The 288,358-nt window shown below is 44.2% G+C and overlaps 9 protein-coding genes and 2 long non-coding RNA genes across 58 annotated transcripts in view; 4 read left to right on the top strand and 7 right to left on the bottom strand.

Annotated features, from left to right (window-relative positions):
- The first annotated feature begins 11,301 nt into the window (after nucleotides 1–11,301).
- Nucleotides 11,302–20,932, top strand: LOC118214122 (myosin light chain 1, skeletal muscle isoform-like). Of its 3 annotated transcripts, none has more exons than XM_035393717.1 (6): nucleotides 11,302–11,560; nucleotides 15,722–15,749; nucleotides 18,897–19,040; nucleotides 19,494–19,667; nucleotides 20,310–20,387; nucleotides 20,725–20,932. In XM_035393717.1, the coding sequence occupies exons 1-6, from the start codon at nucleotides 11,426–11,428 to the stop codon at nucleotides 20,751–20,753; spliced, it is 588 nt and encodes a 195-aa protein (XP_035249608.1). In that variant the 5' UTR covers nucleotides 11,302–11,425; the 3' UTR covers nucleotides 20,754–20,932. The 3 variants fall into 3 exon arrangements, with proteins under 3 accessions (XP_035249608.1, XP_035249605.1, XP_035249606.1); XM_035393714.1 differs by lacking the exon at nucleotides 15,722–15,749 and adding an exon at nucleotides 16,043–16,070 and having other exon boundaries at nucleotides 11,303–11,560; XM_035393715.1 differs by lacking the exon at nucleotides 11,302–11,560 and adding an exon at nucleotides 15,078–15,152.
- Nucleotides 20,933–22,356: 1,424 nt separating this feature from the next.
- Nucleotides 22,357–74,691, bottom strand: LOC118214123 (protein unc-80 homolog). Of its 19 annotated transcripts, none has more exons than XM_035393727.1 (67): nucleotides 74,272–74,691; nucleotides 73,583–73,631; nucleotides 72,373–72,529; nucleotides 70,479–70,804; nucleotides 69,653–69,776; nucleotides 68,862–68,926; nucleotides 68,585–68,727; nucleotides 64,033–64,306; nucleotides 63,624–63,758; nucleotides 63,093–63,309; nucleotides 61,896–62,036; nucleotides 59,967–60,235; nucleotides 59,019–59,369; nucleotides 58,537–58,668; nucleotides 57,936–58,083; nucleotides 56,461–56,475; nucleotides 55,750–55,898; nucleotides 55,348–55,511; nucleotides 54,447–54,545; nucleotides 53,862–54,070; nucleotides 53,073–53,179; nucleotides 52,583–52,730; nucleotides 50,649–50,821; nucleotides 49,301–49,513; nucleotides 48,691–48,826; nucleotides 48,278–48,411; nucleotides 47,861–48,038; nucleotides 47,297–47,500; nucleotides 47,015–47,112; nucleotides 46,674–46,874; nucleotides 46,040–46,147; nucleotides 45,548–45,686; nucleotides 45,202–45,383; nucleotides 44,957–45,088; nucleotides 43,929–43,961; nucleotides 42,865–43,051; nucleotides 42,259–42,390; nucleotides 41,856–41,999; nucleotides 41,426–41,526; nucleotides 41,131–41,217; nucleotides 40,668–40,851; nucleotides 39,961–40,055; nucleotides 39,686–39,775; nucleotides 38,998–39,099; nucleotides 38,500–38,680; nucleotides 38,067–38,332; nucleotides 37,569–37,703; nucleotides 37,260–37,398; nucleotides 36,913–37,009; nucleotides 36,381–36,551; nucleotides 36,162–36,254; nucleotides 35,516–35,734; nucleotides 34,708–34,938; nucleotides 34,127–34,250; nucleotides 33,891–34,016; nucleotides 33,380–33,503; nucleotides 32,942–33,148; nucleotides 32,296–32,480; nucleotides 31,823–31,988; nucleotides 31,277–31,456; nucleotides 30,422–30,569; nucleotides 28,820–28,876; nucleotides 27,514–27,604; nucleotides 27,284–27,395; nucleotides 26,581–26,601; nucleotides 26,203–26,393; nucleotides 22,357–25,804 (listed from the first exon to the last, which is right to left on the bottom strand). In XM_035393727.1, the coding sequence occupies exons 1-67, from the start codon at nucleotides 74,361–74,363 to the stop codon at nucleotides 25,415–25,417; spliced, it is 10,221 nt and encodes a 3,406-aa protein (XP_035249618.1). In that variant the 5' UTR covers nucleotides 74,364–74,691; the 3' UTR covers nucleotides 22,357–25,414. The 19 variants fall into 19 exon arrangements, with proteins under 19 accessions (XP_035249618.1, XP_035249614.1, XP_035249609.1 ...); XM_035393723.1 differs by having other exon boundaries at nucleotides 34,738–34,938; nucleotides 56,425–56,475; XM_035393718.1 differs by having other exon boundaries at nucleotides 56,425–56,475.
- Nucleotides 74,692–75,762: 1,071 nt separating this feature from the next.
- On the bottom strand, nucleotides 75,763–171,289 carry map2 (microtubule-associated protein 2). Of its 22 annotated transcripts, none has more exons than XM_035393639.1 (21): nucleotides 170,857–171,287; nucleotides 138,163–138,222; nucleotides 126,087–126,210; nucleotides 114,289–114,538; nucleotides 107,432–107,536; nucleotides 104,014–104,088; nucleotides 102,207–102,422; nucleotides 98,767–99,021; nucleotides 94,785–97,313; nucleotides 94,101–94,352; nucleotides 93,046–93,183; nucleotides 91,823–91,881; nucleotides 90,108–90,296; nucleotides 89,571–89,715; nucleotides 89,166–89,222; nucleotides 87,030–87,328; nucleotides 82,618–82,710; nucleotides 81,046–81,138; nucleotides 79,545–79,626; nucleotides 78,184–78,296; nucleotides 75,763–77,827 (listed from the first exon to the last, which is right to left on the bottom strand). In XM_035393639.1, the coding sequence occupies exons 4-21, from the start codon at nucleotides 114,500–114,502 to the stop codon at nucleotides 77,621–77,623; spliced, it is 5,121 nt and encodes a 1,706-aa protein (XP_035249530.1). In that variant the 5' UTR covers nucleotides 114,503–114,538; nucleotides 126,087–126,210; nucleotides 138,163–138,222; nucleotides 170,857–171,287; the 3' UTR covers nucleotides 75,763–77,620. The 22 variants fall into 22 exon arrangements, with proteins under 22 accessions (XP_035249530.1, XP_035249527.1, XP_035249531.1 ...); XM_035393636.1 differs by having other exon boundaries at nucleotides 98,767–99,024; XM_035393640.1 differs by having other exon boundaries at nucleotides 94,116–94,352; nucleotides 98,767–99,024; nucleotides 170,857–171,284.
- A 3,975-nt stretch (nucleotides 171,290–175,264) lies between these two features.
- On the bottom strand, nucleotides 175,265–204,533 carry kansl1l (KAT8 regulatory NSL complex subunit 1-like). Of its 3 annotated transcripts, none has more exons than XM_035393811.1 (16): nucleotides 203,857–204,533; nucleotides 202,397–203,423; nucleotides 194,629–194,770; nucleotides 193,398–193,550; nucleotides 191,356–191,477; nucleotides 187,899–188,088; nucleotides 185,972–186,116; nucleotides 183,961–184,104; nucleotides 182,537–182,689; nucleotides 182,251–182,357; nucleotides 181,712–181,836; nucleotides 180,553–180,607; nucleotides 179,770–179,882; nucleotides 179,026–179,191; nucleotides 176,306–176,591; nucleotides 175,265–175,950 (listed from the first exon to the last, which is right to left on the bottom strand). In XM_035393811.1, exons 2-15 carry the CDS (start codon nucleotides 203,416–203,418, stop codon nucleotides 176,361–176,363), a joined length of 2,868 nt encoding a protein of 955 aa, XP_035249702.1. In that variant the 5' UTR covers nucleotides 203,419–203,423; nucleotides 203,857–204,533; the 3' UTR covers nucleotides 175,265–175,950; nucleotides 176,306–176,360. The 3 variants fall into 3 exon arrangements, with proteins under 3 accessions (XP_035249702.1, XP_035249703.1, XP_035249701.1); XM_035393812.1 differs by having other exon boundaries at nucleotides 179,026–179,170; nucleotides 202,397–203,483; XM_035393810.1 differs by having other exon boundaries at nucleotides 202,397–203,483.
- LOC118214163 lies at nucleotides 194,746–197,729 on the top strand. The gene is made up of 3 exons (XR_004762592.1): nucleotides 194,746–194,827; nucleotides 196,202–196,313; nucleotides 197,091–197,729. It is a non-coding gene; the product is annotated as an uncharacterized LOC118214163 (long non-coding RNA).
- A 1,069-nt stretch (nucleotides 204,534–205,602) lies between the features above and the next one.
- On the bottom strand, nucleotides 205,603–213,941 carry acadl (acyl-CoA dehydrogenase long chain). Its single transcript, XM_035393813.1, has 11 exons — nucleotides 213,752–213,941; nucleotides 211,604–211,780; nucleotides 210,894–211,031; nucleotides 210,518–210,682; nucleotides 208,829–208,895; nucleotides 208,538–208,702; nucleotides 208,005–208,106; nucleotides 207,720–207,833; nucleotides 207,211–207,338; nucleotides 206,729–206,815; nucleotides 205,603–206,411 (listed from the first exon to the last, which is right to left on the bottom strand). The coding sequence occupies exons 1-11, from the start codon at nucleotides 213,844–213,846 to the stop codon at nucleotides 206,318–206,320; spliced, it is 1,332 nt and encodes a 443-aa protein (XP_035249704.1). The 5' UTR covers nucleotides 213,847–213,941; the 3' UTR covers nucleotides 205,603–206,317.
- Nucleotides 213,942–214,335: 394 nt separating this feature from the next.
- Nucleotides 214,336–218,109, top strand: LOC118214604. The gene is made up of 4 exons (XR_004762656.1): nucleotides 214,336–214,412; nucleotides 215,029–215,186; nucleotides 215,995–216,141; nucleotides 217,574–218,109. It is a non-coding gene; the product is annotated as an uncharacterized LOC118214604 (long non-coding RNA).
- Nucleotides 218,110–219,992: 1,883 nt separating this feature from the next.
- LOC118214380 lies at nucleotides 219,993–228,606 on the top strand. The gene is made up of 2 exons (XM_035394289.1): nucleotides 219,993–220,153; nucleotides 227,718–228,606. Exons 1-2 carry the CDS (start codon nucleotides 219,993–219,995, stop codon nucleotides 228,604–228,606), a joined length of 1,050 nt encoding a protein of 349 aa, XP_035250180.1.
- A 1,317-nt stretch (nucleotides 228,607–229,923) lies between these two features.
- Nucleotides 229,924–248,958, bottom strand: heg1 (heart development protein with EGF-like domains 1). The gene is made up of 13 exons (XM_035394372.1): nucleotides 248,418–248,958; nucleotides 238,814–240,379; nucleotides 238,158–238,271; nucleotides 237,643–237,765; nucleotides 236,952–237,055; nucleotides 236,265–236,320; nucleotides 236,007–236,167; nucleotides 234,830–234,964; nucleotides 234,315–234,357; nucleotides 234,163–234,200; nucleotides 233,495–233,582; nucleotides 232,882–233,059; nucleotides 229,924–231,975 (listed from the first exon to the last, which is right to left on the bottom strand). The coding sequence occupies exons 1-13, from the start codon at nucleotides 248,734–248,736 to the stop codon at nucleotides 231,832–231,834; spliced, it is 3,069 nt and encodes a 1,022-aa protein (XP_035250263.1). The 5' UTR covers nucleotides 248,737–248,958; the 3' UTR covers nucleotides 229,924–231,831.
- Nucleotides 248,959–260,230: 11,272 nt separating this feature from the next.
- LOC118214189 (zinc finger protein 148-like) lies at nucleotides 260,231–272,644 on the bottom strand. Of its 4 annotated transcripts, none has more exons than XM_035393881.1 (7): nucleotides 272,404–272,644; nucleotides 270,311–270,699; nucleotides 269,502–269,630; nucleotides 268,977–269,100; nucleotides 268,409–268,492; nucleotides 266,373–266,491; nucleotides 260,231–265,822 (listed from the first exon to the last, which is right to left on the bottom strand). In XM_035393881.1, exons 2-7 carry the CDS (start codon nucleotides 270,662–270,664, stop codon nucleotides 264,167–264,169), a joined length of 2,466 nt encoding a protein of 821 aa, XP_035249772.1. In that variant the 5' UTR covers nucleotides 270,665–270,699; nucleotides 272,404–272,644; the 3' UTR covers nucleotides 260,231–264,166. The 4 variants fall into 4 exon arrangements, with proteins under 4 accessions (XP_035249772.1, XP_035249773.1, XP_035249775.1 ...); XM_035393882.1 differs by having other exon boundaries at nucleotides 270,311–270,696; nucleotides 272,404–272,643; XM_035393884.1 differs by lacking the exon at nucleotides 272,404–272,644 and adding an exon at nucleotides 272,001–272,366 and having other exon boundaries at nucleotides 270,311–270,696.
- Nucleotides 272,645–275,892: 3,248 nt separating this feature from the next.
- The window catches only part of snx4 (sorting nexin 4), a 14,730-nt gene continuing 2,264 nt past the window's right edge, over nucleotides 275,893–288,358 (bottom strand). Inside the window, exons 3-14 of one of the 2 annotated variants that reach the window (XM_035394504.1) lie at nucleotides 284,946–285,084; nucleotides 284,681–284,830; nucleotides 284,305–284,352; nucleotides 283,532–283,587; nucleotides 282,929–283,001; nucleotides 282,450–282,511; nucleotides 282,079–282,144; nucleotides 280,892–280,981; nucleotides 280,116–280,215; nucleotides 279,519–279,664; nucleotides 278,417–278,531; nucleotides 275,893–278,215 (exon numbers count right to left, since the gene is read on the bottom strand). In XM_035394504.1, the coding sequence (XP_035250395.1) occupies nucleotides 278,168–278,215; nucleotides 278,417–278,531; nucleotides 279,519–279,664; nucleotides 280,116–280,215; nucleotides 280,892–280,981; nucleotides 282,079–282,144; nucleotides 282,450–282,511; nucleotides 282,929–283,001; nucleotides 283,532–283,587; nucleotides 284,305–284,352; nucleotides 284,681–284,830; nucleotides 284,946–285,084 (1,093 nt within the window). In that variant the 3' untranslated portion in view covers nucleotides 275,893–278,167. Of the gene's footprint in view, nucleotides 278,216–278,416; nucleotides 278,532–279,492; nucleotides 279,665–280,115; nucleotides 280,216–280,891; nucleotides 280,982–282,078; nucleotides 282,145–282,449; nucleotides 282,512–282,928; nucleotides 283,002–283,531; nucleotides 283,588–284,304; nucleotides 284,353–284,680; nucleotides 284,831–284,945; nucleotides 285,085–288,358 lie in introns of those variants that run through there. The other variant, XM_035394506.1, reaches the window with a different exon arrangement.

A 288,358-nucleotide genomic window follows, 5' to 3' on the forward strand; every position in this document is an offset into this window, starting at 1 on the left:
ATCATTCTGTTGAGGATCCCGTGGATCTCAGGGCCAATGGACTCTAGACTGGAACCTTCCGGTCTACACTGCCAGTACAGCTGTTAAGAATATCAAGCATCTCCCAGAGATCTGAGATGGACCACCCAAAGCAAGTTATCAGAACATTCTGTGTTAAATAAAATTAAAAGATAGGGTAATGTGCATAGGCTCGGGTGGACAGATGCAGACATGGGAGTGCATTGTATGAATTCATCCTCCTGTCAAACATTACTGTAACTATGAGCACCTCTTACTAAATTATGCACAAACAAGTTTTCTGGGCAGGAAGGATATCCACAGCCTCCCGTATCTACTGGTAAGTTGTCTTATTTTCCCCATATTTGTTTCCTCCATTTTGTCATGGAGATGTTTACCAGAGGTAACAGTTCTAAATCTCAGCATAAATCTAGAGGTCATCTTTCTTGACCTTCCAGAGTTGTTACATGCTAATATATAGTATATGTTATATGCATTTTAACTCATCAAGTCAATGTGAAGCTAAAGGAAACCTGAAATAAAACCCAAGGTATTTGTTTGGCACAAGATTCCTTTTTTGTTTTAAATATTACGGCTCCTGGGTGGGCAGCAGACAGAAAGACTAAAAAGTGAGAGGGAGAGCTCTCCGATCAAAGTGATTTTTCAGACTCCTTTTAATGAGCATCAGTCTGAGGAGTGACCATCAGATGTCTGTGAAAGGCCAGGGGATCATGCCGGCCCTCTAACAGAAATCACAGGCCACCTTTCATTTGGGACAGGGGGGCAGGTTTCAAAGCGAGTGCTGAGACATAAAGGAAGTGAAGGCCACTCTGCTGACACAATGAAAGGAGGCTCCAATTGAGAAAGCAGTGTTCTTTCAGATAAATAATATAAATGTTCTTTTACAAAGTGTTCTGCGTACAGGCCATCTCTGATTTTTTAATTATTATTATTTTTTTAGCAATTGATATATTGTGCCACATTTTGTGAGGAAAGTAGCAGGCTCTCTTCTTTCTGAAGCAGGTTATGTAGCCTAGAACCAACACGCAAAACATAAAAAAATGAAAGCTTACCCCTCTGTCTCTATAGAGGACACAGGTGATCAAAAGAAAAAAAGAGACGCTCCAGCCACCTGCACAACACAGGACATTTCACATACAATATTCAGAATTGGGTCTTTTTGTAGCCAGTAGCACAGCCCCAAGACATGTGTCACCCCTTCTTCAGCTAAATGCCAACTTCACCCCAAGACCTAAATGGTATATTTTGCCCATCTTTCCATAATCTATACTTGACACATTTTCAAGACAACATCATTTATTGAGTGTGTTTCTCACAAATTATGTGATTTGGAAAAGCGAGTCATTGAGCACATTTTTTTTTAAACGCACATATCGTTGTATTTCTGTTTGATACAATTCATTCTTGTTATTCTGGTCATATTTTAGGGAAGGTGCAGGGTTATCCATTTCCCCCGTCATACAATAATATACTGTAGCCAGCAAGAAAAAGGCTGTGGTGAAAAAGACTAGGGGGTAGGGTGGAGGGTAGGTCTAATATATTCTTGTTCTCAAATGTGGAACACTTTATGATGCATTTTATGTATGTAAGGTGCTATACAAATAAAGTTTATTGTTATATTATTAGAATTGCCAACAGCATATAAAAATGTGCTGGTGCGAGGAAATGGAGCCGAATACATAGTGTCAATGTCACGGTTAGGGCTCTGCTTCGCTCTGTGGAGTTGGCAATGTGCACACCCATTAATTGCTCGAGGTAAATAATTCCCTCATTACTAAATCGGTAGAACTCATGAAGATAATCCTCTGAGTACACTAAATCATCTTATCGGTCTCTAAAAACATTCCCTTCTCAATTTGTCTTCTTACAATGATGGCTCCTTCATTGACAAGAACCTCTTACAAATGGTGCGTTCATTTCTGCTGTTCGTGTGTCTGTGATTTCATAAGTTGACTTATATAGGGTATGTTCATGTTATCCAGCTAATCTTAAACCAGCTTTTCAAATTGGGCAGCCCTTGTCTATAATTGCCTCTGGACAATGCATTTAATCAGCCATTTTGTGTTTGTCTGCACTCTGCACCCATAACATATCCTCACAGTGCCATCTATTGGTTACAATCTTTAACTGCTTCAAATTATATACAGATGAGGCAGAACCTTTTGTGTGAGACAGACAGACAGCTACAGTATAAGCATCATTGGCAAGGTATATATTTTACAGTTGAATGTCTTTATTCACTTTTTGTTGGCTAATGTAATATAGTATCATTAAACATTTAATGCAGCCTTTTTTCCTAGGGCTTGGGAATGAGGTGGTTGAAGTATTTTTTTAAAGAATAAAAAGTTTTCACTGCAGCAAAAAATAAATAAAGGATTAAGAATTTTTAGTCATTGTGTGTGTGTGTCTGTGTGTGTGTGCGAGAGAGAGAGAGAGAGAGAGTCATGCCAATAAAGCACTTTGAATTTGAATTTGAGAGAGAGAGAGAGATCTTTACGTGTACGAGTTAGTGTGAGCTTAGAAGTTACTTCTTTAGAGACATCAGTTTCAACTTGCACATATTCATTGATTTTTATATCACATGGGTGTATCACTGGTAAAGGATGCTAAAGGATCTGTGAAGCACAAATGATAAAAAATAAAAGCAAACAGATACCTGCTTTCTGAGTAAATTAAACACAAAAAATATTGGATGCAGCTCAATTATATTCTCAATTACTTTACCTGATTGAAGGATTGAACACAGTTAAAAGCAGCATAAGCAGGCATCCCTGGGACTGATTTTAAAGAGCCTTGGATTTTATCTAGAGACCAACAGATAAAATCAGTATTTTCAATGAGATGATACCCAGGTGTAAGAAAACTTTCTATAGCCTTCTAGAACCTTCTGACCTTTCACCTTCTTTGAGTCTCAGATTCACCCTGATTGAGATGAATGGCCAACTGCAAAGGTGATGATTAACTGTGTCATGCAACAGATCTTGACTACTGTGAAAAAAAGAATGATGTAGTATGCTAAATGAACAGTACGTATGTTAGGCATGTAGGCTTACATACACTGTATTTGTGTGTATATTGTATGCCTCTATTAATGCAGGGTACAGTGAAACATAGGTAATTACATAGCAATGGAACCTGACTTTATGAAAGCATACATACAAGTACAACTCTCTCATTAATATTGAGGACACTTCAGATTTAGTTTATCACTTCAGTACATTTTTGAGCCATCTGGAAAATAATCAAAATGTTTTGTGGACATAAAAATAGAAATCAAAAAGTCATTCTCTGGAGTGTACAAGAAACGTGTGCAGCAAGAATTGAAATGATTTTAGCACTTTCAAGCGTGGAGTGTTATTATGTATTTGGAGAGAAGGGTCTGAAGGAATTGTCCTATGATATAATTTCAGCTTCTAACTCCTCCCTCTTCAAATCCATCCCGACCCCATCAGCTGGGAGGAAGTTTCATGTGTGTGTTACGCTGCTGTTGCCTTGATTGATTTCAGCCTCTGGTGCCTTAAAGGCCCAGTGACTACAGAGTTGACCTTCTCTAAGAGAGCAATGCACACGTATTTGTGGACTGAGTCTGATGAAAGAGGAAGGAAACATCCTCTGGCATGTTTGCTGAGGTGGACTGACAGCTATGAATCAAAATCAAAGAAAACTCCAAAGGCAATTAAAATGCCTTTATTGTTGCGGCATGGTCATATTAAACCTTTAAACACAAACTCAGACGATGAAAGGTTGACGTTGAAACGCATCAGAGTTTGTTTTTAAAGGTTTAATATGACCATGCCACAACAATAAAGGCTTCTTTTTTTAATTGTTAAAAAAGGGAGTGCCATGGAGTTTTCTTTGATTTTGATGTCTATACATATCCCATCCAAAGAGCACCTCAAACAAACTCAAACTGAGTCCAGGAAGCGCTCCTACCCAAACATTTTTTGATCTCTGACAGCTAGGAATGTTTGCATCAAAACCCTGGAAAGTCAGGGGTGGATGCAGTGAGACAAGTATGGCGGAAACAATTCCTCACCATTCAAAAAGGCATGTATCGTGTTTCTCAAAAGGACCCGCAAAGCCCCCTGGAGGTGGATGAGCTTTGTTTGGTCGTCCTCTTTGGGATATCCAGTGGGGGTTCAGTAAGCCCCCTTAAGGAGCTGTCTACCCTCTCTGAGAAATCCCAAGAAACTTCACACCCCCTGAGAGCGGGTTATATATAGCGTCCATCTGTCCGGGGGGATCGGTTTCCATCTCATACCTTCCACTCCATGCAAGGGAGAGGTCAAACAAGAGCCTCAGTCACCCCGGATGAAGCCTAGTTTATGGTCCAAGTTGCCCTTGGAGGTTTCTGGGCCAGGCAGTAGTGAGATCGGCCCTCCACGTCAGTTACTCCTCTGGGTGGCCGGGTCGATATCGTGACCTTTACCATCCCACCTTCTTCGAGTTTTCTGCCACGCAATGCATCGCCCGATGTACGGGGGTCTTTCCAGGGCTCATGTGATCATGTGACCTGGCATTAGGCCAACCAGGCCATAACTGTAATACCCTATTTTTTGAGTGTTCAACAATGCTTTGAGGACAGCCGATCACTACAATGAAATGAAAATGGTCAAATGTGAGACAATGTGCCTGTGTGCATGAGTGTCTTTGTCTACGTGTGTGTATGTGCGTAAGCATGTGTGTGTGCGGGCGTGTCTATGTTTTGGTTGTTTGGATGTGTTTTCCATCAAAACTATCAGACATTTGTGTCCTACCTTCTGTTGCTTTGCCGGACTGCTATGCCAGTAGGGTCTGGTCCAATATCCTTAGCCGGTGGGCAAAGGATCACTCAGGGTAACCACCTTGCAGAAAAGCATGTAGGAGACAGGGGGATGCCTTCTGGGTCAGTCTTTATCTTTCCTCAGTATCTGGCCTGGACTGAGTTAGATGAAGTAACAAGCTCCTACCCTCTCTCTCGCAAGCTCTGAAATGTACTCATTTGTGAGGCTTTGTGCATGTTTTAACATCCCAAACATGTTTACTCCCCATACCTAACCTCCTTATATCTCCCTGTAGCTAACATACCTTAACAGTAGCTACATACCACTCAGTCTGCTATGTCTACTAGGTTTACTAGGACTTCTCTAGTTAACCTATTACATCACAATCAAATGGCAGATCCTTTAAAGCAACTTGCAAACACAAAGAACATCAGTGTTAGAATAAAGTGTGATTTCACCAATAAGGTACATTTATAATGCATTACTATAAAGTTAGCAGAACAAACTGAAAAATACTATTGTAAAGAAATGTAAATACCATTATACAGATAACCCATCTAATCAGGTACACAGCTGTACCAGTAACATTACTATCCCATAGAAAATCCAAAAAGAAAGAACAAGGATAGCTATATAGGTTATGGGGAGCCATGGTGCAGTCTGGAGAGGTAGATCTCCTGTGGTGAAAGATAGGTATGGTTTCTTCATTCCTGACCATAGTGGGAAGCTCATTCTACTGCCGGGTGTGGAACAGACATTTGATTTGTGGTTCACAGATAGTATATAGGGTTAGATGATTCTTTGAAGATATAGGAAAGTGATCGCTTTAGCTGTTAGGGAGATATGAAGAAAGCTAACTCCTCATAGCTAGCCTCCCTATAGCAAACTCTGTGTAGTCAACTCCCCATAGCTAGCAAGTCCAAATCTAACTCTGTAGCTAATGCTCCATGGCTACCTTCCCTATAGCTAACTCTGTGTAGCTACCTCCTCGTAGCTAGCCAGCCTTTAACTCACTCTGTGTTGCTAATGCTCTATAGCTAGCCTCCCTATAGCTAACTCTGTGCAGCTAACTCCCTATATTTAGCCAGGCTATACCTAAGTCTGTGTAGCTGACTGCAAACTGATCAAATCTAGAAATTCCAAGCTATAAGTATTTTTTTTCAGGCCATATAGAGCACAAGTTATTTTAACACGTTCAGTTTTAGTGTGCACACCTTATACGTGTAAGACAGCTACCATGCAGCCACTTTTTGCTTTCTCAATAGGACATTTGCACCACTAAAAACACATGTAAAAACTCATTGCACATTACTTGCTAAGGTTTGTTCTTTTTAACTGCAGAATTTCTCCTGGAGTGCTGGTTTGCATTTTGCTCATGATAATGTGCTTTGAGACAGCGATAATGTGCTTTGAGACCTGCTCATAGCCAGGCCTGGAGCAGCTAAATGCCTACCACTAGTGAAAGTGAACATGGTTCATAAATCACTATTTATGAGGGAGTACATAATACCACTGCTGGGAGGTCTCTAATGTTTGGGCAACTTCTGATCTCTCAACACAGTCTACTGCCCCGTATTTCTTCAGAGCAGGAAATGCAGCTGCATCCACACGGAAATGGCCATTCTGTCTGCGCTTAATCATGCTGTGTAGTAAGGTCTCCTGGATAGGATTATAGGCTTAAAGCATGTGGTGGCCATGTTCTGATGAGATACAGATCTGTTTTTCTTGTGATGTTTCAGATCAGCACATTTATCAGGAAATCAAAAGATCTATACTTTGTGCAGTTTTGTATTTGGCCGCATCCAAGGTCTTAGAAATGATTTATTCAATCAGTTATGTGATCCAAATGAAAATTCGTAGAGCTAGAACTCTAGAACCTTGTAGAACTCTGTAGATGGGCATTAAAATTCACTTTCTCTATACGTGACAACAAGGTACTTAAGTCACACATCCTCTGTAAACATCCATTGGTATGAGTACGTGCAGTTCGAAACGTAAGCAACTTTGATCACCCTACACTCGGCTGCCTGTCAAGAAGATGCTATCAGAGTTGTTTATTAATGTATTTTTTAATGGGGATTTCCTTTTAGATGCGTAAACATGTTGTGCTGTATTAATTTAGAGGGTGCAATTTCACTGAGTCCTGATTTGCTGATTGCTTCCTGTGGCGCAACACTTGAGCAACACTGCAAGAAATCCAACATGTGGGAATTTACCTGGGAAATGGTGTCTTTGCAGGAATGCTTATTCATTACCATCTGAAATGTGGGCTTGTTCACGCATAGGTTGTAAAAACTCCTGCTGTGTACATGTTTTCACAAGGCACCGCATTCTGCTGAAGACAAATGAGGTGAAACGGATTCAGTGACCTGGTTGCCGAGGGCTCACGGCACGCAGTGCATGTGTTCTTCCACACGAATCGCCTCACAAGACCTTTGAGGCGTCAGGGACTTGGCTCCTCAAAAAGATGATCAAATTCATGCTGAGATATAAATCAGTTCTGCTCCGAAGCTGCGTTCCATATATTGTACACTGACAGAAGGCTGAATGAGGACAAATACTGAGAATACAGAGACAGCCACAGAAATAGAAAAATATATGCTTAGAAAATGCTTCTACATTTTCTAACGAGACCTTCTAGAAGCTAGATTTTATGCATATTTTTATTATTCATGTATTTATACACAAGAAAATAATTATTTGCTCTTTTCCTTTATTAACATGTTTTTTTTTTTTTTTACATAAACAGAAAAACAATTTTCTGGAAAAAGAGCAACTAAGTTTTTCCACATACAGGAAGAGGACTGAAAGGTGTGCAGCATTCGCTCACAGAACACATTGTAAAAGAAAGGCCAGCGTATGCTGCACACAAACACTGGTTCACCTTGGGTCCCACACAAATTGGGAAATTGCCATTACGCCTTACGTCACAGTCTTCTCCACCCCCTCCTACCAGCGTGGTTAAATATGTTAGAATCATTAAACCATAAAAATGTTTTAGGTCTCTGGACAGGTGTTCCTGGGAAGGGGGGAGGGTAGGGGGGTTAGATGCCTGGGGTCAGCATTGGTAACAGCTGAAGAGATGAAGATTAGTGTAGCCTCTGTGGGGGGGGGGGGGCATCAGGGGGTGGGGGGGGGGTTAAATGTCTTTGGCCCTCCATCCATGTTTCTTAGGGGAGGCAAGGGGGTGGACCTTGCACGGCCAGATATAGACAGTTTAGAGGAAGGGAGGGAGACACCTATAAGCTGCTCTGACGGTCTTGCTTGGCGACAGACACCGGCAGCTGGCCAACTCCAGCCCCATCCCCCACCACCACCCCCAACTGACTGTACCCCCAACTGCTGTAAATGCTTAAATGCCCAAATGCCCACAAAGAAAGCAAAAGTTACAGTGGCAAGGAAAAACTTTGTGTGTGGCCAATAGGTAAAAAGCCTTAGAAGGAACCAAGGCGAAATGACTAAATTGTAACTAGGCTTAATAGCGGGAAGCCATCAACCTCTAGGATAACTCAGGGTTTGGATTCTCCTTCCTTCCTTCAGGTTGTTTGAAGCAAGGAGTGAGAACTACTGGTTACTCCACTGTCATCAGCTATTCCCGCCTCTGCCCTCAGGCATGTAGTATGACCAAGCAGATGATCTTCAGAAATGTTCACCCCAGTGAAAAGGTGGTGATGACATTCTATAGGTCGATTAACGAAACCTTGGTTTGCTCAAGCGCTATGAAAACACAGTTGAATTAATTATTTTTCACAATCTATAGTTTCTACTAAAGTGCTGGAAATGCTATGAGAAAACAATGAGAGTTAGAGAGGTATGTTCTTGTTGTTTTTGTAAGTTATCATGACCAAAGTTTTATCACTTCATTAGTGATTCAATTTTTACCAATTACTGGCACATTTAAAACCTGCATCAAACCTAGTATGCAAATCATTTTTCAATTAAATCAAATAAACAGTGCTAATTTTTTAGGCTTATTTGATGGTGGATAACAAAGACAAAACTATTCCCTGACTGCTGTCTCAAAATAGACCAGCTTCGGGTGTATGCTAATATGCTCACATTACCTTAATTGGTCGGAATCCAATGATGTGCATAGTTGAGCTGCTCACCTCTCTTTGGCCAAGGCAGGTCACAGGGATGTCAAGTGCCTAATTTATTGGTGTGTAACCACAACCATGCAATATTGACTTGAAAGTATGTAATGATCCTCTGGTGATTTCTCTAAAGGGACCTAAATTAACATGCCTGTACACAGTCAGCTTATCAGCACTCTGGGACAGACTCAGGCTTCCCTTCTAAGGAGGAACCATTGTTGCTTTTTCCTACTTTCATTTCTTGAATTGAAAAAATGGGTTATGGGTAAATGGGCTATTTGGCCTACCAGGAATGTGTGTATAATATTCATTGTGAGAAGTTAAGAGTCCATATATCTCCCTATCACATTAATTATGAACAAATATTTTTTGGCAGTACCACTCAAAGCACAGGATTGTCGAGTGTTTTAGGAGTCATGTTCAGCAGTTCAACTTTTCTCATAGATTCATTTTGCATGAACATCAATGGACATATTTAAAAAAAATTGGCAACCTATAACTATTTGCCATGGATAAAGCATTGTTGCCTTGCTGGGATGATGTCATGAATCATACAAATGCTTACATGTCAAGTGGTCTGATGTTTTAAATGTGTGGTCCCTCTGTATTTTGAAATTCAATATGGCATATTAATTATTTTGATACATTTGTATGATGATCACCCTCTGGCATGTTTTGTTTTTATGTGCCAAAATGCACAAAGTAGGCTTACAACCACATCTACGTCCTGATGTCATATAAGCACTTTCTAGTCTTTGAAATATTTCTATGGTGACATTTGTGTAGTGTAGCTTATGGTACAGCAGACACACATATACATACATGTGTACAATACAAAAATAAAATAAACATTAAACATTGAACACACCACTGAGCGCAGTCAGGGCAACAATGAAAAAGGGTTCTGAAGTCTGGAACCATTGCATATTTTCCAGGAAGATGGTGAGGGAGGCAAAGAAGAATCCAATGATCACTGTCTCGGAACTGTTTGGTAACTAAAGATGGCTGCATACGAGGAAAAGTACCTGATACTCATAGTAATATAGGTGGTGTATCATTGATGCTTTGGTGCTGCTTTGCTGCTAGAGGTCCAGGGACTGTTGTTAAGATAGATAACATAATGAATTATACTGAAGTATAAGGCTTTTAATCCCGGAAACTGGTTGCCTCTGCCAGGAGATTGAGACTTGGCCATAGGAGTTTCAGATGGACCTTTCAATGAGACAATGGCCCCAGACATAGGCTGCATCAGAATCAACACAGACATAATTTCAGGAACACAAAATAAACATTTTTCTAAAGGCTATCTCAGTCTCCGGAGTGGGACCCTATTGAAGGCCTGTGATATGAATTGAAGAGGACAGTCCATGAGTGATAACCTAAGAATATCAAGGTTCTTGACATTTTCTGCATGGAGGAGATCCCTCCAAAAGTGCTCTCCAATCTCAGGACATTACTGGAAGAAGCACAGTGCTGTTATCTTCTCCAGGGGAGACTTCTGCAAATATTATTCATAGGAGTGCCAATAATTCTGAAGCCTATGTTTTGCAGAAAATAATGTTACTACTCAACAAATCTATTTATGTTCAAATTATTGTGTTAAACGTATATAACTGTTGTAAGTCGCTCTGGATAAGAGCGTCAGCTAAATGCCTATAATGTAATGTAATGTAATGTATATAGCTCCCCTATATCTTTGAGCTAAAAATGTGACTCTTTGTATGTCTTGTTCATTTTCTACAGCCATTTATGCATATCATCTATGCATAATTCACACACACACACATATATATATATATAAAAGAAATGAATGTTATGGAGTATGGAGGTTATAGTAATGTACCAGAGCATTTGACCTCACAGCGAGACTTGTGTTAGGTCATAGAGTGGATGTGGGCCTTGGGGAATTTATAGTGGCCTGACATTGATTGTAGTAGTGGACAGCTACAACTGGATGAACTGACCTGAATGTTACCACCATTCTTGCAGTGAATATTTTATTGTTTAAATAAATTCATTTTCCCCCCAACGCTGTACTTCCCTGCACTTCTCCTACCACCCCAACCACTACCCAACCCACCCCCCCCCCCCCCCCCCCCCCCCTTTAAATCCCTCGGGAAAAAAGGTTCCCAAAATATGCATATGGAAATGTCAATTCGTAACGTCTACAATAACGAACCACATTGAAAGGGTAGAGCTTTTACCTAGTGACCCATTTACAATTTTAAATGATTTCATCTTTACGCTCGAAATAAACCGGTTCTGACACCTTCCGCGCTGCTGTATGTGGGGCCGCCTATATTCCATTTATAGACCAAGCACCCGCCCCTCTCAGCACAGTATCCAATCAATTTCCTTCTGTCGCCACCCCGAGGTCGTGTGAGTAAGATATACACATATATATACTCCCACCCACGGGTTTATCACGTTGAGTCTTCTCCAGGTGCTTTGCGCTGTGTATCACCCCCTTGCGTTTCCTCTGAGACCTTCCAGCAGGAATCTTCTTTGCCGTTTGCCTTGTGGTGAAATACTCTTAACTTATCATCTGAAATGGCACCAAAGAAGGACGTTAAGAAGGCCGAGCCCAAGAAGGCCGAGGCGGCACCAGCACCAGCAGCTGCACCTGCACCTGCACCAGAGCCCGCGCCTGCTAAGCCTGCAGCAGTCAACCTATCAGCCGTCAAGGTAAGGGCTGTCTTTCGCATTCTCCGTATCCTTTCATTTTTTTGTGTTGAGCTTTTTTGCTTGCGTTTGTTGCCTCTGTGATAGATAAGCGGTGTAGGGCTTATGAAATTATGATCGTATAGAGGCGGGTTCGTAGCCTCCATCATTGCACAGGAAACGTGTATAGTCCGTCAATAACCCAAGTAGGTTTTTAACTATTCATTTAAAATACTAGTGTATATTTTATGTGATTAGTAAACAGCATAATATTTTATTAATTAGACTGTTACAGTAGTAAGTGAGGACTTTGTGGTTGGTTCCAACTGGCAGTTATACCTGGATTCGAAAATACATTTAACTATATCAAATAAACGACCCAATAAGCGCTGTGAAAAAATAGACCATATATATATATATATATATATATATATATATATATATATATATATATATATGGAAAAATACAGAAAAATAACGGCTTTAGAATTATGCCATGGCTCTGTTTCTCAGAACGTATGACCCTGAAAAAGACATAATGTTGTAATATGTACTTTATCTTTTTTCTATTTTGTTTAGTGATGTAATATTTCCAGTAGGTTTTGTTACAAAAAAATAGCGGGCTACATTCTCTTTAGAACTATTCATAAATTTTGTCTTTTTAAAAAATATATATATTTGTCTAAAGGTTTATACATTAATTTAATTTGACGTCAATTTTGAAAACCGCAAGTTTAGTTAGTCAGTCAGTACCACGGAGAGCACCGAGACACTCTGCAAGTGCCTCTCGCCAGGGTAATCCCGCTCTCATTTTTAACAGACGATACTTTTTCGTCACGCCCCTGGAATCTCTTGATTGAAATTTGGCTGCAGTGGGCGTGTTCCGGCCGTGCAACATACAGCCAAATGTGGAAATGTGAACATATTTAAGGATGTATTGCCTACCGCCAAATAACAACTAAGGTAGCAAAGTAACCGACTTGGGCTCCAGCTTTTTAAGGGTTTGACTCATGTTTGACATTTCAAGCGTTTCACTCAAATTTGGTCATATTTATTTGAGGAAAGCAATAACAGTGTAATACGCAAAAAACAGCGCACGCATGGTTACCTGAACAAATTTGGATAATTATAAAGATATTGTGAAATTATAAAGATATTATGAATAAATTAAAAACCACAATAAAATGTTCTATGTTAAACACAGTGTTAAATTACGCTGAGTAAAATTTTCTCAATCTGAGCTCAGTTAACACCTAACTTTTTACTGTGTAATTACTCATATTTTCCCATACAATGTTCTCAGGCCAATTTATGAAAATTCAATCATATAGTCAGTGACCTTGGTCATTTTTCATGACATAATGTACAATGGAATGGTGTGCAATGGTGTAGGCCTATAGTATGCATAAAGTCACACAAAAATAACCAGAGAATACTGGAATTAATAAGGTAAAATCCTGACGTTAAAATATTCAAGAAAACAGTCGCCTTACATGAGTAATTGTATGCTTTGGTTACTTTATATTTAATGCATGCCGCTATCCATGTATGTTTACAATAGCGTTTCGTTCGTCATTCTTATGCGAATATTGTCAATTATTGTTAATATCTTATTGGCTTTTGTTTTATAATGTACATGCAGTTATATGTCTGTCCGTTCTTGTTGAAGCAGGTTGCTTTAAGTGCACGCGATCATGCTTGCTGTGATTAATTGTGTTTTTTACACGGCCCTCTTCTCTCCCCTTCCCCTGCATCTCATCAGAAGGCTGGGGCAATTTAACGAATGCACCAACAGCTGCGATTTAAAGTTATACATTTTTTTCTAGAATACTATAGAATTTGTCGAGGGTATGTTTAAAGAAGGAGGTAGGGCTAGGCAGGGCCGTGCATAGACCGTTTGAAAGCAGGTGCTCAAAGTGAGAAAGGGGCACGCGAGCCTAGCTACACTGTTTATGACAACCAATTGTTGTACAGAATACATTTTACCAAAATGAATGAATGAACTTAATAACACCAACAATAATAATAGAAATATGTTTTGTTAATCAAATCAAAGAGGCATATCGGGCACATGGCTGCCAAGCAAAAATAGGAAGCCTCGATTCTCCCGTTCAAGCACTTGCCTGAGGCTAGGGCAGAGCAGACCACCAAGCAAAAATAGGAAGCCTCGATTCTCCCGAGGTTTAATCTCTCAAGAGCGGTAGTGATGGTGTACTCTTCAGCAAGGCATTTAATGTCAGTGATTGCTTTAATAAATACATTATATAAACAGATAGGCCTAATATTTAAACTCAGATGTGCCCGCAGGTGACTATAACACTAAGCATAACCTACTGTTTAGTCCTAATGATAATAATAATACATTTTTCAACAAATATGATATTTTATTTACATTAACCAGTCTCGTCGTTATCATAGAATAAGGGTACTACCGATGTTATGGCACAATTAGGCTAATATCGAAAAACATTGATTCACGCGCATTACCTGTTTCTTAAAACTGATAGGAATTACAAAGCAGAAGTATCCTGTATGTAGCATGTAAGATTAGGAACACATAATATTAGCGACACTAAATTCATTATTCAAATTAAAACTAAGGCATATTTTTAAAGGACTGAATTTGCGAATCTGGCAAATCAACTTAGTTCTAATATGTTATAGTTTAATAGCCTGTGAAAGAATGTAATAGATATCCAATCTTCATCTCTTTATCGTCATGGGATCAGGAATTAGCTTGCCGAAGTCACAATATATTACTGTGAACACATATTATGATTAGTCAGACAAGCACGAATAGGAGTACCTTTAACCCTTGTTTAAGGACAACAGTTTGCTGACTCAAGTGCATCTATCAATTCAAAGAAACTTAGCTGCTTCGACTGCGGTGGCAAGGCTCGCATGTCGGGGCCTATTTGCACCAGTACAGACTGTGGCTTTATGAGACGACCATATTAAGGAATCGCTATATTGAATAGCCTATCTATATGAACTTTTGATGAGCTTTCCATATCAACTAAAAATACCATTGAAAGTAAGATCCCTTGTTTTACTTTAACGAAACTTTTCAGTTGAGCTACTGTCAACAGCAAGCATGTGCTAAGGAATATTATCTTTTGAACAGTTAAAGATGAAAAAAATAAAATTGAGTTCACACTGGCAGGAAATCAGTTTTCAGAGCACATGATATCATAAACTAAATGGACAGAAAAAAATTAAGCTAAATTAAAATGTGTTTGTGTGTGCGTTAGGTTAGAGGCATATATACGCTTCTAACCTCATATGACCTGATGCATAGGCTATATATTACATTAGGCACATGCATATGCAAATATGCTGACCAAAGCCAAGGAGTCTTGGATGAGTCCCTGGAGAGTGCCTAAAAATAGCCCCCACCCCATCTAAAGTCCTACCCATGCCTTGGGCAAACAGATAGCTCAATTTTCCACCTGACCTAAGAAAGTTAAGGCACAGCCCAAGTGCCACCCGATCTGCCCTCTGACATCATGGCTTGGGATTAATAAAAAGGACTTTAATCAAGCAGCCGGTCACACTTATCAGAGCCTTCTGCTTCTCCCACTTGTCGTCTCCTGTCCTCCTCCTCCTCTACAACATGGTGCGTACTCATTCATTCTGGATCAGGCATTCACTTAGTATGGATCAGCTCAGCAAGGCTTTTAATCTTAAACCATTTGGATCTTAGGTCTTAGTGTGGAGTTATACCAACCAGGCTTCTTACACAATTGCAGAATTTGGAAGAATTCTAGTCTGCAGAAAAATGCAAAATTAAGGAAGAACATCCTTCTTCCTTAGGCTGGAAGAAGCTGTTATGATGGCAATAGTTACCTATAATGCAATGACTGTTGCATGAAGATCCAGTTAGCTGTACATCTTTAAGGCAGTTTAAGGTCATATAGCATAGACTGCTACTGCATATTCTAGCATGCTACTGGAAATATGATTGGCTTCATTTTTTCAGTGTTTCTTCTGATTGGGATCATCTTCAAGTTATTTCGGTTTTAATCTGACATTTTTAATGCAATTATTAGCAGATATTTTATAACAAGAGAGCGATGTACGTAACGGAGTGAACATAGGGTGTTTCCAGCAGATAAGGGAGGCACTTTGCTGTTGGTGCATTCGTTAACAGGAAACATTTCCTTTCTCTTCTTGTGCCTTTGGTAGACCACCTTCACTGCTGATCAGATTGAGGGTAAGTGGAAGAGGGCCGTGGGAGAGGGTGGTGTCTGTGAACAGGGATGGGGTGCGTGGGGGGGGGGGGGGGTGAGCTTGATTAAACCAGCCCTCTCCCCCACCAAACCCTGTCATTCTCGGTCCCACTCTCTCTGCTTGTGTACCACCACCCCAGGGCCTCACGGTTTATGTGGGTGCATGTCTCCCCCATCCACGGGCTCTGGGTGTTGGTGGGCACCCATGCTGATATGCAGAGGGGTTTATTAAGATATTCTCTTGGTTCCTTTTTCTCTCGCTCCTCCCCATACACAGGTGGATTTTACCCCAGACCAGATGGAAGGTGAGTAACATTTGATGTTTGGGAGAGTTGCATTCCAGTCCATTCTTTTGTGAAAATGGATTGAATTTCAAGTCTTGTCAATCGTGAGCATAGGATATAGGTATAAATTAGTAATTCAATATGAATGACCTATTAACCAATTAAAAGTTTAAGTTAAAATGAGTGCCATTTGTCATGACTTGAGATTTTAATTTTAAAAAATAATAAAATTGAGATTAAAATTGAATTAACTTGTCCAACTTGGGACTGAGCATGTCCAGTTCCCACCTTATCTTGAAATGCAACCATATTCCCGTTCACACACAAACTCTACTGATCATTCGGGAGAGTGTAAACAACTGCGGTTCTCATCTGAAACACACAGTGTTGCTAGCTGGATCTTTACATAATGCAGACAACAGCTAAGCTTGCATATATTGGAGTCAAAGATAAAAGAAGACCATTCTTTAACATGCAGTTCAGGGGCACCTGATCGACCAGCAGGGATTGGTAGATAGCATTGAAATACGGACACCCTAAGCGACTAAACCCTCCTGTACCCTGGGCAATGCAACCTCCAATCACTCATAACCCTATGGATCTATCAACCACGGTCGGCACTGCAACAGTCCGGATTTGTTCCGTGGGGCTCATCCTTACAAAACGGTGGTGCCTTAACCAAATTAGCTACCCAGCAGCCCTGTAAAATCTAGGCCTGCTTGAATCATCCAGAACATTCTATTTGTTCAAAAAGCTATTTTAACAAATAGGAATTTCAACAAATAGAAATAGAAAAAATAAATGAATTATCAAGACTTGTGATGGTCTCCTCCTTTCCAAAGGCCAGGGAGACCAAAATCCCATAAACACCTCCAGAGGGATGAGGGCCCTTGGGAGACCTCATGATCCCTTCAGCTGTCTGAGGAGACCACTTCCAGGCTATTCCCAGCTGAGGAAAACCTGTCTAAAATTGCACAATGCCCTGACATGGCTTAAGACGGAAACTTAAGGAGAGGGAGGGAGAGACAATCCTTGACCTTGATCTTTCCATATTTTTGTGTGAAAGCAATCTGATCGGTTGACCTTGTGTGCATCTTATACTTCTGCTTTCTCACAGTGTGGTAATGCCACACAGACACTGCTCTGGACTTTCTGCGGTCCTAGGCAGGATTGCGCCCAGGGGGGGAGGTCGGGCAGGGGGGAATGTTGGAGATAGCAATTGTGGACTCGTTTGCCCCTCTTATGTCACCAATGCCTAGTACCGGCCCTGATCTCACACAATATTGTGAGAGGAAAGATTGAGAGTGAAAATAGCTGTTGTATTATTCCAGCACATGTAATTCATTTTAGTGGCATTAAGGAACTTTGGAGTTAAATTTGTGAAAAATACCTTAATGTTTTTAACCACACATATATAATTCAGGGGCAAAAGACAAGTATTATTTGTATCGTTTCTTGTATTAAACGTGAGACTGATTTTAAGATTGCAAGTGAGTTGTAAAACTTGAACGTGCTCCTCATTACAGCATTAACATGCTATTTTTCAGGCCTGTGAGTAATGCATTGGAGCTATTAGCTGGCAGCTTGCAACGTAGAAAAATGCATGGACACCGTGTATGGGGAAGGAGGATCAGCGAGCTAGGTGTTACTTTCGCTGCAGTCAGCATTCCCCATTTAACTCGGGAGATGGCGCTGGCTTTATATGGAAGGGGTAACTTTCTTGGGGCGTATCGGTTTCACAGTCAGGACTTTAAATTTGACCACAGACCCTAAAGAGTGACTTAAGGAGCAGCTGGTGGCGGTTCAGTCCCTGTGCCAAGCTATTAATCTGTCAGCGGATCACTTTCAATTTGGTTCATTATGCGGCCAATAGAAATAGCTGTCTCTTGTTATCGCCCGCTGTCTCTCCCCTGGTGGCGGCCATGCACAGCTGTTGTAATTTGTTCTGCGGCCGCGGACTTCCTGCCCATCCTCCAAAGAAAGTCCTAACTGTGCTTGATTTATTCATCACCATTACTGTTTTGCCTGGGATAACCAACATATTCTGCCAACTGTGTTACCTCTGCGTACTGCGGATGTAGGTCAGCTTTTATTATTATTATTTATTTTTTATTTTTTAATTTACTTACAGCAAAATTATATACGTTTATTTCTCACAGCTTCATTCAGGAATGGTCAGTATCTGCTTAAATTGCCCTTACCTCAAAGTGTCATTTCCAATGCTGGCACACAATTCCAGGCAAGTCGCATTCTCCTGCTGTCTGGGTGAAGTACTTGGGCAATGCTGTTCACACCTGGTTTAAAGCAGAGAATGCAAAATTAAACGAAAGCAACAATTTTCAAGATAGGACTACAGAACTCAACAAAAATGTGTAAATATTTAGAATATAGTGCAGTCCTGGGTATAAAGGTTTCAATACTCTTCATTCAATGCTTATGTTGAGCCTTGTACTGTCCGTTCTAATATCATTCAGTGTTCTTCTCACAGTTATTTGAAATGCATTTTAATGTGAATGGTTGAATATTAAAATAATGTAAATTGTTGCCCTCCAGATCAATGCATATGCATAGACAATTATGATGTGTGTGCATGTGTGAATATGAGACCGTATGTATGTGTGCAAGTGTTAGTGCTCCTAGACGATGTGACAGGAGTTGTGTACTGACATGCCCATGCATGGGTTTGAGACAGGATAAGACCTTACAGTCCTACATGTATGGGGTGATTTTATGTGTGATTGCTCCCTCTTAGTAAGTTTGGTGCCGCGGACGATGATCGGCTGTTGGTAAAGGAAATGTCAAATGCTCTGCTTCCCCCATTTCTACTACCCCTCCCCCTCCCCCCAGACTACAAAGAGGCCTTCGGGCTCTTTGACAGGGTCGGTGACAGCAAGATTTCGTACGACCAGGTGGCAGACATCATGCGCGCTCTGGGCCAGAACCCCACCAACAAAGCCGTCAAGACGATCCTGGGCAACCCCTCTGCTGAGGGTAAGTGTTTCACTGTTCTCATCATGCTGGTGAAGGGGCATGTTGGGAGGGGGGCATGAGGTTCAGTTTCCAGGGGACTGAGGGGAAACCAGAGTTACACAGAGAGAGAGGGCCTGCCTGAGGACAGGTCCGCCCCCAAGTGCCACTCAGCATTTTAAAATCACAGAGAAGACTGATTTTAAATAACAGCTAGTGTTATGTTGACATGTTGACATTTTGTGCTCTATTGCTGTAAATTTCTCGGTAGCTCTTAACAGATCTATCAAATGTTAATTAAATTTGTTTCTTTTGCCATCTATGATTGAGCCATATAAATGGATTGCATGTAAAAACGTAGTGTATGTAATTGTCTCTGGAAAAGAGCTACTTGGATCAGCTACTCGGACCAGAATAGAACAGAATAGCTTATTGTAATTTATAGATCACAAATCCCTCTCTTCTTTCCACTTGCAGAGATGGCCAACAAGAGAATAGACTTCGAGACCTTCCTCCCCATGCTGCAGACAGTGGTGAACGACCCCCAGAAGGGATCTTTTGAAGACTACGTTGAGGGTCTGCGTGTCTTCGACAAGGAGGGCAACGGCACAGTGATGGGCGCTGAGCTGCGCATTGTCCTGCAAACACTGGGTAAGGGGCAGGGAAAAGGCAGCGCCTGGGGTGTGCCCAACCCCCTCCCTGTATTTCATTTCTTTTCATTTGCAACGCTCATACTGTGGGACTTGAGTGGCCTTTGGGCTAACAATTTACAAAAAAAACAGACATATTCTTCGGAGTAGTCAAAAAGATTTCCAGGCGTTGTCCAAGCAAAAAGTTGCACTCCTTATAAGTGGATCAAGGTTCATACTTTACCATAGACCATGCAAAATGGGAGGGGGCAGAATTTGAGTTAATCTGTTTTAGCCTTTAATTTATAAGACTACACCACTATACAAACTCGGTCATGATTAGTCTTACTAAAACAGCTTGCATGCACTTTTTACATGTCAACCTACTTCCCATTATTTTCTGAAGAAAATGTTAGCGCTAAAAACTATGAAAACGCCTGTGGCATGCACTGAGAAGAAGGTGATAGTGTTGAAATATTACTGTCAGCCATTGTCTGTGCTTAATTAGTGGCAGATGATGTAGGCCACTGGGGAGAGGCACTGTGATAGCTGACTGGCAAAAAGGCTCTATTGACCTCTGGCAGAGGGATGTCTGAATTGCAGGGGAGAGAACAGCCCAATAAACTGGTGCCTACTGACACACCCTCTTTCTGTATACTTTCAGGAGAGAAGATGAAGGAGGAGGAGGTTGATGCGCTCATGGCGGGGCAAGAGGACGAGAACGGCTGTGTCAACTATGAGGGTCAGTCTCCACTCCACTGTTGGGCTGAACATTCAGTGTGTTGTCAGACAATATCAAATTACAGGCTGATAGGTTTTGTATCAAGAACATTTCTGCGACTCAAAATCTTGTAGTGTCCTATCATTGTCGCGGCAATATTATGGAAACTTGACATCGGTACCGTATGGTGTTAAGTAAACCGGTGTGATGTTAGCAGGGGGGTTAGCAGGGTAGCATATTCCACATAAGAGTATGGCATTTGACTGATATCCCCAATGAAGAGCTCTGACCAGTGTTGTTTTTTTCTGATTCAAATATAAATCCTCACTCACTCTCCTCCCTCTCTCACCCACTCCAGCCTTTGTCAAACACATCCTGTCTGTGTAAGAGGCCATTCCTGAAGAGGTGTGGAAGCTGAAGTGTATCTGCAGACCCCATGGTGTCCGGACATCCATTTACTGTTTCTAAGACCAGCGAAGGAAACAAGGACGTGGGATGTTGTTTCTATACCGTTCTTTTTTTTTCTCCTTTTTGCGCGACTCCTTCTCCTCCCCCACCCCGAAAAGCTGCCTTTCCACAGCTCACCCTTCACCTGCCTCCACCCACCCAGCCCTGCTCTAAGAGGGCGGGGTAGAGTGCCTCGTCACAGGGTGTGGGAGTAAAGGGAAGGAGGGGTAAGTGATCACTCACCAAGTGGGGGTCACCTCCTCGTCCCCGTCCCCCACCCTGATCAACCCAACCAGCCATCCATGCTCAAGGCACTCGTCAAAGACTGTGGACCTGCTTGTGCGCCCACCCGCCCCTATCCTTCTCAGCCTCCGAGTCTTAATTTATTTTCGCTGTCATTTCGCAAAATAAACTTTTTCGAAAAGTACCCCTGCCTCTGTTTTTTTCTTCTTTTATTTTCCTTTCTTGGGTGATTTGTACATCAGTAAATAAAAAGCTGGGATGGAAAGTGTGGCAAAACAAATTACAAGTTAACCCTTTAAAGATGTAACATCACAAATATGAGATTAGAATGTTCTTAATAGCTGTTGTAACAACCACTAGTGGCAATTGAAAGCAATGGAGTTCTAGAAAACTGACTTAGAATTAAAAAAATAAATAAAAATTCTAAAAAAACCATACCCTGCAAACAGTTAAAGAGCCACTCAGTAATTTTGGTTGCTAATAAAATGCTAATAACTTAAAATGAGCAAAAAGACAAAAATATGACACTGTAGTATAGAATTACTCTCCTAATAAAAATAATGATGCAGATCCTAATGAAAAACATTTAGAAAGAAGAAATATATTTTTTAAATGAGTGCTTTACCCGCACATCTCCCATCTTCCACATTTCATTCCTCATCTGATATCTGAGCATTTTGTAGTCTTTGCATAGTTGATCACCATGGAAACAAACTTGCCACTCACTCGACAGGTAAGATATCAAAAGAAATAGTTAGCTAATGTTTTTCCAAATAAACCATGCCTAACTACATCAGATTTAATTGACATTGCCACAGTAGCTTTGTGAAAACTGTGACGGTAACAAAGGCTCAGAAGGCTAAGCAAAGTCATTGCCAAAGTTATCAAGATGCCAGTGCAAGACAAAAACTAGGAGTACCATAATCCATCAAGGTACTTAGTTGCCACCTGCGTAATTAGCAACCAAAATTACTGAGTGGCCCTTTAAGCTTATATTTTGTTGTCTGTTACATTCAGCAATATATTTAGCAATATACTCCCTGAAAATGTGTTGTCATTGTTGTAATTTGTTTAACACAGTGATTTTACAACAGCATATGTAATTTATTTAACATAATGTCATCGAAGCTGCTCCTCATTGTTAAAGAGGAGCTGCGCATCATGTCTATGGTACCAAAATGGTTCATAGTAACAAAGCAAATCCAATAAGACTGGACACTCTTGGTATGAGGGATTGAGGTGGACTGCATTATAGTGTGTAAAAGCACTCTGCATGTGTCGAATAATGAAAAAATCCCACTTAAAAAAACAAGAATCCATCTTTATTTCAGTACACGTTTAGATATATTTTCAGAATATGACTATGTATATATATATTCCTTACATTGAAGACAGGACAATATAATGATCTGTAATGCTGAAATCATATCCATCATAGCAGGGGTACATAAACAGGGAATGTTTTTGAATATTTTGCTTTGACCTCTGGGTGAGACTGGATTTCATGACAATTGGCATTTCACAAAAAAAAGCTGTCCATCAACATGTAATGAAAAATAAGTCATGTCAATGAGTAAGCAATAAAATCCATAATTTCACACAGATTAAAGATATTTTATGAATGACCCCTGCAGCTCAAACAATTGGACACCCGTTGAACTCTAAATCAGAGGTATCCAGTCTTACAGTATCTGAGAAGGCCTGGAATGGGTGCATGTTTTTTTAGGCCAGCACGATGACACCTGATTCAACTAATCATGGTCTTTCATCAAGTGAAATGTAGAATCAGGTGTTTTAGAACTGAGCAGAAACAAAGATTTGCACCCATATCAGCCATTTTTGGATAAGATTGAACACTCCTGGGGTAAGAAATTCATTACACATAGCAGCATCTTAAAACAATATTTCTCAATCTCTTGCAGCTGACTCAGTCACATAGGGTTGAGGTAAATGACATTAATTTGATTAATGATTAACCCCCGTTACATTACAATTCCTGTTTTAAAAGAAACATTACACCCTGTACATAAAATGCAATGAGCACAGATTTCCATTTCTACTCCTATTTTTTATTGACCAGGAATTGTTTCACAAAGCCAGGAGACCATATGACCAAAAGGAGGGAATGATACAATACACCATAAAACCCAGGTAAGCTGTTAATGGTGATACATAACATTACAGTGCACTGTAGCATCACACTGAAGCTTAACTGCACACCCACACATAGCTTTAAGCCGAGACAGTGCTGCTGATCAGACAGAACGTTAGGACTTAGCAGAAGCGGAACACAGAGAACATCAGAACTAGACGGGACCTGCGGACGAGCATTAGAGCCGAAGGCACAGAACATGGAGAGCAACACCACAAAAGACATAAGAACACAGAGAACATTAACGCTTTGAAGCTTTGAAGACACACACCCTGGTTTTCAGCTGCGTGTCTCGCAGGAGGTGACGGTGACAGTGGTATGAGCAGAAAACACATCACAGTGCACTGGTGACGTGTGACTTAAGGCACCTGATCTACTCACGGGATCCTGCGCTAACGCTGTCCAGCTAAATCCTACGGGACCTAGCACAGCTACTGCATGGATCCAAACCTGGAGTTACACCGCTACATCGTATCTTCTGAAACACCATGTTCAGCCTTTCTGAGGCGAAAACATCACAACACACATGCCACTGTTACAGGCACGTTTGAGTTTAATTAGCTGTGAGACCAGGTTTAGAGTTAATTTGATTCAAAGTCCCCTGTTTTTCAGGATAACAGACAGGATGATGTGTTTAGACAACTATAGGTGTGTCTTTCTGATTCTCCACATCTTGACATAGGCAAGCCAGACAGTCAGCCTTGGGCTGTCATGTCTTTACTCATCTCACATTAACACTGCCCTGACTCCTAAATCTCAACCCTAAATCCTGGCTCCTAAATGTCCAATCTTAAGTGTCACAATAAGGTTTGTTCCATGTCTACAGATCTTACATTAACACTTACATGAACACAATGCACATGACAGAGAATGGCTGGCCTTCTACTGGAGAAAACCAAATGGGTCAGTGCCCTCAGGACCACATGGAAAACACTCGACAACACAAGTGAGACTCAACGTTCGGACTGGTTTTATTACTGGTTACGCAAATACTCATCTTTTCCTCTGCATATAATCAGCAGCCACAAGCGACTCGATAAACTCACCAGGTGCTGTATATGCATCTTCTCTTTCAGAGAAGCTGCCATCACCTGTGATATCATAATTCCTTCCTGTCCCATTCTCACCTGCACAAGGTGCGTTTATAAATTTACAGTATACCAGGTCTATACATAGGCTATAATTTCTCTACAAACTGGCACAATCGCACAAACAATAAGCACAGGTATACTCAAATCTGGCCCTTGGAGCAAAGTACTGCTGCTGATCTGCATTCCTGTTTTAAACCTGATGCACCAGGTGAGAATCATCTCCGTCACAGTAATGGACTATGGATTATCAGACAGTACTGCTGACCTTGACTGGCAGATTTGAGAATCCCTGCAATAGTACTTTCCTGTTTGAAAATAACAACTCTATTTCTGATATATATTTATTTATATTTCTACTTTAACTTTTAATATTATCTTACTGAGGTATTAAACATAAAAATAACATCTGATTTAAAGACCATTTTTTCTAACCTAAGCATAGTTTTTCTTTTTTTCCTGAAGCTTCACAATGAACATTTAGGCATATATGGCAACTATGCATTACTCTCCAACTACATTGGCATAAGAAAGAATTTTAAACACCGTTTAGATTTCTACTGATCAAATCATAACTGGCCATTAAAAAAATTCAGAAGTGCTTGTCAGCAGCAAGCTCAATAGGCAGTAGCTTATGAATGGCATTTTAACCTATTGACCGTCTATGTCACATTTGACCGTGTATGTCGCATTTAACCATACTTAAACACATCATTGTTCCTCCTATTAAGTAAAGAGATGGACATTTTCACCTTTTGCTTTTCTTCTTGTGGAAAAAGTATACACTGAAGGCAAGTGAAATGACTGCTGTGTCCTGAAAGATTTTTGTGCTGTTTGGCAAGAATGAGGGTGAGCCTAGGAATGTTGTACCTCCTGTGCAGAAACATGGTGAGTGGGGTGGGGGAAGGGGTAAGGGCTTCTTAGTCAAATAAATAATAAATGACTCATTTGGAGTTCATTCAATCAAGGTAGAGCTGGGGAGAGAGGATGGGGGGAGCTCAGAAACACAACCACATCCTGCTTTACATTCACAGAGAAGAGCAGAGGGGTGAGGGGTGGCAAGGAGTGGTTTTCATACATACAGTAAGACTGACAGAGCGGGGGGTTGGAGGGGTCTCTCAGACGTGCGACTCATCCAGGTCCAGGTCCACAGGAGAGAGTGTGAGGGGAGAGAGGAGGGGGGACAGCAGAGGGGAAAGAAGGGGGTTTTCTGTGCCGTTCTCCTCGCTGATGTGCAGCACCGTGTCAGTGTGCTGCAGCAGAACCGACGTCTCCTCGTCCTCCGGGCTCTCCTGCAGGTGGGCGGGGCCGAGCTGGGGGTGGGCGGGGCTGGGCTGAGCAGGGGTCCCCAGGATGGGGAGAGGGGGAGGGAGTGGGGAGGAGGTGGAGCGAGGGAGAGGAGAGGAGGAGTGCGAGGAGGGAGGCGGAGGGGTAGGGGTGGAAGGGAGGGAAGGGGACAAGCTGCTTTGGATTCCCCTTGGGTCTCTCCTCTCTGAGACTGTAGACAGCTGGAACACAGACACAGATGTGTGGGTCAGCTGTGCGTCTCTTGGCAGTGGACTGTGTAATAAACTGACGTCAGTCTTTTTCAAACTGCATGCCTCGGGCATTAATGCAGAACCCCCTCTGCCCCCCAGCACTAGCATATTTTTTTGTGAATTGAGCCCCTGTTCAGCAAATTTGGCTGAATGTGAAATGTGAGCTACACCTGCAATTTCAGTAGTATAACTTACTGCGGCACATTTCACAATTATGACAACAAGCTAATATGTGCGAGATGAGGTGTGGTTTGTTAGGGCTGGAGTAAAAACCTGCAGGGCGGTAGATCTCTAGGAACAGGGTTGGGCAGCCCTGCCCTATGCAGTTTTTTGGTGACTGTGTATGACATCATCAGCAATATGCCCACCTGAGCTCGGGCGGGGCTGTGCAGGTCTGCAGCCGCCACCTTCGGGGCGACAGCAGCGGGAGACGCTGGGGATGCGGGGCTCAATCTCTTGCTCTCAGCTGGGCAGTCTTTGCTGGTCGCCAAGGGAGACGCGGTAGATGCTTCTGGCTGGGTCTCAGTGAACGTGACTGACCTCTTCTGCTCCGTTTGGGCTGAGGAGAGACAAGGCGGTCAGGTTTGGGAATGTCTCCCCCTTGTGGCTGCTATGGCACACATCACTGCCACTGGAGTAGAGAGCAGGAGGAGGGCGGGGTTATGCAAGACAGACATGCAGAGCGCCGTGTCAGCTGAGGTTCGGAATAGGCTGTTACGTTGCAATAGGAAAGGTAATCATCTCACCTTCACAGTCCATTAAAGTTTCTTTATAGAAATGAGACATAAACAGAACAGAATGACAGAGTCAGTTACTGGGGTCTGGGGTGATCATGGTATAGTCAGACTTAATAATAAGACATAAAACAGACATCTACATATATCACTGGAACCTACACACAGTCAACGTTGTTTCTGAATGATGAACAGAACAGAAATGAACATGAACAGAAAGTCATATCAACACATGAACTGGGGCCCAGCCTGCACTGCAATTTATGTAGTTCTGACAAAACTTAAAAAGAGAAACAAATGGTAAATAAATTTGGAATACACATTCAAAACAAAGATACTCTTAATATTTTGGATTATTTCAAGTCTTATATATAAATATATTATCTTTTATATTATATTTATTATATATATATATTATATTTTTACACTGGCCAACTGAAATGACCAAGAATAAATCTTTTCTATAGGCATTGCTAAACAATGCTTGATAATTGTTGTTTTATAGCAAATCTAAAGATAAACTAAAGTTTGAACAGAAACCTCTGAGCTGATACGAAGTTCAGGGTATCTCTCTCTTTCTCTCTCTCTCTTTCACTCACTTACTCTCTCTCTCTCGTACACTCATAGAAACATGCGCACACACACACACACACGCACACATGCACACACACACACACACGCACACACACACACACACACACACACGCTGTGTTACCCAGGGGTTTGTGTTTGGGTTGGATGCTCCGGCGTGTGGTGGAAAGGCGAGCACCCGAGCGACTGCGCGACTCATGCTGGGTCTTTGGTATGGACAGCAGGGGGCGCCGTAACTGGAACACAAATACCATAAATAACCTATATATGCCTCTAATCTGCAGAGGCAGGCTGTTCCACAAATTAAATTAAACACACAAGTATCGATGGGACTTCCTCTCCCATTCGTCTCACCTCTCTCACCTGTCTTAGACCTCTCTTTCGCCCCAGAGGTGGCTGCATCAGCAGGTTTTGCTGGCCCGGCTCACTCTGCACACTGGCCACCCTGTGGACCCGACCCAGACACAGACAGAGACAAGCGACAGGTACCAGTCAGGATCGCACATAAACACGCACACGCGTACAGCCAGACGCGCGCACCCACATACACACACATGAACACTACTGAACACCATCCTGATTAAATCTCCTGCAAGGTCTCCCTCACTGTCCACTGCAGGAGAGTTAAGAAGAAGTGGGTCCACTGCTCATCTCTGCTCTACCGATCTCCCACCAACCCCCACCCCCCAAAGACGGAAGAGCCGGAGACAGTCCCACCGCGCTTCTCACTGACACACCAACTACAGAAAGACATGGAGTCCAGACACAGTCATAATCTTCCATGTCAGACATCAAAAGGAAAAAGGGGACTGTTGGAGCTGGAGAGGCAATATGGGACAACACGTCCACTGCTCTGGGAAGTCCCAGCAGTCCATCCGTCACTGAGAGCATCAGCATTGGGAATTTATATTCTCAATACTGAGGATTCTTCCCCCTCCCTTGTATCCACTTTATTTTCTCTTTATTTCCTAATTGTGATGATGACATAGCCGAGGCCCGGAACCAAGCCTGTGGCTACAGGGCCCAGTTTGCACTCATGATGAGTGCCTTTACCAGCTGGGCCACTCGAGAGCCCCACCCTCCTCCCCCTTTCTAAGGGTCTAACCAAAAATGTTTTTTTCTGAAATATTTTATTGCCTTTTCTGAATCTCAGAGATGAATCTCAGTGAGGTCTTTACCACGCCAGTGCCCCTTTTGCCCCACAGATTGGCACCCCGGCTGGGGCACTCCAATTTGAGCAGCGGAAGCTGGAGCATGTATGGACACTTTGGCACCATGGAAAGAGGGGTGTGTGAGAAGGAGTGGGCATGAGGCTGACCGTGATGACACAAGAACCACACAGTGAGAGGCGGGGCGGTGGGGCGGGGAGACCGAGCCTGAGTCCTCTCTGGACCTGCCCCCACCCACCGCGGTTACAGAAGCCTGGTGGATGGTTTGAGATGGTGTCAGTTTGAAGCTGGAGGAACAGAGACATAACACTGGACCCACACATAGGACAAGGAGGAGAGAAACCACAGCCAGCGGCTTGATTGGATGTGATGAGCAACGAGGAAGAGGAGGAGGAGGAGGCCACCCCGACCAAGCCCCAGCACGCACGCACACATGTACACACACGGAAACACATACACACACACATACACGCAGGGCTGTGACACTGTACCTAGACAGGTTACCCTCTTCCAGCATTCCTTGGGACTCATCTAGCACATTGGGTTCACTGCAGAAGGGGGTAGGGAGAAGGGTTTAGGGAGAGAGCAGAAGCAGACTGCAGTCGCTGATGTCCCCCTCCCCATCTCCTGCTGCATGTGGAGATCTGGAGGACGTGGTGCTCTGTTCCAACCCACCCAGCCACAAAAACCAGAGTGAATTTCACACGTTGCTGAAGGTCTGTTCTTCCAGCTGGAGATTCGACTGATGGGTTCTCTGTTTATGAACCTTCCCTTTTGGTGTCCTCAGCACAAGACAACATGAGAAGCCTCTCAACAGGGCTTAAGCCTAATTTATACTTCATCACACGACACTGTCAACAAGTGTAGCTTGACAAAAATTACATTTTAAACTGAAAATAGTGTTGCATGACACTTTTTCTCAACGTGTTTTGTTATGTTGCAGACACCGTCATACTTTGTCGCATACTTTGTGTGATTGGACAGTACGCAAATGCAAACAAATGTTCAGGAGTTCAGTGTCTTTTCCCCATAGAAAACAGAACCCTTCCCGCAGGCCTTCACCAAAACAGAAATGCCCTATGTTGTGCGACTCCTTCACTTTGTCAAAAGAGTTGTGGGACAAAGTATAAATTAGGCATTACTAGCAAATCAGCATCCTGTGCTTTTTGGAGAGCACCATTCCTCCCTGGGCCAGGGTTGGCTCAGAATCAACAGGATTTTGGCCCATTCCAAGTTCTCAGGCACTAGATCACCCTTCAGGACTGGTGCTGAGAAGTTCCAGATCTTACTGATGGGAGTCCATTACAGGGAGATATAGAACACCTGTTTGATGGGCTGCTCACTGATGTACACAGTGAGAGACATTACTCCATTGTAAGTCAGCAGGCGAAGTGCATAGCAGTGAAAGGCAAGCTTGCCTGGAGTAATATCTTTGTACACCACATTGAGCTGTAACTGCCCTCTGAGCTGAAACCATGTTTGGCATCACTTTGATTAATCTGGTCTTCAATTGTATTAATTGTTGGAAAAACAAAATCATTACAAGAGACATTCATACTTCAAAGTTCAAGGAGGGTCAGATGAATTCTTCTGTTAGTGTGGGGGTGTGAAGTAAAAGGTAGCAGGGCTAAAGGGTAGTAGTCCAGACAGTAGTCCTTGGTCGGACTAGTGGGTGATGCACAGTGAAGAGTAATGCACAGCAGTGTTCAGTTGATGTAGAAGGTGGTGTTTAGTGGTGATGATTGGTATGGAGGGTGATGTACAGTAAAAAGTGGTACATAGTAGTGACTGGGTGGTGTTAGTGTTCAGTCATGATTGATTGGTGCAGAGTGTGGTGTTCAGAAGTGGCTGGTTGGTGTAGAGGATCGTGTTTAGTGGTGGCTGGTTGGTACAGTGTGTGGTGTTCCATAATGGCTGATTGGTGTGGTACCTTGCTTTAAGTAGTAGCTGATTGGTATAGAGTGTGGTGTTCAGCAGTGGCTGGTTGGTGTGGTATGTGGTATTCAGCAGCGGCTGGTTGGTATGGTACATGGTGTTCAGTTATAGCTGGTAGGTGTGGTATGCAGTGTTTAGTAAAGTATAGTGTACTGTACCTGTGGCTGGGCAGCATGGTGCTCATGGTGGGCTCTGGTTGGGTGATGGAAACTCCAGTGGTATGGCTGGAGAATCGGCGCTGGGTGATGATGCTGGGCAGGAAGGTCTCCTGCTCACTCACCACACTGGGGATGCTCACCGAGTCGTCTGGGAAACCAGAAATGAAGGGAATGAAGGGGAGGGGAGTCACATGACAGACATGCAGGGACAGCCAATCGAAACAGGCAAAACACAGGAGGAGGAAGAAAATAACAGCAGATAAAAGGCACAAGGACAGGCAGACACATACAGTCACATTCACACAGAGGCACAAAGCCAGATAAATACATAGCAATCACAGACATGCAAAGCAGAAGAAAACGCAATGGATGAAGAGGAAAACAGAAAGAAAAGCGAAACAAAAAACAGACATATGTTCATTTGATCCATAGCTCTCAAATGATATTTACACCATGACAGATTTAGATACATATTTTAAATTTCATAATGACAGTTGAGTCTGCTTTGATATTGCAAGGACTAGAGAATACATCTGGGAAAAGTTAAATGCAATGCTCTCACAAAACAATCAGTGTCACAGTGCTAGGGCTAAGATACAGTCCCTCACAAAATACCTAATGCCCGTAATAATATTAAATTCATAACACAATTCAAGTTTGAAAAATTTAACTAAAGTCCATAGAACATATTAATAACATTACAGACATAAACAAGCAGTGCAATTATTAAGATTCAAAATCATTCAAAATCACACTCCCACTCCAGGTCATAACACTAGTACAACACGGTGTCACAATGCATTATCAGACGCATGACACAAGTGAGTGAATGGGAGTAGAAAAGGGGGGTCTGACTCTCTTCCTCGTCCTCGTCGGTGCGGCTGAGGGTGTCCTGGGACGGCTGTCTTGACGGTTGGCTGTCTTGCTCCCACACGGTTCCAGTGCCGGTGTTAGACCGGGACATGGTCGCCAGGCTGAGACGGTAGGCTGATGTGGAGGTGCCCACTGTGCTTATGGAGGTCTTCCCCTGGTAGGCTGGAGAAACACAGGGAGAGGTGCCAGGTTGGGAGACTTTGTTAATGACCTTGTTCTGCATGTAAGTGACGGTGCTAATTTTATGAATGACCCTGGTACGTTATGCTAGTAATGCTGCTAATCTTATGAAGGACTCTGGTCTAACATGTCAGCAATGGTGCTAATCTTATGAATGACCCCTGTCTGATATGTTAGCGATGGTGCTAATCTTATGAATGACCCAAGTCTAATACATTAGCAATGGTGCTAATCTTATGAAAGACCTTAGTCTGTTATGTTAGCGATATTGCTAATCTTATGATCTCATGTCTCTTCTAGGTTTGTGGTTTCACTAGCGTTATGAAGCCGTGTTTATGTCAGTCTGACCGGCGCCACTGTGCACGGCCTCCTTCAGGATCTTGAGCTCGTTGTTGAACTCGGCGAAGAGCGAGCTCTTGCAGAGTGGGCGGGGGATAAAGCGGCGCTCCAGCTGGTCGGCGATGTGGTGTCGAGCTGTGATCTCCTCCTGAGACTCCGCTGGCTGGGTCAGGAGCTGGGACATGAATAGACCAATAAAGGATGTTCTTCTGATCATCTTTTGTCCAATGAAAATAGTTATAATGTGGCTGAATTTTTCACATTGGCAGAGCCAAAAAGGTTTCTTTTGTGCCAGCAAAACTACTTGAATCGGACTGAATACAGAGATGAGAGAATGAAATAAATAGAGAGATTGGCCTAGTTGGATTGTGATGCTGTTGTACACTTTAGTAACATTAAAGAATGTATTTCCTGTCAGTAATTGAACTAAAATGTGAATTTAAGAGATAGGTACATAATTGGAGGAATAAAAAAGTTCTGACCTTGCATTGGATGAAGGGGCGCAGCAGTACGAAGATGGGGATACGGGTTCGAACAATGAAGTCGATGAAGTCCCAGAAGGCCAGACCGCCCACCTTGCGCAGAGCCATCTCCTTCACCTGCAGGCTGAGCCGGTACCACTGGTTACCCAACTGCCGCTCAAAGCACACCAGCACCACCTTCAGAGCTGCAGAGAGAAAAGGAAGGAGAGAGAGACAGAGAGAGAGAAAGAGAAGGGAAATAGATTTTACAGTACTTTCAGGCAAGTAGCAGATTCTCTTATCCAGAACAACGTACACAGCTTATATTTTTACATACAGTCATTTAGACTGCTGAATATTTACCGAGGCAATTCAAGTTAAATAACTTGTTCAAGGGTACACAGACAGTGCTGCACCTGGAAATCAAATCTACAACCTTACTTGCAAGCTCAATTCCCTACTCCATTATGCTTACACTGGATGAGGAGGCTGCATCAGCACCCTTCCACTGGAGGACTACACTGCAAAGCTAAGAAAAATCAGCTGCAAAAAATGGCCTTACCCATGACTACCGCCATAAGCCAATGCCTTTACACCACATGACCACACCCAAGCTCCCACCCCCATGGCCCTGCCTGCTCTGGTCCCGCCCCCTAGGATGCAGTACCCAGGTAGGCGGCCTGGCTGGTGGACTCAGCCAGCCCCTCCCTCCGCAGGTCTTTTCCGGTGTCCCCAGGGGTGGAGCAATGGGCGGGGGAACTCTCCAGCATGAAGTTCTTGCTGCGGGACGTGCTGATGATGCGGGGGGGCAGCAGAATGTTCAGCACCGTCTGCAGGAGGAGGAAGACTTCCGGCTGCTCCAGGTGAGGGCTGTCTGTGAAGGTTATGGGGTAATTCAGAGAAATGACTCAGCCATGAGCTCACACGTTTAACACACTAGCAGACTAAACTCTAGGCAACGACAAGCCATCATGGCCCTTGACTGCTGAACATGCCCCTGGCTCTCATTCAGCCCCTTACTAGTCCTCTACAACATTACTATTGCTTATGATGTGTGGCGAGAAAGAAATAATACTACACAGAAACTCATCCAAGGGTGGCAGACCTTTGCTCCCTGACCCCACAGTCAGAACAAATGGGATCAACAGGTTCAGCAACATCCCCTCTCTCCGCTCCTGATTGGTGAAGGGCGAGATCACATGACTGAGGGGGAAATCATCTTTCAAAGCCTGTCAACATAAATGGAAAGAGAAGGAAGTGTAGAAACTACAAATCTGTGCATATGATGCACTTAATCAGCAGCTTATCTCTCACATTTTAACACATGCAGAAATTTAGAGCTAATCCTGAAGCAAAGAGCTTGTCGGATATATCAGGCAAATTGAAATAAGTTTGTTGCAAAGCTGTTCTGGGTATGTCCAACCAAACAACTTCCCTGGGTTTCACCATGCCATAGAGGCAGCATAGCCAGCTTCATGCTTTCTGAGGGCTAAACAAACAGGCCCTTTCCAGCCCACACACAGTATTACTTCAGGTTTTTTTCCTTTGGTTGAACTAAAAGTCCCATCACTTATACCCCACCCCCAGCTGGAGAAGGTGCGGTCAGAGAGACTCACCTGTATCTGCAGGGCCACCAGACGCACCACAGCAGTACTGAAGGGAAGTGGGGGAGACAGGTAAGGGCTCAGGTGGAGTAGGGGTAGCCCATCAGCCACACTGGAGGGTCCCACTACACCCATCACCTGTAACACACACACAAGCACACACATATGCACACACACTGTAGACAGGGTACACTGTGCGATAGGTATAGTAGACCCCGAGATGCTGTGTTTTAATGTCATCAGCTCACCAGGTTGACACAGACATTGATTAAAGAGCGAAGGTGCGGCAGGAAGGAGATGATTGGCTGACGCTGCAGAGTCAAACAGATCCCTTCAATCAGGCTGCTGGCAGCCTCCCATTCTACCTGTCTCCTGAAGAGGGAATGGATACACGGTTAACACACAGAAACACACACACACTCATCATCAACACACACACACACACACACACACACTGTCTACACACCTACACACACAAACACCATCAACACAAAAATACACACACACTGTCTACACACACAAACACCATCAACACACAAACACACACCGTCTACACACCTACACACAAACATCAACACACAAACACATACCGTCTAAATACCGACCATGAACATACAGACTCACACTCGCACCATGAATACACACACACATGTACTTAGCCAGTAAACACACACAAAATCCACATTACAGCACACTCCAAAAACACACTCACAGAATAATCAGAATACCACATACACAGGAACACCAAAAAGAGACACTTTGGAATGGCACTCTCTCACACACAGAGTGTACGGACAGTGTACGGGCGTGGCGCATCGTGAGGACGGACCTGGTGCACAGGGCCTGCGGTCGAGCGCACCTGAGCGTGGGCATTTTGTGGATCTTGTTAAACATGCGGTCCAGCCTCTTGAGGATGAGGATGAGGGCGGGGCGCACGGCCTCGGTGGCCCAATCGGTAATGGGCAGCATCTCGGTGATGTAACGCTTCAGGCCCCGGCTCTCCATGGTCAGCGTGTCATACGGGGCCAGCTTCAGCAGGGAGTGGGCTATCTCTGCCAACCTGGAGGGCAAGACACCCGTACACATACGCACACACACACACATCATATTAAGACTATAACATTACATTAATCCTCTTCCAGTGGCACAGGGTAAGTCTGTGCCACTGGCGTTCCTTCACCACTACTGCTACTTCTGCTGTTTGAACTGCCTGAGGGGATTATTACAGTGGTAATGTGTGGTTCAGGTTTGTGTGGTTCAGGTTTTGAACCTGAACCTTCCCTCATCAAAGAAATATGATAACTAGGCCCCCAACCAGTAAAAAGAATCTGCCACAGATCCCAGCAGGTAGCAAATAATGGTAATCCATAAAATAGCATGTATATTTGTCCATACACTTTGTGCATTTTTATACAATTTATGCATTACAGTTTTTCTTGTAACTGCAAACTGTCCTGCTAATTACCCAGACCACTACACCAATGGTGTTGGGCAGTATTTCAGGGTCATTGACCCTTGTAGGTCAGTATCTCACTGGCCAGTGTTAGTCAATATCTCAGGGTCCATACCCAGTGCTTGTATTGACCAGTGACTGGAGTTGGTCAGTATCTCAGAGTCAGTAGCCATTTCCCCCTGACCTCATATGGGACTTGATGTCCAGCAGCTCCAGGGCAGTCACGCGGGGCTCCCCGGCCACGTTCTGCAGGATCTTGAGGCGCGGACCGCAGTGCTTGTAGAACTCGGTGCAGACGTTGAGCAGGGACTCCCGCGGGCGGCGGAACTCCTCGCGGGCGTAGCGCTCGTCCAGCTCCTCCCGCGGCATACCCTGGCCCTCCTCCAGCAGGTGCAGGTTGTCTCTGATGCAGGGACATCATCAGAACATGAACCATCCGCGGCCGCAGAACGAAGCACTATACGGTTCTTGCCATGTTTTTACATCACGATGCATTGATGTCATCAGATAAGTAAAACAGAGAGATAATCACATCTGCTGACAAAGTGATGTCATCACATCAGCAGTGCAAGGATCAGCACTGGCATTCACAACATAAAATCCTTGACTGCTGAATTTGATAGTTAAATTAACTGCCCTGTTCTCTCACTGAGACTTGAACTGGTCGCACTCCTCTGTTCACAGAGCCTGCACATGTGTCAATCACTGGGACACAGACTCAGACTCAGAATCAGACTTAAGTGCTGTGAGAACCTGATTGAAAAGTGATGCTACACAACATACAGACTGATTAAAGTGATTTATTGAGGCTCCACTGAGACGCCCCTCACCTGGTGTTAGCACCCCCTGACATGGCATGGTTGGCAGTGGTTGCGCCTTTGTGTCCCTGGTCACACCGGCTCATCTGAGGGGCAGTCATTGGCCTGCAGGGCAGAGGGACACAGTGATGGAAACAAAGCATGAGTCTCACACCAGTGTGGGAGAACCCAATTACATCTGGTTAGCATTAGCATATGCGTGTGTGTGTGTGTGTGTGTGTGTGTGCTGACCGTGTCAGTGCCTCCACGCTGTACAGAAGGGCCTGCAGGGAGGTGGCAAGGGCAGCAATGGCAGCAATCTCATCCCGGGCAGCTGAGGCAGACTCCAGGGCCAGCGTGTTATTCTTCATCTTCTGCAGGAAGCATGGCACCAAAGCCTCCAGCACCATCAGCATCTGCAAACTGCCACCACAAGGGGAAGACAAATCTCAGAAGAGCGAGTGTTTGCCAGAGTGGAATACTCCAGAAGCAATACATATAGGCATGCAAGGATAGGAAGCCTTTAACAACTCATTCAGAAAGCTGAGTTACAAGAGGGTAATAGTATTAATTTATCCCATCTCTAGAATGGAATAGCACAGTGGCATTTAGTAGTGCTAGATGTAGCAGAAGAGTGCAATTAATTTGGCAGATTGCCTAGCATTGTGGGAAATCAGGTAGTCCAGAGATGCATGGGAAAGGCAAAGATTGCAGCAACTTTACCAGCTTCTATTTCCATTTTATTTTCCTATCATACTTACTGCATAGTTGCATCATGACTCACCTCCTGAAGGATTCTGGGGCATAGGCCACCACTGTCACACACAGCTTGATGGACTCACTGATAGAGAAGGCCAGGTCCTCATTACCATAGCAGAAGTCTGTGTGAAATACAAAGAATAACACTTCAGTATGACCTGCAATTTTATGAAGGTTCTCCTGGTCTGTGTAATGCAGTTAGTGAGTCATATGATGCGGAAGCGGTAAAAGATCTGTGCAGTAAAATTGCAGGGTCACTAAGGTCTGTTAGTTACTGTGTGTCAGTAAATTCTGCGCAGTTAGACGGTGGTTCAGTAAGATCTGCGCATGGGTTAGCATGTGCGAGCATTGAGATCAGGTCTCTGCTCTCACCCAGGGAGCGTAACGGCTTCTCTGCTTTCACTAGCTCCAGGGCGTCCAGCGTGTCAGGGGTCTCGTTCTCCAGTGACACCAGCAGGTCAAACAGGCACTGTGCTGACACGCCCTTCGACAGCCCTGTACTGGTGCTGGTCTGATAGGAACACACACATGCCCAACACAGGGACGGTAAATAACACACCCTCTCACACACTTACTGTACACATTACACCCTCTTACACACACGTATGCACACAATACACACAGTACATACATATACCACAATACTACTACTAGCTACTAATGTGTGTAGTGGAGTCTCACAGTGAACTCGAGCAGTGGGGCCACGCTGGCGAACAGCTGCAGGACGAAGGGCTTGCGGTGCAGGATGTAGAACTGTCGGCAGCAGAACTCAATGCCCTGCCTCAGCAGCGGGTTGCTCTCGTAGTCTGCATAGACCTTCAGCACACAGAACAGCATCAGTCAGGCTGGGCACAATAGGACTGCACATACACCTAGTCCTCACACTGGAACTGGACAAACTGCCACACTCCACAAGGGGGCAGTCTTTCAAAACTGCCATTTCAGCACATCAGATACTGACAGATGTTTTGATTTTACTCCCAAATATCTGTCTTCATCGGCAATGCTTCCAATGAAGATGGGTCCCCGAACCTTCAATGGTTTTGGAAGGATAGGGACAGAACTGTTGCGGGCAAAGGTTGATCGAAAAATGTACAGACCATACAGACAAGCAATCTGCATGTTATTAAACAAGCATTACCACCTGTTTACTGCTATGAGATGGTAGGCATGACCCACCTGGAGCATGGTGGGTAGGATCCATTGGTATCCACTGAGGGAGAACAGGTGGTTGAAGTGCACTGCAGTGTTGATTGCTGTGGCGGTGTACTGCCTCAGAAGGGCGCTGTCCTCAGGGTGCAACAGCAGAGCGCCATTGAAGACATTGAGGAAGAGCATGATCTCGTCACCCCAAGGGTACTCACTGGGCATGCCCAGAAACATCTCCTCCAGTAGCTTAATCCACAGGACCTTGTGTAGTGTATCCAGGCCAAAGAGCTCCTTTCCTGGACACACACACACACACACACACAGAATTTTAACTGCACACATGAATTTTAACTGCATGAATTTCACACAGAATGGTTGCCATGAAAATGCCTTTTAAACACTAGTGTTGAATGATGTCACGACCAGAGGCAATGAGGAGGTGAGGCTGCCACGACAACCATACCTTGGGGCTCGCTGAAGAGGGAGAACTCGGCATCGATGGCGGTGCGGGGGAAGGAGGGCAGGCGCAGCAGGTCCTCCTGAAGCAGGGAGACGTGGGATTGGCGGTGGAGGGCCGGCATACGCTGGGTGAGGGAGATGAGGAAGAGCACACGCCCCACTTCCTCTAGCTTTCTGGAGAACACCTGGGGGGCGGGGCTTATATCAGTGTGTGCTATAATGTGAATGACTGAAACAAGTCTTAAGTAACATGTACATGACTACTTTGGCATACCACTATAGAAATATGCAAAAATATAGACCTGGCCCAGCAGAAAGAGTAGGGTCATTAACCCCAATGGCCATCTCAGATTAGTTCTCTACACCTGGCTACTTAATTATGCCATCTCCAGCAGACTGGGAATGAAACCCTTTATAGTCCCTACCCATCTTGCTTCCTCCTGTAACTTTCTCAGCTAATAATCATGCTTAAATAAAGGAAACTATATTATCTTCTTGTCACCTGCTTCTGGATCAGTTCCTGGCCCTTCTCCGGTAGCATGTGGACCAGGTTTAGCTGGGGGGACACTGACCTGCGGAAGGGGTAGATGTCCCGCACATATGTCTGCAAACAGAGCACATGACATAATGTATTACTACTAGGGCAATGCAGAGTATAACCATGACAATGTGTGATTAAATAAGCTAGAGATACAATGAGCTACAATCTGGTACAATTTGATTAAGCTAAATATACAACTGCTATATTTGCAACCATTTCCCTGAAAATTATGCTACTTTGCACAACCTAAATCACAATTAACAAACTGCCAGAGAGTACTATTATCTTAATTAATGTGATACAAATTAGCATAAGTTTGGAAGACAAGCTGGGCAAAATAACACAACAGCATCTGGTATGTTATCTATGCAGCTAACAGTTATTGTTCACAAGGCATGCAACATTTAATTGAGATTTATGAAATTTAAATATTAAAGTGAAATAAATAAAAACATTTAAACTGTCCCATAACAATGAAAAGTAGCTATAGGCAAACTTGGGTAAAATGAACCTTATTTATATTACTTTATCATGAATCCCAGTGGTTTTTTTTGTTTGTTTGTTTGTTTTTTTGTATATTGTCCCTCCCATCTATAGGAAATAGATGCTAAATGAATGCATGTTGTGATACTGAAGGGAACGGTGGTACCTTTGAGTAATGGATGAGGTTCCATCGCTTGTCCATGAGGAAGTAATGTGCTGAACGTGCTTCAGGAATATTGAAGAATTCAAGACACTCCTATGACAACAGCATTCTTGTGTCAGAGGCCCTGTTCTTATAATCAAGTGCTTTTTCTATTTTTTATAATCATCTAACTTCTATTAATGGTGATGGTGACGGTCAATCTCCTTGGGGAGGCTGTAACATTACTGGTTGCAGTTACTGTTGCAGTCCTTCGGGGGCAGCACGCTAAGCAGGTTTACCTTCAGAAGTGCCTCAAACTGGGTGTCCTCATGCACTGGGAGCTGGGTGGGAATGTCACACTCATTCTGCCCATGGACCACCAGGGTCTTGGTTCCTGTTTGGATGGAAAGTGGGGCAACATCACCAATAGAAACAAACTCAGTGCAAGTCTCCTGTGCTCCTTCCATCCTCTGAGCTTCATCGGTGGCAAACACATTACCGATGAACTTGTCAGCATATCTGTGGTTCCACTTCATGTCTACTGAAACCACATCATGTTTATAGTAGCCAGAAGTTCAGCTCCATTGTTCCATCAGTCCTCTTTGGCTACATTCACACTGTCAGTTTTTGGGAGTGACAACCGTATTTCATTTTGAGAGTGAATATTGTAGTGTACTGTACACATTACAGCAGAGTGAAGTGAATTGAGCTCACTGTGTACGGAAGGTGACAGGAGTCACTCTCCCAATCAGATCTCACAACGACCATAAATATCATCTGTAGCCATAACAAGTTTTACAACAGTGCAATATGTCAACTGCCACGGCATGTTTTGAAAGTGTACTTAATTCATTTGAAAATTCCAAAAAATGGAGGTGTCCAAGTGTGCATGATGACCTCACATTATGTCACCTCACACCAGAGGGAAAACAGCATAGATAAACCACGGCAGAACCGAAGCCCTCCCTGAGTGCTCTCCCTCACACCTGTGCTGATGCCGTCGTACCTGGCATGGATGCGGTGACCAGCAGTTTGACCTCGCACTGCTCTTTCTTCATGGTCTGCTTCAGGTCCTTGAAGAAGAGCCCCTCCACGTAGCCCACCACCTCCCACAGGAAGGTCAGCGTGGCCGAGATGGCATCCATGCCCCACTCGCAGGGCGTCCGCACAAAGTACATGATCAGCCCCACCTGAGGCGCACAGACAAGGAGGAAGAGATAACTGTCAATCAGTACAAACCAATCAGCATGCTGGCTTTGTTACAATGAGACTATGATTGGTTCAAACTTTGGTGCCAGTGAGGGAGAAGCGTGAATGGTTGTGTGCTGCCAATCTGGGATCGACACAAACCAGTTGGCATTAATGCACTTATTTGCTATTTTCTATCTTATCAAGTGTATTGTGGATAAAATGCTGACATAAATTCCTAAAAAGGTGCGAGCATTTCAAAGTGAGGCTGTGCATCTCACCAGGTAGTTGAAGAGAATGTGAGAGGTCTGGGCCGGCAGGTCTCCTATGTTCAGAAGCAGCTTCCGCAGCATGTACATGAGCTCGTCCTGGAACAGTAAAGCAAGTGCTCTCAAAAGCTGCCTAGGGCCGTTCACTAATAAAATAAGCAATGCTTGTGTTAATAATAATGAGAGATTGTTATATGATGATGCTTTGAGAAACAGGAATACCACACAGTGGTCTGTTCACCTCAGTGGAGCTGAAGCTCTCACACAGGAAGAGGGCTGAGTTAAATATGATGTTACTTCCTCTTACCTGTCTGTTGCTGACAGTAAGCTTCTCCAGGAAGTGCCTGAGCACCAGAGCAGGGTCCTCGATCAGACAGTTCCACAGGACCTGTTGTGCCACTGCACTCACTGGATCACCAAGGGAGAACACGCACATGCATGCACACACACATGCATACACACACGCACACACACACACACGCACGCACGCACGCACACACACACACAGGTCTCAGAAATCAATGTAATTACATCTATTCAGCAGGCTGACACTTGTCCAAATAAATGTAAATAACACAATAAAACAAAATAAATAACATCAAGTGCAATTAACAGGGTAGCTACCAGCACCAGAACAGAATAAGGCAGTAAAGCTAAATCATACAGAGAACATACAGACTCAGCTACAATGAGAAATGAGATAAGTGCGGAGCTATAACATCAGAGGAAGGCCCTACCTGCAACGCCATCCTCCCGCACCTCCCCATCCTCCATCAGATGCACAATGGGCAGCACTGCCGCACAGATGCATGCTGGGAACACGGCCTGCGGGGGCTGCAGAACATGATGAGTGGGCGTGAGCTCCGTGGTGTTCTCCTCATCTGTAGGGTGAGGGGGCAGAGAAATGTGTGCAGGAAGTTGTGAGAATCGTTCAGCACCTCTAAATTTGAAGGTATTATCATTATAAACACTCTGGATCTGATCCATGTCTCATTAGTTTTTTTCTAATTTTCCAGTTTAAAGATTTCAGTATAATTTCTACTAAATGTGTTTTCGTGTTGTTTTAGGACCAGTCCAGCATATGGACTATTCAGCCCTGTAACACCAGTCACAGAGACACACAGAACTGTGACCTCTGACCTTCGGCACTGACGACAGAGCGCACGGACCAGACGGAGCCGCGGCGGAAGGAGTAGTTCCTGTGGGAGTTGCTGGAGGCGCAGGAGGGGCTGACGGACAGGCGGCGAGACGCCAGGTTAACCACTTCTTCTGCTGACAGGGAACAAAGAGCACCACGTCAGACATAACACAGACACAGCACAACACAGCACACAAACGCCGACACTACAGCATCAGTACAGGCACAGCAGCATTCAGCACACCGACACAGTACAGACACAACATGATACAGTACATCGACACAGTACAGACACAAGAGACAGAACAGACTCAGAAAAATCCTCAGAAGAGGTTTATAAACTTTATAAATGTATGGTGAATGATATCCATTATTGCCATTCACAGAGGTTAAAAAATCCTCCTTCTAATCTAAAAGGTATTCTCAATTAACAAATGTTCTACTCTAAAAGAGTGAGAGAGTGAGTCATCAGGATTTCACTGAGGGGTGAGTCATGTCTGAAGGTTGAAGACCCAAAACAACATCCAGATTTATTCATGACTCAATTCTGAGAGGCATGGTGGAGGACTGAGGTATCCCAGCATGCCGAGCTGCAGGGGCAAGCCCACCTTCCTCCTCCTGCTCGGGCGGTGGGCTGCAGGTGGGCTCGTAGCAGGCCTCCTGGGTGATGGGAATGGCGGTGATGATGCTGGCCTCCCGCCCCAGCCGCCGCTTCTCCTCCTCCTGCTGCAGGTTCTTCAGGATGTGTTCCGCCCGCTGGTGCGAGCGCGAGACCGCCCGCGCCGAGAACGACTTCTGCAGGGGGAGGGGTTCGGGGGGAGAGGGCGGGGCTGAGACGCTGAGGCTTCTGAGGAAAGGGGGTGGGGCTCATAGAAGCCAGCCACCCCCAGAGCAATGGCAGTTGGTAAGTAAACACAACCCCAGCAGTTTTACAGCGCGCTCACAGTGTACAAACTCTTCCCACACAGCCTTAATCCCAAGTCTTTTGTGTTTAGTTGCTCCTGATGAAAAATACTCATTCTGATATTTGCAAAATTCCATTTAACAGAAAAATTAATAAAGGTGTTATTTTAGAAACAATAAATGAATGCAATAACAGCAACTTTTTAAATAAAAAATAACGTTTGATTAATAAAATATCAAATAGTAGTACAGTGCTCATACATTGCAGACAGGATAGCATTTTTCACCAGGAGACTAAACAAATTACAATGCAGTTTCACAACCAGCGCACACAGATGTGAGGCGGAACCTGTGCACTGAATCAACAGCACAATGAAATGACAGAACCTGGAAGCATGGAGTTCAGACGCATGTAAACTCTGTGAATAGCACACATTTCCCATGCTTATCCATGCAAAGTCCATGCACTTTACTGTGGGACCACCATGCACTTCCTTACGCTAATATACTTTACCATGCCAGCTTTGGCCTTGTCATGCCTCCTTAACTACGGTACACTGTTATAAGGGATGCCAGTTTATGTGGAATGTGCAGCCATTTTGGCCTCGGGTACCAATTTGTATATGTAGGTGAAGTGGGGTGTAGTGGGGTGAGGGGGCAGGAAGGGGTCATTTCAGAGATTCAACAAACATTCACTTATCGATGTACAATCCCAGATCATCACTGAATGCACGTCCATACAAGCAGCTGAGGAGAAATCACAACTTACTATGGGAAAGACTGACTGAATTAATGTGGCATACTAAAAACAAGAAACCAATAGACAGATTACAGCTCTCAGTATAAAGTCCACCTGCCAATATCACTTTCAGCTATGGAATATTAACAAGTGATGTTAGGACATTATCATGCATGCTGTCCCGAACAAAACAAAACACTTGTAGTTTCCATAGCTGATGGTACACAATCAGTAATCACCATGGCAACAAAGTGAATACAGTCATACCATGAAACAAAGCAAGCGTATTTCTCTTGACCCCGGTTTAACATATCGTATATGATTACTTTTAGATCAGTTTAGATTACACTCATGCCTTTCGGGCTTGTACAGTTTTAATGGGCTTGCACAGTAAACTTTACTAACAATCCTCATTTCTTGGTAGGACTGTAAATTTAAACTTACATATGTTAAGCAGTTAAAAACTCCACCACAGAATTTACAGTGATGCGGTATGCAGGGGGTTGGGGGGGGTGGGTTAGGTGGAGGGGGGTTAAGTGGTGGACGGGGTGTTTGACAATAGTAAAATTAGTTACTCAGATGCAAATCAAAAAATGGAATTTCAATTTAAGGTGTCATTTGCACTCTCAAGTTCAGAAGAGTTCTGGTGTATCAAACACTGGTTTTACTGGTGCAAAACATGGAGACCGACCCACCAGTCGTCATCACCCAGATATTTCACACAGGGGTGATTATATTTTTAATAAAGATACAGGCCCGTCTCACTGGGGTGTTGCCCTCTGTCACTGTGGAGGACGTAGCTGCAGTTTCCACAGACCGAGCTGCGCAGACACTGCGTCGGAGGAGCGCACTGCCTGCACAGCCGTCTCAATCCGCCTGCGGGGGGCGCTACAGCGCATTACGTGCTGCCCTGCAGTAACAGCGCGGTCAGGACTGTACACTGATTACAGAACTCACTGATGAAAAGAAAAGCACACAGACCCATGCAATGAATCCACACAGCTGAAGCGTCTAAGCTTCCGAGCGGCCCGGGGGCGGAGACAGGGGGCGGGACTTACAGACTGGTCCTCGTTGATTGGGTCCTGGACGCTCCCCGTGTTCTGGGGCACCCACGGCGGGTCGAACATGGGCACGCAGGGCATGCCCAGGATGGGGGAGGGCAGCGTGAAGTTTATGCTAGGGGGCGGGATCTAAAAGGGACGGAATGCATTGCAGCCAGCGAGAGTCATTCATTTCAGTTCCTTCAGAAAGAGTAAACAGAAGCACAGACTTTAAGAGTGAGGGTGGAAATGAAGGTACACACCTTAAAGATCTGCTGAGCTCCCTCCTCCATGCGAGGCCACACCTGGTAGCGGAAGCGCCACAGCGTGTAGAACTTGAGCACGGAGCTGATCCGCTGCCCCGCCTCCTGGTGGTGGAACTCCGCCATCATCATGTCCGTGACCGCGTCCGGAACCTTCACCGCGCACAGCAGGAACATGGCCGCTGTTCGCACACACGTACAGTACAGTCATGTATAAACGTAAGTAAGTAACCACCATACATGCATACACAGAGAAAACACACAGGCACAAATACTACAAATTATATCTCTAGTGCATAGATAGATGTGGTATCTCTAAACGTGCAGGATGTAGACACAGGCCTACCTGCTGCAGCAGCCATGTGCTCATCCACACTGAGCAGCAGCTCCCAGGCGGCAGGCTGGATGTCCCCATACATGTCCTCAGTCAGGATGGGCGCGGCCTTAATGAGGAGCGACAGGGGCGCGGGAGCCAGGCTCATCACCTTCAGGGTGGAACAAGGCACTGATCTCACAGCCCACACGACACGACTGAGCTGGTGGGGTGCTGATTCTCTGCAGTGACCAGATGGTCAGCTCCTGCATTTGTTCATCCGCTCTGCATTCTTATTCTTGGAGACTGTCTTCTTAACAGGAGTTTATGACGCTATATTACAGCTGATGAATATTCATGTGTGTGACTGAGCTGTTTATCTGGCTAGACTGCAGACTATGTGCTGACATTGAGTGGGAGGGGTCAAATAATGATTTGGCATTAGAGTGGGAGGGTCCAAAGGAAGAGCATTAGAATGGGGACACAAAAGGAATTCAGAGTTAGGAGGAATGAGGGGGGCAATACCTGATTGCGGATGTACTTCAGCATGCCCGTGTCCTTCTTCCCCTCTGCACTGGCATCTGTGGGCCGCTTCTTCATAGAGGGGGTACGGAGGCAGGATTTATCCGAACACTGGAACCAGAGAGTGGTCATATTTAATGAGGCACACACGGCCACTATGAGCATGTATAATTATGCACAGGGTGGAAGATTTACCATGAAAACTTGTAAATACATGACATGCATGACAACAACTATCAATGATTTCAGACATTTTAAAAAAGTGAATGGTGCACTTCAGTATCCATCCTGAAAACTGTCTTGTCATACAAACTATGGATCAATATTTACTGTATTTCTACTATTATTAATGCACTTCCTGATATCACGACACTGAAACCCAGTGAACATGTTTGCAGGACATCAGGCAGTTATTTTCAAATAAGAATAATAAGTATAATGATTATAATAAAGTATATATCAAGCTCTACTTCAACAAACATGCTAAATTACTACCTGTACTTAAAAAAGGTGAGGTACTGTTTTTTTTCCAACTGAAAAACCGCTAAACATGTCCGTGAACAGCATGTTGGCAGTGTCACTCAAAGGCAGAGCAGCAGCGTTGGCTGAGCGACTGCTCTCTCGGCTGCTCCCTCACCTCTTTGGTCTTCTTGGCGCGGGCGCCAATGTGGGCGGAGCCGCCGTCCTCGCGCAGGCTGTCCACGGTCTCGCCGTACAGCAGCTTGATGGCGCGCACCAGGCGGGCGCAGGAGCGGCTGTGGTGCTGGTAGCAGCGCGGGTGGCAGAAGTCCACGTGCGTGCAGATGAAGCTCTGCTGGTTGCACAGCAGGATCATGATCTGCGTGTGGGGAGGGGGGGCACAAGGGGGCAGCAGTGAGGCACATCTGCTTGGTCAAATAAAATGGTAATCTGTCGCAAGGCATGATGGGAGTCTTTTCAGACCAGGCTCAGTAGTGGGCCTGAGGCGGGGTCACCTACGTGCAGCCAGGACATGTTGCGGTGGTAGTTGTCTTCGGCTCCGCCAGTGCTCTGGGCCTCGGGTTCGATGCTGGGCTCGCTCGTGCTCCAGGGACTTCCTGTGACAAGGCATATCTCATTGGTTAATGACTGGATCTCCATACATCAATCAGAATCAGGGCTACAGGTACTGACAGTTGCACATACTTACAGCGTGTGGGTCAGTGATTGGTTTTAACTAACTGGGTTCAGTGAACTACAGCACACTGCAAACAGTATCCGTGCGTAACCGTGCTCAGTTACCGATGTCAGTGACGGTGTCCCTGCTCTGGGACAGCAGCCCCTCTTCGTTCTCGGACTCAGAGTCCTGCCGGGACATCTTGGTGCTCTTCAGGCTGCCAGCGCGGCGGATGGAGGACAGCGACCCCCCCTTCTTCACCCGGAAGCTGCGGGCCCCCTTGATCTGCAGGAGCCGAGACCCCCCGATACGGATCTTCCTGATGGGAGCTGTGAGTGGAGCGCAGGGGTGGGGAGTAAATCACACGGCTCAGACACACTGCAGAGTAACAGCACAAATCTGGAGACTGGGAGTCATTCATATATTCAATGCATTCTAAAGGAGCATAAATGATACTGATTTGTACACATTTGGATCTATGAACTACTTTACTGAGACATTTTGTGTAGAAAGTTAACCAAATGTTATTGTGGGAAATATTTTCTCTCATCCGTCCAGTTTGTGTTCATCTGTTAATTAGTAATCAATGACATGTCAGCAGTTGAATTCGGAGAGTGACTGGGAACATTATGGTTCAATGAAATCTTTTATGGAGGCGGAGGGTCAGTGAGGGGGGCGGGTCCACTGACCCAGAGGCTCCTGGGACTTCTTGTCGTCGCAGCCCGTGTCGGACTTGAGCGTGTGGCTGCTGCTGTGCAGGGAGTCCCGGCCGTCCTCGTCGTCCAGGATGCCGGCGAAGCTGATCTTGCGCTCGTACCGGTGCCGGCCCAGCTCCGGGTCCAGACGCAGCCGGCAGCTGTCCAGGTCCTGGGACCCAGAACGGGGATTAGACCACACGCCCTTCTGATGCTCTTTCAGTTAACTGGGTTCAGACACTGTTCAGATGCTAAATGATAGTGGAAGGACAGTCTTGTGTGTAGGCGGATGCATGTGTGTAAAAAAAGTAATGAGTCATGTTTGAACATGATGGGTTTTAGGGTTGTAAGGCTCACTGGGGTAAGGTCAGGGTCAGGAAATTTTAATTTTAACTCAGTTCTGATACTAACCACCAGGGGCTCTGTGCGTGGGCGAGGTAAGCAGGGGAAGGTCTCCCTCAAGAAGGTGGTAATCTCCAGAAGCAGCTGACAGGCGGCCATCTTCAGGGCAAACGGGCAGGCACACTTGGTGGGGTTGACTGTGTCTGAGGGAAGACCAAGCTCCACATTGCGGTCATGACAAGAGGTACATATGAATCAAGCATAAAATCAATTCTTATTATTCATGAAGTGGACATTAAAGGGCCCTAAACAGCCCTAAACTCCAAACTCCAAACTAAAGTGTTTAGGTGGACATTTTTGTCCGGTTTTGTTCTGGGTTCTTTGTGACTTGAACTAAGTTTTAATCTGAAGCTACGCTAATCGTGGCTTGATCTAAAATAGCTCAGGGATTCGTGCTTGTTTTCGTTTTATCGTCCACTCACTGTCATCCAGGAAGTCCTCTTCCTCGTCTTCCTTGCGCATGCGCCGTTTTGTTTCCTCGTCGTAGATGAAGCCCAGGATGTTGGCCGGGCTCTCGCTGTCTGAGTGGCAGAGCTCACTCAAACGAGTTCCGATAGCCTACCGGAACACACACACACATGCAGGCAGGCACGCACACACACACACACACACACACACACACGCACAGGCACGCACGCACACACACACACACACACACGCACAGGCACACACGCACGCACGCACGCACGCACACACACACACGCACAGGCACGCACGCACGCACACACACAGACACACACACGCACAGGCACGCACACACACGCACAGGCACGCACGCACACACACAGACACATTAGATTGTTGGTGCCACAGCCTGACACCATTTTCATAAATGCCTCACTTAGGATTTAAACCTCTCCCCACTGGTAATAAGACCAGTTTCAAGAGGTATAATAAATGCTGCTCATGCATAATCCATCATGTGCTGTGACAGGTCAAGCTCTATGTGCTGTGTTGAGTTTCACTGCGTGTGAGGTGTTGAGAGCCGCGTGGTGCGTGTGAAGTGCCACTGTAGGACATACTGTAACTCACATCACCCCACTGACAGAAGTATTTGGCTGCGTTCCACTGCAGCTTCTGGTTCCTCTTGTTGCCCACTATAGGAGAGCGCCCCCTGGAGAGGCCTCGCTTGGTGATGTTCACATGGTGGCCCTTCATCCACTCGGGCCAGTTGCCGCGGTTACAGCGGTGCACAAAGCGGGCACATTCCAGGAAGAGCGAGGCCCGGGCCACCACTGGGGCTTCCTGTTGGGGGACAGACACACTTCCTGTCAGGGTCTCAAAAAGGCCAGCCACCTGCTGTCCGTCTCTGAAGAACATATCCGTGACTCACAGATGCACAGATCACATGTTTGCAATCCTCATCACTGCAAAAACCTCCACCTCTTAGGAGCTTGTTCAGTCTTGGGTTACATGTGCAAAGTTAACATAATTACACCTCAGCAGTTTAAGCAGAGCTGGGTGATTAAACGGTGGGCAGAGTCTGACAGTGGCTGTCATGTTAGACTACAATAAGATAAGAGACTGATTTAAGAGCACTGGGCCCTATTCAGACTTGGCAGATTTACAGGCATGCTGTGCTATGGCATATCTAATGCACTCCATCAGGGAACTAAGTGGGTTTAATAAAATGTTTCATTTTTATTTCATGTAGAATGCGTAATGAGTGCTGGAATGTATTTGATAGGAGAAGGACCCAGAGTCTGCTACTGGCCAAGTTCAAAACTCATTAAAAGCATAGAGACACGCTTGTGGCTGCAGAATTACCCCCCCACTGGTCTTACCTCACCGGGAGGCGGAGTAATGTGAAAAATGAGGGAACACAAAGGTGAGATGGTGGAGATGGGAAGGCGGAGGCACGTTCACAGCACGGCCAGGCTGCGGGTGGACAGGGCGACCGCCTGGCTAGTTACAACAACACACAGCTCTGCGGACAACACGCCACAACATGGAGGACACGGCACGAAACGCTGCAGATTCAACAGATCACATTGACCACGTCACCAAACGCACAACAGGAACAACACGGCACAACATAGACACATCCTTTGTACACCACAAATGCACAGCATTGCAGCATTAGCGGCTACTCACAACACACACAGTCACAACATGATTAACACATGACAACATCAGCACATCACACGAAAAGACGCCCAAAGTCACGTTCAAACCTTCAAAGCTGCAAATTAAAATAAGAAAAACCACAACTGCTGTATGCAATGAAGGCATGAAAAGCTGTACTTCACAGTAAAAAAATAGTACAAATAACTACTATTTTAAAAATGTAAAACATTTTTAAATGGCATTTTTTTCATTTGCCAAATAATACAGAGGGTTATCCTCTTTCTCTCTCTCTGTGTCGGGGGTGGCGCCTCACCAGGTCCAGGGCCGCGGCTAAGATGGAGGCGTCGGGGATGGTGCCCGGCTCGCAGCAGTTCAGCAGGAACTGGAACCTCTTCATGCCCTGCCGGATGGCGCCCAGGTTCACCACGTTCTTGTTCTTCATGGCTTCCTGGCTGGCAGCCAGGCGCTCCTGGAACCCGTGGCACCCTGCCAGAATGGGGGAGGGGGGAGGGGGAGGTGGACAGCGTAATATGGCTTTGACAAGCAGGCTGGCGCAGTTGGGGCTATGGTTCACTGCTTCCCCCTTTTGGTCACACTGTAAAATGCAGGCGGAGACAGACCAAACACCACAGAAGGCACAAGGACAGCATGTGGTGACAAATGCGTGGGCAAGCTTACGAGTATCTGCTCCCAGTGTGCAGGAAAAATCTTCACCCGAACATGGAGTGCTGTCAAGTGTCACAATTTGTGGAGAATGCTGGATTATGACAGACTTACTGTTGTATGATTTAAGGTAGCATACTTCTGATTGAAGTAAAAAAGGAAGACCTGAATAATCATTATTATGCTGTATAGCTGTGTAGAAACATTACAACATTGGATCAGGTTTTGATCTAAGCTTTCTGTCTAGTCCCTGATTCAGGTGCTTAATTTAACCGTGTCCAGTGCCAGATTGGTCAGGAAATGTGCACCAGGTAGTGGGTCTCTGATAGTCATGCAACACATTTTTGACAGAATGCACTGGGACAGTATTTGCACAACAAACGTGTTACAGACAGGCAATAGGACAGACAGATGAGGAGCGTCACAACAGCATGTGTGACAAAGACGTAAAGATCAACCTGCCTCAACAAACTTAACAACCCGACCACCTGTCCTGTCCTTGCCCCACCCTTCTGGGTCACCCCGCCCTGCCCCGCCCCTCTGGGCTGCCCTGCCCTGCCCCGCCCCTTGTCCTAAAGGTCTCTGCAAAGTCATGTCCCTTCTCTCCTTTATCCGCCTGTAAGTGCATTACATTAGAATGTAAATTCCATTCAACGCTGGGCCATCGGGTGTGGAGGGTAGTAGGGCTGCTGGGATTGGTTAGGGGGACAAGGGGGAAGGGGAGGGGCAGTTAAAGGGGGATATTTCAATGTTTGAATAAATTAACCCCAGTGCAAGGTATACATTTGTAAATTAGTTGGGGGTGGATGAGGGGGAGGGAGGGTTAAGACAGTCAAGTGGAGGAGGCAGGGGGAAGTGGGGGGTCAAACCTTTCCATTAAAAATGAAAGATCTATATGTGAGATGGTAGAATCGTCTACTTCCTCCACTGCTCAACACTGCAGTGGTAGGTAGCCAGCAATAACAGCAACAACAGCAGCTAAAACTGGACTGCAGAGCCAGGCTCTCTTCCAAGTCAGGGGAAGAAGAGGAAAAAACAACAACCAGCTCAACCGAGGATTTCACTTCTGTTTTTAACTAATGAATCACGGAACAGTGCAGGTCACTAAATTTACAGCTTTGCCCAAAGGCAAGAAAGAGACTGAATGATTAAAAATCATTTTCATATGGACACATAGGCTCACAGAATACCTTGGTAATGCTGCTATTATTATTATTATTATTATTATTATTATTATTCATAAACAAGGTGCCACTTCATGCTTGATGAAGGTGTGGACTTTTCAGATTAAATCAGGGGTTCCAACTGCCCCCAGCCTGTTTATGCAGTCCTGGGGACACAGACTGTGAGATGAGGTGGGAGATGGAACGCAGTGCATCCACACACACAGCCAAGCAGATACGCACACACACACACACACACACAGTGCGCACATGAGCACGCACACACACACAGCTTGCATGGAAGACGGCTGGCGGCAGAGCGCGGGACAGACAGACGGACAAACGGACGGACGGGACAGACCACGGACAGGCACAGAGAGAGAGAGAGCGGGGGGAGGCGCGGGACGCCCCGGGGGTCTACCATCTTTCTCTTCTGTGTGGTGGAGCCTGGACGGGTTCCGCCGGCCGGACCGCCATTTACCGAGCCGCTTGAAGAAGTTCTCCTCCTCGTCCCGGCCGTACTCCGGCGCCCCGCCCTCCGACAGCTTCACCGCGCTGGTGAACTTCACCTGGAGGAGGGGCGGGGCATGGGAGCCATAGAGATTCAGTGAGCTCCATAATGCTTGGGACAAAGACTTTTTTTTTTTTTTTTCTTGATTTGACTCTTCTACACGGTGAAACCAAAATGTATAAAAAATAAAATAAAATCTGAAAATGTGCACTTTAACCACATGTGAATTGTTTGATTACAAATCAGAAATTGTAGAGTACAGAACCAAATGGAGAAAAAATATGTCTTTGTCCCAAACATTTTGGAGCTCACTGTATACACATGCACACACACAGTGCCCTGCATACACACATTCAGTGCAGTGCATATAAAGGGGTGCCAGGGTGCTGATGGCTCTGACCTTGGAGCTCTGTCGGATGAAGCTCAGCCGGTCCACAGAGCTGATGTCCAGCAGGTCCTCCACTCCGTCTGTCAGACCGGAGAGGGATGAGCGTTTCAGCCAGTTCCCTGCACACAAAGCACAGTGAGAGGCTGCAGAGTGTAGCTCTCTCTCTCTCTCTCTCTCTCTCTCTCTCTCTGTCTCTGTCTCTTTCTAAGACATGCACTCTCTATACATGTGTCTATCACACACAAACACACACACAGAAACACACTCTTAATTTTCCTCTTTCTCAGACTCTCTATCTCTATCACTCTCACACATACAGAAACACTCTCTTTCAAACTAATACGCACATGCACACACGCATCTCTCTCTTTCTAATGCAAAGACAGCACACACTTTATACACTAATACTCACACACACATTCTTTTTCACACATCAGGGCACAGATACAGCCAAGTTGAGTGGAATACTGTCACTCAGATTCACACAGACACACACACGCACGCGCACATACACAATCTCTCTATTGATCTCTCTCTTTCTCTTTCTCTCTTTCTGCAATACACACATACGTAACACAGAGATGGTGACTGGAAGTTGAACAGCCCCATGGCATGCTGGGTAAAAAAATGAAAACAAGAAGAAACACAAAACAAAGATGAATTTGTATGGCCGTCACTACTCAGAATCTGACATCGGCAAAAAAAGGAACACAGGCAGGCGCGTCTCGAACACAGGCATGCAGGGCTGCAGCATAATGACATCACACTGAGGGGAGGGGGGGGCCATACACTCCAACCCACCGATGGGCAGCTTGAGCTTCTTGCGGAGGGAGATGCGTCGGGAGCGAGTGCGGGAGCGGCGGTCCGTGGTGGTGCCCGAGTGGGCGGTGGTGCATTCCGAAGTGTCCTGCTCCGATTGGCTGCTGGTGTCGCTAGCCGCGCTCTGGGACTTGAACATCTTTCGCCAGAAATCCTTCCTGCCCAGCAGCGCCCCCGGAATCTGTTCCTCGCTGATAAAGAGAGGGGCACCATGAGACACAAAACCAAAGTCTCTACAGAGTAAAACATGGCCATTATCAAGGATGTGACATGGATAAATATGGAATAAAATAAAGTCTGAGTATAAATTGAGGTGAATTTTTGGCATAATAGTGTTTATACTGTATATGCCTAGCCAAAATCCTGGAAAAGGACAAAGAAGAGAGCAATAAAGTACATGGATATCTATTAAGAAAGTCATGCATAAGAGAGGTTGAATGGTTCTGATTCTGGCATTTAATTTCCCCTGGGGCCTGTTGGGAAACCCCGATGCTTATTTAAACACACATCTGGGAAAGAGTCTGGCGATATGTTAGGCGATGTGGGGCAGTTTGAGGGTGCGCTCACTGTTCGGGGGTCTGCGGGGGTCGGCTGGAGATGCAGCTGCGACACTCGTCTGCCGCAGTGGAGGCTTGGCCCTTCTCCCCGGCCACGCCCGCTTCCGACCTGGACACAGACGAGCAGAGGATCGCCCGCATCAGTGAGTAAGTACATCAATCCACCACTAAAGCCATCGGTGAGTTCATAAACTCACGGGTTAACCACATCAATGAGTACCTCAAATTACCAGTCAATATCATCAATGAGTCCATCAATGCACCAATCAATGCCATTGGTGAGATAATAAACCCGCAGGTCAGCACCATCGATAATTAGTACACCAATCACAGTCATCAGATATTAAAAAACTACACAGGTCAACATCTTTAACTAGTCATCTCGCCAATCTACAGCATCAGTTGATCCGTTTATGATTGTTTGAGGGTGGTAAATACATGTCTGGTATGTATTGCATGTCTGGCTTGTTTAAAATACACTGTGTTCACATTTGTCCCACAATGTCATGAGTACATCAGCTGACTGTACAATTGTGCTCTGGGCAGCCTAGCAGTAATATTTTACACATTTTTGTGTGCAGGTCCATATGATACTCTCATTTTATAGCTTTATTTCAAAGTCCATTTGACAACCCTCAGGCAATTGATCAATAAACTGTGCATATCAACATAGTGTAGCTCTTTTATGTGATCAAACAGTACAGACTGTAGGGTGTAAAATATGTACGGGCACACAGTGGAGTGGAGTGCACAGTTGTGGAGATCTCAGTGCACGAGTGTAGTGACTGATGTAGCACAGTCGGTGAATCCAGAAAGAAGTGGAAAAGTAAAGTTTTCAGGAATATTGGGATTGTGGGGGTGTAAAATGGGTGTGGCTTCAAGGCTGTGTTGTGCCCTGGACAGTTCAGTACCTCCTGGGCCCAGCAGGTTTAGGCTCCTCCTTCTCCTCAGGTTTCTTGGTGGTGGTGAGCTTTTCGGCACTGTCCAGGAGCGCGCTCAGTGCCACCCGTCGGAATACGTTTCCGTGGGACTCCTTAATGAACTGCACCAACTGACGGATGTCACAGTACAGGCCCTGTGTGTGTGAGTGTGTGAGTTTCAGAGCGAGAGAGAGTAAGAGAGAGAGAGAGTGATTGAGAGAAAGAGAGTATAGCAAACTTTTTACAAACTCCTTCTGCTGCTTAATTCTCCAATCGGTGCACAACCAGTAAACAATTCATTCCTGTGTACAGGCGGTATCAGTTTCACAATTACAAAGCAGAGTATACAGCAGGTTTAATACGTTATGTACAGAGCATGTGCAGATTTCTCACCAGGTTTTCCGGGCTGTGGAGCTCGTGGGTAGTGGAGGAGCAGCGGGTTATCAGGGACTTAAACATGCAGCCCACCACCACTGTCTCCATGTTCTGAGCCAGAGACTTGCCCTCACCCGTGGTGAAGTTGTTCCCGAAGCCTGCTTTGTCTGAAAGCAGGGAGAGACGATGTATTACACGGGGGGGAGGGAGGGGGTGGTTTGCCCTGCGTAGCACGAGAACATTCACAGGCAGCACAGGCATGACTAAACATGCCCCACCCCCCCATGAGGTAAAAACAGGCCAAACAACAACAACAAAAAAAAAACAGATCCAAAGAACTGAAAGGCAACCCAAAAACACAGATGAGAAGCAAAATTTCGATTTGGGTGTGAATTAGTATACATGCAAGTGACTATGGCCTGCTGAAATCGGGGGACCTTTTCCTTTTCCTTTATTCTTTTTGGTTAAAGTGAGAATTAGTTGACACTTTGGGGTCAATCAGTCGAAATGGTGATTTGGGCCTAGCAGTTGGCACGGGGGGTATTCAGACTCTGGGCAGTTTTGCCAGGATATTCAGGGTGTGTAGTCTAAACACATCACCTCAGTTTGACTCAGAGGGGATGCAGAAATGGTAGCGTGCCAAAGAAGCCATTTTAGTTTATTTATTGGTTTATTTGGACATAGTGTATCTACCCAAGTCTCTCTTATCGGCCCTCCGGTGCCTCTCACCTGCACTGCCGTACTCTGCAAGAGAAGAGATGTGGGCACAATTGGAGTCAGGCCTGCACAGACATGTACTTCACAGAAAGAACACACCCCAACCCCCAAATCACTCACACACACTGCTAATCACACACATGTAAGCACACACAAGCAGCTAATCTCATATACACATAAATGTGTACACACATCTAATAAGCACGTACTCACACATACACACACAGCCACACATATACACACACGCAAACAAGCACACACACGTACACACAGACACACACACACACACTTAATCACACATGTATTCACACACACACATACACACACACGCACACCAAAATATACACAAATGCACACAGGCACACACACACACACACACACACACAGGCACACACACACACAATTCTAACACAAGCTCTCCAGGGGCAAAAGGTGCGCTTTCATTAATTATGCTCTCATCCATCCAGTTACGTGCCTGTCATTTAAAAGTCTTTCAGTCGTTGAAATGGTCCAAGACATTTTGTTAAGCTGTCAAATGTGGAATGAAAGATATTCAGCCAATACATGTTGCACTATAAATGGAGAATCTATGATCTACCCCAAAAGTCCCCTGACAGGCAAGTACACGGAATGGATGAGCAACTCATCTGAGGTCAGTTTCATTCTCCAGGGCAGAATGGCTGGAAGATGGAAGATGTAAAGATAGAATGACTTAGGACAGCATAGACAGGCATGAACGAGTGAGATAAACAGGTAGATATGAACAGGGAGAAAACACTGCAGGAGAGAGAGAGAGAGAGAGAGCAAGAACATTTCCTTCGGTCCCCTCAATGGATCTTAAACAAAATCCGACAGATCTGAAAAAAAATTAAGCAGGGCCCTGCTGTTCTTTCCAAGAATGCCTTGCTCCTGCCTTCCCGCTGACAACTTGCAGTGTGACAGATGATCCTTTGAATGTTTCTTACACATCGAAAACACAGCATTTACCCTATTTGTGCCAGCTCACTATCAAAAGGAACAATATTATAATATAAAAGTACATGTTTTAGGGATACATTTACAAAGTATTTTTAATGAAAGAAATAGAGCTATATACATATACAATTACAAATATGCATATGCATTTTAACCAGTACTTACCAGTGCAACAATAAGTTTTCTTACAAGACATATTTATCATTCCATTACAATTCACGAAACCATAAAACCCATAAAATGAATCTTAGGGGATTCTTTTTATTATAACAATATCTGTATCTGGTGCCTTTTTCTTTATCTTAAAATAGAACAAATATCTTGTGTTCAAACATTTGAAAAAAAGTAAACAGCACAGTCTTTCTCATAATAAGAAACAACCAAAGAAAATGTATTTGATTCCTTCTTTTGGATACTGTGTTTTTGCCATGATGCGGAACCAAGTTTCAATTGAATGTTGTGCGTGTTTGCAGCACACCCACAGACGCACAGGCATAGCGCTGCTCTCTTACTGTCCGTGATAGGCTCCATGCAGAAGCCCAGCAGTGCGTGCAGGAAGTCCACGATGTTGTTGAGCGAGTCCCGAGTCACGTACTCCCTCATGGTCAGACGGAACTGCAGCTTGTCCAGCTTGTACAGACGGGTCAGGCAGTTCTGGGCCTGGAACACAGGGCGAGCCAGCAGAGTTTAGGGATTATCGTTTAACATGCGCTCAGCATAGCCTGAAGCGATGCTGTAAATGGGGACTACAAGAAAATAATTGCATTCTATATAAAATATATATCATTCAGTTGATCGATATCATCGATGTCAGCTAGTTTGGTTCGGAAAGCTGACTAAATGAAATTAATCTTTTCTTTTGCTGCTAACCACAGGTGTCCAGAAATTTGGACTGTCAATTAACTTCACCAAGCCATGCAATGTTCTGAGAATTAATTAATAAAAGAACATGACAAAATAGACGATATTATGTGATAGAATGAATAAAATAAAATGACTTAAATCATTCCAAGTGCAACAAAAACCTGTTTAACTTCTGATTGCAGTAAACTGTGGGGTCTGCTGGCTGTCAGTGTGGCACATTAGGCTGGGCTGGACGCCCGAGGGTCTCACCTGCAGACGCAGCCGGTCGCCTGACAGCCCGCGGTGGCCCTCCCCACAGCCGTACGCGCAGCCCAGAGACTTGACGATCTTAATGAGCATGGTGAGAGCCAGGCGGTGGGTACTGAGGGAGGAGCTGGCCTCCTGCGCGGGTGCGGTGGGGAAGGGGGAAGGGGGGGGGGAGTACAGAGGAAGAGCTGATCAGTGAGGCGTAGCAATTAGCCAAATGTTCAAACTGTTCGCTCCAGACAGCTGCTCTCAGATTTACATGAATGAAATTTTATATTTAGAGCATGAAAGTAATAAAGTGAGCCAGTGAGCCAATTGGAGCAAATAAAACTGGAAACTAATTCATAGAAGTCAAAGTCAGTCAGAAGAAAACATCATCATAGAGAAAATAAAGTTGGACAATAATTAGAGGTTTGTCACAAAAGTCACAAAGTTTGTCACACTAGTCACAGGATTACACAGTACAGTAAAAAAGGCATGTGTACTTTGCTGTCTTTCTCCTTGTTGTTCTTAACATCATCGCCGTTGCTTCCCCCTCCACCTCCACCTCCGCCTCCTCCTCCACCACCTCCGCCTCCTCCCCCGGAATCCCCACCCCCTCCAGGCGCCGCCCCCGTACTGCTGGAAACGCCCCCCTGGGCCCCACCACCGCTCTGATTGGCCGCCTCCTTGGAGCGGGCCTCGTCGTTCTCCTTGTCATCGGCCTTGGCGGGCGACTTGCTGGCGCAGGGCACCACGCCCAGCTGCAACAGGCACTCGATGATGTTCAGAGCCACGTCGCAGATGCGTGAACTGATGTCATGGGTCAGCACAGCATACAGGGCCCTCAGGATTGCCTTCAGGGAGAAAGAGGGGGCGAATGTCACACTGTCAGTTCCCAATGCACAATACCATTAACTATAATAATAACAATAATAATAATAATAATAATAATAATAATAATAAATAATAATAATAATCAGCATCATCATCATCATCATCATCATTGTGGATTACATTTATATACTGCCTTTTGTGGTCTCAAAGCGCAATAAAAGGAGGCAGAGCTAATCAATGTGTAGCACCTATCAGCCCATCTGCTAACCTACACAATTTTAACTGAATGAAGTAAAGTGCATCACTCAGTGTGCTAACTGCTTATTTACAACTTACCGCTTCTCCACATTACAGCATGAACTGTTCAGTATCAGTTCTGCTAAACCCTTTCATCAGAGAATTGTGCATGCACAACATGTAATTACTGTTTACAACAACACCAGCTGTTTATAAGTAAGTCCAGCTGTTACAGTCACCAAACCACTACATCGCACTTTGCCACAGACCTGATCAATTAGCAATAACCAAGAGACCTCACAATGAGGTCCAACACACTCCTGTCCCCCAATACCCCCAATATGATGCAAGCTTTTGCTAAATAGCAGCCCCCCTCTCACAGTGAGGTCCAGCATGCCGTTCTTCAGGATGAAGCTGCTGGCCCCCTCGATGCTCTCTCCCTCCTCCATGCAGGAGTAGTTGATGCAGGAGTCAGTCAGGCTGCGGGGCAGGTTGGCACAGGCCAACGGCTCGCTGGGCATCTCGGGCATGGGCACGGGGTTACACAGTCGCTTCATGTGCTCCGTGAAGAAGTCGGCATAGCCCACATTGAAGGATGCCACCGTGGTGTTGAACGTCGCCATGGTGATGGTGGAGATCTGTGAACGCACTAGCAGAGCGAAGAGAACTTGTTTTTTTTTCTTCAACAAAATTCAATTCATTTAGCAATGTTATGCCTTTTTTATAAGTCAACATTAAGGGCAAATTTTAACTGACTCTTGGCTTATGTGTCTAGTAGTTTCAGATGGTGGAGCTAGAAGAGATTACACTGCATACAACACGGCTCTTGGCTTGAAAAGTAAATTACACATATAGCAGTTACAGAGAGGGGGACAGTCAATGCTTCAACAGCACTCAAACACATTTGCCCTGTTAAAGCATTGTGCTGTTGAAGCACACTTTCTCTCGTTTTCTCTTGTAATCACTGCTAACACAACCAGCACTGAAACACAATGGCTCGGGACAGTGGGACTGAGCAGTCTTTATGTTTTAGCCACAACAGATTTAGCAGATTTAGCAGATTTAGTGGTACAGCAGATTTAGTTTAAAAGACTGCTTGAGAGAGTGATCATTAAGTGAACCCTCAGACCGTGCAAGAGAATGGCCTTTGAGTCTTAGTCATTATATGGAACAGCAATTTTACAGTTTTATTGGCCAAGAGACAGCGGTTTTTCAGCGAGTCAGTGACCATGTGAAAGAGCAGCCTTTATGGGTCATTGACCATTTTACAGAGCAGCCTTTTATGTGTTAGCGACCGTGAGACAGAGCAGTCAGTTACAGTGTGATGGAGCAGTCTTTGAGTGTCAGTTACAATATGACGGAGCAGTCTTTGAGTGGCAGTTAAAATATGACGGAGCAGTCTTTGAGTGTCAGTTACAATATGACGGAGCAGTCTTTGAGTGTCAGTTACAATATGACGGAGCAGACTTTGAGTGTCAGTTACAATGTGATGGAGCAGTCTTTGAGTGTCAGTTACAATGTGATAGAGCAGTCTTTGAGTGTCAGTTACAGTGTGATAGAGCAGTCTTTGAGTGTCAGTTACAGTGTAATAGAGCAGTCTTTGAGTGTCAGTTACAGTGTGACACAGCAGTCTTTGAGTGTCAGTTACAGTGTGACACAGCAGTCTTTGAGTGTCAGTTACAGTGTTATGGAGCAGTCTTTGAGTGTCAGTTACAGTGTGACACAGCAGTCTTTGAGTGTCAGTTACAGTGTGATGGAGCAGTCTTTGAGTGTCAGTTACAGTGTAATAGAGCAGTCTTTGAGTGTCAGTTACAGTGTAATAGAGCAGTCTTTGAGTGTCAGTTACAGTGTGACACAGCAGTCTTTGCGTGTCAGTTACAGTGTAATAGAGCAGTCTTTGAGTGTCAGTTACAGTGTAATAGAGCAGTCTTTGAGTGTCAGTTACAGTGTGACACAGCAGTCTTTGAGTGTCAGTTACAGTGTGATAGAGCAGTCTTTGAGTGTCAGTTACAGTGTGACACAGAAGTCTTTGAGTGTCAGTTACAGTGTGACACAGCAGTCTTTGAGTGTCAGTTACAGTGTGATAGAGCAGTCTTTGAGTGTCAGTTACAGTGTGACACAGAAGTCTTTGAGTGTCAGTTACAGTGTGACACAGCAGTCTTTGAGTGTCAGTTACAGTGTAATAGAGCAGTCTTTGAGTGTCAGTTACAGTGTGACACAGCAGTCTTTGAGTGTCAGTTACAGTGTGATGGAGCAGTCTTTGAGTGTCAGTTACAGAGTTACACAGTGTGCACCAGGCTGTTCTTTACCCTCCTTGACGGTGTTGTCACTGTGGCTGTTGGCGTGGTCGGGGAGGTCCCGCAGCAGGGTGTGGTGGGAGTGCGAATGTTTGGCGCTCAGGCTCTCCACATCGGCGGAAGTGTCTGTGCTGCCGCGCCGGGTGAACTTCCCTGGACAGAGGAAACACCACCACACGCATCATCCTTCACACTGTCCACACACTGGCCCAAACGCATTACTCACCCCCCTCCCCAAAATTAACCAGTCCTCAAACTGTAGGCCGGGACCACTGGTGAGCCTTGGGAAAGATAGAGGTGTGTCACAATCTGCACATGAAAAAAACAGCCTACTGTTTATAATAAACTTCCCACTGACATTCCCACCAGTGAAACTAAACACTACACTTGTTACATGCACTGTACTAGTTATTAGAACTTTCCCCTCATTCTCTACATTTTCTGATCTGGTAGCTTCAGCGTGTCATGTGTGCACACATCTCCATCTGCCTCATCCCCTGCTGATCACAGTACATTAACTTCATTTGGCGGTTTTCCTCATTTATTTAGCGGACGCTCAAGTAGGATATTGTAACCCAGTTTACATGCACCTGGGACATCCAGCTGTCCCTGGGGTCAATATTTAACCAATCTACAGTAATCCACAAACAGACACAAATGTGAGATGATAGATGCAGTGGTAAAGGCCATTATCAAATGAACAAGCTCAGGTTCACTTGAGTGCTGCACAGAGATTTAAAGGTGTACACCAGGAGGGTTCACATGCTATCCTGGGGCCCGATCTTGAGTGATGTTTTTCTTTCCAGCCATAGCTGCAAATCATGGTCTGTAATGAGCCATTCTTTGACTCTTACAGGATGACTCACTCTCAAAAGCCACAGTATCTAGGAAATTGATATTCATAAGCTATGAAGAATGAATACCTCACATTCATTCAAGGGCTTTCTAAGGAGTCAGATCAGTTATTTTGCAAAGAATGCTTTTTCTGTAATAATTCCTCCAGAAAGAGGTTACAATACTTTCAAATAAGAGTGCTGAAGGAAGAGATATGCACAAAGGTTGGACTACCGGTCAAGAAACTGGATGGAAAAAAAAACACATCTCTAGAGCAAATCCTTCTGATTGGTTCATACAAGGCAGAGATTGGCCGCACACCGTTGCTCCACCCCTCTGTGAGGTTTGAGGAGCAGTGGCTGGTGAAGACCGTACCCATGATGGTGGCCTGCCAGCCCCCGCGGTCGAGGGCGCGGCGGTCGTCCCCCAGGCCGGAGAAGCTCCCGAAGGAGAAGGTGCTGCGGGTGGGCGAGACGTCCAGGTGGTCCTCGTGCAGGAGGAAGGGCACGCCCATACGCCGCTGCCGCTTCTTCCCCGTGTGGTGGAACGGGATGGAGCCCTTCCGCTCGCGGTCTTCCCGCCGATTCTTAAACTGAGAGAGGGAGGGAGAGAGAGAGAGAGAGAGAGAGAGAGATTGTCATTATTACGATTACTAGTCTAGATTACAGTTGAGGTTCATATTATTACTTGTCTAAAATATTATTAGTGAGGTGAGACAGCTCATAGGTTAGGTGAATTGGTCATACAGCTCATGCAGAAGGTGTATGTAGATGTGAGGGCGCATACAGTTGGTCAACAAAAGAAAGCAAATGTGCGTGTGCGTGCGTGTGCGAGTGTGTGAGCATGTATGCGTGCGCCTGCGCGCGTGTGTGTGTGTGGTTTCTGTATGTGTGTGCATGCTCTCACCTTCTTGAAGATGTTCATTCCCAGGTCAGAGGCTAGGTCAGGGACGGCCTGTCTCCTCAGGTTGGTCATGGACACCCTGGCGAAGGTCTCGGAGCTCAGAGACTTCTCCTCCTCATTACACTTCAAGGTCATGTCCTTTTCATTGGAGGGGGAGGGGGATAAGATATAAAGATACCCAGAATTTAATCCCCAGCATCCTTTGAAGGACTGGAGCTCAGTGACGATCAACAGACATTCAATATTCACTGACACTATTCAATATTCAACATTCAGTTTAATATTCAAAAACACATATTTCCCATGAGTTTAGTACAATTACATTGGACGTACCCTAACCACTCAGCTAGTCTTAGTAAAATGGACAGATGATGTTGTTGAGCCATCGTGCAGCCCGCTGCAGGCCCGTTACCTGTGTCTTGTGGGTGTTCACCAGGGAGGGGGTGGCTGCCACCATGGAGCTGCTGCGTGGGCGTGGCAGGGGCGGGACTAGCGGCTCGGGGGGCCTCTCAGGCTTCTCCTCCAGGATCTGGCGGAGGCGCTGTAGGTAGTACATCAGAGCCCAGTGCACGCCCTCCTCCGTCCAATGGGGCTGGAGCAGGCACCGCAGGACCGCCACGTCAAAGTACGTCCCGTACCGGGCACGCTGGGCCAGGGGCACGGAACTGCCTACGGAGGGCAGCACCCTGGGGACGGCAAGGAGCCAGAGATGAGTCAAATGAAGGGGTGGAGAGGAGGGAAAAGGTAGACAGGTGGTAAAACATCAGGTTGTAAAAGCAAGGAAGAGGGAGACTGATCTACCTCTCTCTTACAGGAAAGGAGATGAGTAGAAATCAGAGGATTGAGATAAATCTATTTTTATGCAGATTGAACTGCCAGACAAATATTTAATGTATGGTATTTATATATTCAATTTATTTTGTTTAAATTGTGGTTGCGCAAATAAGAAACAAGTATGTTAAAATATATTTTACCAGTAGATTTGAATGTATAAATATCATCCAAAACTATTTAAATATAGTCTGAATTTCTTCAGTGAATAGGCTACCCTAGAAAACAGCATACATTAGAACAACTGGTAGACTATTAAAACAGATTAAATTGCATTTGCCCATGTGACCAGATCTTTGCAAGCCTGCTGGTTTCAGCCTGAATTATTACAATTAAATGAATGATTCTACTGTAATTGTACTGTAATGCATGTAATTCTGGTCCTGAGATAATTCTCATTTGTGATTTTCAGACTGCTACAATGGAGTCACTGTTCATTTCATGAGAAAAATTAATTTGACTGAAAAAGCGGAGACTCAAATCCCTGCGCACTTCCTGCTCGTCTCAAAACGCCGCCTTCCGTATGTGAGGGCACTGAGAATGAGCAATCAGCGGAAGTGCGCCAGAGCAGCGCTGAAGGTCAGCGCTTAATGCCCGGCATTAGTGCTGGAGCACAGCCGCGCACAAAAAGCAAATGGAGATTTCCACTGAGTGTGAGGGAGGGGGAGGGACAGCGCAGCAAGTCATCTTCTGACGGGGAATTTTTATCAGAGACGAAAGACGCCTCAGACGGCTGGCGACAACGTTAGAAATATCTTGCATCATATTAACTGGTTGACACCATGCACATGCACACACACACACACACACACACACACACACACAGCCTTGATGTTGTGACAGGTTGTCATGGTAACAGAAGTGACAGCACAACAGCGTCAACCCCCCCGGTGTTAGGGTGCTATGCGGCAGGGGTTGCCATGGCGGCAGCATCAGGACCAGCACCAGCTGCAGTCACGGCGGGAGCAGGCAGGCAGGCTCAGGCCGGCAGCGATGATGTGGACCTGTGTGCAGCAGCACTGGCTGCGTGAGCTGCATTAATGAGCAGAAACCGCAAAGCAGCAAAAGAATCATACAGCTCTGGATCACCACTGCCGTACATGAAGCACAGCACTGTCTACTGCACAGAGGTGTACATGAGAACTGTTACTGCACAGAGCTCTACATGAGTACTGTTACTGCACAGAGCTCTACATGAGTACTGTTACTGCACAGAGCTCTACATGAGAACTGTTACTGCACAGAGCTCTACATGAGTACTGTTACTGCACAGAGCTCTACATGACTACTGTTACTGCACAGAGCTCTACATGAGAACTGTTACTGCGCACAGAGCTCTACATGAGAACTGTTACTGCACAGAGCTCTACATGAGTACTGTTACTGCACAGAGCTCTACATGAGTACTGTTACTGCACAGAGCTCTACATGAGAACTGTTACTGCACAGAGCTCTACATGAGAACTGTTACTGCACAGAGCTCTACATGACTACTGTTACTGCACAGAGCTCTACATGAGAACTGTTACTGCGCACAGAGCTCTACATGAGTACTGTTACTGCACAGAGCTCTACATGAGAACTGTTACTGCACAGAGCTCTACATGAGTACTGTTACTGCACAGAGAACTGTTACTGCACGGAGCTCTACATGAGAACTGTTACTGCACAGAGCTCTACATGAGAACTATTACTGTACATAGCTCTACATGAGAACTGTTACTGCACAGAGCTCTACATGACTACTGTTAGTACACAGAGCTCTATAGCTGCTGCAGAGGGCTCTACATTACTCCAAATAGTTTCTTGTTACTGCTGTAATTGCACAATTCTACATTGCTGTGCGGTTTTAATATGGCCAGTAAAACCAGCTCATAAACTGTAGCTCCCCGCAAGCTATTACTCTCCTTGTCCTGCAAATCCTAACCTACTTAAACTCAAATGTTATTTTTAATGTGGTGCAAGTCAACACCATGTCTCTCAAGCTCACTGGACCTGCAAGCTGCAACACAGGGCTGAGTCAGACGTGTGAATAACCCTCCCCTCCCCATACTCTTAAAGAAACACAGTTGAGTTCCCTTCATGCCTCAGACATATGCAGTGGTCTATCTAATGAAAGCAACATTAAAAGCAAATGCTGGAAAAACTGAATTCAGTTGTCTTATAAAAAGGTTTTTAACTGGTATTTTAAAGGTCCAGGAAACTGGATTTGACTTGTGATTATATTCCCCAGAAGTGACAATTGATTACCTTTTTTCAGGTTTTTAAACCAATTATAACCACTAAATTGGATAATTGTGACCTGACAGCAGACAAGGACAGGGTGGAGGTGTATCCCGCACTGACTAACATTCATATCCATAAGAAACGTCATATGTAGACCATTCCTCATCGCTAACTATGTAAGAGCCAGTTAGAGCAGATCGTCTCATGCAGTAACCTTACACTTCCAGGCAAAACAAAAGAAAGCAACATAAACTAGGCTTTGCCATCGTATAGTTAAACCTGTAGATCATAAAATGTGTAATAATTCTGTAACACTGAGCTACTGCACACTAACATTAGATTCAACGGCAGCCTCAAACTCCAGACATTACGCCCAAATAAAGAATGTATTTGATTCCTCATGTCTAAGCTTGAAAGCTATTTAATTGTCGCTAGCTAACGGTAGGTCTACTTATCGATCCACCTTGTTCGGCAACGAGTTCTGGCCGAAAATGGGCACTGCAAATTCTAACTGTATGGGTTATTGTTACATGAGTTCCAGATTTTTGGGAAACTAAAAAAAGTGTATTGCTTTCTCCACATTCAGAGAAGGAGCAATGCTTAGGCATTTTCAACTTAGCTTGCTCTACCCACAAAAATGTAGGGACAAGTGTCATTTACATACTGCATATAGTAAGGATTTCACTGAATACTGAAAACGGAATTCTTTTGTTAAATTGCTAATACCCCACCCACTGAAAACCTGGCATTTAGCCCTGGGAAAAGTCAAGCCAATTTCAGCATGTTTTCTTTTTCTTTTTTTGCTGAGACTATAAAAGTGGATATCACCTGTAACTCCCTTTATGGCTGGATTTCTGTTAGAGAAATTCATAAATATTTCCCTGCAGGACTAAGCCAATGCCCTGTGAATACACTTGACTCCTGCCCCTCCACAGTCATTAACAAACAAAGTCACGTGAGGAGACGTGCATATTCCCCAGAGCTCAGGGGTTTCAGCCTTCCCCTCTACTGCGCTAATGAAATGATTCATTAGTTTCATCAGCCGCTTATCAAACCAGGAAGGCCCCCGTCACATGACCAGCTTCTCTCTCCTCTCTCTGACTGGTGGAACAGGTGTGAGGAACAGTGACAAAGATGGAGAGGAAATCAGACACGAGGAAGAATCGCAGTGACTGCTCCAAACAAGCTGATGCAAATGGTTTACTCCCACTGTGGATAGACCAGAATGAACCTACTGTTTATTAGCATTCTGGAAAAATATCTCATAGATTCAGCAAGCCCAGCATTGACATTTCTTTCCTTATATATGCCATATTCATTACACTCAGTACACTGTAAATAAAATACTAATGATAATGAAAAAAGGGAATATATTGAGTGATCAATGCTATACAACACAATATGCTGTATAACATATCATAGTTGCAATATATGTAATTGAGAGCTTTATTTTAAATATAACATGTTCTCATTGTGCTAACTCCATGTGCTGTGTTGTTGGTCACGTCTTCTTGAGTGGCCTTCCATTCATGTGATGTATCCTCATAAATTTTTTGAAAATAAAAATAAATTAATTACGTTTCATTATTATTATTATTATTATTATTATTATTATTATTATTATTAACAGCATCACAAATAGGTGTCTCTTCAGGAGAATGGGACTAGGTGCTATAGAAATGTGGAAGCAAGGAGCAGACTGATTTATTCATGAGCTGATTCAATTTTGACTGAGGTTCGGCTGACAGACACCCAACCTCGCACTTCCACTGGAAAAAAAACCAAAACATGCCTGCATGCCTGCCAGTGTGTGCAGCACATGCACTGGTGCGTGTGTGTATGGGTGTGGGTGTGTGTGTGTGTGCGTGTGTGCGTGTGTGCGCGTGTGTACGCATGAGCTCCCCTACTTCTTCTGCTGAACACCTCTTTCTCTGGGACCTGGCTGGGAAGGGCCACCTCCTTCCACAGAGTTGCCACGGCGACAGCTCTGCCCACCTGCCCCTGGGGAGGAGGAATCTGATTGGGCAGTTTCGCACACCACCTGGAACCCCTTACCGAGACAACAAGAGTGATTGATTAGGGCAGTAAATGACTTCAGCTTTCCGCAGTGCGCTTGCAAAGAGGGGTTATGACCGCAGGGAAACTTAATTAGGAAGCAGCATTGATCACTGCCTGAACACTCACCATGGGGCCAGGGTTGCTGGACCCACAGGGACTGCACTGGTTGCTGGTGGGGGAGTTTCTCTTGGCTAAAAATAGCAGGAACACAGCAGATAAAATGGATTATATTTGATATAATGATAAGAATGGAGGAAGAAATACATTCCAACTCATTAGCATCTGCTTAACGTGGTATGAAATATGACCATTTTCATGAGTGAAAAGAGGAGGACATTAATATTCTGCTGATGAATTGGGTCATATTTCCAAACAATACAGAGATCCTGGTAACAGCAATGAACTTATTTTGTTTAACATTTAAAAACAGTAGCAGAAAAACAGAGTAAACATAAACATGAACAATGTCACGAGAAGATAATGCTAAAAAATAAATGGAGAAATTCACATTTTCAAAGCTTACAATAAGGTTATATTCCCTTGAATATGGCCTTACTTGATCAGTTCATAATGCTTTGATTTAAATGAGGTAATTTCAGTTATTTTCCTGGAATGCCAAAATGGTTTAGTGAGATAAGGAAACCGTCAAGTAACAAGCAACACGTTGCTGGCACAGGTGTGAGAACAAGCTGCTTAAAATTCACAGTACAGACACCACACTTTTTATAGAGAGTGGATTTTTGACAATTTTAGCATTTTTTCAAAGCATGCCAGGAGTTTCAAGAGATATTTAAGAGTCCATCATCAGTCTCAATTTACTGTAAAAATTACCTTCTGGGAAGTGAACTGGAATTGTGAGGTGGAGGAACAGACTTATTCACCTGTGAGCTCAGGCTACATAGCTGCAGGTGACTCACCTGTCACAATGTTGCGCACAGGTTTGATGAAAGCGGAGAAGGCAGGAACATCAGGCTGACGATGCTCCCACATTGGCTGCCAGATCACTAGGCCACTGGCCAATCGGAAGGTCAGGTCAGACTCCTGTAGGATCCACAAAGTATAATATACTGTGATGTCACTGAGGACAAGAGTGGGCAATCAAATTCAGCATGACACACTTCACTCGATATCAAAATTATGAAAGGCATTGTACATAAGGTGTCACACTAAGGTAAGGCAAGATACACAATGCTTGGGAACATTTGCTTTCATGATTTCAATTACGATTGGCGCAGTAGGCATTATTTTAACATACAATGAGTCAAACTAAAACTGGAACTCCAAAAGCATGTGGTGTCCCTCCCTATATTACTTGCATGAAAAAAGTGACATGAAAGCATAAATATGAAACTGATAGAAAACATGATTGATGATTTAATATCTGTAAAAGTTTATAAAAATCTGCAGTATATACCAAAATGAGCTATATTTGATACTTCATTTTCAATTGCATGTGTATATATGCACATTATGTATGCATGTTTATAAAGTATTTGACAATGTCATTAAACATTGTTAATATTATATTACCACTTCTTTTTACAAGACACCTAATAAATTTAGTGTAATGGAGCAGCACAACAGAGAAATATGATCCTCATCAGTCAGAGGGAAAGCCAGGGCACCCAATCAATCTCTGCACTGTACAACACCACCCTCATTTCTACAAGGATCAATAAGGATGGTATCTCTGGTGACAAAAGTTATGAAGCAAGGAGCAATAGGGGGAGGGAGGGCAAGAACCTTGATACGGCCGACGAGGGGGGCAAAGAGGAAGACAAAGAGCTCCACGGTGGACATGCTCTTATGGAAGAATTTGGCACGGGCGTGTTCGTCCTCGTCCAGGGAGCCGGCGCTGCAGCGGGGTCCGGGGCGGTGCTGGGGCGCCGGGGGGGAGCCCGGGTTGCCCATGGGCTGCAGGAAGGCACTGCTGCTGCTGCCCCCGCCCCCGCCCGACCACCTGAGACCTGGCCCCGCCTCCTGCTGGCACTCCTGGGCTGCGTCCAGTAGCATCCAGTGCAGAGTGTGCAGCAGCTTGGTTTCAGCCACGCCCAGTTTATCTTGGTGCCCTGGAGACACACAAGGGGAAAGAGGTCAAGGGTCAGAAGGATGGGGAAAGAGTTACTTTAAAGCAAAAATCCTTGGGAAGGGAAAATAGCTCCGGTCACACACTCTCACTAAACACTTTAAAGCTGAATGTCCGGTATTTGACCAGATGTAAACAAAAGGTCAGAGGGCGTGATGTCCAGCTCACTTGAAAGCAATCTACAAACACACAGATGTCATACGCACACAAACTGTGTTTACAATCAAATAAGTCTTCTTTCCCCTCTTCAACCCCGCCCACTCACCCACGAGTACCCAACCTAGTCATACACATTCTAATTCATTAGACACTACCGTGAAATTTCTCCCATTAATTACTTGGAACGGACAATAGGCTACATTGTACCATCAGGACCACAACCTGGACATGTACAAATAATTTAAAAAATAGACATTCTGGTCAAAAACCTGAAGTTTACCAAGGGGATGAAAACAAGCCAGCTCTGCATCACTTTTCATCCCCTTGGCGAACTTCAGCTGACGCCACCGAGGAAAAGCAATTCCAAGGTTACAGCAGCTCTAGTTCCAGAATGAGTCGCGTCTGCTTGTCTTTTTGCCTCGCTGTATCTGGGCCATTACAGCAGATAGCTAGCTATGGCAACAAACTCTCCATTGAAATCAGATTACAAACCACAGGCTCTGTGGCCCACACCCACACAGAAAAAAGCACCATGCCCAGAAAAGTCCCAAGGAGATTTTAGAATAACAAACACAAGTAAAGGTACATAAATTCTGCAAAAGTCAGCAGTTGCATGGAAAATTATGTGTTACATATGCTACAATCATGTATTAACTATGCATGGAGCCAAAATATCTGTGATAGCCTAAACTAATCTATAACTAATTAGCAACCATATGCATGCACAACACAGCATTTTATTAGACTTAATAGTGTATTTTGAGACATTGGTCACCTTTTTTGGCTGACCTACTGCTCACATTTCTACCAGCTATGTTCTATCATTATGCACTCCGTACCAACAAAATCTAAAAAACATTTTACACAAGCAAATTATAAGGTTTCACAGGTATTGAAATGATTCTTTCTTAGTTTTCTCAGCAATTTAGGATGAAAAGAGGCCCACACTCTTCTATGGGTCACTCTGCCAATAAGCTCTTCTATGTTTTACTTCAGAATTACTACTTGTGCAGCAGGTAAAGAAAAAAGTGCCAGACTGGCTCCATAATCCCTGTACCATGTTTGCCCAGGTCATCACCGCAAAACAAAATTGAGCTCTCAATTGACATATTCAGTTACATAAAGGTAACAAGCCCTCAAAAAATACACACATCAAATCACAGTCAAGAGGAACAAACAGGTGTATCACACCAAGCCCTATAAAAACAAGCGCAAGAATCACATGACACTGCAGAATCGTCAATGCACCAAAGCACTGCTAGGTCTATCGTTAATCACAGAAACCTGCCGCCCTCTCTGGGCATGCTCAGAGACCTCAGCTCTACTCACTCCTCTGTAAGGGATGGACAGCCTGTGCTGGGGCTTGGAAGGGGAGCACAGAGAGAGCCTTACCCAGTTTGTTGCGGTTGGACAGCAGGATAGCAGTGCAGTGCAGCACGTGTGGCAGCGCCGTTTGGACCAGGTCCCAGCGCGACACACTCTGGATGGCCTCCGACAGCACCGGAGAGAGCCCGTGGAGCTTGTTCTCCACCAGGACCCGCTCGAACGACTGCCAGGGAAAGGAGAGGGTTTCATATTGTACTGCTACTCTATGTACCAATGTGAACCTAATAATGCCACTCCATGACAGTTATGGACAATACTCATTCAAATATCTTTTTAAATGAACAGTTCACATGGTGTTATTATCATATCAGTACAGGTGTTTATCTAAAACCATGTGCACAATATTGTATGCCACTCTGGATAATTGCATCTTACTGTATGACCATTCTTAATTTACTGTGAACCACTGAATATTTTTGATTATATTTGGGCGGCCAAAAGTTTAACAGTCAGATAGACAACACTGATGGAAGAGTGAGGCTACCATGCATTGTCAATGTGTGTCTCGTATTATAAGCTAATCAAATAATGAATCCATCTATTCTAAAATAATGATGATGGTTTCATGAAGCTATTCACTGACATTCATCTCAGATTAATTTGTTTCATACATTTGTTTTCATCAGTAGAACAAGGGCATCATCCATTCAGACAAATTGCTAGTTCTTTAGGATATAAACTACTGGTCATCAGTGGCAGTTTTGTACTTATTTTCCATACATGTTTGTTTAATTGTTCATATTTGCTTATAGAAATTGCCTACACAGACCTATGAAAATTAATGCTTTCGGTTTTTTTTTTTTTTTTGCAGCTTACATCATTGATTAGAACAGATCTGCTCAGCATTGCCAGGCTTGTAGTTTAATTGTTTTAGACATGTTGTGAGGGAGCAGCTGATATTTACATTTATGAACTGTCTATTTATTGTATTGCTACAATTTCCAGAAAAAATGATTAGCATGCAATGTATGCCTTTAAGGTGCTGAGAAATGTAATGAACATGTCCCTGTGTATCACCAAAACATTTTCTTCTTGTGGCAAAACAAAGTAGCAGAGTGAGGGCATTAGGCTTTCCAAGGTTACCATTGCTCAGACCAGTTTGGCTTTTAATGCATTAAAATGAGAAACATTCGAAATTATAATATGATCGGATTAGTGGTAGATGAATCGTTATTAACCTCATTGATAACCTTTTTTGAAAACCGTGGTTACTTACCACGCAAGAGGCTTCATACTGCTTGCCCAACTTCGGCCTCAGAAAAGCACTGCAACGACAAACACATTACATGTTTCAATTATGTTATAACAAATCGGATATTAGAATGAAATATATAGATTTAGAGGATCTGGCAGGACCCTTGACTTTGAAAGCTCACGTCTACTCCAAGGATAAGACAAATTTGTGGGTGTGAGTGCATCACTGGTTGAACATAATTTCTATTAGATCGTAACTGACAAACGGTCGCGGTGTAAAGGCGCAGAAATTAAAGTAGATTAATGGCCCAGAGTTTCAAACGTCAGGTGACAACGATGGGTTCTCCTTTTCAATTTGATATTTTTTACACTCCTCTGTTTTATTTTCGCAAATAAAACGTTCACAACGTATGAGTGATTACGCATACAATCACACACAGGCGAGCGCGCGCGCGCGCGCACACACACACACACACACACACAACGAACGGTCTATATGGTAGTGACATGGAACATATTGTATAAGAAATTATTCCATGCTAATAACAATCACGGTCGGTTGCTTAGGAAATTTAAAAAAAACGCAGATGTCGTCCACGTATTCATAAGGAACAAGTTCCCTTGGCAACTAACAGCCATCACGCAACACAGTCTTTTCCGCCCAATCAGTGCCGAACACCTGTTATCAATCACGTAGCCTACATCACTAACCTGGTCTGCCTCCACAGGAAGGTTTGAATCGGGAACGGTATCCCCCTGCCGCACTCCTGGTCAGTGTCGTCCAAGCTCTTCCTCTTCACCATCGTGTCGCCGGCTGGTCTTCGGCAGACGCTGGGCACGGTCGGTCCAGGTGATGTGTCGCCTCACGACATCACTATGTTTGGGTTGTGTGTAAAATGGCTGCAAGTACTGAGCGGACGGCGGAGCTCCGGTTTCAGCACCACCCTCCCTGAACAGTGGCTGGGAGCGGCATGGTAATTTATCTACAGCGAAACCGTCTGGCTTAAAGACACAGTAGCTACGAAACATCTGTGAAATCCCTGCAGTCGGAATTGATAACATAAGTTCTGGGACTTAAAGGGCTACCAAACAACAATATGGTTAAACACACGCTAGCTGATCAGAATAAAATTCAGTATGCATTTGTTTAAATGCACTATTTCTTCACGGACAGTATCGTAGACGACAACCAATAACCTACTAGGATCTACCATCGATAAATGCTTACATTCATACATTAAAGGGGAGACGCTATAAAAGTAGGCAACAGCTAGAATGTTTCAACTACATTAGCTGTGTATGCCATAGATGTTTTGTTTTTTTATTTTTATTTTTTTATTACAACAGGACATGGTTACAGCCTTTAAAATCCACATCAAATCAAATGTTATTGCATTTTAGTGAACAAAATTTTGGTAATAAATGGTTTATATATTTATTCTCTTTTATTATTCTCTATTTACATTAAGGAAAAAACAAACAAGGTGGATATTCCTTTTCTATGTCATTTTGGAGAAGAGAAAGAACACTAACAAAACTGAGCTTATACTTATAGTAGCCTGTACGGTCATTTTAAGTTTCCCAACCTTAGCACGAATGTGCTTCTTTGTGAAAAACAAGAAGAGCTATGCAATATTTTCAACAAACTACATTCATCTGTTGATTTACTGGATAAGAGTTTACACACCAGCACGATACTGTAAATGCAATATTTTGAGCATTTGAGACATGGAGCTGAGGCAGTCTAAGAACCTTGCCTATTCTGTTACCTTGTGAGATATGTATTGCCTGGCAGGCATGACAAGCACACCAGTGCTAGGAAATGTAACGCAACACAGACTGATTGTGTTGTGATTGTAGGCCTATAGAAATCATTTCAATTATTTTGAATTTATTTTAAAGCTCTTCACTTCGTGTAGGATTTAGGCTGCTAGGTACTAAAGGGGTACTGTGCAAAGCAAGAGCTTCAGTCAGTAGAGGGAGCTGAATAAGAGCAGACAACTGCAAACAACTAATATGTTTTGCTAAATGGTGTTATTATAAACATTTTGTTCTGTGTTTGTGTGAGTGTATTTCCATGATAGACTTCAGGTTTTCCATGTGCAATGAAGACACACACACACACACACACACACACACAAACACGCACGCACACACACAGGTCACAAAGAGTGGGTCACAATTTTTAGATGTGTGCCAAAAAACACTTCATGCTAATGAGTTCTTTTATTGTCATTATTAAGAGCATTTGATTATCAGTACTATTTCAAGAGGAGGGAAAACTGCATACATCTACATGACCTCATAAGTACATTAACACTGGCAGAGGGGATAGGAGTCTTGCTGAAGAAACACAGAAGCGGAACAAACATCAGGGGTTTCCAGCAGAGGGGAGCACAAATGGCAACAGAGAAAAATATACTATAACACTATCAAACAGATGCAAGATGAATGAGATTCTCCTTTCTTTTTCAATAACATTTTTCCTTTTTTTCTTTTTTTATTTATTTTTACACAAAACAAAACTACTAGAATCCTAATGTAACTTGAATAGACCGAGGTCTGGAACACAGAGTCATGTGTCCAAAAATAGCTGCTCCCTAAATTGAAAAGTCTTAAATAATAACCGTAATTCTGTTGAGGTAGCTTCTCTGATGACTGCAAGCCCTAGGCCTCTCCGGGTCCAGTGGGTTGTCTATGACCATGTTGTCATGGGGGGAGGGGGGGGTCTAAGTCACATGATGGCATGTCCATCTGGCCTTCATGCAGGAGGTGAATCCACACCAAATGTGGAAAACATTCAAATTCATTGCTTTGTTTCCCTCTCTCACCACCTCAGCTATAAGCTATTGTGGGAGGTGAGAGTGTTCTGCTGCCAAATGGCAGCTGTGTATCACTCAGATGGCTGATAAACACTGGATTGGTGGAGGTGAGCTTCCTCTTGCTCTGTAATGTGTTGTTATATTGTGCATGGTGCTATCTAAATGCATTCCATCATCATCCGCCTTACCATGTGTGTTCACAGAGTCTGAGGGTTCTTGTTGCCTTGACGGTCAATTCACATCCTAAAAACGAGTCCTGCTCTTTGTGAAAGCTAGCTAGCTAGCCTTCTAGCACCCCCATGAGGCATGGTTTAATATGGACCCGGGAGCTCTGCAAATGCAGCCATCGGGGAAGCATGACATAATTACTATTCTACAAAACATGAAGTACTCATTTTTTTCCCAATAATTCTGGAAATAACTTACTAAAACCTTTGTTTAAAATAGAAAATAACCTTTTTTTGCACTAAAATTGATACATGCTCATCATACCATAGTTTATTCTTGCAATAATGCAATATTACAGGTAGAAGAAGTTATTATAGTAGATGTCATCCCTTTTTTTAAAAATGGCTGAGTAATTTATGTTGAAAATTGATCTGGTGCATATGTGTGTCTGTATATATATATATAGATATATATATATATAGACATATATATGCAATGTTGGATTTGCATGATTTACCGCTGATGCGTGTTTGTAGCTGGTATTCATGCATTGACGGAGGCAGAAAATCATGTCTTGAGTGGAATGTTGAAATTCTGCCCTTACTTTCGTAGAAAAGGCTCTGAGGTTGGTAGGGATTAAAACACTGACCTCCAGGACCAGATTACCAGTCCCTAATCCAAAACCTCAAGCATTTTCCAACTGAATAATCATGCCAAAATGACCCAGGACCAGTGGTGGGTGGGAACCGTTCACCAAGATCATACATACTGTTTAACAGAGGGGGGAAAAAAACAAATAAAGTAATTACAGACTACCTCCTCTGAATGTGATTAAAACCAACACAAAAAAGAAAAAAAAACATTTTTCTGTTATATCCCAGATGCAGTCACTACAGTTCGAGGTTTTTTTAATAATATTTTTCAATTGGAGTCGAGGAGCTGGGGGTGTCCCTCGTTCACAATGCCAGCAGGCTCCAGCCTGCTGCTGTGCTGCAGAGGGGGAGTGACGGGAGGGCTGGGCGAGGTGGGGGTGTGGCCAGGCCCTGGGGAAGGTGGGGGGGGCCAGGCACTCACAAGCCCTGCTTGGCCAGTGCGGCGGTGACGTCCTCGGCCAGCGTCGCGAGCTGCGGAGACTCCAGCAGGTTGATGCTGCCCGAGGACGACATGTTGCTGAAGTGCGGAGGGGTGAGACCACTCGGTGACCGGGTCACGATCTCCGCCCCGTGGTCCACGCGCGCCTTCGCCGTGTCCCGGAACGGAAGCTTGTGGCTCTCAATCTGAAGGGGAGGGGTGCAGAGAAAGGTGTGTGTCGAGGGGGTCATTTCAGATGTGTGGCAGGGTTAGGGTTTTAGGCAGAGGCAGGGGCAGGGTTAGGGGTGTGGGCAGGGGCAGGGTTAGGGGCGTGGGCAGGATGGGGTTAGAGGATGGGGATGCTGCTTTTTCAGGTTCCTGGACCTCTCCTATTAGGTTTGCTGTTGTGACTCCATGTCTCTCAGCCTTGGCGTCCACCAAGGCTCTGTTCACGGTCCGTTACCATCATCCACAGCCTCAGAATGATGCCGTGCTCTGAGCTTATCTCTACCAACCGACGTCACGCCCTCTTATTCCAGCCTTCAGGGGCTTGACGGCTCACCTGCACGCTCCCGCCCCCTGGGGTATGGTGGGCGTTATCCAGGGAGCCCACCTTGGCCTGGGCTTTATCTTTGAACTCCAGCTTCACATTCTCTATGCGCACATGTCCACCACCTGGGAGGGGGGACACAGATTAGGACGGTGGGCCTTCATATTTTGAAGAGTTCCTTGTTTTTTTAGTGCCAAGAATCATAAAGCCACATTTCCATCTGAAACATTGTCCGTGAACCGAGTCTGTCTGTCTCACCAATGTTCAGCAATCAACCAGTTTCTGAGCTTCATCGATGAGCACTAAATGGCAGTGTATGACCTATGAGCATCAATTGGAAAGGTTTCCAATGTTCAGCTGCATCTTGAGTTGAACCAGACAGTAAAAGGTTCAATGTGTCAATAAGCTAATGAAAGGGCTATCATATTTTACAATAGAGGTCCTTCTTTAGGAGACATGCCCCCTCATCATTTATACCAACTAAAAATGCTCTTCACAATCACACTGACTTGCAGACAGGACAGAAGCCGTTTCACCATTAAAGATTCTGACTATTCTACAGTGTTTACCAACAAAATATTATACAAAACAGTCATATAGCCCAAGGAAAATGAATTCTCTCTGCAAGATTTTGTACTTTATATCAATCACACACAATAGCTGGTAGATAGTAAATTCTCTTTGGATTAATAAGCAGCTTGTCTAGACCAAACAATCAAAAGTGGACCTACAGTGATAAGGCATGGTCTCTGACTAGTTAACCCTCTGAATGTAATCATTATTTTTTATGCCTTCACGCCCCCTCTAACTCCTGTCCCACACGCTGGGAACTCCTGATCTCACAGACTTAAGTGATGACATCTCATAAATAATACAGCTATGAATACCAGGACTGCCCAGCAGATGGCGACATAGGTTAGCAAAGTACCACCAAGGAATACAGAGTTCCTTCCTGTAGTATGATGGCTCTTGAAAACAAATGCATTATGTAGAGGAAAATGTTTGTGCTCTGATAGCATTTGATGTAATTAAATTATTGTCCAGTTTAATGTCTCCCAAAATGCCTCTGTGCTTTGTCCACCCTGAGGATATTCATAAGCAAGAGACCACTTACAATGCCCATTACATGACATTATCGATTTACCGAGCAGATGTAATTATCTAGAGTAACTTACACAGCTTTTTTACATGCTATCCATTTATACAGCTAAAGATTTACTGAAGCAATTCAGATGGAGTACCTTACCCAAGGGTACAATAGCAGAACCACACATGGGATTTGAACCTGGAACCAGCCTAGTTCCTATTTCTCCACACTAGATTGCCCACCCTCTATAAACTGTTCTGATTGAGTTGGTGGTCCAACTGGTTACCTGGTCGATGGCGGATGTTGTCCAAAGATCCACATTTGGAGGTCACGTGACTCAGATCAATCTTCTTTGTTTGGATTTGCACCTGTGTTTAACACATGTACGCACACATACACATGCACACACAAGCACACACACACACACACAGGTTGTTTCAGGTTCAGCTGAGGCACAAACAGGTTCCCAAACAGCAGTATGTACACCCCCCCTAGTGCTGACCTCAGGAGGGCTCCTGGCCTAAACTACAAAATGATGGATTTTACTTAGTAATTAATTTACTGATTTAATTATTTCGCTAAAAATTTTAACAGCCATGTTACACATTTACAGTACAGCACATTCACACGTCTGTATGAAATCTAGACGTCTGCCGCCTTCACACTTCTTGGGTAAAAAAAGGGGAAAAAAACTTGGTTGCTTTTCCTCATCTTGCGGCAAGAAGCCACGATCATTGTGTTGGAGCTGGTATTAAAATAGAATGCTGCTCCTTTTAATTCCACTACCATTGAAATGTGAGCACCTGGCTAGCCAATCAGAGGATGAGGGAGGGCATTTGACGCCCCCCTCCCCACCAAAGTACAACCTCCCTATCAACTAGACCGATAGGTCACGTCTTACAGGTGGGGGTTTGTGGGTCTGCCCGTGCATGGATGCGGGTGTGGAAAGGGCAGCGGGCACCAGGGCAGAAATGCGAATGCGCCATTATGCTGTAGCCCGCTGCTAGTGGAAAATACAGCCCACCAGGTCGCCACCTACATCAGCTAATCTCTCCCAGCGGGGCCCAGCCTCTAAAGCATATTTACTGAAAAATGCAAACACAATTATCAGTGGCTACATATGGCAGACCTGTGAAAGGAGAAGGAAGCAACAGACGAGGCATGCCGTGAGAAACACAACACGACATCACGTGGATATGAAACAACCCGGTCATTTGTAAAGAACCACAGAGAAAGACACAGCTACAGTAGAGCACACCACAAAGCAGGCACTACAGGACAGACACAAGCGTCTCGCACACCGGTGAGGCTGAGACAGATTACAGCTACTGTATGTAGCGAGGCGTTAGCCACGCATCCCTGCTCACCCCATTGTGTGTGTGCTGTTCTGTAGCACACGCTCCTGAGCCACACTGAACTACTGCCCCTCTGCTACAATGAGGTGTTATGGCCTGACCATGCATGACAACACTCCGTAGAGGTTAGTGAAAGGGAGAAGACGTGGGGTGAAACGTGGCCATGTTTTGTATCAGAGAAAAATCAAAAGGAGCACGTCGGATTTTCCTCAACTGCCAGGCTTGTTACCGCTCGTTAAGAGTTAGCGGTCAGTCTCCGGTCCTTTGTTTAATCCAAGATACAAAACACAGCAACCAACACGGATTGGTCGATGCAGCCCTACGGGAGTTGGGGCGTGGCCCTGGGCGGCCCCATCGCGTCCGCCCATCAGTGAGCGAGAGTGAAAAGAAGACCACACTCACAGTGATGTGTAGGGTGTGCAAACAACTCACGTTTCCACCTCCTGCTGAGTGCTGCTTTTTGTCCAGGGAGCCACACTTAGACTGGATGTGGCTAAAGTCCAGTTTTACACTTGGAATTAGAACCTGGGGACGACATGGCATTTTAACCACACGCTGCCTGACCTGACACTTTGTCATTCCGAAGACTCGCTGTCCAGACCACAGACTCTGGCACTCAAACATCTTGTGAACTTCTGGTGTGGAGAATGCTATAAGGCTCTTGCTATAGCTCAGACCTGAGCTTTGATTCAAGCTGGAGTGTGTGAGTTTAAATGGATTACTCATAACCAGGATACCCAAAGCTTGAGGATTCTACTAAGCTTGAGGGGGCCAGCCTACAGTGTGTGTGCGTGCGCACGTGGGCTGAGAACACAATATTAAACAGCTCTCTTGATGGTCAAATTAGATTGGCCCGGATTCATTTTCTCTGTCCACTTATCTATTTTCAATGTAGGATTAAAATAGGGATGCCTCCCTTACAGGGACCTTAGGTCCCAGTGCGATATTTTGCTGTTCCCATTACCCAGCGCCACTGTGTTTAGCTCTTCATGTCCCTGATTGTATAATCTGGGTCAGCTGAGACAGCCTAGACAGCTGACAGAGTGTTTCAGAAGCTTGTGAGTGACTGACAGTCATGTTGCTGTGACTGCTGCTGCTGCTGCTAGGAGACAAAACAGTTTCGATTGAGACACAGACAACAAAAAGGCAACACTGGGCCCTGGTGCAAAGCCATCCTCAGGCACATTCTCAAAACACAATGAGGAGAGAGAGAGAGAGAGAGAGAGAGAGAGAGAGAGAGAAAGACGGAAACAGAAAGCTTGAGCTTGAGAATGAAGGAGGGAGAAACTCAAACATAAGTGGAAAGAGAAGCAGGAAAGCAGGAGACTTCATCTGGCCAGGGCGGGCGTTTTGATCCAGTCACGGTCCCTTCTGGAGATTCGACCTGCTCTGTAATGGTGAAAACAGCCGCGCACAGGGTGCCATAGCTGGCTCTTGGCCGAGACACGTTCAGTTTCATGAGGTGCCAGTCAGATCGCTGGCATATCATTCACACTGCACTTCACACCCAGAACAAAGAAAAGCCACTACTCTCCTCCCGTTCAGCATCAGAGTGCCACTTTTCTCATGTATTGTTTTCAGCTGACGGACCCACTTTTTTCTCCCTTGGGTCCCTCTAGGTGAGGTCGAAAGGTGTTAATTTGTTGAGACGGTGCATGGCAAAAGCTGCTTGTTTAGATCAGATGCAGAACACACTCTGATCAACTGCTGCTAGCCATAATGGGAAAGCCATCAACAACTGTATCACTCAATGTAAATATATACAGCAGTAAAGCTTGTATATATTTGAGATGTGTTCAACAATTTACTTGATGTGATGACACTGGTTTGACATGAGTGTCTTGTGCGTGTGTGTGTGTGTGTGTGTGTGTGTATGTGTGCAGAGAGAAGTAGAGTGAAACAGATGGAGAGAGAGGAGAAGGAGAGGGAGATCAAAAGCAAGACAGAAACCAACAGATAGTTAGCAAGAGAGAGTGAAGGAGGAATGGATGGAGAAGTACATACATTGCCTCCACGGGGAGAGTGCTTCAGGTTATCCTTGGAGCCACACTTTGACTGTACGTGACTGAAGTCCAGCTTCTTGTTTAAAATCTGAATCTAGAAAAATACAAAGATATGTGCTTCTTTAATGAAAGCGAAGGTCAGAGAAATCAAATCTTTGTTTACACAGGAAGTGCATTCATAAGGTCTGAGAGGAGCACATATTTATATATGCAAGAAAGTGGGTCATGTGAGTGTGTTTGCAGGCAGACAAGACAGCACAAATGAATGTAGGCCCGGCAGCTTTGGCCCAAACAGCAGTGACCTTAACAGCAGGGTTAAGCACTGAGTTGAGTCCACCCAGCTGATTTAGAATTGAAATGACTGTTTCTATCACTGAGGAAATTGGTGGGCCGGCTCTAAGGTCAGTGTTGATTGTGATAAGGACAGGGGAGGGGCATTAGGGTTAGATTGGCATCTATAGGGAGTGGCTATATTTTACAGAGGGCCATATACTATTCCTTTAGCCTTTGTTGTTTTTCTGGGACGTGCCCCTCTCTGCTTCATGCTAATCATGGATAACCATTCAAGCAGTAAGTCTGATATGATCTCCCAGCAGAGACTGGTGGACAGAGACCCAGGATTTGGATGGAGGGGCATGTCCCCCCCATCTGGATGGGAAATGCACATCACAGAATTGTGGAATGCGAAGAGAGAGACAGATGGACATAGATGAAAGAGTGGTTACATTTTGGGCATTGGGGTAGTGCGGGAAACCACAGCTTTGACTATCTGAGCCATTTGAGGCCCCAAGAGCCAAACTGTACCGACACAACATGGAAGATGAATGTCTGTGCTCTTTGCCTCCTTCAGCTCTAGTGAAGGAACTCAAGAGTTTCACATCCAAACGCTTAGGCCTGGCACACTTTCAAATGGCACCAAACATCGAGTTAAAGCTCCTCCCACAAATCTGCAGCAGTCATTCAGACACAGCGAGAGAGACAGTGAGGAGGTCAGGCAGCAGATGAGAGCGACTGCACACAAAATAACACCTTTCAGAGGAAACCTGTGCCTTCTGGGCCACAGGGGACCAGGCTGTGCTAAAGTACTGAAACAGGCAGTACAGGCAGACAGAACCAGCCTGATTTCCTGTTATGAGCATGCTCAGTGTGACTCTACTCCCAGCAGACACTGACACGGCTGTGTCACCGACTGGTCACAGGCCACCTGATGGGGCTGCTGCTACTGATGGGACAGTGTTGCATCATGGAACCTAAAAGGGGCAGAGCTTCCATTAGCTCATCAGTGTAGCGCTGATTTGAACCAATCATTTCGCTTTGCTGCGGACAGCAAAAAAAGTTTTGTAGTTAACAGACGATTGTAGTTTCACCCATTACAGAGATTCATGAAACCTCTGTCTCCCATCACTTGCTGTTGAACCTGTGACCGTGCAGTACCACCTGTATCCACAGGGGGCCAATGGAGACCAGATGAAGGTATAATGTACCGTAATGGAAATGACAGCTGGTTTGTGTGCTTTCACACAGACACAGTGTGTTTCCAGTGTGTTACCAATGTTTTTCTCGAATTGGTAGTTGCTATGGTTTGATTTGGATTCAGTTGGGTACTGGGAGATGGGCCCATTGGACTGACACTAAAGCCAGGTGGACTGGAAAACAAGACAAGACTGTGGGTGGAGACAAAGTTCAGGAGCAGGTCGGCCATGTTTTCCCTTCCCTATACAAGCAAGAGGAAGAGCGTGAAATCAAGAACGCCAGCCAGCCAGCCATCAGTGCATTAAAAACAAACAACTGACACCCTCAGGGCAATTTGGCTCAGTGGCACAATCATGTCAATCAATCACACAGAGACATTCCCAGCTCAGTTCACATGAGTCCCTGAACCTCCAAGCCAGCCCCAGGGTAAAGGAAACATTAACGTGTCCAGCTGAGACTGTCCTGAGACATGAGTGTGGCAGCTTGACGTGAAGCTGCCGTGTCATAAGCTTGTAGACGCGCCGATTAATCGTTCACGCAACCACTCGGTACCTGTGCACGCATCACTGGCCCTTGCCACCCTTTCGGCTTTCTACTGTGTCACATCCTGTCTTTGTCAGTCTCTCTAAATCTACAGAGACAGTTGAAGTCATTCCTGATGTAGATCCCAGAGGTCTGTGTTTGTGGCACCAGGGGACAGAGGTTAGGGCGACCCTTCCTCCAAGGGGAACGGGCTGCAACAGTCCCCTTCAAGCTGTGAACGAAGGCCATTCAGGGACAGCTTCCCTCCGTGACACATCCTGTCCAAACTCCTCCTTCAGCAAACACTGCGGTGAGGCCAACAGCAGCTCTGTACCAGGGGAGCAGAGCAGGTCAACCTTGCATCTGACCAATCAGCACACTCGGGGGAGCGTGGGGGTTTGGTCAGAGCCCACTGCTGGCAACTGTTTGGGTTGCAGTGACAACACTAAAATGGAGGTCAGAGTGAGAGAAGAAGCTGTCAGCAAAAGAGAAAAGGGGGTGAAATAAAGGAAAGGAAGGAGAGTGAAAGAGACTTCTCATGAATGTCCTAGGGGGTCCTTGGTTCGATTTGATTTGATCTGATTAGAGCATTTAAAACATCCCACACGTACATTCACAGTGTCGCATGATTTCCTCAGACACATTGTACGTAAGCCTCTAGGTGCTGGCATCCGTGTGGGGGAAGGAGAGAGTCTGAAGGAGACAGACACACAGGAAGGCACAGAAAGGGGAAACAGATCGGCCACATTCTGGCCTGTCCATCTCGCAGTGTCACTGGGCCTGTGTCAACTCTGACCCCCCATCTCAGGGTGACCAGAGTATCCCATATGAGGGTCAGAAGATAGAGTACGATGCAGAGACCCCCCCCCCCCCCCCCATACCCACCCCCTGTGCCACCACTCTCCTCTTCCATTAGATTTCTCTCCCCACAGCTCCACTTAGACGCGCTGCACTCGTAAAACATGTCAGAGTAATCCATACTTCCTCAGTCTGGTCACGGAGAGAGGATGTGTGTCCCGCCCGCAAGGACGGACGGGCAGCCTGCCTATGATCAGCACAGCCCTGCCTGCTGTCAACCAGCCAAGCGCTGATTTATGATCCACATGAACCCACACCCTGAGCCAGCCAGAGGAGGATGGGCTCCCCCTGCCACGTACATCTGGTTCCTCCTCTAGGTCTCTTCCTATATGCCAGCTGGGCAGTTTTTCCTTGCGTCTGTGGCCCAAGGCTGACATTTGTGAGGGTTTTAGGCCAGTGTATGCTGTGAAGCATATTGTTACAAATGTTTTAATTTCACACGTATATTTTGATTAACCTTTTTTCTTACAAGGAGCCTGAGTTTGTTTGTGTCTGTGTATATAAACCTGTTTGCCTGTCCTCCACACAAAGTGAGGAGAACCCCCTGACACATCATCAAAATTGATCACTTGCTAGGCCCTGTTGTTACATTTTTTTCTATCAATATGTTGAGGACTGTGGTAAACGTATGAAAGCATGCGCATGTCTAAAACCAGGTGAGCTCCCAGCAGTCTTGTAATTAAGGAGGCTGACAGGTGCTAATTATGATTGTTATGGTGGGCGGAGTCAGTCACACGCTGTGTGTTTGGGGTGAAAGGATGCAGTCATTGTGGCGTAACACTGCATCAGCACCTTCTAATGGTCTTAAACACTGATGAGAAGAATGAGTAAGAGTTGGTTGTTGTCATTCACAAGTGCAATTACACACCCTGGTAAAGTCACAGGGTTATTTTCACAGGCAATAAGCATTTTAAAGTTAAAAAAAAACTCAGGGAGTGCCATCGTAATTTTGTTGTGTTGTTGCCTGGCACAGCAGTACAATGACAATAAAGTTTCTTATCTTATCTAAAGTTAACGTAAACTGTACAAGTGCGCAAAGCAAATTAATGACCCCTAAAAGTGACTCACACATAAGTCAATGCATTTATGTTTGATTACACTGTAAATGTACTTGGATTAGAGTGCATGGTAAATAAATGCAATGTACTGTTTTTCCCTGACTCAAATCGAACTTTAAGCTGTTTGAACAGGTAGTGTGGGTACTGTAAGGGTGAAAGCCACACTGCAAGTCACCTTGGATTAAGGACCAGATAGGCTAGTAGGTGCTAACATAGTATGCGATTGTCCATAATACTTCTGATTAAACTAATAAAATTTCCTAAAACGGGTACAAAATATTGATGTTGCTCTTTTTGGTCATATCCCAAGCACCTTCAGAAGACGCAAACTAGAAGGTGCTCATAGCACAAGAAAAGCTGAAAGGGCACAAGAGGAGAGAAGACAGAATGAAATTACGTGACAGAAAACCTGAATGACTCTGGGAGTGGAGAGGGGAGGGGTTATTGTTATTGGCTGACATCAGCGCTGGGGGGGTGGAGGGGGGGCAGTAAAAGCCCTCACCTGGCCCCCTTTGGGCTGGTACTTGATGTTGTCGATGGAGCCGATCTTGGACTTGACGTTCTTGAGGTCAGGCAGCGGCTGGTTGAGCACGCGCAGCTGTTTGGACGCGGAGGCAGGCGACTTGGGCGGCGTGCGGATGACGGCCACCTTCCTCTCCTGAGACAGCAGGCTCAGGGACCTGGGCGTGCCAGGCGTGCCGGGGGTGCGGCAGGAGTAGCTGGGCGGGGTCCCGGGGGTGATGGGGGCGGACCCGGGCGCGTGGGGCGTGGAGGCCGAGCGGGATCGGGCCGATTCTATGCCTGCAGGGGGTCACAGAGGTCACACAGAAGTCACACACAGCTCTATTTCATACACGGTTTCGCACTCAGACTCCTTGATTTTAAGGATTTTCATTCACACATTTGAAATAGTGAATTCAATGACTGTTACCCAAATCAGAAAACCTAAAAACCCACCAGCGCTAATTAAGTTCAATATAGGCAGTACTGCCGCTTTTCAATCAGTTGAATGGAAGCCACTGAGAGTGAGTGAAATGCTATGAGAGATCTCACACCCGTAACACACCCCTGCAACACCACCTTCCTCTTTTACTGTGACACAGCCAGGATTACACCTGGAGGGAGACTGTGTCTTATTTTATTTTCTTCACATCAGCTTATAATGATTTCATTAGCGACTACTTGTTGCCTGTATATTTCAAACACCTGTTAGCTGAGAAATCAGGAAAGCAAAGCTGCGATCTGTTTAGATGGCAGCTGCTTACTTCAGCAGCTGCATCGTCACCCATACAGGCAGCTGCTTTTGTAGGCATCAAGTTAATCTCTCCAAAATGGAACAATCCATGAAGGCAGCATCTATGTCACACTGACAGAGTATCAGGGGTCAGCTGATATCTTACAAGTTCATCCATTTTCCTGACAAATGATCTGGTTTGATTGTAATTTAGACCTAATGTCCACCTGTATCAAACAGATTTTGAACTAGCTAGCAAGTCACTAAATAACAATTTGGCTCAAAACATGTGTCCCTTGTTTTTTAGATAGTTAGGTAGCTTGCAGCTTGGAATTGAAAGAACTAATGCCATGATAGCTAGTGCTAACAGTTAGCCAGTTTAGCTAGCTACCACTTGCTTAGTAGCCAGTAAATCAACCAGCCACTACATAGCTGTGCATCAGTTACCAAACTTCATTTGTTAGAATTTCATAGACTTAGTTCCATTTGAACACAAGCTCGATTCATCTGAAATTACAAAACATTGTGATTGTTTTAATAGTTGCAAGGACTTGGGATTTGCTTTCAAAATAAAGCTATAAAGATGTATCTTAAAAATTGGCCAAATTAAGAGGCCTATGAATCAAAACAGTAAGTGCAAGTTAAACTTCCTGCCTTAGAATTCTGGGGAATTTGAATGCAGCACAAGACTGGGTTAAAATCTGATCAAATGGAGCTCAGATGTACCACAAAACAGCCTAAATGGAATGCCCATAAACCAAAGATAATTTTGGATAGCAATAAAGTCTCCATTAAAAACAAATGAACAATATAGTTGTCAATTGCCTTTTGGGGATTCGACTGGTATAGGTGCCGATATAAGCACAGGCTGGGGTATGTAGACCAGAAGTTGCCGGTTCGAGCTTCAGCTATGACATGTGTAGCCAACTATGTTGTCATAATATTTTTGTGGGTCGTATATACTCTTACATACTCAATGTATATCTATACAGTATATCTGTACCTATTTAAAGATAATCTTGCAATGAACACCATTTTCTGAAAGGCAATGAGGATGGTCTTTGTGACAGCGTGATATTAACCAAAGAGATGCCAAGTGGGTCACTGACAGAAAGCATGCAGGTGAACTATGATGAAATATCACGACAGACGTGACATTGCTGGGGACACTCCTTCACTATACCACCTCAGATGCGAATACGGTGTCTGCCTCAAACAAAGATGGTGTAAAGTGAACTGAACACAGACCCTTTTAATGGAGGGAGGGGGGAGGGAGGGGGGATGAAACAGTAGCTATGGAGTTAGCCAGGCCTGATGGAGTGATAGCACATGCAATGAGTTCATGCTCACTGGCTCCCCCTTCAGGGGAGGACAGACATGACTCAGCAAACTGACTGCTGCTACCTGTCATACTGGGGGTGCGCCTGGACCTGCGCTCTGACCTGCCCTCAGTACGAAACGCTACCGGAAGGGAGGGAGAGGAGGGAGAAGACAGAGAGAAGGGCAGGAAAGAGTATCAAAAAGGATGATAGACATCATTTTCACAGACCCCAAAATGCAAGAGTTAGAAGCAAAGAAAGGAACCAAAGGCCTGTAAACACACTCGTCTACATAAACACACCATTTGCTTCCTACAGAGGAGGATCACCATCAAAGAAGATTTACTCTGGCATAAACCCATGGAATTAGACTAAAAATGAAAGTCATTTGTATTGTACATATGTGCAAGCATGCATGTGTATGTGTGTGTGTGTGTGCACACATGCATGAACGTTAGCATGTGTATGTTAGCGTGGGCGGGGCCCTTACAGGTGGGGCGTCGAGGGGCAGTGGAGCCGGAGCTGGTGATGGAGGTGGAGGTCTCATCATGTTCCGCAGGGTGAGCTCGGCGCGTCAAGATGGAGGCAGGGCGGGGCAGGGAGGACCTCTTCTCAGGGCTCCGCGAGCTTCCATCCTGTCATACAAACAGAAGCACGGCACGCACGCACGCACGCACACACGCACACACACACACACGCACACACACACACATACACACACTGCTTTACCAACAGAGCCACAATCAAGATCAAACTCATTGGGACAGATTTTTGGAGCTGCCTGAAAATTGCAATGTGACATTAAATCATTGCCTTTTTACTAATGGCATTATTTACACTGCGCTGATTACGCATTCATGAACACGCATTCTATTTCCAGCTGAAGGCGATGCATTTGTAAGGCAAATGCAATATAAACACTGTGTTCACAGCATGAGTCATGAGCAACAAGGGTGGCAAGGAGCCCCACATCAGTGTCCAGAGGGGCAGGGTGTTGGGGTGCTAGGTGGGGGGGGCCCTGCCTTACCTTGTCTATGAGCCTCTGAGTGGGGGAGTCGTGGGGGCCGGCAGAGGAGGGGCGGGGCCCCCAGACCTCTGCGTCCACCAGAGGGCTCCTTTTAGGAAGAGAGCAGGCAGAGCTTGGGCGGGGGGGCTGTAGGGCCACGGCCCGAACTTTAGAGGTGGGGATCTTTGTTAATGTGGAGTGGGCGGGGCTCTGGGCCGAAGTAACAGACAAACAGGCCAACGGGTGGACAGGCATGGGAGTGGGTGGGTCACATGATGCAAACAGAGAAAAAACAAAATGAGAACACCGAATGAGGACCAAACGAACCCCAGACCACATAACACACGTTAGTCAAACCCAATCAAGAGCCTGGATGTAACTGTACAGAACATGACAATTACAGAGGATCAAAGAACAGAATGGCATACATGTACTAGAAGATACATGTACATGAACATGAGACACCTTTCAATGTTTATGCACATGATTTGTGAATGAAGATGTTATTTCTAGAATAACAATAGTCCCCAAACACCACTAAAGATCAGCATGTAACACAAAAAAATGAGTGATTCAGAAAGGAAAGTTTAACTGACATTAAAACACCTGAGAGAAGGACAGGAGGGGTTTCAACAGGCACATTGTGTGTGTATGTGTGCATGTGCCTGTCTGCATGCGTGTGTGCATGCATGTTTGGGGGACAGAGGAGGGTTCGGGGTGGGTGGAGGACCAGCAGGCACTGAGAAGGAGCAGCGATGGACTATAGGGACATTATCATTTCAGAGTATAAAATACAAATGGATTGGTACTGTACCATAACCAGCTATACCAACTCATTCTGGGCACAAAAAATGAGCCACAATAGAGATGATGATTCTGAATTTTCTTAGACCCTCCCTCAGAGGGGTACAGGGACAGGATTGTCCACTGATTAAAGAAACCACTTTATGTACTACAGAAGGATCCTAATCATTGGCATTAAAAACAGTCAATTACTGAACATTTTCACAGTAGGGAGAACACCATACACTTCTCTAAAAGGACTCTTCTCAGTCTACTTGGAGTACAGCTACTTAACATTAACGCCCCTAGGCGTTCAGTTTAGACAGCCAATTAATGTGCAATACCCCAATGAAGTGGAAGAGAGACCGAGACACAGAGTCTTATTACACCCAATGAGGGCAAAGTGAGGACATATCACAGCACAAGTCAATAATGCATGGACTCCCCAGCCCGGCTGCGTCGTCCTCACTGTCAAAGGACAGCTTCTAATGAAACCGCTTAATGCAAATTTCTTTCCTCAGAAGCTGTAGTGTTTCCTATAAAAGCTTTAATTAATCGTTCAACAAAAAAGATTTGTCATGACTAAACAAAAATGTTATTGTTCTCCAAGCTGAGGCAAACAAAATAAAATATCAGTTGGGAAAATAACTCTAATTTACACAGTTATATAACCCTGTACTACTAATATTCATAATTATACTGTGCACATTTATGAGTGTGCATGGGTATGTGTGTGTTTGTGTATGCATGGATGTGTGCGTGTGTGTGCTTGTGTGTTTGTGTGTATGCACATGCGTCTGTGTGTTTGCGTGTGGCTGCGTGTGTTTGTGTGTGTGTACGAGTGAGCATGGGCGTGTGTGTGTTTGTGTGTGCATGAACGTGTGCGTGTGTGTGCTTGTGTGTATGTGTGTGTGTGTGTGTGTGTATGCATGCAGTGGGCAGGGGTAACTCACTGCAGTCCTGTCCCGAGACTGACGGGCCACACTGAGGGGCTGCCGGCCTTCAGGAACAGCTGGAGAGAGAGAGAGAGAGAGGGAGGGAGACTGGAACATTAGAGTCAGGAAGAGAAGCAGTGAAAAACACACAGACCTTTCACTGAAGCAGACCAGCCATGGACGTGGTGAGTAGCAGATAACACACACTCAAACTCACATGCACATACAAACAGCACCTAGCCTACGAGAAACTAACCAAAAGTTTCTCATTCGCACACACACAAGTCTCTCTGCTTCACAGTAAACAGTAAACTTTTTGTAGCAGGGAACATGAAGGACAGACTGCTATATATTTTCAGTTTAAGGTCCTTAAGCTGAGAATATATGGCCTTATTTAGCAGGCTCTCAGACCCACACATAATAAAATATAGTAGATTACATAACAGATCCTTTCAGCAGAATTTCTTGGCAGCAACCCAGCAGTGTCTTTGGTGTCTACCGGTCATTCAGATGTGAAACAACGGGATTCATCATTAATCACTGGCAATCCAGTGTCCTGGCTTGGGTCATTTGGAGGTTACTTTGTCAGCCCCAGAGAAACCAACGTCCCACTTCTGCTTATGCGAGGTACAAAGCAGCCCTTGCCAGGCAAAATACTGTTGCAGTAAAGCTGGGGGAGCTGCAGTGCTTTTGATGTACGCCTAAAATCAGTCACTTCTGCAGGACATTCACACGCACAGCGCCTCTGAACAGCAAACCACCAAACACAGAGCGAGGGAGAGAGAGAGAGAGAGTGTGTGTGTGTGTGTGACTGTGAGAGAGATAGAATAATGCCAGCTTCAGACCAACCCATGGGTTTTGTACAAGTACAGTGATTCCATACAAACCAAAACAATGAAAAAGTAGCAAGAGTGAGCATGTCAACTGTGCAATGTGATACAATTCCTTGAAAAAAAAAAAAGGTTTAAAAAAGGTTTAAAAAATGGTGATGGCACAGAGAGAGACTGTATAGCATGTTGTGCATGCCCGAGAATAGAAAAGTATATGAAACAAATCGTACAGGCTGGTGGTTTGCATGAAAAAAAATTACACACAGACCCAACATAAAGAATAAAATAAAAACAAATAAACCAGAACAAAGCCCAAAACAAAAGACAGGCATCGCTGTAGTGATAAGTACTATATGGTACTGTCCATGTTTGCCAGCCACATTGCAGATTTGTCCAATGTGGGATCGTCACCTGTGGGCTTCCGTTTCGCACAGCCGTGGAGCTGGGCGGGCCTGGGCTGCCTGGCCGCAGGCTTTAAAACGCTTTTCCGGGAGGGAGAGCGCGTCTGAATTTCTGCTGTTTTAGTAAATTCAGCCTTCTTAATCACAGCTGTCAGAAGGAGAGACACACAGTCAAAGGGGGAGCAGAGGGGAAGGAGGGTGACAGACACACGGTACACCATGATGTAAACATCATCCTTTTTTTAAACGGGCTTGTAAGTGGGGGGTACAACTTGCCAGATCAAATAGCAGTGGCAGAGTCCCTTAGGGTGTTAAGTCCAGGTTCGATCCAGTGCTGGATACCCTCATGACTAGTGGTTCCCGGACTCAGTCCTGGCAACCCAGTGTGTATGCTGGTTTACATTCAAACCATTCCAGTAGAAAGAGGTTACATGTTTAGTTGATTCAATTAGCAACTGGTAGCCGAGATCAGCCTTTATGGAGGAAGAGACTGATTGCGACAAAGACCAGCATACACACTTGAATCCCAGGACCGAGGTTGGAAATCACTGCTCTAGACTGTGGGAAAATGAGGAGTCTACATGGACTAATGGTTCCTCATATATACTTGTATGTGCACTGGAACACAGCAAAAAATGAATAAATAAATAAAATGCAGAAACTCTAATAAAACTAGGACTGGCCAGTTCTTTACAGTGCAATTCTACTGTCTGCCATTAATGTCATTAATGTTATGATGTGAGGTGATTGTACTTATTACTGTATAACTGAAATGTACTGTCATGGCAATTAAAAGGACTGTGTTTTCATCATGTACCATGAGAACAAGCTTGAAAAGTTTACAGGAAAAAAGGCATAAAGTAAATCAAAATAGTTAAAAATAAATTTAAAAAAATAAAAACAAAAAGACATGCAGTATAAAATACACAAAAAAACACAGCACAACAAATAAAATAAAATAAAACAGTAGGAAAAAAATGTGTTACAGTAAAAAAAAAAAAAGATTACAAAATAGTAATAGTAAAATAACATATAAAAAAACGTATGGGTCACAAACTCGGTCACCACTGAAGAAAAAACCTTTTTTCTTCTTGATTTCCTCTCTGGGGGTGGAGCTGGGGTCCTTCCGGGTGGGTCTGCGTTCGGGGGTGGAGACCCGACCCTTTGCTCGCCCCGCAGTCTTTTGCTTATCCTTCACCCGCTTGTCCTTTTCCGCAGGCAGCTTTTTCATGGGACTCTGATGGGGCCGCTTTTTGATGGGACTCTGTGTTTTTGGGAGGGGCTCAATTTTTTCTGTCATGATGCTCCTCTCATCATCTGTAAGCCCAGAAAAAGCACAGCTGATAACTCAGGTACCCAAAACGCAATGGCTATAGTCAACAGCCTAAGGATTTCATATTCACATTTCTATTCATATATAAATACGTATAAACAATAATTCAAATATTATATATTAATATCAAGTAAACATTGTCTTTTCTTTATTATGACACAGCAAGGTGATTCTTACATTTTCTATACTTTTATACAAATTAATTAGAATATTTGAATGAATAAATAAGACTGTGGTGATAGTTTAATTATTATATTTCTTTTAAGCTAAGTATTCTTGGACTTACCCTCAGACAAGTTGATCTAGAGTGAATTCAACATTTGTCTACAAAAAGTAACACTGGCATATTATTTTGCTAAAGATGAGTATTGATTGAATCTAGGCTAATGTGGCAAAATGGTGAAAATGAAAGTTACCTTGAGTGTCCATCCAGGCGCTGTCTGTGTCTAAGATGGAGTCGTCAATGGTGGTCTCATCTTTGTAATCATCGTAAGTCTCTGTGCGGGGCTCGCTTTCAGGTGCCAATGCTGTTGCAGGCAAGACAGGGGCTGCAGGGGCCACAGGGGTTTCTGGAATATCCAAGATCTCCTCTAAACTGCCTGCCTCTATCTCTGCTTCCTGTGCCATCTCAACAGACTCCTCCTCTTCCTCTTCATCCGGGGGCACCTGTGACTGGTCTACCTCAGGCGGAGCTGAGAAGCGGACGCTGTGTCCCGGCTGCTCCCCCTCATCAATAGTCTGCACCACAGTGATAAAGTCATCCTCAACGGTAACAACTGACTCGATGGCAGCACGGGGCTCCACGGGTTCATCGGTGGCTGCTCTCGCCCCTTCTTCCTTCTCCTTCTCCTCTGTGAGCCTTTGCTCATTCTTCACCGGTGCTTTGATATCCTCCATGACAACCTCCAGCTCCTCAGCCAGTTTCACATGCTCCTCCTCATCCTCTGTAGACCCTCCTTGGACTGCCGTGGTGAATGGCTTGGTGACAACCTTTGGGGGTTTCTCGTCAGAGGTCTTGACAGCAGCTTTTGGTGTGACTAAATCCTCCTGCTGGGGCTTTTCTGGTTCATGAATGCCAGCCCTCTCTTCCTCTGTGGTGCTCTCCACCGACGAGGCTGGCGATGGTCTGATTGGGCGAGCAATTCTATCTTTAGCCACTCCAGTAAGCTGGTACACGTCCTCTGCATCCACCTCCTCATAGGCCTCCTGGTGCACCAGGTCTGGTTTGTCCTTCACCTTCTCCCTCAGCTCCCGCAGCTCGCGCTCCTCCTCCATGCTCAGTGGCCTGTTCTCTGTCTCCAGCTTGCGGATTTTCCGCTCATAAGCAGCCATTTCCTCCTCTGCCTCCGTCTCCTGCTCTGACTTTGTCACCTCAAGGGTGACAGTCACCTTTGGTGGAAAAAGGGGCTCTTGGCCAGATGTGACTGACAGGAGAGATGGGGAGTCTTTGGAGGGCCATGGGCTATCTGTCTTAGGGATGATCTGCTCTTTGATGTCACCAGTCACCCCAGCCTTTACATTTTCAAATTGGGGGATGGCTTTTGCCACCAGCTCAGCTTCTTGTCCTTCCACCCCCACATTTTGTGCCTGCAACCCCGTAGGCCCCATATCCGACCCCTCCTCTGACAACATGATGGGAAATATTTGGTGAGGGGACTGCATTGGGCTCTGGACGTCAGCAGGCGAGGGCATTGGGCCAGAGTACTCATTGAAGACGCAGTACCCAAGGTCCTCAAGCTGGCTCTCACTCTTTGCCACCTTCTGACCTTTGTCCACCAGGCCCATCTGAGCTAGGGACTCTGCCGTGAAGGTGGGGACGTCAAAGGGAACAGACTTCCTCCTCACAGCCTCCGGGTCAGTACAATCAGATGCCAGCCTCGACCGGGTACCAGCCAGGTCCAGCATCTCAGGGAGGTCAGGTGCCATTACTGTGCCGTTCTTGCAATAAGACTTTGCGGGCACCGGTGACTCTGGTGACTCCATCTCAGGGCTAGACTTTGCGCTGGTTGCTGTACCAGGTGGTGAGGATGGTGGGGTAGAGACCGAGACGGCAGTCTCCACGATCAGGGGTGGGAATGCAGGCTGCTTCTCCACACAAGGAGTTGTGACTGGAAGGTAGTCGGTGGACTCCAGACCCTCCTGGCTGGTGAATGACAAAATGTCAGTGGCCAGCGGGGAGAAGTTCCTGGGCCCTCTGCCCTGGCTGGCACCCTGACTCGTGGACCCAATGGGAATGTTAAGCGAATAGCTCCTCTGCTCCAGTGATAGCTTCCCTGGTGACAGCCTGAAGTCATCATTTCTCTCCGCATGCGGGAGAGCATGTAGCTCATCTGCCGGGCTCCTCCTGACCTCGGTTGTGTCCTCCAGGGACTGTGTCTGAGCCAAGGTGCTGTAGCTGATTTCAGCAGGTGGGGGACCACCCTCCAAGGTCCTCTGTCTGGCATCACTCAGCTCGTAGTAGCCTTCACTTTGGATCCCCCTTTCATCTTCCTTCAGAGCTGAGGTCTCAAAGTAAGCAGACATTCCAGATTTGTCCACAGTGGCCGATAGATCGACAATGTCTGAGTGCAGCTTCTGCCCCCCCGCAGCAGGACTCTCTTCCTTTCCTTTGCTATTTGAGGGTGCAGTCTGGCAGGCTGCTTTCAACTCCTCACTACCCTGCCCCCTAGGCAGCACTGGCTTCCCATACATTCCGATTTCACCATCATCTTGGCGATCTGCATAGCAGCCAGGTGTGGTAATGAGACTGCTAGTCTCCAGCACCTCCACAGAGGGCTGCTTCTCAGCGGTGGTCCTGGGAGCAGTTTGGTCCTCCATATCCGCAGCTAAATCCGGTGAGAGGAATGTGGCGCTTTGGGCCATGGACCACTGGCCCGGTCCAAGGACGTCTGGGCTAGTGGGAGGGGCCTGCTCACTGCTCGGCCTCCCCACCTCCATCTTCAGGGCTGTAAGCAAATCTAAAGTAGTCTGGTTGCTCCTGAGTCACATTAAGCTTGAATGCAGTTTGCAGCTGCCCACAGACTCAACAAACAGCATTACAGGCAGGCAAAGCTGGGGCTGCTCCTCACTAAGCACAATGCAAGCCGAGGTCACTGCACAGGTGCAATGGGGAATATAAGAGCACATGGCCAGGAGTAATGACATGGAGCTCGGTGTATCACTGATGTGTGTCTGTGGAGGGTGGGGGGTGGTTGTTGGGCGTGGACAGAGCCTTAGTGGTGAAAATGGTTGAAAATGGATGCAATGAATGTTTGTCTGATCTCCTTGGGGGGAGGGGGGCGGGCATGGAGGAGTGGAGGAGGTCTTCAATGAATTACATAACACCCTCTTCATTTGCTGTATTATTTTTCTGGTCTAATACATGATATTGATTATGGGGATTTAAACCCATACATTGCAGTACGCAAATTCATTTGCGTATAGGAGAAACTATCAAAATAACTCTAATTTACCTCTCTCAATTTTACATTTGTCATTTTCATGTCACAAAAATAAATTTTCACAAGTGCATTTCCTTAAAAATAAATACATACATGGACATGTTTTTCAAGATTCAGAGTTGTAATCTTTGAAAATACATTTGCTGTGTAATTTATTGTTCATATGAACGTCATTAAGGCTGAACCTATGTGAAGCAAAAGGAATTCCAAACTCAAATTGGCATGTCTAACAGTAATACTTACATAGTAAGTTTTTTATCATATTGTTCAGGACCAGAAGTTTTCTTTTTATTTAAAAAGAAGGAATGCAGTACATTTGAACAACAAACAATCACTGAAGATGCAATCAGTGCTTTTAAAACTGAACACATTAAATGAAAGCAATGAGATGAACAAAGAAACAAAGGGAAAAAATAAACAAAATACAGACGTTAAAAAAGCAGAACAAGAAAAGCTGAACCGAAAATGCAGTTGAATCGGCAAATCTGCATTTAATCCTGTACATAGACAATGGATGAATGAGGCACTGGATAAATCCCAAAATTTAATCAGCGATGTAGCTGGCAAACGGACACTGAGCTAGCGATGAATAAAAACCAATAAGACAGGTCAACCAGGAGAAAAGCTTTTGCAAGCTGCACCAGTGGAGGAGAGCAAAATGATTCAGCGACAGCCGTGACCATTGAACAAGCAATGGCTGAGAAGACATACAGACAAGAGAAAAAGCAACAAAAATAAAATAAAAAAACAAAAACAGCAGCATTGTGGCTCTAAGCAGTTTTATAGGTTACAGCCTGCGTTCGCCCGTTAAGCAGGGTCACCTTCAAGCCTGTTTTGCCAAGCAGCGTTAGCCAAGAAAAGATCATTTTCCCTCATCCCTTATATAGTTGCTAAACTTGCACTTCGGAGAAACAGGTAGGAAACATGCAGACTTTTTTGGGAGGAGGAGGGGACACACCTTCCTGATCACACGTTTCCAACAGGGCCTTGTGGCCCGTTCCGTTCGGGGCTTCTGCAGGCACGTTAGCTGTCTCGGCCTGCAGACAAGGCTGGCCCTGGGCCTCGCCTAAGATCTCTGCCTGCCCTAAGTGCTCCTCCTCAGGCCCCTGCTCAGACTCCTCCCCACTGCTCTGCTGCTCTTGCTTCTCAAGAGCTGCTGCATCCGCTGTTATCTCCTCTTCCTCGTCAGCAGCTGTAATAGCCTCTATGGTCTCTTCTTTGAAAAACGGGGAAGAAGTGGAAACATGAAGACTACAGACAACACAGACTTGGGTCACACAGATCACACTATCAGTGAGACACTTTCAGCTCAATGGACAATATTAGCCTTGTAGATAGATTCAGTAAAATCCAAGTGTTGTGTCAATAAAGCAACATTTTATCCTTGACTGAGAAACTGAAGAATAATCTGTCAAAACCGGCTTGATGATATAAATGCAAGAGACTGCCTCAGAAATTAACTTTTTAAAAAATTAATTTCCATTTGGTTTTAAATTGCATGGAGTTTTCTATTACCTATCCTCAACGGTTTATACAACATTTAGAAATGCATGTTGTAGAATTAGTGAAAGTTATTTTAGTTTAATCACAGGGTGAGATAACAGAAAGAGACTCAGTGTGATTTTTTTCTTAAGGGCTGCAGGTCTGTAAAGAAAGGGGAGTGTGTTCTGTGACAACACAATTGACTCCCCTGGTTGAAATCAGTCTTGATGATGCCGCGTGCTGTATGAACACAGAAATGTAGAAAAACTAGAAAGGAAATAGCTTTCTCTATATAGCATATTGATTTCTTTCCTTTTTTTTCTCTGATTTGGCTGACATGACATGTCACATAAAGGTGCTCATTGTGCATCTTTTGCACAGTGTAATGATTACCACTGTTGGTTAGAAACAACTCTTAAGTTAGCTAATCATCTGTTATCTAGCTAAATTAGTACACTGTAAGTAGGTTTTTTTAAAATTATTATTATTATTATTATTATTATGAATATTGAGTGGCATGTTTGGTGGGATGCAGCATAAAAATGTAAATTGTTATTGTCTTTTTCTGTTGATTACCATAAAGTGAATTTTTGGCACCTATATTGCACTGTGAGCAAGTTCAATGAATACATCACAGAGTTCAACGTTAATACTGTTTCCGGGCTGTGGTGGCCATCTTGTGGAGGTGCCACTTGCATAAGTACCAAACAGAATAGGCTTAAATTGAATCACGTAACCCTGTTTGCTTTCTAATTCTTATACAATTCTGTACAGTATGTGGAACAGTGTCCTTGGAAGCAACAGGTCCAGTTCCCCGTCCGTTTTATTCCTGTGCATTAAATCAGGGTGATGGACACATCATACCCTTTTGTGATTCATAACAGGCTAGTGTTGTTTATAATAGACATTGTCTTTTAGTTGTGTTGTTTGCACAGGCAATATCTATATGCAAATTATGGACAGTAAACTTTTGACAGTTGTAAGCAAAGTATGGGCTGAAAATGACAACTAAAGACAGAAGTAGGAAAACGCTTAATGGTAAGAGAAACAGAAATACAGATGATTGACTGCATGGAGAGATAAGCCGTAATAACCGATAATGCATGCTACGGCCCTGCAATTCCTCCCTAAACACTAAAATAATCCATCATCCCAAAACTACAGTGATTTCCCTGGTCCGTTTGCCTCTCGTAAGGACTTTACCGAAAAGCTTTACAAAATGGATCTCACATATCTTCCTTGCAATAAATTCTATGTACGGTGTGTATATACTGGATATTTCCATACATACTTACATAAGGCTGTTATGTATGTTGTTTTGCGAGTTGGAAGAAGGCAGTAACGATGCAGTGTGTAGCCTGCCACAAGCAGTGACGTGAATGAACAGACTGTGGCAGTGTATTTTCACTGCCTTTCGCTGCAGCGACCCGTGACAGGTCTAGCCGAACGGTTCTAACTGCAGTAGCCGCGTACGCGCTTTCAAACATCAGGCACATTCAAATGCTGAGGCACAAGCCTTTCCCGTGTGTCAGTTTTAGTGTGGTAATTCTGGTTAAATCTATTTTTGTCACGATCCACAAATCCATGTGCATGAGAATGAGCAAGCGGCGATCGCACGCTGAAGCGGCACTTTAAGAAGACGACAGAGGGGTTCTCCCTGTGTGTGCGCGCTCTAATGTATTCATTAGATTGATGCCTTTGCTCAAGGAGATTTATTGAGGTCCCAAAGCTGTCGGACAGGGAGGGGCAAAATCGAAACTCCAGCTGAAATAGAGAAGCTGATTAACTTCTTGTGCTGCACCTCTGAGAATACATTTTATTTTCTTGTTACTGCAGAGCCAGGCTGCCTGTGGCAGTGCACCCATCACACGCGAGGCTATCGCATGGCAATACGGAGGGCTGGCCTAGATTTACTGTGCAGTGGGCGGGGAAGATCCCATGCAGCCTATCGAAATGGGGGGTTACCTCTGTTTGCTGAAATAATAAGGTCAAGGATATGGCTGAGTACTGCCTGTTTGTCCTTTGCATATGTGTGTGTGATGTGTGGTGTGTGTGTGTGTGTGTGTGTGTCTACTGTGTATATGTACATTTGTTTATGTGTGTGCAAATGTTAGTATACCTGTGTGTATGTGGTGCGTGCATGTGTGTGCGTGTGTGTGTGTGTGCGTGTGTGTGCTGGCTTGATAGAAAGAGCTGAAAGCCTTCCTGTGATCTACAGCGGGTGCACATCAGCAGGTTGGACGCATGAAGGGAGAGCTTGGAGGGTGTGGAGAGGGGAGGGGTGGGGCGGGGCAGGGTGAGGTGGTGCGCGGTGGGGTGGTGGGAGACAGAGATCTGGACGACACCACAGAATCAGACAGTTCAGAGACCATGGTTTGAGGAGAGCGAGCACATGAACCTGTTGGCACATGCGCAGCCTTTTCCTAAACCCGGCCAGTCATTTGCAGTGTCTGCAGTATGTGGTGTATGTGCTCCAGCATTCCATTGCACTAGTTATATAAAATGCTAATTTAACATCTGCGCTCTTGCATGTGAAAAGGCAGTGCAAGAATAATCATGTGCAGGCATGTAAAAGTGCACAGTGTGCACAGTTTAGAAAGTGTGAATAAATTGAATACAGCATTGGTTTGAGTGACTGATGAAGACAGTGCCATCCCCAGCAGGATGATTCATTTTAGGCAAACTGAGAGAAATGTGTGAACCCCAAATGACTTGACCGAAATATGGAAAAGAAGGAATATACACAGATAAATTAATCAACAATTATATCGGAACAGCTTCAACTTGGAGACAGTGACATAGACAGAGAAACAGGAGATGGGGGGTGAGGGAGGACAGAAGACAGGAGAGGAGGAAGGGTAAGGGAAAGGGAGGAGGGTAACAGGAGGAAGAGACGAGGAACCATGCGAGGTTCACCTTCGATCTGTCTAATCGGGACGGCTTGCCCCGACGGGCGAGAACCGTGCCGACTCCACTCTGGGCTGAACAAAGGGTGCTCATAGTACTCCTCGTCAGAGTGGGAGGGGTCATCGTCGGGCACAGACACCGAGATGGAGGGGGCGAGGAACTTGCACCTCTCCCGAGAATTTTGGAAGCGTCGGAGAGGGACTGCCTTCTCCTCACCCTCTACGTCTACGAACACACAAGGAAGAGAGCGGCAGGGAGACCCCAACAGAGTAAGACACAGGAGACGCACGGGGGCTCAGTCACCCAGACTGTCGGGCGACCGGACGACCAGGAGACAGCATGCCCAGTGATCAGATGACCAGAAAACCAGGAGACTGGATGACCAGACACTGATATGATCAGACACCCAAATGACTGGACACCCAGATTTCTGGACGCCAAGGTCCAGGCATGGTTGTCTGGGACACAAGTGTTCCGGGAACAGAACTGGCCAAGCTCAGGATTGGTGTTGGAGCTGCCCCGCCAAAACCCACCTTAGCACCTCAAAAACATCTCCGTAACAAGGGGGCAAGGCTGGTGCATTGGAAAAAGCATGTGGTAAAATACAGCCCTCCTGAACTGAACTTTTAAAAAAAGAGATGTTCCATTCTCATGTCTGGTCTCATTCTTCGGCAGGCAAGAAGTAAGGCAGCCTAGTCATATCGAAGGAAATGCTACTGAAAATAAAATCGGAAAGTGAGGTGAAACGAAATATATGACTGAGTGATTTTACTTGTCTTTTTTGAGGTAGACATTGTTTTATCCTACAAAAGGACTGGATATTGTACTTAATTTAATTAATTTAAATGTACTTATGCAAAAGTGCTATTTTAGTTTAGTTTACTTTACTTTAAATGCTAAACAGCTGTATGTGTACAGTATGTTTTGAAGGACATAATATACAGAAGCCCAGTGCAGTGTTAGCCAATCTGAGAATGGCATGTTCCACTGGTTTTGGAGGTCATGTGACCACTGGACACAGACGCAGACCAGGCCCCAGTAAGGACAACTTCAAGAAAAGAAAAACATGACACAAGAAAGACAGAACAAGCACAGGGGGGCCACAACAGGAACAACATGGACAGAACTACAGCACAGTACCACAAGACATGCAGAACCAGGACCAGGAGAACACAAACAACAGCTACCTAAAAGACATGGGGAGGCTGCTGAAGTCAATGGGCTGTGGGGGAGGGGGAGGGAGGGGTGGGGCAGACGGCTGGCGGGGAGGGATGGGCTGGGTGGAGTCAGTGACATCATGCAGGTGTGAGAGCTAACATTCTGAGAGCTGTGGTCTGGCCAGGTCTGGGGTGGAGGTGGGGGTGAGAGGTAAGGAAGTGCACATTGGGGTTTGTGTGGGTAGGGGATGGGCTACAAGGAGGTATGCGATGGAGATCTCAGGACAGCTCTCTCAGTAAAACCAGGCAGAGGAATGGAATGAGTAGGAGGATGTAGGAGATGACTCCTGTGATGGGAAAACTAATACCAGGATGACTTCCTCCCTGTCCCTCTTATACCAAAGACACCCAATGTATCCCATGATGCACCAGTGTCCAGCTGAGCAGCAAAGCCCCTCCCTTCCACGTGGCCCAAGTTTGAGGAGGGCAGCAGAACTCAAGAGGGGTGTGGCCAGGCAGAACTGGGACTGACTGGGCTTCAGATGAGCCACAAAGCCCTACAGCCCATTGGAACCCTCACCATGGTGACACCTTCAGCTCTCTTCCCTTCTCTCTCCCAGTCTACCTGTTTTGGAGAAGGAAAAAACAGGGTCTCCTACCTGGCTCCAGGGGGGCGAAGTGCTCAGCGGCGGGAGAGGGGGGAGGAGATGGGGGCAAGTTGGTGGAGTCCTCGACTGCGTGGGGGGAAATGAGGAGATAGATGTGAGGAACAGAGGGGTGTGGAGTGACCACACCTGGCAGCACTACTTTTAAATGCATTTTCAGAAAGTAATTATCATTTGACTTTTTTTCAAACACAATTAGGAAAATTGAATACGATTTTTTTTTTAAATATATATATATATGAATATATGTCCTAAAAGATGCCTACTTTTTCAGACAATCGGAACAAAGGTCCGACTTAAATAGCTCTTCTAGTCAATATTTGAATAGAAAATGTCAGAAAGCGACTGCAGGCTCACGTTTTCCTAAAACAGATCTCAGACAGTACCTACTTTTTCAAAGTATGTTAACTGTTACCTGATAGAAATTACATTTTAGAGCTATATGATAAATCAAAGCATTTGAGGATGGAGTTAGAAAAAACCCTTCCTCCCTTCCTAAGAAAAATGATTCCTTCCTATCACCTAACATTCCTGGATGGGCCATTGGTTCTCACACACAGTCCTGGAGACCCCTGTGTATGATGGTTTTTGTTCCAAACACAGTCACAATCCCAGAATTTTAACAAGCTGTTCATTCTTCTTAATTAGACTCTTTTCGGGCTGGAATAATTTATCATCTTTAGTTATGTCATAAACAGCTATGCATCCCATGAAGAATAAAAGTCCCATATGCACATTGTGCTTATTATTGCAAACAATAATATAAAAGAGGTTTAAAAAAAATAACTGCTGAAAATAATGACTGGGGTGAATCAGCCGGGCACTAAAACGACTGGCCACTAAAACGAAACATTTGGTAAACACGGACTAATTTAAAGACAAAGCAAATGATAACAAACAAAACCTGCATTGTGTTAATAAGTTTAAGAAAAAGATTATGAAAGAACGTATGTGCTGAACAATCTTAACTGAGCAACAGAGCAAAAGCTGTAGCAAAAACCAGTTCCCATTACCGAGTTTGGGAACCTTTGGGATAGGTTACGGTTGTTTAAAGAAGCACACGCTTACAGCTGTCCAATCCTGTTAGATTACTTCAAGGAAGGGAGGAAGGAAGGTACATTTTTAAATATTTAAAAGTAGGTCCATGGTTTAGACAATTCATTTAAGTCAAATTTAATTTGTACATGCTAAAAATACTGCTGAAAAATTCAAAGACATTTGCAAGCATTACAAACAAGTTGCCTGCTCTTCCATGAAAAGTTCTAACTTTTATAACCATCTACAGGTAAGTTGGTTTGTGCTTTGATGTCTTACTGTTGTTGTTATACCCACATATAACCATTTACAATTTTTTAAGTGTTATTATAAAGTATTGTAGTAAAACAATGGAATGTGGTAGTTTCATTACAAAATGTCAGTTTCTCAGCTCTGCTTATAACACCACCATTAATGCCACCATTAACACTCTGAAAGTAGTCTAAACACCCAAAAGTTCTCCTACAAATCAACCAACCCCAGACATCAACCTCCTCCAGTGATAAATACAATCCTACTCATCCAATTCAGACTTCATTGCTGGCACCATCACTCACCTGTCCCATGTTGATCACCTCATTTTCCTAGCATCTGTCACATCATTGTGTCCCTCCTACAGTATTCCCAACCAGAAAACACAACTGTATGCCTAAGCACACCAGTTTCCGACACTCCTCACCAAATTTATTCTCACAGTTGCCCTTTAGTCACATTTCAAGATGAAGTCATTCCTACAGCCCATTTTAGCCACGATTGGAAGATATACAGTGCACTCTAGACTTGCAAAATATTCAAAGGCCGTTGAGCAAGCAGAAACTCACTTTGGTTTAAAGGGCAATAAATTAGTTATAAATTTAAAAAAAATAGTCATAATTTTGTTATATATTGTACCAAGTCATGAATCCAGGTTTTCACATACACTGCAGCTGGAGGTGAATGTTAGCCTGTCTACATGCTGACTGACTCAGAAGGTCCTGGCCAAAGCAGGAACTATTGTGTCACATGCTCACAAGTCCACCATTGAAGCAGACATGTTACATGGAGATAGGAGACTTCAACCTGCAACTGCTGTATGCTGGAATTCACAGCTGAAAATGACCTGCTCCATCTTGAGAGCTGACCAGGCAAAAATCAAGCTGCTAAATGCACCACCAAAAGTTATACAGGCAGACATTCAGTGTCTTAAGGAGGTTGTCTCCACGGACAATAAATAACTTGTACTCAACGTTTTCCGCGGTGACATCTGATTTAGTTTTTAAAACTTTTTCACAATTCACATCCCTGTGTATATCTGGATATCCACTGTATGATAACCTCCCGTACCAGGGTAAGCACTGTATGGCGAGGCACCTGGCATACCCAGCTTTTCTCACAGCTCAATATCAACAGTACAATTCAAGAGTGTAACAAAACCCTGTTCCTTTCCATCAGCTTGTTACACCACAGAAATATGGAAATGGCTAATTGTGCAGTAGGGGGTAGCGCTGTGTGTAAACAAAGGACCCATTTAGAATGTAGTTGCAACATCTGGCCCCCGTGAATGGTGAAAGTCTCTTCATTCAACAGCCTTCTACATCAGGCTTCTCCCTCTGTGTAAGCCCGGGCAAAGTGAGCTACAGATGTCTGCCACGCACTGGGGGTCGCCCGCACGTGCTATACGCCGCACGTTAAGATGGGAGAATCACGTTAAGGGTATTTCTGGGGGTATCTCACATGGAATATGCCTTATTACCACAGCTCTCTTAAGCGCAGTTGTTTCCATCGTGTTGTGCTTGATGTTCTGTTTGATCCTAACGTGATCTTTCTAAAAAAAAAAATAATAATAATTCTGATATAGGGTACACTTCTTTTACATTGGCAGGTTATGCTGTAGAATTGGAAGCCCTTGGGGTGTTTAAGACCAGGCTTGACACAATTCTGGATACTCTGAGCTGTAGGCAGAACGATGAGCCTATATAGATGCAATACTGTAATACTGGGATCATTTACAAATAAAACATAAACAGCAGATATTATATTACTGCACTGTCTGGCTGTTTTATATCTCCAGAGACACCACACACTGAGTATTATGTAACCAGGTTCATATCAGAGGCAGATTGGGGGTTGGACCATGACTGATGTTTCAAGTTTTTGTTTTTTTATTACTACAGTAATCATCCCACTCCAAGTGGCCCTCTCAGCTCAGTACACAAAGCACTCAAATAAAAGGCTCTGCAGGTGAGCCCAGGTAAACCCCAGAGGGCTGGAGGCTACAGAAGGGAAGTGTCTTATCTGTGGGTAGCACGTGACAGAGGTATGTTACCTGTGGGTAGCAGGTGATAGAGGGGAAGTATGTTACCTGTGGGTAGCAGGTGACAGAAGGGAAGTACATTACCTGAGGGAAGCCTCTTAGCGGTGTCCTGGCGAGGCTCCTGCTCCCCCTTCAGTACAGCCACTGCCTCGGCTGTCACCTCTTGCACGATCCGTGCAGACACTTGCTCTGAGAGAGGGAGGGAGGGAGGGATAGCTTTAGTGACTCTTAAAATACTGGTTATCATCTTCCACACAACAGATCAGCAATTCACCTGCCGGTACCAGTAAAAACAGTATTCCTAAAGGCCACAGTTGAGGCCAGAAATGGCTACTGTTAGTCTAGCAGTCTCACTGTTCCCTGTCTAAAAATCATACCTGTCTCTCTGCCTTCCCCTCCCTCCTTCCCTCACCCAAGTTCTTCACATTCAACCCTCTGATCCTACCTTCCATCCAGCCCCCCCCCCCCCCCCCCCCCGCCCATGCATGTTCCCTCCATTATCACTAATATAAAGATCTTTGGACAGCCACAGTTTTTCAATGTGAACTGGGCGTCAGATCCTCTTACATCAAAGAACAGAACGAACAGAACACTCATCAGAAAGGTATTGTGAAAATCATAAATGCAAAACATAAACCTAGATATGCTGTTGTTTCTGTTGGAACGGATGTGAGACATCTCATGGGGGATTTGGGGAGAGAACGAGGTGGGGGTGGGCGAGTGGAGGTTTGAAAGAGAACAATCATCGCTGATGCTGGAAACACTGGCAGCATCGCCTACTGTATGGAGGGATTGCTATGGCAACAGTGTTGCTGGGAGGCAGGAGAGGAAAGAGTAACCAATTCAGCAATTCTGTAGAAATTCCTGGTCAAAAACATCCAATATCCAATAAGGAATTGTATGAGGAAGCTACAGGACTCTGAGAGTGTTCTGAAGCAGGTGGCGCACTTGAGCAGGCCACACACCCCAGCTAGGGCACACTTTTGGTGACATCAAACCATAAGCAAGAACACAGGGCTATAGCTTGTAAAGCTATAAGCTAATTGTATATTTTAGGGAAATGACAACATAGCGCTTACAACAAGGGCAGATTAACACTGGTATAGATATAAAATGAACCACAGCAACAAACTGATAAAAAATAAAACATTTGTAATAAACATATAAATGTCATATGGCAATGAAAATATCAATGCATTCACAAAAAGTGATTAAAGGCAACACTAAGTGGAAAGTAAACAGGTGGTGAGGACTGGGCCAAAGACCAGCGAAACTGAACAGCTAAAGATCAGTGCGCTTAGAGAGGCGAGTCTGTATTCATGAAACCAAAAGGTAGGTTTTCATCAGCCTTGTTCCTGTTGAATGTCTTAATAAAGAAAGAATAAATAACGAAGATAAAGTCTGTTTTGAGTGTAAAACCACTCATTGCTATACGCCCATGAGTAATATACTAAACTGCAGTTAATTTTTCAAATATCATCATGCTTAAAAATCAACAGAATTTCTTGGCAGAGGAAGATAAGCCTTGTTTTATAGCATTGTGGTCTGATACAGTCTGTATAAACAACCTTGCTTCTGTTTGTCAGGCGCATTAAAATCTGTATCAGGGCTCCTGGGAGCTTTTTTTAGATGCTTTTCACTTCTTAGCCCCCAGTTTACAGTGAAACACTTCACAACCCCGGCGCATTTCGCTGCACTTAATGAGGGAGGGTTATTAGCCCTCTCTCTCTCTCTTTTCCTTTGTGTGTGTGTTTTTTTTATTCTCCATTATGGAGCTGCTGGGCTCAATCTCCACCCACCACAGACCCACACAGGAGGAGCAGGGTCTGTGTTAGCTTTGCCCACAGCTGGGTTCCGCCCACTCACCGTGCACAAGAAAAAACTGCACATCTCTCTTTCTCACAGTCACACATGCACACATACACACACACATTCACACAGGACATCCATTCAGACATAGCTGAGTGCAAGTACTAATCCATGCCATTTACATACTGTACAAAAAATATAAATGTGTGTGTGTGTGCGTGTGTGTGTGTGTGTGTGGGTGTGTGTGTGAAAACATCTTCATAGAATATATGCTGGAAAAGAAGCCAATGTTGAAACCAATCTACAACAAACAAGGAGAACATGCACTGGTACTGGCTTGGGATACTGCCCCTACAGGAAATCTGTGAGCAAGGGGTAATACTAGATTTAGGTTGATTTCCTCAGTCAAACCAAAAGCAGTATAATCATAAATGGAACATTTCAGATTCACAAGCACAAGCATGCATTTATACATCCTCATAATGAATGTATATACCTACAAATTAGAATTCATAAACATATCTAACCACACAGATGCACACACACATTCCCAAATACCCAAACACACACACACACACACACACACACACACACACAGACATACTCACCCACACTGTCGAGCACCCAAACAGACACACACAATCCCAGACAAACACTTACAGACTGAGACACTCAAACCATCCAGACCATAAGCGCACAAGCATGCAGGTGCAAGATCACCAGCCACATAGCAACAGCAGAAGGACTGGCGGCTCGGAGAGGCAAATGGGAGATGGGAGCACTGCTGACAGAGGGAGAACACTGAGAGTGGCAAAACCACCACAACAACAAAATATATCACACTTAATTCACCATCAACGCAACAATTCACACCCCGCTTTACAGAAGCAGCCTCCCAGCTGCTGAACCGGTGGGAAGCGCTCCACCTCCCTTCTCTTCTTCTTTGTTTGTGCAGTCACTTCCTCACTACGCTCGGCAAGAATATACAAACAAAAAACTGGATACTGAACATTAAATCCCTACTAACCCAGATCAGCTCAGCGGACGAGCCCGCGGTCCTCTCGATTGCCGCAGCGTCTGCCGTATTCACTCACCCCCGCCAGGCACCGGGCTTGCCGGCGTTCCCCCTCCCAACTCCAGGCTCTGAAAATCCCGATCCAAGGCACAGAGCGATCACTGCGGTCGGACCACCAGAGACAGGCGCGCGTTTCTGTGAATGCGGTCCCTAGAAGTCTAGCCGGAGGACAATGATGGCGCTTTGCATGCACGCACAGACACAAGAGCACAAATCGAGGCTCGTGTCCGCACGCGCGGGGGGAAGTCAGCCGACTGGAACCCAGAGCCAAGCCTCCTCCGCGGGGGAGCGGATCCGTTGCCCCGGTAACGTGGGTCCCCCCTCCAATCTCCTCACAGCCTACCACGGCTTGTGCCAAATGTCTGTGGTGGCACTACACCCTAACATTTACCATGTCTACAGTGTAAAGGCTGTGCCCAATATCAGTAGCCCCTCTAGAGCCGACTCACCAATGACAAAGCTAAATCTGACTGTCAGACAACCAGGAGATATGCAGTGCAATCCCATTACATTATGGCCTCTCCACAACATGATAAATTCAGATACTAGAAATAATGCCTTCATTTCAGGAGAACCAGTGGTGCTGAGCGTACGCATTGTTTGGCTGGTCTGCTGTGGAAGGTTCATCTTTTTCATCTTTGCTGTGGTCGGACCGCCAGCAGCACACCCTAGTGAGGATGCAGATACTGTGTTCCACAGTGGGAGAAGAGGGACATGATAGACTTTAAAGTAAATTTTATCTCCCATAGAAAAGAGCAGAGACTGCCAATTTGAAGCAGTGTGTGTGTGTGTGTGTGTGTGCGTGTGGGTGCCCATTCTGCCCAAGTGTGTGTGCATGGGTGCGTGAGTGTATGTGATTATCCAAATAGGTATCTATGGGTGCATGCGCATTACTTCATATATCTCTAAATGGACAGGTCAGAGGCATGGCCTCTTTACCACCCCAGGATGCGACTCATCTCTACTTCCCCAATCTCCACTAACCCAGCTGCACAGCCAGCCCACTCCAGCCTTTTGTTCGCTTCCTGGTTTTGTCCACTATTCCTCGTCTGTCGCGCAAAAAAGTTACGGAGCCACTTTCCTGCTCTAAAGACCCAATATAATTTGCAAGCTTTTTATGTGAAAGCCCTGTCAGGCACAGAAGAGCAGGAACAGTCAGGCTTAATGCTGTGGTCAGGGAGAGATAACTGCTAACAAAGAATAGAGGTCTTTGGTGTCAAGTCTACAGTTAAGTGCATTTTTACACAGTGTGTGCTCCACAGTCATGCTAATGTGGACAAATGTTCCGCTTGGCTTTTTTTTTTATTTAAATGCACTGATGAATAAAGAAATGAGCAATAATTACGCACGTTCATAATTCCACCAGGAAACCAGCTGCTAATCTCTCAGAGCTGTAGGTGTTGAAATGTGCATTTATGAGCAGGTCAAGGACCGCCATTCAGATGTTAAAACAACAGTGGATCCACAGCCATCAGCTGCAACTATGGTGAACCTGATATTCACTGACCAGGTTCACAATTGTTCTTAAACATAAATAAGCTCGGATAAATCACATGAACAGCTGAAATACACATTTTTAACATGAACTATAAATGCTTCCAGCCAGTAATAATACAATTAGGCTATTTATAACATGTTATTAAAATTACAAAATTACTACCTGTAGATTAATACTGGTATAAATATTAAACACATATCAAAGGTAGTAAGTGTTAAAAACCCATTAATTACCAAGTTACACATGTTGTTCATGTTAATAAGAAATATAATATAGACCAATTACAAAATGGATTCCCAGGATTATGTAAAGCATGGTGGTTAAAGGACAATTTTTGGGCAGAACGCATGTCATTTTACCCTGCTGAGTCTCTGAGGTTTCCCACAATGCACAGAGCAATTTGTGGCTATTTCAGCAGAAACATTTCATATTTGAATAAATGTCAAATTGCAGTGCAAGGCCTGTAGAAAGTAGAATGAAAAACATCACTGTGGGTGTCTATAGCAGCAGCCAATCTCTGCAAAACACCAAACAAATATACTTCAGAATTATTCATGAATTCTGAGGGCAAGACTAGAACAAAGACAGCTGGTCTCCCCATTCCACAATAAATATCTGGTGTGAAATCTGTTGCCTTAAGGCTCTCTGCAGTTAAGAGGTAAAAAGCCATTTGGTTGACATTTACTTGAAACACTGAAGTTTCACGGTGAAATATGAAGTGACAGCCAAGTCCAGCGCTATCCCGATACTGTGTCAGGGGGAATAGAAATGTATGTGAACACGAAAGAATTCAGCAATGTCAGAACAAAAGGCTGGGGAAAATGTAATTCGGCTGTTGCCATGGTAACACGGGACGAGAGACCGGCTTGCGTATCTCGCTCTTGCGGGGAGGGGGAGAGTGAGCGAGAGAGACAGAGAGATTTTAGTGAGCCCAATTACTACGGAAACAGCAGGTGCACGTCCTCGCTTTGCTTGGCTCCCACAGACTGCTGGCCTAATACACGCGCTTGTGCTTATCCCACAGACTCATATCCGCTGTTGGATATTTCGACAAGGAACACCAGCCACCCACTACGTCTGTTACAAAATAACACAGTGGGAACACAGAACAGCAAAACGCCTCTCATTTCATTTATGGGAGTAGATACACAATATTTGCATGTCCTGTTATGTCTTTATGCGCATCTCTCTCAAGGGAAAAGATCCTTCAGAAGTGTGAGTGTTAGGATACCACAAAATAATAGGGTAAAACACCTGAGAGTTGCAGTATCCTGAGGACAAAGCTGTTATGCATTGAGTTTATGAGTACAGAGCCTGGACAATAGTGTCTAGTCAGTACCTCTGGAAATGTCAAACAAACACCCTTCAAGAAGTGTGACAGCTCACCAGCGCTCTCCGAACATCACTTCCTCTCACTGTCCACAAATTCAAACGCATGGACTAAGGGAAGGGATCATTGCCAATTTTAGTACATTACCCTTTTGCACATTGCTTTAACTGTGCACGCTTTCATTATAACCTTAATATATAAATGCCCTCAGTCCACACTGGCTTTAAAAATATCGTAGAAAAGCGTTTTACCTTTAAGTATATCATGAAAAACTAAATAATGTAGGGAATTAAAATAATGGATGAAGAAAGCTGGCAGCTGTTGAGTCAATACTGGGTGGAGAATTCTGGCATTAATGCATTTCCCCTGACTTTTTAGCTGATGCTACCAGGCCCAGCAATTCAGCTGAGCTCAAGCTTTTTCTCTGCTTTAATGTGATATTACATAAACCACAGCAGTTAGACTGCACACAGCACGTAAGCCCTGAAAGGCAACCTCACAGACAGCCCCCACCTGTCAAGCTCCGATGTGATGGATGACATGATCATGTGATGTGGAGATAATCTTTGTATCCCTGCCACAGGGCAGGCAGAGCACACGGCTAGCTGCTCCAGCACAGCAGCCAGCAGAAACGAGTCCATTATTAACGTGGTTAATCATTTTAATGAAGACTTCAGACACGCTCCAGTGTTCGTGAACAACAGCAAGCCACGGGCACGTGCGAGGCTGAGAAAACAGTCGCGCGATATACGTAACACCCTCCCCTGCGTGAGCGGAAAAACGTGTCGAGTAAACATCAGCTGATTCATCCACAGAAAAACTGACACAATGAAAAAAACACAATATCATAATATCAAAGCAGAGAGGGTAACAGAAAGAGAAGGGACCACAGCACAGGAAGTACCATGGCAGTGATTCATTTAAATATGGGTTAACAGTTGGCCGCCCCATGGACCACACCACCCCTCGTCCCAGGGGGAAGTTTAACCTTAAACATTATCTAGGGTTTGCAATTGTCTCTGCATACTCTTAAATTACTGCTGTGCACACCAGTGGTGAAAAACTCATCTGTTGATGAGACCAAGGTTCACACCTAAGGGCAATAATCACATTGTTATTCAGGCTCTGGGGGAGGGAGTCATGCTCTCGTGCTCAGTCCCACGTCTGAACTGTAAATTCAATACTGTCACACATCCAACTGAAGGGGCCGGCCGTTCGAGCGGTCATACCTGCTGTCACTGCATCCCCGCCAGCCAGGTCGCCATTGAAGCCGTTTTCTTTGGCCGCAGAGTAGGGCGCGGTGACCGGGTTGGCCCCGCCCGGCTGGCAGGCCCTGTAAGAGGAGAAGCCGTTCTCACTGTGGCCAGCAGGGGGCACGGGGTCCTGGGCCCCTGGAGGGCCCCAGTGCGGTACACTGTCCTCAGGCTGCCGACCATCTGCCATGGTGACCGGGGGAAGGGGGGCCGGGTTCTCTCCTTACTGCAGACAGAAAAGTACAGATGTGTCAGTCAATGTGGAAAAACAAAAACAAATTTCATATAAGTGTGCACAGATCTCAGTAAACCTCTCTCACACACATACACACCTATTATATTGTTCTGTTTGATGCTCATTGCCTGCAGTCTTTGGCTGCACACGTTCCTTTGCCACTGCTGGTGTTCCTGTGATATGCATGTGAGTGTAGTGCCATAATGGCCACTGGATGAGTGAGTATATGATGGGAATGCGCTGGGGCATGTGGAGGTGGTGCTCCTGACAGACCCTGTTTAAGAAGCCCGGGTTGTATCTGAGATTCTCTTGCATACGGGTTGATAGTGACAGAGGCCAGGTTCACAGCCAGAACAGCAACCATGGCAGAGTCAGCAAGGACTGTCACTAAGTCATCATCCACAGAGCTTAATCTGCATTGCTTTGTACTGGATTATATTAGTTGCCTCATTCTACATTGCTTTGTACTGTATTAATTACATTAGTACAAGTGTTTTTGGATCCACAAAGAGGGATTTCAAAACTCCCTCAGTGCACACTGAAAGAAAGTGGTCACATCTTGTCTGAGAGAGCATAATGTGAGAAGCTCCCGAAAATATGGACTGGCGTGTCCTAGCTCACTAGGACAACCAGTCAGCCCCCCTCGCCCCCTGCTGTCTTTTGTGTTCAGGGGGACCCACCTCTGCAAGTTAACCACACAGGACAGGAGAAGAGCAGATGTCATTTTGATAAGCTCTGCCATTTCAGAGCACTTTGAACACAAGAGACACTCCCTTAAACATCAATCCCTCCCTCCCTCCCCTTCTGCTTCCCCACAACATTCACATTACCCTTAATTAAAGACTTATTACCTTCAAACAAGAAGCTCAATTTTCAATGTATCCCAGGGTATCTAGAACGACAATTCAAATCTTTCATAGCATGTCCCTCAGGCTGGCCTGAGTTGTGTCTCCTAGCAGGACTTCACCATCCTGAAAAGGTACCCGTAGCATTACCTTTTTTTTCATGAAAAAAAAAACTCTCATTAGAGTGCTTGGGATACCCGTATGGTTTATATTCAAAGAAAAACTTTTTTTAGTACAGGAAACTCTCAATTTGTACAGAGATCTAATTAGTTCCACACATTAGATGACTGTTCTGAGACAAAATACTAATAACTTTCCTGAAAAAAGTCACGACAATGTACATAAACTGAATGAAACAGTGTGGTAGACCTTCAGGAAGTGAGGGGGATAATGAGACCTCCAGGGTGGGTTTGAAATACAGGAAAGGTCCCTGCTTCAGGCTTTGAGAAGGCCTTTGATCAGCCTTGTTGCTGTGGTGCCATTCTCTTCTGATGGCAAGAAATTACAGATTAACCACTTCCAGAAAAGAGGCTGCACTTTGGCACATTGTGCTTGTGATAATCAGACACAGTCCTTGTGCATGAATTCCAAGAGAATGCAAAATTTGATATTTCATTGTTTTCAGATTTTCATTGTTTGGCTGAAACGAGAGAGGATGCTCACACATCCTTTCACACTCGTTTTCCACTTGAAGTATGCAACAAGCCGAAAAGCATCAGTTTTGAAACTGGTTGAAAGGACGGAAGAGCACCTAATCCAACTGTCCCCCTGTTGGGCTAACAGCAGTAAGAATTGAAGTAAGAATGATTAGTTTGATTCTACACACAGGGACCACGAGGATAATAAAAAAATTATATTAATAGCCTACTGTTCAGTTCAGGTTAAAATATTGATTATACAGTATTGTGCACTTGTTCACAATAATTTTAAAATGATTGGCTGTCACCAAGAGTAGCCTTCATATTTCTACAGAAATACAATTTCTCAAAACAAGGAAAAAGAACTATCCCTTTCAGACAGCCACTCTCTCAGAATTGGCTTACCCCAGATTCAATGGCTAATACGGGGTATCCCAAGAGCCAGAGATGTATGTGTGGGACATGAGGTCCATGGCTGGTTCAGACCAGAAAAGACGTGCGGGTGATTTAGTACAGTACTGCTGCTCTGAGCTTCACCCCAGGCTATAACAGCCTAATCACTACCACCGCACATCAGATTATCCAGGGCACCGGGGGAGACAACCCACAATAAAGGGGGATCCTGACCATCTTTCACAGACCTCCCGTCACACACAGCAGACACAGCCAATTACAGGATCCTGGGGGCGGGGCTTGGTGGTGTACAAACCAATGTTCAAGTGCTGTACGCGAGCCGTATCTGTGACATTAGATCAATCACAGTATATACTATAAAAGCTATGATTTCATTTAAAAAATCAAATATTTATTAATAAGCCTCAAATATATATTTTCTTCAAACCAAACTTTTATTCGCTCCACAAATACACTGCTTTAAATACAGCATCAAATTCAATCACAAAAATCAATGACAGAATATATACACCTTAAAAAAGCCTTGTTTAACAATAAACTGTTAGACTTATATAAAATGAGCACTTTTTGCCCCATCCTTTCTGTGAGTCCTCTCTTCCACAGAACCCCACTGGGCCAGGTGTCAGAGTAACACAGAGGCTGTGGGATCAGTTCCACACCCATCGTTCCCTTGAGCACCTGTCAGCTTCCGTCTTTCATTGTAATGTGCTTTTAAAGGGACATTATAAAAGCCTTAAAGTGGAAATGTGGAAATAGGGTGCTATTAACAATTGTGAAAATGAAAAGCAAATTTAACAACATAAATTTTTATCATGAGCACTTGCAAGAACAGCTCCAAGGCATAAAAAAGGAGGAAGAAATGTTTCTATTTAACTCAGGGAAAGAGGGATAGGAGAAGATGCTCTGCTGAAAATATGAATGTCTAAATGTAAATTTAATGTTTGGCCAAGGTCACTTTCAGAGCTGAGACAGGGAATGCTGGTCACTAGCCCACAGGCCAGCTCAGCCTAATTCTTGGACCCCCATGGAGCAGGAGATAAATCCTATTATAACTCTTCAGCTGGGGCTGGGGATGGGGTGGACATGTCTGCCTGCTCAAACGGCATTGACTCTAATCTTCTCACACACCGGCCACACCCACACTTCAAAGCGCATCCACCCACCCACCAACACACACACACACACACACTGAACCCCAAGTCACAATATCTCTAAAATTAAGAACTTAATATTAAATCGCTGACATTTTAAACAAAACATAATTAATGTATGCCAATGAACTAGATCAACAAACTAAAGAGCACATTGTTTTTCAGAGGGAGTATATACCTCCAGTTCACCATCATTTATATGTTCTTGCAATACAGCTGTGATAAAAGACACATTGTCAGAGCACTGTAAGAACATTGCAGACAACTAAAGTCAAAACAAACAACAGAAACCCGATAAATATGCAATGGGAGCCAATTACACAATCATTCAATAAATAATTAAATACATTTTTATCAATTCTACATAATCACATCAGTTTACATCATTATCACAGAAACCACTCTGAAGTGGACAATACAGGTACTCTTCATTTTCCTGCACTGAATAATGAATATTCCAGTGACTGTAATATCTCTAGGGGGCAGCAGAGAGCATAACCGATCTCTGACCAGTCGGAACACTCAATGTGCACACTGTCTCCAGCTCACCCTTCACTTGTTTCTCCCCTGCGCCCGACCAAGCCGGCTCTGAGCAGGAAACAAGCAGGCCATTCCTGGAGACAGTCCCAGGTCACAGAAGCACATTAGGGTGAAGGAGAGATGCAGAGGAGGAGTCAACCAGATCCTGGGCTTTCCATACACAAGCGAGCTCTTCACTAGATGATCAATACTGCCCTCCACTTCAGTACAGTAAATGCTAACACACATTTGAATTATACCCGCTCCAGCGAAGGCTTCATGTATACCGTCAAGCAGCACAATCTTAGAGGGGAAAGTGAGAGATCTGCCCAGCAAAAAAATTCAGAAGGGGTTGTTCAGCGAGGGTACAATTGCCAGGCCAGTGAGAACATCGTGTTCTCAGTGTGTCGCCTGGTTACCCAATCTTAGCATGTTAGCACCCAGCACATGATTCCTTGATTCTTGCCCCAACCCATATGCGAGATCTGACATATTTTTGCTCTTTCACATTATCTTGAAGCACTGAGGGGGTTATTTTATGGCTCTATTTAATGAGGGCAACCGTTAGAAACGGCAGTTTATGTGTCTGTTAAAACAGTTAGCGCTGTGTGCTTATTTTAGCAAAGTTGATTGCTCATTTAGCGAGTTACAGACTGTTCTGTACACATGCGCTTGCCGCTCCCAGAATAGGCATTTTATTTAACTGCCTTGATGCCACGACAGCCTTGCAACTCTCGGTAAAGCCTCTGCCAAATGAATAAACAGGCAATAACCCTAATACAAATAATGGCTGCTACTAAATTTGTGTTCTTAAATGGTTTTATGTGCCGAAGGCTATAATGTTGGTCCTTGTTAATCTAGTTATTCCCACAAACTCCCAGGGACGCAACACCTACCCCTGAGCCACCTTCCCTGAAAGAGATTAGCGTGGAGGACACAGACTGCTCTGAAAATACAGGCCCTCTGAAAAAGCATCACATCATCAGGAGTGGGGATGTATTTGTGTGTGTGTGTGTGTGTGTGTGTGTGTGTGTGTGTGTGTGACTTGACACATCAGTGCAAGTATCCAAACTCTTGTTTATCAAGCAGGGGTGAGCACTGCCGAGTGCAATGAAGTCCCAAAACCAAAGAGCTGCAAATGGCTGCATTCTTCATGGAGAGCACTGTACCCCCTCTGATCACACTGCACCCCCTCTGATCACACTGCACCCCTCTCCACCGCCAAGACCCCCCCAAATTTCCAAATAAACGCACACAACCACTAACACCTCCTCCCCACCCCCCCCACCCCCCCCCCCCCCCGCCCCAACACCCCCATTAGGAGCTGCACTGCTTCCATCCAAATTACCACCATCTCCACCCATGGAAAACACTAAAATCAGTAATGAAACGCCCCTGAGCACTGATGTGTGTTCGAAGGATCGTCCATCATTTTCTTCCTTTAACCAACCCAAATGCAGAAGAGTGTTATGAAAATTAACCCCTCGTTGGTCCTCCCTCAGGTTCTCCTTCATTTTGTGACATGCTAGCGAAAGTGTGAGAACGTGTCAGTCCCCTGTAGCACTCTCACAATGCAGCCTGAAGACGTGGCTCTGTCCCAACATGCACAGGGAGGAGGAGAGGGCCCCAGCTGGGTTGGGGTATTTTGGGTGTGCCCGTACAGCCGCTGGCTGTGGATTCCATGGAGGACAGCAAGCACAGAAATGCAGGCACCCGCCAACTCACACGTGCACACACATACACTCACATGCACACAGACACGCCTACGCACATACACACACGTTGACATGCCATGCACATACAAACATACATACACACACGTGCACACACACAGACTTGATGGCATTAATCTAACCATAGCTAGTGGACAAATACTAAAAGCAAAAGCATCAGGATTTCGTTCTGCACAGTGAGCAGCCCATTTTATAAAGTCCAAGAATTTATAAAGAACAGCGCGCCACTGTTCCCCCCTGGGCTCTTCCGAGGACGTTGTTGTGATGTGCCGTCTCCTCTCCTCCTCAACAGCCCAACAGCATGGCTGTCTCATGGTGTCCCCACCGCAGGCAGCTGTTTCAAGAAGCTGCGGCACACGAGCAAATTTCACATCCGCGTCCAAATCGCTCCTTACTTGAGCCATTTCCAACACTCTGCAGCATCCATAGTAGCATTGTGTGCGTGTGTCTGGGTGTGTGTATTTGCATGTTTGTTTGTGTACATGTGTTTGCTTGTGTGGGTGTGTGGGTGTGTGCGTGTGTGTGTGTGAACACGCATGTGTGTGTGTGTGTGCAAGTGCATGTGTGTCAACAGAACATAGGCTGCACTTTGGCACATCGTGCTTGTGATAATCAGACACAGTCCTTGTGCATGAATTCCAAGAGAATGCTAAATTTGATATTTCATTGTTTTCAAATTTTCATTGTTTGGCTTGTAGGGAAGCGGCTGAGATGAAACCAGAGAGGATGCTCACACGTCCTTTCAATGCTGGACAAGGTACAGAAAGATTAGGCCTCCTTTTTCATTCAGTATTTAAACAATGCAATTGTTGAACTGATATGCTCACAAGATTTGAGCCAGGGAAGACTTCTGAAACAACAGACAATGTGAACCATTTCCCTGGCTCTTCAACCTGCCGTATTTCAGTGTATCAGACAACCCCCACCCCAAGGTTTTTCCTTCGGATTTTTCCATGGCTTTTCCCATTTACTGCAAAACAGCCGCTTCGAAGCCGGTTACTCGGAAGAGCTGTTTACCGGGTTTTCTCAAAACAAACAGCGCAATAACACTCAGATTAAATGACGCTCACGCAGCCGTGTTGGTTGATTCATGTTTATAAACAGCTGTATGCATGAATGAATGACAGGCTTGCAACTGAATCTGTCCAAGGCTGTAAATAACAGAAACCAGAGCATGTAGGTGAATCACTGCTGCAGCGTTACACCAACAAATTCACACAGGAAATTCCATGTCATTTCATAGAATCCAGCTGCTGAAAGGTATGGAGGTTGAGATATTATGTAAAACATGCTTACGACATCAGGACAACCTGTCCAGAGCAAATGGGCTAACACCCTGCAGAGTTTCAGGCTGGTGAGTAGAAGTCTCCATACATTCAGATGTCAATAAGACCTTAGACCTTAACAAGTAAGAGATGGGCTGTTCTCCACATTCAAATCCCTTTCTGCAATAAATATAATACTACAAATACTGAAATGTTTGCATTCGTTCCACAATAAAAGTGTGATATCTATGGTGTATCCCTTGACAAAACTGCTTCTCATCACTGCACAATCTGTTGCAAAAACCACAGTAAAATGTCTGTATGTACCACACCTGGCTACATTATCACTCATATGTTCCAAGGGATAAGGTTGTGTGTCGTTTATCTAAAAATCCCTTTTTAGTTAGGAAAACATGATGTGCTTCTAATCAGAGATGACATTACAGATAACCCTCTCCGTGCTTGTCCTTGGAGGGATTATGGGCCAGCAGCTCAACCTTTACTTCCAAATTTTCCATTTCAGTTTACTTTATTGGCATGACAAGCAAACATTTACATTGCTAAAGCATTTACATATAACTGAAATGCACAATGCAGTATCACATTAAAGAAGAGTGTGTCCCACAATAGAAATATGAAATTAAAAGTAAGGTGTAAGTTTAAAAATGCACAGTGCTCAGAATATTTAAACCTGAATTAGAATGTAATGGCCTCCAACCAAAACCACTATTCTAACTAAAGTGGCAAGGTAGATAGAACACAGGCAAATAAAGTACTATACAGTGAACAAGAAATGAATACAAAAAAAAAATCGATCTAAAGTGCAAAGTTGTTTTAAATCTGCGGGTTCAGTGGTAGTGTGTGAGAGTGTGTCACTTGCTGTCTCGAGGGTTGTGGCAGGTCATAACAAACTGGTTGGAATAGTAAATGCACTCACCTTAAACACTGGCTACACTCCTAAAATCAGACTAAGTAATGAGCCACCTCTGACCAGGAGTCTATAGCAATGTCCGTGCTAGCCCTCCTGTCACTATTTGACTGGGAAAGCATAAAATAGTCACTGGCTCACGGGAAAATGTGGAGGAGTGCACTTCAGGGTTGGGTCAATTCCAATTCCGTTCAGTCAATGTAGGAAATTCCTATAATCCTCCATGAGGACTTTCCAATTCAAGAGCTAAATTTCAGTTGATTTCAAGAAGTGGCAGATTTAAAATGGAATTGGACCCAACTCTGGAGCACCTGCTTCAGCTGCAGGGAACCTTGTACAAGTGCAAGTGGAACAGGGCAATTTGAGAGCTCAGTACAGCCGGTATTTTTCAAATGGAAGAGGGGGGGGGGGGGGTGCGTGGACACATAGTAACAAACCAAAATCAACCAAAACAATAGGAAATGGAACAAAAACTGTACAAATACCAATAACAACTTAAAAAGGAGTTCCACAGCTGAAAGGCATCTGCGGCAGCATTTTCCTCCCTCCACAAGGAGGGGAAAGGGGGGTGGGTTTCACTAAAGGTTTCCAGTAGAAAATCATCCATCTTCACTGGCTTTTAAGAGGCAGAAACAAAGGCCAGGAAACCTAATAAAACCACCATGGAGATTCTAAGAACATTACAGCAGATAAAATGGCCTGTAATGTGCTCGGGGATAGCGCTGTGAAGCTTCCCCAGCTGGTACAATCACAGAGGACTACACTTGCCAAAGAAAGAGAAATGTCTACAAAGACTAGGGGTGTGCTGACCTCACTGCAGTCATAGGCCTCTCATTATCCATCATTTGTGTCATCACAAATAGATATGGTCATAGTTAGGCTGGAAAAAAAGGTACACAGAAATGCATTGGTCTACTGTTGTAACTCTCAGTTTGCACAGAGCAAAGCTTTTTTTTTCATTGTTCTCCTAGTTTATTTCTTGTTTAAGAATATGCTATAAATTGATCTGTTTTGAGATGGTTTGTTGCCTGATCATACACATGTTCACTCCACTCAAGAGAAGGGAGAAAACAAATGATACAATTCAAAAACAATAAACTTAAATAAAAATAAATAAAAATAAAATTAAAATATGCTGATTAAAATTTTGTTATAAAATGTTTTCAACAAAGGCTAAAAATTCCTGAATGACCCAAGCTGTAAGGCCACCATCTAGAAATAAACCCAGTTTAGCTTGATAATGTGCATTGCCACAATGCAAGCCAACACACTAAACCAAGCACTGCCTCTTAAATACTGCTTAACAAATAATGATTTGACCACCATTTAATTTAGCTAAGTATTTGCCACCTGTCCCATTCCTTGCTCTGCTGCAGACAGCCAACCAGATAGCTTGCTTGCTAACTCAGTTGAATTGTAGAAGCCACAATCAATCAGAAAACTGCCAACACAAAGGAACACACCATTCTTCTTATTTAAAAAATGTAAATAGGAAAAATGTACAGAATATGTGTGTCATATGTGATTATTACTAGAGAGACATTTTTCTCAGACAACATCCTACAGTACAGGTTCCAAAACTGGGTTTTGGGGATAGCTGGCAGGCTGTGAAGCAATAAAAACATTTTTGAAAAATAAATAAATAATAATTATAATAGTTGTTGTTGTTTCCTTGAAAATAATATTTTGTCCATATGCCATATGCTACAATTTCAGATCAAATAAACCATGTCTGGTTTACACTTCCAAACTGTGGTTTGGGGACCCCTGGCAGACTGGACGAGGCATGCCTTCTGCCTTCCACAGCATCAGCAAACAAGTTCTTCTGTTTTGGTTGCACAGGGACACCTTTTGGTTTAAACCAAGAGAGACCAAAGGTTTCACTACTGAATCCAAGAAGGGATGTAAGGTCAGGTAACCAACCATCTGGTGAAAAAGGAAATCAAAGGCTCTTAAATCGATCCAGTGGCATGCTTTCGAAAGGAGGCCACCTTCAATTTTGAAAGAAAGTGAGCTGAAAAAATGGGCAGCCCAGGACACTTTAAAAGCAGAGCTGCCTGCCTGAGTTACATGAGTTACACCTCATTGAAAATTTAAGGTGTACATCCAAATTTAACACCTCCCGGTGCAGCACCAGCAAAGCCTGACTCACTCAGACCAAAGCAGAGAGCTTGACTCTGTGTACTGAGCGCATTTACTGATCGGTTGTGTAACATATTCACTGCCTACAGGCTGGAAATTAATACTGGTCTGGTTTTGAAAGCCCGCTTGCACAGTGAGCGATGGGGGTAATATTGCCTGTTATACAGTAGCAGTTGTCTGAGAGGGGTGCATTACCACAGCCAGCCTGTAGTATGGCCCAGAATCAAAAATATAACAATACTGGACAGGTTGCCTCACCACAAGATTCTAATTTCCTTTTGTCTTTTTTTCTGAGCCACAGGATCTGAAAGCAGGACACAGTGAGCTCACTCCCCCCCCCCAAACCAAACAGCCTCCCACAGACCCAAAACAGCCTGGTAGCAGCTCAAGTAGGACCGGCGTAGATAATTATGACACAATACACACAGCTGGTAACAGGGGAAAATGGGAGATGGTCACATGGCTGCTTTTGGCCAAGCCCATTGGTGGGCTTCTGAGGAAAGCATGCTGGAGAGGGAGTTCAGTTGGGAAAAGCCAATGGTGAGATGTTTTCAGCAGATCCTCCTTAAGCCCCAGTTATCAGTCTGTGTTTTCCCACAGAGGGAGGACTGTGAATGCATGCGACAGCTGTGTACTGTTGCTCAGCCTGAAAATTCCTGTCCTAGCAGCAAAAGGGCCATACAAAACGTTGTTTCCCATTTCCAGCCTAAAGATGAGTGATCTTGTTTATGGGCTGTCTTGCTTGCACTCACACACACACACACGTGTACATGAATATATAAACACATAATAGAATGTACCCTGCGCACCACCCCAACACACACACACAAACACACATTTATACACTCTCTCTCTCTGTAACACACACCATGTACTGTACACTGATATATATATAATTCTTTAGAACTTTAGAATAAGCTTTCAAATAGGATGCACAGCAGCAATAGCCTACACACAAGAAATTGCCCTGCTTCCTTCATTAAAAAAACTGTGTTACTGTATGTTTACTTTAGCTGTTTGTTCTCCAGCCTGGCTGCCCACACATTTTTCCCAGCATTCCAATGGGAGGCTGGCAGACACACAGGTCTCCTCTGTCTGCATGCTCCACAAGAAACACGGCACAAGAAACACAGCAACAAGGTGGTTACATTTGGTCAAAGAAACCCAAACAGAAATTAAAACCTTTTGAAAACCAGCCATTGAAAACCCCTCATATTTAGGCAGTGAGTTCAGCACCCCCTTCCCTCCTCATTCAGACAGACAGGTACTCGCACACCTGTGAGCCCACTGCCTTTGCCCTACCCAGAATCCCCCAATTAAAGCTGAGGAGACACAGTCGCAGGTGCATCTCTCAGCCAGCGCTCGCTGCTGCGTCTCCCTCCTGCGGTGCCCGAGCCTTTGCGTTTACCGCAGGTGCATGTCACAGCACCAGCATGCCACCAACCCACGACAGCCAGGTGGGGCTCGAGTGAGGGCCGCGCACAATCCCTAATCCCCCACTCCCCAGGCCCCCTCGGCTGGAATTCCCCCATACACATCGCATCCCTTCTGCTCGGCGGGAACCACTTCAAGCTCACTTCCTCCTTCCTCTGGTGATTCAGAGCCGAGAACCACAGGGCACTGTTCACTGTTTACTCACATAAACTGCCTGTTAAATACCAGTCACTACATTGATTAATCCATCTATCATTCACTAAGCCATTTAACTAAAATGATATGCATCTTCCTGATGCCTAAAACAGATTTATAGCAGGGGACATCGCCCCTGTTCCAGGATGTTCTCTAACCCAGCAGATCACACACACCTGAAAAGCCAGGTGATTTAATATTCCGGGCCCTGGAGCATTGGCAATGGAAAATGAGCATGGATGTAGACCCATGCAGGCCAGGTCTGAGACCCCTACCTGACAAGGTGGGCTGGAGCTCCCGGAGGTGAACGCTGGGCTGTTCAGGCAAAGACTTCCGTCCCTCAGAGATTCAGCGCACAGACGAGTCAGTGGGAAAAGAGATGTAGACTGTAATTCGCACCTGCAGAGGAAGAGCAAGATTTAAATCATGACTGTGTTTTATAAACATTTTTTTGTCATGCCAATAAAGCCATTTCAGCTGAATCAGGAGGAAAGGAGAGATAGAGAAAGAGCGAAAGAAAGACACAGAGAGTGAGTGAGAGAGAGAGAAGGGGGGCACTGAGAAATGCCCGCTGAATTCATGCCACCAGACAGGCTGTTCATACCCCCATAAGTTCCCACTCACTGAGCACATCAGCAACCCCTATCACAGCATTTTACCACATTACTACTTAACCATACTAATCACCATAGCAATTATCATAATAGCACATATCCCTACCTAAAAATAACACAACAGCACAACACAGCAACACATTGTGATCTAAAGAAAATGCATTGCAGGCAATGGAAGATTTACTGGCTGTATTGCGCAAATGTCTCACAGCTCAACAGCATAAATGTTTCTATTAAACTCAATGTTTCTCTCTACAAAAAAACAAACGCTTTGGTCCTTTATCCCACGGTCCTTAAGAGAAATACTTTGATGTTGGTAGTCATATAATTGTATCTGTGCCTGTCCCTAGCTCTTATTGTGATTGCTTACCATGTTAAATGCACTTTGTATGTCTCTATGGTTAAAGGCAACTGCTAAATTGCTAAATTGTAACTTGTAAACCGATGTGCCTTCTGCGTCACAACTAGCTGCAGGACAAGTGATCAAGGACTGCCACTGCACCATGGCAACACTGATCACCATTATGTAAGTGCACTGGGATGATTAATTCAGCAAAAGCTCACCCCATTACAAAATACATGGCTCTATTATTCTCTGAGGCACACACACCATAAAGAAATCACAGCATAAAGAAAGGTCTCCATATGCTCTCTCAAGATGGATTCCCATTTCAGCTTCATACTGAATCAAAAAAATGAACTTGAAGAACTTAACACCACCACCTCAATTAATACAATTACACTCTCACAGACACATTAATCCAGGACGCGTCTACACAGTTTGGAACCATTAGTTGCCTAAATTATGACATGCTGTATGCAAAATGCAATTCCCAGACAGTAATGTCTGCAAGGTGTTGGAAAAGATAACACTATATTGTGCGGCATGCTCAGTAGAGCTTTTGTGTTATTAACACAACTTCAGGCCAGAAGGGCCATGCCAGGAGGACCATGCCGATTATGGCCAATCAGGTGGGAGAAAAACAACGTGAATGTAACTGTAAAAACCAACCGTGGTCAAAGCGTAGTTCAGTGCACATTATAAATGCAGGCATGAGAGTACAGCCACTAAAATATTAAAACAATAAAATATAATGTATGATATATAATATGTAAAAATGTATTTTAAATAAATGAAAAAAACATATCTAAGGAAAATGTGTTTTACTACCAAAATATAGTACATATCGCTTTGTGTTGGCGCATTTATACAAATTATTGCATGCATACATTTAACTATTTTGAGCAGTACAGTTTCATATATAAATATATTTATAAAATATGTGAAATATTTTGGATTCAATACTGTACTTTATATTGACTTTCCAGCAAGGGGGATATAATACTGTTACTTGGGAGGGCAGGTGATAACCAGAATTACCATAATAACAGCAGTGGGGAAGACCACAGGAATTTTCCATTTTCAGAGCAGGTGGTTAGCGAGCACAGAGCAACATTTTATTGTTCTGGCAGGTTGGTTTATTAATACGTTTGTGTGTGTGCTTGTGTGTGTGTGTGTGTAGGTTCAGGTACTTTATAATTAGGTTTTATTTATATTTTATTTCCTAATTTTGATTCCAATTCAGTTAAGTTTAACTTTGTTTTTTTAACGCACTGTATACATTGCTCTCCAAAAGTATGAAAAGTTTCACAGTGTCTTATGAAACTTCTTTTTCAGCCGAAATGTCCCTGTAGCACTATAGTCGTGACTACTGTTTCTCAGGATCACATCTCAAGAAAAGCAATCAGCTAATGAACGATCTTGACAGCTGAAACCAAAGAGCTCTGCGGAAAGAAGAGGCGAATGAGCATCTGAGATGGCCTCCGTTTCCATGGAAATTGGCTGCAATACAGGTAAGGGTGTGGGCCAGAAAGGGTGTAGGCTGAGGGATTTGAAGCTACTTCTTGGGGCAGTGGTCCTGTAGGGTGAGAATATCTGAGAGTCCGTCACTCCAAGACAAATCAGGGGGAGTGTACGAACAGGAAGGAAGCGTTTTAAACCAACGAGGGACACAGGGAGCCGCAAATTAGTGCAGGGATGCAGATTAGAACAACAGGGTTCTAGTCAGGCGTGATTAATTACTGCCAACGACTCCCCTGGGCCAGCTCCACATCCGTCACACCACACCGCTGATGTCCCCAAAGGCTAATTGCTTCAGCATGCACCGCTAACACCAGCGCAGCTGCCCGCAAATGGTGCGACAGAACTTGTTATGTCCTATCGAGGTGCCGCCTTACGGTTGAGAGTCAGGCTTTCCTGTGGCTGTGGGGTCTGGATGCGCTACAAGCCAAAAAGTCAGAGGAGCAGGTCGACATGGATGCGGAAGAGGATTTGTTGGGTTGAAATTATGCAAGACGTTATCACTGACAACGTTGCGGACACTGTGCTGTGGACCCTGTGATGTGGACACTGTGGCCGCCTGCTATGCTATGCTTAGCTAAGGTAACATAAACTAAGTACTGTTATGTTATACGAGTTATGCTAGGCTAAGCAAACTTAAACTAATAAATTCTAAGCTAGGCTAGGCTAACCTGAGCTACTAATGTGTACAGTGGGAAGCAAAAGGACAATCAAGAGTATTTGTGCTGCAAGTACGAAGAGAGGCAAAATCCCCCTGTGAGACCTGCAGTGTGATTTATGGGCCGTCGGTGTTGTAGTGATGGGCGATGAGACAGCTTTTCAGAGCAAAAATGTCAGCGATCTATTTTTCAGCACACACCAGGGTCAAAACCTTCCATTTCCCTCTCAAATCTGCAAGGACTGGGAATGATTCAGATGGAGGGACGGACAGTGCCTGGGGACCTTGTGTTCCACCTGTGCATTTCCACGGTGGCTGAACTGACCCCCATCTTTCCCAGACTAATGAAAATGCTCTTTCAAGGGCTCAAGTGTCACTGATTGAAAGGAGTTACCACTCTCACTAAAACACTGACCCTAGATATACAATTTTACACTTCAAAAACAAATTGCAGCATTTTCCCTGTGCTCCGACTCAGTATGCCACTGAAACAAAGCGTTGAATGTCACCAGCAGGGTCACCAATTACAGAGGGTTAAGCAAATACCATGGACTCCATTCACCAGACAGATTCTGAGATAAGAACTGGAAAACAAATTAAATTTTTTATGATTACTGCTCTTCTTTTTAAGGCTATGAGATCTGCAATACTGGCAGACAATCAAACATTTATATAATCTAGCCTAATTATGCAACTGCACTGTAACTCTGCTGAAATTCCTGCTTGCGTACATGTGCCCCAAAGAGCGGGAAATGTATTTTTGTCTGTGTATCTTTGTAGAGGACAAGAGGCAATGCTCGTAATCTCAGGAATCATATATTAGAATAGGACAATGCTGAGATTTATACTATTGGGGACATTCAATAAAAAATAAATAGCTAAATTATATTCTTGAAAATATTTTCACTGTAACATGTTTTTCATCATCAAAATTTAAATATTTAAACTTTTTTTTTCCTTTCTCACAAGGATATATAACCTGCATATGTATCCCCAAGTGCTGCATCCAATGTTTTGTATAAAGGATAGACACTGGCCTTTTTACAATATATATATATTTTTTAAAACAGAATAAGCCAACAGCCACAAATCTGGAGGGTCTTCCAGACAAAATAACCCACAATGACCAGGGAGAGCAAGTGAATTCAGCTCAGTCTGTGCTCAAGAGGGGTAAAGAACACCACCAAGGGTCTGCTGTGCATACTGATGCCTAGTGCCCAAATGGCTAGCAGTGCCTTCAGAAAGTTTTCACAGCCCATTAATTATTTCACATTTTGCTGTGTTGCAAAGTCAAATGAAATATTTAAAATGGTATTTTATTTTCCTGCATTTTACTTGGTGAGTAAACATGTAATTCATACTTATATTCAAAATAAAAATATTCATTCCATTTGTATTAAACTAAATTGGGCCATTATTGCTTTCTTGAGAGATGACATTAAAAAAGTTAGAGGTTCACCTATGCTGATTTGATTCCAGCCGTGTGCTATTGCATGACTGCAGAATAAATATCACCAAGCTTGTGACGTCTCACAAGTGAAACAGCAAATGAGTCATGAAGATAAAAGAACTGCCCAGACTCTACCAAGATCAGGCCATCTTACCAAACTGAGCAATCAGAAGAGAAGGGCAACTGCCACTGAAATGACAAAGAGACCAGCTAAAATACTGACAGAGTTACTGAGCTCGTTGGCTGAAATGGGCAAAACTGTCCAATTACTGTACACTACTTCCAAGATTTGGTTTCTCTGAGAGAGTTGATAGAGAGAAGCCACTTCTGAGAAGTGCCAACATTAAGTTTGCCAAAAACTTAATGTTGACAGAACATCTTTCAGCAGGAGAGACTGGGAAGCGTGTTGCCATCAAGGGAAACATGTATGGGGGCAAATACACGCAAATGAGAGTGCCTCACAAAGCACATTTCTGAGGAACGATCCCAGGTACGTCCGATGTGAGAGGAGGAACCGCAATGACTGGCGACAGAAGTCACTCTGAGTGACGGCAGATGAAGTGATGAGAAGCAATCAAACTACTCTTAACCTATGATAAACACATCCTGAACGCTTTACAGATGTGTGTAGCAAGTTATCATGCAAGTATTTTTCTCCTGAGAGAAAGACAGAAATTCTAGCAGTATGTGTACTTTGTCTTGTTTGTGCAAGCATATCACAGAATCCAGCTAACCTGAAAGGATCCCAGTTAAAATGTTTGAGGTGAATATTTTTGATTGAAAGGTGGACGTTTACTAGTTGGCTAGGATGTAGCCAGCCTACATTCTGGTAAAACCTGAGCTACATTGGGGTTAGCCTAGTCTGTTCACGTTAAACATCTCTCAACCTAAATTTCCACCCCTCAAGATGTCTAGATTGCAGCTTTTGCTCACACTGGGATAGTTGGCTGAAACCGATACACATAATTGATATTGCTATTGAGTTCAAGAAAATAACACTTTACACGGTAAAAACAGTGTTTGTAGGACTGCGACATCGATTGGCAAGCTTGCAGCTAGAAGGAACCGCTACAGTGTTGGCGAACACCATTATTTTCAGATTGCAGGGCGCTAAATTGCAAGGAGCACGATGAGTCACTTAGTACTCCCAGCTAAATGATTTTCCTCGCTGATGAAAGGAACATGGACTCATTCAGCCTCGTTACGCACACATATACTGAACACAAAGAAGACCCAGCTAAAGCGCTGCGTGACCAACACCTGCATCCCATAATACTCCCATTAGCGTGCATGTGCTGAAGACCTGTACCTCTGCATGGCCCTTTAGCTAAACTAATGTGTCTCAGTGTAAGATAAATTACAAAATGAAACACGAGGAACACATTTCCCATTTAAAAGTGCATGTCACCCATCTGGAATGCCCACTGTTCCCACTTTTATGTACAAAGTATTTTAGAATGTAATTTGACAAAATTCCAATATATCAGTGGCATATCTTCATTTTAATTCTAGCCAATCTTTCACTTCTGTTTTCCATTTCATATCTGAATATCTATGAACACACATGAGATTCTTTCAGTGAGAGCTAGTTTTGCCAATACACCTGCAGAAGAGCATGTGTAACATGTCTGAGCAGGACGGTGGGGTGGCTTAGGGGGATTTTACTGTACATACAAGCATATAAACCTAGAGAGTCTCTTGGCTCAACCTCAGGCCTGTACGGGAGTGGGATGGACATATGCCATTTGCTCACGCTAGCAACACTGTCTAGAAAAGCGACCCCCAGTTCTGATCCTAGCAAGTCACAGGGTCTGCTGGTTTTCATTGTTACACACTAAATAGATTAATTAAAATAGGTGATTAAACAGTCACCTCGCTGGTTTTCTTGGGTCTGAATTAGGTAGTGATTTTAAAGTGGAAGCAAAAACCAGTAGACTGTGGCTCTCCAAGGCCAGGGCTAAGTATCAATGCATAGAATGTAAGGTCTCCCAATCAATGTGCAATCCAATCACTGTGTACTGTGCATTCACTGGTCTCCAGAATGCAGGTTCAAAGCAAGCACAGCAGCAAAGGAATCCTAGGGAAAGGCCACAGCCAATCAATATCCAGATTCTAAATGGGGAAAAATGAGCTTGTGAATGCAAACAAGAAGGAGGGGGATGGGAATGGGGATGGAGGTGACAAAGGAAACCAGGGAAAAGATCTAATCCACAAATTGGCCTCAACCACACTCTCTGGTGTATCCACCATTTTTGTCTTTTCAGGATATATAATTACATGGATTTGAGATAAGTGTAGTGTCTAAATACAGTAAAGTGGTGTTCGTCCTCTGGGCTGAGATGGTTGGCTGGTAGACCTTGGCTGGGGGGGTTACTTATTGTAGAATTCAAACTGCTTTCAGCTCCTAAATGGAAACAGTCTTGCAAAAGAAGCTCATCTGTTTTTGGTAAACAACCCTGAGAGACATGGCTTCTATCTCCAGCATGAGAGGGGGCAGGCTGCTTATAAAAGCTGCGTGCTCATTGGTCACTGCTGGTCTGTGACAGACTGTCTGCCAACTCGCTGAATCACTGTTGTGACCATGACCATGTACTCAAACCACGCTCTTGTCCTGGACAATTTATGCGGCTCTTTATCATAAGGACATCTGCTAAATAAGTACAGTGAAAGTCCTGCATTCTTTCCATCCTTCACATTTCGGAATTTAAAAAGTCATACATACACGCCATTATGGTCATGTATAAATATACATTACAAAATACATACATATTTTACCATTTTTCCACAATCTGTGCATTAAATTACACATACTATAACATCACAAGGCAGAAATAAAATACTTCAAGTTACTTAAAATATAGTTCCAGTGTATAGACTGTAAATTTTAACATGGTGTACACCAAAAGCAATTTCTAATCATTCCATTGTGAAATATGCCTCAGTGAGTGGCTTCACTCATGCAGAGAAGAGCTGGGTGAACCCAGTGAAATGATTAAAATGAACACATCATTGCTGTGCAGTTTCCGCAGGTTGGTTTGGATGTTGGACAGGGGAGGGGAGGTGAGCAGAATTCAGGTGGAAAAGAAGATGTGGTCTCACCCCTTCCATCCTGTGCCCAAAGATCACCTCAGCCTACCTCCACCCCAAAACCCCAAAAGCCTGTCGGCACCCCACTAGTGCCTCAACAGATAGAGGGAAATCCGCGGGGGCGGGGGGGCATTGCATCAACAATCAAAAACCAGGCAGCATGAGATTCAACAAGGTTGTTTTTGTGTCTGTGTTTTTTATTTTTCTCAAAGCGGGTTTGGAGGGGGCGAGCAGATGCAGTCGTGACGACTCGGTGACGAGAGAAGAAATGCGCATTGATTACACCCCCCACCCCCTTTTTTGGCAGTCAGCCACTTTAGCACCAACGCCACATCCGCCACAGAGAGGAGCAGATGCCCCAAAAGCTCTGATTCAACGAGCGAAGCAGCTGCTGAGGAGAAGCCCTGAAAGCCTCTCGGTTGTGTTTGCATAAATCTGTCAATATGGAAAACCCGGCACACTGGTAAACAAAAGTCTTAACTCTGCACACATGCACACCTTCTACGCTTCACTTTAACTAAGGAGAGAGAGGGACAGAAGTACAGATTCCAGCACTACATTTTAATGCAGGTTCTGATTACTTCCTATTTTTGCATATTGTATGCATTTATTTTGCTTTTATTTTATGTCAGTTATTCTAAATGTTCGTTCAATACCACACTGCATAGCTTCCTAATACTGTAAATTGGGTTTCATACTCACTTTTCTCTTTTTCTGTCACAGCTCTGTGCTTTTCTATTTTACGCAGAGTGATGCAAATGTCCTTTATGGTGATGAAGTACATTAATTTTTAAATAAAAAACAAGAGTGAAAATGGAGAAAGAGACAGAGGGAGAAACAGACAGATATGGACAAAGAGAGTGAGTGTGTGTATGAGAGAGAGGAGAGAGAGAGAAGAGAGAGAGAGAGATAAAACTGCTTATGTCTAAATTGATGGAGATTCAGTCAGGGCACCCCTTAGCCAGAAGCCCTTTTGAAAGACACCTTGCACACCTTGCATCCTCACATTTCTAACCCACCATTAGTTTCCGTATCTCTGAGCCCTGACATAACTGGAGCGAGAATGCGCAGTCATCTGCTGTTGTAATGTACCACAGCTTTCCCTGCCAGTGTCTGGCTGTCATTTTCAGTCCAGCGTAGAACAGCTCCCCTGCATCCCATCTGTCTCAATGAGATGCTCCCCATTCTTTAGCCAGGGCACAGGACAATTCCGTTTTCTTTCAGTCAGTTCTAGAAATGAACTCAAATTCAATTCATGAATGGAAAAATGGATGTAATTTTAAGTCATTTTCCTCTGCCAGAGTTTTCCTCAATTCATTAACTGAACTGCAATTCATTTCCAGAATTTCCTGAATTGAAATGAAACTGACCTGAGCCCTGAACCGAACTACCTCCGCTCTGACTTCCTCTGCTCGGTCAGAAACGCAGCACTTCGGGCCTCCATCTCACTGAAAGGGTGGCGTGCTCCAGCGCTCCCAAACCAAGCATCCCTAATGTCTGCAGTCCTCCTGGAATGGCAGGAGGCGCTGTGTCTGTTTTCAGCAACTGTGACAGACACATGAGCTGTGCTCCAAAATGCACACCTTGATACTAGTATGGTATGTGTAGGAGCATGTGCTGAAAAGCATAACAACAAAGATGGACCATAAAGTAGGAATAAAGTTTTTTTTAAAAATTGGAACGCACTCATGGTGCCACCATATTATGAACTTGTATGTATATATATTCAGTACTACCTGATGTATTAACTTCCTGAATTATTTGAATGTAGTATTTAGATAAGTATTTCTGTGATGAGGAAATTATACATATATGACCATATAAATCTAGTTCACTAAAGTTCACTAGTTTTCAGTCTAATCCCTGTATGAGAGACAGGGAACTTCAATGTGTGCCCACTGTTGCATCCTTGAAAAAGGTATTTTTGGATTGGTACTTGATAATTCAGGCAGAATGTGAACACTGCCCATGTCTGTATGAAGCCCCAGATAAAATAGACACTTTTTAAAGACTACCATTTTTTTGTAGCAGATAATTAGATTAAAAAATTAGCAGTTCAAAGAGAGGTATGCAGTGTAAACACTTCTGAAATTACATTTCACAAAAATACACACACTCACATCCACACACACATGCACACCCACACACACCCACATCCACACACAAGACACAAACAAACGCAGCAAAACGGCTGCAGAAAGGAAGGTAACGACAAAACATTACCTGACAACCTTCTGAGAGTTGCCATCTCCATGGAAACCGCGGTGGAGAGCGTGCATGGGGGGGCCAGAGAGGGGGTGGGCAGGTGGGCGGTGATAACAGCTTTTTGCTGTTAGCGAAGCGGAGCTGACTCAGTGTCTGAGATCACCCTCCAAGCATTACTTTGCTCTACAGCCATCCTCCATCACCAGCAAGCATATGAACACATATGCTGTGGCTCCCACTACAATTCTGTAGCATCCCAGATCCTGGTACCAGTCTGGCATATTGAAAGGAATCCTTAGCTCAGATCAGGTATAAAATAGAGGTGTACCTTCATTAGCACAGACCCTCCACAAGTCTTTTGTCAATCATGGTTAGAGGTTTATGATAGAATCCTTTGTATGCATAACCTATTCCCCTTCCCAATACTGGCAAAGCCTTGAACAACGCAAGGGATTCACATACAATTATATACATATTCAGCACCAGGTTATGCCTAACCAATGGATGCATCGCAGGCTAATATGCTCACTCTTCTGATTCAACTGGTATGATGTCATCTGTGATGTCATCTCCTGTTGTATACAGTATATTCATAAAGTACAGGCCGTGTTGTGCGGTGCTAGGCTGGATAAATGGCTAGGCAGCAGCAGCGTGTTTGCCTGGAGCTGAAGGAACGCTGAATTTCAATGCTTGTGCCCTCCAGGCAGCTCAAGGCCAAGAAGCACAGAAGTCTCTACCCGAGTCTCTTTACGGCAACATCCTACCAGCGCGTTACAGCCGTACGGCACTGAGCGGCCAGATTCCAGCATGGCGGCAGTGCCGCTTCGGCCCGCTCTGCGTGTGCTCTGCCGGGTGGGAGGGGACAGCCAGTCATCTGCTTTCCGCCATTGCATCACCACTCTTCCCCACTGCCGGTGTGACGCATTAACACTGATTCCCAACGCCTCCCCTACTCCTTAGGGGAATTCAATTATCACAGCCCTTGTTTACAGTCATCTGTCACTCGGCAAGGCATGGACTACTCGTTACCACGACGGGACCGGTGTGGGGCGGGGATTGGCTGTGCGAAGGAGGAGATAGCAGAGGCGTGAAGAGAGAAGTGAACAGGCTCCACGGTTTAACAAACCGCTCCCCACCCACAGAGCCTGGGAGAGAACAAACAAAAGGCTTTGAGCAAATGGGACAAACATGGTTGAGCAGAAGACGCGCCGAGGGGGATCGCCGTGGAGAAATTTGTTTGATGTCATACAGAGCTGCCGATCTGACCTTGCACAATCGATATCACATGATCCGACATTTAATGTGCGAATGTGCATTTAGGGGTCTGGATATGCAGCTTCTCTGTCTGTGTTGCAATTATGCAGCAGTGAGGAACAGTAATCCATATCAAAGCAAAATCACAGCTTCCAACAAAGAACCGTGTATAGCAAGATCCGTTGGTGTTCCATTCACACACACGCACACAAGCATGCACGCACACCCTATACCAGCTACAAACCTGGAATAATGAAGGGTTCAGACACTCAGCTTCCCCATACTCATTATGGACCCGCATTCCCAATCTCACTCCATGGGAATTATGCCATTTCCATTCCCTCTCTATCCACCATATGACATTTAATTATACAATTGCTACCACAAGTATTCCATTTGACATGAATGGAATTCTAATTTATACTCTTCTTCACTTCAGTCCTGCGACATTCCCATTCCAGCAGTACAAAATTCCCATTCACAGTCCATAGCCATAACAGCATTCCCTTTCCAGCATAAGGAGGTTCCATTCCCATCCCACTGACACCCTGCCATCTCCATTCCCACTCTATCAGTCAAACTGGAGCATCGCCCAAAGGAAGAAGCCATCTATCAACAAATGAACACAAACATGAAAAAAATTGACAACGAGCAGTCAATAATGACAGCTTACCAGTTTACAGGCTACTGCTGCTCCCTGTATACAGACCAAAACACACACTTGCACACAGGCACAAACACACACACACACACACGCACACACACAAACAGGTGTGACAGGAATTGCTGACGTCAGAAAGAGAGGTAAGACACAGTCACGATTGATCCACAGCTGAGAAGCAGAGAGGGAGGCAGACGGCAGCAGCATAGCAATGAGCCGGTGCTTGCAGCAGCAGAGCGGCTCACTGTGTACAAACCCAGCCATCAGCCTTTTTACCAGAGCAACACATAAACACACAGGCACACAGACGAGCACACATAAATGTGCACATACACACACACAAACATACAGACATACATACATACACACACACACACACACACACACACACATACATACGCACACACACACACACACACAAAAGCACAAGCTCTCTCTCGTTCTCTCTCACACACACAAACACCCACATGCATGCACACACGCATATGCACACACACACACACACACACACACACAGTGATGCAGCAATTCTATAGTATAGAAACACAAAAGCATCCATACCTTGTATAGGAGATGAGACTTTCAGTTCAGCACAGAGGATGAGGAAACACACTCACAGACCTGCAGAGAGAGAAAACGGAAAGGGAAAGGGAGAGAGAGAGAGAGAGGGAAAGGGAGAGAGTGAGAGAGAGAGAGAGAGAGAGAGAGAGAGAGAGAGATGGTGAGGTGACAGATAGGGATGCCGTGCCCAGTGTTTTTTTTACACACTCGTCCACAGGCAGTGGGCAGTCCATACCCAATAATGTACACCATACCCCACATAGTATGCCAGTGGCCCACACCTATGTGTATCTCAGTATGGTGCATGTGTACATGTTTGGGTGTGAGAGGAGGTGCATAAGCTCAGGGAAACTTCTAGAAGATGGGGAGAACCAGAATATCTCAGCACAGCTGGAGTGTACAATGAAAATACTACAGCACATATATTCCATCTCACATCTCATCAGTCACATGCCAATACCTACAAATTACTTATATAATTCACCACACCCGCATGGCACACAGACAACAAACCAATAGGAAACCAGCTGGACTGCCACGTCACTCTGGAGACCTGCAACCCATTTCAAACACAAGTGTCCTCCAGCGACCAGCGAGGTCATCCATCTCTTTAATGCAACCGATATTTATTTCCCATAATCCATCACATCACACAGCCTACCCTGGCTCGCCCTCTTAGAGGGGGGCTTAGAGGGCCCGGTTTTTTCAGCGGGCCCACCAGCACAACGGTCTGGATCAAGCGCTCGCCTGACCGCAGCGTTACCACAGCGCTGGGGAAACATCTCGCCAATGTCATTAGGCGGTGTCAGTGGGGAGTCTTTCTCCAGCTCTAGAGAGAGGCTCACAAAGGGGTCGTGAGCCAAGGGGGTGGGGGTGGGGAAATAAAAGTCAAAGGCTGCTCCTCTGCGGGGTGCAATGAGGGGACAGGGGGGGCGTGTTGGGGGCGTGTGGCAGTGCACAGTAATTGTAGTGTTCAGGCCAGGGCTGACGGTAGAATAATGGTTCAGAGCCGGAAAGAGGATCCTGCTCATATCACTTCCGCTAAAACATCCCTTCTTTTGCTTCTCTCTTCCCAGCTCGCAGTCCTTTTAAGACCCCTTTAAGACCCCTCCGCACTCCCTCACGCCTCTGGGCCTGCATGTTGCCACAGAGACGCACTGCCATTATGGCAACAGTAGTGTCTCTGAAGCCTCGTGAGACTGGCTGGACGTCACTGCTGTTAGAGGGTAAGCGTATATAGGGGGGCACATTTTTTCTTCCCAATTAGTGCAGTAGCTATTGTGATTGGTGAGAGAGACCACTGTGGGGCCCCGAGAGTGAAAAAGACCACAGCTGCATCCCCCCTGCTGGGGGCCGGGACTGGGGTCAGGAAACAAGACCACAAATTAGCCTGGTAGTACCCAGTTGTTAAAATATCAATAGAGTAGCACCGGTGACTGTTTTACATTAGCTAACATGAGCATGGCAATCATTGTTTAATAATGTTTGAGTATGTAATCGCAGCATTACACAGCTGACTAAGTTTTCAGAGTTAGACAGATTGTTCCAGAAAACCTCTAGCCCTCAGAAATGGCAAAGAGAAGGGAGTGATGCGCTCCAGCAGATTGATTATATCCGCAAACAACCGCTTTTCCTAAGTGCCCGGATGTTCACAAACTGAAAGATTTTGGAAATCTGAAAGCTTTAGGAGAGTTGAATATGAAGGTTTTAACTGAACTGAAACTGAATATTTTTTCAAGTTTTTAAATTCACAGAATTCAGTTAAAAAAACCCATAAAAGTTCAAATTATGAAATACAAATTCAATGTAATCAAACTCAATTTCAAAACGTTCAATACAATTTCAAATTATGAAATACAAATTCATATTTACTAAATAGATGACACCATAGTTTATTGATGAGTGATGACTTTCCATAGTTCCTTAGGGCATTTTCAGTGCTGACACACAAGCATGCCTCCCTGAGGGCTTCACTCCTCCAGACGTTCTGTATGCACGCACGCACACGCACACGCAAACACGCACGCACGCACGCACGCACGCACATGTACGTGCACACACAGCGGTTTCAGAGCCTGCTCACAGTCTGTAGCGATGTTCATTTGCCTAAATATACCTCAGCCCTGCAGAGGCCGTGCCAGTGCGTTGTGGTAGAAGGGCAGATTGACTCACGCATGCTGTCCACTGAGCAGGACCTCACATTAGAGAAGGGAGCCATGCAGGCTCTGAGGACACGTGGGGGCACGTGAAGGGTTCTGGTACCGGAGGGTGGATTTTGTCCCAGGCCAGTGCAGTTACAGACACAATGTGGCCCATTTATCATGTCATGTGTGTGAGAAAGCATTTTTTCATGTGTACGTGAACTGTGTGCGCGTGTGTGTGTATGTGTACGTGTGTGTGTTGCATTACGTGTACTGTATGTAATGTCTGAGCTTAGAGTGTAATGTATGTGTGATTATGTGTGTCACAGTGTGAATTGTCCATGTGTTTATGTGTACTTACAGTGTGTATTATGCCTGTTCAAGCGTAAATGAATGCATATGCAGGCAGAGAGGCACTACTCGGTCTATGGTGTAGTTTACTTTAGCCACAGGCCTGTGAGAGACTGAGCGTGAGTCACTCAGCATTAGCTTGGCTGAGATCACCCCCAGCCCAGCAGCCTCAATAAGCCACGAGAGGGAAACTCATACATAAACAGTAAGCAGATGAAACCATAAAGGCTGTGGGAAAACGGAGAAAGTTTGCATTTCAGAGATGCAATGATCAGTTGGCTCCCTGTAGCAGCATTTTTTTCTGTGCTCAGTTCAGATCAAACAGGCCCTGCAGTTCAGCGAGTCGAATGGCCCCCAATAAACAAACCTGAGAATCAATGAGCTTAATGGGGAGTGGGGGGGAGGTTAAAGTTGGGGCAAAGATATAAATTGAACAAGCATGCAATCTTATTGGAAGCCCAATTTGCTTTTCACTGAAAATTCCACCACAGCCCATATAGTATAGAAGTACGTCTCAATCCTAATATTCTTTGCAAGGGCTAGCTTACAAGGCACATGCTACAAGTTTGACATGCACGTGACATTTTTTGCAGCAGCAATGTCCTTTTCAGTAGTCTTTGTTAATGGGGCACCGGGATGGAACCTTTCTACTGTGGAGAAAGAAGATGAGGGGATTCTCAATAGCAGCACGTTGGGATTGCACACACAGCATGTACCTATCGATTACACCCAAGGGTGTCCCACAGCTAATGGGAGGCATATCAGAGAGGGCTCGGCCCACAACACTTCACACCACATGCTACAGGTGCACAGGTTCCACATGAGCAGAGACAAATGCCACCAAAGGATGTTTAAGGCAGTAAATGCAGGATCTTGTATGTGTAAGAGTACATCTAAAAAGCCAAGTTCTATGTGGATGTCCCTTACACCTAAATCCACCAGGGAAGTGGCCAATGCACAATCAAGGCCTCATCACCCCCAAAGCCACTTGCAGAGACAGAGAGGGGTGAGGGGACATTTTGAGATGCAGTCAGGTTCAGAGGCTTCTGTTAACGGGCCTCTAGGGTATACTAGATGGCAATAGCCCCCAGGGTACACACCCAGGATCAGGTTCTAGTTTAATTATGCCTATTGACTGGATTAAAATGAGGCGTGGACTCCCCTGATCCAGGATCAGTCCTTGCGGGTTCTTGGTGAAGGACGGTATTGGGCTGAGGTTCAGTCATGGCCCTGAGCTTGAGGAGTAGGTCTGCCAATTACTCACCCTCAGCCTCAAGCATGCAGCTGGTCCCCCAGTCTAATCTTCTAACCCTCCCTCCAGTAAACAGACTGGGTAGACAGACTGCACCTGAGACTAGCCTGCGGCTCCACTCCTACTTACTGTGGTTGGGGTCTTATCCAGAGCAACTTACACAGCTTGTATTTTTACTTTCTCTCCATTAATACTGATGTTACTGAAGCAGTTCAGGTAAAGTAGCATGGCATAACTGGAGCGCCGCTTCTGCAGTGCCCTTCAGGGACCGTCTCAGAAGTGCAGTTCCCAAAGAGTTTTATTACAAATACTTTCAGTGGTTGTGCGGTGCCTAATACCATAATATTAAAAATCACAGATGCGGCCTCGTGTACCCAAAATAGTAAGTAAATAGTAACTAAAGGGACGAAATAATAAAAACCTTTGGGAGCAGATTCCAGGGTGATCTATGCCGAAATGTGGTTTTTAAAGTAAACACTGGGAAATAAAGGGCCAGTTCCCGTCATGAAGGATCTGTACATTCTCTCCTTGGTGCATCTGTTTCATGTAATTATTCAAATTATAGAGAACTGATGCCTCCTTCAATCAAGGATTTTATTTTTTATTTTGGTAAAGATATACTGCAGCTTTAGAAAGAAGTGCCAGTTCCCTTTCAAACTCTGATGAGGCTTATGCTGAGAATATGCTTCCCTTTCCAGTGTGTTTGGACGTGCAGACGTGAAGACCATATATTTGCGCATGAAAGAACTTTGTGAACCAACTGCAGGCCACTGCACCACAAGCTGCAACAGAACCATCATGTCGTGGAGTGGTGTGTGTCCGAGAGGTTAAAAATCAGGTTTGCTGAAATAAAAATATTCACACGACACCACAACCATTCTTTCTATTTTTTTCAGCTATTCTTCAAGGCTCATGATACTGTATCTTTTATATCTAATGAAGCTTTTCAGGCTCGTCCTGATGGGTTTAATTAGAGCAGCCACTGGTCACTATTATCACCTCCCTTATCACCAATCAATCACATGGGCCTTCAGAAAACCAGACCCCACAGAGAAAGCTCATACACTCCTGCACGTAACAGCAGAGAGAAAAGCATATCAGTACTGGCGATTACCACAGCTTCTCAAAGGTTTCTTGCTCCATTCAACAAGGTTCAATGCTACTGAAGAGATTACACAATTTGACCAAGACGGAAAGTCTGCCTGAAAAGAAGGAATCGACAGGGACGAAAAAACAAACGTTTTAAAAAATCCATCAATTTAGATCGATTCAGCCTATGAAATCCACTTCAATATAGAGATCAATTAGAACCGTTTATTTTTATCTAAAATAAATGCTGGAGAAGAAACTTGCACAATGATTCTAATGCAATCACACTGACTGCGCTTGCATTTATTTATTTCATTTTTTTTTAAAAAGCAGCCTATGATTCATATTGCCATGGAGTTGAAGACAATTGCAGTGTTCTACCCAGTTAGCTGATGCTAAAAGCTTCTAAAGCTGAACTCAGCTCACCTTCCAGTTATCAACTAGAATCTGAAACAAATACAGAGCTTTCAGGGAACAGCCAGTTGAAACTGAAACACAGGGAAAGTGCTAAGTTTGACATAGCAAGTAGCAAGCAGGTCAATAGCCTCTACAAGTGCTAATTCACTGAAGCTTCACCCATCCAATCAAATGCTTTCCCTAAGAGAACTGTCCTAGGGACATATTAATGTGTGCACTTTGCCTGTTTTTCTACATGAAGAAATCCAGGAGCTCCTTATTTGGGGAACGGACACACCTGCGCTGTGGGTTTGTGGGTAAATTCAGCCATCTTGGGGGCTTTGTCCTGGTTTTTGTAGGTGACTGGCAACCTTACCCTAATTACCAGCCACCAGACGTTAATCTCTTAAACACAGCTGACAGGGATGTTGTGATTTTCACCTTCCTTTCATTGCCAAGGATTTGGTGCCATGACTCCCTAATCTCCAAACCCAGAAAGATTCCATTTCTTTCACACAGAAAGGGGGAAGGAAACGTGGTCGGAAAAACCATCCTCTGATTTTCAATTACAGCTGAATCAAAGTGAAAGCTGATTCTGACTGCCCTCATATAGCAGCCTTAAACCATAGTTACTGTCATCCACCTAAGAGCCAACTTTTCTCCTCAGTCAGGGTTAAGCAGCCAGAAGGTGTGACAAAATTTGATTGTCCCGTCGAGCTGCAGTTTGTTTGGCTGTAATACACACTGCAATGGGGCACGTGTCCATGCAGTGGGGTTTCCGTCCTTCCGAGAAGCATTTTCATCGCCTACATTATGCTGTCTGCACAGAAGAAACGTGCTCCCAGCCCACAAGCACTCAAACACAGAAGCCAGACAGGCACGTTGGGGGTGTGGATGGGGCTGGCCGAGGGGCCTGGCCAATGCCATCCTCACAGCGAGACTGCCTTTGATTGCACTACTGATATACCCACCGCCTGGTGAATATTTCATGACCTCCGCCCGCTTTCCCTCCAGTCACGCCCCCTCTCCACAAATCCCCATGGCTCGCCGTCTCCTTTGTCCCCACGCGACCCACTCCCATCCACAGGTAATTTGGGGAGAATAATTCCTGAGACCAGATGCTCATTTTGTCCCTTGACTGTGGGGACTCTCTTAATCCCATAATCCCTTGTTTGTAGCTGATACTTTTACTCCAGGAAGTTTCCAGCCCACCAGCAGGGGTGTCACCGCCCGGGGCGTGGCCTTCTTCAGATAATTGGGCCCCGGGGTGGAGGCGGAGGGAGCGCTGATTGATTTCTCCACCCCGCCCTACATTCACACCGCTCACGCCAGAACAAAAGGGGCAAATGCCCATCTCAATGTTTGGGTCTCATTTCCTAAAGCAGGAGAAAGAGGACCCAGGCTCATCATTATGGGGAAATGCACATGCAGGGTGCCACAGTCATTTGGATAATTGTTTTGCCCCAGTGTGGCTAATCTTTGACTTCGCTTCAGAAGATAGAACCGAGGCCAATTTTGTGATGTTTGCCTGTGCAAAGCACTGAATAAAGCAAGCCACACACTGTACAAGCTCCATCATAACGGGATGCTCTCTTCGAGGACACACAGATAATCCTAACTCAGCTGACGTGTACCACTGCCACTGCTGAAGTTAAAATCCATGAAAATTTTATCCAGTTAAAAGTTCCGTGTACAAAAATACAAAAATCTAGTCCCATTAAAGGCTTTGATAAGACTAGGAGGAAAATTTAATTATCTAAATCTCCTCTCATCAGACCACATGCACAGACGCTGCAGAGAATTAAATGTCAGAATGTATGAGAACCAGTGAGCTACATACCAGAATGAGTTTCCAGAAGGAAGCAATCAAACCAAAGCCTCCCATGGGAAATACTCGGATAATGCAACCAAAACAAAACAAACTTCATGTTACAAATGCATTGCCGTATGCATTATTCACCACTCCCTAACCAATAAAGCATGGTGAATTTGAATTTGAGTGCTATTGGGGCAATGGAAATCCACAAATCTTCCAGACTTCCACCATCTGACCCATTCCCAGATCTGTTACGTCGTAATGTCTGTGGTGGAATCTGATGTTTCCAAGATACAGCAGTAGCATTATTTTAACCATCCAATGAGTGCAATAACTAGATTGACTAAGAGGAAGAGCCCTGTTCATATTTGACAAGTGCATTAAGATTAACTTGAAGTAATATATTCCAGTGCTGCCAAGATTGCTTATTTAAATTGAAACACCCCCCCCCCCTTCCTAAAAAAGAAACCCCAGTAATATGTAAATAATGACTCACAGCAAAAAGATCTGTGCTGACTCAGGCTCACATGCAGGGAAAATTAATATCAGAGAATAATGTGTTGTCTTATGCAGGGTTTGAGGCTTTACTTCATGAATATCGATAAGAAAGAAATAAAGATAAAACTGGGCTTGCTAAATAAATCATAAGCATTTTATTACTATAAATCATCAGTTTGTGATCAAAGCAAAATACCTGAATAATAAAATGTTAAGTGGCTTCCCAAGATTAGAAAGAACAAGCTTTTTTTTCTTTTTTACAAACATACAAATTCAAACCAATGGGGGATATCACAAGCCCTCTCCTTCAAAGTGATTGAAGGCTATTAGGTATAAGAACAGTAAAGTGCATACTATCAGCAGCAGAGTTATACAGCCCTGGTCCTGAAGGGAAAAATGGTGCCTGCAAGGCCTGGTCCTCAAGCACTATAATATGTCCAGGCCTGTATTACAGAGAAGCACTCAACTGCCTGAATCAACAAATGATGGTTTCAGTAGAGTGGCTTTATCTTCCCTCCCTAGTGCTGAGTGCTAGTGGTTTAAAATGAGCTGATGATACCAGCAGGGTCATTCATTGGCCCAGATGTGCATAGGTCAGAATTCCTTATTGGTCACTGTCCAGTATTGTTGTTGAGATGTCGCACCCAAATTACCAGGAAGGTTGCGATGTTCTCATACCATTTTAGGTATCTTTCTTAACAGGACTCCAAACGATGGGCAGTGCTAAAATCACACAACTCAGTGCAGCTCTCAGTCCTACAATACAAGGATACAGCGTGGGATACAATGGTGTTTTGCACTGCACAGCTCATTCAGAAAACGGCTGTGAGGTGCTGTGGAATTGTGGGAGCTGTGGATCTCGATGCGGTTGTGTTGTGATGGCATTCAATTTTTTTCCCACGCTCTTTTAAAGGCCATATGGAACTGGAAGTGCAGCTCTTTCGCACACAGAACACAAGCTGCCGTTGTGCAGCCGATGCACTGGCGGTCACAGGGCCAGCATTAGCGGCCAGGTAGGATCACCGTGCGCAGTTTGACAGACGGAGCAGTCCACTCAAGTTACAGACAGCGGAAGCCCTGCCGCTCGGAATCAAGCCAGGTCCTGTAGCTGTGATACCAAGCTCTTTATGTAGAGAGATATTATTTGTCATTTATGCTGTCATCATTGCTGTTGCTTTTATTATTGTTACAATGATTTCTGTTATCACTACACTTTGGCAATATGTATTTTGAAATATGTCACACCAATAAAGCCTCTGAATTTGAATACAAGAGCGAGAATAAGAATGAAAAAAGGAAGGAGAAGATGAAAGAAAGAGAGAGAGAAGTAGGGATAGGGAGGTAGAATGTGTCAAAAGGATGTTAGAAAATTAGAATGGTTAGGAAATTAGAAAAGGAGAGCGAAAAAGGAGAGCGGGGTAAAAGCAAGGGCAGACCACTGACCCCCCCCCCCCCCCGGCGCATGGGTCGGGCCCCCAGCAGCAGTCTGGGAGACTTCCTGTCCGTGAGATAAGCACCGCCTTAACAAATCACCCACAATAGAGCTCAAACGTCTGTGGTACTTAATGGAGCAGATCAGGATTTTTAAATGTCTGCCAGACATTGAACCCTGAGACAATAGTGCCCTCAGACACACTGCCAAAGCTGGAGTAACAGCCCAGTTTGACGGCTGCGACGAAACCCCAGGCTCATAATGGTGCAATGAGCCTGACCGGGTTAACCCTGATTCCACCCAAATTCTGGGAGGTGTGTTTTGCTCATAAAATGGTCAGTCACTTTTGGCAAATCATGACCTTGTAGATGTAGGTTGTACTCCAATTGGAGGTGGTGATTAAAGCCAATTAAACCACTGACATATAATAGAACACTGGATGGAAGACTGTAGAGAGAGCATCTGGGATTGGGACTACCCTAAGAGTGTTATTCTGGTTATTTTCGATATGTGACCATATTGTCTATACAACCAGAACTGAAATGACTTCCAACCCCTGAAAATCCACAATCTCAGGGACTGTCACACCACCCCACCACCAGGCAAGGGAATACTGTATTTTAGTTCCACTAAACAATAGAATATAAAACCATGAACCTGTCATCCAAACTATACTGTTGCCCCTACTGTTAATTTTCAAAAAGTACCTTTTTTTCTCCAAGCTCCAATGAATGTACTTTAAATGTTAATAATTAAAATTGGGGGGGGGGGGGGGCTGGTGCCCTTAAAGGAGGGGGGACTCTTGGTGCCCATAAAAGAGGGGACCCCTGGTGCCCTTAATGGGGAAGAACCCCTGTGGCTTTTAACAGGGATAGGGGATATCATAGTCACAGCCACCATAATGTCTTCAAGATGCAGATGTGGTGTCTTGGCTGTCTTCGTCCTGCAAAGAGCTGCTTCCAGAGATACAAAGAGATAAAGAGGGATGCTCTCCACATAGGTTTAGAGACCTTCCTGTTCCGAGTTACTGTTTTTACTCTCCTCTCCCTCTTCCCCTTTCTCTCTCTGCTCAAAAATCTTTTGCAGCCACTGTAGACAGCAGTAATAACACTATTGCCATTGTTTAGGCCTGTGGGCTGGGGGGTACCCCCTCCCCTCCCCTCCACTCAAATCTCTTTCCCAGAAATTCCTGCTTCTAATTTAGGATCCCAACCACTTCTTCCACCCCCACCCCACTCCCCCAAACACACAAACACACACACACACACACTCTCTCTCAAGATTCACGCTGATGCATCTCTCTACCTCCCTTCCCTCTCCTTTCCAATTACATTTCATTTCAACATGCTTACTGACATGAAATACAGAAGGTAAATGATGCCAAAAAATGCAAATTATTTAGCAAATAAGTACTGTTCACATTTCAACTAATGAGCATGAAACAAAAACACTAATTATGATGAAGTCTAAATAAATGGGTAAAAAATGATATGAAGCGTTATAGTCTGAAGTTTTGTTGTGTAGCAGTCACCTTCTCTTTGATCCCTTCCTCTCTCCATCCTTCTCCTGACTGCTTAACTTCTTTTCTCTCTCTCTCTCTCATTTTCTCTCTCATCCCCCCTTGCACACTGTTCCCCCATTCCCCCCATGGTATTAAGGGCACAGGAAATTCCTCACATTTAAAATATTTTTCCCAGGGGCCAATTTACAACAGAAGCAAAACCATTTGGGAGCAAAAGATGTGCAAAAAGGACTGGTGAATGAAGGGGAGAGAGAGAGAGAAAGAGAGAGAGAGAGGGGAGGGGTGCGAGAGAGAGAGGGGGGTTTCAAAACAGAGTGGGACAGAGGAGAATGCAAAAGTGAAAGTCCAGGAGATATAGCAGAAGAAAAAAGGGAGAGAGAAAGATAGGTTGAGTGTTTGTGTGTATGTAAGAGAGAGAGATTGTGTACCTATATGTGTTTACACATGTGGGTATTAGGGATGGTGCCAAATACAAATACCATACTCGGCAACACTCAGATAATGCGTTCTCCCTGAATGATTTCACCTCTCGAATTTGACCAATATTATTTGGATTCTGATCTGTTTTCTCTCTCTCTTTGGTGCGTTTCTCTCAGAAGTCAGCACCAAGTTTCCTAATTAGAAACACAACGGTGGAGAGACCGCGAATGAGAGTTTCCTTTAACAGTAGATAGACCAGAGCGAGGCCATCGGGCTTTGGGGATTTTATAATAAAATTACTCTAATGTCATAAATGCTATATCCTCCTTCTTCTATGACTTTCTTAAATATTTAGGCTTTATATAACTGCATTTCTAAAATTTGAAAAAAACTGAGTAATGAAAATAAGTAAGTAAAGAAATACTGGCAGTCTGTGCCATTTTCTTCACACTTAGCAGTGCCAGTGATTATACTGGTAAAAAATCTAACATTTTTGGCATTTAATACTGCTTAAGTGTTAAACTCCACACCACTCCCACTTCTGGTTTTTATTCAAATACAAATGCAAAAAATGTTTTGGTTGAACAAATACAGATACAAATACAAATAGTGGGATCTCCCTCTATCCCTAGTTGGTATGTGTGTATATGTGCATGAATCTGTATTGTCTGTGCATGTGTTTTTTCAGTGTGTGTGTGTGTGTATGCATTTATTTGTGTTAATGTGTTTGCATATGTGTGTTTATGAGGATGTGTAAGCCATGGATCACAGTAAACAGCGGGCAGTAGTACAGTGTGGCCTGCAAGTGTGTGTGTGTGTGTGTCTGGGTTTGTGAGAGTGTTTATGTGTGTTGCATGTGTGTTTATGAGGTTGTGCGCATGTGTGTGTGTATGCGCGTGTGTTTATGAAGTTGTACGCATGTGTGTCTGTGTGTGTTTATGTGTGTGATGTGGTGGCACCAGGGTGTGTCGGGGGACTTTAGCCACCCCTACGCCCAGCGGCAGACTCAAACAGTCCGCACACGCTCGCAGCCTCGCACGCGCTATGACTCAGGCCTGTGGAAAAACCGCGCAATCCTCTTTTCCCAGAGACGCGGTGCAGCTGGACACAGTGCACGCAGCGCCGGCAACACCACAGCACTCTGGTCTCCCCCTGCGTGATGTCACACAGTGCTAGTCTTCAGCACATGCAGGTGCTCCTTGCATATAACTGTGCTGGGACCCAAACTCAATGTTCAGGATGGAGGAGCCAACCAACAGGGCCATGGCAACACTCAGGTCTTTGCAGACAGATAACCAGGCTGACCCAGATCTCGCCACAGCCAATCTCCTTTAATCACAATTCAAAGCCTCCAGATTCAAGCCAAGGATCACAGTAGACAGCAGGTAGTCATAGGTAGCATGTGGCCTGAAAGTGTGTGAGTGTGTGTGTGTGTGTGTGTGTGTGTGTGTGTGTGTATGACAACATAAAAGCACTAACGGCTCTGAATTCTGCACTACCTACAGATACCCATATCACCAAAATACCATACTACTAAACACACTAGGACATACCACAACCCCAAACATCACTGACTATGATCCTTAAAGCTCATTCTGATGACATTACCAAACCAGGTGGCACTGTTTATTTGCTTTGCGGTGTGGACACACAGTACACGGGCGGTGGTTTTGTGCAAACATAGTTCACCAAGACAGCAGTTTTGGATGACCTCAGGAACACAGGTCAGCCATAATCAAATCAAAATGAGTGGAGGGTCAGAAGGAGAAGGCTTTGTTTAAGCTCTGACCAAATGAGATAACATGATCAACAGTGATACAAGGAGGCACAGAGAGACCTGAAGGGCATAACATAAGACCCGCTGTCATTCCAATAGTCCAGGGTCCTCCAGCATCCCAGCATGCACTTTTCCTGAAAGAGGTGATCTAATGTGGCAATGTGGAATTCAACTTAAACACTGTCAGGTTTCCAAGCTTCAGGACAATACAACTAATAATTAGCCCCTATTTTTTTTTTTTTCAGGCCAAACCTAATGGCTGCTTCAAATTCAGAAATAGCCACCGTTGATGCATGCATGCACTAAAACAAAATTGTAGGATCATAACAATAAGGAATGCTTTTTAAAAAATATTCAAGTCAAACAGGCCTACTTAAATCACTGTTTACTTCACAGAAGATAGCATTCAAGTGGAAACAAATTGAATTACATGACAATGTGAATATTACACGATGCAGCATCAAAAGCATATTAAAAAAGTGGCAATGTAGTGATTTATGTTTGCAATATAAGATGTATCTTTAAACAATCTAATCTGCTCCACCATATTGATATATTTTTACATTCCATATTTCTATATTTAGATTTACACTAGAGCTGTAATAACGTCAGTCTTTACTTCAGTAAAAGCCTGAAGCGTTTCAGTGGTGCTTACACTTAGCAAAGCAGAACGACAGGACCTTGAAATAAACTTAAAAGTCCTGTGTTTTTCCCCCTTCTTATTTGGCTTGGACGATGGCCACATGCCATTTGAAACAGGGGCCCCTGTTCTGTGCCCGGGGCCGCAGGATTGGTCACACGCTCCGGTCTGCCTTCTTACCCGGCAGCCTTCAAAACTGGGGGAACTCTGGACCGGTTCCGGTCATGTGACATGAGTCTGACCCAACCAATCAACCATCTGCTCGGCAAGCCAGGAAGTGTGACCCTGACCTCTCTCCGCGGAGAGGCGGCTCCGGGCCCCTCCCCCCACACTCCCCCGGGGCAGTATGAGGGAGGGGGTGAGTTTCTGTGACATCACAGGGGTCAGAGCCACATCGCCCCTCTTCCCACCCGAGACGCAGAGAGGTAATTAAGAGGCACGGGCCCCTCTCCAGAGAGCGGCTGCTTTTAGCCCAGGCCATTTGGAGCAGGAAGAGGGGAACAAGGACCCCCTTCAGCCCGGCCTGGCACCCCCGGAGCTCGAACAGACCTTCTGTTCACTGGGGAGTGCGGCTCCTCTCAGCTCCCGCTCCGCCGCCATTCACCACAGGGGGCGAGACCGCTAGCACCAGACACCAGCGCGGACAGCGAAAGGTCTCGCCTACACAGCGTCTGAACACAGCCAGGTTTGCACGCTGCGTGCTAGCGACACGTGAGTGACAGTCGCAGCTACCAGCCCTGACAGAAACAGGTAGCGCAGAATGGATGTTAGAACCACTTATCAGCACAAACGCTAATGCTAATGAACAGTGTGACCGAGGAGCACTGCTGACGAGGTAGTTGGTGGAGAGGCGATGACCGCGCAAGTAGGAAGACATGCAAAAGCTCAGTAAAATGGCACCCGCACGCACCAGTGCCATTTTATCCATAGATTAAAAAAACACTCAGGCTCCTGAAAATTTATCTGTAACAGTAACCTGAAAATGACTACTCAGTTCTAAGGAACTGAAGTAATTGCTTATGAGGACACATTTAGCAATACAAAAAATGAAGACTTGCAGATCTTCTCTTTGATAAACATGTACATTGTCAATGAAAACACAAAACACCTTTCTTTGGTACAGGCTCATAAACACATATAGTCCATGTGAAACAGGAAAGAGTATGACTCATTCTGTAAAAGGTGAACATGTATGTGTCTGTGCATAGGCCCATAACACCAGCCTGTTACTGCTGCTGAGGAGAATATGAACAAAGCCAGAGAAAGAGATAAAAAGAGAGACAGCCTGACAGGTAACAAGAGAGAAATGGGGGAGGGGCAGACATGCGTAGAGAGAGAAAAAGGGAGATAGAGAGAACAGGACAGAGGGAGGAAGGGTAGACAAGAGAATACTTTTGTGAGTGACAGATGCACACCCACAGAAGGTAAAAACATGGATGAGAGGGATAATTACAACAAAATGGGCGAGGGTCAAAGGTCAGGTTTTCAGAGTGACCCGAGGGACCTGACTGGCAGGAAAGTGGGACAGCGGGGTGCCGTGGTAACGGTGTGGCTGCTCCCTTCAGCTAATCCTGTCTCTGCTGATTCCAGTCCCAGTGTTCTTGCAGACAGCAGTAATCCAAACGCCACAGCGGTCACCGTGATCCATAATCCAGTAACATCCCACCATCTCACTATCCCGCCCATGTTGGATAAGGCAAAGCAGACGGATTTCAGGGCTGAAAAGCGCTTAGCGGGGCTTTCCCACGACTTTCCCGTGGCAAAAACGTGCCGTTTTTCACACCAGTGCATAATGTGGCACAATTTACTCAGCATCACACGACTTGTTTATCGCACCACACACACGTCGCTGGAATGTTGAGATTCTCGCCCTTCATCTGACACGTATATACACAGGATGTCAAGGATAAACAAAAACAAGAATATGCACTAGTGATAAAGAACTGTGTATTCTTTAATGAGCATTTCTGTACAAGGCTAAAAAAAAAGCTCTTACAGCATAGCGAGCCTGTTTCATAACCTGGCTGTCACAACAACAACAACAAAAACTACTGTATGAACTGAAATGACAGTCAAGTGGAAGAGAGAAGCAATGTTCTGTTCTCTTGCTAAGTTGGCCCTTGGCCAGGAAGTTTCTGAGATCAGAGGGCAGGGGGCCAATATGGTCATAAGGCGGAATTACAGAGGAAGAATCTGGAAGTCATTGCTCCAAGTATCTTAACACAAATGCTAAAACAGAAACATGCTTTCTCACGTCAATTACCAAGTGTTGATTTCCCAACTCAGAGAGTGCCAATGCTCTGAAATAAAACGGATTGATGCACGGAACATGAAGAAGTGAACTGAAACTTTATTAAACTTGTGGAAAGATTAAATTGGAACAATGTATCTTTGTTAAAATAAACTAACGAACAGATAAATAAATACTTCCAAAGACGAGTGGAGTAAGGGAATGAGATCGATTAAGCGAGCCAAAAATGAGTCATGATTAGGCAGCCCAGGAGCTGTGCTGATTTTTAATGGAATCGTGGGAGTGGGTCTCTATTTGGCAGGCCACATGAAGAACGCTGAGTCATTGGTTTCTCCTGCACCTGCTAAATCCAGACCCAGGAGAATGGATGACAGAAACAAGCATCCTGAAGCCAAAGTAAATGGAAAAACATGGAACACAAAGTCGCAACACTTCCAAAATGATGCTTGCACAGAGCAGTTTAGGCCACTATTTGACCCGTGTATCTGTGTATTTAGAAGGTGTGGTTCGTGATTTGGAGGGAGATTCAAATGTCCTAACTCATGCTCTGATTGGCTTGTCATACATTTCAGTGCCAGTGGAAAAAACAGAGTTATGTTCTTTTCACAGCATGATTCGGCAGCTATCTGCTGCGAGGCAAAATGGAGCAGACGCCAGTTTTTTTCTCGTTTCTCCAACAACTCATCGGTGATCCCTGCAATGATGCGGTCAATTTTCCACAAAAGCATTAACACACCGTGCGGTTTGCATTTTTTGTTTTTTCCCCCACTGAGGCATGTCATGTGTTTCGCCAATACAGCGGTCTTCCATTTCCTGTAGTTTGAGGCACGGCAAGAAACCTTACAGTCGACAGGAGGCCCCAGAATGCTACACAACTCTGAAATCACACAAACCTTCTCAGAATGATGTACACACACACAAGGTTCTCTGGCTCAATGTCTGACCAGCGCCCCCGAGGAATCTGTCCCAGGCGTTTTATCACAGCTTTCTTTCAGAGGGAAGTCACAGCTTTTGTTTATGTGCATGTGTGGGCAGCAAGCAAAAAGAGCACTGTTCAATTACCCTCTGCCTAGTTAATAATCCCGCCCCTGTTCCGCCACATACCACATATGTTTAAAGACATCAGTCTCAAGACCCAAGTGAGCTCATGTCTCCAATGAAGTAGGATTTTAAATGCCCTCATCTTTGTGTTTGCTCAAGCCGGTTTTCCTCTCATGGAGTGACCCCATAACTCAGCAGGTGGCTTCTGGCTTTCTTCACCGTTGAGGAAATGGCAGAAATAGATCTGAGAGAGGCCGTGTGACAGTGGCACCACCATTCAGACCTGGCTCAGGATGTGAACCCATAACGAGGTGTGTTACAAATGACTTCCTCCTCTTAGATTGGGGGGGGGGCATCTGAGTAAAGTAGCGTTAAGGACCCAACTAAAACATGAACACAAGGGGCCGGTGCGAGCTCAAAAAAATCCAAACTTATGCAACAAGAGACTATGAAAATAGTTCACAGTTGAAATCGGAATTGTTTAAAGAACTGATATTCATCCAGCCCCGTGGACCGTTTTTATGGAACCACTCAGAACATCACTGACTGTAATAGCTGGTATTGTCTACATAGCATTAGCTGTTAATGTGTCCAAAAATTCAAAGCCATTGAGGTTAATGAAGAGTGGGTTCCCTTTACACTGATGAATATAATGTGTGCATTTGTGCAGATCACAGTACAGTAGCTGTGGGCGGCGAATGAAGCTGCAAAAGCACTGTTTCCATGGCCACGGGAAATGGAGTCAGTCTCCATGGTTACAAGCAACGTTCACTCTGAATATCCCTCTGACAGACCACAGCCAATGCAAGCTTGAAGTACACATACCACCACCCCCCCAGCCAAGTCCCTGATCTCTTGTTCACAATGTCAGATAGCTGCTAGAATCAACACTGGTCTAACGTCACAACCAAAGCCTCTAAGGTAGGAAGTGGAAGATGCAAAGCTCAAAACAACCTGTTCCTGGACCTCTACATCCCTCTGTTCCTCCCCATGGCATCGCTTGGAAAAACAGTACAACAAGCCCAAACTCTTTACCCTGCAGCAGAGAAACCAGGACTCAGAGCACACTCAAACTGACTGCTTGGTCTGTTTCTACACCATGAGGGAAGTGGAGTATGGTTCTCAGCTTAGTCGTAATGGCCTTCAGAGTCTGTGCAACAGCAGATCCACCATACTGGAACAGGAAGCTGCAGTCATCTGTGAAGACACAGATTCTGGCCACAGATCCATTCAAAACAGGTGAGTCTGATGAACAGCAAGAGGTAGAAGAGGCACAGCAAAGCATCCTGGGAAGTGTCACCAATGACCCTCTCACCCTAGTGGCGCCTCTTAGCATGGCCTATCATTCAGCCAGGGAAAGCTCCCAGGGACACGTACCCGAGAGAGAAAGATCGATTCCCATCCCCGATGTAGCACGGCATCCTCAGAACCATGAACTGTCCAGCTCTGTGATGACGGACATTCAGCAGTCCAAAAGTGTCACCTGTGAGAGACCTACAAACTTCAGCTACTAGGCACAATGGCAGTCCTATCAAGAAGTGCCTTTCTGTACTTATCCATTCCTGTAGCAACACAGATCAGGATGGGGTGAGGACAAGCACCCTTGATGAAAAGCACATTGGCTTAGCTCAACATTCCATCTGAAATAACAGCAATACGGGTATACTCTGCTGCAGTGGGTGCAAGACGGCACCAACATGTCACACAGTCTCAGTATACGCATGCATCCATAACCACCCTGCCCAATAATAAAGCGCCAACCAGGAAAACTTCTGTACGAAATCCCAGAAAAAGTAGAATGAATTTCCTCAGAGCTTTAAAGAAAAGAGTTTAAGCTTTTGAACTAGTGGTCAGACACTATAACAATGTCTAAAAAAGTGTAAAAGAGGTGGGGAGGGCAAGGTTTCCATTCCTGCAAAAAAGCAAGAAAGCAAGACTCTTGGTCTTAGGGCAGGAAGTATCAAAGGCAGCAGTTTTCTGTGGTAAACTCAGAGGGATGTAGCCTTCTCTGACAGTTTAAAACTATCACAGAGCAGCCAAGGAGTCCAAGGCCTTCATCTTCTACTCAAAGTAATGCAGTGTTGTCAGTCAGCTGAGAATATGTCAGCTGGACCACAGCCCTGCAGGAGCTCAGGCACAATCACAGGAGAGAAGGGTAACGAGAAAAAACAGGGAGTAGGAGGTTCTTACTAAATCTGGGATGCTATTGGAGATGGACAACATCTTAACCCTAAGACGTCCCTTTTAAAAATGTTGAGGAACAGACAGGGTAAGATTTGATCTATATCCAGTGAATTCATTGCCTAGATAGGAATGCAGATAAAAGATTTTTTTTAATCTCCCTTCAAGATCACTTCCTGTCCACATCTTGCAATTTGAGTTGTTTGCTTCAGTGTGTGACGTCTATGATAGGGCTATGTGAATTAGTCTCTGCTCACTTCTTATTCCTACCTTATTTCTGTCAGTAATGGATGAACTTTCATGTCTCTGGAGAGGCTGCCCAATCCCTGCAATTGGTGGATGGCAAGTTGCCATGGAGACCATACAATCAAAGCAAGGACCGTGCACTGAAGGGTATGAAAAAGAGTCTCTCTCTCTCTTTCTCTCTCTCTCTCTCTCTCATCTACATTATCAAACAGATCACACACACACACACACACCCATAAATGGCATAGCTGTGTTTGTAAGGTTGGCTTCAGTATGCACGATCGGCAGCAGGAATGCAGAGGATCCTGGCAGTACAAAATATGTCTTTCAAGCCCCGCCACAAGCTGCCACACCCTGCATCAAAAGAGGGTGGACAAATACATCCACTTTGGTCAGCATCAGCAAGATTACTCCAGAAGCACTAATAAGTAAGAACGATCAAACTGATGCACTCCCTGGCTGGCAGAAGCTGGAATGAGGTGGGGGGGGGCTAAGCAGTGAGGGCCTTCGGAGCAGCAAGGACTGCGTGTCGAGGGGATGTATCCATCAGGTCATCCTAAGAGCTGGGGGTGGTGGGGTGTGGGGTTCCTCAAAGAGTACCAGGTCCCGTAATCCCCAGGGTCTTTTGGAGCAGATGGCTAGAAATTAGCATCTAAATGAACAGCGAACGAGTCCTTCCACAGCAAAAAAGGCACCACCTCTCTAAGACCCACTCCCACCCCATAAACACACACACAGTCCTACTCCAGAGTAATCAAGTAATTCCCCTCTCTAAACCCCTCGGTATGGGCAGCGGCTCAGAAGAGAGCAACTGGCCCATTCCCACTGGGTCCTATTGACCGAAGAGGAATAGACTGCGTCTGCTTCATGGAGACATCGTTGGGGCTCCTGCGGACACCATGTGAACAATGCCAGTGTGCAGGATCATCTTTAAATGGCCCTCTGTTTCCTAAAAACAGCAAGGGCCAACTTAACGAGCCTCTCAGCTTCTGTACAGCTGCAGCCGTCCCTCCCCCGCAACACTTGAATGAGCGTCTGCGCCAAGACAAACCCGGTCAAACAAAGGGGCTCTTGCCCACACCAGGGCCTCTGTTCACTCCTTTATCCTCCTTCTTAAAAAAATGAAATAGCCGTTTTAACAGGAGAGTGAACAGTTAACAGCTATAAAAAGAGAGTTACCTGCTGGGTAACTGTTCGCTCTAAAGACTGTGTCCCTCTATCCTCGTTAAAAAAAAAATGAAATGACATTTTTAAAAAATGCATTCTCAGGGCTTTTTTTCTCCCATAGTTTAATTTTGATCTGTAAACACTGACATTAAAACTCACGACTCAAATTTAATAGCAGGTTGCCATGGCAATAACATGGCGAACTTCCGTGGGTGTTGAAAGCCTGTCCTCGGCCAGCGTGCAGGTACAGAAAGGAGAGGATGTCGTCAGTCCCTGCCAGTTAACCAGGTAACCCTGAGCAATCAGGCCAGCGGAGGCTGCCCTGCCCTCGGCTCTTCGCAGGCGGATTGCGGTTGGCAGCGTGCTCGCGGTCATGACTGCGGTAGCAGGCACATCGGCGGTGCGTGGTGGCGTAGTTTCCCGAGGTTTCCTGCTCCACGGGAGGCCCAGAGGGCAGCCGAGCCGCACGAAGTCTGGCTGTGCAGAATGGCACTCTGAGAACTACCGCCCACAATTAATCACTGAGCTACTGTGACACAATTAATACAGTGCATTTGAAAATAAGAACGTAACATTCAACACAAACACACGAAAGCAAACAGGTCACATCGGGTGGTCAGGGTCAGATACGCTGACCCCAGCAACCACAATCTTGCGCAAAAAGAGATTAAGCTGACCCAGGGTCAATGGTCAGAGCCATTATGCAGTGACAGCTTCTGAAGAAGTAAACACTGAACAGAGGACAGCAAAGAAATGTGTCCATGCCTGTAGATGTTCTTGCGAGATTTCAGGCCCAGGAAAAACCTTCCTGAGAAGGGTACAGTGTAGATGCAAGGCATGACTGGGCTCCTATGGTCCTGGGTTGGTTTATCCAAATTGGTCCCAATTGGCCAAAGATCTTTGTGCCATTCAGAGTGTGTGTGGATTTTTGTGTATATGAGTGCGTGACATCTCAATCAGGAACAGGTAGGGAGTGTGTGATGTGTGATGATGATACTGTATGAGATGATACTGTATGAGACCAACAGAAATGATGGAGTTTTGGAGTCATGATGCTGGTGCTGACAGGTTGTAGATACATGGGAACAACGGTACAGGGAGCATATATGTGCAACCAGTGAGACTATGGGCACAGGACCTGGTCTCCCTGTCAGGTTGCTTATAGGTTATCCTTTACTTTAAGGGAAGGCTGCAATTGATCTGACCAACCATACAATCTGACTCTGACCACAGTCTGACAGCAGCAATATGTCAATAAGAACCAATCTGCTTCACATAAATTCAAGAACCCTTTAAGAGTTAATTCATTCACCGAAAAAGAAGACCTCCAATGCTGCTCGCTGTTCTGATGGCACCGACTGCTACGGCTGTTACAGCTGCTACTGCCCTGACTACACCGACTGCTACAGCTGCTACAGCTGCTACTGCCCTGACTGCACCAACTGCTACAGCTGCTACTGCCCTGAGTGCACCAACTGCTACAGCTGCTACTGCCCTGACTGCACCGACTGCTACAGCTGCTACTGCCCTGACTGCACCGACTGCTACAGCTGCTACTACCCTGAGTGCACCAACTGCTACAGCTGCTACTGCCCTGACTGCACCGACTGCTACAGCTACTACTACCCTGAGTGCACCAACTGCTACAGCTGCTACTGCCCTGACTGCACCAACTGCTACAGATGCTACTACCCTGAGTGCACCGACTGCTACAGCTGCTACTGCCCTGACTGCACCAACTGCTACAGATGCTACTACCCTGAGTGCACCGACTGCTACAGCTGCTACTACCCTGACTGCACCGACTGCTACAGCTGCTACTACCCTGACTGCACCGACTGCTCTAATTGTATAGATTGCTCTGCCGTGGCTGCTCTGACTGCAGCAGCTGCCCTGGCTATTCTGGCTACTGTAGCTGCTCTAGCTGCTGTTCTTGCTATGATTTACTGCAGATTTCCGCGCTCCCCTCCGCTCCAGGCCACATGTGGCTGCGCTCGTACTCGTTGCATAAACACGGCCCTCGCCCTCACGCCACTTCCCCAAGGGCGCCAACATGAGACTCCCGAGGCAGAGAAAGCCAGCGACTGGCCAGCATGCCTCATCGCCCTTACACAAAATATATGCCTCTGCTTTCTTTTCCACCCAGCACATTTAAAAGCCCCCTCTACACTGCGTCCCCATCATGCTCCATCCCCCTCAGGGTGATCCGATTGCTTAGACCCACAGTGGTCTAGGAAAGAACAGCCCACCCCTCCACCTCTCCACCCCTAGTCTCAAACCCTTACAGGACCAACTGCCCAGAATTCACATGGACTAACACCACCACCCTGCCCGTCCTGGCCTCCGCTCACTAGCCAAGGAGGAACATGAAAGGAGAAGGGCCTGGTTAAACAGCGAGCAGAGTGGAGGGCAGGAATGAAGCAGAGCTCCTCCCTCAGTGTGATTAAAACCACACAGACCAGCTCCCTGCTCCTCCACACGTGTCTGACTCCAGCTCCTCTGACACGCCTCTTCCTCACATCTGCGGATGAGGCAAGACAGTGAAATCTCCCACTGAGAGAGGCTGCTCTGATCTCAGCTACTGTAGTCCTGCTCCCTGGCAGCGGCTCTGCGCTAAGATTTATATGAAAATCTTCATCCAGACAGAGAATGCAGACGTGGTGCTGTCTGTCCGTCTGTCCGTCCTGCCCCGTTTTCAGGGGCGTTAACAATGCCCATGTCTCAGCACGGCTTCTCCTGTGATCCACGTGGGGCGTGACCCCTTCTGTGATCCCCCTTTCCTCCCCCCACAGGAAGGTAGAACACAGCTTTAAAGCCCCAGCCCGGTTCTGTAATTATACGCTCTCTTGCAGAGATGGCAGGCCGGCCTACGCATTCCCTGCACCAGCGCTGCGTGTATACCGCCCGCGCCCCCCCCCCTCCCGCCCCCCCGTCAAAAGCCTAGAGCCACCTCCTCCCACCCCCGCACTTCTCTCGTCCCTACAGCCAGATGGATAAAAGAGCATCTCCTGTGCAGAAGAGAGAGGGATGGAAGGTGGAGGTGGAAATGGGACTAAGTGCTGAATTTCAAGTGTGTGAGTCACTGCCCCCCCCCCCCTCCCAAAGCCAGCCCACGCTCCTGCTCCTCTTCACTTCACTTCCTGTCTCTCTCCTCTCTCCTCTGCTCTCACTGGTACACCCTTCAATGGAGCAAAATTCCGCCATCAGAACACCCCCTTCCCTCCAATTCTGAATATTAACGGCTTGCTTCAGATGGCTCAGTCAGACACTTAAAAGGCAGAATAACTTGTTATTTTAAATATTTTTGACAGGTTTCATTTACAATAATCGATCAACATAAAGAACAAAAATTTTTCATTCTATCAATGAGGTCCCATGTTTAATCTCCATTATTAACACCGTCACGAATTGATAGTGACTTTGGGTAAAGCATGATATAGTGCTGACGCTACAATATGGATACTTTGGACTTAAAGCCACTCAGTCTTCGCACATAATGAAAAGGCACACTCAGCAGCTGATTTTTGCTTGGTCTCATCCCTGACGCTCATTAAAAGCGTTGTCGTCAAAAGGCACTGACATTTCCGATCCCCACTTAAACAGAGTCAATTGACCGCGCAGAGAATGGTGAATTGGTGAGTATTGATCGACGAATTAGGATTCCATCATTACGGGATTAGTCTAAATCAACTGGAGCCACCATCGGTCTGGTAGGCATAGGACAAAACACGCACTAAACAACGGCCCAGAATCAAACCAATGGCATTTAACTTTAAATTCAACTTTGAATTTGAGCAGACATAAGAATTCATTAGCTACTGTTAAGGACACAGCGCTTTGTGGTTAGATTCTTAATTGGACTCTTCCACAGGGTTAAGGGAAACTGTGATGATCGAGACCAACTGGTCGCAGTAAGTTCCCACCTTTTCACCAGAAGACCTTAGGAGGAGCACTGAAGGCTGCAATCAGAGGCAGCCTGGAGGCACAGCTCTACCTGCAATGGCACCATTGTGCCATACGTGAACACTCAACAACACGACTGTTCACTGATACAAGGCGGCTCAACGACAAGACTGATCACTAGGACAAGGCTGCCCAGACACACATTGCTGTGTGCTGCAGTCCAGCTGCTGGAGCTGTAACAGATGAGCTATCTCCAGCTTGCACACGTTAATGTCAGACTGAGGTCACAGGTTACGTTCCCTGCTTCGCAAGACCATTGGCCACTGGTGTGCATCAGAGCAGACACCACCCAGCAGGAACTGTCACAGCGTTTGTGTAGCACCATGCGGAAGCTATTAATTTAAGCCAAGACTCCATTCAATCCATTTCCCTTTTCAACACCAAATATACAACAGGACTATCGCAAAAGCTATGCCTGATCAGAAAGACGGGAGGGAGAAGGGAACAAAAATTTCCATGGGTTTCCTTTGCCCAATTAGCAGCATGCTACCCAGCATGGTTAGCATGTGGGTAGCATGCAGCTAAACCTCATCTTTAGCGGTTTTAATTTGTGACATTGTTTTCAACACTCAAACCAACAAGAAAAAACACGCTTGTATAAATGGTTCAAAAAAGGCTTGTAGAAATGCAGCTCTTAAAACCCTAAATTAATTATTTTGTCTTTGAGGCCGACAAGGTTCCAGAGACAGACAGCAAGCCCCTGAACACACATGCTTGCTTAGCCTGTGTTTTGAAGTCTGTGAATGACAATGGGTACAGTAAAAGCCAGGGACATTTTGGGCCGCTCCCCTGGGGTCGCTGTGAGGGACTGGTTAATTACTGACCCCATTTCATCCATTGCGTTGTTGTGGCCATGGTTTCTGCCATAAGGCACTGTAAAAGACGGATTTCACGAGTTTCCATTTTTGAATTCCTCAGTCCTCCGCAGCACAATTACTCCACTATCTCATGACGTCATGTCATCAGGCAGCCCTCGTATCCGGGGGTAGAGGGGTGTTTGTCACCGCTGATGGCCTGCTAATCGTGTTATTTCCCCTTCAGCAAGGCAGTTATGCTTTAAAAGATTTTTATAACAGCATTGCTTCTAACAATGAAGCTTTGTTTTGATCACATAATGGGCTATTTCTGTATGTACTGTACAATGGTATTTACCAAGTCCTATTGCATGTGCCATGTGCTGGACAGGAATCGTGCTGGACAGGAGTAGGAGTGCCTGCTGTATACATACATGTAAATTCAGAGTTTGCCTAAGGGCAGCTGTGAAGTGGCAAGCTATGGCATAGCCTACACTTGGCCTGCTAAAAATATGACTACACAATGCCAATAACTAATTAACTATATAAATACACAAAAACAACTATACATTAAGAAATTTTAGCTGTGGCTGGAAAATTTGTCTGCTGTAAACCATTCAGTAGGTAAACTTTTTATTAAACCAACCACAGTGGCTGGGTGCCACAGTCTGAGGTTTTATGGATTTTGCTCTGATACTTGCTGAGGCTCTCGTGAATTCAGTGGTGCAGTGCCTCCACTATTAATATCTAGGGAAAACCATGTTCATGAAAACCTCATCTCAGTGAGTGTGTTGAGGCCAATGAGACACTACCAACCCCCCCCCCAGGTGTGAACACACTATTGCCAATAACCTGAACTACAGCATCTGTCAGAGCAGAGTCACCTTCCTGTGAGACCCCAAGCCATGTTTGCTTTTCACAGGGGGAGAGGACAGAGATTGCATTCCTTGACAACAGGGGCTAATATTGACTGGTGCAGACATCCAGCAGCCTTTTCTGATGATGAATCAAACTCAGATACTTGGTTTTATTTGTTTTGTTGTTTTTTAACAGCAAAAACCAGACTGAAAGATGTGGATTGACCAGGTGAAGATAAGCTTCTGAATAAGTCTGCAAACTCCGCCCGGAGGGGAAAGAAAAACCTTGCTGTTCACTATTTTTATTTGTTTAAGGCAGAACTCAACATCCAAAATCCGATCAGCTGGTGGAAAAAGAGAATACGAGGAGCTCTGCGCCATTTCCTATCCACATCTGGAAGCTGTCAACACGTCTGCTCTGCAAACCACCGTGTGTTACTCGCAAAGCTGAGGACGCAGCAGCGCCGGGGGCAACGTTCCTAGCAGTCTCCCCTCGCCACAGGCCGGGGTCGGCCTGACAACCAAACACAACAGGCCGGGGCGTGGTGCCCACATGACCCACAAGCGAGGCCACACCCCGATGTCCAGGCAGGACATGGCGAGACTCGCGGGAGCAGGGAGAGTGGCCGAGCAGCCTCAGCGGGTTAAACGCCGCTCTTCCACGTGTCCTCCCGCCGTGGAGGTGCCCCGCCCTGTCAGTGGGGCATGACAGAAGGGGAGGAGCCAGAGGCCTCGAGGAGGAAGAGCAAAACGGTACGTGCTGCCACGCCTTACGGCTGGGTGAGTAGGCATGCCGCTCCTCGTGAAAAGTTACGGCTCCTGGTGTTCCTCTTGTGAGCATTTAATCACGTCCACGCTGTGGTGCCAGCGACTGGGATGGCACAGGGCACAGAACATGGGGCAAAAGGCACTGGAAGTGTGCCGTTTCCAGATTAGGGACGCAGCTCTGACAGGTTACATAAACCTGCGGACAGGTTTCCCATTCCCTAAGACAGGAGGCCGAGTGCCCCTGCTTAAACCCATCAGCTCTGAGGCCATCCAACCCATGTCTGTCCAGATGGCACAGCACTGTGCACCAATAGGATTTAAGTGTTAAGAAATTCCCTGACGCAAGACTAAACACTCACTCACAAATAAGGGGCACAACTGGGTGGACTGAACCTTCCGGAAACTTGTAGCTCAGTGTTAAATCCTTTCGGTTTAATCCATTTTATGTCTGGAAAAGAAACCAGGAAGAAAACGGAAGTGGCAGAACGCAGCAGCTGAGTGCGTGGGTTCGGCAGACTGCGTTCCTAATTTAGGCTGCGTGCCTCACGGGAGCCACTGGAGAGGCCGCACTCGGCTGGCTCTGTAGCAACAGCCTACTTCATGAGAGAGGGCGGGAAGTCCAAATGCCAGCATCAGTCTAGTCACATCCTTCACCCGCTGTAGTCATATCCCTTACCTGCTGTAGTCACATCCTGCACCTGCTGTAGTCAAATCCTTCACCAGCTAGTCACATCCTTCACTAGCCATAGTCACATCCTTCACCAGCTAGTCACATCATTCACCCACTGTAGTCACATCCTTCAGACACTGTAGTCGCATTCTTCAGCTGCTGTAGTCACATTCTTCACCTGCTGTAGTCACATCCTTCACCCGCTATAGTCACATCCTTCACCTGCTGTAGTCATATCCTTCAATCATGGCAATGGAGTGAAGTGAATTAGAGAAATCATTACATTCAAGCATGTATTCCTTTTCTCTGTATTTACCGAGCTAACTGTGGAGGCAGCACCCTTGCAGTTGTAAGTGCCGATTCTCTCTTTTGTCGGTTTGAAGTATGATTAAAAGCCTCATGTCTTCAGAGGTGGGGTTTCATCCTGAGCGCTGGCATTAAAAGCAGCCAAAGAACTCAGGCGCGGCCCATCCATAATCCTTAATCGCTGCGGCAACCGCGAACACTGCCTCGACAACCCGAGTGAGAGCATAAGCTAACCGAGCTGGCTGATATTTTGACCTGTGTGGCACACCCCACCCACTGACAGCATGCTATGTAATCCAGCCACTTGGACAGTCCCCTGAGGGTAGGCAGATTGCAGTTTGGGGCATGAGGGCAAGAGGGTGTCTATGCCGAAGTCTGTAGTCCAGCAGGGGCCAATCAACACAGGAAAGAAGAAGAAAGTAATTAACTATGGCTGGACAAACCAGATGCCACATAACCTGTCACAAACCTGTAATGGGTGGAGTCACAATGTGCCGTCAATCCTTAACAAGCAATCAGATACTCCCTGTCCCTAGAAACTATGCCAAGAACAACATGTGAACAACCAATTCTGAAACTATCTCCACCCATTCGTAAAACGGTTTCACTGATCTAGGATCAGTGCAATTAGACAGTACCATTTCTCTACATGTGTTCCAGGTTCACTTCCATCCCTCATACGTGATGGATTCCTAATATAAATCACAACTCCCCACTTATTAAGCTAAGAGATTTAGGAATGGGTCTGTCAGCAGTCCTTGTGCAGTCATACGGCCTACATATGCAGAGAGTGAACTGGTGTTTAAATGTCAGAAGCATGTTACATCCAAATATTCTTCAATGCTACATGTTTCAGCAGATAATAAAAATATCATCACGCCAGTGGGACAAAAGTATTTTTGGGGAACCCAGAAAGAAATGGCAGCTCACATCTGACATAATTATAGGGAATTTCCTTTGAAATCAGTTAATTGCTTTATCTGACAGCATAACACTCCTTCTGCACATTTTAGGAGGAGATTGTGTCATTTTAATTTCATCAGTCTATCACTAATTCATCATCAGCTGGAGATAGTTGGACAGCTGAGACATATTCATACATAATGTAACATCATCCCATCGCCGCCTGGTGACTGATACCTCACAAGCCAGTTCTGGCGCCTGTATGTGGTCATATTACATGTAATATGCTAAACAGTTTATCACAAATACATTCCAATAATTTAAACTGTACTCCTATATCGGTAAATACATAGTAATATTATAAGTATAGAACCTACCTCTAGATTAGAGTGCTAGAGTTGCCCTGGGCTAGAAAAGCAAGCAACATGTGAGCCAATGTGAATATTGTCTCTCTACCGACAGGAAGATCAAATAATTGGCCATGGTAAGGACTGCTCTATCGATGGCTACAGTAGCACTGGATGACCGATAGACTGATGAGTGTGGTGTGAGGTCAGGTCACTCCTGAGGGGGTTGCGTGAGACAGATTATCTTCCCGGACGAAGAAGATTCTGTAAGCCGTCTGAAGAGTGTAATCACACGTCTGAGAAGCGTCACTTCCTATTAAGGGCATTTGGCCTGTATAAAAAACAAGCGCACGTATGCACACACAAACCCACACACATGTTACACGCACACACACACACACACACACACACACACGAGAGCAGTAATCAGAGAATCTTCGCTACATTACACGCAGACTGTTTACTGGACAGGAAGTGGAAAGCTTGTTGTCAGCAGGCAGTGAACAGTGAGGTCATTGTGTTGGGTCCACACTCCTGCCCCCGGTCCTCCTCCAATCAAAGACCTGTGATTCTCTCACTCACAGCTTCCGACTCCAACACACGTCCGTGCACACTGCCGGGATGAACAGTAGCCTAGACTTAGCTCGCAGACGCTCCAAAATGCATGCATCAATTTTTATTGAGGCAAATGTTTATTGTCTGCAGTGACAGCCACTTTAGAAATTCCACCATCACTCTATTTTTCACCAAAAGAAATGAAATCTCCTCTCAAAGCAAAATAAATCCAAAAGATATAGAAAAAAAATCCAGAACACTGTCATTTTTAAATGAGGAATTCTGAATAGAGAAAGCATTACTGCAGCCCCAGCAGTGTGACAGCACGCTTAATGGAAGGTGATGTTCGGGAAAGCGTTTCACATTCCGAGCGTTTCTTCGTAAAGCTGCGCAGAGATTCTGTTTCGCCGGCCCGGAACGCCGAGAGCTCCAGAGCGTTCCCCGCACCGCCGCGATTGAGGTCGCTCCGATTACGACCCGCGTGCGACTACGGCAACCTCAATCGATGCTGATGTAATCGCGTCTCCCACAAGAGGATCCGGGAACTTGATACCAACTTCCACGGTTTTCCTAAGGCACTCTGTCAAAACTCATTTGGCAGTAGGACGACACTGGGCGCTTTCGCAGCAGCTGCGAGTACTGAACAAGATCCATTATGAGGCTAGGCTGGCAACCTGACAGCTTTCACAGTTCAATCCACCACGTCTGTTTCCCCCCCCATGCTACATAACACTCTACACATGCATAAATATCACTGGATGCATGTCAAATGAATTACGCCTGCCTAGCATGTTACTGTATGATGGGGAGATTCCTCGGCCATATCTAAAAATCAACAGATGGAGCGTGCGAACTGGCTGTGAGCAAAGGGACAAGAAGACGTGTGCATCGATAAACTTAGTCTAGTCTTAGAAAGTTTACAAACATACCAGCGTAAGACATTCTGTATACAGGTTCTCAAAAAGAAAGCCTTTTTTTACAGGGGGAATTTTACAATTGTTTTCCAGTGCAGACTTTTCACACTCTCTGGAAAGTAGGAGAGAGGCAGATATAGCAGATCAAAGACCACATATCCTAGATGTCGTGTATACAACATAGTTTCATGGAAAGGGGTTTTTTATGATTCATCAAGCAGGGACCTGACAAGCCCCAAAGCAAGCTTTCTCGGTGTTTCCTCTGAACACAATGCTTCCAAGAGAATCTCTTTCCAAAGGACCTGATGTGCTGTGATTCTGTTATTCGTGTACAGTAGGATACTATTTCAGATTCAATGGGTCCTTTCTGTTTTAATGAGAGATTCTCCATACTGCCTTAACTCAAGTTGACTTGGGAGTGTTCACAATTACAAAAATCTATGTTAATTGTGTGTGTGCACAGACCTTTTGAGGGTAAGGTGCTCAAAGTGAGAAAAGGCCACACAAACCTAAAAAAAAGGTTTTACAACACCCAGTTACTGTATCGAATAGATTTTACCAAAATGAATGAATGAAAATGAATGAAGAATAAGTAAGAATAATAATACTTTTTTTTAATCAAATCAAATCATTAGTATATGATAAAAATCACCCAACAATAACCTGCCATTGTTATCGTAGCCTATAATACAATAGATAAATAGTTAATAGTAGTGTTAATAAAACTATATGGCATGGTATAGCAGGTACCAAATACAATAAATTGATTAGAGAGCTCCAAACTGGTTCCCTGGTTATCATCTTAGCTTGAGATGCACATTATAGTAATACAATAATGCGGGCTGTAACAAGGTTTTGTGTATAGCAAGACATACCTCTTCCTCTTGTAAATCTAGGCTTTCTTGATTTAAAAACTGCTTCATCCGTGCTTGTGCTCGCGTGCGCGCGCCTAAAGAACTCTCCAATCTTAATCAAAATGAAAGACAACTCTTAGCGTAGAAATTAGTCAGCCCCTCCCACTGATGTCGGGAGTGAAGTCCAAACACTACCGCACGCCGCTCCGACAGGAAAGGATACGCTTCCATATGACACCTTACCGACTATACGGTCCATGACAAATGCATTATATTTTTGCAAGCAACAAGGAGACCCAACTGATTTTTTTTTTTTTTTTAAACGTCTGTCTTTCACGAGAGTGTTTAACCATTAAAACTATACTGCGCACAAGGCACGTTTGGCGGTATGTGAACAATCCACTGCTTTTTTGCCTCAGGCAAATATCTGTCTGCGATTGTCAATGAATTCATGAAAGAACCTCTAGGAAACGACTACACGCTTGAACTGGCTTATGAATATAATGCATAATCTAATATCAACGAACCTGCTCCGAAAAAAAATAGCTTTCAGTTTGTCTAGGGAAATAGATTGATGACAGATCAGTCTATAGAATATCTGATCTGCGAATTGGATTGAACTGAATCTTTTCAGACCTGATTCTAGGTTTTTTTCTTCTACATATATTTGGTAACAGTGGTGACTGCTGGAATGTATAAAAGGTATAAGCTTTTTCAATTTAGAGATCTTTAAATGCGCTTGTAGAGTACTTGATTTCAGCCTGAATACTAAATTCCTGTCTGATGGTTTAAAATAATGAAGACAACTGGCCCTCGTACTCGAAAATACAGCACGTTGCCATGCGAACCGTTCTACTGAAGGCATTAGGTAAATAAGGATTCTTCCGTCATGCAGAACGTTTATACACTGACTGAACAGTTAAACAACCTGGGCAAGGATGGAACGAGCAAACACAGGCCAGCGTTTCAGCATCATTTCTGCTGGACCTGAACAATGTGCACCAGTGTAGCCGCTTTACCACAGCCACTGCTAGGCGCGCGCTTCATACTCCTTGCGCACCTCGTCTCTTTCAGCTGCTTCCAGCACTCAACACAGTTTGCCAGGCAACCTAATTAAATATCACATTCCCAGTTCATCAAACCACTATCCGGACGTTGTTTTCACTTTCAACTGTCATTTTTTTAAAAAGTGGGTATATAACATATAAATCATGTTCTGTAATGAACGCAAAAATGTGTAACTGGCTGATAAAAGCTATAAACAAGCGTTCTGCAATATGTGGTATCCCATACTAAAGGGAAGTTAGGATATATAAGCATAATAATGTGTCTCGGTGCAAAGAAACGGTCACAATTCCATTCAATTGTAGACAAACAATGTGTCCTTTATCTAAGACGCAATATCTCGGATTAGTGAACCGAGATGTGATGCACAATCCATAAGAAACTTTACTACAAACAAATACATTGATTGTGGTAAATAATAAGATGTAAAAGAAGTTATGGTGTGCTTTTTAAAAATAAAAATGTAATTTAAACATACCTGTTCGATGTAACTGGTCCGCTGCAAAACTACCTCTCGGGGCTCAGTGACAATCTGTACAATATTGAGCTTTCTTAACCCCTCCCATCAACATCAATCTACCGTAAATACCGTATTGGACGAACCAAAATTATTAAATGTATCACAAACGCAGAACGATTTATGCGTGTTTTAACAGATATTTGTTGAAAAAAATCTGTTTAACTACAGTCCATTGCTACAAGTAAATCCAGTTAAAACAACTATACACGACTTCGTCGCATCAATTATCTGCTTGTTCAACAAGCCACAAGTAGCTATAAAAACAAACAAAAAACGTGAATAAAACGTATATTTATTTAAAAACAAAAACCCTGGACTTAATCGATTAACGGGTTTGCCATTTTCACGTGGTATTTCTTGTGCTGTGAGCTACACTGTACAGCAAAATCTCTCAAACTTGTTTAACTCGGCTTTGGAAAGCAAACTCGATGAGACCTCCAATCATCTGCTTTGTTTTAAGGTGCATACGGTAGCCCAGCTGGTGCCGCGTACCTTTTGTTAAACCTAATGAAATGGAGAAATGGACGCCCTAATGGACTACTTGGCAGATTAGAAACTGTAGTGCCCAGGGCTATAACCAGCTGTGCAACCCCTACGGGTGGTTTCATTGGTTTCTGGATAAGTCATAGGCTACTTAAAAAAATATATCTCATTCCTTAACTCTGCATCCAGAAAAGGATCGCTCTTGCATGTAGGTAATAATTTACTCAACGCTTCTCAGTACATAGGTTAAACAGCCTCTTCCATAAAACCAAGCATAATTTTATTCCAATTTTACTTCAGAATTTAAAAAGCTGCGGTACCTAAACATGTTTATCCATGAGCGGCTTTGGTAGGTAATCTTATAGAAATTCTAAACCCATTATGTCAACAAAGTGTTTGGTTTGGCTCCATGGAGTTTTAACAGACTGTCAGGGTTTCCTCAGTGTCTGTCCATCTGTTATCGTATCTCAAAGCCTTACTCCTTCCCCTCGTACGTACTGGGCAGAGAGGCCCCTGAAGACATTTTGTAAAGTTTTTCCTGAAGAACTTACTCCCTGGACATTCAAACAACAGATGATAGGTGTTGCAAGATGGGTCTCTATCCTGTTGCTGTTCCTGCTCTTTCCTGGACACAAGCCAACAACTGCTTGTGAAAACACTGGTGGGAGGGAAAGGATTGCATGGAAATCCAGGTGCGCTACCTACCTGTTCCTGCTCCGTCACCCTCCACTGCAACACATGCCTAAAGTCAACATGATATCTAGGCCCCTCCTGAGCAGGCTGATTATGCACACACAGACAGTCACTGTAAAATCTTAAGCGGTGTCAAGCCAATGTTCTGCCAGCACCCCTCTGTCAGTAGCCAGCCACAAGTCCTGTCCCCAGTATATCTGACATGGCTCTGACAGTTATATGCAGAGACAGCTACTGTAACTGGAACAAATAGTGGTGTTTCGTGAAGGGTGGCAAACGTGGCATTGACCGTGGTACTGAGGGACTCAGGTCCCCATGTGACCAGGTGGGGGGTGGGGGGGTTGAGGTGGCATGCAGGAGTTGGGGGAAGTTGGGGAGGTGCCAGCTGATTCCCTTTTCCATCTCTTACCCAGCTTGGCCCCGTGAGTGGGGGTGGATCTATCCAGCCAGGGTGCCTGCATCGCCATGGAGACAGGCATAGCTCTTGCTGAGGAGTATGGGAAGAAGGTTGGGGGTGGGGGTGACGGCACACAATGGCAGGCAGACAGTTGGGCATATGTGTGTACATCCAATTCATGGAGAATTTCTGTCCTCTGCCACTGGTAACACTGAGAGGATGCCAATAGGTCTCTGAGGTCATCTGACCTCAGACCAGAGGCACACGCCCAGGAACAGAGGAGTCACGCAGACATTGCGCTCATGGGGCCGATCCAGGAACAGCCACTATAAGCTACTACCACAGGCATTTTCAGGACTCTAACTCTTTCCCCAAAGGCAGTCCTTTGTGGTGTACTTAGCATCACTTGTGTACCGGTGCATGCTGGTGCTGGTGCAGGGCCTGATTGAATTCAACCCCACTATTGATTTTTTTTTTTTTTTTTGCACCATATGCAGTGACATTGTGGAAGCAAAGCAGCGGCTTGCACAGCCATCCAATACTTGTCACAGTTCCAAGCTCACAGCCAATGGTGACAAACTAGTGCTGGGACCAAGCTGTCGCCGTGGCAACAGAGTAGCAAAAAAATAATAACGTGAGCATACTAGGTAGAGATCTTTAAGGCAGTTTCTGTGTTACACCACAGAGGAAGTGCATAAAACACCGCAGGGCATCCAGAGGTGTTTCACAGTCGAGACACGAGGGATGTAAGGGGGCGTTTGGGGCCCCCATGGGGCAGAGTGCTCATGTTCGATGACTCACGCTGATAAATTAAGACTAATGAGCCATTACATCAGAGCTGATCAATAATATGACTGGAATTCTAGGGCAGACTCTCCCAGGCATTTAGCAAGGGGGGATATAAAGACCCTCCATAGGAGACCCCTACTTGCCCAGTTCTAAGTCCAGAAATCACACATCACAGAAAACAAGGTTTATAACAGCAAACGATAATATGGGTGCGAAAGACAATTGACTGATGTAAAAAAAAAAAAAAAAGGAATGAGCCTGCAGTAAGCTGCATAATGATCAAAGGCCATTTGAGTGGAGTTACGAAACAAGGCGGGCAGAAGTCCAAGCTGCGGTTCTTCCAGGACTGCAGATTTCAGCTAATGAAGGTCCAAGCTCTTCTTTTGATGCTGTCTTCTTTGACTTTGACAGGAACTCTCAGGCAGAACTGATAACCTCTACTGCTGCCGGCTCGATTTAATCTGCCTGGTTCCATCCACCAGCTTTTGAGAGTGGCTCAAAAAACACACTGTGAAAAAAAAATAGGAAAAGAATCTTCAACATACAGCATGTCAAAGACTGAGAAAATGTTAGTCAAAATACCATTCTCTGGATGAGGTCGGGTGGGGGGGGGGGGGTTACAAAAGGATTGGAGACCTGTACAGGGTGTTTTCCTGTCTCCCTCCCAAAGCATGCTGGGATAGGTTCAAGACCCCCCCCAACCCCCCCGCGACCCTGAACAGGATAAGCAGGTTAGATAATGGATGGATGGACGCTTTTGTGCCCATTCAACCTTTGCCATACCACAAAAAACCATGAAGAATTTACAAAGCATCCTCAGAGGGTGGAATGTACACAGAACTGCACTTCCAGGGAATCAGGGACACAGTGTGCTCTCTGGGTCTTACAAATTTTCACTTTGTCGTGAACATAAATTTCAGCAAAGAAATCCTAGAGCCTGGCTGTAAAGTGTATTTAAAAGTTATGCAGTTTGTAAATTTGGAATGCTGATTGTGAGCCAAGGCTTACGCCCAACATCAGTGCCTGTACTCACTATAATGCTCTTGTGGCTGAATGGAATCAATTCCCCACAGCCTTGTTCCAAAATCTACTGGAAAGCCTTCCCTGAAGAGTGGAGGCTGTTACAGCAGCAAAGGGAGGTCCAACTCCATATGAGCGCCTATGGTTTTGGAATGAGATGTTCAACAAGTGCATACCTCTGATACTAGATAAAACCAGATTTCATTCCCGATCATACCCCAGGATGTATACACCATGATAAAAGGTTGAAGTGGATTGAATAAAGCAGGGAAATCTGACGTGCTTTCCCAAAGGTAGGCCCACATGTCCCCAAAACCATTACAAATGGCGAAAAACCTTCCCAGACTGGAATATTGCACATGGGTTATAGCACTGCACCTTAAATCAATGATAGATAAAAGCAATAAAGTGTTTTATTTCATGGCCATGGGTTTAAAATTACTCCCTTGTAAAATCACAGGCAAGTTTCCGATGAATGTTACTGAATGAGCGCTTGTTCAACTTCAAATGTTTTGCACCTTATTATATTAATGTCATGTAAAATTGAGATGGTTTAAATTCATGTGTTCTCAATCTCTGATTTAAAAGTGAATATTATGCTAATTCTTTTAATATTCAAGAGTGATGTGTTACAAAGAGAACTGAATGACTCATGGTGAAGACTGCATGCCGTTGCACAATACAGCCGAGGCAATGAAACTCATCCAAACCATTAACATCATTCTGAGCAGACCCTGGCGACCATGATTTGGACAACAGTGCCACCTTGTGGTTTTAATATACTGCTGTAATGCTCTCAAAAGTCAAACAAATTCAAGTGCATCATTTATAGAAGCCTACAGTATGTGGGTCTTCAAGTCTATTGATTTTGTTTAGAATTTAGCTTAGTGTTGGTGTACCATCAACCTTTTGGATATGGAATAAAACTCAGAAGTACAGATTGCTTTAGGGAGGTTTAACAATAAATAATCTTCCAAGCTCATATCAATGTGTACCTTTTTTAATGATGTAATATACATTACAATCCCACCCAAAGTTGGTCAAAATGACCAATATACTGTACCGTAATGTGAAAACAGACAAAAATGTCAAAATGGATGGTTCAGGCTAAAGCAGTGGCATGTATAGCATGTAATTGACAATATATCCATTCTGACAGAAAGGAAATGCTGAATGAAGACCATTTAAAAAAACATTTTTTAAATGAAAATACACCAACAATTTTACAGATCTTTTGAAAGCTTAAAAATGGCAACCAAAATGTAAAAAATAAATATAACAGTTTAACTATATACACTGTGGTCAGTTACCTTTCAGTAGACTGGTAAACCACTAAATCTGCAGATTATATAACAACCAAAAAGGTTAAATCAGTCTCCTGCAGAATGAGAAACTAAACACCTGTATGGGCACAGAACACAGCCGTCCATTTTAAGAACCTTCTTTTGTAGGGAACAAAAAGACTGGGGCAGTAGAAAAGATGGTAAAAACTGATTTGTTGTTTTCTGTCTCGTAAAACAGGCAACATATAAAAAAGGACTGTCGAGGTGGAATGTAGACCACTCCAATCGATGGTGGGTGTGATGTCACTTCCTGTGAGTGTGTGTTTGCATTCAGGGATCACAGGAGGTGATGGCCTCTCCCCTTCTGTCGCATGGTCCAGAAAGGGCCTGCAAAGAGACACAGGGAATAGTTCATAAATAAGAACTCTCGTCATTCACTAGCATCCACTGCTACTTGCCTTGTTTTTGCCTGGAATACTTTTCGTACTTTGCATTAGTTGCTCCAATAAGAATTCATCTGACTAAATGGGTAAGACATATGAATATAAATCTTGTCTGTCAGGCTGAGTAAGTAAACCAAGTAACCCATCAAACAAGCATCTCCCTCAAAACTCAAAAAAGTGCATTCAGCTTTCAGTCTTAACTGACAAGCAAGAAAACACCTGGAAAGACGCACACAATATGCAAATATTATAATTATTATTATTATTATTACTACTACTACCACCCACTGGCATGGTACCTGTACTCTGAATGTAGTGCTGTGGAGAAATCTCAGCTGGCTTTGCGAAATCCAATTAATTCCCCATGTTAGCCATCAGCATGTTTTGCCTCATGCCTCCAGCAGAGAGAGCTGTGGCGCAACAGTCAGTGCCAGAGAGGCTGTGCTCTGAGCAGGTGTCTGTGCTGCAGAACTCAGTCCCCTCGCTGTCCGACCGCAGAGAGGCCAGAGAGTCCTCCTCAGGCTTCAGGGCCTCCTCATCTTCCTCAGACAGGGGGAAAGTCCGCCGTTCCCATGGCAGCAGGAACTGGGGTGAGAGTACAGAGAATGCATCATTGATCTGCACAGCAGGCGGCTGTTTACCTTTCGCTTGAATATTATTAATAATTAAAGCAGGATTTCTTATTGGATGACTAAAATCCTTTAATCTTTGTCAAGAGGGAGGTTTTTGATGGACTAGCATTGCCTTTGTATTTCCTGCAATTTTCCCAGAAATGTTGTTACATCCTTATCCTTACATCCTGATGCGACATCCTAGTGTTGTCGCATCATTATCTCAAGCACAAGAAAGCTAACAAAAGGTCTAGAGTTGATTCAATGTGTGGAATTTGCATTTGGAGTCCGCGGCTGTTGTCTCTCAACATTAGGACCAAAGAAGTGTCTACGCCAGTAAAGCAGGCCATCATGGGGTGGAAGAATCTGAATAAATCTACCAGACACTGCCAAAACATTGGGAGTGTCAAAATGAAAATGGTACATTGTTAAGAAGCAAGAATTCACTGGTGAGCTCAGCAATAGCAAACAACCTGGTAGACCATTTCCAATTTGTGAACTTACAAACCTTTTGAGCATAAGTTCTTATGCTCTGTTTTTTTCACGTTGTTATAGGTCTGGTTTTAATTCAGGTTCTTGAAAATATCTAAAAGCAGCACTGAGTCAAAACCAAGAAGTCACAATTTTACTGATTAGCATAATTGTGCTTAATCTGTGTTCTGCTCTCAAAATAATAACAGCACAGCGGGGAGCACACTTCGTGCTTAAAACACAAAAGTCAGCCCTCAGTCTGCAGCAGGCATTAACTACAAAGTGTGATTACTCTGGCCTAGCACCTGCATCTGAGCTGTCACGTTTGCTTCTCAGCATTTCAAAACGAGCAGTCTATCCCGTTTCCCCTACACTGGGCATGGATCAATCTTTAAAAATAGCCCAGCCACACTGCCGCTGGATGGCTCATCCTATTAAGGGACTGTTGAAGTGCACAGGCCCCACAGTCTGCTGTGTGTGTGTGTGTGTATTTGTGTGCATGTGCGCATGTATGCGCATGCGTTCATGTGTACATGTTTGGCCATTCCCAATTGGCTAGAAAATGGGAGGGAAACATTTTTTAAGCATTAAAACCCTGCAGTGTCACTCCCAGCTCAAACATCTCCCCACAAACACATCAGCAGAGTAAATCTTAACTCCAATTTGAATTCTAAATGACAGGGTTAGTAAGATACACTTTATGCAGCACTGTCCAGATTCAATGCTGTATAAATTGCTTGTGGAAAACGTGCAAAAGTATATTTCGACCAGAGTGTCTCATTAATGTAGGACACTAATCCTGTTGTGGTTGTGATGGACATTTAATTAAGCCTACCGCACAAAGCGGCATGACTCACATAGGAAAGAGCCTTTCGAGTCGAGCAGTGCTTTAACTGCTTCCCGCGGGCTCGAGGGCCCTTTAAAAACAAACAGCCCATAACCCTCAAGAGAGACCCTGCGGATGCATGATAGAATGTCAGTATCGGGGCGAGGGAGACGTGTCAAACATTCATAAATGACATGGTAACAGCACAATCCATGGCTCTGCATTAAATCCTACATACTATATGCAGACACACGGACAGACATAGAGGGATCGAAATTTGTTTCCACTTCATATGTTCCGGCTTTATCCTTTCTGTAGTTAATAGTATAGCAATAAAACTGATGATTCTTACCTTTTCTGTCAGTGTAGTCTATTATGCCATTCTTAATTACTGTAGTATGCATTACTTTGCATATTTACTAAGCAAACACATCTAGTAATTTTAATTTTTATGTAGCTCGTTACTGTGAACAATAAGTAAGACTGTGGCACAGAGCATAAGGCAGCCGACTCATTTATACAAACTCATACATACAAACCCACCTGTGTGGCTCAGCCATGACAGCTTCTGATCTGTTAGTGCATATCCATCTTTAACTGCCTGCTTCCCATTTGCATAATGCGGAAAGAAAGAGGGCAGACTGCTTTTTAACTACTTAAAACGTTGCCATGGCCACATGGCAAGCCAGCAATGAGAAAAGATACTTATTTAGCCTGCTTACCAAAGATATTAACTGATTCTGTCAACATTATCAAGACAAATTGGAAGAAGCCATAGTGCATAGTCCACATAAATAAAAATATTCTTGCCACATTCCAAGTGCATATTATTTAGAGGAATATTTGAAATAATCAGGTGAAATACTTCACTCCCACTCGAAAACTGAATCTACAGTTTCTGGGATATAGGCTAAGCCCAGCTCTTAAAACGATGCGGCACTTTCTCACAATAATTCCTAAATGAGAATTCCGGAAAGAATCCATCAGGGGCTAATGCACAGCAATAATGACCTCAACAGGAAATGAAGCCTACACAGAAGCCTGTGTAAAAGTAGTCCCACTGCGCTCGAGTGGGTGCACTGAATCATAACAGCAAATGCGTGACTCTTACTGCGCATTCTTGAAAGCTATCCTCAGTATCTGCAGCAGGGTGGACACAGTCCCAGTCCACCTGCGCAGCCAGACTGCTCAAGGCTGCGCAGCCCTTTGCAGACGGGGCTACGTCCAGGATGCTGCCTGCTTTGCTGCTGGAGGACCTGCAGGGAGAGATCACACCCCTTTCAGGGGCACATCACTTTTACTACAGGTCCCAGAATCCATCTGGCAAGCATGTTTATAAGAGATGGAATGGGCTTCACCTTCTTTATTCAAGCCCAGCCCAGCATTTCAACCAGATATCACCACGACTGAGCCATTGTTAATAAATGAATATCCTTAAACCAAACATTTTTTCATATTTTACAATATTCATACAATCTCCCAATTAAAGCATGGTTGATTTTGAACTAAACAGCACAAGCAAACATAATGACAGTTATATTTTTCTGCAAAAAAAGTTATTCATATGTAGCAGACATTACCATGCACAATAAACAACTTGGGTGGACACCCCTTTCAAAAATAGTAATTTTTTATCCACATCATTTTTCCGACAGGTTGGATACCATTGGTTGTAAGTAAGCTCCAAGCCAAAAGATTTAAATAAATGAATATGAATTAAATGGAAGCACAGGTGAGCTTCACATAGTATGTGTAAATAAGTGAGACTGGTGTTATGTCTCATTGACCATCACATAAAAACTTATTTAACGGGACAAGTGTGTAACTGAATATGAGATAAACAAGCTGCACCAACCTGCGACTCCGCCTCCGACCCCGCCCACGTGCCCAGGAGGACCAGCAGAGGCGCTCCCGGTGCTCTCCCACCTGGTGCCGGCGAGAGAAGGCCCCGTCCAGCAGAACCTCCACCTGCGAGACGGAGAGAGTCACTGTCTCCACAGCCCGGGTTTCATGTGACACAGAACTGCGCAGGAGAATACAAAGGGCTAAAGCATTGGTTCCAAAACTTTTTTAGTCAGGCCTCTCTATGTTAATAGAAAAATTCCTATTTCTGAGATCATGTGACCTCTAAACAGATTGCTAGCATCCAGGGGTGCAATGATGGCTGACGCAAAACAGTAGACATGGGGTGCACAGGGCTGAGTAAGGGAACCCTGCAAATGTTTTGCACTGCAGTATTTCCCCACACGCTCATTACTGCTTAAGTGTAACGCATTTGAGGCTGGGTCAAAATGTGGCAGCTACTCACTACTGCAATTAAAGCACAAATGCTACGCAAAATGGTACAGCTCTTAGAATGTGTGCGTGTTGGGACCTGTGGCTCAGCAAACGCTAATTCCGCAGATCAATTTCCCATTACCGTTAAAAATAGAACAACAAGGCCTAACGCTCTCGGTTATCAGTATAAATAACCAGCTCCCAGGTGATCACCTGGAAAACCAATCGCTGCATTGGGGATGTGGGGAACTCCCTGGGGCTGAATATTCATGAGGAGGGCAGGAGCGCAAGCTTGTATACAGAGCAGCTGTGTTTGCATACGGGCCCACCCCCCACCAGGCCGCCGCCCCAGGGTTCTTACCTCGTCCCCGCCCCCCTCCCTCTCCTCCAGAGGTAGCATGTTGATGATTCGCCAGCTGTTCATAGGGGAAATAACACAGAAAACCTGAGCGGCTATGAGCACCTCTTCATTTCTACAGAAACACGGCTTGCCAGGAAGCCACGGTAACTATCAATACCTTCATTTTGCAGAATTATCCACTGTAAACAATGCAAACATTGCTCAAGATATATAATAACGTTCACGGCTTATATTGCACAACACCACACAAAAACATTGTTGTGAGAATGCTATGTCAGCCACTTAATTTAAAGGGAAAAACAAAACCTATGATCTTACTGGATTCCTATTTAGCACCAAAAAATGGCCCAAAATGGTCCCAGGATTCAGTGTGGCACCTTTCTAATGACTGTGGTCAAGCCTGAAACCTCAAGGTCACCAGCACAGAAAGCACCAATCCAATTAAAATCTGGAGAAAATAACAGCCAATCGAAGTACTAGTTTGAACTGTCCCGCCGAGCACTGTAAATGAGGAGTGGGCTACGTCATTTCAGAGAGGGAGGCCACTGAGGGCGTGAGGGGCAGGGGGCGTGTGCAGGTGTACCTGGGCGTGAGGGGCAGGGGGCGTGTGCAGGTGTACCTGGGCGTGAGGGGCAGGGGGCGTGTGCAGGTGTACCTGGGCGTGAGGGGCAGGGGGCGTGTGCAGGTGTACCTGGGCGTGAGGGGCAGGGGGCGTGTGCAGGTGTACCTGGGCGTGAGGGGCAGGGGGCGTGTGCAGGTGTACCTGGGCGTGAGGGGCAGGGGGCGTGTGCAGGTGTACCTGGGCGTGAGGGGCAGGGGGCGTGTGCAGGTGTACCTGGGCGTGAGGGGCAGGGGGCGTGTGCAGGTGTACCTGGGCGTGAGGGGCAGGGGGCGTGTGCAGGTGTACCTGGGCGTGAGGGGCAGGGGGCGTGTGCAGGTGTACCTGGGCGTGAGGGGCAGGGGGCGTGTGCAGGTGTACCTGGGCGTGAGGGGCAGGGGGCGTGTGCAGGTGTACCTGGGCGTGAGGGGCAGGGGGCGTGTGCAGGTGTACCTGGGCGTGAGGGGCAGGGGGCGTGTGCAGGTGTACCTGGGTGTGAGGGGCAGGGGGCGTGTGCAGGTGTACCTGGGCGTGAGGGGCAGGGGGCGTGTGCAGGTGTACCTGGGCGTGAGGATGTTCTTATACTGCAGCTGCTCCACCTTGCTGCTGACCGCCAGGGACATGGGAATAACGATGTCGTCGATGTCATAGAAACACTCGCCACGGAGACGCCGACGCGCGAAGCTCTGGAGACGAAAGGCAATGGTGAGCTCTCTCTCTTTACACGCAAATGCACAAATCACACGCGAGCAGGCACACGCGCTCACGCACAGACACATGTGTGCGGACGCCTTCACAAAGAAGTTCAAACGCGCGCGCACCCATCTGCATAGTCTTTGAAAGTCCACCACCTGAGTGCCATCAATCTCCTTTGAAGGCACACAGAACAGCCAACCACCAGATGTCACTATTTCTCAAATGAGAATCTCCTCAGCAGAAATTTGTTTGAAATCAGACACTACAAAAACCTGCAACCCAAACAATGTCAGACACCATTATCTACAATACATCAATAAAAGAAATTGTCTTTTTCAGTTACAACCCATGAATTTAAAATATGCTTCACCCATGACTGTCGGAGGGATGTGTTGATGGGCTACCTGTGAAGGCTGTTTGTGAGTCTGATTGGACCGTGGGGTCATGAGGTCAGGTGGGCTGTCCTCAGGTGTCGGCGGGAGGCAATAGTTCGACAAGAAAACATCTCCATCTGCAAAAACATGATCACCAGAGGCTATACACTGTTCTACAGATGAACATCCCCCTCAATGCAGTCTACACCTAGTGTAGCTGCCCACGGGTTTATCTAACAACAAAAAGACCAGGAAGGGTATACTATGAAGAAAGTCATATTACAGTTCTCCAGTAGGGGGCAGTATGTACTCCTACCTTCCGCCCTCCAGTCGCTGTGCTGTCTTTTCCTCCCTCCTCGCCACGCCCGCCTGGGGCAGCCCTGAGCAGCGGGGGTCCACCTGACCGGTGACCCCACCCCACAGGCCCTCCTGGATCTCTTCCCATGATGCACTTCGGTGTGACCGCACCCTGAAACAAAAAACGCAGGGAACTCTCTCTCATGACGCAGCAGACCGTAAAAGGACGTCGGGCGCGCATCAAAATCCCGCCGTGCAAAGCGTACAACAACACGTTCTCTCCCAAAAACGTCAAGCGCCTGCAAGCCTCCCCCGGGCCCTCCACAGTGAAGCAGCCAGCTCCTTTTCCGAGGGGCGTAGGGCTCTGCCTGGAAGAATGGACATATCGGAGCCGCACTAATGCAAGAGGAGCTGTCTGCTAATCTACCCCCGCCAGCTGTGCTTCACAGCAGGCTGAGCACAGACAGTGGTGTCGAGTTCTGGGGCGCCCAGATGTGCCGTCTGCCCGGCCAAGATAAGCCTGGAACGCCGTCAGGTTTCGCATTCTTCCCGAATCTTCTGCACACATGGCAGCGAGACACCTTGTGCCCTGTAAAAGCGAGTCAACAGCAGGGCTTCTAACCCCTTCCTGTCTCATCTTTGTTCTTTATTTCAATAGAAATAGAGAACGACCCGAAAACAAAAATGATGGCACAAGAGGAAAAGCAGACCATTTCTTGGTTCTCTTATTTGACTTATGAGTGTGTGTGTGTGTGTCTGTGTGTGTGTGTGTGCGTTTGTGCGCATTACATGCACACAGTTTTTTAGCTTGCGCTGTGACTTTTGAAGGTTACGAGTTCTGACAGGAAATCAACCTAACAGCATGGGGGAGCTCCCCTTGCATCACGCTGATGCTGTTGTTGCAAACTCTGCTTTCTTCCTGCACACTCATTTGGATACAGATAAAGCACCTGCTGCTCATCACTCAACCTCTGATGATACCGTACCAGCAGATGACGCAGGGCTTGCACCAAAGCAGTCTGGGATATAATTAGGACTACAGGTCTAACAAAGAGGACTGCCGTACTAATAAAGTGGAGTATAGGATTAATATAGTAGACAATGGGATCAATAGTGGACTGTGGGACTAAATTATTGTCAACAGAACCAGATCACACAAGGGCAAATGAGGTAAAAGCAAACACAACACAACGGTGCATTACTCTACACAAAGTTACTCATTAAAAAGGCTTATTCATGTATGAAACAGGTTTCCGGGATCTGCAATGGAATAAGACCAAGTTCAACACAATGATGCTTTCACTCTAGAATTACGCACACATTCAAATCCGTTTTAATGCCATTTGCAAATATGTCTTTGCTTTTAGATGTGCATGCTACCAATATGAACGAGTAGCATTATATAATTAAAGTACTATCCTTATAAGGAAAACCATCTCTTACCAAAGAGAGCTGGGAAATGGTGTTCTTTGCCCCCAAAGCTGGGGCACCTGCACGGACCTGGATCCTCCGTCTTTACGGCAGCTGCCCGCTGGACCCAGTCCTCCCTGCAGAGGGCACTCTGGAGCAGGACGGGCAGCGGAGTCTCTGTAGGGCAGAGTGGACAGGGCGTCAGATACAGGGGCAGCCCGTCCGCTCGGGTAAAACCAAGGCCCTGCTCTCATTCTCCATTATGTCCTCAAATCCACATCTAATACACTCTAAACAGGTACTTAATGGAACACGTTCAATCAGACTGGCCTACTTAAAGGTCCCTTGTGTGCCAAGCCAATCATAAAATATGAAAATCAACAACAATAAGCTAATACAAGCACAATACATTTTCCTTTAATATGAGGATTTTCATGAACTAAACCAGGGCCAACCAAGCCCGCCTCCCAACAAAAAGCATCTCTTGGCTATGATGAGCGAATCTATAAATATATCATAATAAAAGACACAAGCACACAGCCGGGTGAAATGAAGTGCCCTCAGCTTACCAAGCTTCTGTTCAGCAGGCACTGTTTCCATTATATATCCTGGCAATAATAATTCACCAATTAGCATTGACCTGGTGTCTCTGGGCCACAATTCAGGGACAAAAAAAGTAACATAATAAAAAAAGAGACAGATGATCTGTTCCTCATCCACAAAGGAGAAGCCATGGGTGAATGCACACGTAAGGTATCCACACAGACACGCACACACACACACACACACACACACACACACAATACATGCACATGGGATCACCATTCACATATACAGAATACACACATTCACACGCGGTATAGAAACACACACATGGTACAGACGAGACATGGAGGAAACACGCATGTGATAAAGGCTACCTGCTCGAGATGGAGTACAGACTAGATACACTTACAATAGACATACTGTACACACGCACAAACACATGGGAATACAGCTACACCTGGGATATACACACATACCCCACAGGCCCAAAACGACAGGCATTCCTGTCTGCTAACGTCAGTGTCATCGAGTTCCATACGGACAATGGAAATGCAGCAGATGCCTGTACTGCGGTGGAATAAAGAGGGCGGCCCATTCGCCGCCTGCACAGATGGTTCTCCGCAGCCTAATTCCACAGGGAGCCTTAGGCTACACAACGACACCGCGCGGAGAGCGAGGCACTTCCACTGAACCTTTACCTGCGTCTAGAAGACGCCGATGGATTTTCAGGGTCACTTGCTTTACGAGACCAGCTGACTGCGAAGGACAAAGGCGCCTCTACAGAACTTTAAATGAGGCGGATGATAGGAGACCCGGGAGGCACCGGGACAGGCGTGTCTGTGTAATCACCTTTCACTCGCCTCCCCTCCTGACAGGACCCAGCGGTTTGGCAAGAGAGCCTGAGCCGTGGTGAGAGACAGGCCGGAGATGGGCCGGGACCTGGCCATGAGTTTGGGAGACGGGGCTCGTATTGCTCAATGACACCTCACATCCAACTTCGGGTTAGGGAAGCAGGCAGGGGAGATGGGCTTTGAACTCCACCAGGTGGTTATGGGCTTAGATCCAGGGCTCACCACTAAAATCAGCTTTCTGCTTCTAGTGACAAATTCTGCCTCCGGGGGTTTAAAATACTTTTCCCTTAACTACCTGACATACACAGCGTTCTGTCATAGTAACACTTCTATGGGTGGGATTCACTTTAAAAACACTACTACTGGAGGCAGACAGTGGATCAAATTCCGCCACAATGAGTCATTAAAATTGTTCCCTGACTCTACAACATAATCTACACAATATGGGCTCTAACTAACCAATCCCAATAATAATCAGGAGAAAGTGTTTGTTTTAATATTGTGGTATTCAAATGTAATATATCTGATGGTGTCACAAGAGACCCAAAACATCACATCAAATAGTCGAGGCCAAAGAACTGGTAGAAATTAGTATGAGACACTTTATAAAGGAGCCTTTAAGCACTGTTAGGCTGGCAGGAGTTTACCTGAGGTGAGGGAAATGACTGGGTGTGGCCTCATCCGCTCCACCTCCCTACACCACCCTCTTGAGGTAGGGTCGCTGGCCTGTGAGGGGTATGCGTGTGCAGCTGGGGGGTCACAGGGGTCACAGCTGGGGATGGTCACCTGACCCTGCAGGGAGAGAGTCCACAGTCATGAGGGTGTTTCCCCTAGCAACAGAAGGCTGCCTTCACAATAGCACTCAAGTGTTTACTCAAGACTCTGAAGTCCTGTCTGACAGCATCACTGTGGGATCAGATACAACACCCCACCCCCTTTAAATGAAACTGATCATGATTGGCCAGTTATAGATCTGTTTCCTCTTAAAACAGAAAGTACTAAATATTGTACAGCAGTGAATACTACACATCTCACTGCAAGCAACTGAGTCTATGTGATACTCTATAATGACACAGAATCAATGCTTTCTGTTGTGGTTAAGATAATGTATTACTACATGAAATACAGACACCCTAGACACAAAAATAAAGAATTAAAAGGCTTTGGGCTTGAGACCCAGTTATAAATTGGATCTCCTGTAATATAAGCAATAATTTTTCGATACTAATTTTGGCTTCCCTTATTTTGGATTTTCCCCCTTCTTTCATTTCCATGGGCTGTCAGTTTGGAACTCCCCACCCTCGCAGCTGCTAGCATTGGCTCCAGAGTTCCAGCGATGGAGGAGCAGGCAGCAGCTGCATCTGGGGCGCCACCCAGACCAAAGCATGCACCGGGCCGCCCCGCCCCGCAATCACACCCCTCACGTCGGATATAAGGACACAGGGGCCCGTAACCGTATGAGCTCCCCGAGGGGGGACACTCTCACCGGGGTGGGGGTGGGGGGGCCGCACGCTGACGGCGACGCCATCCTCACAGGGCACAGCAGGGCCCCATCACTCGTGTGGTCGGTGACACGAGAGACGCGCTTCCCGCTGAATTGCACAGCGGTGGCTGGCAGTTCCACTCAAAGCCATTATAACCTTTCTGTTACAGTGCTGTTTCTCCAGGCCTGCTTTCCTCAGAATTATAATGTGGCAATTATGCCTTTTCAGAAATGTACCCAGCTCTCAATTATTTTGCTGAGAACACCGTGCACACAGCCAACGGGGAACCTTCAGGAGAAGATAAAGGCTAAAATTAAGCCACGAGCCCGAGCCTCCTGTCATCTGCAGACTGCAACCCGTTTGGCACAAATTGAGCTTTTAGTGCTTCGGCTGAGGTTATTTTTACTGATTACTGGGCATGCCAGTCAAAGTGTGGAATCACCTGGCAAAATATGTGCTTATTTAGTCTGGAATTTTATAAACTGAATGTTAAAGTCAACAATTTGGCGGAGAAGCATTCAAATGAACTCACAAATTTTTTAAATGTAACCTAAAAATATTATTATCATTTGTTATTTGCTACTTCTTAGTAGATATACCACTATATAATGATTGGTGACTCACATAACCTACATTTTACCCAGATATAAATACTCATAGTTGGATGTTTTACAGGGGTAACTTGCTTAAATAATATATCTGACTATAATAGATAGATATGTAATAGAGTCCAATTCCCTACCTACCACACCGCCTGGATGTCACAGCAGTTGCTGCACTGGGAGTTTCAATAACAGATGAACAAAGGGCTTGTGCTTTGTCTGAGCGGCTGCTCACACGTTTGTTCGCTTGAAACCGGCAGTTACTGAGGTGCACTGCTTTATCCAATGTCGAGGCCTTTTTGGTCCCATGCTACAACAAAAGCCTTTCATTCAAAATGGGCTTAATTGCATCAATGTGACATTCCGTGCCTGACATTACAAGGGAAGCATGTTGTGACAGCAGGAGGATTTGGAAGATTTGTGTAGCGTTGATGAGATTATGTCTTGGAGGGTCTTCGCCAGGACGAAACTGGGTACACTCCTCATACCTGTCGTCTGTGCAGGCAGGTAGGCGGGTCCAAGGTGAAAAGGCGGGGCTTGTGATAGGTCAGCAGGGGGCGTGTCCGGGCGGCGACGCAGGTGCTGTCCCGCTGGGCGAGCTTCGGCCTCCTGCGACACACCCGCCGCCTCTTCACCCCCCCCTGACCCGGCAACAGGTTGGCCGGGAAACACTGGTCACTGCAGAGAACAGCCAGGGCTGGTTACTCATTTTACCCAGATTTACCTGCTCCTGTGCCCAAGTCTCTGTAGCTGCCACACAGCCACGGCTACAGAGGTTATATGTTCGAAACCCAGCAGCATGGTGCCTTGTGACTGGCTCTTTCTCGAGGACTGTACCGCCCTTTGTGCAAAGTTATCAAATGTTTAACGCCAAATTTCGCAATGCTGTCAACTGTTAACTCCTGGAAAAAATGCAATGTAAATGAAAGCTACTTTCATGTCACTTAAGTAGCAGTTTGCATACAAAAAAGTTACACAAGTGACAATTTGCCTAAGAAGTCTAAGTCAGGGCTTTGCAACTCTAGCCCTGCAGGGCAGAAATCTCTCTTGAAAAACAGACAAACACTAAACTGAAGAGAGGAAAGCACATTAGTTAAAAAAGACAACAATTAATGGAGTCATTTGGTTAAGTCATCAGTGCCCTCTGGGACCAGGACTGAGCACCTCTGATCAAAGTGCTGCTGTCCTTTAAAATGCATGCCTGCAGGCACTTGCCAAACCGTTTTGCCAAAAAGAAAATGAGAGCTGAAGGGTCGGTACACATTTTTGTGGATTTGAAACAGTGACTAAACCGTCATCCAGCTCGGCAGAGAACAAACAGTGCGAAAGTTCTCCAAAATTCCATTTCTTTCTCTGTTCATTTATGGACTGTGTTCATGAAATCGCACCTGATCGAGAGATGTGCTTTCCTATGTGACTCTTTGTCTGTAACGTCCACTGGGAATGCACCGGCCGCTACGTGCCGTAATGCTACTGGTAACAACAGCAGAGTACTCTGGGAAATCAGCAGCAAGGAAGCCAGCTCTAGAAAATGCAGAACCAACCCCCTGTCCTCTTTAAGTGTGAACGAGGGTCTGAAACACTCCCAAAGGCTCCCTGTTGAAAAGGGGGGTCCACAATGGCCCGGGAGAAGCACAGAGGCTCTGTTGCCTCTGCCAAAAACAGCAGGCGCTCTGAAGCATCCAACCAAGAGGCCGTTACCCCAGCAACCCCGGGGGGCCAAGAGGGCTGACACAGAGGAAGTGTCATGTGCGCTCCGACCTGTATATCACAGCACTGGAAAATGTATTAATATCACTGCACTGGAAACAGCATGGATTAGGGACGAGACACAGTATTATATTGTTTTATTACTTGATGACAGAAGCCCTACATGATATCTTGAATCAGTAGTAAATCGCTTGCTAATTAATGTTAAGCATTAAGAGAAAAACTAATTATACTCCTTCTCAACAATACTCACTACAGGGAGCTAGAGAAACCTGCATAAATACCTGATAATGAATTGATATTATTTTTCCTACCTGAAAGCGTGAATGAACATATCTCTTTGCACTGAGCTTTAACCTACCCATGATACAGTTTTATACAGTGACAGAGGAAACATAAAGCAGAGTTCATTGTTTCATTCTGACAACCAAAGAACAGACAGAAGCCAACTCAATTAAATGACACATCCCGAATATTAATACTGCTTTTGGTCTGCCAAGGAGCTCTCAGCTAACATTTCAATCTCATTCTCAGCTCAGCAGGGTGGACAAAGCTTTCATCTATGTGCCCAAAGCTATGATTTTACTGTTCCAGACTGCCAAAATGTGATGCTTCAAAGCACTGGAGATTACCAGTAAATTGTCTTTAGCCCAGTAGTAAGGCAGTAAGATTACTTACTCATTTTTCCAGGATAAACTTAAATTGGTTCTCCTCTGATTAGACTGGTAGGCGGGAGTAACATTTTTAAAAAATCGAATTAAATGTTACTTAATTTTGTAGATGGATAACATTTACATTATCAAGCTAACTTGCCTAGCTTGTAATATCCCATGCCAATGGCAAGTAGGCCTACCTTTGCATTACACAGCAAACAGCTTAGCCTACTGCTTTGCCACATATACTGCAACACACTATTGGCATCAGTCTGAATTCCTCACAGTGTAAACATTCATATGGTTGTCACTACTCTGAAGAGTATGAATTAGGCTCTTTGAGAGAAGAGTGAGTCTTACGCAATCAGCCCAGTGGTGAGTACATGTTGTTTGACGTACAGTAGACATATAGAGGGCTGCAGCAGTTGTCAAAGATCTGTGCTGATACACCTCGATTGAGAACAGGCGTTAGGGCTAATCAATTTAATTTCCTGTCTTTTGAGACGTAAACCACCATACCAGTATGTATGCGCTCAAAAGATTGGTCTATATTACCAGAACTGGCTGTTTGGCGGCCCAGAGGACAAGCAATCGGATTTAGGATTTATCCGCCCCTCAGGACACAAAATACAGGGCGTATTCTGATAGACTCCCTCTCCTGCTCGGATCAGCGCAGTCATGCTGACCTTCCATTAAATGAGCTTTCTGCAGTCTGGCACGACTCCGCTCAGCCAGAAAGGAGACCTGCCGCCATATTCTCTCCCTCTTTCCCTTTAAGGGCGAAGGGTCTGCTCAACCCTTCCACAAGCGGCATCAGAGGTGATACAACCCAATTCATGTTCAGAATCCAATTCTCTTATGTGCTACAGTACCGGCTTAAATTGATACTAAGTTCTAACAAATGCCTCCAAACTCATTGGACAGCGCTTCATCATAAAGCAAGACAATGATCCCAAACATACTGCTAAAGCAACAAAGGAGTGAAAAATGATTTACAGGCCAAGTCATTCACCCGATTTCATATGCTGAAGAGAAAACTGAAGGCAACTAGCCCCTGAAACAAGCAGGAGCTGAAAATGGCTGCCTGGCAGAGCATCACCAGAGAAGATACTCGACACCTGGTGATGTCGAAGGATCACAGATTCAAGTAGTCATTGCAAGCAAATGATATGAAACAAAGTAGTTAACATGACTACTTTCATTTACATAACATTAATATGTGCTAAACAGTATACCCTGAAATGGAAGGGGGGCTACATATTGAAAATGCTGTATTTTCTAAATGGTGAAAATAAAGTGCATAAATATATAACCATATGTGATTTTTTGATTACCTATTTAAATTTGTGAAATACAGAGACAAATAAAGAAAAAAATATGTCTTTGTCCCAAACATTATTGAGCTTTTTATATTTCATACTAGGTCACAGAGGTTGAGAAGAGTTTCAGCAATTACATGCACACAGCAATATGGTACATTCTGATTGGCTTGTGTACAAGAGTACGGATGCACGGAATTGGTCCTGCACTGTGCTGAGGATAGGGCTGCCTGCTCAGGGCTTGGGAAGGTCTTTCTCCTCACCTGCTCAGGCTCCTTTTGCTCCGCCCCTTCCACCGGCAGGGCGGTTTGGACGTAGGCGATGAGGAAGGGGAGAATCCGAAGGGAGGCATCAGGCTGTTGACAATCCGAGTCAGCTGGGCACTCTGCGGGCACAGGATGAGAGATTTTAGATGGCACAGGCAGCACAGGATGAGAGATTTTAGATGGCACAGGCAGCACAGGATGAGAGATTTTAGATGGCACAGGCAGCACAGGATGAGAGATTTTAGATGGCACAGGCAGCACAGGATGAGAGATTTTAGACAACACAGGCAGCACAGGATGAGAGATTTTAAACGGCACAGGCAGCAGAGGATGAGAGATTTTAAACGGCACAGGCAGCACAGGATGCACAGGTCGCTCATAATAACCTGAAATGGCCCGGCACCTGAACGCGCTTCATATGGAGTTACACGCAAATTACTCTTCATCGATGCGTATCTATTCATCAGTCTGTACCATCTGTCTGTGCATCTATCGACTCTCCTGTCTTTCAAACAGGCGAGTTATCTCTCTGTTACTCCACCTCTACTCCCACCCACACACTGCAAATCTCCTCATCCGTGCATCCGTCCGCCAACCCATTCGCCCGTGCGTTTGGTAATCCGTCCAGGAGCGCTGTTCGGGCAGCAGAGAGCGTAACCTCGGGTGCAGAGCAGGGCCTTGCGTCTGTCAGACCCAACATGTCCGCGTTCGCCGCACACAAAAGCCACAGAGGCACCCGAAAAGAAACGTCTTGTTTCAAATGGCCAGCACACACACCGGCAGGTGACCTCTCCACACCGGCACTCCTTACCAAACATCTCAGAATGACACACACACGACTGGAGAACCCAAGCTGACTTCCTCAGGCAAGACTTGGCTGACTGGACCGACTCCCAGTTGAATGGCTTAGGTCTGGAAAGCACACTGCTTCTATTGGTCCAAATTAAGTCAGCGATGGAGAAAGCGTTCAGCTCAAATACTAAAAATTTCCATCACGACTCCATTAAACAGTGACCGGAATGAATTTACTTCTTACAAATCAAAGGTCAAATCGACTGCCGGCCAGATGGCACAGGACAGATCCCGAATCCCTGTTCAAATTCAAATGTAATTCTTTGTCCAGACGCTGCTGCTGTTTTTCAAACGTCACTTGGGCATTCCGCACAGTGAGCAACCAGTCAGAGAGGATGACAGTTAATCTCTAATCAATAAGGGTCCTATTCACACTTGGAGGATTTACACACCTGCTGAAGGGTTTTTAGCAAAGTTGAGTGTTCCTTGAACTAGCTAGACACTTCCTTGAATTTTTTATTTGCTCATGGTAAGCACACGTTCACATGCGTACAAGTATACGGGAGTTACACTTACCCTGCATTCCACGTATTTCTGACTCCTTTACACACAGGTGGTATATAAATATAAAGAAACTATGAAATTAAAGCTCTGGTAAAATCAAGAAATTTCAGTGCATTTGTGGGAACATAAAACAGCTGAAAGCAGCCTCTGCTATGCCAAAAAGACTGTATAGGTATTGATTTAAAACCCATATTTAGTTTCTATTTCACCAATGTGATGAGAGGGCATTCTTCTGGCTCTCCCTGTGGAAAGCTTGTTTGTTTGGGTGTTGACACCAGAGGCAAATAAATCCTTTAAATAATAAAGCTGAAAGCCACCTTATCTTCTTCCACTCAACATTCTGAAAGCACTAATGGGTAAAATAGCTTTCAAAGTATTGCCAAATGAGTTAAAAATGACCTTGATGCAAACTGCAGCATGACCACAGCAAGTCCATACAAACGTAATGTAAATATATACAGCACATACCCACGCAAACATAAGAAGCCATACTGCAAAAACTCTGGCAAACACCAGTTGAGAAAATGGAAATATTAATTCAATGGCAGCAGCACCAGTTTTTCCGTTTTGATTTATGCACTTTATGCTACTATGAGTACTCCCTGCACCATGAGAAGTGTGCGGGGTGTTTGGCCAATCAGGTGGTTTTGCTCCCTACCCAGCATTCCCAGCAGCCGGCTCACCTGCTTCTCGATGTTCCTCAGCAGCCGCGTGGGGCTGCTGGGCTCCAGCTCGGGGTCGGAGGTGAAGTCGCGGGAGTCGCAATCCCCCCTCTCCCCCGCCAGCAGCGCCTGGTGGCTCCGGCCGCTGGGAGTCTCCGCCAAGACCACGCCCCCCTGGGGGCGGAGAGGCGGGGACAGGTTATCTGGGAGCTCACAGGCAAGGGAGTTTACATTCGGAAACAAACGTGTGACAGGAGAGCGAGCCCTTAATTTACCTCTGGAGCCCTCCGGCTATCGGCGGGCCAGCCGAGGCAGATAAGAACAGCACAAACCCCTGCCAGAGAAAGCAGATCCACCCCGCGGGCAGGCGCGTCTGACACCCTGTCATACTCATAACACAGGAGCGTCTACTCTACAGCACCAGGAAACACATTCATGTGTTCATCTACAACACCCAGAAAAGGCCCATGCAGGGTCCAGGCAAACCAACTGATCCTTGTTTCTAGATGGGCTGGGATCAGATGACAAGAAGTAAACCATCCAGGCAATTTGCAGGTTAGTGAATGAAAACAGATTTTTCTCCAGGTGACAATGCGAAATTCCCCTTTTAAGGGCTTGAGACGCTCGGTTAGCACGCTCGGTTCAAGCACGTTTGAAATTATCGGCACTCAATCTAGTTGTGCGAACAATGTACGACAAGTAGTGAGAACGACGATGAGCAACAGCCAATGTGGGAGCGAGAGGAAACCAGAGAGAGGGGTCACCTCACGCCTGTGTTTATGTTAAATAACATGTTTCGGGATCAGATGGTCTTTGTCAGGGTCCGTCCCAGTGAAAGATCTCATAATTTGCGAACCTTGTACGCCCTCAAATGTTCCGTGTGCTCACTGTTACGTCGGCAAGACAACAGATTAAAAGAAAGAATGTTGTGTAATGTGACGGCAGAGCGAATTTGGTATTTTGAAAATGGTGTAGTCTACACTTGGCATAAGCAGTCAGAGATCTATGATTGGTCGATCAGGCTGTAAACAGCGATGAAGCCGCTGAGATACGTGTCGGACTCCGTGGTCGACTCTCAAGTCACATACTAATCCCCCGCGCGGTTGGGGGTTTGATCCCTGCCATGGCACTGTCTGCACTGTGATACTACCTCCATCTGCTTCCCTCTGTTCTTCCCTCCTGCCTGAAGAAAAGCAGAAAAGAGGAGAGAGCAGTCGGGTGAGGGAGCGGTGTTTGGCTAGTCGGGCCGTACCTTAGTGGAGCTGATCTGCCTCTGGAGGTCGCTCAGCTGCTGGATCCGGAACTCCAGCTCCGAGACTCGAACCTGCAGCCAGGTCCACCGGCTACCGATCTCCGCCCGCTCCGACCACCACTTCCACTCACGCCCCTGCCACCTGCTCCACAGAGAGAGAGCATGACAGAAGGAGAGAAAGAGAAAGAGGAGGTCAGAGGTGTGAAACAAGCATTCATTTTCCATCCATTGGTATACTTTAACACACAGGGGGGCTTGTATCTTATTTTCATAAAATGCTTTTAGCAATCCTGGACATCTTCTCCAATGCTAATATAGACAATGCTAATAATAGAGACAGAGAGAGAGACAGAGAGAGAGAGGGGAGGAGGGCTGAAAATGAATTAATGAATCAAACATCACTGTGCAGGGCTAAGGCCCGCTCAATTATCATGATCCCGCAGAAGCCCAACAGAATCACCTACAGTGGAACGTGGGCATAAAAGCACGGCGTGCGATTAGCGGCATGGCCCGGCGAGAGAGCTCAGGGGAGGGGGGAGGGGGGAGGGGAACAGGGGCAGCGGCGGCGAGCAATTGAGAGATAATACTCGGAATATTTTATGGCAATTACCATGGTGATTGTTAAAGCACCACAGCGAGCGAGCTCACGCTGGCGGAAGCCTCGGCCTCGTCGTTCAATCAGGCATAGCCGTGGCCAATCACAGCAAATAGGTCACCCCCCCCCCCCCCTTTCTGCCATTACCTCAATTATAGCCCTATTCCCCTCACCGGAGAGCACCACCAACTACGTATCTGGATCTGGCAGCGACAGATTTGGCAGGGAAAGCGGGGGCATGCTGTCACCGTGTCTGCAAACAGGTCACCGGCGAGCATAATGAAAGCTTTTCAGCGCTCTTATGGCCCAGCACACAAAACAAAACACACATCATTGCTCGGGGCACATTCTTTTTCAGGGTTTACCTAATTTACAATGAAAAGCGGAAGATCGGATCCAAATTCGAAATCCAAAATAGAAGCAGAGCAGGAAAGAAAGGAGCTGACGCAAACTTGAGTCATGTAAGAAACTACTTCTCCCGGCAAGAGCTGAAAAGGGGAAATTCCACTGCCACTTTAGCTGCAGCCTGCTATTTCTTTGTTTGGTCAAGACCCTCCTCCAAGGGCAACTGGTGTTGTGCTGAAAAGCACTCCAGCAGACTGAGTCACAAACCCAGAGCCTGCTCTCCTCAGTCCTCTGTGCTTACCCACGCCCGTCAGTGCTGCCTCTTACGCTAGATTAGAGCGAGGCAGAATGCATCTCCACTTCCTGCCTGACATCTTTATTTCTCTCCTAAACCGCTGCACATGACAGCTCCCTGTACCCACAGCCACGGAGGACAACGCAATACTGTGAATAGAGGTCACTGTTTTAACAAGCATTCATCTCCAACACTATCATTATTAATGCACTCCACTGTTTCATCCTTAAAATCTGTATTTTGCTCCAGTTTAGCAACTGGTGGCTTCACCACATGTGAAAAGTTATACACATTTCTTAAGGTCTTTAAAAAAAAGTGTGCTTCAACATTTCCAACAGGAGTTTGACACGACACTTGTCAGACGCTACATTTCTATCGGGTCTGGACCACTAGACGACTCTGACACTTTCTGAAAAGCAAGACCCACATAGCACCACCGTTGCCTCGGGGGTAAGACTGCCAAGTGGCCTGACAAAACCCAACCCAACTCAATCTGCACATCGGCAGGGAGCGGTGGCTTCCGGCCCTGTTTTATTGCTTGTCTGGACTGTTTCCAAGTCACCTAGAGGAAAAGAATTTACTGGAATGCTGTAAACCTATTGACTTTTTTTGTTTGGTTGTTTTCATTTTCATATAAAGGACACAGAAAGTACAATTTAAAAAATGTGTAAAACAGGTACGCTTTCTGACACTATTAAAATGATTATAATGGAAGAGTACAGCTACTACTTATAGGGCAGCATACTAAATCAAAATGCAAAAAAGCCATAGCCTTCCTTTAGCTTTCTCCATGTAATGTACCATTTAAACAAAACAATCTCCATCAATTCTTCTACCCACTTAAACACGATTAATTCACAGCTAATTAATTCACACTAATCAGCATGGGAAGTCTAACAGAGATTGCCAAGGCAGTGAAATCGCTCACAGTAGTGCTTCTCTTAATGAGCATGCTCCTCGTTTATTTTCCAAAGGCATCGCAGTTCTGTTGAACGTGAGAGTTTTACATGGTTGGGCCACAGGTGCTACACAACAGCAAAAGTCATTTGGTTGATTGCGCCCTTCACGCTATGCTTTGACCTTTAAAATTTGCTTGGCATAGCTGAAATCCCATGTGGTGCACCCAGGTTATTTCCACTCCAGCTTAAGCACCAATGATCCACACTTATTGAAGGCACATTCTTTCTGAACACAAAAGAACAGTTTGTGGCATTTGTTTTTCCCCAGATTACAGCATGACAGATTTTCAAGATTTCGATGGAAAGGATTTGAGACAGTGCCAAAAGGAACCTTTTTTCTTGGCCCAGGTAAAAGGGGTTATCTGTAAACTTTGGCTACATTTCTACACCAGTGAAAATCCTACTATCCTTTAGCCAGTGACCTTCTGCAAGCTGTTTCACGCATCAGTTACCATGGTATTGCAATGCAACCTTGGGAATGCCAGGAGCTGCCCACTTCAAACAGAGCTGGGAAAGGTTATCTGTGGCGGCTGGTGGGAACGCTCAAAATGTCCGGAAAGGGACTGAACTGCACACTGATGCCTCTCAAATAAAGCCAGACATAAGGGATCTCATACAAGTACAAATAATCCAACTGAGAACTATGTAAACACATTTGGTCTCCCTGCCATGTTCTGCTTCGAAACTATCGGTGACGGTGACCAAAATAGATTTTCTATTTTCTGTATGTAAATCATCAAGTTCTCACAGTTGAAAACAGACTTTCAATGACACTTCTGCAAAACTACTTTATTAACTAATAGAAAATAGAAAATCAACTGATGTAACTGAGATAAGAAAATTTACAGAACCCAAAATTGATCCATGAGGCACACGCAAAAGAAATAAAAATCCATCTGAAATGAAACACCTGAACGTCTGTGTCTTTCCTGTTATGATAAGCAGTCGGTCTAACGCACTGCGCAGACACAATGGCCCGGCGCCCATGCCCACACGTAGCTCCGTCTCTGACAGACACACAATAACCGCCGCTGCCTCCAGGCCCGCGCTGATTAAAAAGGAAAATGCCGGGAATATTTACGGCGCAGTCACACCGTCGAGCACGCCCACACATGCCAGGAAGCACGGACAGATAGCTCTTTCTGCGATCACAGGCCCTCCTAACCACTACACAAACAAACAGCTCACGGCTGCAGCAAGTGGGCACCATTCCAAGTGGAAAATTCGAAGCAAAGAGATTTGCAAGGTACAAAATTATTTTTGAACCCTAGTCTCAATAACACCCGCACACCAAAATCCACAACCCCGCCACCCCACGCCCCAAAGCTCATCTGTGTAGGTGAAAGAAGTAGAAAACCCATAGTCACTCTTTTGATTCTTTTTTTTTTTACACCAGGATTTACAGTAAGATGCTCACAGCCCTGGTCACCTCCAAAATGCTGAACCATCACCGTTTGGAAATCGTGTTTGTCTCACAGGGACTACTTACACATGATGGGTCGTTTGGGGATTCTTTCAAAAGAGAATCTGTGCTCTCTTTTAAAGTGCAAGAGAACAGCGGAGATCTTTAACTGTGAACATATGCAAAACATTTACTGAAAAAAAGGCCACAGCCTGTAATGGAATATCATTGGCTTGTACACAGGGTGGACTGACACTGATCTCCAACAGAGGATTTTAACTCCTCTCCTTGCCGCCTAGTAACGAACATGGAAAAAATGAGTCCTCAACAGATCTAGCTTGGAAGGCCCTGGCAACCAGAGTGAAACCCGGGAATACTCGACAGGTTCCCACTTGCTCGGTTCCTCCCACTCACCGATAATGCAGTGCTGTTTCCCCATACCTCAAGGAAGGAGGTCTTTCCTTTGCCACTGCAGACCTGGGCCCAGACAAGCTGGCTCTTTATATTGCTTTTCCACTGTGCACTGCAGATGCAGCTGGACCGGCTCGCTTTCCGGACTGTTCCTGCTAACTTCTGCATTACACTCAGGGCTCTACGCTAAAATGTCTTTCCAAAGAGCGCACGTGCTCTGCTCATGAATTGAAAAATTTAGGAGCACGCTAATGCACCAATTTTTTGGAGCAAATGGGAGCAAAATCAGAAATAAACCTTCAGAATGTGATTGACATAGATTCAGGTTTGCTTATAGGCAAGCTGCGGACAGGATTGGCAAGCGACGTAAAGACCATTTCCGGTCGGCTCTAAAACTGAGGGGCAAACAGAACAGACATGGAAAGGTTTACCAAGAAATTTGTCTATAGATTACTAACTCAGGTTTCAATAAAAGTGTAAAAATTTTGTAGTGTTTGAGAAAAGCAACTGTCCCGTGCCTGTTCGGCCAGCTCCAACATCAACCTGGTTCCAGCTCTACTGTTCAAAAGGGCCAGTTTGTTCCAGCTCTACATTGGAAAAGTAGTACAATGCAACCCACTGTTAATTGATCACAGCTTTCAAAAAAAAAAAAGCAGATGAGTATACAGCAAAGGAATTAGCCGAACGCTGTAGACTCAGAAAGGGGGGGCACAGCAGCATTGAACCCCTACTCACTCCACTAAAGCGTAGGGCAGAGTAACACAGCCTTGGAGACAAGGCCTTCAACACAAACCTGCCACAGCTGGTGACACCTATCCAGCCAAACAAACCACAGCCAGTCATTCTCTGCTTCCTTCCCAGAACACATAAACATTTAGCCTTTTGTCACTTGGAGCAGTTTGTTTGGAAGAGTCAGGGACCACAAAGTTTCCACCACCATCACCCACCCCCTTCTCCTCGAGAAAACACCACCCTACCATCCCAGCATTCCTGGGCAGAGCGTCTGGTAACCTGGCGATGAGTCCTCACCAGGGGGGCGGTCGGTGGTGGGGGTGTTCCCTGACAGACCTCACAGGTCACAGTAAAGTCATTCTCATCCCATAAATGCAGGCGACCCTGAATGAGGCACCTGCACATTTCACAAATAAAAATTCTTCCTTTTTCTAGACTCCCAGGCCTGTGTAAGCACCCTGGTTGAAAAGTGACCTCGTTCATAATGAACACTAAGTGCTCTTCCTCCTCTCCAGCTCACAGAGGTAAATAAATGATAGGTTCCGGGCTGAACCAGAGTATGACACTCAGAATATGAAAAGGGCTTTGCTTTTGGTCAGCTCCAGCCTAACTAGTTCAGCTTAATAACACACACACGTACAGACAGATATAGAAATACTCATACACACCACACACATACCAACAGATCACAAATACTCATACACATATACAGACAGACACACAAATACTCTAAATACACTACACACACCCACAAATACACACAAGCAAACATACACACACACACACACACACTCTCTCTCACACACACACAAACACACACACACACACAGAAAGCCCAGGGCTTTGGTAGGGTACACAAAGCTCAGAGGGTGTATCCTTAGAGGGAGGACGTTGCATAAGCCTGAGTTTATTTACTCTGAGCTGGAAAAGAAGACGACGGCACTTTCAGTGTTGTTACTGCTGGAGTGTGGCTCTGCAGGAATCCACAGCAACACAGAACAACAGAACAGTCTTCTCTGGCCAGCAGGAGAAAGAGAAAAACACCATCAACCGTACAACAAAACAACATTCAAATGTATCGTCTGTATTTTATACTCAACCATTTCTGTTGTCCTGGTGAGTTGTGTCATGCAAATGTGCACATTGTGCGATAAAATCACTGTATTCTGGGTTTCATGTTTTAAAATATTTTGATATATACATTTATTTTTGGCTCTGGATGGCAGAGGACGGGGGTGAAGAGCCCGACTTGCAGAGGGTGGAGTCCCTCAACCACAACATGCCAGGCTGTTCTCCAAGCCTGTTACTGCGTTTCGCAGCTGTTCAAGCTGTCATGGCGTCCAGGAGACTGCATCCTCCTAGATCTTAACAGAAAGCCGACCGTCCAAAATAAGGCGGTCTAAAAGTGAACCTTTAACCCCACACCAACCACATCCCTGCATGGAAATGGAAGTCCGGGCACGTGACAGAAGTAGTCCGCACAGTAGATAGAGAAACTCCCAAGGGTCCCCTTTCACAAGAGACCAGGATCATGCCTGTCAAAGTCAAAAGGATTCAAAAACAGTAACGATTTAATTATGGGTATGTCATTTTCAGGCTTGTGTTAGGAGCCATGGAGTAATGGAATCAATGTAAGAGTCATTGATGAGAGAAGTGAAAAAAAAGTCTATCAAAAAGTGCTAATTACTTAAGGTGTATGCCCCTTCAGGGCTCTAGCTCTCATGTTCAGACATACTTTAGAAACAAAAAAGGTGATTGGCTGAGGCCTTTAATGCAGTTTTCCCCCGGCAGGTTGATATAGCTCAACGCAGCCTTTGAAACCCATGAAATGAGCCCCCATCCTCCAATCTCTCTGCCCACACACACATGAACGAGAGAACACGCACACTCAAATGAGCGCACATAGACCCAGCAGGCTCTCCACGCACCGCCCTGTTTATACAGGCTATCTGTAAACCTCCATGTAGCCTACTTTGAGGAGAATACCGCAGCACCATAAAGATTCTGTTTTCTTTTTCTTTTTTGTGGGACGGATGAACAGGCCAGCGCTGGTAGCAGGGCCCTGATTGCTCGGCGAAGGGAGAGAGCGGAGAGATGAAGATGAAAGGGGGAGGTGAACCAGGAGCCGCGCTTTCCCGCCACTGCAATCAGCGGACGAGGGCGCGCCGAGTGCCTGTGAAGTGGCTGTGGAGAGGGCCGGGGGAGCCGGGCCGGCGTAACCTTGCCAAGACGCAGGCGGTCGGGGAGCACGGCCCGGCCCCTTTGTTCTCCCATTTGAAAGAGGAGATCCAATCAGGCGGAGGTATTCTGGGTGCAGCGTCTTGCCAGCCTGCCCCCCCCCCCAAAGCCCCCTCTGAGTCATCTGCGCTGGTGGGTCAACATCACTGAGTTATGATATTTTTAAAGAACAATGTAAAAACTGCGCCAGTTTACGTTGTGCATTAATTCCACAGATTTGGCACATAAAGGCCACCATTCTTTACCTGTGTACAAGTGACACCAATTAATATTGATTTTTCCCAGACACACCTTTTTCTGAGACAAAATTTAAAACTCTGTCACAGTGTAGCATGGACAGTATTACCAGAAACACCCTTTCACGTGCGATGGCAAAAGGAGTCTCCAGTGTGTTTTAGAAAAGTATGAAGTGCTACACATATAAATAATGTAGGCTACCCCAGAACAAATTTGACATCCACACAAACAGAAAAAACACAGCTCAAACATAATTCAAACTATTGACCAAGTCAAACTTGTGATAGGACTACAAAAATACACAATTTACCAATGCACAAAAAAATAATGTACTGCACCCTCATATTAAGTAGACAGCTGAAATTCCACAAGTCTTCACAATACCCTCTACAAGAGTACACTTGCACACTACCCAGTACACACATGCATGCAGTTGGACTTAAGTGTACAAGTGGACTTACACAGGTGCACAAGAGGATTCTCACAAAGAATGATGATGGTGATGTCACATTAGCAATCAGCTGATGATAAAACAGGCACACAGACTGACTTACACAGGCAGGCAGTTGGATCCTTGAGCCCCTTCGATGTCCCATTCCTCATCAGAGCTGCTGTCTGTGGCGTCTGAGTCCAGGGCGTTCCGCACCCCGCCCACCACAGCTCGGGCGGAACAGACGAACGTCCGGATGTCTGCAGACTTCTGCAGGGGAGAGGGTACCTTCTGAGGGGGAGGAGAGAAGGCAAGGCTGCTCCACAGAGCCCCCTCCTCGTCCATCTCCAACCCCACGGGGGTGTGGAACGGCTTGGACTCGGTGGGCGAGCGTGACCCCGGGAGGGAGCGGTCTCCGGAGAGCGCCTCCGTCAGCCTGCCCAACTGGAGGCCGCAGTGGCGTAGCGCGTGCTCCCCGAGAAGGGCCTGCAGCCTCTTCTGGACCCGGGCGGCCTGTCCCAGCAGGGCATGTTGCCGGGAGCGACACAGCTGCGTCCGGACCAGCGCGGTCTGCTTCGGTTCGGCGCTCTTGGGTTGGGCCTGGGTTTGGGGCCAGCCTAGCTCCCTCTCAGCTTTGACCCATGGAGATGTGAGGAGCAGAGAATGGGCCAGGGGCTCCGCCCCCCTGAGGCAGCGCTCTTTTGGCAGGGGGGGCTTTGGGCTCGCACCCCGGATAGCCCGTGCTGCCCCCTGGCCTCCAGGCTCCGGGCCAGACAGGATGTAAGCTTCCAGGCCCTGTGAACATGGCAACACAGGGCTGGCCAGGCTCCTGTTCAGGGACAGCAGGTTGAGAAGGGTCCCGGGGCTGGACTGGAGCATGGTTCTGTAGCTCCCTGAGGACTGTACCAGGGGGGACAGGAATGGAGTCTGGAGCTCCAGGGCGTCCTTGGAGCAGGCGTCAGGGGAGGGCAGGAAGGTGAGGTTCAGCCAGGCCGTCTGGGAGCAGTCGTCCTCCATCAGCTTCTGCTGCGGGTCCAGCTCCATGCCCAAGAGGGACCCGTCCAGGTCAATGCCGCTGGACCCCAGCGGGGAAGACAGGTGGATTCCATGGCCATCCGTGGCCGTCTCTGTCAAAGCTGGGGCCATTTTCTCTGGTTCAGAGGACACAGCTATTCAGTGACCAGATGGTGCCACTCTACATGTGCCTGTATCTAAGAAAACACGACCATTCAGTCCAAGTGTTAATGAGATAATAATATCAGTTTATTTCATTTATCAATATTTTTATTTTTTTTACCCTGATCTGCCATACATTTTTAAGTGAACATATTTCAATCAGTTTTGATTTGTTCAAAACAAATTGCAGTGCTGGAAATGGTAATGGGTTGATCAATGCTCATAAGGAAAGATCTGTTGGCAAGGAAAATGTAGCTGACATTTTGCTGGTTGATCAAGTTAAATTAGTTCGTTTCTCTCATGTTTGACCAGTACATAATCAGTCCCGAGATATGAAATCCCGAGCGGGCACAGAACATACAAAAACCAACAGTCAACTTGAAAATAACGATACCACATTCTACTCACTCTCTCCGTGACTGATCCGTAGTATTCAGAAAGCAAAATCCTGTGTTTGATCACTTTGAAGTTTCAAACCCTGTCACTTCTTTTCAGGAGATGTATATTATTCCAAAAACTTCCAAATGTACCGTTTATTTTAGGAGCCTGCCTCCAGCTACTGCCCCTCTGTCCCTCGCTTTCTTAGCAACTGCCGCTGGAACTGAGCTTGTCCGCGAACTCCTCATCCACGGAGGAGGGAACTATTTGTGGGTGTGTCTATGTAAATATTATTTGACGTAGACCAATAAGAAATTGGCGGCAAAGACCAGCCCAGGTAACTGTCCGTTTTTCCGAACAGCTTGGCTCAATCCTCAGACTTCCAATTTACTATGCACAGCTCAGGCTTAGAACCAAAATGGCGCTTATTTCATATATGGATTAGTCAATACACAATAACCAATCAGGCGGACAGGGAGGGAAGTATTTATGTTCTGAGAAAACAAGGCTATTACATGACCACGCGTTTGAGCAGGTTCTCCTCAGCCTTCTGTGGCGATCAGAAATATGGTCATGCTGCATGCTAACATGTGTAACAGACTGAAATGGTTTTTTCTTCTGCTCAACGAAAATGTTTTCACGTCGCTAAAAACTGTATTGCAAACTCGATAAAAAATAAAACACAACCACTGTTATCATCACATTTGCTCACCGCACAAATGCCTGACATGCATTTTACACGGTAGACCGAAATACGCAATTTATTAAAATAAACGAATGAAACCGATACTATGATTTTTTAAATCCCTCGACGCTACACTTAGTAGTATAGACTAAAATTGGATACGAGGTCCTTGATAAACAACAGCCACATTTGTGAAAGGGTTAATTGCATAGATTTATTCCATTTAACATATGAATAGGTCCTTTAACTCTGAATAAGTAGTTCTGGAATCCCCCCCACACCCCTGTTAATGCCACGGCTTTTAGCATCTGTTCTGAGCCGCTTAAAATATGGCGAATTTCGAAAAATATTAATGAACAACCTTAAGGAAGGCAGAAATTCTTTAGGTAACATGATTTTTTTTTTTTTTTTTTTTGAAAGAATGTGAATGTTCCATTAAATCAAAGTTCACAGTTTCACACTTCGAGTTTCCCATGACATAATGGGTTTCAGTCGTTTACTTTTTACAGTCATGGATTGTTAATGTTTTACTTCTCAATGATTTGCGATTTATTTCTGACGGAAAATCTACAGAGCGTGATACATCCAGTTAATTATTTGTAAAGTTAAAAAAGAATTAGTAAAGTGTCTATATTAGACATACATACCTATAACTACACAACTATGGTTTTCATTAATGCCACCATAAAATATTGTTCATAGGTATTATCAACCTCTTTGCTACAAAAGCTAATGATTCCAAGTCAGAAACACAAGACAATCCATAGCCGTTTTCAACGACCTGCCTGTGATTGTTAATATCAAACCTGTAATCAAAGATGATCAATTTCACAGAAATAGGGAAAAGATTGTGCTCAATAGATGAAATGTGCTTCAAGGTAACAAATCTTAATTCTGAAAGACTGTTGTCCCCATGACTTCAAATTGGCCATCTAGCATCATATAAACCTTTTTAAAAAGCCCCATTGTTCAATGTTTGTGAACAGACTGCCATCTAAAGGTCACTCTGTAGTACACCGGTACAGAAGAAGCAGCATGGCAATTTCCATCATCACTCCATAAAACTGGAAGCATTTCAATGAAGCTCTGCACAAGGGAAGTTAGTCACACTTGTTCCAAGTGGTTCTGTATCATAAGAAGGTCAAAGGGGTATACTTTTTATGACTCTCAACTGCAATGGAAAGAGCCCTTCAATCACTTATATTATAGAACATGGTAAAAGTTTCCATGGCATAGAAATGAACTATTATAAAACAGAAGTCATTAGAAACATTAAAAAGAAAAAAGATCACATTTGCCAGTTTCTTAACTAGCAACAACATCTGAAAGGAGACTGAATGTGTTTTCTTTAAATATATCATCACTGATGCCTGAATATATTAAAATCAGAATTTTGTTTAAATGCAAAACAAACATGTACATTGACACACAATATTTCTGTAGTAACACCAGAGAGGACTATACTAAGACCTCATTAACAATGCAAGTCAAAAACATGGTTGTATTATCTAACAATTAGATAAATACAGTGCATTTTTCAGAAACAGATCGATAAAAAGTTATACATTAACTAAATATTTTTTATAAAAACATTTGAAAAATGTTTTTTACAGTTAGAAATGCAGCAGCCTAGCTAAGCTTGATTATTTCACTGGTTTGATTGGCGTTAGCCCCACAGCGATATCAAAGCAACGTCAACATCCAGTCAGCTTTTCTTGCAGAAAACCACACCACAGTGTGAGGCTGAGCCTTACTGTACTAAAAACCAGAACCACAGAACTAAGGCGTAAGTGCCTTCCGTGGGCCTCACTTCTTGCTGATGATGCTGCGTGCAATCAGCTCCTTCATTATTTCATTTGTGCCGCCATAAATGGGCTGGATGCGGGAGTCAACAAAGGCCCTGTGGGTGGGGTGGGGTGGGGGGGTACAGTAGAGAGTGGTAGAGAGAGAAGAAACAAGAGGACATGACTGTAGAGCCAAACAGATCCAGAAATGCACAGGGACACAAACATTTTGCCTATCCACAGGGGCAGCCCCAGGGCCCTACGACACACCTGATCTAGGCACATCACCCCAGTCAACGGGCTTGTACTATTTCATAAAAGAGCTTTCATCAACACTGCCAACAGAAAGAACTGCAAAGGGAAGCCATGAGAACAATGCCCCCATTTTGGTTGGAGGTTTTCAGTAACCAACAATAAGCTGGCTGTCACTCACTTGGCAATGGGGTACTCCCACATATAGCCCCACCCCCCGTGGAGCTGCAGGCACTGCGTTGCCACCCGGTTCTGTAGATCAGACGCCCTGTAAAAAGACAAACGGTACCCAGGGGCTGGAATTACAATAGCCCATCCCAATGAAATGAAGATCAGGAACTGCAACCATCAATCTAAGTCATATGCAGATCAGTGAACCGGCACAGAAAAAGCAAAGGCCTGACATTGGCGAGTTCTCCTAATCTTACATGTGTTCCTCTCCTCCATGTGTGTAATGCATATGTATGCATGGTCTTGTATGTGTTTATGAGTGTCAGAGGGTGAACATGTACAGGTGAGGGTGTGTTTGAGTGTGCAGGTGTGTGTGTGTGTGTGTGGAGCTAAGTGCATGTGTGTGCATGTGTGTGCATACGTGTGAGGGTGAGCATGTGTGCATGCATATGCGATGGACAGTGTGCGCAGGCGCTCATATGCGCATCTCACCAGTATTTGGCCATGGAGGCGGTGGAGGAGTCCAGCTTCTTTTCTGCGTGCAGCTGCAGACAGCTGTCCACAAAGGCACGGCCCACGCAGATCTCTGTCTTCAGCTCGGCCAGCTTGTGCTGAACTGTCTGTACCAGAGAACACACCGTGAAACAGTCAGGACACTGGCCACACGGGGCTGCTCAGTGGCTCATCCTGTTAGGGCACTGTGTTTCATATCGGCACTGTGGCAGTGCAGACTGTGGCCGGCCGCCATGCAGGGAGACACACAGCTGGCTGTACGGCTGCACAAGGTCGATCTGACCCGCGGGGGTGGTTATAAGTGGTGCTCTGCAGGAGAGCTTGAAAAGATTATGCATCTTTCCTCAGAGGTTTTATCTTTATCTTACTCAAGGGTACAATGGCTTTGTCCTACTTGGGAATCGAACTTGGTAACCATTTATGGTTACAAGCCCAGTTCTCTGGAGAAGAGAGCTCGGCTGCAGGGTTCACTGGCCAGCAGGACTCACCTGCAGGTGGGCTATGGTCTTGCCAAAGGCCTTCCTCTGGATGACGTAGTTCCTGGTCTCCTCGAACATAAACTCACAGCTCGCGATGGCCATACCAGCGATCACCAGCCGTTCCTAAGGGGAAAAGCAGCAGAACACCATACACGGAGGAGAAATCCTGGAGCAGCAGGGGCAGAGTACCAGTATTGCAGAAAAAACAGAGAAAGGGGTTGAGTAGGGGCCAAAGTTAATTAAAACTTGTTAAACCTCCCACACCGCCACACCATGGGTAGTTTTGGTTTTTACCTGGGGCAGCTCGTTCATGAGGTAGTAGAAGCCCTTGTTGACCTCCCCCAGGAGGGCGTTGGCTGGGAGACGAACGTCCTCAAAGAAAAGCTCGGCTGTGTCCTGAGCAGAGGAGGAGAAAGTTACTGTCACTGCCTTAAATACTGGAGGAAGCATGTTATCAGATGTGGTCATGTGAACACAAAGCCACTGAACTCATTATAACTCTGGGTCCCCGTAATTCAGTCAAAGATATTGCATTACTAATGAGATGAAGGACTTTATTTGCTTTCAGGCCTTTACGAATGATAAGTGATACTGAGGGTGTTAATTGCTTTCTAATCTTATTTACTTCTGATAAAAAGCAATTTTTTAACACATACTTGCATAGACTCAAGATGTGTACCATCCCAGCCTGCTGTGGAATATTCATGAAGAAGCTATGATTGTGACCCTTTAAGCTGTGAGCAGAACTCCTTTGTTTAAGACAGGAAGAAGCAGAGACACATTGGTCTTGCTGGGGATAAATGGTCTCTGGATCCAGTTTCTCCAACCTGCGCCTTGAGGCCAATCTTCTCCAGCTTGCGCCCCTTGTGGAACCCTTTCATCCCAGCATCTACCAAGAAGAGGCTGATGCCGTGAGCCACAGTCTTTGCCTCCGGGTTCGTGACCGCCACCACGACAACAACGTCGCTCATCCAGCCATTAGATATGAACACCTGAGGGTGGAGGATATCACTGATGAAGGTCAGACTCAAAATGGCTCCATCTGGAGCTGGCTGCTAAACCTTCAAGAAGCTGGCTCTGTCTTCCATGTTGGCTCTACACTTTTCCCTCATACCAACCTTGTTCCCATTGAGGATCCAGTCACTGCCATCCCTTTTGGCGTATGTCCGCACACCTTGGAGATCACTGCGAGGAAAGGAGAAGTAGAACTGCTCAACTAACACAGCCCAGCAGTCAACTATTTGCTTATGTGTACACTGTCGATTGCATGATACAATGGATTTAATTTTTTATTTTTTTATTTTAAAGACATACCTAAACATACACGCACAATTACATAGAGCACTGACATAATACAATAGAGAGCTACATAAATGCAAAGAATGGTATTCGTAAATTAAAATAATATTTAAAAAATAGTAGATACCCATTTGTGAGACATTCTCCAGCTTAATATAATCAGAAGACTCAAATTCAACTACAATGCAAGACATCGCATCATTGTTTCTTAAACAAAAAAGTCTGAAATGACCAATGCCATATGACATAGTGCATTCTGTGCACATGTGCAGTTCCAGTTTGTGATGAGCTCATGTATATTTCACATGTACATCCACATTTTTTTGACCCCTCTCTTGGCTACATCTCTGTATGGCCCAGCCCAATACTTCATTATCTGTACCTTACTCAAAGGTCAGATAGGGAGAGGCTAGCATGTGTCTATGTAAGGACCACAATAAGGGTCAAGAATTCATATAGTCAGAGGTCACTAAGAATGACACCAAACATGTAGAACATGAACAAAACCTTCAATAAATGGCCAGCATGAACTGAAAAATCTGTGGGTCTCTCAAGCAATATATCCATATCCAATGTGTTATCCCACAACCTGAAATATTAGTTTGCATTATTCACTTCAATTCTTAAAATTTCCCATTGAGTCTCAATAGCTACCCATAAAGGCTCACAAGTGCTCGCTGAAGAGGGAAAAACTGCATACAGGCAATCAGGGTATGAGGAACAGCACGCCAAGAGCCCTCTGCTCTGATGATGAATCTTCTTTGCCACTTCAGTACTTGCCACTCAGAACACAACACAGATAGCCACAAAGAGAAACGCAATCCCACACTGCACTTGCCACAACACAGCCGCAATATGATCACAAGTCATGTCATGCATTATGCCAGTGGTCAACAGCTTTGGTGGGCGGGCGGCAGTGTAGCATAATGGGCAAGGAACAGGTCTTGTAACCTAAAGGTCGCAGGCTCGATTCCCAGGTAGGACACTGCCGTTGTACCCTTGCGCAAGGTACTTAACCTGCATTGCTTCAGTATATATCCAGCTGTATAAATGGATGCAATGCAAATGCAATGTAAAATGTTGTGCAAGTCGCATGTAAAAGTGTAAACTGTTCTGGATAAGAACAGTCTGCTAAACGACTAATACATAAATGTAAAATGTAGCCTAAGGAATACACCAAGTCCAATTTTCTACATAAATACAACTCCCCTATGCAGTCAATTTCTGGCTGTAGACATCGGATTTGGTTAAGAGCCGATTGGCTTGTCCGTTACCTCACATGTAACCACCCTAACTCCGAAGACATAACAGCAGAGAGCTTTGATGACAGTGATCCAAGATGCACTGTTACACCAAACCACCTTCAGTGGTCGGAAACAGTGTAAGAGATATATTTCAAAATTATGAGTAATTGTGGGTAATCCACCCACAATAAGCCTGTAGTCGTATCCACAAAGGTGTGCTTGCCCCAAACGTCAACAGGGGCGCTTTCGGGCTGGTGGCCTCACCTGCCAGCTCCGGGCTCGGTCATGGCAATGGCGGCGATGCACTTCCCAGCGGTCAACTGGGGGATGTAGCGCTCGATCTGGGCCGGGGTGCCGTAGTGGCTGATGTAGGGCATGATGATGTCCGAGTGCAGGGAGAAGCCAGGCCCGCTGCAGTTGCAGTACATCCTGAACAGAGGCGCAGAGGACAGTCAGGGCCCCGATGCATTGCAGGGGCTCTGCACTAAGTCCAGAGGCAGGGACCGTCCTGAGGTACCAGCTGTGGTTATAAGCGGTGCCAATGTGTTCAGGCTTCACCGTGTTTAACAGCTGAGCTCGTTTTCACTGTCATGCCCCGACACCCCAAGAACGTCAGTGCACACTTCAAATTCAAACTCACTGTTCTTCCCAGACCACTGCCGCAGACAACAGGTCACCCCCAACCCCGCCTTGCTCCTCCGGTATGCAAATTGCCAGCAGCCCCTGCATTCCAGCCTTCTCCCACAGCTCCCTGCTCACTTCGCCTGCCTTCTCCCATCTGTAGCGAAGAGAGGCGATAAACAAAGAGTTCAGCCACCAGAAACTCACAGATTACTTCTGCACCTCAGGGACAACAGGTGGACATGACACCCCTAACACTGCAAAGAGGTGGGGGATGAAAAGCAAGACAGAGACAGCCTTGGGGACAGGGATAGACAGGACAATGCATATGAAGTGCTCAACATTCAATCTTACAAGAAGACTACCTTTCCAATGCTGAGTTCCCCTGATTAAGTCTTTTAAAGTCTCCAGAAATACATAGCAGCAAAATTACACTCCTTATTGGAAACAAAGCTATAAAAAACACATTTTCCATAGAAAAAAAAAAAAGATATGTGAATACAAGGAGAGAGTGAGAATATATATTCCAGTTGTTGTTTGGGGTTTGGGTGGGGTGGATTAGCATTGGTTATGTTTTATAACCTTAGATAAGCATTACAATTACCAATAAATATGGGAGAGAAAGGGCAAGGCATTGAGATAAATCAAGAGGGCGTTTGAGGAAGCAGGTGTACGTGCTGTGCGTGTCATTTGGTCAGGTTTATTGAGGCTCGGGCTGGAGTAACCTACTCGCTGTGATGTGGCACCACCTCCTCCTGAAAGAAGCGACGTACATTTTGCCTGAAGAGGTCGTGTTCCTCAGAGAAGATCCTGCGAGTGCCAATGTCCATCAGCGTCCTGGCGGAGGCGGTCTCTGGACGGAAGGGCCCAGGCTCCGCCCCATGGTCAGACTGGGTGTGCTGGAGCCTTCGAGGGAGGAAGAGACCCCACACACATATGCTCAGCCAACACCCTGCTCGTACCGCAGGGTCACATATATCCATTAATGAGGCATTGTCATAACAAATTTCATCCCCCTATTCACTTCCGGGGTTACGTTTCCGGTTATGTTCCCTTAATGCGTAAGTTAGCGTCAACTTGACTACCTTGCATGCGTAGTTTCCAAGCACTCTCTGCTGGTTGCTAACGATATTGAGCGATCGCTAGCTAGCTGGCTAGCTAGGAAGAGAAGCTTTTATAAAAGTCTAAGAGAAGCTCTTCCAGCTAGCTAGCTAGTCACCTGTCTCGCTAGCTATTTATTTAGGGCGCGACATAGCTCAGGAGGTAAGACCAATTGACTGGCTGTCGGAGGGTTGCCGGTTCAAACCCCGCCCTGGGCATGTCGAAGTGTCCTTGAGCAAGACACCTAACCCCTAACCCCTAACTGCTCTGGCGAATGAGAGGCATCAATTGTAAAGCACTTTGGATAAAAGCGCTATATAAATGCAGTCCATTTCTCTTGCTAGCGACCTATGAATCTTGCTAGAGAGATTTTTTTTTAATATTAATTATTGTACTCACTGTTTCACCTAATTTACACAGGCCATTACACAAGCGAAGACACAGGAAAACCACACACATACACACAAACAAATTTGTATTCTGTTCACATGTTTATTGTACTGATGTTTTTGCAATATGTGTATTTATACGTCATGCCAATAAAGCTTATTTGAATTTGAATCTTCGGATAGAGAGATCTGACCAATCGGCGCAATGTAATGGCACAACGTAACCCCGAAAGTGAATAGGGGGGATGAAATTTGTTGTGACAGCATCAGTGGGAAGCCCCAATGCACTGAGCACAAATCTCAAAGCAGTTGCAAACTGGGCACAGTCAGGCCTTCTTTTGGATATATTAAAGGATCTAAGAAATTGCACATAATTATTTGCTCCTGTCAAAAGGCATTGTGGTGTGCATCCAAAAAAACGTCTAACAGTTTTGCCCTCAAAAAAGCTTAAGGTTCATATGCATCTTCGACATCCACATATCAAGTACGCCATTCAAGGATAGTACCAATGACCTTAGCAGGCCTTTAACCTCTACATTTGTCCACTAGACCACTGAACTTTATAACAATTGTTCCAGTTGAGTAATCTTGTGGTCTAAATTTAGGATTTAACCTTGTGATGAGGTAATCAATAAGAGGTGATCCAATACAACACAGACTCATCCAGGTATACAGGTATAAACAGAAACAATACTAGTTTAGAGAAAATACATTGTTACATTTATATAATATATTATATATATTTATTTATATTTATATTTTGTTTATTCAAGCGGACCGTAAGTATAATTCAATAAGTTGCCTACAACAGTGTAAATGAAAACAAACATTTTGTACCCCTTAATGCGCCTACGAATACATTTTCTTCAATTGACTTGTCTAATATAACACACAAGGTATTGGGCTATAAAGTTTAAATATATTTACACCGCTAGACAATAAACACCAGTTTAATTTATCCTTCAAACTCAAACAATACGAGAATGATTTCTAGCACTACAGAGAATACTGTAGAATAAAATGAACGTACAAAACAAAACTTTGACGGTTGCGTGAATTTGCAATAGCTAGCTAAATATCACCAATCTTAAAGGTGTGACCTCGAATAGATTATAACTATCTCAAGCGTCAAGCGTGTGAACTGCCCTCTGGTGAAAGTTCATATCCTACCCCAAGCGAAGCCTTATAATCACGAGTTAACCGAATAAGCGTTAAGAATATGGCTAAAACAAAGTCAGGGAAGATTAAGACAACCATTTGTCTTTTTTTACACCCATTTGTCTTTTTTTACACCGTGCTAAGTAAATCGTCGAGCTAACAAACTCACTTGCTATGTGCAATTTAGAAATATAGCTAGCTAGCAAGCGATATTCCAGATTAGACCTACCTCGTATTTACAATAAGGGATACTCGACCTGCAAGACGCCGGACATGACTGTTTACCACGCCAAAACAGGTCCTAACAATTTTACTGCTGAACATGTTTTTGTTGTTGTTGTTCGGTTAGACACCCATCTACGACACTAAAAGTGAGAAGTGAGAGACCACAGTGCACTGACTAAACGAACACAATAAACGAAAATTTAGACCCGCCTCCCGAGTCAAATTACTAAAAAGATGTTGGAGGAAATAACAAGATGATCGTGCTTGTCCAGGCTGTCAGCACAATTTATTGCTCTTGTACTTCCTGCGGACAAAAAATCAAGCTAGTGGATACTCTCGAATTCGCTCAACCTCTGACCTCACTAAACCGACCACTGTCATTGGTCCTTGTTTCTATTTTATGAAGAGGGCGCCTGGATCAGCTCCAAATGAAACTGGTCTAACTCGAAAGGGGAGGGGTTTAGCTCCAAAAGGAGTTTAGATTAGTCAGTGTCCGACGAAATAATCTGGCATCGCTCGCGCCTCCCACAATTGGCCGCTTGACGGCGTGTCTTCCATTTTTAAAAACAGTGCTCTTTGAATGTATATCGATCGTATATTTTGGAGATTCCCCCACAGATGCCTGGTGATCTTATTGGAGGATGCGTGACTTTACCTTGAAAATGGTATTAAATGTGTTTGCAGAGACGGTCTTTTTAGACAATACATTGATCCTGGAACTCAATAAGTTTCCCTGTTTGCCTGTAGTACGAATCATATCTGTAATGTTGTTTCTTTTCCGCAGTTCTCTGTATACACATGGGGGAACTATGGACACAGTATATTCGAAGTTTACTTTGTGTGGCCATTTATGGTTTCAGGATCTTCCTTATGTTATTGATAATTAAATTTTTAGCGTATACTTGGACAATTTCAAATATTTCTGGTGCTTTGTTCCATTGAACAACAGCCTTTGATTATGCATTTTTTAAAGATGTGTTTATTCCTTTCTAGTTTACATTGATGTGAACTTTGAAGGTCATAGCAATTGCAGACACTGCTTAGCCTCTGAACATTGCATCTACTATTATCCAATGAATTATAAACATGTGATCTTACTTTTCAAAAAATGTAGGCTCTGTTATATTCTCTAGCTCACTCATACCTATCCATGAACATCTCATCTCTTTTACATGATCTGTAAATTGTCTCTCTCTCACACACACACTCTGTTACCATTGTGCACCTGCCCATTTTTATCTGTTGAACAGTCTTATGTGTAATTTTTCTTATCTTTTAAAGAAATTGCAGACATTTCATATGCGGCAAGTGATGAAACACGGATCCCTAACTCACTGAACCATCTCATACCCTGGGTGATGCAATTGGCAATTGCCTGTTGCCATATGGAGCGACCGGTCACAGTCGGCACTGGCACTGTCTGGATTCGATCCAAGATGGTGGGAAAATATATGCATTTTTCTTCTCCAAAAGTGAATAACCCACTCATCAAATCAGTCTTCTGTCTTAGATCACTGTGAAAATCAGATAAACAATTCCACATCTCAGCAGCAATATTTATTAGTCAAATATAACCACCTTTTACTCTTGAGTACAGCAGAAATAAAACATGCGTGCACACAAATCAAAAAAGAATCCATGCACAATAACACAACCCTTTTGCCTCCACTAAAAGCACACCTGCCAACATGGTAAAATCTTGTGCTTATCATACATAGATCTTGTGCATTTTTATGTCCAGCAAAATTTTATATTTTAAAAGTTCATATTCATAGTGTCTAATCCTATAGTGAATAAATAGCAGGATACACTGTATATATAAAATATAATAACTCCACATGTAAAACTATCAAATGCTGGAAGTCCATGTCAATACATTGTTAAAATATTTTTTTGTCATTTAAAAAATTTCTGACATTGCTAATAATGTACTGTACCTATAAAGATATATACTCCTATTTAAAAAGCAATGAATGTGTGTTTAACCACTGCATGTCAGACTGGAGAAAGTAGATGAAAAAAATTAAAAGTTATGTAAGTAATTAAACCTACAAGTAATGAAACCTGTTGGTAATTAAAAATCTTTATGTTCAATGAAATGGAATCTGCCTGAAAGAAAGTTAATAATTAAAAACAGGGTGTGAGGGACTGTGCACTTTGAGAGACTGGGTAAGTATTTCCCGGAAATCAAGAAAAAAAATGTAAATGTGAAACAAAAACTGCATTCATGTTCTGTTGAATCCACAGATGTGAGTGATCTGCACAGCTCTGTTCCACAGATCAGCTGCCCGCTGCCGGAACAGGGTCTATCCAAAGCCATCATGGTGCCCAAGGAGAAGAGGCAAATTTCTGTGGTTAGAATGTGGTATTCTTTGAACCAAACCATTTCAACAGGTCAGTCACAATGATTCAATGTACTTAATCAGTAGGCATTGCTCTAGATTGCTCTGATTCCTCCTGCTGGACAGACCCCTGCCACAGTTACTCTATATTAGCAAGCAAACATCACCTGTAACATCTGTATTGTTGGAAATTGTAACTGGGTGACCACCATCCAATCACGAGAGAGCGAGAAAGGTTTCTGGAGATACCATTTATCTAATGAATCAAGTGTGAGGTTTCCCCCATACAAAATTGTGGCTCCTAACAATATGCTAACATGTCTTTGAAGAATCCTGGAAACTAAACAGTGGATGAGGCAGGATATTTGCAACTCCCTACAAAACACACCCCCTATACCATCCACATTGACAGACCACATTTCTTGTGAGTGGTGACATTACTTTCTGCAGATCATATTGTAGAAACAGTGAGTTTTTAGCAAAAGTGTGAATGTAGTACAACAGTGGTAGAACTTTTATTTCCCAGGGCACATTTATTAGCAAGTCAGTACCTGATAAACTAAAGGAGAATTTGAAGCAGGTCAGAATAATAACAGGTCTACTAATTTTGGTATGTGTCATTACTCAGAAAGTATCCTGCTCTTACATTGCAACACAAGTGAATTAAACTTATAACCTTATATCAACAGCACAATGCCTCTCTCTTGCCGGGACATCTGTACAAACATTAAGTTTGAATTTCTTGTGCTTTTCAGGTGCTCAAAATGCAATGAAAACAGATATTATTTTGAATGTAACTTATACATATATTATGTAAATGCTGCAAAATGATCGCATGGAAAATTAATCTGCCTTATCGACTGTTTCTGAATATAAAATATGTGCAGCTACTAAGAAAGTGGCAATGAGCTGTGGTTCAGCTAAAGTTAAGGGACATCATCTATGAGTACAGATAGCCAACTTGCTAGCATCAATTATCACAGCTTATGCATTTGTGTCTGTGACAGACAAGACTACAATCCTGTCAGGATAAGTAAATGAGGTAGCGGTAACATTAGCTAGCTACAAACAAGCTAGCAGCTGTGCCTTGGCTGTAACTAGGACCTATCAGAATAATCATGAGCCCTTGACCCTGACATGACTGTAGACCATCTCACCAGATCTGACTTTTTAAAGCTGTCTGCAGACACTGAACGAGAAGGAGTGTAGCACAGTGGGTAAGGAACTGGGTTTGTAACCGAAAGGTTGCAGGTTCGATTCCCAGGTAAGGACACTGCCGTTGTACCCTTGAGCAAGGTACTTAACCAGAATTGCTTCAGTATATATCCAGCTGTATAAATGGATACAATGTAAAAAAATGCTGTGTAAAAGTTGTGTAAGTCGCTCTGGATAAGAGCGTCTGCTAAATGTCTGTAATGAAATGTAATGTAATGAGAAACATATCTTTGTGTTTGAGATTTCCTTTGGCTGCCTCTCCCTTTCAGCACCGGACAGCTCCTATGCCCCAATTGGAGTTGGCAGAGACTACAGCTTCTCATGAGAACAGGCCATTCAGTCCATATGGGCTTGTCATTTCACCTACTGTTTAGAGAATATCCAGCAATGTGTCAAGCCTGGTCTTGAACACCCAAAGGGTCCCTGCCTAATACATGCCCAAGATGAAAGGTTCAGAGACAAAAAAGCAGGAACCAGGATAAATGGTGATTCAATTAACAAAAATAAACGAACAAGAGGGAAAAACCTGGAACTTGAGAAATAAATAGCAAACACCATGTGAGACCACAGAAAGTGAACACAAGGCACAAGACTCCAAGAACAAACAATTAGACTAAATTATCTTTTATTTCAGGCCTTTGGTTTACAAACAGAGGCGTGCAGATCAAACCAATTTAGCACCTATGTTTGTAAATAAGCAGCCTTTGGGATGGAATCTGGGAAAAGCTGCTACTGTGGTGGCTCTTGAAACAGACTTGAAACAAACCACTGTTTTAAATGGACAAATGGTTGTGCTGCTGCAACTACAATGTAGAATTTAAAAATGTTTAAAAATGTGTGTGCACATATGTATATGTACTGTATGTGGAATGGAAGTGGAAATTAAGTTTTAAGGAATGAGGATGTACCTTCATGGAGAAGATTTCATTTGCATGTAATTTGAATGTGATTTACAATGAAAGGTTAGAACAGCTGTGATGATCAAGATGCTTTATTTCCTCTCTATTATCTATGATTTATCTTATTTAAAATAAAATCAAGCTCAGAATTAAGTTCTGTGTGTGCCAGTAATTCTGCCCAGAAAATCATAGAATGGCTACAATTTTTATCAGGTGAAAAGTTCATATGTATTATAATATATAATCTGAAATGATTAAAGTGAATATTTTTATACAAAAATATACTGTATATATTTCAATATATATTAAATAAATTCACTGAAGAACAATTATTAACATATATTTGAATATATGCAGTATATTGTTGTATAAAAATATTTACTTTAAGCATAGGCACTCATTGCAGAGTACAAATTAGATTTCATAACTGTATTACGCTAATTATAAAGAACCTATATTTCAATTTTTTATTTAGTTTGATAACACATTCTGCATATTTAGGGTTTAAAAGAATGCCATTAAATATTCTGAAGCTGACTATCAATTTGAAGCCATTCACAGGTACATGAGTTGACCATGAAAAGACAGGAACAGACACACTGTTGTGGTCGGGCATCTCAGTTTCGTTAGATACCATAATGGCTACAGACATTTTAATCGCAATATATAGATCACTGTAAAACCTGAGGAATGAGCACAGATGAATGAATTAGGAAGGCTGAAAATAAAAGAGACCTACTCATTCAGGCACATTCCATTGCTGAAAATATATCTTGATCTGACATCACCCCACCCACTTGAGCTCTGGTTCTCTAATTCTGGTCTACTCATTTTAATTGAATATTCTGTTTTCAGAAACACAGACTATGGGATGAATTATTTTATTATTGAAGAATCCATCCCATAAGTTTTGAGTCTGGAAACATACTGTAGCTTGTTGCTAGCTTGAAATAAAAGCTTCTAAGTTCTGGCATTACATACACTACTGTTTTACATAGGCAGATTCATGTCAAATGGAAATGCGTCATGGCACATTGAAATTCCTGTTTCTGTTTGCATTGCATCTTGGACACCTGAAATCACAATAAATTCCAAGTTAGCACAAGAGATCATTAGATAAAGAGAGACCTGAGCGCAACAGAGTTAAGGTGGAACCACTGGCTTGATTGAAGCATAAGACTACAGCATGACTCTCCAGATGGATGATAAAATATATGTCTTTCTAAATGGGGCTGTTGCATCGACCAGCCTGCTGATCACTTTTTTCTGTTCCTGCCTGCTGCTTCCAAAAAGCGGTCAAGAGGAAGCCATTAAGCAGCCACTTTTACTGCTTCTGTGGTCAGTGGTGGGATGGAACGGCTTTGTGCAGTTCACCATACTTTTCTCTGTCTGTCTGACATTCTCAAAAATAAATATGGACTCGGGATTTGTCATTGGAATACAGACCTTACTGTACTTGAGCATTTTCCTCAACTTGTCTCCCCCTGCATGGCTGAGCGTCTTCTACCACATCAGAATCGTCCCTGCCCAACGTGCGTTCTTCATATGGATGAAGAGGAACTTCAAACCAGTAGTTTACTGGGGTTTGGCCATTGAGAGGGTCCTTATTTTATGTGACAACATCATCAAATTTAAGTTGGTTCTTTCATTAAATGACAAGAGGTTAAAAGTACAAAATGGAAACTTTACTTCAGCACTTTTAAATGACTCTGAGGCTAGTGAAATAATTGAAGTTATCATTGTAGTGGTATGTATTGACGTGTTCTATTTCATTATTTGTTTAATTGTAATGACTTCATCCAGCTGTGCCACGGTGCTGTACCTGTGGAAGCACATGAAGATGATGCAGGCGACCCCTAACAGCTCCTTCTCCAGCCCCCACCTGCAGAGTCAGTGGAGGGTCACCATCACATGCATCATCCAGGCTGGACTCTCCATCTTCAGCTTGCTGTGTATTATCCTGCACTATTTTCTTCCTGAATTAGTAGAATTTGAAATTCTGTGCACAGTCATTTCCTTCTTCTCCTTGGGCACCATAATAAACTTTGGCTTTGGACAGACCCTGTTCCGGCAGCGAGCAGCTGATCTGTGGAACAGAGCTGTGCAGAGCACTCAGCTGTGTGGATTCAACAGAGCATGAACGTAGCTTGCAGATCACATTTATGCATTGAATACTGAGAGATAATGATTGTTATCATAAAAATAAACAAATGTAAAATAATTGTATGTGGCCGTCTTTATTCTAAACATGAGGTGGAAACAATCATTCTGATTGATGCAATTGATGTATATAAGGATTCTCCTGGCATACATGAAGTATAGGGTTTATAAGTGAAAGAATATGTTCCACAAGCTTTGAGGACATGTATAAGTTTTCTTTTTGTACTGGAGTGTATTACAGTAAATGCAATAATGTGGCTGCACCCTGCAATGTATGGGGCGACATAGCTCAGGAGGTAAAAGCGGTTGTCTGGCAGTCGGAGGGTTGCCAGTTCGATCCCCGCCCTGGGCATGTCTGTGATGGAGTGGGGGTTTTGGGAGACCAACCGCGACTGAACAGGGGGTTCTTTAAGCTATTCACCAGAGGTAGAATAACCACAAAGTCTCAAGAGACAACGACAGCGAAAAAAATAATGGAAAGGAAAACAATACTCCTTAGGGCGAGTATCCCAAAAAAAAGCTCTACACAACCCACATACTGGGTAAAAAAAAAAACTAAAGCTTAAGGAGTATGAATTTTCTGAAAATAAAACTGCCGGAGCAGAAAATGGAGCAACTCAAAGAAAACAGACCTCGAACCGAGGCTGAAAAAGTAACACCCTAAAGAAAGAATTCTGAGTTTAGGTTATGGCACTAACTTGTTGCCAACAACCTAATAAGCTAAAGACTGTTGTGCTAATTTTATAGCCACAACAATCCAATATCGCACCTTTTCCCTTTTCCCTTTTCCCTTTTCCCTTTTCCCTTTTCCCTTTTCCCTTTTCCCTTTTCCCTTTTCCCTTTTCCCTTTTCCCTTTTCCCTTTTCCCTTTTCCCTTTTCCCTTTTCAGATTACCGGCTCTCGTGCAACGTAAGTGACACTGAAGCAAAGCTTATCAGCTTGCTCGGGGTTTAAATAGAACGCCAAAAGGTGCAAATTGTAAAAAGAAATTTGCACGTGTATAATTCAATCAACTCAATGGCCGTAATAACTGAAGAAAAGGCGCATTAAAAACCAATGGCCATAATAACTGAAGAAAAGGCGCAGGAAGGAAAATAAATGGTGGTATCAGCCAAAACCATGACAATGTCGAAGTGTCCCTGAGCAAGACACCTAATTGCTCTGGTGAATGAGGGGCATCAATTGTAAAGCGCTTTGGATAAAAGCACTATATAAATGCAGTCCATTTACCAATATTAAAAAATAGTTTAAAAAAAGTTTTTAGCCTTATTTCAAACACAGTTTTTAAAGAGCATAACAAAAAAATAACAATGTGGCTCATTTGTGAAACTCTGTGATCTGTGATCTCAGCTGTGCAGACATAATGTGGGCCTTCAGTAATCTTGTGCTTCAAAGTTTTCCAGAGAATATTTCCAAAATCTTATTTTGTATGTCAACCTTTTTATTAATTTCCTTTAATTAAATATAACTAAATTAAGGTCTTTCCATATTTTCCCCAGGTATACTATGTTGCTGATAGTATACAAGGTTATACAAGGTTGTTTGACCTATGCATATAGGTCAAACAACAGTCTGCACACTGCAAGGCCTCCATTTAATAATTTAATGCACCAAATGAGCACCATTTTAGGCACACAGGCCCTTCCTCAGACTTGCAGTGTGCAAACTGTTGTTTGATTTATCGTAGCTTTCATTGCTGTTCCATCCAGCTACCCGCCCTAATTAAGGACTGCAGATGCATGTTCCAGCACTCTCCTAGTCTATGCAATTGCACATACATAATGTATAAGACATATGCTGGCTGGGGCTTGCAAAATGAACTAGAAGTCTTTTCTAAGTTCAGAATACTTAGACAGAGATATTACCTTTCTAAATAACATTAATACGTCAAAGCTACTTATACTTCACAATTCTGTTTTTACAATTATATCTATTATCATAAATTGACTTTTGTTTGTGATCAAGAGAACTAATTGCACAAACGGCTACTTTTCACAAATAGTACCTACCTGGTGATGTTTTAATCTTTTACCTGCTGACAAATACTCTTAAGATGTGATAGGGATAGATCTGTATACCACTTTACATTGGTATTGCATATTTTATATGCATGTTTTCCATTAATATGGGTCTACTATTGTTACTTGGTTGAAAATGTGTGTACTTGCCGACAGAATGTCTTCCTATTTGATAGATAGATAGATAGATAGACAGACACCCTGTCATAACAACATATTATTGTATATGCCCTGCATGTCGTGGTTTATATGTCACATAAATACCATATGTACTGAGCATACAAACACATATTCAGCAATATAAACACTGGACATACCAATTTAAACACCACACAGGCTGGGATTCAATCAACATTTGTCCTTATCTTACAATTATAAGACTGACATTTAAAAGTAATCCCTAAAATGAACTGACCAAACGCAGTATTTGAAGAAAATTTGTAGTGATTGAGACAAAGTTAAGGATACATTCAGATTGACTCCATGCCTGAGAAACTAATTTGAGACTATTCAATCAAAGAATCTGAAGCACCATATTCTTCCAATGCAATCAATTTTTAAAGCTAAATCTTGTCATCATTGAAGTTGCAAAACAGTTTTTAAGTAAGAAATGAAATATTGGCATTCATATGAACGTTGTGGTCAAATGTTGACTGAAGCCAGGCCAAAATTTCTTTTAATTTCTATTAGTAATGTTTACATATCCAGGGCAGCCCAGGACAGCAGTAGGGTATCAGTACTACCCCACTCAGAATATACCTGAACATGCAGGTGAGCTCAAACTACATCTGTGCTCCGTCTATGATCCTGTTTTTAAAGACTCAACTTACAATTTACACAGTTAAACCCCCTAAATCCGAACTGACACCTGTGGGAGAAACTAACAACATGTAAACCAAGGTTTCTGAAGAATCCAATGCTTCCTTAATTTTTTATGTCTTACAATATAATTAACCAGGGTGGCACGGTGGTGCAGTGGGTAGCACTGTTGCCTCACAGCAAGAAGGCTGTGGGTTTGAATCTCAGCTTAGGGCCTTTCTGTGTGGAGTTTGCATGTTCTCCCTGTGTCCGCGTGGGTGCTGGGATGGGCTCCAGCAACCCTGCTGAGGATAATCAGGTAGAGATGACGGATGGATGGAATATAATTAACCATTTAATTACATAAAAGCAACTTACCAAACACAGGTACCATTTTCCTGTTTAAAGCCATCTTCACATTCTGTGAGAAAAATACAAAAAAGATTAGAATCAAAGCCATGCAGAAGTATTGTAGACGAGATGGAGAGCATGACTGTCATTAAGCAAAACGTACACAATATCTGATCAAAATTAACTCATGCTCTAGATGGATTGGAAATGCGTCACATCAATTCCTGATTGAGTTCTGAGTGTCCCCTCAAAAGTGATTAAACTTACACGTAACCCCCTTTTTTGGCTGCAACAGAGAGAAATAGTTCTAGCCCTTGCACAAAAGGAGGAGGGTACTAAAGTGAAAAAATCAACAAAGTACTTGCAAAGCAGGAAGTGTGAAGCATCTGAAAACAAACAATTGGTGGAGTTCTCATATGCCCACTGATACAAACCAATCGTGTTTTGGTGTGGGGAATAGATTTGGTGGAAAGGCCCAGCCATAATGGGAATCTCAATGTTCTGTCACTACTTACAGATACTGCACCTGTGCATAGCCCACCCACAACCAGCACCTACCTCTGCAGGTCAGGTCTTCAATGTTGTGTTTGGAGTATCCGGCGTGACACTGGCAGGAAGTGGTGCCATCAGCGTCAGTGCAGTTGGTCCGCTCTGGGTCACACTAGGTCCCCATCGCAATACAGAGGCTCACTAAAAAGGAACACTACAAAATAGCATGTTTTCCATGCTTTATAAGAGTGTAGGGGAGGTGCTGACAGTACACACCATGTTATGACTCAACCAGGCTTGTTGTTGTGAGGTGTCTAGCTCAGCACATTCTGACTTAAGAGGGAATGTATCACAGTGAGCGATAAAAGAGTGAAAGAGGTAAACACCCCTGAGAGGGAAAGATTAGTAGGACAAAGAGATACGATAACATCCCGAAAACCAATCAGCAGATGAGGGAGGATATTTGCAACTTCCTGCAAAGCATAACACGCACCCATCCACCTACACAGACAGGCCACATTTCTTGTGAGTGGGGACATGGACTTTCCTATCTGCAGATCAAACTGCAGAAACAGAGTGGGTGTGATGCAAGGCTGGGGAGGGCCTTGGCATCACAACATGAATAGCCAAAACAAACTCAAAATAAAACTTTGGCTTGCCATCTTTTCTTGCACAAAAACAAAAAAAAACTACTCAAAAAGCCTTCAAAATGAAAATGCGTCACAGGAGAAATGAGCAACAAGTCTTCCCCAGAAACTTTGGGGTCAGAGCACCAAACACAGCTCAGCCGGTCCAAACCCCTCTCTCCCAGGCCTGACAAACAGGCCCTTTTTATTAGACCCAGAACTTATGGGCCGCAGCTGTAGTGATTATTATGTCATACCTGTGAGTAGGGCCTGTTGCCCCCTAGTGGAAAGCATCAAAATTTCCTTCCTGGCGTCACAGTGGGTTTTTGTCAGAAGTGCGAATGTAGTACAAGAGCAGTAACAGTAATTTTATTTCCCAGGGAACATTTATTAGCAAGTCAGTACCTGAGTAACTAAAGGAAAATTTAAAAGCTGTCAGGAATAAAAATAGGCCAACTAATTTGAGTATTCATTTTTCAAAAAGCATCATGTTCCTACATTGCATCACCAATTAATTAATCATGTAACCTCATCTCAACAGCACAATAGCACTCTTTTGCAGGAACACCTTCACAAGGACTAGATTTGAATTTCTTGTGCTTTCCAGGTGCTCGCAATGAAAACAAATATTATAATGGCCATAGCATTTTTGCATGTAACCTATACACATATTATGTAAATGCTGCAAAATGATCGCATGCAAAATTAATCTGTTTTTAAGACTGCTTCTGAATATAAATGATGCGTTGTGCTTATATTATGATGGAAACAATGTTCCAAATACCTGGGTGCAGCTACTAAGGAAGTGGCAATGAGCTGTGGTTCAGCTAATGTTAAGGGACATTACCTATGAGTATAGATAGCCAGCTTGCTAGCATCAATTGCTACTGCTTAGGCCTTTTTGTCTTGTCTGTGACAGACAAGACTGCAAACTTGTCAGGATTAGTAAATGAGGGAGACAGTTGCTAGCCACAAACAAGCTGCCTGCTTTACCTTGTCTGTAACTAGGACCTACCTATCGGAATAATCATGAGCCATCTACCCTGGCATGACTGTAGACCATCTCACCGTCAAACATCTTTTATTTCAGGCCTTTGAGGCTAAAGGATTGAAATATTTCAGCATGTTGCTGTAATTGGTGAAAAAGTGTTATGTGATCTAATATCTGCTCTAATTGGTAGTTCTCATGAAACTGAAGTAAAATCATGGGGCACAGCCTTTGGGATGGAATCAGTGAAAAGCTATTACTGTGGTGGCTCTTGAAACAGCTTGAACATTGACTTTAAATGGGCGCATTAATCAAATGAAAAGGTGCCATGGCACATTGGGATCCATGTCAGACATTTAAAGCACAAAAATTCTAAATTTAGCACCTGAGTTATGTTATAGAGATAGAGAGACTAGAGTAGAACCATCAGCTTGGCAGATTGTGCTGTTGCCACTAAAACGTAAAACTGTAAAATGTGCGTGTGTGCATGTCTGTGTGCACACGTGTGTGTGTGCATGTGTGTGTACGTGTATGCGGAATTTAAATGGATATAAAGTTTTAAGGAATAAGGATGAATGTTCATGGAGAATGTCAGGGATTCGGGGGGTTGGATCCAGGCGCAGAGTAAAAAAACACGGGAGACTCTAAAAGGAAAATTCAAACAAAGACTTTACTTAATAAAAAAACAGGGAACAAACAAAAGGCCACGAGGGGAAAAACCACAAACACAAAAAGATACTTAAGAACTGAAAAAAAACAGAACAGAACACGGGCAGGGCGGAACACAGGCAGGACAGAATACGGGCAGGCGGAACACACACAAGCAGGAACGCAGGCAGGAAAGTAGGCAGAAACACAAACAGAAACACAAGGAACCAGCACCCGAGTCAGGGAGACAAAGGACTTAAATAGACTCAAAACCAACAAGAAACAGGAGGGCACAATTAACAATCAAACCAGAACAGGGTGGGAACAACGAGATACAAGCAGAAACAATAATAAAATAATTGAAAGCAATAATTGGGATGGCAGGTATGCCATCCCGCCAAGTTACACCTTGGCGGGGGCATGCCCCATACCTATACAGCACCGAGAGTTTGGCACTTTTCAGGTACAATTAACCAACAGGGGACACAAAACAGAAGTGCTGCCATCTGGTGGCCCAACAGGGAAAAACAGAAACAGAAACACAGAACCATGACAGAGAAGCTTTCATTTGCAAGTGATTTGAATGCGATTTGCAATGAAAGGTTAGAACAGCTGTGATGATCAAGATTCTTTATTTCCTCTCTATGATCTATGATTTATCTAATTTAAAATAAAAGTAAGCTTAGAATGAAGTGTGTGTGCCAGTAAAATTCTGAGCCAAAAACAATAATAGAATGGCTTCAATTTCTCATAGATTCCTCCATGCATTATCACCTAAGATCTGAAATTATGAAAGTGCATATTTTTATACAAAAATATACTGCATATATTTGAATACACATTAATAAGTGTTCTTCAGTATATGTAGTTGTAAGCACACATTGCAGAGTAGAAATGACATTTAATAACTGTATTACACAAACCATACAGTAGCTATAATTTAATATTTTACTATAACACATTCTGCATATTTAGGGTTAAAACCTACTCGTTGAGGTGCATGCTGTTGCTGAAAATACATCCTGGTCTGACTTCACCCAACCCACTTGAGCTTTGGTTCTCTAATTCTGGTCTAGGCATTTTAATTGAATATTGTGTTTTCAGAAACACACCAGTGTATGGGATGGACAATGAGTCTTGAAATGCAGCTTGCTGCTGGGCTGAAATTAAAGCTTTGAAGTTCTGGTATTACACACACGACTGTTTTACATAGGCAGATTCATGTCGAATGCAAATGTGTCTGTCTCTGTTTGCATTGTATCTTGGACACCTGAAAGCACAATAAATTCCAAGTTAGCACACGAGGTCATTCGATAAAGAGAGACCTGAGCACAACAGAGTTAAGGTGGAACTGGCTTGATTGAAGTCTACAGCATGGCCCTCCTGATGGATGACAATACATATGTCCCTCTAAATGGGGCTGCTGCATCAACCAGCTTGCTGATTACATGTTTTTTCTGCTCCTGTCTGCTGCTTCCAAAAAGCGGGCAAGAGGAAGGCATAAAGCAGCCACTTTTACTGCTTCTGTGGTCAGTGGTGGGATGTAACGGCTTGGTGCAGTTCACCATACTTCTCTCTGTCTGTCTGACATTCTCAGAAATAAATAAGGAACCGGGGATTGAAGACAAAAAGTGGTACTTACTGTGGTTGAGCATTCTCTTCAGCATGTCTCCCACTGCATGGCTAAGCGTCTTCTACCACATCAGAATCGTCCCTGCCCAACGTGCGTTCTTCATATGGATGAAGAGGAACTTCAAACCAGTAGTTTACTGGGGTTTGGCCATTGACAGGGTCCTTATTTTGTCTGACAGCGTGATTACTGTTGCATACATTTTTTCACTAAAGGACAAAGGGCCTAAACAACAAAATGGCAGCGTTACTTCAGCATCTGTCAATGATTCCGAGGCTGACAAAGGCATTGAGAATGTCAGGACTGGAGTTGAAGTGTCCTATTTCATTCTTTGTGTAATTGCAATGACTTCATCCAGCTGTGCCACGGTGCTGTACCTGTGGAAGCACATGAAGATGATGCAGGCGACCCCTAGCAGCTCCTTCTCCAGCCCCCACCTGCAGAGTCAGTGGAGGGTCACCATCACAGGCATCATTCAGGCTGGACTCTACACCTTCAGCTCACTGTGGATTATCCTGGACTATTTTATTCCTGAATTCGTAGATTTTGAAATTCTGTGCACAGTCATTTCCTTCTTCTCCGTGGGCACCATGATAAACTTTGGCTTTGGACAGACCCTGTTCCGGCAGCGAGCAGCTGATCTGTGGAACAGAGCTGTGCAGAGCACTCAGCTGTGTGGATTCAACAGAGCATGAACGTATCTTGCAGATCACATTTATGCATTGAATACTGAGAGATAATGATTGTTATCATACAATTATTTTACATTTTTGTTTATTTTTATGTGGCCGTCTTTATTCTAAACATGAGAGGTGGAAACAATCATTCTGACTGATGCAATTTCATGCAATTGATGTATATTAGGATTCTCCTGGCATACATGAAGTATAAGGATTACATAAGGGAAAGAATATGTTCCAAAAAGCTTTGAGTACATGTGTAAGTTTTCTTTTTGTACTGGAGTGTATTACAGTAAATGCAATAATGTGGCTGCACCCTGCAATAAGTTTAAGTTTTTAGTCTTATTTGAAAAACAGTTTTTAAAGAGCGTAACAAAGAAAAAAAACTATGTGGCTCATCTGTGAAACTCTGTGATCTATGATCTCAGCTGTGCAGACATGATGTGGGTCACCAGTAATCTTAAGCTTCAAAGCTCTCCAGAGAATGTTTTCAAAGTTTTCTTTGTAAGTCAACCTTTTTACTACACCCCTCTGATTAAATATAACTAAATTAACTATTTTATTGATCTTTTAATTAAGGACTATAAGAATGATAAATTAACTTTGGCTTGTCAATAGGGCTAATAGCATAAACTGCCGAGTTTCACAAATAGTACCTACCTGGTGATGCCACTTTATATTAGCTTCATGTTTTCCATTAATATTGGTCTGCCGTTGTTACTCGATTGAAAATGTGTGCTCTAGCCTACAGTATGCCATCCTATTTAATCCTTACAACAGATAATAAACTAAATTTAATAAAATTTTATTTGTAGTGTACACTGTACAAAGACTCAATCACAAAGGTGCTGCACCACCTGCACCCTCAAAAACACACAACCACAAACATGCAAACACATACCAACTCAAATTAATTTTGGGTAATATGGAGGTACCTTGATGGAGAAGCTTTAATTTGCATATGATTTGCATGTGCTTCCCCAAAAAAGGTTACAAGAGCTGCAGTGATCAAGACTCTCATGCTTTGAAAACCAAATGTAGCTCTGTGATATCATTTCAATGAAAATGAAGCAGAGTAGGCAAATTCTGTCTGTGAGTCTGTGCCATTCCAAGTCCAAAGATTTACAGAATTCACAGATTTTTTAGATATTTCTCATATGTTCCAGCATTGTAAAAAATATTTATGAAAAACTAAAACAGTTTTAAATTCTTAATTACTGAAACTCTGAATTACCTGAATATTGATTCCTTGATTTACCGGTAGCAGCTCTACCTCCTATACCATAATAAAATGGAGACTGTAGCACAAAATGAACTGAAACAGAAGATCCCTGAACAATAATGATATTTAATTTAGAAAATAGTCATAAGCTAAATTCTGAGAGTAAATGTGTGCACAATGCAAAATATAAGTTATAATCACTTCAATATTTGGAATTGTTCTTGGTTCTCAAATGGCTATTGCGCTTTGGCACAGTCATGGGTGTGGGCACTGTGCCACATAGTGTGTGGATGGAAAAGAAAAACCCAGAAAACATATAATGAATATATTAAATAATACATAACAAATTGGTGAGCAGCCTTTAATTCTTGTGTCTTGGGTTATTAGATAAAAAATAAGCAAACTGTGTACGTGTCCTGTGGTCAACAAATAAAACCAGACATTCCAAAATTGAAGAAAAAAGGTGAAAGATTTCTTACAAAGATTAAATACATATATAAACACAACTTGCAAAGGGTTCATCTTTTATTCTTGCAATATGTATGTCTGACTACAACGCCAGAATTGAAGGACAATTCATATTAAAAGGATGGAAAAAGTAAGGTTTTGAGACTAGAAAGACTAGTTAAAAATATAGTACATCTCATATAAAAAACATTTGTGTGATACTTGGCACAAACAATCCATGTACAAAAATACAAGGTCTTCAAATTATCTTGCTGCATTCTGACAGGCAGGTGACACATTTGTTGTGAACAGTGGTCTTTGGGGAACACCAGTATCCACTTGGAATAACAGGCAAAAAATGTTTACATTTCTCAGCGGAAATTATTCTTGACTGATGACTAATAAAGAATTAAAAGCTTCTTAAATTACAGAATAAAAGTTATCCAATGCCAATGCATCTCAGTGTGGTAAAAACGATTACAGCATTGTTGTGTGAGAAAGCCTCATGTGCCTGCTTGGAAGTACAAAACTTTAAATACTCTAAGTGCTGTTCTGTCAGTTTGATCATGGTATGTCAAATGAAATACCTTCTCCAGGGTTTCTTTACAAAAACTTGTTCTTAAGAAAACTACAAAATACAATGTCATCTTTTTTCAATTTTTCCAGAGATCACATTTTTTCAGTTCAAATCTAATTTGCTTGATTGAAGGATTTTAAAAGAATGTTTGTAGATTTCCCTTCCAATTTTGCAAAGACAATGTTTTTTTTCAGGAAAAATTTAATGAGAATGAACTCTGTCAAATATCACCTTCAAGGGATCTAGTGTTCCTAGTGTAATTTTCTATGGACTAAAAAACACATGTAGCACACCTCACTATTCCAAAATACTGTAAAATTGAATACTTTCTCTATTCTACAATAAAATAATCTGCCACACAGGCACATGTATACACACACACACAGACACACACAAGCAATTTTCACAACATGCTTAAAGAAAACTTGCATCCACTCCTGTAAAATCATAACATGCATTCCCAAACCTAAAATAAACAATTTAGGGCATATTACAACTTTGGTCATCAATGATGATCAAACCTGCAATTTCAATGGTTCAAGTGCAAACCTGTTGGTGTTTACATGCATACAGCATCACCCTACATATTGCCAGTATACATTATTTTCTGCAAAAAAAACTTAATCATAAAATAGTCATAAATATAACACTTGTTGAAAGTCCTCGGTTCATTTGTAACAGAGGCAGGGAAAAGGCCGGAAGGTTCTATGAACATTCCGTCACAGCACTAAATATTAGAATTTGATTTCTTTGACAGGTTAATCTATTTTCAGCCAGTCGCAAAATCTGGAAGCCCTCTCCAAGAAACAATATATATATATATATATATATATACACGTATATAAAAAGTTCACATTCATTTGCCATTTAGTGGTCTGTCCAGCACACATTTTGTCAGTTTCAAACAGGAAGTGACCGCAACCACACCATATACCCGACTAGTGATCCATAACAGTCTGTCACCTGACTGAGTCTCACTGACTCCTCCCACTGGTTAAAAGTAGTCCCTCCGCCGTGTGTCATCGCTGATAAAGGAGGGGTTCCACTGGGCGGGGTAGATGCAGGAGTGGCGGGAGCCTGGCATTCCAGAGAACGGGTACAGCCCACTCCGCTCCAGCTCCGGGTTACGCAGCGCAGGCTACAAAAAACCAAAATACAGACCATTTAAAATTGGGGAGAGGAAACTCTACACGTCAATATAAATAACTATGTGACTTTCCTTACTGCCTTAGTGATACTGATACTGATTAAAATGATTAAATTTTACTATCACCATAAGCCTCACGTGACTATTTCATGAATTTTAGTAACATTCTGAGGTTGACAGCCATGCATTATATGTGTATAGGCATGATAATAATATGGATATACTGGATATACCAATATAAACACCACACGTACATATTTAGTAATATTAACTGCATACATACTAAGTAATATAAACATCATACATATATAGTAATGTAAACACCATACAAAGTAATCACACATATTTCGTAATGAAACCCAATACATACTGAGTAATAAAACCCCATACATACTGGGTAATGAAACCCCATACATACTGAGTAATAAAACCCCATACATACTGGGTAATAAAACCCCATACATACTGGGTAATAAAACCCCATACATACTGGGTAATAAAACCCAATACATACTGGGTAATGAAACCCCATACATACTGGGTAATAAAACCCAATACATACTGGGTAATGAAACCCCATACATACTGGGTAATAAAACCCCATACATACTGGGTAATAAAACCCCATACATACTGGGTAATAAAACCCCGTACATACTGGGTAATAAAACCCCGTACATACTGGGTAATAAAACCCCATACATACTGGGTAATAAAACCCAAATACATACTGGGTAATGAAACCCCATACATACTGGGTAATAAAACCCCATACATACTGGGTAATAAAACCCCATACATACTGGGTAATGAAACCCCATACATACTGGGTAATAAAACCCCATACATACCGAGTAATGAAACCCCATACACAGCGAGTAATAAAAACGTACGTACTGAGTAATAGATGTCAGTCATCTGCAGAAGGTTTTTGGTACTCCCATTCTCCTGCATCTCGATAGTTTCCCTCCCCCACTCCATCGATACTCGATTATTCTTGGGATACTCAGCATACGGAGACAACTGAAAATCTCCGCTCTTGAAAATAATTTTGCTGATATCATTTTTGTCTTTCCTGGGAACACAACACAAATGAGATTTAGGCAAATTGTTGACTTGCCACATAAAAAATAAGCTATTGTAATTTTATGCCAGTTTCGCAGCAGTCAAAAACATTGTTTTCACAATGTCACACAATACACTTATGACACAAAATATGTTTATTTACTGTGTACATGACAAGCATATTTTGTTAATCCCGTTGGATCTGAGTTTCTACAGGATGAATGCATTGTAATGCAATGTACAGGAAAGTACATTTTATGTACCGAGTCTGATTGTTTCACTGATTTGGCTGATACTGTGATTTTGGCCAGGGGCGCCGTGTGGAGGGGAGGGGGGGTTAGGATGATTCCAAGGCCTCTGACTGACAGGGGTCTTCAAAATATAGTACTGTTATGGGGCGGCCTGGGAGATCTTTTTGTGGGTACCAAAATGTCTGGTGGCTTACCTGCAGCATGTGACGATCAGGGCGATGATGAGGATCAGGAGCAGGACTCCACCAGCAGGGGACACCACCACTGTGATCAGCTTATAAACTAAAAACACACAAAGAAGGTACACTTAAGGAAAAAGCCGCTCCTGCAGCTATCTGACTGGCCCACTGATCCATGTTAAGGGCATGCTTCTGTGATCACAGTGATAAAACTGACATTTTTCACAAATCAGCTTATACGTTTTTCACCAAAAACAATTCTAATAGATACTTCTCTTAAACACAGACTGGGATTCAATCAATATAAAACTTAAAGTGATAAGACTGACAAGTATGACAGATTCCTAAAACTAACTGACCAAACTGAGTTTGTGAAGAACAGATTGTAGTGCTAAAGATAAATGCTGATTGAATTCACACATTAAGAGAGTAATTTGAGACTATTCAATGAAAGAAACTGCCTGCAAGTAATAGTCAAATGTTGACTGAGGCCAGGCAAAAGTAAAAATGAACTTCTTAAAAACTTGATCATTTCTATTAGTAATGTTTAAATATCCAAGGCAGCCCAGGATAGCAGTACTGCCTCACTTAGAATATACCTGAACGTGGAACTCTCTACAACATCTGAGCTCAAACTACATCTGTGCTCTGTATATGAACCTGTGTTTAAAGACTCAACTTACAATTTCCACAGTTAAACCCTCCAAATCCAAACATACACCTGTAGGAAAAACAAACAAGATGTGAACTGTGGTTTCTGAAAAATACAGTTGTTCTTTAATTTTTTATGTGTTACAATATAATAAACCATTCAATATAAGTTTAAAAAACGTACCGAACACAGGTGCCATTTTCCAGTTTAAAGCCGTCCTCACATTCTGTGCAACAAACACAAAAAAGATTACGATCAAAGCCATGGAGAAGTACTGTAGAGATGAGATGGAGAGCTTGTTAGTCATTGAGGTTATTATGGGAAATGTTCACAATATTAAAATGAACTCATGCTCTGGGTGAGTTGGAAATGCGTCACATCAATTTCTGATTGAGTTTAGAGTGTCCCCTCAAAAGTGATTAAACTTACACGTAATCCCCTTTTTTGGCTGCAACAGAGAGAAATAGTTCTAGCCCTTGCACCAAAAGGGGGGGGGGGGGGGTACTAAAGTGAAAATGCCAACAAAGTATCAGCAAAGCAGGAAGTGTGAAGCTTCAGAAAACATACCAATCGTGTTTTGGTGTGGGGAATAGATTTGGTGGAAAGGCCCAGCCATAATGGGGATTATGAATCTCAATGTTCTGTCACTACTTACAGATACTGCACCTGTGCATAGCCCACCCACAACCAGCACCTACCTCTGCAGGTCAGGTCTTCAATGTTGTGTTTGAAGTATCCGGCGTGACACTGGCAGGAAGTGGTGCCATCAGCGTCAGTGCAGTTGGTCCGCTCTGGGTCACACTGGGTCCCCATCGCAATACAGAGGCTCTCAGCTGCATAGAGTAACATGGGCATCAGACACTCTACAGGATATTCTCCTTTCATTTCACTAGTATTACAATGCATGGTTCCCTCCTAAAAATCACTTCCATGTGCCGAATATTCTTACACAATTTATGTGCCCAGTGTGTCTTAGTTAAGGCACTGACAGCAGTATGCATCTCCATAAATCAGTATGCTATACTGCACCCAATAATATGTGCTTAACACTGCTCTTGAGAATTTCACAAAGGTGCTGATGGAAAATGAAGTTCAGACCTGGTGTTAAAACACCATTTTTCTGACAATCTAAAAACTACAGACTTTATCTCCCCTCAAAACCTAGCTTGGACTCTCCTGTTAGCTTTAGCAGCTAAAGAGCTGAAGAGTTTTAAGCCGTGTTCCCCAATTTTTTTTCTGTTCTAAAGGAGGAGGTGAAGGAAACTCGATGGAACACAACAAAATTGTATAACAATGTAACTACGCACAGGAACATTTGTGGCCTCTGGCTTCCTGACCACGGGACTGACCCTCTGCTGAGTTACGCTCACCTTTAACATTTTTTGGTCAACCAAGGCATGATGATGTGCCTGTCCCCTTCCTCTAGTGACCCTGCAATAAACTCTCTGCTTGATCAGTTAGGCCAAATTATCACTTCCTCTGATTAAGAATCGTATAATATTATTCCTCATGTTATGCAAATTATTGTTTTAAATTAGCTTATATTGACATATTCATTATCATAGCCAATAAATATATACCCTTTATTTTGTAACCATTGTCATGTCTATGTTATTTCACTAAGTTGGGCTCTACAGACATACAGAATTCTGACTGGTTGTTTAACTCAGTTGTTCTGAATAAACTTGAAATTAACCTCACTACACTGGCACGTGTTTCACTGCTTTGTAGGAGTGTAGGGGAGATACAGACAGTACACACCCTGTGATGACTCTCCCAGGTTGTTGTAAGGTGTAAAGTTTAGCCTTTTCTGACTGTATGTTTGTATCACAGCGAGCGATAAGAGTGAAAGAGGTAAGTGGAGAGAGTGTCTACCTTTGTAGAGCAGAGAGTGATGCAGAGCCACCTTGCAGTGCCCCACAGCCTGGCTGCAGCTCTCCAGGAACGCCTCGATTTTCTTCGTCACGAGCTCGCTGGTCACGTCGGCCGACATGGCGAACGTGTGCACGGCTGAGATCTGCACCCCATCCCCCTCGCTAGGGAGAGAAATACGACAGGAACACGCTCACTGCACCCTCCCGGTCTACAGACACCCACAGGACCAGAGTTTCAGGAGAGGGAATAGGGGATCACCTTTTATTCAGTGTGGATCGACTGTAGCCCTTCAAAACGGAAAGTGAAGCGTTGAGCTAAAAACATGCAACACAGACATATTGAGACATGTTACACACACAGCATCAAGAAAATTCAAGCAGTTTACATGCTTACATTCTTTAGGTTTTGAACTTTGTTCAAGGCTTCAAAAACATTACACCACCTTAGGCTTGAACTAGAAACGTTAACTTGGTTAACAGTCAAGTTCTCAATCTGCTAGGCTTAGCTGATGTTATAGTTACACACACACACACACACACACACACATTTATATTGATGAATTTGCTCCCTATGTGTGTATATCTATGAAAGAAAATCCTAACAGTAAAATTGTAAAGTGGCAGTCAGTAATTATGGGCAGCAAAAAGACATGGTTACTATAATCATTGTGTGCTTCGAAGTGTGGCTATATGAGACAATTGTGTGTAAATGCCAATGATGTGTAAATGTGTCTTATAAAAGCCTTGCCAACAAAGAAACAAAATAAACACACAAATGCAGAAAACTTTTCCCCAGTGGTTAACTTCATACAATAATCTGACATATCTGAATGATAACTGCGCTTCAAATCTACAAGCAGACAGACTGTTATAATATTATTAAGATATGGAAACTGGTGCCAGGTGTAAGCATGATCTTTGGCCCCTCTGTGTCCCACACCCTTACCAGCTGAATGATCTCTCTCTGCAGCTCATGGAGGCCAAAGCTCCTGGGGTGTGTGGAGTTGAACGGCACATTGCTGAGGTGGAAAGTGCCCAGAAACGTCCTCGCTGTGGAGACACGTTTAAAAATGGGGGGATTAGGTAACAGACTAAAACACTGCATGATTCAACAAAGAGTTTGTTATGAACAATAAAAGCTGGCACACGTTCTTGTTCTTGACAGATAAGGTGCTGAAGAACATTGATACATTTTCTGTTTTATGGAAGTTTTAATTCTACTGTGCTGTATTATATTTCATACTGTGCTGCTGGAAGCTCTTGTTCAGAGCTCCCATGAAAAATAATTTTTTTTTTATGTCAGTGGGGCTCGTATGGAAAATAAAAGATAAATATTTTCTCAGGATGCACAGAGAGAATCTTAAGTTTAATCTACTTCACTGCTTGTCAAAAAACCCAATTTGTCTGTAAGATAAGGTAATGATTATGATTACTGGAAAAAATTACATACAAAGGATCATGTAAAACATCATTGTTAATTTTTTAAAATATTAATGTTAATTTAAAAAATATATATCTTTAACTGCCCAGCTTTTTTCCTGCAATAGTGAAATACAGGTGCGTGTATTTCCCGTGATTACATGGCTCTGTGGTGTGCGCACTGGGGTGGCAGTGCCCGCGCCCCCCTTGTGCCCTACCCCGCGTGCAGGCTCGCCCGTGCTCCAGGTCAGACCCCAGCGGGCACACGCAGCCGAAGGAGCCCCGCGTGTTCACGCACTTGGAGCCCACGGGACAGGGGGCGCTCACGCACTCGTCCATGTCTGAGGAGGCAGAGAGATGACCGTTTCACACTGGCACCGCACTGAGAGCCTCACCTACGCAGAGCCACAGTCAGCTCTGCAGGCCTAAACACAGGCCATGTTATTGCCCTACGATCAATGCACTGTTAACATTATTATAGTTGTAAACATTGCAAATAACATCATTATACTGTCACAAAGTGTTATATTGACAAGAACACATTTTTGCAAATGCCTATGGTAATGTTATTCCACTTGTTGTTATGTTATAATTATGCTATTAACTTTACTACACTGATAAAATGTGTTACTGCATTTATATTATTTAAATGTTTTGAAGGTGTAATTTAAATGGTTAGAAATTAAAGCGATGTTAGATTATACGTTTATGTGCTATTAGATTATTGGCTGACCTTCACTACAGTCTGGTCCAGTCCAAGACGGCAAGCACACACATCTGTGACCTTTGCCACCTTCCAACATACACGTCCCTCCATTCCTGCAAGGGTTCGAGCCGCACGGACTCTCTGAAAAACACCCAGAAAGACACACTCAGGCATCAGACTCAAAGGAATTCTGGCACCGCTGTCAAAATTGAATATACATAAAATATCAACTGATTTGTAAGTAGCCTATATTTGCACTCCTTAAAAGCACACAGGCCTGGATTCAATCAACAATTCAGAGTTAAATGCAAACATATCTTTTTCCAGTGCAAATCATGTTCTTTCCTAAGGTAATTGTGAAGAAAAAAGCAACACTTTTAGTTAATCCAGAGTCCAAGTTAAGGACAAATGTTGATTGAATGATTGTAATTCATAGATTTGCTGCAGTCATGTTCCATTCCAGCATAGAACAATAAACAGTAATTCCAGTTTCCCTGAATGCAAGATGCTCAAATTCTGTTTGTAAAGTTTGGGCATTTGTGCTATTAGTCAAGCAGCCGATATCTTCACCATTTTAACTGTATTTATTACTGTAGTAACACAATTTTTTTAAACCTCAAACCATTATTAAATTCTGTAAATTAAAAATAAATACATGTGGAAAGGAAATGTAAAATAAGCACCTGGCATGACCGTTGGTCTGACGTGCATCTGCACAGTGGTGGCTTGGAACGTGGTCGAGGCTCGGTCAGTGTGGTTCCCGGTCGTGTGCGCAGGCACGGTCCTGCTGCGGGCAGTATTGCTGTAGGAGGCCGTGGTGTGTCCGGCGCGGCGCGTGGCGTTGCCGGGCGTGGCCGTGCTGGTCTCCAGGTGCAGGGTGCTGACGTCGGTGGAGATGGGGCTGGTGGCAGCGGAGGTGTGGGAAACAGTCCCGGCGGTATGGGAGGGGGGGAGGTACTGGGCGGTGGACGGTGAGGCCTGGGGCTCTAGGGTGGTCCAGGGGAAGGCTGTGGTGGCGGCGGTGGTGGTGGTGGTGGTGGTGGTGGCGGTGGCGGTGGTGGTGGGTGGAGTCGAGGGCTCGGCAGAGGTGCCGGGCCGGTACGGGGTCGTGGTGGAGCCCGGCATAGTGACAGAGGCGCTGGTTGCGGTTTGGAAGGTGTCTCCCTCGGCGAACTGGGTCCTTTCTGTAGAAGTCATCAGGGTGGTTGCCAGGACCTCTGTGGTCATAGCGGGCCGCTCCGTCTCAGGGGTGAAGGGGAACACAGTCGAGGGGCTGTAGATGACTGTAGTAGTGTCGTCGCCCTCGGGGGCCACCGTTGAGAAGGCCTGATCTGGGTCATCCTCCTGAGTGTGAGGCTGTGTGTCCTGGGTGTGGTCCTGGGTGTGGTCCTGGGCTGGTGGGCGGAAAGCCCCAGTGGAGGATTCAGTGGTGGTCCCAGCGGCGCTGACTGACGTGATTGCGCTCTCCTTCCCCGGCCTGGACGTGTTGGGGGCGTTGTCTTCCGTAGAAGGGACAGACGGCTCAGAGGACGAGGGATACCCTGTCTCCGACTGGTACGTCCCAGCACGGGAGGTGTGGCCAAAATGCGTGGTGTCCGCACCATCCCCGCCCCCTCTGTCTGTGATAGTAAGGGGGGGTGTCGAATTTGGGGTGCTGTCCGGCTCGGTGCCGGTGGACGGCTCAGAGATGTCGGAGGGCAAGCCTGTTTCAGAATGAGCGCTCCGGGAGCTGTTGGTGGGGAAGTGGGAGGAGAAAGAGCCAGAGGGGGCATCTGATTGGTCGAACCCAGGTGACGTGGCCCCGTCGGTGGAGACCCCGTTCACTGTGCTCTCTGATCGCCCCTCCTGAGTGAACCCCTGAGAGTAGGCCTGGGAGGAGTTAAACTCCTCAGAGTACGGGGTGGAGTTTTCAGAAAAGGGGGAGGTGTTTTCGGAATAAGAGGAAGTGTTTTCAGAATGGGAGGAATTGTCAGAATATGGAGAGGACAAATCAGAATATGGGGAGGAATTGTCTGAATACGGGGAAGTGTTTTTGGAGTAAGAGGAAGTGTTTTTAGAATACGGGGAGGTTTCGGAGTAAGGGGAGGAGTTGTCAGTATATGGGGCGGTGCTGTTGGTGGTGACTGACAGTAGAGTCCTTTCCCCAGCTCGGCTGATGGTGGAGGACGTGTATGCGCCATCTGTCAGGGCAGGTGAATCCCAGCTCTCTGTATCCACAGAGGTCCTTGTGCTTGCATTCACCTCAGTAGCTGCAAAACAAAATAAATCAAAAATGAATACAGTTATTCATGTGTGGCATGTAGAGTGCTAAACAGCCACTAACTTACAGGCAAGTGCATTGGATGGATGCACACACTTGAATTATACTGCTTCTTGTGTGGATGTGCGAGTGACTGTAATAACTGAACAGATACAGATGGTAGAAATTGGGGAAAGACAATGTGTTTTAGCACCAACATAAACCCAGTAGACTGCTACATTTATGTTGACTGCAATGTGGATAGGCCGCCACTAGAGAGCACCAAATGGAGATTACTCATGAACTTCTGGAATGAAATGTTTTCAGAAGTCACTGCGGATGTAATGATTATGGGTGGGGGACAATTGGCAGCCGAGCCCGTCTAAGCTAACAAAAGCTCGAGCCCTAAAAATGGAGGCGCCCGGGAGGAGAGGGAATTACCGTTTCCTTCCTGGAGCTGACCTTGCAGAAGGCCGTGTTAGAACATTATCACAGGGAGCATTCGTGTTTTATCCTCCGAATTCAGAAAATAAGCAACCGTGTGGTTAAAGAAGCAAACAGTTCACTTTGAGGAATTCATTGTTAGTGAGACAGTGAAATTTGGTTGTGTATACAACTGCAAAAAATGTGTCCTGTAGTCTGTAATATCTTTGTAAAATAACATAATTTCACTTTTGTGAATTTTAAAGTTACAGTAACTGTAACTGTTGTAAAAAGATCAGGTTGAACATACATAATCAGCCAAATAACATTTCAGCAATACAAATGAATGATATACTAATTACTAACATTCCATAATATATATTAGTCAGTAACATTCTGTACACACCTTTAATCTCCTATAGTAACAAACTGAACCTTAACATGAGATTTCATTGTTTAGTTTTTGTAAACACTACTGATTTATGGGGAGGCACCACAGGTGGAAAAGGTGATTTTGGCTGGAAAGGTAAATTTTGAGATTTTATGATATTTAGCCACTACATTAGTTTCAAAAAATATATGAAACAATGATCAGAAACTACTTTAACTAGTTAATTTAGACGTTTTTATACCAGCCGTGTCAAGGCAATACCAGGCACAGGTTAGAATCTTTCACAAACGTGTGTCACTAAGGCTGTAGGACTGACCCAGTTGAATCAAATATCATTTAAAAAGCTTATTCTCTGGAGTATATAGCTAGCTTGGATGTCAGTATTTCCTTTGAAATCATGACATTGTTATCTCAGATATAGGTAGTATACTACAATCTGATTGGTTACTGGTGCTACATGACTTTTTCGATGATGCCATTGGTTAGCATGCAAAATCAGTAGCATATTTCCCTCCTCGGCTTGCCTATATGAATCGCGTACAATGTGTTACCTATCTGTAAATTGTATCTGCTATTCAATGCATTATATGTTATTTCAGATTGTATTAATGGAAAATAAAAGAATTAACATCACACTATTTGTCACACAAGTGAACATCATGTGATTTTATAATGGAAAAACTCTAAATTGCATATTTTATTTGAACATAAAGATATCAAATTCATAATCAGCTACGCGGCACCATTAGGAAAAACATTGAGAAACTGTAATAACAGCTAGCATGCAAGACACTGTCAGGCGGTCAGGCCTACTTCTAGCTAGCATGCTATACACTGTCAAGTAGTCAGGCCTACCTCTCGCTAGCATGCTGTACACTGACAGGCAGTAAGGCCTACCTCTCGCTAGCATGCTGTACACTGACAGGCAGTAAGGCCTACCTCTCGCTAGCATGCTGTACACTGACAGGCAGTCAGGTCTACGCCTAGCAGGCATGCCAGTGACTGTCAGGCAGTAAGGCCTACCTCTTGCTAGCATGCTGTACACTGACAGGCAGTCAGGCCTACGCCTAGCAGGCATGCCAGTGACTGTCAGGCAGTAAGGCCTACCTCTTCCTAGCATGCTGTACACTGACAGGCAGTAAGGCCTACCTCTAGCTAGCATGCTGTACACTGACAGGCAGTCAGGCCTACGCCTAGCAGGCATGCCAGTGACTGTCGGGCAGTCAGGCCCAGGAGGGGAAGTGGGCTGGCTGAGCTCCACAGGAGCTGAGCTGCTGCTGCTGACAGCTGAGGAACAAGACTGCTGAGACACAGGACTACTACAACCAGTGTGTGTGTGTGTGTGAGAGAGGCTGTGGAAAACAAACATATACACACACACACACACAGGAGTGGAAAGTAGGCTATTCTCAGTCATGGACTTTGCTCTGCCACTTTGCACACTGTAATCAAACACAGACTGAAAAACATTATTGCCAAGAAAATATTTAAAACAGGGATGATATCAAAACAAAGTGTTTTGATTTCTTCCAGCAACTTGAAATTCATGCATCCATGTTGAAATTCTCAGCTAAGCGGTTTCTTCTGCTGGCTTCATTTATGGGGCCCCTTAGTGTTTTGCAGGCATTCATAGATATACAGAAGAACATACTACAAGCCTTATGGCTTAGTTACAGGAACATTATCAAATTATTATTAAAACAGGTGGTTACTCAGGGATAATTCATCATGTGATTCTACATGAAGTACATTTACTAAAAAAGTGAGGTCTTTTTTGCAAGTTGCATGCATGGGACACTTTCCACCACCCTGCTCTAAAATGAACTTTTTTTTCTGACAATAAAATCTATGCATTAGAAGTTACTTCATCTTAACTCAATTATTATTTTATTTTATTATTTTTATTAAAAAAAAACTTCATCCAGGTTATTCCTCACTATTCCTGCATGTGAACTACAGTTCTGTGAAAACAGAGAAAAAGCCTTTATCTAGCCATCCTCGACTCGTTTTCAGACATTTTAAGAATTCAAAAATATGTCAGTAACACAACAACAGTAGTCACAACAAAGTTAAGAGGAAGAACACTTATATAAGGGTGAATTCTCTGTCCCCACCCTGTGTTTCTCATGGCTCCACTGGAGAGAATGAAGACCACTGCTCCTCACTGCAGACCACCTCTCATCCAGTTACTGGAAAATGAAGCTCCACTCCAGAAGGGCTCTTAAACCAGCAGGTATTCAAAAGAGTCAGAGAACCGGCGTGTCTCAAATCTCTAAACAGTAGCCATCCGTTGGCATGGAGTGCAACACAGAAAAAGTCCATTTCAGCCAGCAAAGGTTGTAGAACCTCTATTAATCATAAAGCATACGGTGTCTACACAAAAAAACTGCACCACAAACCTGGGAAAAGTAAATGGGAACATAACAACCCTGTATAATTACAAAAATAATTTTTTAATTGCTATATTATAAATTAAGCGCTACAGAATTCAAGAAAGCAAGAGTTGTCAGATATCAACCACTTGCTAACCTAGACAGCTAGCTATCCAAATTCACGAGGCAGAGGCAGCCTCTGGAATGTAGGAATAGTTCCTATCACTGGAGCTGGCTATTTTTTGGCTCATGTGTCTCTCTGATCCTACCACTGAATCAACTTGCTTTGGTATCATCAATACACCTTTGCATTGCTATTTCTACACAGCACAGACATATTTATAACAAAATTGTTCTTTGTTAATGTTTGTCTTGCCATACTCCACTGATTATGGCTTTTAACAAAGATCTGTGGTGTCCTATTATCCATTGCTTCACTGACTGGCAGCCCTCTATTATCACATCAATATGACATCATTATGACAAATTACATCATTCGATATGATCGTGTGTAGATGTAGGCTACCTGACTGAAGATCTTGCCTAAAAGCTCACTTGTTCGGTCATTGATTTCCTGTTTGAAACCGTGCGGTTTCCCTTGCTGATATTTCCGTACTGTGCAATGATAACATGAACTTCTTTGGAAGATGAACAATCATTCAGGTGGATCAGTTTCCTTTACCCCATGGGCTTAGTTGTTAACTTGAAACACATTTTTGTACTCACAAAGACCGCCTTTCTTGATTGATGTAAGAAGACTAATGTTAATAGTTGCTCCACCTGGTTTCAATCAAGTCTTGTTCGAGTGCACACGTGCATGTGTGTATACTATAGGTGTGCAACCATGAGTGTGTGTGTGGTTGCAGTTGCACATAATCAACTTTGAGAGCTGTTCTGTAAGTTTATTTAGTGACATGAGCTGCATTCTCACATGCCCAAACACAACAGCTCACATGACAGTAACCTCCAGCCAGTCAACACAACACAAGACACAGCGTTCAAACCTCCTTTTCAACATTGACAAACAGAGACTGAAGTGCCCAAAAACTCCACATCAGCCCCTGGCTACAAGTGAAAGGAAAGCCCCAGGCTCTCAAAGAGGCCTATGGTAAAAGTAGCAAATATAAGAAAAGGTAGCCAAAACCAAGCGTCAGAGCTCTCAAAAAGTACTTAAGATTTCCCAAGGACTGAAGTTCTTGATACTAGGAAACTGTTTAAACTGTTACTATTGTTTTGAGGATAATGATTACGCTCAAAGATCACATTACATTGTTCACTTGCTTTATTAGTCTCTTTAAGTTCTGAATGTGGGCAGTGAAGTATACAACTCTGGCCAATATCCCAAATAGCAGTGAATATATTATGAATATGTGAGAAAGTGTGACGTACAAAGGAGAAAAATGAACAGTTTTGCTCTCATTTAAGTTAAGATTGTCTAAAAATGTTATTCTTATCCAGGGACCTCACCATTTAATAAAAACCCACACAGTTGGAGTTGATTGAAAAAAGGGAAATGTGGACAATCACATTTTTCTTGGACTGCAATCACATTTTTCTTGGACTGCAATCAATTTTAACCCTCCTATTATGTTTGGGGTCAATTTGACCCCATTCAATGTTTACTGTCTCTAAAAATATGGTTACCATACTTTTTTTCAGCTAGATATTTCATGACTTTTCCTAACTTTATGGGGAAAACATGGCAAACATGAAATTAACTGAAAAAATTATTTTCAATGTTCTGTACACATGTTGTACGCATCGGTGTTGTTGGGGTCATTTTGAACCCAAGCTCTACTGTTATATAAAACCATCATTTTGATCTTGTTTTTGTTGTGTTGGCTGAGGGCACTTTCACATTAATTTGTGTGTGTGTGTGTGTGTGTGAGGAGAAAACATAGTTCCCACGAGATCTCTGATCATTCTCGCAACATGGGGGCGGGAGCAGACTCTAAACCATTTCTTGTGCCTCAACTAAAGATTTTGAAAATGACCACCAGACAGAGGCGTATATTTTCTGCCACTGAGGTTCTGTCACAGATCTTGGAGGGTGAAAGTAATTTAGATGAGGATGTCTGAGACTGAGGATAATGTTGAGGAGGACCCTGATTATGTGGCATCCTCCTGATGATGAGAATGAAGCCTTTGAGATACCACATTCTGACCCTCCTGTTGTTTCTCAACCACCAAAACACCCTCCTGTCATCTCTCAACCACCAAGAAACCCTCCTGTCATCTCTCAACCCCCAAGAAACCCTCCTGTCATCTCTCAACCACCAAGAACTGACATGTTCACTTCCAAAAATGGAAAATTACTATGGTCCGGATCCCCAGTTGAAGGACAGGGTAGACTTAGTGCTGCTAATGTCATCAAAATGGTTCCAGGCCCCCCCAGATATGCTAGCAGTCATGTACAAGACATAAAGTCTGCATTTGAACTCTTCATAACACCATCAATGCAAAAGGATATTCTTGAGATGACAAAATTAGAGGGAATGCGTGTGTATGGTGACAATTGGAAAGAGCTGGATGTGACCCACTAGCAATCCTATGTTGGGTTGCTCATTTTGGCAGGAGTGTACAAGTCAAAAGGTGAAGCAACAGCAAGCCTTTGGAATGCTGACACTGGTAGGGCAATTTTTCCAGCCACAATGTCTCTGGAGAGATTTCATGTTTTCTCCCACATTATACACTTTGATGACAGGGACACAAGGCAGGGTCGACAGGAGCATGACAAACTTGCACCTATCTCGTCTGAATGAAGAATTGATACCCACTGGTACCTAATTGAGCTGTTATGTTCATTTTTTATCAAAACTCAATTCTGGTGACTAATTTACTTTTTATTGGTGTTTTCTTCATTGTTAACTGTCATGTGTTACTTATTGATGTTCTAAAGTGTTTTCTGAACCTAGACATTTGAAATGTTTGACATTTTTAATATTTTTTCCTGGGGTCAAATTGACCCCGAACATAAAATGTTACTATGCTTGATAATAAAAGGTGTGTTTCTTTCCAAATGTTATTTTTCTTTTTTAATGAGCACTTAATACCAACATAAAGCCCTGCAAACACCAAAACATACTTTGTTTTCCATTTTAGGTCAATGAATGAGATTGTACAGTCATTTGCATATTTCGCAATAGTCATATAAAATCAATACTTGATGTATAAGGGGAGGATGGGGGGAGTCATGTTTTATTTACTGGGCTATTAAGATGGTCAGTAGAAAGGCCTAAAGTAGCTGAGAGAGAAACTTTTGTTCAGTTACAATTATTTTCTGCAGGTTTATATTGGTGGGGTCAAATTGACCCCAAACATAAAAGTTGTAGGTTAATTTGAACATAAGAGGAGGGTTAATGATGTTTAGCCCTACTGGCAGTTGTTAAAACTACCAGTAGGGCTCAATCAGGATGTCTCGCATGCAGACTTGGTTCAGGATTAATGTTGATGTTGATGATTTGACAATGAAATATAATCAAACTGGGTAAGCCACTCTGTACTTGTTAAAACACAATGGCCTAGATTCAATCAACCTTTGACTGACAGGCATTCATTTTATTTATCACACACAGTTTCAATTTGGCAAGTTATATCCTGCCTAATCACTGAACTCACCTGCATTTGTGAAGAACAAAAACAATGCTTGCATTTCAATGAGTTACAGGCAAATGTTGATTGAATACAGACCAATGTTTCCTTTTTTATAAAAGTGTCATTATATAACAAACAAATTCTAGCTGTTTAACACAATAAACATCTAATAATGTATAATAAATAGATTACCAAGGATCTGTAAACTAAACTATGTCTAAAATATGCAATTGATGCAATGTAGAAATACAGATGAAATATTCTAATCCCTTTTTGTCAAGGACCCACTCAGACTCCTTTTGGACACACAGGGAACCTACATCCCATTTTGGGAACACATACTTTACCATACCACATTAAAAGTTTTTTTCTACTTGCTCCAAAATGATCACCAATTGCAACAGCCAGGTACTGGAGTAACTGGTACAGGTGGGTGTATAATATACAAGCAAGAGGAAATGTCCCATGAGTGTGACAGCACTACATTCTGCTAAAGTAAACATCTTCATTTGAAATGTACCAAATAATTAATTTAACTTTATTTGATTGAAATTCTAAACTTAATTAAATTTAAATTAACTATCCATTCAACTAAAACAGTTGTTTAAATAGGCAACTGAATGCAAAACGAATGGATATGTTTGCTCAATTTCAAGACAAGACCCCAAATTTCCAAATAGAACTTATTTTAAATATAAAGTAAACAGACTAAATAATATATTATTCCAGTAGAATATGCCTACAAGCCAGTGTGGTGAAATAATACACGCAGAATTATCTGAGGAGAAATAAATTAGAAAGTCCATGAAGTGAGCAGTATTACATAAGTAGTATGCTGTTAAAATAGATAGACCCATTATTGAAGTTGAATTTTACTTTTTGAGAAGTCAGTTTTGCTTTCCCTTACATCCTCATTGGTCCTGTGATGAACTGATGATAAGAAGAAATATAGCTTACAATATTTGTGTATGAATTCTGTTGGAAGACTGCACGTGTATAGCTGCGCCTACCATTCACTGCTTAGAGGGCTTGCTGTTTCAAACATGCCTGTCTTAATTAGAGTTTTTCCTGAGACACCTCAAAAGCTAACGGTAGGTTTCCAGATTGCAAAGACGTAGCCTATTTTGTAATTTGGCAAACTGTGAAGTAGCTTGTTGAGATGGCGAACTCGAGCAAAATTAAAACAAAAAGAACTCAAATGCAGTGGAAGGTGTCGCTTTCAGTTTTCAGACTTCACTTTTGAATGAATGCTACTGCTTTTCTCTTACCCGAATTGGCTTCAGTCGGCGGCTGTTGTTCCTCTGAGAAGCCGAGGAGGGGGTCTCTGATTTCGGTCGATGCAGAATTTTCCCACTCCGTGACGGCACCCCTGGTGGAGGACGACGCGGTGTTCACAAACTCCGTGGGCAGGGCGGTGATCTCCTCCAAATTGGTAACGTTGAAGGGCAAGTAAGACTCCGTCATTGCTGTATGATCTGTGTCTGTGCTTGCAGTAAACGATCGAGCTGCACAGAGTGCATTGAAAACAATCAGGAGAAGCGCGAGCAGCACAAGACGGGATTTCTGTATCACAGAACACGTTTCCATGATGCTGCTGAGGAAGAGAGGAAAACGGTGGCGATTTAAACCCAAATAAATAAAATCGCAGATTGTTCAGGGCCACCATCGGAAACTGTTCAGCTACTTCAACAGTTTCTTAAATTAAAAATCCTGGCGGAACATCCTCCTGAACTCCATTGAAAGGGGTAGCGGTTTTTATTGTAGAGACCGCAGTGTAAGACAGACCCAGAAGCACTATCGCATCTGAAAGAGCTGACTCCTCCCACAGACATTAGCGATAGCGGTTACCACCCTATTCCGCCTTGGGGCAGGATATCCTTCAGTCTCTGTCTGGGCGGTAAAGCTATTGTTACTTTTGGGTCCTGTATTCGCAGTGCAAAATGTGTTTTTAAGGCCGTAACATTCGTTTATTGGAGAGACAGAAATCATTGTCGCAGTATGAGATATGAAACGTGTTTAGATTCTGAGTTTTGCTTAAAACCTTCAGATATTATAGACCTATCAAACCGGGACCTTTAAGTAAAAAGAATGTGGTGTCCTAGGGAGTGTAAATAAAATGATTTACATCCAAAAGCTGTTTCGCCTGGAGATGAAATCAGCCTTGTAATCTTGTAAACTTCCTGAACTTAATCAATGTCACTGCATATAGGCGAGCTCTTTAATGCACTTTGTGTTAGTTCCATATACACTCTGACATAAATACACACTTAAGCACATGGTTTCAGGGAAACGCATCCTCAGCATGAGCATATGACTATTACTTATACTGTAGTGTCTTCCCTGAATTGAATAACTTTGTAAGCTATATCACTTTAACATTGTGCCTAATATTTTAAACTATGTGATCAACTCACATCTAACATCTAACAATTTCTATAATGATCCCTTTTTAAAGAAATATTGTCGTTCTCAACTGAATTACCACCGAGTTCTATGACTGGATTGATTAAATGCATTTGTTGATTGCTTGCTACTTAGATACTTATTCAGAACATTGTATAGGTTTCATGTGTGCAACTGATTAAGTATTTAACTAATTTACTTGCTTATTGGTTTATTGATGGATTAGTTAATTGTTTGATAAATGGCGATGGAAAGGCACCTGTTTCAAAACACAGAGAATGTTTTATCACACTTGATGAAGGCCTGGCTGCCAAAATGTGTGTTTTTATTTCTTCTGCTCTGTGGTGCATTTATAAAAAAATAAAATAGGACAGCATTGAGCATCTGAAGACTACTCTTGTTTGATAAGGTAAAAAGGTATTATTTTTTCTGTAAGTGCACCTTGATATGCGCATGTTCTGTTTTGCTCTCTTAATAGTGCATATCGTACCCTTTTGTGGAGTTTTCTCTAACTAACCACTGTAGCCTTTCTTCATTACACATTTTGTAATATATATTAATATGAAAAGATCCATTGGCATGTATGTTTAATATTATATATATGAGACAAACTGGCCCATTTTGAACAGCTTAAGTGTTTACATAGCTTTTCACAAGAGCATGAACATGAAAAGCACCGCATGGTGATGATTTAAATGGATTTTTATTGTCAAAATTACAGTTCCTGTCATTGAAAAAACAAGACGGCAAAAATACATGTCAGCCTTAGACACATATTAAGGTGTGTCTTTAGAATAAAGCATTGCATTATTCAGTGTTGTATCAACTACTATCAAATCAATTATATGTAAAAGTATTAGGTGTTATGTAAAAGTTTATGAATTTTTTTTTTTTACTGTAATCGTGATGATATTGCCATTTCTGTTCAAAAATAAATAATTTACAATCAACAGACATCTGTTGTGGTTTGACCCTAATGCTGAGTTATGGGTTGCAGAGGGAGGTGTGAGATCAAATGAAATGACTGTCACTGAAATGCAGAATAAATGGCTGTATTACAGGCAGAACTGTTAGAATCACAGCATACTTTTGTAAATGTATACTCAAATTCAGAGAAGAAATTGCTCATTTTCTCTGGTAAGAAACAAAGAGTCAAGTTAGAAGGTTTCAGTCAGACTCTGGTAGTTACAGTTGAAAATGTGGCAAGTTATGGAACACACACACACACACACATGGTAAATGTTTTCTGTATATTTGTGCAAGATGACAGAACCGGGAACAATTATCTCAACTTGGAAGTCAAATTAAGAGATTATTTACCATTTAGAGAAATTTATTTGCCAGCCACTTTGATGCCCGATCAGACACATCACGATACACAATGCAGAACAATTTAAGAATACATTTGTGTTGTAAGGGTCTGCTACTCCTTTTATTGCATAGTCTGGTGTGAAGAGGGCGGCTATCAAGTATTTTCCTGACCTTATTTCAGGTTAGATATTGGTATACTGCAGCCAGGAGTAACTGGTTGAACACTGCAAAACTACATGTATATACTTTACGTAATTGATGTTAGGATATATATATCTCCTGCTTAAGTACTTGTACAATGGTATTATGGCATTAATCTTTCAAAACATAAATTTTGAAATATTAGTTTTCTTCCACAGAATGTGTTCAAAGCTTTAAAGTTGTGTGCTCCGGCTTCTTTGGGGTAGTGTTTTTTAAGTTATCATGGGTCCCAAAAGATCCCTTTGTACAGGCGTTATATAATGTGCAATGCATATGTTAATGTACTCGATTTCCCTGAGAGCTGCTAAGTGAATAATGTAATTCAAACCAGTAGTCAGCCGTGCTATTACCATATATGGCCATTTATACTACTGCAGTTCAGACCTAAATTTACTGTGAGATCCTTGTAGCGCAATTATAGTAATCTAATTTTATACTGTCTATGCTGTGCTTCACAGGAGAATATGGCAGTAGGGAGATGTGATCAGAATCAACAAACATCGATGTTTCCCAGTACATACTGTAGGGGGAAATTCTAGCATCTCTGTGATGTGTTTCAAATGCTGTTATTTTTAATTTTTTTTATTTTTGCTCACTATAATTTTGTAGGTCTGACAAAAAAAGCAGTTTTTTTTTTCTTTTGGACTGTGTGCCTTTTCTGAGCCAGCCCTTAAAATCCACCCTCAAACAAGCTGATCCTCTTTGATTACGGCTGAGCTGGAGCACTGCAATTCTCTGGCGGGGCTACACGCTGACCCGGGTCGCCCACGCCCTCCTTCCTGCGTTTGTTTTGCGGCTTTGATTCTGCGGGAGATGTCTGGGGGCCTCATTCCCGGCTGCGGAGCAAGGTCAGACAGCGCCGGAGGGTGAGGAGAAAATTTGTGCGGCGCCTGAGGTGCGATCATTACACCTTTCCTTTAGTTTTTGCGCTCTAGGCTACGATCGCGCAGCAATAAAACCCGTTTATTGTCATTCGAATCGATTTTTTTCTCTTGGCCGGACAAACGGTTAGGGGTTTTATAATTAAATCAACGAAACATTTAATAGAATTTATATGAGCTAATTAAAAGGATTCATGAGTTAATTGAAAATTGACATCATATAGATTTATGCTTTTTACAGCTGGGCATTCTAGTTCAGATTGTGCAGAAATATAATTAAATAAGCTAAATAAGAAGTCAATACGAATGCTTTCCAATTCCAGTGAAAATGCCCAAAAAATCAGCCGACTTAAAATACCTCGAAACTATAACATCTGCCAGACCTTGGTCTAGTTTGTCTCTTTTCCATTGGTTGATTAATATCATACTGAAAAACGATGCCTCCTCTTCCATAAGTGCTTCAAAATGACATCTTGTATTCACGCAGATGTAATGTAATATGGGTTTTCCAGATATATTCTTACACATTTATCTCAATTAAGAAAATTAAAGACTAGGATTTAAACAAGGGATTTGGTGAGGATACTGTAATGTACTGTAGATTTATTCAATATAATGTTTGCCACAATGAAAACTGATTTTTGGCTTCCATTAAAACTCTAGCAGTTAAGTGGGCTTCTAACCACCCATACCGTATACTGGGTAATGGTGCAAAACTAGCTTTTCTGCACAATCACTGTGCTGCCCAGATAATTTTGGGAGCTCATTTCAGATTGAAATGAGTGGCCATGCACTGCAAATACCAGGACCAAGTTGTCAAGATAAAATTTGTATCAAAGGAACTTGTAAGGAGAACATAGAGTATGGGAAAATCTGTGGTAGATTGGACTGTTTTAAAAGGAGGTAAGACAAGTAATTCAGGGAGTACTTTGCTGTAATTCAAGTACTCCCTGAATTACGGCAGACACACAATATTATAAACGGTCACATTACAGTTAGTAAATAATAAATATATGAAAAATACTTTGTATGAAGCCGATAAATATTACCTCTGCATATTAACAAATGCAGCAGTCATGACCCAATGTCCTCTGGGGAAGTTCAAAAGGTACAATTTGGAGCCAAGAGCCAAGAATCCCATAGTGCAATTCTCTATTGTGTTTGTAAACAATAGCTGTAGTATTTCAAATATAAAGCAATTTTGACATGAAAAAAAAAGATTGTGCCTTCTCTTCCTTTTGAGCTCTTGTTTTCTTTTTTTTCCCCCGAGTGAATCCTTTCTTTATTTTCACAAAAATATGTAACAAATGGTGATGGTAAATGGACTGCATTTATATAGTGCTTTTATCCAAAGTGCTTTACAATTGATGCCTGTCGTTCACCCATTCACACACACTCACACACCAACGGTGAAAGGCTGCCATGCAAGGTACCAATCAGCTCATTGGGAGCAATTAGGGGTTAGGGGTCTTGCTCAGGGACACTTCGACACGCCCAGGGCGGGGGATCGAACTGGCAGCCCTCCGACTGCCAGACAAACGCTCTTACCTCCTGAGCTATATCGCCCCAATAACAAAATAAAAATATGAGAATATTTTCAAAATGACTTTTTACACACAGCCCAGCTCAGCCCAGTCAGGCCAAGCTCCTCTCCTGCTCCCTTCCAGAAAGAGCACTGCTGACAAACTGAAGCCACGCCCAACAGGCCCGATGCCCCACCCTGGCCCCATACTCCACACCTGTGTCTCAGGCAGCTGTGTGCGGCTGGGGGTTGGGGCTCTGGGCCCTCCTTGGAGGAGGTTGTGAGGTCACGTCCCAGCTGAGCTTGGGCTTTTATTGAGCACATTTGCAACAGCTGTCCAGACACATTCTGGAATGTGCATAGTGGACGTGGGGACTGGCATTTCATAGCAGCCACAAGCATGTGCATGAATGAATGAACAATAAAAATGTAAAAAATAAAAATGTCAACAGCAGCACTTGAGTGTGACCAATGGCTCTTGGGTTCCAATTTTTCAAATTAAAACAGCAAAATGGTAATCATCATGTTAACATGTAGCTGTAAATGAGTTGATGTTTTGTTCATGTTTGCCAAACGTAAAAAGAATGCCTTACATTTGCTTTCTTAGGTTTCATGCCATCTGCTGGAAATGCTCAACAAGCATCCAAAAACTGATTTCAAAAATGGCACTTGATCTTCTTTTCAGTGGAAATTAGCCAGTATGTTCAATGAAAAATTTTAATGCTCGAGTTCTCTACTTGAACTTGCTAATTACGGAAATGATCAATGACAGTTAATACCAAGAGGGTGGCTCATAACAAATTATGAAATTGCTATAATCACTGAATCAACTAAATGAAGCACCACTTTTCTCTAACATAAACCCTAAATGTTGCATGACTGCTTTGAAGAATCTTAAAATGAATGGAGACATTGAGAAATAGAATTCAAAACAGCAGATAAGGCCAGCCTGTCTTGCTTGGATGGGAATCTTTCCCCCGAAATGGTTCACAACTCCACACAACTCTAAGTCAGTTTTCTATTTGTAAAGCTTAATTTAATTTGTTTGTTGTCATCTGTTTCCACTTTTTTCCCCACATCAGTTTTGTGTGCTCGACCATTGGCTGGCAGATTTAAACAGGACTGAGAAGTAACATAACAAAGGAAGTGAGCGACTTTTACCTCTTCCTGTTTCCTGTTTCAGAAGACTGAGTCACACAGGGAGACGAGAGGCAGCCTGGAGCCTTTCATGGTTTGGGCTAGGGCTCTTACTTCCAGTGAAGGCATATCTTAATGCTACAGCATACAATCACATTCTGGATGATTTTGTGCTTCCCCGACAGTTTGGGGAAGGCCCTTTCCTGTTTCGGAATGACAATGCCCCCAGGCACACAGCGAGATCCGTATAAAAATGGTTTTGTTGAGGACAGTGTGGAAGAACTTAACTGGCCTGCACAGACCCTGACCTCAACCCCACATACATATGCACGCCCACACACACACACACAAACACAGCTCATTATCACAGGTACTTTCCTGAAGAATTCAAGGTGCTTGGTCAGAAAAACACAAGATTAGCATTTGTTCTTAAAAGTATCCTTGTTTAGAGTCATCAGCTTCAGTTATTTACTATGCCCTGGCTGGGTGGAATCTAAAATAAAAAGTGAATATTACCTGTAGTTCCTTTTGAATAAATAACACACGGGGGAAGAGGACATATTTCATTTATATGGAGTGTGGCAGTTTCATGCTGAGGATAAGGAACTGGGTTTGTAAATCTGCAGTACAGGTTCAAATCTTAGCTGGGCCACTGACAATCAATAAATCATTCAGGTCAGTTGCTTCAGTAAATAGCAAATGCAGCTGTATAAATGCAGAGCATATAAAAACTAAGGGGATGAAGTTGCTTGGGATCTGTTAAGTAAATAAGTAATGTCATGAGTTTCAAATTCTTTAAATTGTGAACAGTCTTACTGAATATCATCATCTAATGGTACATTGAAAATGTATGTTTTTGAACACACGAAACACCTCCTTAGTTTCAGTTTTGGGTGGGGATGGGATGTTGTACATCTAGCTACTGGAGCGATAAGTGCGGGGGAGAAATCGGGGTGTTGAGCTGGACAGACCCGCCCCTGTCGTTCACTGAGGCCCTGCTGGCCCCAATGCTGACGCTCCCGTCTGGGTGTGATATACTGCCACTCACCACTCCCCTGACCATGCTCCAGCTGGGCCAAGGGTGTCCAATGCTGACCCCCTCTGATTTAGGATCGGTTCGTTATGCAACCGTCCTGCGGGGTGCGGGGGTGTGGGGGGACGGGACAACAGCCCCTGCCAAGATACGTGCGAACTGGAGGCCTGGTCGGATTCTCAGGGCGGCGGGCCAAGTTCAATAGTCCTGTCCGGTGGGTTTGCCCGAGTGAGCGCTGGCTTGGGTGGGGGTGGGTGGGGGTGGCTGGGTGGTCAGGCATGTCCACAGCCAAACACGACCGTCCTAGGACAGGCGCAGACGGGTCCTCAGATCGGGCCGCACCTTCGGCACTTTGCGTCACCGCTGTGTGTGGTTTCCCTTCGCACAAAAAACTTTTTGCCTGTTGAAATTTCAGTGGCCTCACCCAGAAGCGGAGGAGTGCATTTCACGGTAAAAATGGGAGGTAGAGTCCTCATATCTCTGAGTTGTTCACAGATGGCCTCCATAGGGCTTCGGCTCCAACTGGGTGTGCTGTACTTCTGTCAGGTTACATAACGGTGTTTAGCACACACTGTTATCCAGCACAGTTTACACAGATCACATTTTGACATACAAACAGACCGTTAACACAGCTAGACATTTTACTGAAGCAACTGAAGTTAAGTACCTTGCTCAAGTTACAATGGCAGCGCCACAGCTGGGATTCAAACCTACAACCTACAGCCTCATTCTCAAACTACTGGTCGATTGGTCCATCACGTGTTAGCAGCGCCCTGGAGGTTCCTGCGACATTTGGGGAATGCATAATACTGCTGAAGTAATCTCCCTATAATGTGGTCAAATATAAAAGATCTGGAAAATAATGCTACAAGAAAACTGCCAAACTCATTCAGTCAACTGAACTTGCCTGCCAAGAAGCACACTGTGAATGATAAAAAATAGTTTATTATTTTATTCTGAAAACAAAAAAACTTTCAGTATTTTTAAGGAAGAATTTAAGCTCAATCTATACATATTGATGTGCAGGTTATAAAATCTACAGGAAGGTCAGAATGGGAAGATTAATGAACCAGGACCTGAAGACAGTGTGTGCTAAAACAGAGAACATTCCCCCGTTGGTTATCTTGCGATGGGAAAGAATGTGTTCTCTCAGATTAATGACATGTTTATCCAAAAGGAAGTCGCCACCCTTCTGGAGCACCGCCCTGCCTCTACCGTCCAAGTCGCTGTTCTCAGAGCAAGAAGCCGCACGCTCCGGCCCCCCCCCCCCCCCCCCCCCACGACTCACCATGGCTTCCTGATCGCGCATGGTCAGGCGAGGCGCTTTCTCATTCTCTCTCTCCCACTTAACCCTCCACGTGGTGCTGACAGTGCTGTCCTCCTCAGCCTTTATGCAACTCTTCACTACAGCAAAGTGAATGGCAAAAACAAATACTTCTCTTTGCATATTTTACAAAAGGTTAAGATCATGTATCACACACACTGTTGCTATATCTGACCATAACATAACTTTTTTTGTGTAATTTCTGATGCAGTGTAATCCATATGAGCTAATTTCAAAGCTCTTGTTCTTGCATAACATTTTTTTTTTGCATAAAACAATATGAAGATAAGAAGGCCACTCCTTTCAGTGTTTGTGAAAACCAGAAACAGGGTCCCACAATTGTTCCATCTCTCTCTCTCTCTCTGTATATTGAGATTTCTCTCTTCAACTGCTAACCTTTTCTATTTGGCACTATACTATTTCTCTTCACTTCTGTAGTGATAATGTTCAACCATTGCAATGACAGTCCTGTTTTTCCATTGCGTTCAACCATTGCAATGACAGCCAGACAAAATGACAGTAATAAAAAAAAAGAACTTTAAATCTGGAGCATTTAAAGGAAGAGGTCCACATTTACACATTTTGAGAAAGTGAGAATTATTGCAGTTAGCGGTGAAAAATGGATAGTGACAGGACTTGTGTCATATGCAGTACTCAATGACAACATCCTTTCATGTGGTCATAGGGGCAGCTATTATTAGCACGTACACTCAGCTCCACCATTTTGACCAGGAAGCGATGATCCTGGAGCTAAGGGTTTCTTTCTCATGATCCAAAAATGTGGGTGAGACCGGTTAACACCCTAAACCCAAAACCATGAGTGCACTGCTGACTGCATTTCCTGACAATCTGGAGCACAGTTAAAGGGACTCAGCCGTGTAAAATATATGAGGTCAGAAGCTGGGTTTTTTCTCTTTTTTGCCCACTTTGTTTCAATTAACCACATAAAACAGAAGGGCATAGTTCAGGCCTCTATACAGGTAGTACTGGAGATGAGTACCAACTACAATTATTTTATTGCAGTGTTGTGAGCATTTGTGTACCAGAAGTGTACAATCCAAAAAAAGGTTGTGCTTTTTAAACCTCTCTCATCCTACAAATAAAGATAAATAAAATCACCTTGCCAAAGTAAAAAGTCAATCTTTTTTTCAACCTGTCGCAAACCACCATTCAGTTAGCAGCAAGAGGGGAAGTCGATTAAACTTTGGCTGCAGTACCCAATACCACCTCCCACCCCCCATATTGACCGATCAACCTCATAATAGTGCTCTCCAATTGGTCCCTGAACAATCGTATCAAACCATAAACACATCTGCACAGCAGCTCTGTTTCCTACATTACTGCTGGCAGGTAACCAGACCTCCAGGAGCCCCAGGGCTGGGCCACTGCACCACCTGGCTCGGTTCCCACTGTGAGGTCAGTGCAGAGCGGTGTAATTGGAAAAACCTGGAGCGGGGGCACACAACCTTGCTCCCTTTCAGATACGAGATCAGATCCCCACCAGAAAAGCACGTAATTTGATGGGAGGAGGTGCTTGAGGAGTGACAGGTCCTCTCTAATTTTGTAACTACCCCCAATCCTAAATCCCCTTCCCCGTACCCCGTGACCCATTACCTGACACTGTTTTCACTTCAGGCTGTCTGAGGGTGCGGTCAAATCCCGTTTGGAAGTCTTTGCTCTGACTCCAGGCAGGAAGTGGATAATCAGTGCGAACAGGAAGCAGTGGGATCGACTTCCTGTTGCCTGCTGTAGAACACACAGAGCCGGGTCTGAAACAATCTCTCTCCCGCCCCACCCCCACCCCCCCCACCCCCCACCCCCCAAGCACTAGGGTCCTCTGAGCAAATACAGTGACCATGTCAATTCACATGACACCCAAAGGTCAGAAGTTGCATCCTCAACAAATCCCTGTTTCTGGGCTTCTGTTAGGTTTTCATTTTTCAAAAAAGGATGAAAACAAAACTAGTAAATAAAGTAAATTGCCATAGATCAAAGGCATTTAATAATTTCTGTTTGACGTGTTTTTGATGTTCTGATAAAATACACCCGTGTTTCAGGGAAAGATCATTGTGGGACCCCTCCCAAGTCTCATTTTTTGAACCACACAGCAGCCTTTATGTTTGAATTATGTTGAGTGAGTATAACTGGGCTCTGCACAAAACATTAACCCCTTTTAAACATATCACACAATGGGAAAATCCTTATCCTTATTTGACCAGTTTGAAGAGTGATCATCCGAGGAAGGTTTGCAATCAACTGTTGGTTTGGAGTTGGTTTCGTCAGTGACAGCGCTGATGAAAGCGGCTGTACGGGGACACAGCTAGCCCCAGTTGGTCAGTGTTGCTATGGAGACACCTGCTGGACACGACCACCACTGAAGAACTCTATTCAAGCGTGACATGGTCAATGGTCAGTTCAAACTGCCCTAGCATGGGTACTTTTGCAAGGCGACTTGTGCAGACAAGGTCTTTGTCACACAGATTGGTTTATCCATTTCATAAGCACACAAACATATACCAGGATATCTGTAACTTACGTACTGCTACTTCTTGGGTTTGAGATTGAAATCCACTTGTGGGCCATACTAGCCACTGCTATGCACTGAATAGACACGGTACTTCTGATATTAATTCACTACATATGTTTCTCCTACACTGAAAGTCATTTGGGATAAAAGCATCTGCTAAAACAATGTAATGAACAGCAATATTTAGCTTCACTCTAAATATATTCCATCTTAATCTGCTTTTTTTAAATATTTATTTTAATGCTTCTGTTCTTTCACTGATGTTCTTTGGATCTTGGGTTCTAAGGTTTTTCAGAACAGAAACAAAACAAAAGAAGTCACCCCTAGTCATTGTTTGTTTGATTTTAACATAATTCCACTCACTCAAATTTCAGCAGGATTTTACAGGGCGGATGTCTAATTAGGTTACAGCCTCAGACCTCAAAGACTCCATTTTTGGCACCACTTTTAGTTTGGGAAAACATCACAAAGCTACACCCTATTATGAAACGTTCCCACCAAGGGTGCATTAAGCAAGTAGAACAGCCAAAATCCCCTCTGAGGCTATAAAATCAAATAAAAGGTATAACGTCCTAAGAGTGCCAAATTTTTCACTGATTCAATAGTCGCAGTCACACTTGCTGAAGCTATGTGACAGGAATAACAAATAAAACTGGTTAAATCTCACAGAAACTAAGGGTGTCATTTTTGGGGACAGCATTTAAAAGTAATTTTAAAAAGTACACAAAGACGAGTCAGCAAGCATACTGTAAATCACATGTATTTTAGGGACAAATCATTACACAATTGCAAGTAAGACACGATCAAAAACCAACGACAGCCAATAAAATTAGATTTTGACAAAATGTATGCGTAATATTGCATGAAAGTTAATTGTCCTCTACCAAAATGCATCATCTACAATAAAAGGCTTACATTACATATAAAAATATACCCAGTGTACTAAAAATGACATAAAGGAGGACATGCAAATCAAATTTGAATTTGTTTTTCATCAATAGCCTCCAACCATTGTTTTTCTGTTTTTTTTTTTTTTGCAGAACTTGGTAATTTAAGATGTAATATTCAGACATACTCAGAGTAATAACATTAGTTAATTGTCCTCTCATTTCTGTTATGAACTACATGTCCCAATTTCCTCTCCAGATTATTCAGGTTCCCATAGAAAAATATTAACATTTCATTGATTACCGACTCAATGTAAAAATATTGAATAATAAAACAGAATGACTGCAATAATGTACTCAACTGGAGAGGTCACAGGTTTAGATTTGGAGAACTCCAAGCAATCCCAAAATATTGCATTGTTTTATTAAAATGCAGCACCGATCAAACAACTGAAGTATTGCATTTTTTCAGTTATTTGTATTTACTTTTCAGTTTTGCTAAATTAATCAAACAGGCAAATCACTGCACAGTTATTTCTGCTAGACTCCAGTTACTCACATGGTACAGCACATTATTGCCAACTGAAAACAAGGTCAAATAAATGGCAGAACTACATGTTTTGTATTTACAGCAACAGAAGTTATACATACGACTCCAAATACAAAAATGTATTTACAGCATACACAGGCTTCCGCATAAAATGCACAAAAAAGAAAAGGAATGTGTGTAAAGAGAAATGGTGGAGCTGCTGAGGCAAGTTCTCTCTTGATTGTCTGAAGAGATTTAAGAACAAAAAAAATAGTCAAAGACTGGCTTGCACTAGCTATGGTATACAAACATTGCGAGGGGTAAGACTGATATTTGGAAAATGATGATCATAGAATAGCTGAATTCTGTAGAAACCTTACAAATTTGGGGACGACGTCTGTACAAATATCTCAAAGCAAAACACCAACAGGTGGTAAAACTGCCTCTCAACTTCTGACCAGGGATAGCTTAAGAGTAACAATGATCAAAACATTTCATCTCTGAATCCGTTTTTACTTGACTGAGATTGAGGTTTATTTATTTTGCTATATTTGCAATAAATACTCTTCTATATGTACAAATACAATAAAAATGTAACAATACCTAACAATTTTAAAAAGCATATAGCCTACACTTATTAAATCACACCTTGAGTTTTGCATTGAGTATAACGAGTAACCTAAACTCTCCACCCATTTCTGTACCCAGAATACATTGCGCGCATCAGAAGTCTAAAGCATGGATTACAGTTGTTAAGAATATGACAAACATATGCAGATATGGACATAAAATATATGTAAAACAACCTATTTGAAACCAAGAAAAAAAATCTTTCTTTTGTGGCATTTTATTCTATTATGCTTGACCAACCATTCTGCAAGAAACAAAGAATTTAACCCTATCACTATTTTTCACCTTTTTTTAACATAGGCCATAATACCTTTAGGTCATTGGGGGGAAATAAAAATATTTATAGATTTTTTCCAACACCACAAACTGCTGCAGTCCAGTGAAAGTCTTAATCCAAAAAGACATGATCGGTGATGGTGTAAAAAGTGCTTTAAATATAAACAGTCATTCCAAAATCCAAAACACATGAAGAGATTAAACTTCCATTAAGACAAAAATTCTGGTGAATGAAATGGAAAAGGGCTTAAGCCCAATGCTGGCAGCCAGTCTATCTGGAAAGTGCGTATTATGGGTCTCCTCGCCCCAGATTTAACAGCTCCAATAAGAGCATCAAAGGGAGTTTACAGGTACGTAAAGGCACTGATTAAGCAACAACTACATTATTAAATTAAAAAATAAACTATTTTCTTCAGAAGATAAAACAATATCATTGTGCAATGCAAGCGATTTAAGACTGAAATGCACTTGACAGGATATGAAAATTAATATATTTCAGCAAGCAAAGCGTAAAACAAAGGAAAAACTTGACATGATATTTCATAAAACTCGATTACAATCTTGTTCTTCAGCCCAACTTCCTTTGACATATCAGTGCCAATCGTTCAAAAGAGTATAAAACATTAGTCAGGTCGCTATCACATTTCCAAAAGTCAATTAAATGAAAGTTTGGCATCATTTTAAAAAGGCATCAAATGTCCACAAATCAGCCCAGTGTATTAGGACAATGTCCAAAAACTAATTTCTGATTACAATGGTTCAAAGTGCAAATATAGCTACTCTTAGTTTGAGTAGCAATTTATTTCATTATCACTTCTTGATACAAATCAGTTTTTTTTTAAACTCAGTACTGTACCAATAAACACAAAATTTTAGCGCATAAAATTGTGTGCATCACCGAATTGTGATTAGGAAAAGGAATCAATAACATCAAACGGAACCTTTCTTTACCAAATCAAACAATTTATCATTATCTGTGCTGGGGGAAATGATAAAAAATTATTTTTCAAACATTTGCGCTTGTGTAAAACAACTTAATTTTAGCAGCTTCAGAATTCAGAGTGCAAGCCAACTTGCTAGATTATCCAAATGAGAGTACAACAACTTCCTCTCACAGTTACTGTGGTTTGCCTCCCACCTATCTTCTGAACATACAAGTAAATGGCAATGGGAAAGTCCGGTCTCAAGAACGCCTCAACGCATCATGTCATGTCTTTCCAGTGGCTACTTTCATCATGTCATGTCTATTTTTAATTTTGGCCACAATGTGTGACTTGGAAAAATAAAACTTGTCTTTTCCAAGGACAGCAAAGTCTTCTTAATATGAGCCAGTGACCAACAGCACACCATGTCCTCTCATTACGGGGTTTGTGAAGCCTCTTCCCCCACCACTTTCAGCAGATACACATAGAGGCTCCATTTTGTAATGGAAGGAGACCAGTGATCAGTGGAAATGGCTCGTTTGTACCAGCTTATAGCGAGGCCCAAACTGCTGTGCATTAGCAGTGCTGTTTAAACCTGACATCACCCACCTGCAGTCCTGTGTTTACGCAATAGCGAGGGCTGGCAGTGAAATGTTGATGAGAGCTAAATAACAAAACCGTGTTCTCCATGGCAACCAATAACGCAATGCAAAGGTCCCTTTCATCAGATTATGAAAAGAGGACGGTAGAAGGATGAAGACAGGCTCTAAAAAAGCACATATAAACACCAGCCACAGGTAAATGACAACTTTAGCCTTCTCCCTGACCGGAAAGAAAAGACCCTGCACCATTACCGTTAGCTTGATGCAGTGGCGGTTTGCAAATGCAAAACATTTACATACTCCTACAAAGCCAGTGGGTCAGAATATCAATGTGGTCTAGCTATGAACTCTCTGCCATTCAATAAACAACCGCATCTCATAATGATTGTCAAATAAATGTTCAAAGGACAGGGTGTGGGCGTATTGGCCAGCTATGAGGTAAGACTGATACCTGCTTCTTTTTCACACATCATCAAAAAACGTTTTGTTTTAAATCACATTCTACAACGACAAAGATAAATATATTCTAAAAATCTAAGAAGGTACTGAACTACAAATGACAATAAATTTGTATTCCTTGTTTTCAATTTGTTGCTTACCATAACATGAAAGATATATTTTATATATATATGTGTGAATATTTAAACTGTAAATGTGATCAAAAGAAAAAGAAAAAGAAAAGACAGGAAAACAGAAGAGATGATATCTCAAACTATAATGTATTGAACAGTGAACCACCCCTACAGTGCAACCTAGGCTGGGAGACCACAAACAAAAGGAATATAAAGTGCTTTTTTTGACAGGACCTTGAATACGGATGGTTGCGCCCCTTCATCCAAAAGTCTGACTGCTTGTGGCATCTGGTGATGAGGTCAGTTGAGTTCTGGACTCAGTCACGCTGACCAAGGAGAATTCTGGGAAGTCGGAGGCTCCACCCCCCTGGCCCCGCAGACTCAGCTGCCCGTTGACGATGCTGAACTGGGAGGCGATCCCGGACCTGGAGGTCTGGAGCGGGGACCGGAAGTTCTGCTCGAAGCCGCCCATCTGGAAGGACGGGTGGACGGCCGCCGCCACCACCGCGGCATCGGCCTTCTTGGCCGCTGTGACCTGCTCCAGGAAGTCCTCGGTGGGCGAGACGGAGGCGGGGTTCGCCTCGTCCCCCGAGAAGGAGAAGGGGTGCTGGCCGTCCCCGACGAGGAGGCCGAAGTGCGACTTGTCCAGGGGGGACCTGAGCGGGGAGCCCAGCCCCGCCCGCAGGCGCCCGGCGGGGGCGTACTGCTTCTCCGCGGCGGGAAACAGGGCCTGGGTCTCGGTCACGAAGGCCAGGCTCTGGTTGTTCAGGAAGGCGTCGTTCTGGCTGGTCCTCTCCAGCGCCTGCTGGAGGAACTTGGAGTACTCCTGCAGCATGCTGGCCTTCTCAGCAGGGGGCGCCTGCAGCCCGGGGCCCAGGGCCTCCGAGGGCCCCGACTCGGGCACGTCGGAGGAGTTGATGGACACGCTGGAGGTGACCTCGGTGTCGGCCACGCTGAAGGAGATGTCGGGCTGGCCGTTGGCCTTGTTGGAGTAGTGGTCCAGCAGGGTCTGGAGGACCTCGTCGGGCAGAACGCTGTGGCGCTCGTGGCCGGGCTTGATCTCCACGCTCAGCGTCTGGTGCCCGTCCAAGATGGCGGCGGGAACGGCGTCGTCCTCGTCCATGACGCTGGCCACGGCCGCCTGGGTGACGGCGGGCTGCGAGGACGCCGCCCCCACGCTCAGGGCGTAGTCCCGCCCCCCGCCGGGGGTCGCCTCGGCGACGGCGGAGGCGGCGGCCGCCTGCAGGTAGCGCTTCTTCTTCAGGAACTGCACGGCGTCGTCGTAGTTGGTGCTGCTGGCGGCAGGCTTGCTGGGCCCGCCCTGCAGGCCACCGTCCACGGGGTCCAGCTCCGCGTGCGCCGCCACGTCCAGCAGGCCCTGCTTGTCCACCAGCTCGAAGGCGAAGCGGCCCGCCTTGCCGTCCTCGAAGGCGGCCAGCGGGGAGAGGCTCCCCGGGGGCTCGGCCCGCTGCTTCTGGCTCCGCTTGCCCGTCACCTTCTTCAGGACCAGCTTCGGGGGGTGGGCCTCCTCGGGCGACCCCGCCCCGGACAGCCCCCCCGCCAGCGTGGGCTCTGGGAGCTCCACCGCGTACTCCGCCACCACGTACTCGTCCTTCACCTTGGAGACGGCGGGCGGGACGTGGGCGGGGCCCGCGACGAACAGCGGCAGGCACTCGTTTTTGCAGGGCCTGGCGTCCCCCCTCTCCTTCTCCAGGCGGGGCTTCTCGCCGGCTCGCTGGCGCTTCTTCTTTGGGGGCATGGCGGCGGGGGAGCACTCTTTGGGGGGGAAGGGGAAGCCCAGGCTGTCCTCGGCTCCCAGCAGCCCGTCTCTGGCTCCGGCCCGGCCGCCCCGGCCCACCGGGTTCTCGTGACACATGCGCTTGTGCTTCAGGACCCGGTCCGTCCTGGAGAAGTACTGGGGAGGGGGGACAGAATGTGTGAACGAGTGCATGCACATACACTTTACAAAACAGCATGTATCTGCACAGCATTAACAACACACAATGTGTGTATACAGACCAGAGAATGACTGTTCTTTTATATGCATTACATGCATGTACACTATTTTAAACACAAGACTGAAATGCATCTGTCCCCACTGAATTACAGTGCTGCACAATTTCAGCACCAGTGTAGATTGAAAATGTATATATTTATAGGGTCACTAATCCTCCCTACAGTACCCTCAATTTCTCTATGCACTCTGAAGTGTACGTGACGGTAGAACGTGTTCAGGAAACGCGCCATGTTACGCACAGTTTGGGATGGAACTAGTTTAGAGATTCTGATGAATGAGGCACAGGAAAATGCACGCACTGCTGTACAGTTTCTGCACTCGTGTACAGGAATGTCCTTTTCCCTCTTTTCTACTGACCGGGTTGAAACGGTCACAGTGATTTTCAACTCAAACTCTGCCTTGGGGTCAGCTCCGCCAGCAAGACCTTGAGCAGAAACCTGGTGGGTACCTGGTGGCAGTAATCGCACTGATAGGGCTTCTCCCCGCTGTGGGTCCGCTTGTGTCTCTGCATGTGGTACTTCTGGATGAACCTCATCCCGCACTCGTCACAGCGGAAGGGTTTCTCACCTTAACCAGCAGGAAAAGAACAACAGCGACACTTCACCAAGAGACCAGGCCCACCGCTGAAACCTTCTCTCAGGCTGAGGAACCAAGCATCACCTGACAGGCTCTTCGTTGACAAGAAGTAATAACGGATGCTTTCATGAACTGGCTCCAGGAAGCCGTACCGGATCAAAGGTCTCTATCATAAAGCTTTCAAAGGCCACTTGGAAAAAAAATGCCTGATGACTCAAAACGAAACACTTTAACCAGGTTTCCATTTCTCGCAATATCACGTGCCTAAACATGTTTTCGCCCATTGTTTTCACATAGTGAACCTAGTTCCACTGCACAAGGCCTATACACCAGTCTGCATACCATCACTGCCATCACTGAGAAACAGGAACAGGGTTTGGCAATATTTAGATTTCCCTACAGAAATAACTTCAGACTCACTATGCAAACATCAGCATGAAATTCAAATCAATCTTCAAACAATAAAGGCCCAATTATTTATTTAATTATTTTCTGCTTCTCCTGATCTTCTTATGACCTGCTTATGCTTCTCCTTCAGCCCTGCAGATATCATTTATCATCAATGGACAATATCTACTTCAACCAAAACCATCTGACTTAATAGAATATGTCATTACAAAATACATACATCATTTAATAAATGAATAAAACTATCAACACTTACAAAAACATTTTGTCTCTCTCTTTGGTTGGTACTGCTCCGAGATAACACAAATATGTTTTATCAAAGATTAAACCGATTTTACTTTAAACAAACTTTAAAATTAGCAATAATTTTGACCCCTACATTTTTTTAAAAAAGTGCATCACTCAAATTTTTTAAACAATTGTATTAGAAAACAAGTATATGGTTTTCTCATACTTTTCAGCATAAGATATCTTGTCTGTGTTGTTTATTTTACGCTTTTTTTATTCATTTTCATCAAGGATGCTAATTCTGGGCCTGACTGTAAAAAACAATTAGGTTGGTATATAGCAATATGTTAGCTTTCAAGTGCAGTATTTACATTTCAAAGTAGAGCAGGCAATTTACATAATACTTATTTACATTTGCTCACAGGAGTTTGACCAGAAGAATCCACTAAATCTTCCTTACTAAACTTTCTTGCTATAATAGACCATCATTCTTATGCTGGCAGTGTTCTCTGAAAATCCTGAGTGGCTAAATATCAACTGCAATGTTAAATTGCCCTCCAATGACATGACCGTAGAGACACACTTGGCAAGCAGCTACATAAATAGCTATTCAAGCTGTAGCTAGTTAGGAAATTAGCCAAAACCCATAGAGTTTGTTGTATTTAGATAAAGTTTATTGCTTTAAATGACAGAGAGCGGCCTCAACAGAATGACAGATGTATATACCGTCATTCTCAGGATGGCTACCTAGCTGCTATCTAGTTGGTTTGTTGCCCTTTAGATGTTTCAAAAACAGCAGGCATTAGCTAGCATTCCAGTGACATAACGACCTAGGCTTCTCCAGCTATGTGTATCAAGTAGGGACGGTTACGAGTAATGGATTGATAGATGACTCAATGGATACGTGACTACGTGATCTTTTTTACATTCTAATAAAGGCTATGTATGTACAACTGTGTGTTGGTAGCACACATCCCAGGCAATCAGAATTGAGTATTCAGTCAAGCCGTTGTAGGAATCCCCGTTCTAGGAATCGATTTGGAATCGAGCACATTATGCGATCACTCAATTTGTGAAATAACTTAAAATCACCATCCCTTGTAGTTATGTTAAAGTTATGCTAAAAAAAATCTATTTGCTTACTTAGAACTCAACTCTCAGCGATACGTTTCAAAGAAACTAAACGGGCTATGTTCCAAACAATTTCTGCACATGCATTTTCCTAAATTCTTTCATGTAATTTGGGACTGTGCTTGTTCAGTTCGGTCTTACCTGTGTGGATCTTCTCATGCCGCTGGAGGAGATACTTCTGAATGAAGCGCATATCACACTGATTACACTGAAAGGGCTTCTCACCTGAATGAGAGAAGGAAGGGAGACTGAATGTGCACATGCACATTAAAAACAGTTCAAAAGTGCTTTAAGCAGCGTGAAACAGAATGAGAAGAAACAGAGATAGAGCCGGGACATCATAAAGAAACCATTACAGTGGCTTGTCCTTATTCCTCAGTTCATGTACAGGATTAATATGAGGATATGAGAATAATTAAAACAAACCCTCTCTCCCCTCCAGGACCGTATGGAACTAAATCACAAGGAAATAACACAGAAGATTTGCACTCGCTCACACTTTACTGGTAGGAATACTAACAACATCAGTAAATAACCTGCGATTATATGCAGCGTCCTTAGGGTCTCTTTCACAAATACTGACCAAAAAAGGAAAAAAAGCAGCTATTATTCATTGTTTGCTCATCAAGAGGAGAGTGAAAAATGAGGGGGAGGGGCAGCTGCGCAGGCCGACCGCGCGCGAAAAGGCGGCCAGCGAAAGGAGGCTCACCGGTGTGGATGAAGACGTGCCTCTGCAGGTGGTAGTTGGTTCGGAAGGCGGCGCTGCAGTGCTCGCACACGTGAGACTTGGAGGTCTGGAGGCCCAGGGACCCGTCTTCGTTAATGGTGAGGATCTGGAGAAGCAAGCCACGTAAATCACGCACTCTACACCCTCCAGACAAAACAACAACACTCTGCATGTGCGGTTTTATCTTGCATTCCTAAACATTAATATTTCACAGGAATATACATATGAAAGGGAATTTAAAAAACAAACCACATTATGGGTTAATATGAGACTCCTCCCAGTGAGCTCCAAGCATCTATACAGGCAGTAACATTAACTTTATATAAAAAAATTCCCGTAATATCAAAATGAAGCGGAGCCCTATTCTTATATGAGCGCCAAACAGGGTTCCCTGCAATCTGGCCAGGCCAGACGCGGGACCTCCGAGCCCACCGCAGAGACAGCGTTCTCTCCTGGGCCTGCGGGCAGGAGGCATACCCCTGGTGCATAGTGTAGCGTGTAGCGTACCTTTGCGGGAGAGCGCTGCTTCCTTTTCTTTTTCTTGAGGCAGTCTGAGAGCTCCCTCGGCCTCCTCTCCTTCTCCCTCTTCAGCCCCGCCGCTGCGTCCGGCAGCCGCAGCTCCTGCTTGACGCTCACCTGCGGAAGACCAGGCACCGCTGCTGAGCTCAGCTCCCACACTTTCAGCAGGAAACTGGGGGAAGCGCCACGCGACGAGCTGGCCTCGCCTCTAAACGTTAGCGGTCAATAAACCCAAACCGAGATGCAAAAAGCTGGATGAAAAGAAATGTACTATCAATATGTAGCTCTATACTCCATTATACCGCTGGCAATCCCTCATGTGCAGATGTCCTCCCGTATGAAACCACTGTATTGCTTTATAGACCCAATGCCGACATTGACAGCGACCTACCCAGTGCTCAAACCGTCAGTCTAGTCTGAAAAGCAGTGCTACCACGGTTGAAATGTGCAAGATGGGACATTGTGACATGTTATATGACCATACATTGCTATTTAAAAACAAACTAAAATCTAACTAACACAAATTGCAAGGTAACTAGTTTGCTAGAACAGTGAAAATCCCTAAATCCATGACTCACAGTCATCAGCACAATGTAAAATTTGTTTCTTGCGATGCTGAACTATTTCACATACCAATTTGTTTTTGCGTTTTTGCGAGAGCAAAACTTCTTTGATTGGTCAATAAGTCAGTGACTGACCGCATACTGTAGCTTCAACAATTACGCATTTTGTGCAATCTCTCTCCCCCATTACTAGCAATCTCTCTCCCACATTACTAGCTGCCACCCAGGACTCACAGGCAGGTTGAGGGGGTACGGCATCCTGTGGGGGAGGTCCCTCCGAAGCTCTGCGTCAGGCTCCTCCTCCCCATCGTTCCTCACAGTCTCCTCCTGGACCATCAGCTCGCCCTGCGGGACGAGGTGGTGCGGGGCCAGGACACTTTCCTCGTCATCCTCATCTTCATCATCCTCGTCCTCCACCAGCAGGGCGTGATGGGCCAGCACCCGCTCGCCCAAAGACAACTCTACTAAACCCCCTCCCCCTCGCCTCCCCTCTTCGCCAGCGGGGCCCAGGACCCTGGAGGAGGGGTGCAGCCCCACCACCCCGCTGCACTTCAGCAACATGCCCTCCAGCTTCTCCTCCATGCTCATCCTTCTCCACTGGCACAGAGGCAGCCAAGGACCTGCTGAGAGAGGGGCGGAGCCTGAGGGGGTGTGGTATGCAAACGAACACCCCACCAAACAGAATGTACCAGCCAGGTGGAGGCCTGCGTGCAGGAATGCGCACAGGTCTATGGCCTTCCATTAGCCGGCCTTAGTTAGGTCAAGGCACGAAGTTACATCAAACTTATTTGCCCGTTTTAACAACAGTTCGCATTTCTATTTAACTCATATCCAGGTACTAACGTATTTCCATATAGCAAGCATAGGTACACGTCACATTACATTATCGTGATAGCTAGTAACATATGTAGCTGTAATGCTTAGAATATCATCATCGCATTAACGTAATTTAAAAAAATGGGAAATGTAAATCGTGCAAATAATAGAAAAAATGATTTTGGTGAGAATCTGTTGGTTAGGTGACAACACAATTTTGACACCTAGCTAAATAAATACACACACTTTACTAACAGGTTGATCGATTGTTATTCAAAATTTTTGGGCGTTAACGACCACTAACGTCAAAATCAGCTCACACAAAGCATCTTGAAGAAATATCGCATGCAACAGCTAGCTAACTTGTAGTCAGCTGGAGAAAAACAGACAATAAATGTTTCCATTTGCCACCTTTACCAAAGAAGTACGCTGTATTCAGGTGGCTACCAGACTGAACAGCACTCACAATAGCTAAATCTAAATGATCAAAATAGTTTGTTCGTGAATAAGCTTGCTATTTACAGTGAGAGTGATTTGCTAACTTAGCTACGTTATCAAGCTAGCGAACGTTAATAAAGTTTCAGAACATAACCATCGGGATCGCAGGATTCGGTAACGTCAACCTTGCGCCAACATTACTCACTCGCCGCTATGTACTTGTTTGTGTTGTGGCACATCAAGTACGATCGCACGGCGACAAACTCCAGGACGTTGTAGCTAACGTTAGACTATCTCCCCTGCAGTAGTCTGCTAGACAGTTAACACACGGAACAACCATACTCTGATTTGGAATCGAATCGTTAGGCCAACTGAAACCATCGAGGCCTGCTGCTGTCTGTATTTTCAGATCCAATCGTTTTGATATTATAAGCGAATTGCTGTTAAAACACATGCATAAATCTAGCCAACTTGCGTGATGCTATCAAGCTACCTAGTTAGTTTACAATGTGTAACATTAGCTAACCAGCATCACAATTGAATCGCACTGAGATATGACAAGTAATTGCCTTGTTACAGCAAGCTAGTACGTCTAACGTCAACAAATTAGTACCGGTGTAGCTAGCTAGCTAAATATAAGCCTAAGTAAAATCGATTGTTGTTACAATACCTTGTTTGCCGAGTGAACCGTTTCGCTACTTCTGAAAACACCCGTAGGTAGCGCAAGCTTGCTAATTTGCTAACTGGCTAAATACCAAGCGACCTTTGTTAGCCAGTAGCCAGTTAGCTATATCAGCTATGCAACTGTTGCATCTCTTCATGATAAATAACGCTAGTCAGCAAGGTCGCTATTTCGCAAGCTATTTCGGAGGCACAGTTTGCAGACGTTAACTAGTTCGGCTTTGCGAGCTGCCAGCTACCTGCGAATTTCAGGAGGCCCAATCAGTCAAAACAAAAAAAAAACGAGATTCTACGCACTAGGAAGTACTCAACTGCCACTTTCAAGCTTGAACTCGAAACGAAACGGAAAAGTTCCCCCACATGCGCAGACCTTTCGGACAGCGATCGTGTACCTGTTTTGGCGTATTAATGAAGCAGCGCCGTACTCATGATCTGCGAAAGTTTCTCAGCTGAGGCTCGGATGACAGCAACAGCATTCCATCTCCGAAGTGCCACCGTCTGTGGTGCATTATGGGACTCGAACTGCTCTCCGCTAAGATTTCGCTGCTGCAGCATCTATGGCATCACCCCACGGCCCAGGTCCATTGGTTTAAAAAATTTTTTTAAACCCTTTTATATGGTCCTACCATTTCCATGGAATCTCATGTAGTCCTCCGAAACCACGAAAAATAGTGTCTCAGACTACAAAACCCTGAAATGGCAACGTTAATCATGTTCCGGAAATAAACAAAGTTGTGCTGGTGATTATCCGTTTTCATGGTGCAATTTAGATGCAATTTTCTCAATGAATTTTCAGTTTTAATTTTTTGAAAAAGATTTCATAAATCACCAAATATAAACACGCATGTTTTTTTTGTTTTTTTTTCATAACAAAAAAATTCACATATAGCTACAAATAAAGCTGGAGTATGGCTCAGTCCCAAAAAAGTGATGCACAAATGAATGGTATACGTCTTACTGTTCCATAAAAATAGTTCTAAGAGATGTTAAGTATTAAGCTGATCCAGTGTCAATGGAAAGAACATTGGTTGTGAATTTAAATTCCAACAAACTGTCTCTCTGTCCTCCTATTCTCAAAACACTCAGCAAGACCTGTGAACTGTGTGTGTGTATGTGTGTGTGTGTGTGTGACCTCCCACCAACCTGCTTGGAAATCCAAGCTTGTGTAAAATTCCTGAAAAACAGTAATATAAATATGTCCATCTATATAAATTGATTCAATGTAAATACTATGTAGACTGTTGTGTAAGTTGCTCTGGATAAGAGCATCTGCTGAATGCCTGTAATGTAATGTAATGCTTTCTGGTACACACACTAGATGCCCTGCAGTCTACCTTACAGCTGATGTACAGGCTAACATGGAGATGAGACTCTTGGTAAACACTGAACTGACCAAAGTATTTTGCCATCTTCACCACTGATGAGCCAACAGTCTCATCATTCAGACACCTTGGACACATCCTTTCCGAGGACCGCATGAACAACTGTGAAATGCAGGACCAGATCAGGCAAGAGTCAGCTGTTTCTGGAAAACTGGGGAAGAAAGTCTCAAAATAAAAGCCTACGCCTTCAAACCGAGACAGCAATGTACCAGGCAGTCTGTACGACAGCACTGGACCACCTATCAAGACGCTTGAAGAATTCCACAACTGACGCCTCTGCGGGATCACCTGGCGTGACCGTGAGCCTTATACTGCGCGCTTGAAAAACCAACTGCAGACATATGACGCCACAGTCAAGCAGCGCCAACTGCGCTCTACCATCAGGTTACCAACAGATCATCTAGGGTGGGCAGACATCCGTCATTGAGACAGTTTTTGATCTAGTTGTCCTCCATTCGGCTCTGCAATCTCTCCAGCAACACCCTCCCCACCCCCAGTCTGTGTTTGCAAATGCTCGCCCTTTTCGTGATCACAGCCTCCAACCCCATCATGTTTGTCCAGTTTTATTCTGTTCATATCTGGCAACCTGAAGAACATCTGCTGGGAAAGACTGTAAGGCCAGCCATGCTTGGGCTGGAATTCTGAGGGGGGCAGAAAAAACCAGCACCATAAAACCAGCTTAATACATCAAGAAGTACAGTATTATTATTATTATCCTCATTATTATTATTATTATTATTATTATTATTATTATTATTATTGACTAAATAATAACCATATGACCAGAGCATTGTCAAAGAATATAATTGTAATAATTGATGCATGCCTGAAATCACCATACACTTTGTCTTGACTTTAACTTTTCTCTGCTCAGCACCGAAGTGATATCCGCATGTTTTGTAAAGTTCACAAGTGTGGCATCCAAGGATCCGGGCGTACAGGGAAATTATCTGGCAAAACACTTGGATACCCTTCCAGTGCCTGCAATAGTACCAGGTAGAGACAGTAGCTGTTTTATCTCTGAGAATATGAAGCAAAGTTTCAGATGACCCTGACTTAGTTCTGATGCCTTATTTTTTCTTTGCTCTTAATAAAATCAACAGGGGATTCTTTGGTCTCAAACATTTACAAATACAAATACATTTTTTTATTTAAAAGTAAAGTTTTTTTTTTAATTCACTGTACCGTGCTTGGCTCATTAGAGCAGACAGCAATACCTGTATGGGTAATGTGAGCGTAAGGTAGACGAGTGTGATGAGTGTAGATGAGTGAGCTTTGATACACCGCCATCATAGTTTCAGGGAACATGCAGTGATATGCTACAGGCGGAATGTAAGGTCAGCCTAATTTTAGCCTCATGGATTAGCATGTACCCTCCAACTGCTGGTAGTTTTGGCATTCAATTCCCAGCCAAGTCATACCAGTGACAAAAAATGTCACACCTTGCTGCTCTCTGTGGCACTCAGCGCGTGCGCACACGGGCACGCACACACACTAGTGGGCACACACACACGTATGCATCAAACATTATTAAATCATCCAATCAAGACTTCTTTATAAAATTTCAAAAAATGCACAGACCTAAAGACATACGTTTAATTAAGCATACTGGATCACTATCGGGAAATGAAAAACAGGAATCCCACAGCCCTCCAGGAACCACATTTGCCCCCCCCCCATCTCAGAACATTGAATGACTGTGAATAACCAGAATAAGAACACCACATCTGACTATAAAACCTGGGCCTCATAATGGTCTTCAGTCTCCCCATCCTCCCTGGATGCTTTCTTCATACAACTCATCCATGCATTAACACTCTATATATATCGTTTTTATAGGTTACTGGCAAGATAATGCGATAGGCCTACTTCCTGTCTATTTGCGTGCTGCGTGGTGGAAAAAGGTTTCCGTGCTTTGCTCCTATTCATTCTGACCTCCTGAGAGGAGGCCACCAGGACCCTGGTCTCGCCTCAGTTCATTCACAGGCCCGGTCGTAAGTCAGAGATGGTGCAATCGCTCGCCTGCATGGCCTCCCTCTCTACAGTATTCTTATCTTTTTCCTGTAAAAACCACTCAAAACTGAATAAAGATTTGCGAACCAGCCTTAGAGCACAGCTAACTACTGAAGATTTGGCTACGTATTCTTGGAAAACCCAGCTGCTGTTCAAAGCACTAGCCGCAAGATGGCAGCATTTATTATGAAGTGTAAGTAGTGTAGTTTCAACTTCCCAAAAAGGGTTGCAATGACCATAGACCAGAAAATTATTTTAGCCTATAGCTCTCATGAATTCAGTTTATTGAACCAAAAAGACATTGATGTATGTCTTTTGTGATAGTCTTTTGTCAGAACTTAATCTCCACATTTTGTATTATCTAAATCTATAGCTGCTTCATGAACAGTCGGCAGCCAACTAGAGAACAAAGCAAGACATATAAAAATAGTCAATGTTGTATTATCATTAATGTTGGAAATAGATCTTCATGGTATAATAATAGTACATGGTATTATAATATTTTATTTTCCTTTTGCATGTACATTGCAAAGACACAAAGGAGCAAAACCTGGTTTGAAGATAGTTCAAGACCAGATTTAATCACCTTGAATTTACAGTTTATATAATATATATTGCCCTTGAGTGAAAGCAAATAATTCACCAGTAGAATGTGGGTACTTGAGCATATAATGTAGTGTTTTAGGAGATGTCCCCTGTTCAAAGTATGTTAGCATTCAGTGCTGTTCTGAACATTTTTCCACCCCTGGATTGGTCTAGTGGATCCTGGCTTGTCTTGGCATCTTTATTGCAAACTTTCTACTGCAAATATTCAGTCAGCAAAACATTTACTAAGATACACAGTGCATAATCAACAAATGTAAACCTCCCACTCATGTTCTAAATCACACACTGAAAAACATGCTACATTACAAATACAGCTTTTAATTTATTAGTGTTTTAAAAAAAACCATTTTGGAATACACTGTTTACAATTGCAAGTACAAAGGATGACTTCACCCCTCCCAGTCAGACCTATAATCTTTCAAGCATATCCTGATGTTACAGCTTCCACTCCGTTTTGTTTCAGACTGAAGAAGGGTAAAAACAGTTTCACTCCCTGCAAGGTTAACTAAAGGCCATTATCACATGGTCTGACATTTCTTTCACCCTGACATCCTGTCCCCTCAGCCAATATTAAATCGACATATGGACCCCACCCACAAAGCAGAAATCAACTCTGCCGTTCGTGATAGTTGTTATGGCCAAAAAAAGACTGAAATACAGATCATGGTTTTTTCATAATAAAGGATTTACAGGCAGGCCAAGGCTCACATTTAGCTCTTTCCAAGTGTAAGAACAACTGACGCACACGTTTCATTTAGAGAACAAAATATACATGGGAAAAACTATTAATAAGATAAGTTTATCTGATTTATCTGATTCAAAGTAACAAATCAGACCTAATGCCAGACACGTTCAAAATATTGATCCACTATTTATAAACAATAAAAGGCACGTTCAATGCTATTAGAAAGTAAGAATTTGTAGCTTTACCAGCAACTTTCTTTAAGTAACAAAATTGGTAAGAAAATACACAATTTGGCAGCAGCATATATAAATTCTTGATTAAGAGATGAAGGTGAGAGGCAAGTTAAATGTAATGGATGCACACCGAGGCATTAGAGTCATCTTGGCTAATAATGTATTTGTGAGTCAGTGTTTTCCTTTGTAATTACCCCCAATACTGACCTTAAAAAAAGAATACATTTGGGGATATTAAAAGTGCTGGACATGCATGTTATGTGTTCAGGTCATTGGCAACACATCTACACACTGCAGACGCATGTGTGGGAATCGTTTGCTTGTACTCTTAAAGGTAGGAGAGCATTATGAACGGGCATATCCAACAATGAATTATATTACAACCACTCGGAACAAGCTGAACAGAGGGGATTCAACTTTACACTTCCATTCTGGGTTTACCAACAAAAATACACCACGTTACCAAGTTCTGAAATGAATGTTATGTTCTGGAGTAAACGCAAAATTTTAGTACAGGAGTTTAAACTCTGCATTAGTCTTTGGTGTGCCACTAGGGGCAGTACCAGGCAATCACGGTCTTGCTGGCAGTGCGACATTAGGCAAAGTTAAGTGTGCAATACCGAAACGACCACCAGTCAAGTACGATGGGGATACTCAGGTGCAATGAAATGAGCTCCCTTAATGAGCACCTCAGCGCTGGCAGGGCTTCTGCAGCGAGTGCTTCTACCAGACTTCATAAAACCCAAACTTAGTCCAGGCACTAAGCACAAAGGAACAGAAGAGGTGGTCTGTCTTCTGAAGAGCTAAAAAAACTAAAAGAGAACCACCCAGGGAAAAAAAAAAAAACTCACAAAATATCGTAAACTTAAGTACGGAAAAAAGCTTTGGAAAGTTTTGAAAAAGCACTGGAATAGTTCATTTCAAAAAAAGGCAAAAAGTTGCACAAACCTGCACAAAAGTACAAAAGAATCAGAAACACAGATAAACTTAATACTAATAAGAGAACAGGGAAATTGCAAAGTAGTTTGTAAAGTTTCATTTGTTTATCCATATCTTGTGTTTTCTTCTTAAACTGCCATCCCTTTTCAGACCACAAGCGCTCACATGGGAATTTCAGTAACCATCCTCATCTGGTCTCCGAGGAGCATGTTCCCATGGCAATGGCGATTCTGTCCCCTCCGCAGGCCTTGACCAAGCGCTCTTCCGTGTCTTCTGGGCCGGGCGTGGGACCAGGAATTCACATCTTGCTAAAACATTCCTTAGCATTGGTCCAAACTTGAATTCCCTTTCAGAGAGAACAATCAATACACATTAGGGTGAGAATGATAGACACCCACATTTTGTTGATTCATGTACACACAGACATCGTTCGTTCTCTCCATCTCTCACTGACGCACACACACGCGTCATACGCACACACACGCACTCACGCGCACACACACACACTCACGCACCCACACTGCATCTCAGTGTCCACAGCACTCACCTTCTTGCACACGCTGATCTGCATGACAGCGTAGCTGATGAGGGCCTCTTTTAAATCCCTGTCCTTCTGCTCTTTAAAGCGCTCCATGTCCACCCAGGCCTTCTGCACAAACTCCCTGGGCACAGAAACATGTGGAAATCTAAGCCATTCCTTTGAAAAGGCAAATACAACCAGACCAATACACAAAGAACACTTAACCCCACATAAACTACCATATGGCCTCCGAATGTTTTCGTTTTAATAACATCTGCAAACCCCTTTAAAAAAATAAAAAAAAACAGGTGCCTTGCTCAATAAATGTAGAGATGGCAGTGCATCATGGGTAAGAAGGATGAAATGTGTCACTAATCCAGGTCCTGGAGACCCACAGGGTCTGCTGTTTCTCATAGTTAATTGATTAGTAAAAGCACTTTATTACAGTTCACTTCACCTGGTTTCTTGGGTTGGAACTGGCTACTGATTTTAAGGTGAAACAGAAGCCAGCAGGGGCACTGTGGCACTGCAGAAGCAGGGTAGCAGACCCGTTTGACCGTTTACGATAATGGCAGTGTAACAGTTCTAAAACAGAAACTGTGATTCTATGGTCTCCGTTTACTCATCCTGTACTGCTGTTCCCCCCCCCCCCCACCTCCGAATCTAAATTTTACTGCTATTTTTCAGTGCTGTATTTAGTGAGCCATTTAGTGACAACTGGAACTGCCAATGAGTGGAAAGCAGGGAGTGCAAGCTGTCAGCCACAGCTGAGGAGTGAGCAGCCCCTGCCATGCAGAGAGGGGGGGGGGAAGAGATGGAGGGGGAGGGAGAGAGAGAGAGGGAGGAAGGGAGAGAGAGATGGAGGGAGGGAGAGAGAGGGAGAGATGGAGAGGCGGAGAGGGAGAGATGGAAGGCGAGGGAGAGATGGAGAAATGGAGAGAGAGAGACGCTATGTGGAGGATGAAGGCTAAAGCTGACCCTCCACAGGCTGGTACAGCTGATACTTTCGCTTGCTCCTCCTTTCATTCAGCATTTTTCTGTAAATAGTTACTCTGTAAATGCATGTATGAGAAACACGACCCCCCTAAGGTTTACACTCTCACTCGGAGGGTGAAGACGGATATCCTACTCGCACTCTGCGTTTTTCTGTATGACCAGATTCTCGGCCTCGGTGATCTGCTCCTCCAGCACTTTGAGCTTGGCCTCCCTCTGCTCCGGCGTCTCCTGGCCGAACAGCTTGCTGGTCATGCCTTTCAGGGAGAAGGTGCGGACCGTCTGAGAATGGGGAGAGAGTGGGTTTCAGTGTTACTGAAGAGCACTGTGAGGCCACTCTTCCTATTCAAACTCAAGACTGAACCAGACAGAAACTAGTGGCCAACCGCCATGACATCTTCTATGAGTGTGATCCCTCGCTAATGAGTCAATTTCTGTTTTTGCCCTCCCCCTGTTTGAAAAGTTCCAGAAAAGCCCCTCCTGCAGTGAGCGCTCCCTCCAATGGCAACACTACTCTATCTGTGATGTTCCCCTGTGGCCGCTTCCCAAATCTGTTAAGATCCAATCATGTCTCTCCTCATTGGGTGTAGGAGACCAGCAGACCCGTCCACCAGTATGCAGAGCTCTGGAATTCCCTTTCCCATGCAGATCTCCAATGCTGCTCCTACAGTACGTGGTACTCCAGGGAGACCCCTCCCCCATGTGGGCGAAGCTCCAGGAGAAACAGACGTACCCCTGTGGCCAGCTCCTCCCTTTGCTGCTTCTTGGAAGTCAGGTCCAGAGCATCCACCTCCAGCTCGTACTGCAGGAGCTCATGTTTCTTGCACACCGTCCTGCAAGAACAGACCACACCCCCCACTGCATCACTATAGCCATCACACTGCCCTGCAAGGACAAACCACACCCCCCACTGCATCACTATAATGATCACACTGCCCTGCAAGACAGACCACACCCCCCCACTGCATCACAATAATGATCACACTGCCCTGCAAGAACAGACCACACCCCCCACTGCATCACTATAGCCATCACACTGCCCTGCAAGGACAGACCACACCCCCCACTGCATCACTATAGCATCACACTGCCCTGCAAGAACAGACCACACCCCCCACTGCATCACAATAATGATCACACTGCCCTGCAAGAACAGACCACACCCCCCACTGCATCACTATAGCCATCACACTGCCCTGCAAGGACAGACCACACCCCCCACTGCATCACTATAATGATCACACTGCCCTGCAAGAACAGACCACACCCCCACTGCATCACTATAGCCATCACACTGCCCTGCAAGACAGACCACACCCCCCACTGCAGCACTATAAGCATGAGATGAAACTTTGGCATGCAGTGTGATGAATGGCACAGCATAATCTCCACTGAAGGAGTACAGGGGTCAGTATGAATAGACTGTGGGTACAGGAAGAAATTACAGCCAATCCGTCACGGCTGCTCTGAGAGTGTCCCGTTGCCATGGTGCCCAGGCGCCAAGCTCACCTCAGAGCTTCAGCGTAGTACAGGTACTCCTTCAGCTGGTCGGCATAGTGCTCCTCCTCCTCCAGGATATCGTCCACCGAGGCGGCGTAGCTGCAGTCAGAGAGACGAGCGGGAGAATGTGAGAACATCCTGTGCACCTCCACCTGGCCTTCCACCCAGACTCCAGAGCAAAGGTCCTCACAAGGCAGGTTTAAGAAATTGTGGCACGGCCAACGAAGCGGTACAGAGAGCAGACTCAGGTGCCTCCTGGAAGCTCTCCATCCGGTCGAGGGTGATGTTAACGGTTGACACGCAAAGGGAGACGCTTGACTTAAGAAACATTCTCGGGCTCATGTAATTTGCATGTTGGTCTGGAAACCGTCACTGAGGGGGGACACATTATGTTAGCGGTTCAGCAACGCGAATCGTAACATTACCGCAGCATTTCTGCAACGCTGAAGCAACACACTTCTGTGTGATGGTGGAAGCAGTGGGCCTGGGGGGGAAGGGAGGTGGAGCTGGGGATATGGCATGCTGGCAGCTCTCCAGCCTTTTCCAATGCGCTCCGACCCTCCCCAAGGCTCCAGTGTTCAGCTACATGTTACACAAGACCCCAGGCTCGAAACCAAACCCCGTCCAACTCAACACACCAAAAGTGTTCCACAGCCTTACAGAGCAGCTATCACTGGAGGACAGGGGGTGCAGGGAAGTCTTACAACTGGATAATATGTCAACCCCTTCAATGAGGACTAATAGGGGAATAAGAGAAGCTCTAAGGCAGGAGGGTAAAAAAAACAGTCAGTACAAGACAGCCCACTCTACATGTCAATCTCGTTTTCTGGCCAGTAAAAACTGTTATCCGAGAACATAAAAATGTATATAACTACAGTTCAGCAATGTTATAAGCACTCTGTATGGGGTTTGTGTTTATATATGTCAATCTTAATGTGTGTGTAAGTGTGTGTGAGCGTGTGCGTGTGTATATATGGAAGTGTGTGTGAGCGTGTGCGTGTGTGTATATGGAAGTGTGTGTGAGCGTGTGCGTGTGTGTATATGGAAGTGTGTGTGAGCGTGTGCGTGTGTTTCATATGGAAGCGTGTGCGCTAGTGTGTGAGCGTGTGCGTGTGTGTGAGCGTGTGCGTGTTTCATATGGAAGCGTGTGCGCTAGTGTGTGAGCGTGTGGGTTCGAGTGTATCTGAGTCACTCACGCATCCATGTGGTGTCCAGCACTCTGCAGCCCGTCTCCCATGTCTCTCTCTATTGCGCTCCACTCGCTGCAGCACACCGGCAGATCCCAGAAGAGACGGAACAAAAGGAGCTAGTTTCATAACTACGGCATATCTGTCACAGCACACAGCAGCGGTGTCATACTAGTTATATACCGGCCGGGTACCATGAAATGGGCCCGTTTTGGAAACACACAGAAAGCTGCAGACTCTTCTCTGCAATCTGGAACGCCCAATCGTGCTCATGCTGCATTCATTGTTTTGTGAACTTGAGTTTGTAAAGCCACCTGTACCAGCTGCGGAAAGAACATCTGCTTAGGAGGCTAATAAATAATGCATCTAGTGCTTCCTACCTGAAGACCCTCCCGTAATTCCCATGGACTTTGTAGACCCCATACAGGCGATCCGCTACCCGCTGGAAGAAGCACAAGTTTGTTTAGTCACTTTCACTGGCCTCTTTTTCCATGGAAAAAAAGAGAACTTTTTCCAAAAACCACTATAATATATTAAAATATGTCATCCACAAAAAACAGCTAGCAGGCTCCATTTAATGCAAGGGCCTAATTTACTGTACTGTCAAGGCAAGTAGAAAAATGTGTAAGAAAAACCCAACTCAAGACTCCCCCCCGGTGGTTATTTACAATAAAGCAGCTCCAGGTCATGGTCCATGGGTGCCCTGTCAAATTTCCAGGCCAGTAAGCCTTATATCAAATTTGGCCAAGTGAGAGTAGCAATTACTATTCTAGGTTTTAGAGGAACCGTTAAGCACTGCACTGTGAGCTTGTGGAGGTTTGTTGCTCTGTGAGGCACACTGGCATTGGGCTGTACTTACAGCCCGCACTCTGAGCAGCTGAGAGGTCACAGACTGGAGTTCGTCACTGTAGAGCTTCAGCTCGGTAAACCGCCTGCCAAACAAAACGCAAAACAAAAGAAGAGCGAGACACGCCCACTGTCATTGCTACGGATTTGAATTTTCCCATGTTCTGCCATTAGGCATATGCTGCAATGTGTAGTGAATTACAACAAAACTACAACAAACATCAAGCAAATCGAAAGCACAGGCACGCACACTACAAATTAATGTGGAATACTTGGAATGACACTTCCAGTTTGGTCAATTTGCTCCAATTTAAATAAAACATGGACCCCACACCCTGTCACACAATAAACAAGACATTTGAAAACTATGATCTGTATGAAGAAAAAGATTGTGATCTGATCTTTGCCTACTTCATTATGAGTGGATAAAATATATTAAAATATCAAATGGTGCCAGAATTATACTATAAAGATATAAAGGTGGGCTAATATTGTGAAGCAAAGACAGCAAAGTAATAAATAATTCAGAACAGTGACTGCAGAATAAGCATTAGGTACATTACATCATGGAATGGGGGGCTTTCCCATTGCAATTAGAAGGAAAGTCAAAACCTACTTGTCAGGATTCTTCACTCTGAATGTTGCATTCAGGGCCTTCAACCTTGAATCAGCCTATAAAAGAAACCAAAGTTTGTAATTGGGGACTCGTCTGGGATAATGTGAGCAACCACAATGTGTACTCCTTTTGTAACACCGTACCCATTTTAAATGGAGTAAGACCTGGTAAAGACACCTTGGGGTGCGGCAAAAAACCTTCCATTTCATATATGCACATTGTGGCATCAGCTATTAGCAAGAAAAAAGTACAAATTAAAGTTTATTGCCAATGCAAACTTCTTTTTGTGGGTTTCAACAAGCATATCAGGTTTTCCATTTTGTCAGAAATTCACAATAATAGCACAATAGTTATATTACAGGACACCAGCAGTCATTTGAAATTAAAAAAAAAAAAAATTAAAAAAAAATAAAAACCTTGGATAAAGTATTTGGCTAGAAGTCTCTAATTCATTCCAAACACTTAATATGGCTTGGTGTATGTATACTATGACCACAAAAAACAGTCCCTTGGATATTATTTCAAATGCTCATTGCCATCTGTGAATTTAACTGAACGTTAATGTTCAACTCCAATTAGACACGTGTTCAGTGACAGCACGGCTGAGAAGAGCCTGAGGCACTCTTTAACACCAGAAATGCCAGAGACCACGCCATGCTGTGATGCTGGACAAGCATTGAGTGGCATCACGCTTTGCAGTAACTGGAGGTAAAAAAAGAAAAAAAAAAGAAAACACAGCCTTTCTAGTGTTAAGGTGGGGAGAGGTGAAATACCTTGGCCTGGAATCCTGTCTCAAACACCACCTCCTTCCACCCATTCTCCTGTAAAGAAAGAAAGAAGGCGTGGTCTTAACATAACATAACATAATATAATTACGAGAACAGGCCATTCGGCTCAACAATGCTCGCCATTTTCCTAACTAAATTAGCTGCAGACAATGCATCCCAAGCAGGCTACAAACCACTGCGGTGCATTAAGGACCCAAAACGCTCAACGCAAAAATCCATTTTCCAGCAGTACAGAGGGTTTTTTCCCTGAGCTATTCCTATCGAAGCTGAAACGAGCCCCATAGCCCCGCCCCCAACCACTGTAACTTGTGACAGGACCAGCTTTTGTTATAGGAGTTCAAAGCAAAGTCATGGCCCATACCTCGGTCAGGAAGCTATAGAAGATCTTGTCATTGGAGAGGACTGGGTGGGAGGCCACGCGGAGCAGGAAGTTCTCCAGCCCCGCCCTCCGCCTCTCCACGAAGTCCGGGTCCATGTTGTCCGCAGACAGCTTGTGCCAGACAAATTCAGCCTAAAAGACGAGGAAAAGAAGAGATTTTTTAAAAACTAAACAAAAGGCCTGTCTCTGAAACAGTGAAAATTTTCAAGCAAAGAGGGGAGGGCAGTAGGGCTATGCCAGGACCTACCCTCTTCTCCGGTAAAGGGGGCACAACAATGAATGGATAGGTGACCAGCAGATAGTTTCTAAGGAGCTCAAACTCGCTGTACCGCCTCCATAGAGTATCAGGGGTGGGGTTCTGGCCGTCTGTCGCCGTGTCAACCGCGCTGTCAGGTAAGAGAGGTAACAAACAGGTTGCACATCAGCAGCTGACTCCCAGGGGCACTTCCCTAGTGGGGCACATTGTGATGGTTGAAAAGACATAAAGCACAATCTTGACTCTTGCATCACCATTTTGAAAAGGAAAATGTTTGGATTATTCATTCCTGAAATCCAAGAAGTCACATTAATATTCAATTTGAACAATCACAGAAGGTCTATTTTTTCTTAGCCATTCTGCAAAACAGAAGAAAGGTCATTATTTAGCAAACAATGAATGCCAATGAATTAAGTGTTCTTCATGAATTAGGGTCATATGAATTTTGATGGTAACTGCCTGTTATTCTGGTCCAAGACCCTAAATTTAAACAAAAAACCTTTTAAAAAAAGTTAAAATGATTACCTCCCCCCAAAGAAACTGCAACAGTTATGACGGTTTTTCGGACAGATCCAGTCAAAAATAAACACAGAACAGTCCAGATGAAGCCACAAATTATGCAGGTTTAGCTTAACGTCAACTTCTAAAATGGCTTCATTAAACAAGTGATAAAGTTAAGCTGTTCCCTAAAAAGCCTGAAATGAAGCAGAGATCTGGAATGCCTCCAATTAGCGAGGTAGGGCCATTAAGAGCATGCGTGGGACAAACGTATGGCAGGGAAATTTCCATTTTTGTCTCATCTGCCCTTTTGTTTCTCAGCTTCGCTCAGAACACTAGCGAAACCGCTGTGATACGGCTGCTCACTTCTGGTGGAGAAAGGGAACAGGAAGGTTTCCCAGGAGGAAATGAGAGGTGGTAATGGGGTCCGTGCTAATAATCCCTTTAAACAAGGGGGGAGATCCGCTGCAGGCTGTTCTCGACTACGTCTCGCTGACTTCACCACGAGCGACGCCAGCCACGCTGTGCCCTTTCCCCCGGTAAACACGCCACGGGTTTGCATGCGTGAGTGTAATATCTATACCGCGTTCTGAAAAACATGTGTTTCCTTTTAAAGAGGCGCGCCCCAACAATACGGCTCTGTGCGACTGGCGCTGCGTGGCCCCTGCGTGAAGATAAAAAACAGCCTTATTTACGCTGTGGGGCCAGGAGGGTAGAACACAATTATAACTGACCGTTCAATTTGGATGCAGATATCATCACAGCCTGACGCGGCTTCAAATAGAAAATGACCGCAATCCATTCGGCTTGGCAGAAAATGTTTTACATGGCAGTCATTTGAGTCCCGTTATGAAAGGACACAGAAAATATAAGTAGGCCTAAACAACGGGGCCAAATACAGTGACAAATATAGAAAGTCTAGCGGTCCATTCGATTTTGGAAACCAGAGGGGAAAATGTTTCAATTAGAACATGATCATAGCATGATCAAATGTTCAACAAATACAATAACTGAATAAGTTGCCAGATTATGTTTGATCTACAACACTTAGTCATGGTCTTTGTACAGGCGGTGCGAGCACCCGATGCGCGATGATGGGGAGAGAGGAATGTCAGCTACTTTAAACGCTGATAACATTCGAGCGCACAAAGGCCCCCTTCAAAACGAAGGCCAGGAACGTTGAAAAATGTTCCTGAGAGAGCCGAGAGTAAATCAGACGCGGCGCTCTGCACTCTGTCTCACAGCCACCGCCTACAAAGGAAAGCCGCTTTGTCGGGAAACCGCTGAAAGAGGAGATGAAATATGACACAATGAGTTAAAGAAAAGATGTGCTCAGCATTTCAAAGGCACGTGGTACAGCTGGGCTGCTCTCCGTGCCGGAACACCACCATTTCGTGACTATAGCTGCACCGTGGGTGGACTAGTTATCAATTATTCTCTATTTATCAGTCTGTTACAACACAGCGACACAACAAAATGACGAGAACTGGCCACTCAGCCCAACATGCACACCATTTTCCCACCACTGAAGTGTACCTAGTGTACACGATGAGCACTAATTCTTTCAGCAACAATTTCCAAATGAATCACGGGGATAGAATTGGGCAGTAAACTAATAGTGACAATTTACTCTAGTGGAATTAACTGTTCAGAGATTTAGAAATATTTCAGAACGGAAAGGTAACACAACCTTTCATCGACGGGAACTAATTGTTTCTTTATGATTACTGCTGCCTACATTTACAACTATTACAATCTAAAAGAATCTACATCCAAACAGACACTAGAAAGAAGTCCCAATCCTATGGCAAGGTTTATATACATTTTCTGCTGTATTTACTTATGAAAGAAAATATTATATGATTAAACATGAGGATATAATGACGTTTAGAGTCCAATCAATTTTTTTGTTTTAAAACCTGATTTTTTATTTTTTTTAATGCATGTTGTGAAGATTCAAAGAGATATCTGGAAAGATGTGATCTGTGCAAGGATTTAAAGGGACAGTTCGCTTTCTGGCTAAAACAATTTCAGGTTTAGTGCATTTTTTCCAATTGGCTCAGACAGTTTTTTGTGTAATGAAGGATATTTTAGATAACAGATTTCTGGCGACCTGCTGGCTTTATAGTGGCTCTGTCTGGCGTTCAGGGATTGGCGGTCCAAAGTAAGGAAAGACACTTAAGGTAACTAGAAACAGCTTGTACAGCAGCATTGTACAGCGGCACGTATGTATATAACCCTTTTATTTATTAAATTATTGTTTAATATTATTTTGGTTGGAATCATTTCTATACTATAGTGCATGCAACCTGAGACTGCAGCACTCAAAGTCAATATGAATTATATATTTACGTTTATTACTGCATGAATGCAATAAAAGAAATCTGTTCAAACGCAGAGCCCCTGGAAGCACAACACTGCTGCACAAGTCACCTTTAGAGTCACCTGAAGAGTGTTTTCTTGCATTACACCAAGAACTCCAGATCTTCCCACAAGAACTGCAGTCACAGCAAAGACAGCAGGCAGTCAGAGACTTCTCTGAATGCCTAAAACATCCTACATCACACACAAAAACCATCTGGGCCAATCAAAAACACACAGTAACAACAGAGAATAATATTTTTAAAGACGCAGAAAGTGAACCATCCATTCGTGCCCTCGCACGGATCACATCGTTCCAATCAGGGACCTTAAGCTTCAGAGGAGACCCCGCGCTCCTGGTCGCCAGCAGGGCCGACATTCACGCCTGACTGCAATTTGCGAGGGCCTCCTCAATTTCCTTTCCTTTTCAAGTCTGTAAGCAGCTGGACATTGCCCCACATTAAATCACTCACTGATGATCCACACTGTGCCTTCAACCCACTGAAGAGACATGCAAACGATTAATGACAATAACAGCCCAGCAT

This window comes from Anguilla anguilla, chromosome 15 (genome assembly GCF_013347855.1).
Source record: "Anguilla anguilla isolate fAngAng1 chromosome 15, fAngAng1.pri, whole genome shotgun sequence".
Classification (NCBI taxonomy): domain Eukaryota; kingdom Metazoa; phylum Chordata; class Actinopteri; order Anguilliformes; family Anguillidae; genus Anguilla; species Anguilla anguilla.

Coding starts and splice junctions, on each gene's coding strand:
- LOC118214122 (XM_035393717.1), top strand. CDS start 11,426: ATGGCACCAAAGAAGGACGTTAAGAAGGCCGAGCCCAAGAAGGCCGAG. Junction 19,041..19,493: donor GGGCAACCCCTCTGCTGAGG/GTAAGTGTTTCA, acceptor TTCCACTTGCAG/AGATGGCCAACAAGAGAATA. Junction 19,668..20,309: donor CATTGTCCTGCAAACACTGG/GTAAGGGGCAGG, acceptor GTATACTTTCAG/GAGAGAAGATGAAGGAGGAG.
- LOC118214123 (XM_035393718.1), bottom strand. CDS start 74,363: ATGGTGAAGAGGAAGAGCTTGGACGACACTGACCAGGAGTGCGGCAGG. Junction 47,113..47,296: donor GGACACCGTCACTGACATCG/GTAACTGAGCAC, acceptor GCCTTGTCACAG/GAAGTCCCTGGAGCACGAGC. Junction 40,852..41,130: donor ACATTCTCTTCAACTACCTG/GTGAGATGCACA, acceptor TGTGCGCCTCAG/GTGGGGCTGATCATGTACTT.
- map2 (XM_035393638.1), bottom strand. CDS start 114,502: ATGGCAGATGGTCGGCAGCCTGAGGACAGTGTACCGCACTGGGGCCCT. Junction 87,329..89,165: donor GCGCACCCCCAGTATGACAG/GTAGCAGCAGTC, acceptor GACCCCCTGCAG/GCATAGAATCGGCCCGATCC. Junction 81,139..82,617: donor ACTCTCCCCGTGGAGGCAAT/GTATGTACTTCT, acceptor TGTCGTCCCCAG/GTTCTAATTCCAAGTGTAAA.
- kansl1l (XM_035393811.1), bottom strand. CDS start 203,418: ATGGCCCCAGCTTTGACAGAGACGGCCACGGATGGCCATGGAATCCAC. Junction 194,771..202,396: donor GGATCCAACTGCCTGCCTGT/GTAAGTCAGTCT, acceptor TCTGTGGAGCAG/GTGGCAGGGGCGTGAGTGGA. Junction 179,192..179,769: donor GGTCGGAGGCGGAGTCGCAG/GTTGGTGCAGCT, acceptor TGCCCCTGAAAG/GGGTGTGATCTCTCCCTGCA.
- acadl (XM_035393813.1), bottom strand. CDS start 213,846: ATGTTCAGCAGTAAAATTGTTAGGACCTGTTTTGGCGTGGTAAACAGT. Junction 207,834..208,004: donor TCATGAACGAGCTGCCCCAG/GTAAAAACCAAA, acceptor TTTTCCCCTTAG/GAACGGCTGGTGATCGCTGG. Junction 206,412..206,728: donor TGGGAGTACCCCATTGCCAA/GTGAGTGACAGC, acceptor CCCCACCCACAG/GGCCTTTGTTGACTCCCGCA.
- LOC118214380 (XM_035394289.1), top strand. CDS start 219,993: ATGACTTCATCCAGCTGTGCCACGGTGCTGTACCTGTGGAAGCACATG. Junction 220,154..227,717: donor CTCTCCATCTTCAGCTTGCT/GTGTATTATCCT, acceptor TGCATCAACCAG/CTTGCTGATTACATGTTTTT.
- heg1 (XM_035394372.1), bottom strand. CDS start 248,736: ATGGAAACGTGTTCTGTGATACAGAAATCCCGTCTTGTGCTGCTCGCG. Junction 237,056..237,642: donor CGGGCGAGCCTGCACGCGGG/GTAGGGCACAAG, acceptor GTGTCTCCACAG/CGAGGACGTTTCTGGGCACT. Junction 234,965..236,006: donor TCACTCTCTGCTCTACAAAG/GTAGACACTCTC, acceptor TACTCTATGCAG/CTGAGAGCCTCTGTATTGCG.
- LOC118214189 (XM_035393881.1), bottom strand. CDS start 270,664: ATGAGCATGGAGGAGAAGCTGGAGGGCATGTTGCTGAAGTGCAGCGGG. Junction 268,493..268,976: donor GCACGTCTTCATCCACACCG/GTGAGCCTCCTT, acceptor TCTCTCATTCAG/GTGAGAAGCCCTTTCAGTGT. Junction 265,823..266,372: donor AGTGCGATTACTGCCACCAG/GTACCCACCAGG, acceptor CCCCCTCCCCAG/TACTTCTCCAGGACGGACCG.